The sequence below is a fragment of the Oncorhynchus tshawytscha genome, linkage group LG16, assembly GCF_018296145.1.
Source record: "Oncorhynchus tshawytscha isolate Ot180627B linkage group LG16, Otsh_v2.0, whole genome shotgun sequence".
NCBI classification, from domain to species: Eukaryota; Metazoa; Chordata; class Actinopteri; order Salmoniformes; family Salmonidae; genus Oncorhynchus; species Oncorhynchus tshawytscha.
In genome coordinates, this window is record NC_056444.1 from 20,515,633 (window position 1) to 20,798,408 (window position 282,776).

Consider the following 282,776-nt stretch of genomic DNA (forward strand, 5'->3'; position numbering starts at 1 on the left):
TCATTGACGGCAGCTCAGCGTTCAACACCATAGTGTCCTCAAAGCTCATCACTAAGCTTAGCTAACATCTCCCTCTGCAACTGGATCCTGGACTTCCTGACGTGCCGCCCCCAGGTGGTAAGGGTAGGTAGCAACACATCTGCCACGCTGATCCTCAACACGGGGGCCCCTCAGAGGTGCATGCTCAGTCCCCTCCTGTACTCCCTGTTCACTCATGACTGCATGGCCAGGCACGACTCCAACACCATCATTAAGGTTTCCGACGACACAACAGTGGTAGGCCTGATCACCGACAATGATGAGACAGCCTATAGGGAGGAGGTCAGACACCTGGCCATGTGGTGCCAGGATAACAACCTCTCCCTCAACATGATCAAGACAAAGGAGATGATGTTGGACTATAGGAAAAGGAGGACCAAGCACGCCCCCATTCTCATCAACAGGGCTGTAATGGAGCAGGTTGAGAGCTTCAAGTACCTTGATGTCCACATCACCGACAAACTATCATGGTCCAAACACACCAAGACAGTCGTGAAGGGCACGACAAAGCCTATTCCCCCTCAGGAGACTGAAAAGATTTGGCATGGGTCCTTAGATCCTCAAAAAGTCGAGAGCATAGTTGAGAGCATCCTGACAGGTTGCATCACGGCCTGGAATGGCAACTGCTCGGCCTCCGACCGCAAGGCACTACAGAGGGTACTGCGTATGGCCCAGTACATCACTGGGGCCAAGCTTCATGCCATCCAGGACCTCTGTACCAGGCGGTGTCAGAGGAAGGCCCTAAATATTGTCAAAGACTCCAGCCACCCCAGTCATAGACTGTTCCCTCTGCTGCCACACAGCAAGCGGTACCGGATTGCCAAGTCTAGGTCCAAAAGGCTTCTTAACAGCTTCTACCCCAAGTGATAAGAATCCTGAACACACTAATCAAATGGCTTCCCAGACTATTTGCATTGTCCACCCTCCCCTCACACTCTTTTACGATGCTGCTACCCTCTGTTTATTATCTATGCATAGTCACTTTAACTCTACCTACACATACTTATTACCTCAATTACCTCGACTAACCGGTGCCCCCACACATTTACTCTGTACCGGTACCCCCTGTATATAGCCTCGCTACCGTTATTTTACTGCTGCTCTTTAATTATTTGTTATTTTTATATTTTACTTATTAACACTTATTTTTCTTAAAACTTCATTGTTGGTTAAGGGCTTGTAAGTAAGCATTTCACTGTAAAGTCTACACCTGTTTTATTGTATTTGGCGCATGTGACAAATACAGTACAATTTGATTTGATTTGATATGGGTATGGGCACGTGTAAAGACATGAGTATTATGTGTCTGATTGTGCATGTCTGCGTTTGAATGTACTCTCGGGTGAATAACCTCTGTGCTGTTGATCTGACACACGGAGTTTCTGAAGACAGCAAACACCATTCAGTTCAACACCAGACCCACTGGCAACCCCACAAGGCCACTGTAACCACCCTGTACTGTTGCATCACACACAGACACACGCACGCTGAAACAATGCTACCTGGGGCGGCAGGTAGCCTAGTTAGACTGTTGGGCTAGTAACCGAAAGCTTGCTAGATCAAATCCCCGAGCTGACAAGGTAAAAATCTGTCGTTCTGCCCCTGAACAAGTCAGTTAACCCACTGTTCCTAGGCTGTCATTGTAAATAAGAATTTGTTCTTAACTGACTTGCCTGCTTTTAAAAAATGCACAAGACCAGGAGAGACCAGGAGAGGAAGCCATTCCAGACTATTGAGAGTTCCCCCTCATTATGTCTTGGCTCAGTATTGCCCTGCCGTCTCTGGCCAAGTGGGTCTGGGCCAGACAAGGTGTTCAACGGGTGTGTGTGTGCTCACCAGTCACAGACTCACATCTGTCTAGTAGGGGGATTCCGGTGTCATTCATTGGGCCTAAATTGGGCCTGACCAGACCAGCGTGGGCTAGGAAGAAGATATCCCTATTTGGTAAAAGACCAAGTCCATGTTATGGCAGGAACAGCTCAAATAAGCAAAGAGAAACAACAGTCCATCATTACTTTAAGACAAGAACTTTGAAAGTTTCTTGAAGTGCAGTCGCAAAAACCATCAAGCGCTTTGATGAAACTGGCTCTCATGAGGACCGCCACAGAAAAGGAAGACCCAGAGTCCCCCAAGACCCAAGTTCATTAGAGTTACCAGCCTCAGAAATTGCAGCCCAAATAAATGCTTCACAGAGTTCAAGTAACAGACACATCTCAACATCAACTGTTCAGAGGAGACTGTGTGAATCAGGCCTTCATGGCCGAATTGCTGCAAAGAAACCACTACTAAAGGACACCAATAAGAAGAAGAGATTTGCTTGGGTCAAGAAACACGAGCAATGGACATTAGACTGGTGAAAATCTGTCCTCTGGTCTGATGAGTCCAACTGCTGTGTCTTTGTGAGACGCAGAGTAAGTGAACGGATGTTCTCCGCATATGTGGTTCCCACCGTGAAGCAATGGAGAAGGAGGTGTGGGGGTGCTTTGCTGGTGACACTGTCTGTGATTTATTTAGAATTCAAGGCACCAGCATGGCTACCACATTATTCTGCAGCGATACACCATCCCATCTGGTTTGCGCTTAGCTCATGTCACGTCTACTCCCGCTCCTCCTCTCTGGCGCTCGTTGTCACAAGTTTACTCATCATTACGCACACCTGCCACGATCGTTACGCACACATGCACTTTATGAGACTCACCTGGACTCCATCACCTTCCTAATTTCCTTCCCTATATCTGTCACTCCCCTTGGTTCTTTCTTCAGGTGTTATTGACTCTGTTTCATGTTTATGCTTTTCATGTTAATTGTTTTGTTCTATGTTCTATTTATTTCATTTGCTTTCCCTGTACTTGCTTCCCGACTCCCAGCATACACGTTATAGAATAACGCCTCACCAAGGGGAAGCAACAGGTATTTTACATTTTTACTGGTGATGTCGGGTACAAGTGCCACTGCCGAAGCAACTGGGGATGCCCCAGCTGGCTCGGCAGGCTTCCTATGCCTCAGCCGGCTCGTCAGGCTCCCATACCTCCAAGAAGGAGAGTGATTGAGTGCTGCATCAGAATACCTGGCCTCCACAATCACCCAACCTCAACCCAATTGAGATGGTTTGGGATGAGTTGGACTGCAGAGTGAAGGAAAAGCAGCCAACAAGTGCTCAACGTATGCCTGAACTCATTCAAGACTGTTGGAAAAGCATTCCAGGTGAAGCTGGTTGAGAGAATGCCTAAAGTGTGTAAAGCTTTCATCAAGGCAGAGTGTGGCTACTTTGAAGAATCAAACATATATATAATATATGTTGATTTGTTTAACACTTTTTTTGTTGTTGGTTACTACATGATTCCATATGTGTTATGTAATAGTTCTGATGTCTTCACTATTATTCTACAATTGTAAAAAATAAAGAAAAATCCCTGAATGCGTAGGTGTGTCCAAACTTTTGACTGGGACTATATATATATATATATATATATCTATCCTTTTTCAATCTTGTCTCATCGCTGCAACTCCCCAACGGGCTCGGGAGGCAAAGGTCGAGTCATGTGTCCTTTGAAACATGACCAATCAAACCACGCTTCTTAACACCCGCCTGCTTAACTCGGAAACCAGCCACACCAAAGTGTCAGAAGAAACACTGTTCAACTGACAATCAAGGTCAGCCTGCAGTCACCCGGCCCACCACAAGGAGTCGGTAGAGCACAATGAGCCAAGTAAAGCCCCAATCAAACACTCCCCTAACCCAGACGATGCTGGGCCAATTGTGAGTCACCTCATGGGTCTCCCGGTCGCTACAGCCTGGGATCAAACCCGGATCTGTAGTAATGCCTCAAGCACTGGGATGCAGTGTCTTAGACCGCTGCGCCACTCGGGAGGCCCATGCCTAGCCTACTTTTATTGTAATATTGTTTTACTATTTTAATTTGTGTAATTTTAGAAAACGTATTGTGCTTTTATCGTTCTGCCCTTGTATTATTTTATTTGTTAAGCACTTTGAAATACATCCCCTGTAAGAAATGTGCTCTATAAATATAGTTTGATTGAACCACAAAAACTCAACAATAAGCCTCCTACAACAGCATGAAAATAGCAGGGTAGGATCAGAGAAACAGAACGCTTGATAAAGCCACAATATACTACTGTACTACCGTACAGTTGTTGTTGTGTTCAAGTAAACGGAGGACTTTGATTTTATTTTGTAAAAACATTCTACGAGCTGGGTGTGATTTCACAATTGACCCTGTGGAGGTGTCCCTACGTTTAGAGACAACTCTGTTCACAGAAAACGACGTGCGCTGCAGCCGGGCTGAGGGCGGGTCCAAGTTTTTAGAAACTGGTGATTTCTCTGAGTTTGCCCGCAGTTGCAGTCCAGAGGTGAACTGCAGCCCATGTTCCTTGCAGCATTCCAACATAATTTATTTTGAGATTTTCTATCAATATTGACATTGCTGCCAACTGAGTGCATGTGGGTGGTAGAGGGACAGAGCACGGATAGATAGTTTTTTGTTTTCGTCAACGGCGCCCTCTCTCTACTCAGACCGGCTGAGGATGGACGGGAACAGAACCATCGACCCGAGCTGCAGGGACAGACCTCCCGTGGCCATCGACATCATTTCCCGTGAGTTGAACCGCTCGAATAGGCCTATGTTTTCTATAGACGTCTTCTTTATACTAGGCTATCGATAACTTTTCAACTGTTCTGGGACAAGTGCCGTTATTTTCTCTTCAATCTGCCAGTGGTTAGGCCTACTCATAACGTAAACATGCATTGCCACCCATGTCACTGGGCTATTAAACACACATTTAGGTAAGGTAGAATTTTAGGTGACATTAATACAGATTGAGCTGTTTATTAATTCAATCACCATTGAGACTGTTGGAGTTTGGAGAGATTAGCCTAACCTTTTTCAAATCGAATAATCCCATTAATCCAATAAAATAATTTAAATCTGACAGGCAGGGACTTGTTTATGATTTTTTTTAAACTCTCCTGTGCCTGCTGATTTCAAACTGCTGTTATAATGTAGAATTAACATACCAGTAGGGTTTTTAGGGTGAGGGCCAACAGTTCTATATTGTACACCATCACCTGAGCTCTGAATCTGTGTGTGTGTGTGTGTGTGTGTGTGTGTGTGTGTGTGTTGGAAATGAGGGTGTGTTTGCCTCCTTAATGGTTAAGTTGTGGTAAACTAAGCTGAAGTGAAGAAGCAATGATTTCACAACACTGCATCAAAACATCTGTTACTGGCATCTGTAACATTGCAGGGGCAGGGGGATAGTTAACGTCCTACATTTTGCCATGGGGCAAAGAGAGACGTGCATTTAAAAAAAAAAGCTAATCTCATGGTATTCTACACATTTTGCCATGAGGCTGAGAGGAAAATGTGCAGTTCTATAGCTATTTTAAAGCTCAAATATACATGTGTTGACTGATGAACACAGTACAAATGAAGTAGGCAGTGGCATGGTGCTTTTAGCCAGTGATATGCCTCAATGTGGTCATATTCCTGGCTTATTGGTGGTGTGGCTTTCAGTTAGTTATTTTTGGCCACCCATCCCATGAGATTGAAAGTCATTCCAGTGCACTTCTTGCTATGAATTCTATCTGATAGTGTTTGCATGTTTAGGTATGTCGATTTTTGATTATGGGGATATTATCTATATGCATGCAGCACTAGATGCTGTTTTCAATTGTGCCCTTAGGTTTCTGACTGGTGATGGTTATAGAACTCGCCATTGTGTTTTGTATCTATTTGTATGTAAGGAGAGAGCAGCATTCCCTTGTTTATCTACATAGCACACTCATGTAGAAACTTCCTATGTATCTATCATCATGAATGCAATTTAGGTAAAAAGACAAATGTCCCATTTGGAACACTGACAAGTAGAGAGCATTTTTTCTTTTTTCTTCTCAATCATTTTGGGGTGAGGGCCTCCGCGGCTGCCCTCATCTCACTCCCCCATTCTTCTCTAATCATGTCCTTATGTGTCTGTCTATGCCTGTTACACAAATCAAGTTGCTCTTCCCAGAAATCAGAGCAAGGACTTTCTTTCCCCACATCCATAACACATGGCTTTGTCTGCTGACACGTGTGTTGTGTAGAAGTGTATTTGTGTATGTGTTAGTGCAGTCTTAGTTTGTGTTTGCATGTGTGAGTTAGTTACTCAGTCTTTGGCAGAAGGGCTTTGTGCTGTTTTCCAACTTTTTTTTTTCTTTACTACTTGTCTTGATTTCACATAAACACCCTTGTTTTCCAGAAAACAACTATTTCTCTTTCGCTGAAATTGACACATCTCTTCAATTATATGCTTTTTTTGGAACTGGGAGGTCAGAAATGAGCTCCAGAGAAAATGGTAAAATGAATCACCAAGCCCCTAGATGAGGCCTGTGTATTGTCCCTAAAGCTGGACAGGTCCTTTAGCTTTGTGGGCTCCCTCCTATTGCTTTCATCACTCTGTTTTATTGTATCACCAGTGTAGGTGAAGAGAGGACACCAGGAAAGGAAGCTACTTTAGACTGTTGCCACTCTATAGTCCTTTGCTCTGTCTTTTTTGTTGTTAATTCTTTCCAACGTGTCAAGTTATCTTTTTGTTTTATCAGGATTTGGTTGGGTCTAATTGTGTTGCTGTCCTGGGGCTCTGTTTGTGTTTGTGAACAGAGTCCCAGGACCAGCTTGCCCAGGGAACTCTTCTCCAGGTTCATCTCTCTGTAGGTGATGGCTTTGTTGTGGAAGATTTGAGAATCGCTTCTTTTTAGGTAGTTGTAGAATTTAACAGTTCTTTTTGGGATTTTGGTCATCTCTCTCGTTTTCACACCTCTCTCTTGTTTTCACACCTCTCTCTTGTTTTCACACCTCTCTCTTGTTTTCACACCTCTCTCTTGTTTTCACACCTCTCTCTTGTTTTCACACCTCTCTCTTGTTTTCACACCTCTCTCTTGTTTTCACACCTCTCTCTTGTTTTCACACCTCTCTCTTGTTTTCACACCTCTCTTGTTTTCACACCTCTCTCTTGTTTTCACACCTCTCTTTTGTTTTCACACCTCTCTTTGTTTTCACACCTCTCTCTTGTTTTCACACCTCTCTCTTGTTTTCACACCTCTCTCTTGTTTTCACACCTCTCTCTTGTTTTCACACCTCTCTCTTGTTTTCTCTCTTGTTTTCACACCTCTCTCTTGTTTTCACACCTCTCTCTTGTTTTCACACCTCTCTCTTGTTTTCACACCTCTCTCTTGTTTTCACACCTCTCTTGTTTTCACACCTCTCTTTGTTTTCACACCTCTCTTGTTTTCACACCTCTCTTGTTTTCACACCTCTCTTGTTTTCACACCTCTCTTGTTTTCACACCTCTCTCTCTTGTTTTCACACCTCTCTCTCTTGTTTTCCACCTCTCTCTTCTTGTTTTCACACCTCTCTCTCTCTCTTGTTTTACACCTCTCTCTTGTTTTCACACCCCTCTCTCTCTCTTGTTTTCACACCTCTCTCTTGTTTTCACACCCTCTCTCTCTCTTGTTTTCACACCTCTCTCTTGTTTTCACACTCTCTCTTGTTTTCACACCTCACTCTCTCTTGTTTTCACACCTCTCTCTCTCTCTTGTTTTCACACCTCTCTCTCTCTTGTTTTCACACCTCTCTCTCTCTCGTTTTCACACCTCTCTCTCTCTCTTGTTTTCACACCTCTCTCTTGTTTTCACACCTCTCTCTCTTGTTTTCACACCTCTCTCTCTCGTTTTCACACCCCTCTCTCTCTCTCGTTTTCACACCTCTCTCTCTCTTGTTTTCACACCTCTCTCTCTCTCTCTCTTGTTTTCACACTCTCTCTCTCTTGTTTTCACACCTCTCTCTTGTTTTCACACCTCTCTCTCTCTTGTTTTCACACCTCTCTCTCTCTTGTTTTACCACCTCTCTCTTGTTTTCACACCTCTCTCTCTCTCTTGTTTTCACACCTCTCTTTGTTTTCACACCTCTCTCTCTCTCTTGTTTTCACACCTCTCTCTTGTTTTCACACCTCTCTCTTGTTTTCACACCTCTCTCTCTCTCTCTCGTTTTCACACCTCTCTCTCTCTCTCTTGTTTTCACACCTCTCTCTCTCTCTCTTGTTTTCACACCTCTCTCTCTCTCTCTTGTTTTCACACCTCTCTCTTGTTTTCACACCTCTCTCTTGTTTTCACACCTCTCTCTCTCTCTCTCGTTTTCACACCTCTCTCTCTCTCTCTGTTTTCACACCTCTCTCTCTCTCTTGTTTTCACACCTCTCTCTCTCTTGTTTTCACACCTCTCTCTCTCTTGTTTTCACACCTCTCTCTCTCTCTTGTTTCACACCTCTCTCTCTCTTTGTTTTCACACCTCTCTCTTGTTTTCACACCTCTCTCTCTCTTGTTTTCACACCCCTCTCTCTCTCTTGTTTTCACACCCCTCTCTCTCTCTTGTTTTCACACCCATCTCTCTCTCTCTCGTTTTCACACCCCCTCTCTCTCTCTCTCTTTTTCACACCCCTCTCTCTCTCTCTCTCGTTTTCACACCCCTCTCTCTCTCTCTCTCGTTTTTACACCCCCTCTCTCTCTCTCTCTCTCTCTCTCTCTCGTTTTCACACCTCTCTCTCTCTCTCTCTCTCGTTTTCACACCTCTCTCTCTCTCTCTCGTTTTCACACCTCTCTCTCTCTCTCTCTCTCTCTCGTTTTCACACCTCTCTCTCTCTCTCTCTCTCTCTCTCGTTTTCACACTCTCTCTCTCTCTCTCTCTCTCTCTCGTTTTCACACCTCTCTCTCGTTTTCACACCCCTCTCTCTCTCTCTCGTTTTCACACCCATCTCTCTCTCTCTCGTTTTCACACCCCCCTCTCTCTCTCTCTCGTTTTCACACCCCTCTCTCTCTCTCTCTCGTTTTCACACCCCTCTCTCTCTCTCTCGTTTTCACACCCCCCTCTCTCTCTCTCTCTCTCTCTCTCTCTCTCGTTTTCACACCTCTCTCTCTCTCTCTCTCTCTCGTTTTCACACCTCTCTCTCTCTCTCGTTTTCACACCTCTCTCTCTCTCTCTCTCTCTCTCTCGTTTTCACACCTCTCTCTCTCTCTCTCTCTCTCTCTCGTTTTCACACTCTCTCTCTCTCTCTCTCTCTCTCTCTCGTTTTCACACCTCTCTCTCGTTTTCACACCTCTCTCTCTCTCTCTCTCTCTCTCTCGTTTTCACACCTCTCTCTCTCTCTCTCTCTCTCTCGTTTTCACACCTCTCTTTCAAATTCAAGCTGCTTTATTTGCATGAAAAACATTGTGTCAATATTGCCAAAGCAACAATGTATACAATATACATTGTAACAAAAATATAAATGATAGCAAATAATAATATAAAATGGTAGTAAATAATAATACAAAATTAAATATAATAATAATAACAATAAAATGGTAACAGTCAATAGTAGAAATGCAATAAATATAAAATCAAATTATGGAAAATGAAACTATAACTAACTTATAACTAAATAACGGTCATCTTTTTCTTTATATCAGTACTACAACTACAATCATCATTACTACGACTACTACTACCATCACTAAACTGTTATCACTACCATTACCACCCATATTTGGAATGATAAACATGAATAATTAAAGTAATAACAATAATAGTAATAATAAGTAAGTTACTGTTTACTATGCAGATGTTATTATTCAGTGTCCCTCAGGCTATGGCAGGAAAATACATATTTGGCTGCAAGAGGAGCCATTGCTCCTTCGCCCATGAGTATTCTTAGTTTTTCCTCTGGGTTCAATTTGTAAAAATGTGGAATAAATTTTGTAATTTCTGTGAATAATGAATCTCTTTGTGAGGAATATTTATCACAGTAAAGGAGAAAGTGCATCTCTGTCTCTACCTCCCCTGTCATGCAGTGACCACATACACGCTCCTCTTTGGGTAGCCATGTCTTTTTATGTCTGCCGGTTTCTATTGCCAATCGGTGGTCACTCAGCCTGTACTTGGTAAGGATCTGTCTCTGCTTCGTATCTCTGACAGAGGAGAGATAATCAGCCAATTCATATTCTGTGTTTAGGGTCAGATAGCAATTTAGTCGGCTTTGGGATTTTGTTTCGTTTTTCCAGTATTGTAAATATGATTCCATTGACTGGTTCATGATTTTGCTTATTGGAATTCTTTCTTTTGAAGCAGTGCTGGTGTCAGCTTGGTTGGTGAGGTCCAACACCAGCTGACTGAGAGGGCTCGTTTCTGGGCTCAGCTCTTGGGTTTGAAGTGCTTTAAATTGCAGACTCGAATTTGGACTTGAATTTAGATGTAGCCAAAATGTTTATGATCTTTTCTGTATTTTCATTATTACTGGAAAACGGCCCAATTCTGCCCTACATGCATTAGTTGGTGTATTTCTCTGGACTTGTAGGATTTTCCGACAGAATTCTGCATGTAGGGCTTCAATTGGATGTTTGTCCCACATTTTAAAATCCAGTTTATTGATTGGCCCCCAAACCTCACTTCCATAAAGTGCTATTGGTAGGATTACACTGTCAAATATTTTAGTCCAAATTTTAATTGGGATGTTGATTTTGAATAATTTCATTTTTATTGCATACATTGCTCTGCGGGCTTTTTCTTTGAGTGCATTCACTGCCATATTAAAGTTTCCCGATGCAGATATGGTCAGACCAAGGTAGGTGTAATTTTTTGTGTGTTCAATTAAGGTGTTGTTCAGGGTGAATTTACATTTGTGTTTCTGACATCTGGGTTTTTTTTGGAAAATCATGATTTTAGTTTTTTGGAAATTTACTGCCAGGGCCCAATTATGGCAATATTGCTCCAGAATATTAATGTTTTTTTGAAGACCTTCTTTGGTTGGTGATAGAAGTACCAAGTCATGAGCATATAGCAGGTATTTCACCTCTGTGTCAAATAGTGTGAGTCCTGGGGCTGGAGATTGGTCCAACATGTCTGCTAATTCATTGATATAAATGTTGAAAAGATTTGGACTCAAATTGCAGCCTTGTCTCACACCTCGACATTGTGAAAAAAAATTCTGTTCTTTGGTTTTTGATTTTTATTGCACACTTGTTTTCTGTGTACATACATTTTATTAAGTCATACACCTTACCACCAAGCCCACTTTGTAGAATTTTGTAGAATAGCCCTTCGTGCCAAATCGAATCAAATGCTTTTTTAAAGTCAATAAAGCAAGCAAAGATTTTGCCCTCTTTTTTTTTGGTGGACGTGTTTATTAATTAGTGTGTGTAAGGTGTATATATGGTCAGTAGTGCGATGGTTAGGAAGAAAGCCAATTTGACATTTACTTATTACATTTTTTTCTTGAAGAAAGGTTTGAATTCTTGAATTCAAAATGCTAGAGAAAATCTTTCCCAAGTTACTGTTTACGCAAATTCCCCTGTAATTATTGGGGTCTGATTTGTCTCCACTTTTGTGGATAGGGAGATGAGCCCCTGGTTCCAGACATCAGGGAAGCAGCCAGAAGTTAACACCATGTTGAACAATTTAAGCACAGCATTTTGCAACTCAGGTGTGCTGTGTTTCAGCATTTCATTTCTGATGTTGTCTACACCACAAGCCTTCTTTGATTTAATAGATTTTAGCTTTTCATTTAGTTCTTGTTGTGTTATTGGGTAATCTAATGGATTTTGGTTGTTTTTAATGACTGATTCAAGGATGTTCAATTTTTCTTTAATTTCTAATTGGTTCTGTTGTAAGTCTTTTTGTGGGATGTTTTTGTATAGATTATCAAAATAAGTTTTCCAAATTCCTACATCTTGTATGGCTAATTCTTGTGGCTTTGTTGTGCTTAAATTGTTCCACATGTCCCAGAACTGATTTTGGTCAATTGCGTTTTCAATTTCATCAAGTGTCTTGTTGGTATAATTCAATTTCTTGCATTTCAGTGTTTGTTTATACTGTTTCAGAGTTTCAAAGTATTCATATCGTAGCTCTGGGTTGTTTTGCTGCTTATGTTTTTTGTTTGACATTTGTCTTAGGTGTTTTCTAATTGTTTTACATTCATTATCAAACCATTTGTCAGAAACATTTTGATTTTTGCTTCTGATGTTGCATTGCTTTGGTTTTCTCAAATTTGCTTTTGATGCTGCTTTTTGGAATATGCAGTTGATGTTTTGGGTAGCTGAATTGACACCATCTTTATTGTTTTGGTACTGTGAGTTATTGAAAAACTGTATAGAGTTCATCATTTCATTTGAGTTCAATGTTTCAATGAATGTCTCTGCACTGTTTGGAGCCCATCTGTACAATTGGTTCTCTCTCTCTCTCTCGCTCGTTTTCACACCTCTCTCTCTCTCTCTCGCTCGCTCGTTTTCACACCTCTCTCTCTCGTTTTCACACCTCTCTCTCCCTCTGTCTCTCTCGTTTTCACACCTCTCTCTCTCTCTCTCTCTCGTTTTCACACCTCGTTTTCACACCTCTCTCTCTCTCTCTCTCGTTTTCACACCTCTCTCTCTCGTTTTCACACCTCTCTCTCTCTCTCTCTCTCTCTCTCGTTTTCACACCTCTCTCTCGTTTTCACACCTCTCTCTCTCGTTTTCACACCTCTCTCTCTCTCTCTCTCTCGTTTTTTCACACCTCTCTCTCGTTTTCACACCTCTCTCTCTCGTTTTCACACCTCTCTCTCTCTCTTTGTCTCATATTTTCACACCTCTCTCTTTTTCACACCTCTCTCTCGTTTTCACACCTCTCTCTCGTTTTCACACCTCTCTCTCGTTTTCACACCTCTCTCTCGTTTTCACACCTCTCGTTTTCACACCTCTCTCTCGTTTTCACACCTCTCTCTCTCGTTTTCACACCTCTCTCTCTCTCTCTCTCTCTCTCGTTTTCACACCTCTCTCTCTCGTTTTCACACCTCTCTCTCTCATTTTCACACCTCTCTCTCGTTTTCACACCTCTCTCTCGTTTTCACACCTTTCTCTCTCTCTCTCTCTCTCTCTCGTTTTCACACCTCTCTCTCGTTTTCACACCTCTCTCTCTCGTTTTCACACCTCTCTCTCTCTATCTGTCTCTCATATTTTCACACCTCACTCTCTCTATTCTCTCTCTCTCTGTCCTTAGAGTTGGACATATTTGGTATCATCCTGTACTCTGTGCTGACCTTCATGGCAGTGGTGTCCATGCTGGTCTACATAGAGGAGTGTTGGTACATCTACCGGAAGGTTCCCTCCCACAAGAAGAGTGCCATCATCTGGGTCAACGGGGCAGCGCCGGTAAGAACATACCGATTTATCAGGAGGCTTTAAAGGTGCAATCTGGTACTTACTACTTTCATGTCCTCTCTGTGACAACTCATTGTGCTACAGTACAAAGACATGCGGCCAAAAAACAAAAGTTTTGTGAACTTGTGACCCATCAACCAAATGTATTTATAAAGCCCTTTTTACATCAGCCGATGTCACAAAGTGCTGTAGGGAAACCCAGCCTAAAACCCCCTAGAAAGGCCAGAACCTAGGAACAAACCTAGGGAAGAACCAGGCTATGAGGGGTGGCCAGTCCTCTTCTGGCTGTGCCAGGTGGAGGTTATAACAGAACATGGCCAAAATGTTCAAACGTTCATAGATGACCAGCAGGGTCAGATGATGATGATGATGATGATGATGATGATGATGATGATGATGATGATGATGATGATGATGATGATAATCATCATCATCATCACAGTGGATGTAGAGGGTGCAACAGGTCAGCACCTCAGGAGTAAATGTCAGATGGCTTTTCATAGCTGATCATTCGGAGTTAGACAGCAGGTGCAGTAGAGAGAGAGTCCAAAACAGCAGGTCCGGGACAAGGTAGCACGTCCAGTGAACAGGTCCCATCCTGTCCATTTACTAGGAAATTCTAGGGCAGTAGCACGTTTAGGAAGGATGCATTGGTAAAGCATCCAGACTAAGTCTGTATGTCTGTGTGTGTCAGGTGATCGCCACCATGTCCTGTCTGGGGATGTGGATTCCCCGAGCCACCATGTTCACTGACATGACCTCTGCCTGGTATGTCACTCATTCTTCGCTCCTTTTCTCTTCTCTCTTTCCTTCTGTCTTTCGCTTTCTTTACATATCAGTTTCTCTTTCTTGAAATATCCTCTTTCCTTTCCTCTCCTCCACCTTCCTTCTCTCCCAGTGTCTGTTTGTGTGTGGCTCCGGGCTTCTCTGGATCTCAGACCCCTGCTGTGACAGGCAGGAAACTATGTAGGAAGACACACACTGTGTCAGCAAAACATACAGAGCGATACTAAAAACACTATTACAATATTGAGTGTGTAAATCCATGCTTGTGTAGTTCTTTCCAAACCCATCTCTCCCTCTGTCCATCTTTTATTCCCTCCTTCCCTTGTTGTATATTTGTGGTGTGGGTGTGTAATGTGTGTCTGTCTCCGCAGCTATTTTGCGATCGTAGTGTTTAAGTTCCTGGTGCTGATGATTGAGGAAGTGGGGGGTGACGAGGCGTTTCTACGGCGAGCAGGGAAAAACAAACTGAGGATCAGTACTGGTCCCTGTTGTTGCTGCTGTCCCTGTCTACCCCATGTTAACATCACACGGTAACACATGCATACACAAACACGTACTCACACACACACACACTGTTTAGGATCAAATGTACTTCATAGCAAGACCTGTTTCTTAGTTGCGTCAGAGTCCAGCTACTAGATTAGTAGTAAAACAGTAAAACAGTGGATTTGTAAAGGATCTGGCAGGTTGAATGTGCCCCTGGCCACTCACTCTGGCTCTGTATGGGCCCCTCCATGTCTCACAGCACATCTGACAACATTATCACTCCAAGTATACCACCTACTGGTCATTATCACCTATAGGCATGGCCTATAACAACATTATCACTCCAAGTATACCACCTACTGGTCATTGTCCCCTATAGGCATGGCCTATAACAACGTTTAAAAATATGTACAAATTAATTATTATTTTCCATTTTAAATATTTGTTGAATGTTTTCCTCTGGTTTTCCCCAGACGGAGTCTGTTCCTGCTGAAGTTGGGATCGTTCCAGTTTGCCGTGCTAAAGATCGCCTTCACCATACTATCAATCATCCTTTGGACCAATGGCAACTTCGACATCGCAGATGTGAGTGTGGGGTGTCAACACACACACAAACAAAATTGGGCTTCAAAAGAAGAGAACACATTCTCAATACAAACACTCCCAACACTGTGCGTGTGTGTGTTCCAGATGGCGATAACGGGAGCAGCCATCTGGATCAACCCAGGTGTGGGGGTCCTGACCATCATAGCACTGTGGCCTGTAGCCATCATGTTCATGCACCTCAGGATCACACTGCGCAGCCTCAAGATCATCCCCAAATATGCCATGTACCAGGTAAGATTACACACATGCCATGTAAATGAACCAATCTGAGGAAAGATATACAGTAAGGCCTCCTCAACCAATCAGAGGTCAGTTAATTAATTCCCTGAAATGACAACAGTTTCAGCAAATGATAACTTGTGTTTACTTGTTTACTTCTGCAGAGTGTTGTCCTTTTTTGTGTTTACCTATGTTATGTTGTTGGGTTTTTACCCATGATGCTGTGTGTGTAGCTGGTGCTGGTGCTGAGTCAGCTCCAGTCGGCCATCATCAACATCCTGGCTATGAACGGAACCATCGCCTGCACGCCACCATACTCCTCACAGGCCAGGGGATATTGTGAGTCTTATCTCCATCCATCCCTTCATCACTATATACCTTATTACACACAAACTCTACTGCTCTCAGGCAAGCACATAACTTAAGTGACATATCCTCTCTTTCTCGCTCTCTTTCTTTCTCTTTTTCTCTTTCTTTCTCTCTTTCTCTTTTTTTCTCTCTCTTTCTCTTTCTCTTTCTTTCTCTTTCTCTCTTTCTCTTTTCTCTTTCTCTTTTTTTCTCTTTCTCTTTTTTTCTCTTTCTCTTTTTTTCTCTTTCTTTCTCTTTTTCTTTCTTTCTCTTTTTCTCTTTCTTTCTTTCTCTCTCTGTGTGTAGTGATGAGTCAACAGTTGTTGATCCTGGAGATGTTCATCATCACCTTGGTAACCCGCCTGTTGTACCGCCGCCAGTATGACCCACTCCCTGACGACGAGAATGACGATGAACACACCAAGATGGTTATACCGGCCGATAAATCTGACATAGCGTGAGGGCAAGAGAGACTGTATCTGTGCATGTATTAGAGACAAAGTGTGCGTGTGGTTTTGTTAGAAAGACTGTGTGTTCAAGAGAAAGAGTATGTGTGTATGTTATGTTACACAGGTCTGCAGTAAGAATTTAATCAGTCATGGCATTTTCTGGGTGAGCAATGCTGTTAAAATGAATCAGAAGTCATAATCCCTCAGCCAGTGTGTTTGGAAAGTGTTGCTATTATGTAACTGTAATCTAAGAATTATTTCAGAAATGTATTTTTCCTCAGAAGTTGTATCTTTTGCCATAGCCTTGTTGAACATTATAGTGTATTATCATGAGCCATTTATAATATATACATTTTGAAACATTTGCTCTAAAGATTTGTTTTTGCATTTGTTTTTTCATAGGCATGCATACAAATGTATTTGTAAATAAGAACCCTGTATTCATTGTAGTTGCAAACTTGCTCCACTGGGTGGCCGTATGAACCAATGGGTCCGCCTGCCAGTGACACTGAGCAGTGGCCTACATTGATAAGATTTGGATAAGGTCATTCTATCATGATCAACACAGACACACCTCTTTATTCTCTCGTCTTTAGACCTTCATCTTGTGGAATGTGCGTTATCACAACCCAGATACACTCTGCAGATCAGGTTTAGAAGTAGTACTTAAAATACTTCTTTTTTTGGGGTGGGGGGTGGTATCTGTACTTTACTTTATTTATATTTTTGAGTAGTTTTACTTCACCACATTCCTGAAGAAAATGTACTCCATACATTTCCCATGACAACCAAAAGTACTTGTTACATTTTGAATGCTAAGCAGGACAGGAACATTGTCAAATGCATGCACTTAACAAGAGAACACTGGTCACCTCTACTGCCTCAGGCCTGTCTGACTCACTAAACACAATTGCATCTTTTGTAAATAATGTGTTGGAGTGTGCCTTGCAATACATACATTTTAAAAACATGAAAATGGTGCCTTCTACTTTGCTTAAAATACTTACTTTGAAAGGATTTATAATTTTGATACTTAAGTATATTTTAGCTATTACATTTACTTAAGTATATTTAAAACCAAAAACTTTTAGACTTTTACTCGAGTCGTATTTTACTGGGTGACTTTCACTTTAACTTGAGTAATTTTCTATTAAGGTATCTATACTTTTACTCAAGTATGAAAATTGGGTACTGTATCCACAGGTGTTCTATGTACGCTAGTTGTGTTGCTGATCTGTTGCCCTCTCCATGACTTATTCAAGGTTAGCTGACGTTTATGATCGGCTATACACACAAAAACTGGATCAGTTACATGCGTGTTGGCATCTGTTATCAAGGATACACATTAACCGCTACCGTTCAAAGCAACATTTAATTCTATCCAATTAACCGGTCTGTTAAACTGCTACAGACCCGCCCCTTTCTGGCAGACAGACCAACACTTCAATCGCTATCTCCCGTTTTCTCTTTTCCGGGTTTAACAGAGCAAGTGTCGACCAATCACCGTTAAACATCAACAGATTCAGAGTCATGCGCGATTGAGTTAGGGCTCGCGACAGTACGTACTGTCCTGTGCAACAATATTTAATCGAAGACATTCCGGAAAATAGAAGTGTTACATATTGTATGATTAAGCTACAGTAACACTTTTAGTTATATCGTTCAGTGATTTGCAGGTCTAGACAGAGAGAAACGTCAAATGAAGACGTTGTCTGTGGAGGATGCACATCGCTGTCAGTGTCATTGGATGTGGTGGAGTGTTTTTAATTTAACCATCATCATTCCGGAACGACATCTACAATAGCAACTTTTCACAATGAGGCTGTTTACGGTTTTATTGAAAAACACCCAAAAAATTGAATATTATTCAAGATTTTCACCGTCGCCTCTCTCCATCAAGCAATTTTTGGAATTTGGTAAGTAGCCTAGACTAGGCCGACACTCTCTTGGTAATGGGCTGTCACTATCAATGTGTTTTCATTTTAGGTTGTTGTCTATTCTGTAATATTAATGAAATCCTGACGAACAAACATAAGGCGATGTGAATCTCTGAAGGTGAACATCCTTGCAAGTGTTGTTTTTATTCCCTTGAATTCGGTCAAAATGTTTTTATAGTACCACAGTACTCAATGATAATTCTGTTCTGATATAATTTGTATGATTTTTAAAACATTTTTTAGCTACAATTAGCATGTCATTTTTTGTTTGTTTGTAGTTATGAGCAATATGCCTATCAGTCCATCAGTATAGACTGGGGACTATAGCCTATAGCTACATTATAGACTGGGGGCTATAGCCTATAGCTACATTATAGACTGGGGGCTATAGCCTATAGCTACATTATAGAATGGGGGCTATATCCTATAGCTACATTATAGACTGGGGGCTATATCCTATAGCTACATTATAGACTGGGGGCTATAGCCTATAGCTACAGTATAGACTGGGGCTATATCCTATAGCTACATTATAGACTGGGGCTATATCCTATAGCTACATTATAGACTGGGGGCTATAGCCTATAGCTACATTATAGAATGGGGGCTATAGCCTATAGCTACATTATAGAATGGGGGCTATATCCTATAGCTACATTATAGACTGGGGGCTATAGCCTATAGCTACATTATAGACTGGGGGCTATATCCTATAGCTACATTATAGACTGGGGGCTATAGCCTATAGCTACATTATAGACTGGGGGCTATAGCCTATAGCTACATTATAGAATGGGGGCTATAGCCTATAGCTACATTATAGCCTATAGCTACATTATAGACTGGGGGCTATAGCCTATAGCTACAGTATAGACTGGGGCTATATCCTATATCTACATTATAGACTGGGGGCTATAGCCTATAGCTACATTATAGAATGGGGGCTATAGCCTATAGCTACATTATAGACTGGGGGCTATAGCCTATAGCTACATTATAGCCTATAGCTACATTATACAATGTGGGCTATATCCTATAGCTACATTATAGACTGGGGCTATAGCCTATAGCTACATTATAGACGGGGGGCTATAGCCAAAAGCTACAGTATAGACTGGGGCTATAGCCAAAAGCTACAGTATAGACTGGGGCTATAGCCTATAGCTACATTATAGATGGGGGGCTATAGCCAAAAGCTACAGTATAGACTGGGGCTATAGCCAAAAGCTACATTATAGATGGGGGCTATAGCCTATAGCTACATTATAGACTGGGGCTATAGCCTACAGCTACAGTATAGACTGGGGCTATAGCCTACAGCTACATTATAGACGGGGGCTATAGCCTACAGCTACATTATAGACTGGGGCTATAGCCTACAGCTACAGTATAGACTGGGGCTATAGCCTACAGCTACAGTATAGACTGGGGCTATAGCCTACAGCTACAGTATAGACTGGGGCTATAGCCTACAGCTACATTATAGACTGGGGCTATAGCCTACAGCTACAGTATAGACTGGGGGCATTGTGTCCAGTCAGAAGACACAAATGCTGAGTATGGGTTAATAACATGCTCCCCTATGTGCCTTCTGTTAAATCATCAGTTTCTGACTGCTAAGCAACAGTTTAGTTAATGAAGTCAAAAGGAAAGCTTTGTTTCTTTCCCCCCCTATTTCTCTCTCCATCTTTCATACAGATAGGCTACACTCACAGGTGTACAGAGGGCTGTTTATTACTAGTTGAACAGGTCTACAGTGATAACAGCTCGTGTCTTGTTGCGTCACCGGAATTGTTTCATAATCCTGCCTTTGTGTCTGGGCCTGGGAACCAGAGACTGCTCAGGAGGACCACTGCTGTTATCGAACCACTGTAACTCTCTCTCTCTCTGTGTGTTTGTGGCACGTGTGTGTGTGTGTGTGTGTGTGTGTGTGCATACTTGCCTGTGATAAGAAAGGCTAAAATAGGCTGAACACACTCAGAAAATAGGGAGACAGTTAGTCTGCCTATTTTCTGAGTGCGTTCAGCCTATTTTAGCCTTTCTTATCAAATTAGCCATGCCTCGGCCCAGCTTTAGTTACCTTCGACGCCTTTCCCTAGAAGTTAAACAAACATTACTCATTGCTGTTTCCGAACACACATTGAAGTATCTATGGATAGCATGTGGACTGTGTATGTAAGTGAGAAAGAGATGCTGGGATGTGCCTATAGTCAAACACATAGCAGCTCTGGTATTTCCAGCATTGTAAACCATGGTGGGATGTCCATTTGTTCACATCAATAGAGGGGTGTCTTTTGTTGCTTTTTCAGACAGAGAAGTTGAACATCATGGTAGAATGCCATGTGCTTTTTAGAGTGCATTTTCCCAGTCAACTTTTAAAAGACTCCCTCCCTTCCCCTCCCATCTCCTCCTCTAGGTCGGGACAATGCGTGTGAGAAGACATCCTTTATGTTCCTGAGGAAGGAGCTGCCGGTGAGGCTGGCTAACACCATGAGAGAGGTCAACTTGTTGCCTGATAACCTGCTCAGTCAGCCCTCAATCAAACTGGTGCAGAAATGGTGAGACATTTAGCCTGAGTGCCAGTCTGTTTGTGCTATCATGCCAAACACTTGACGATGAGCAAAAGCACAAAAACATATGGGACCAGTCTAGTGAGAATGAGTCAAACATGCCAGTGACATCAGCACAAACCAGCAATTTACATACCCCAAACATACCCCAAACATACCCCATACCCCAATTTACATACCCCAAACGTATTGAATGAACTGTGTGTGTGTGTGTGTTCCCTTCAGGTACATGCAGAGCTTTGTGGAGCTGTTGGGGTATGAGAACAGAAAACCAGAGGATCCTCAGGCCCTCAATGAGTGAGTATGGAGGACAATGTTTTTTCTAGATATTTTATTCCTTGTTGGTTCAACAGATCAATCATCTGATGTTGAACTGAAGACAGCAGGTGTGAGAACCTGAGAGAAGGATGTTTGGAGGAGAGGGGGATGAGGGGAGCTATGAAGAGGTGGAGGGGTAGAGGGTAGCTTACTGCTAACTGCCTGTGTCCTTGTCCTCATACTCGCCTGATGCTAAACCCCTGGACTTACCTGTCCAAATAATCATGTATATTTATACCATAACAGTGTTCACACCATGTGAGAGAGATTTAGATAGGAACCACTGATAACAACCCCAGCTGACCACTGTAAGTCAGCAGAAATAAGTTGTTTTTCCTCTCTCTCTCTCTCTCTCTCTCTCTCAGTTTCCTGGAGTTGTTGATCGAGATCCGCAATCGTCATAATGACGTGGTCCCTACCATGGCCCAGGGGGTTATAGAGTACAAGGAGAAGTTTGGCTTTGACCCCTTCATCAGCAGTAACATCCAGTACTTTCTGGACCGCTTCTACACCAACCGCATATCCTTCCGCATGCTCATCAACCAACACAGTGAGAGCACACACTCTGACACACATTTACAGCACGTTAATACCCACATGTCCACTGGACGATGTTTAAGATGTGTGTGTGTGTGTAAAGGCGTTATGTCTTTGGGGGAACTATGGTAACCATTATGTTCATGTCTGTCTGTCTCCTCAGCTCTCCTGTTCGGCAATGACACTAACCCAGCCCACCCCAAACATATAGGCAGCATAGACCCCACTTGCAACGTGGCTGAAGTAGTCAAAGGTGAGGACTGGTCAAGGGGGGTGTGTGTCTTTGTCTGACTCACTGTGTTTTTCAGAAGCAGTGGTAACAGATCAAGGTGTATTTGTCACATGATCTGTAAACAACAGGTGGAGACTAACAGTGAAATGCTTACTTGTGAGTCCTTCCCATCAACGCTGACAAAGACATAATAGAAAGCAAAAACACGTAATAATAGATACACAATGAATAATAACTTGGCTATATACAAGGGGTCCCAGTACAGGGTCGATGTGCAGGGGTGCGAGGTAATTGAGGTAGATACTATTGTATATATAGTGTATGTGAACACCCCTACAAATGAGTGGATTTGGCTATTTCAACCACACCCGTTGCTGACAAGTGTAAAAATTTGATAGGATGGCACCTTTCCAACAAGTCAGTTCATCAACTTTCTGCCCTACTGGAGCTGCCCTGGTCAACTGTAAGTGCTGTTATTGTGAAGTGGAAACGTCTAGGAGCAACCACGGCTCCGCCGCGAAGTGGTAGGTCACACAAGCTCACAGAACGGGAACGCCGTAGAGCGTTAAAATAGGCTGTCCTCGGCTGCCACACTCACTACCAAGTTCCAAACTGCCTCTGGAAGCAACGTCAGCACAATAACTGTTCGTTGGGAGCTTCATGAAATGGGTTTCCATGGCCGAGCAGCCTCACACAAGCCTAAGATCACCATGTGTAATGCCAAGCGTCTGCTGGAGTGGTGTAAAGTTCGCCACCATTGGACTCTGGAGCAGTGGAAACTCGTTCTCTGGAGTGATGAATCACACTTCACCATCTGGCAGTCTGACGGACGAATCGCAGATGCAAGAAGAAAGCTGCATGAATGCATAGTGCCAACTGTAAAGTGTAGTGGTGGATGAATAATGGTCTGCGGCTGTTTTTCATGGTTCAGGCCCCTTAGTTCCAGTGAAGGGAAATCTTAATGCTACAGCATACAATGACGTTCTAGACAATTCTGTGCTTCCAACTTTGTGGCAACAGTTTGGGGAAGGTCCTTTCCAGTTTCAGCATGACAATGCCACCGTGCACAAAGCAAGGTCCATACAGAAATGGTTTGTCGAGATTGGTGTGGAAGAACTTGACTGGCCTGTACAGAGCCCTCACCTCAACCCCATCGAACACCTTTGGGATGAATTGGAACGCCGACTGCGAGCCAGGCCTAATCGCCCAACATCAGTGCCCGACATCACTAATACTCTTGTGGTTGAATAGAAGCAAGATCCCCGCCACATTGTTCCAACATCTAGTGGAAAGCCTTCCCAGAAATGTGGAGGCTGTTATAGCAGCAAAGGGGGGACCAACTCCATATTAATGACCATGATTTTGGAATGAGATATTCAACGTGCAGGTGTCCACATGTTTGGTCATGTGGTGAATGTACTATACATATAACTAGGAATAAAGTGACAGATAATTAACAGTGGCAGCAGTGTATGTGAGGAGTCAAAGTTGGTGCCCAAAAAGGGCCAATGCAGATAGTCCGGGTTGCTATTGATAACTATTTAACTAACTATTTAGCAGTCTTATGGCTTGGTGGTGGTAGCTGTTCAGGGTCTTGTTGGTTCCAGACTTGGTGCATCGGTACCGCTTGCCATGCAATAGCAGAAAGAAGTCTATGACTTGGGTGGCTGAATTCTTTGAAGATTTTTAGGGCCTTCCTCCGCCTTGTATAGAGGACCTGTATGGCAGGGAGCTCAGCCCTAGTGATGTACTGGGCCGTACGCACTACCCTCTGTAGCGTCTTGCGGTCGGATGCCAAGCAGTTACAATACCAAGTGGTGATGCAGCCAGTCAAGATGCTCTCAATGGTGCAGCTGTAGAACGTTTTGAGGATCTGAGGGCCCATGCCAAATCTTTTCAGCCTCCATGGGTTAACCCAACTCTAACCTTAATAGTGATGATGGCAGTTTTCTGAAGCAAAACAATAGTCATCTCTCCCCTTAGTCTCTTCCTCTTTCTCCCTTTTCAGCTCTCGTTACCACCCCTAAATGATTCTGCTTTTCTTAGGTAGTTGTGTGTATGATGGCATGTATCCATCTGTCCATCATGTGACACTGCCTTCCTGTTTCAGATGCCTATGAGACAGCCAAGATGCTGTGTGAACAGTACTACCTTGCTGCCCCTGCACTCCAGATCCAAGAGTTCAACAGTAAGACATCTTCTCTGTTTTACCACATCTCTGATCCCCCTCCATGTTGACTAATGTACAATCAACACACACACAAACTTTGTTCACTGTCTCATGATATCTTTGATCTCTATATGCTGTCGAAACACACACTTTACAGTATGTTTGTGGTTTCATAACATCTCTGATCCCTCTCTGTGTGAGAGATAACAGAGCTCCACCTTTAAAGGGAAGTGATGTAGCCACAGGACTGCTCCTATTTAGAGATGATGGTTGCAGAGGCCAGATTTAGTCCTGCTGTGATTATATATACAGTGGGGCAAAAAAGTATTTAGTCAGCCACCAATTGTGCAAGTTCTCCCACTTAAAAAGATGAGAGATGCCTGTAATTTTCATCATAGGTACACTTCAACTATGACAGACAAAATGAGAAAAAAAGTCCAGAAAATCACATTGTAGGATTTTTAATGAATTTATTTGCAAATTATGGTGGAAAATAAGTATTTGGTCACCTACAAACAAGCAAGATTTCTGGCTCTCACAGACCTGTAACTTCTTCTTTAAGAGGCTCCTCTGTCCTCCACTCGTTACCTGTATTAATGGCACCTGTTTGAACTTGTTATCAGTATAAAAGACACCTGTCCACAACCTCAAACAGTCACACTCCAAACTCCACTATGGCCAAGACCAAAGAGCTGTCAAAGGACATCAGAAACAAAATTGAAGACCTGCACCAGGCTGGGAAGACTGAATCTGCAATAGGTAAGCAGCTTGGTTTGAAGAAATCAGCTGTGGGAGCAATTATTAGGAAATGGAAGACATACAAGACCACGGATAATCTCCCTCAATCTGGGGCTCCACGCAAGATCTCACCCCGTGGGGTCAAAATTATCACAAGAACGGTGAGCAAAAATCCCAGAACCACACGGGGGGACCTAGTGAATGACCTGCAGAGAGCTGGGACCAAAGTAACAAAGCCTACCATCAGTAACACTACGCCGCCAGGGACTCAAATCCTGCAGTGCCAGACGTGTCCCCCTGCTTAAGCCAGTACATGTCCAGGCCCGTCTGAAGTTTGCTAGAGAGCATTTGGATGATCCAGAAGAATTGGGAGAATGTCATATGTTCAGATGAAACCAAAATATAACTTTTTGGTAAAAACTCAACTCGTCGTGTTTGGAGGACAAAGAATGCTGAGTTGCATCCAAAGAACACCATACCTACTGTGAAGCATGGGGGTGGAAACATCATGCTTTGGGGCTGTTTTTCTGCAAAGGGACCAGGACGACTGATCCGTGTAAAAGAATGAATGGGGCCATGTATCGTGAGATTTTGAGTGAAAAGCTCCTTCCATCAGCAAGGGCATTGAAGATGAAATGTGGCTTGGTCTTTCAGCATGACAATGATCCCAAACACACCGCCCGGGCAATGAAGGAGTGGCTTCGTAAGAAGTATTTCAAGGTCCTGGAGTGGCCTAGCCAGTCTCCAGATCTCAACCCCATAGAAAATCTTTGGAGGGAGTTGAAAGTCTGTGTTTCCCAGCAACAGCCCCAATACATCACTGCTCTAGAGGAGATCTGCATGGAGGAATGGGCCAAAATACCAGCAACAGTGTGTGTGAACCTTGTGAAGACTTATAGAAAACATTTGACCTCTGTCATTGCCAACAAAGGGTATAATAACAAAGTATTGAGATAAACTTTTGTTATTGACCAAATACTTATTTTCCACCATAATTTGCAAATAAATTCATTAAAAATCCTACAATGTGATTTTCTGGATTTTTTTTCTCATTTTGTCTGTCATAGTTGAAGTGTACCTATGATGAAAATTACAGGCCTCTCTCATCTTTTTAAGTGGGAGAACTTGCACAATTGGTGGCTGACTAAATACTTTTTTTGCCCCACTGAGTGTGTGTGTGTGTGTGTGTGTGTATATATATAGAGAGAGAGAGAGATCTTATTTTCTCTCCCTGTGTCACAGTGAAACAAGACAAAGACAAATCGATCCAGGCTGTGTATGTTCCCTCTCACCTCTTCCACATGCTGTTTGAACTCTTCAAGGTGTGACACGCACGCACACACGCAAGTACACATACACAATGCACGACCATCATCATACTAATAAAAGTGTTTGGTGTGTGTAGAACTCTATGCGGGCCTCTGTGGAGCTCCATGAGGACAGTAAGGAGGGCTTACCTCCGGTGAAGGCCAAAGTCACACTAGGAAAAGAGGACCTGTCCATAAAGGTAACACACACACCTGCCAATACTTAGACATGCCATCTATGAGTGGGATGTATGATAAATGCTCTATAAATTGTTATATTTACCATCTTTTACCCAGTGTGTCAAATGTACAGTTGTGACATATCCTCTTTCTCTCCCTTTCCTCTCTCTTTTATCTATCTCTGTCAGATCAGTGATCGAGGTGGAGGTGTACCTCTGAGGAAGATCGATCGTCTGTTTAACTACATGTACTCTACTGCCCCCACGCCCAGCCTAGAACCCTCCAACACTGTCCCACTGGTACACACATACACATTGTTCCCCATATTTGTCAGGTTTTCTGACTCATCATTCTGAAGCCAGTAACAGATGCCAGTGTTTTTCTGTAGTGATTGTAAACAACTTCTTCTGAAGAAGTGACTGCCCTTATACTACACTGTCACCTATGTCATTTCTCTTCCCCCTCTTGTCTGCTATCTCTGACTCCCAACTTTATCTTCCTTCTCCCTCCCTGCTTCCAGGCTGGTTTTGGCTATGGTCTTCCCATCTCCAGGTTGTATGCCAGGTATTTTCAGGGAGACCTGAAGCTCTACTCCATGGAAGGGGTTGGCACTGATGCTGTCATTTATCTCAAGGTAGGAGGGACTTCTCTCACACCACAAATCATTTTGATGTTACTCTGTGATTTTCAGACTCTGATATACCGCTGCTCTGTAATACAATTAACTATCAACATCACTCCATCCCTTTTCATTGGTTCTTCTTTTGTCCCGCCCCCAAATCAGGCTCTGTCCAGTGAGTCGTTCGAGCGCCTGCCCGTCTTTAATAAGTCGGCATGGCGACACTACCAGACCAGCCCTGAGGCAGACGATTGGAGCAACCCGAGCAAAGAGCCACGAGACACCAGCAAATCAAATTACAAGGCCAACCGATAACTCTGCCCTAAAATGCTTCCCCCGCCCACCTGCCTGGCACACTGAACTCTGCCCCTTCAATGATCCCCTCGCTAACAAAATCATCATGGGTTTAACTTCAGCTGCCGCGGCGACACAACGCCCTCTCTGCAGTCATTGATGTTGTTGTCCCAGGGTGGACTTTGGAACAGGATTTTAGCCCCACCCCCTGACTCCTCTGATAGGTTATTTGGTCAGTTGTTCCTCTTCACAATCTGTTTTAAGTGAACAGTAACCAGATTGGTGGACAGACAGTCAGTTTGAGATGGTTGAGTTCAGCCACTCTTTCCTTCGATCCCTTATCTTCAGCTTTACTGACCACAGCACTCCCTTGTGGTTCTCTCCAGCTACTGCAGCTAGAGGCTCTGTCTTTGGGCTGGGAAAGGTTTCTGTTCTGCGCTCTCTGTGTCCAGTCTCGGTTTGTTCAGTCAAACATAATAGAACCTCTGTTTCTCTCTTCTCTCCCCTACAAAGCAGCTGTGACAGGCTGAGGGTTTGGTTTCAGGCCCGACAGAGAAAAGGGAAATGAGCTCCTTTTCTCCCTTTGAGGACATAGTTTTGAATGGGCACTAATCTCATCCACCGGCCGGCGCTCTCTGTCGATCCGTCTGGTGTCACAGCGCCTCAGAATGGAACTTGAATGGGAGACTATGGTAGGAGCGGCGAAAACAGACATCGATTTTAATTGGCTGATCTCTGTCCATCGCCATCTAGCCCAACCCTGAGAACATACCCCAGCTACATTGTGGACTTCAAAGCATAAGTGATTTAAAGAAGGAAGTGAGTTCGGAAACTCTGAAAGTATGCATATTAGAAATTGTTTTCATATATAAACTTTATACGCCAAACTCAGAATCAATTGGGTTTCCCCAAAATAATATTGTTTATGTAATAGAACATTTATTTTGATTAACAATTTTGCAAAGTCCCAGCTAATAAAACGGTTGATATCTCTCACTTCCTGTCGGTTACCACTAGCTTCCACTGTCACAAAGTCAACATTGGCTACAAAAATGTACTTTGTGGTCTTATTTTAAGGTTAGGGTTAAGCATAAAGTTAGCAGTTTGGTTAAGGTTAGGTTTAAGAAGAGACATTTTAGAGATAGGCAGGATTTATGACTTTGTGGCTGTGATAACTAGTGACGACCCTCCTGCCTCAATTTAAAGACATGCCTCATAGTTGTGTGATTCGCTTAGAATTTGACTTGATTAGCATGGCACTCAGTAAATCAACACACCCTAAGGTCTATCCAGTCCCACCCTATTACAGTCCCTGCTATCTGGAGTCCTTGGGACGTCCCTACCCCATTGAAGTTGAAATGTAAAAGGGTTATGGTAGGGACATCCCAAGGATCCCAGATAGCAATGACCACCCTGTTACCAGACTATGTGCGCCAGCAATTCGACCCGGGCACGAGGTTAATTAGGCACAAAGAGGGTCAGGGTGGGCAGTTGTCATAGTTACGATTGTCATGGGTACAGTGGCATGGCCAATGCCAAGTTATAGAAAAGAGAGTTGCAGTGACTCACTAGACCTATAAGAACATTTTAGGAACGATGGGAACAAGCTTTAAACTAACTAAAGATAGTTATTATGCATTACGCATGTTGCATTATATTATAGAAAGCATCCGGAACAAACAGATGTATTTTTTATTAATTATTATTCCATTATCTCAGAAAGAGGGGGAGACTTAGAACTCTGAGGAGTTAAGAAACAGTATTGCATGACAAATGCCCTGATGGCTATAGTTTCATTTCAACTCCATTGTTTTATTATGTTTTTACTGCGTTGTGACGTGTTGGATTGAGAGGAGAACCTAGTGAAATAGGCGTCCTCAATCTTTGCCCCAGATCCTAACCAGCGATACTGATCCTTCCTGAACCCTTTGAAAGGTTAAAACTGTATACTCAGACAGCCCACCTAGCTGTCTTGCCCCCTTTCTAAAAACCTTTGGCGTTAATTGGTTTCTATTGGACAACTTGGTGCCCCATTTAGGAGGTTTTCTATGGGAAACACTGCTCTGAGTCTCAAAGAAAATTGATGTTTTCAGGATGCTAATGTTAACTAACGATGGTTCACCATGTGAGCCTTGTCTTTCCTGTAGCTTATTGCTTATAAACCTCTCCAGCATGACATGTGTTACTGTTAACCCTCCCAGCTCCTTCCACACCCTGATAAGACCATGCAAAGGCTACATGACCGATCCTAAAGATGGCTACATTTTGTTAGCCTTGTTTGTCCATATGTGGCACCATCAATCCTGCAAAGCAATATGAACATTCTCACGTTAACCAAGACTATCGCTAACAACGCAACACCGACTCAACCTTGTAATTCACCTAGTAGTGGTATTACTAAACCTTCTGAACATTGAACATCAACTAGTATTTTGAATGGTTTTCCGATAAGACATGTAATAGCTGTCATTGGTTGAAGTGTGTGAATAATGCTCTTCAAGGATGGAAGGGATTGGATGAGATTAATATTTGTATTTTAAGTGTCAAGAAGAATCTGTGGCATTGTAGTGGTGTACAACAGTGGGCATTTTGAAACTCCATTGTTTGTGCAGGAGTATGGACCTGAACAAATATCTTGTGTTCCTTGAAACAAGGGTTCTTTTGCATAGGAAAATGGTTGATTCTTGATCATTTGTTTTTTACTTCAATTTTTTAGCATTTATTTTTGTGTAACTGGATGATGATTATTCCAGAGAGGGCTCTTTCCCTCTTTTTTGATTTTAAAAGTCATCATCTACAGTATACACATACCGTTTGTCTCTTCATCAATGTTTTCGTATGTGGATTACATTTCATTCAGGCCTCTCTGATAAGAATCAATTGTCTTAGTTAACTCTGGGATAATATTAGCTTGTTTGTTTGTGTTTCTAGTTATCCTCATTCTCATTGGCCGGTTTATGAAAAGTGGGGCCAAACTTGGACCAATCATGGAGCGCTGATCTGACATCATCCATTCTCAGTTTTCAGCAAAACCTGAACAACTCATTCCAGCACTGCCAAGGAGGCACCTAAAATGAGTTTTAAAGTGGGCTTAGCTGTAGATAAGGTAGTGAATCCTTCTTTACCTTTTTGTACCTCTAAGGTATTAGTAGCTTATATAGTATATATAGTATGGTAATATATTGAACTGGTGTGAAGTGATTACTCATACATCCTTTCTGTATCTCTGATGTAAGAGATGACTGAGCACTTTGTATGAACTCCTCCCTGTAGAGAAAGTGTGTGCAGCCCATCTTATCACAAAACAGTAACTTTTGTATGCATACATGTGCTACAGTAGCAGCTACCGTAGATAGTAGACACAGTGATATACAACCATATAGAGGTATTCAGCATGAGGTCAAGCTTGCAATACCTACTGTCAATTTTCCAAAGCTACAATAAAGAGAACAAAACAGCCAGTTTTTTTTTCTATGCGTGTGTGCAAACGAGTCAATCTGTTGAAAAAGAGATTTGTTTCCTCTCAATCACCAATCTACTTCACTTTCAATGACTTTCATTTTTTTTTATTTACATATTACGCCATTAGGAATTATACATTAGAAAATAAGACGATACAAACAGAAACACACATTCCCAATCTTGTACACACAGTGCAGGATTACATATAATGCATACAGGACAAGAACGTCTCTAAGGTGGATCAGGAGGTGTGGCAGGAAGTGATGTTATGTGGGTATCCACTGTGGAACAGTTGTGGCCTGTGTGGCGTCGTAGCGAGAGACATCGAGTTGAAGAACAGTTCTGTGTCATGTGTGACTAGCAAGAGGAGAGCACAATGATTCTACGACAGCAGGGCGGGTCAATCTTATTCACAAAGGACCAGTGTGGGTGCAAGCTTTTATCCCAGCCAAGTTATAACACCTGATTCTAGGACCACACCAGCCCTTTGTGGATAACACTGGCCATCCCTGTACTATACAACCTTTGATCTCTCGTTTCTAATAAGGAAGGCTCCTGAATAAGCTGTCACAATTGTACATTCTCTAAAAGCAAATAAATTGACAGATCAGTTTCTCCAGTTGAAAGCACTGTTTACAATTGATGGGCCGGGCAGGCGGCCATATTGGGAAAGCATGGGGGGGGGGGACATCCCTGATACTGAAGTTCCAAGTGTTTTGTTCATTATGCAATCACCAATCACGTACTGAGTTCCATGGTGTTACCGTTGTTGAAATGTAACATCCATTAATTTGTGTTGCTATGTAGTCTTGGAAATCTCCCACCTAGCACTGTGGGAGGCAACACTTCTGCCTAGGGAGACTAGTTGCTATGGCAAATAATCTGGTACAGAATTATTTGTGATTCTGTGGGTTGCATGTCCACAGTCTGAAGTGGCCTCTTGTCTCCCAGGAAGGCTGCAGTTACTTACTCCTCTAGAGGACAGTGTTTCTCTCTTAAACCTACAAACTAGGGCACAGTCAGTATGCATCACATTACAGAATGATGCAATTAGAAACAGAATGGTGCAGATAGTCTATTCTCTTATTGTATAGAGAACTGTCTCGGTTTGTCTATAAATTCAATCTCTATCTGGAGAGTTCTGTAATGGTGTAGGTCTACTCACCAGGGTTGGGGCCATTTCAATTCAGGAAGTACACTAAAATTCAGATTCTTTTCAATTAGGAACATTTCAAATTGGAATTTGGTTTGACCGAAATTAAAATGCAATTGACCCCAACCCTGCTACTCACTTAATATCACAATGCAAATAGTCACACTGCAGACAATTGTTGTGAAATTGCAGAAAATATCTTCTATCATGTTTACCCTGGTTTTTCTCTAAAATATGACCATAACATGAGATTTAAAATCAAAAGGATAGAGAAAAAGGAGGACATAAAATGATGGAATGATATGATCAACAGGCGTTCTTTTATTTACCGTCTCTGTTAGACCTGAGCAATCAAAAACAGGTCAGTTGCATCATCTTCTGTTCTCTACATTCCTGTCTGCTTCGTTGCCCAGGCAACAGAGACTGATGGCTTCTTCGTGCTACAGCACTACACTACATTTCCCATGACCCCCTTCTGTCTTGCATATCTACAACTTCCTTCAGCATCCAGTCATTGCTGCCAGTGTGTGGAAGGGGATGTCAGAGAGAGAGAGAGAGAATGTGTGTGCGTGTGACAGCACCTTTCAGGCAGTAAGTGAGTATGTGGTCTTAGGTGTGTGTGTGTGTGTGTGTGTGTGTATGCATGGCATCAGCTGTTAGGTGTGTGTGTATATGCGTGGTGTCAAGTGTCTGTTCCACAGTCCAGGCCCCTACTTCTCGTTCTCATCTTCTTCACTCATGCTACTGAAAGAGGCGGAAGCCCCTTTGGGTGAGGAAGGGGAGGCTGGTCGGGGGTGAAGCCAGCGCGAGGGGGGAGACGGGGAACGAGACAGAGACAGTTGCCGGGGGGGACTGTTACTAGGCGACCCGTGGGGTGATAGGGCGTAGGAGATCATCCGACCACTACGCTCACTAAACACCTGTTTCTGTTAAGGTAAGGAGAGAGAGAGGTTTGTGAGAGAACTATCACTTCAAAGACTAGGACTAGGCTAGAGGTTGAAGCTAAACACAGTTTAGGTTCATAGATCAGATTTGCGAAAAGTCAGATGAGTGATTGGAGTATGTCCATGAGTGGCGCATTAGAGACAGGCTTTAGCTTACCCATGTTCCATCTGGGCCGAACAGTTCCAGGAAGTTACCGATGAACTCCCGTGATTTCTCCTCCCACTTCTGTATGAGGTCATGGCTCTTCTCCTCCACACGGTAGACAAAGTGTTTACTCTTCTCCTCCACCGTCTTCACCTTCTCCTTCATACGGTCCACCTGGTTCTGCAGGCGGTACTTCTTCTCCTAAGGTTGTAGGAATGTTGTAGGAACGTAACTGACATACAGGTAACTGCCAAACTAAAGGTAATACCAACATAGTGTCTTAAAAGGGCATTGGGCCACCACAGAACAGCTGCAATGTGCCTTGGCATATATTCTACAAGTGTCTGGAACTCTATTGGAGGGATGTGACACCATTGTTCCACGAGAAATTCCATCATTTGGTGTTTTCTTGATGGTGGTGGAAAACGCTGTCTCAGGCGCCGCTCCCATAAGTGTTCAGTTGGGTTGAGAGCTGGTGACAGACGGCCATGGCATATGGTGAAACATCAGCAAGTTGAGCAGTCTTCGTCACTAAAGCTCTGGCCAAATCTGCCCCCAACAATCCTCCCCTCTTTCGAAGTCACTGAGATCTCTTCTTCTAGCCATGGTAGCCAAAATAATGGGCAACTGTGCCTGCTCAGCATTTTTATACATGACCCTAAGCGTGATGTTAATTCCACACCTTTGTGCAAGCACCTGCTTTCAATATACTTTGTATCCCTCATTAACTCAGGTGTTTCTGTTATTTTGTCAGTTAACTATATGTGTCTCTCAACAAATACAGACAGAACATACTGTATGTCTGTTTGTGTGTTCGTTGAAAGTCATCAGTTATGTTCTCAGTGTACGGAGTACACACACGTTATTTTTAAGGTAGACACACACACTTACGTTGATGAAGCTGACATTGAGCTCTTTAGCGGTGTAGCCCCGCTGTAGATTGCGTCTAGCGTAGAGGTCGTAGTCTCGTACAATACGAGTGATCAGGTCAGAGGTCGAGATACCCTCTGTCCGCTGAGTTGGCACGAACATGCCTGGAACACACACACATTATAAACACACACACACACACACACATTATATATTATATATACACACATAGACGAACATGAACACACACACACTATAAATACACACACATGAACACACAAACACACATTATAAATACACACACATTATAAATACATTACAAACACGCACACAGGAACACATACACTGATCATAAATACAGCTTCACACACACACTCACCTGCCTCCTTGATGTGTTTGTAGACATCCTCAGTTCCTGCTGAGGAGTATGGGATATCGTCATGAGCCACAAAATCGATCTGAGAAACAATCAGAACACAAGACAAGAATCTATACACAATCTCTATACAGTCTATACATAATCTATATACAGTCTATACCCCCATCTCTACACAGTCTACACACAATATATACCCCATCTCTACACAATCTCTATACACAGTATATACCCCATCTCTACACATTCTATAAAAGTCTATACACAATCTACACACAGTCTACACACAGCACGGGAGAAACAAAATAACACATGCAGATAAACTGACACACAGAAAAGAGACATGCCTGCATGCATCATAAATAGTCTCTACACACACAAACACACAGAAAAGAGACATGCCTGCATGCATCATAAATAGTCTCTACACACACAAACACACAGAAAAGAGACATGCCTGCATGCATCATAAATAGTCTCTACACACACAAACACACAGAAAAGAGACATGCCTGCATGCATCATAAATAGTCTCTACACACACAAACACACAGAAAAGAGACATGCCTGCATGCATCATAAATAGTCTCTACACACACAAACACACAGAAAAGAGACATGCCTGCATGCATCATAAATAGTCTCTACACACACAACACACAGAAAGAGACATGCCTGCATGCATCATAAATAGTCTCTACACACACAAACACACAGAAAAGAGACATGCCTGCATGCATCATAAATAGTCTCTACACACACAAACACACAGAAAAGAGACATGCCTGCATGCATCATAAATAGTCTCTACACACACAAACACACAGAAAGCTTTGATGAGAATAGACAAACACACACCTTGTGCTTTTCCAGGAAGTCCTGTGTGAGCGTCCATGGTGCATCTCGGACCACTTCGTCGACATAGCGACAGTGTCTCAGAGCCTCGTACCGCTCATCCTCCGTCATCACAGTGAAACCCTTATACTTATGGGTCAGCTCATCACTACACACTGACACACACAGACAAACAAGCATACACAGACAAACAAACACACACACACATGAAACAGTCACAAAGGTACAAAGAAACAGATAGCAAAACATGTATGAGTTATTCATACTAAGAGTCATTCTATCCACATGTTTATGAATGTGTGTGTTTGTGTACATATCTACATGTGTGTGTGTGCATACCTCCCACTATGAGGTATGCATTGGGGAAGAGGTTCTTGGCCTGCATCAGAGCTCTGGCATGGCCGGAGTGGAACAAATCAAATATCCCATCTGCATATACACGTACTGGACGGTCTACTGTAGAGGACAGACAGAGTGTACATCTAACACATACTCTCTCCTCTCCTGATGATGTTGTAAGTGAATGTGAGGAGGAGAGGATGCGGAAAAGAAGAGGAGATGGCTATGAGGGAAGATGCTGAGGATGGTAGGAAGAGAGGATGAAGAATGAGGATGAGAGGAGGAATAGTGAGAAAAGAGTGATGGAGAGGGGCGCGTAACAGAGGATGAGAGGAGGTATACCTGGGGTCCCTCTGCGGGCTTGAGCAATGGAGAGTCTCTCATGAGGGGCGCGACACTCACAGCTGGTGTCCTTAGCAAAGAGAGCAGGCTCAGTCAGCATCTGAGAGAGGGAGGAGGGATTGAACTGTTAAGTGTTTTTTCTTCAGTATAATAGTGCTAACAAGAGCATATTAGAACAGCACATGCATCCAATTCAAACACCTACAAAACTCACTCCTCTCAACAAACCAAAAATGGTATGGAGTCTGAGACAGAACATGATAGGTGAAGAGTGTGTTAAGGAGGGGAAGAAAAGGATGGAAATAATGTGATAAAACCTGAAAAAATGTAATTTGAGAGGGGTATGAAGAGAAGAACAGGAGATACAGGGAAGGATAGTGACAGATAAAAAGAGGAGAGAAGGAAGGCGATGGAGGAGAGAAGGAAAGTTGAATGACATTCATGTCCCCTTCTTGATAGCCATCCCCTGTCTCTCTCTGGCATAATTCCAGTAATTAGATTATTGATCAGGCCTGATATCTATTCTCTATCACAACTATTGATTACATGATGAGGGAACAAGCAGCACCCAGTGCTATTGATCTGCTACTGGCTAAAATGGAACTTTATCCCTCCCTCTACCAACACCTCGTTTTCCATCGCTCTCTCTCTAGGGGGGAGAGAAAAAGGAATTGGAACATGCATGACTTTCTGTCCCCAGTAACTTCTTGGATCCACTCCCAAACACAGGAGAGAACAGAGACATACTGGAGACTATATGTTACCCTGGGAGACTAGATCTCATTCACAAAGAGAGACAAAGCGAGAGAGATAATGGGATCTTAGATTGTTCATATTAATACATGTCTACATTTGTCATCCTTAACACTGAATATTTAAAGGTAGTTCCACCTCTACATATTCCATTTGGATAAGGGATGATGAAGAACAGAAAGGAGGTGGAGATGATCATAACATCATCAGATGGTCTTGGCTAGCAACCGCCTTGTGAGCTCCCATCCCCATAGTAACAGATCGGACCGAACAGAACAGTGAGGAGGACGCACTGAGGTAATGTTTCTCCCACAATCCACTGCAAGGTGAGAAGGGGGAGGAGCCCAGTGTGGACAAAGGGCAGGCGGTGGCCTCGGACGATCGACAGAGTGACAGCAGCGAATGTGCTCACTAAAGCCCTGAAACTGGCACAGCAGACATCTGGTCTAAGAAGGATTAACTAAGATTTTTTTTAAACTCAACTAAAAAAAAACAACCACAACGCTGTGATGGTAGCACACAGGAGGAAAGAAAGAGAGGGAGAGGCACAGGGATGTGGGAATAGGGAGGAGGATATGATGAAGAGAAGGAGAGAGGCACAGGGATGTGGGAATAGGGAGGAGGATATGATGAAGAGAAGGAGAGAGGCACAGGGATGTGGGAATAGGGAGGAGGATATGATGAAGAGAAGGAGAGAGGCACAGGGATGTGGGAATAGGGAGGAGGATATGATGAAGAGAAGGAGAGAGGCACAGGGATGTGGGAATTGGGAGGAGAAATAAGATGAAGAGAAGGAGAGGCACAAATAATAAAAGGGAATAACAAAGACAGAGACTGAATGGAGCTGGCATGGAGCTAGCATCGCCCCTCTGTATCCTTGCGTTTTTGTGTCCTCATCAGGAGATCTATGCCAGGCTGCCTATGCCCACACATACACACACCCCTGCCAATACTGCGAAACACGCCCAACCCCCCATCCTCCACAGAGACACACACAGTCTATTCAGCACTCAGAGCATCCCGCAAAGACACACACAGACAGTGGATCTGTTTCACAACAAGAAGACTGGCCAGCCTCTCCCTCTTTCTCTCCTTCACACACAAACACACCCTACCGTGCGCGGCTGGGGGCAGGTGTGCTCGAGCTCCTCCATGTTTCCCCTAAAGGCTCATGGGATACGGCGGCTGAACCCCGTGTCTGTGACTCAGCATCAGTGAGATGATCCCTCTCGCTCTCTCTCTCTATTTCGCTCTACCGCCCTCTCTTCCTCCCTCTGCCTTCCCCCCTCCCTCTTCACTTCCCTCTGTATCCCCACCCACTCTGCCCTCTTCTCTCCCTCCCTCTATTCCACCTCTTCCACCCCTCTCTCCTCCCACTCTCCTGCTCTCTTTGGCAGAGTGATCTCTCACTCACAGACCAGCAGCCAAGCGCCTCCAAACTCTAGCCATGGCGATGACAAATATGTGAGAGAGCTCCAATCAGTGCACAGATCCCACTGTATCATTTGCATAGAGAACAAGGATTGGCTGAGCTGGCTAGGACCATCCGTGAAGGACGGCATTGAGCATCAATGTCTAGGAGGCTATATCTCATTAGTCTACAGTTGCTCTCCTCTCCTCTGAAAACACAATATAGGTGAAAGTAGTATGATACATGCACATTGAGGTTCCTCCCTGTGCGGTGTCCCAACAGTCTTAACCAGCTTCTGTTTCTTGTCCCCTTTCCTCTGACCACATCAGGATAGGTGAAAGCAGAAGGCTTTTACAGCAGTAGACACACCTATCCAGTGCTTTTGGGGACCAGTTGTTATGGGAGAAAAGAGGAGAGAACACATTTAAGAATATACAGGGAACAGTATCTGTTTTCCACTGAATTACACTGATACACAGAATAGACCTTATTACTTCTCTATCTTTACTTCTCTCTACCCCCAGACCATCCTCTCACTTTCCGTCTTTCAACCACTTAATGTAAGAGTCTCCTAGACTTTTCATCTTGAAATGAAAGTTCAAAAACATATAAGACACTGTCTCATAGTCAGAGACAACTTTAGTTGTCATGTGTTGAATTTCATGATCCATGCTTACCTCACTACAGCCACTAAAAGTAACATGGGAGAAAGTACCTGATAGTCCACTTAATTTCTAACATGCGAATAGCCCAAGTCCATTATGTCCCGTGCCATAATGGTCCTGACATCGTGTCATAGTACAGTAAGTGTACACAGTTGGTTAGCTAACTTACCGTGCCTGATTCCCTCCTGCGTCCGGCCACACCCGGTGCAACAGGATCGCATGCATACTTGTGAGTTCCATTGCTTGTACGCCCCACCATCTTGAGAGAACCGTATATGTCCGTCGTCAATCAACCATTGAGTATGTAAAAACGGTCCTGGATTTTCCCTTCCCTCGTTCCACCCGTTGCCAACAGGCAGCGAGACCCAGACACTGACACACTGCGTGCAAGTGTAGCGGACTAGACCGAGAGGCAGATCACACGCACGAGCCTCAGGAAACACCGGCCAGTATAGAAGATTAGGGTTAGGCATCCAGGTCGGCGTGCGCATTTTTAACTGCTGGCTGAAGTCGGACACCGCACGCATGACTGACCACACTAGGGGACAGCGGGGACATTCACCAACAATGTCCAATTGCCTAATTCACCAACAATGTCCAATTGGTGGGTCTTGTTCTGCGGCCAAGTGGGTTGAACAAACGAGTAGGCTGTGTCCAGGTTACTAAGGTTTGTGGCCAAATTAGGTGGTCTCTTGAAAAAACACTGCACAGTAAAATCAAATGTATTTATGAAGCCCTTCTTACATCAGCTGATATATTAAAGTGCTGTACAGAAACCCAGCCTAAAACCCCAAACAGCAAGCAATGCAGGTGTAGAAGCACCGTAGCTAGGAAAAACTCCCTAGAAAGGCCAAAACCAAGGAAGAAACCTAGAGAGGAACCAGGATATGAGGGGTGGCCAGTCCTCTTCTGGCTATGCCGGGTGGAGATTATAACAGAACATGGACAAGATGTTCAAATGTTCATAAATTACCAGCAAGGTCAAATAATAATTATCACAGTAGTTGTCGAGGGTGCAACAAGTCAACACCCCAGGAGTAAATGTCAGTTGGCTTTACATAGCCAATCATTGAGAGTATCTCTACCGCTCCTGCGGTCTCTAGAGAGTTGAAAACAGCAGGTCTGGGACAGGTAGCATGTCCGGTGAACAGGTCAGGGTTCCATAGCCGCAGGCAGGACAGTTGAAACTGGAGCAGCAGCACGGCCAGGTGGACTGGGAACAGCAAGGAGTCATCATGCCAGGTAGTCCTGAGGCATGGTCCTTGGGCTCAGATCCTCCGAGAGAGAGAAAGAAAGAGAGAATTAGAGCGAGCATACTTAAATTCACACAAGACACCGGATAAGACAGGAGAAGTACTCCAGATATAACAAACTGACCCTAGCCCCCCGACACATAGCTTCCAGTATTTATGCTGCAGTAGTTTGAGACAGGAGGGGTCAGGAGACACTGTGGCCCCATCCGATGATACCCCCGGACAGGGCCAAACAGGCAGGATATAACCCCACCCACTTTGCCAAAGCACAGCCCCCACACCACTAGAGGGATATCTTCAACCACCAACTTACCATCCTGAGACAAGGCCGAGTAGAGTATAAATCAGTGTTAAATTAGCAGTGTCAAAACTATTTACGCCCATATATTAGTGCAATACTGGATCTTTAGGACGTCCTTACCATAAACCATAACCCCTACCCTAACCCTAACCCTTACCAGTTAAAATGTCAACTTCAATGAGGTGATGTCAGAGTTGGGACGTCTCAAGGATCCCTGATAACAAGGACACTGTATTTGGTTGAACAACCTGCAGTATCAAACAACCCCTAGTGTGGTTGTGGATAACCTCTAGTTATGGTGTAATTGTTTTACTCTAATTAGCTTAAGAAACATAACAAGTCAGCCCAATGAATATCCGTTGTTGCCTTCAACATTATCAGCGCCATTATGAGGCAGCACCTTGCAGCGAGGTAGCCCTTGATCATGAATCTCAGTACACATAAAGTGCATTCGGAAAGTATTCAGACCCATTTACTTTTTCCACATTTTGTTACGTTACATCCTTATTCTAAAATGGATAAAATCGTTTTTTTTTTATTCTTCTCAATCTACACACAATACCCCATAATGACAAAGCAAAAACCCGTTTTTAGAAATGTTAGCAAATTTGTAAAAAAAAAAAAAAAAAAATCACATTTACATAAGTATTCACACCCTTTAGTAAGTACTATGTTGAAGCACCTTTGGCAGCGATTACAGCCTCAAGTCTTCTTGGGTATGACGCCAGAAGCTTGGCACACCTGCATTTGGGGAGTTTCTCCCATTCTTCTCTGCAGATCCTCTCAAGACCTGTCAGGTTCGCTGCACAGCTATTTTCAGGTCTCTCCAGAGATGTTTGATCAGCTTCAAGTCTCTGGCTGGGCCACTCAAGGACATTGAGACTCCTGTGTTGTCTTGGCTGTGTGCTTATGGTTGTTGTCCTGTTGGAAGGTGAATCTTTGCCTCAGTCTGAGGTCCTGAGCGCTTTGGAGTAGGTTTTCAACAAGGATCTCTCCTTTAGATGCCTTTTCGCATACTCCAAGCGGCCTGTCATGTGTCTTTTACTGAGGAGTGATTTGTGTCTGGCCTCTCTACCATGAAGGCCTGATTGGTGGAGTGCTGCAGAGATGGTTGTCCTTCTGGAAGGTCACATCTCCACAGAGGAACTCTAGAAATCTGTCAGAGTGACCATCAGGCGGCCAACTCTAGGAAGAGTCTTGGTGGCTCCAAACTACAGTTGAAGTCGGAAGTTTACATACACCTTAGCCAACTACATTTAAACTCAGTTTTTCACAATTCATGACATGTAATCCTAGTAAAAATGCCCTGTCTTAGGGCAGTTAGGCTTACCACTTTATTTTAAGAATGTGAAATGTCAGAATAATAGTAGAGAGAATTATTTATTTCAGCTTTTATTTCTTTCATCACATTCCCAGTGGGTCAGAAGTTTACATACACGCAATTAGTATTTGGTAGCATTGCCTTTAAATTGTTTAACTTGGGTCAAACGTTTTGGGTAGCCTTCCACAAGCCTCCCACATTAAGTTGGGTGAATTTTGGTCCCTTTCTCCTGAGAGCTGATGTAACGGAGTCAAGCTTGTAGGTCTCCTAGCTCACACACACTTTTTAACACATTTTCTATAGGATTAAGGTCAGGGCTTTCTGATGGCCACTCCAGTACCTTGACTTTGTTGTCCTTAAGCCATTTTACCACAACTTTGGAAGTATGCTTGGGGTCAATGTCCATTTGGAAGACCCATTTGCGACCAAGCTTTAACTCCCTGACTGATGTCTTGAGATGTTGCTTCAATATATCCACATAATTTTCCTCCCTCATGATGCCATCAATTTTATGAAGTGCACTAGTCCCTCCTGCAGCAAAGCACTCCCAAAATATGATGCTGCCACCCCCGTGCTTCACGGTTGGGATGGTGTTCTTGGGCTTGCAAGCATCCCACTTTTCCCTCCAAACATAACGATGGTCATTATGGCCAAACTGTTCTATTTCTGTTTCATCAGACCAGAGGACATTTCTCCAAAAAGTACAATCTTTGTCCCCATGTGCAGTTGCAAACCGTAGTCTGACTTTTTTATGGTGGTTTTGGAGCAGTGGCTTCTTCCTTGCTGAGCAGCCTTTCAGGTTATGTCGATAAAAGACTCGTTTTACTGTGGATATAGATACTTTTGTACCCGTTTCCTCCAGCATCTTCACAAGGTCCTTTGCTGTTGTTCTGGGATTGATTTGCACTTTTTGCACCAAAGTAAGTTCATCTCTAGGAGACAGAACGTGTCTCCTTCCTGAGCGGTATGACGGATGCGTGGTCTCATGGTGTTTATACTTGCGTACTATTGTTTGTACAGATTAACGTGGTACCTTCAGGCGTTTGGAAATTGCTCCCAAGGATGAACCAGACTTGTGGAAGTCAACATTTTTTTTCTGAGGTCTTGGCTGATTTCTTTTGATTTTCCCATGATGTCAAGCACTTAGTTTGAAGGTAAGCCTTGAAATACATCCACAGGTACAGATGACATAATTTTCTGGAATTTTCCAAGCTGTTCAAAGGCACAGTCAACTTAGTGTTTGTAAACTTCTGACCTACTGGAATTGTGATACAAGGAATTATAAGTGAAATAATCTGTCTGTAAACATTTGTTGGAAAAATTACTTGTCATGCACAAAGTAGATGGGTTTTTTTCAATTTAAAGTTTTATTAAGTTTTCTTGTTTTTCAATCAACCAACAAAACACATTCCACATTCACAGATGTGACAGGCTTAAAAAAAAGTTTAAATATCTACACACATATCTATATATATACACACATACATTCACACCCATATATATCCTACATGCCTGCACATACTCACAAAGAACAATAAAAAATGAAAAGAAACATACATAAAACTTGCAGCAGCACTATCAAGTGTCTTATTAGCTATTTCTAGCCTTCGCTGAGACGACGAGCCAATAATTCGTTTTTGTACAGCACCTTACACAACATGTATCTGCACATTTCCCTAGTCACCCCGTTCACTCTGTCCAGTTTGAAATATAGTTGAATAGTGGAGACCAGAGTCTATCAAACTTGGGCTGTCTCTTGTGGAGGTCATAAGTGAGCTGAAAAAACTAGTTTTAATGGCTTCAACCTAAGTGTATGTAAACTTCCGACTTCAACTGTACTTCCATTTAAGAATGATGGAGGCCATTGTGTTCTTCGGGACCTTCTATGTTACAGACAATTTTTGGTACCTTTCCCCAGATCTGTGCCTCGACACAATCCTGTCTCGGAGCTCTATGGACAATTCCTTCAACGTCATGGCTTGGTTTTTGCTCTGACATGCACTGTCAACTGTGGGACCTTATATAGACAGGTGTGTGCCTTTCCAAATCATGTCCAATCAATTCAAATTTACCACAGGTGGACTCCAATGAAGTTGAAGAAACATCTCAAGCATGATAAATGGAAACAGGATGCACCGGAGCTCAATTTGCACAAAAAAATCTAAATTGCTTTGTCATTATGGGCTATTGTGTGTGGATTGATGATGGGAAAAATGATTTAATTCATTTTAGAATAATGCTGTAACATAACAAAATGTGGAAAATGGAAGGGGTCTGAATACTTTCTGAATACAACTTAAGAGTCATTGGACAAAGGTGTCTTCTGTAGGGGGGAGTTTTGTTAAGATTCCCGACACTCGATCTGAAGATTCCAAGAACACAGGATGAGATGTTACTATCCTTTGTGCAAGCACTTCCAAGTTAATGAACAGTGAGCATGGTGAAATTTGGGGAGCGCATCGTCAGTAATGTACCTTTGGTTCTTAGGGTGTTTCGGCCTTTCACACTATACACCCTCCCCAAAGGCGGCCAGCGACAGGGCGATTAATCCTACGCTTGCGTCCCATTCCCAATTAGTCATAGGAGTTGCCTTGTTGTTGATAGCCAACATCCCATGGGACTATGCATGGCAGGGGCGTCCTCCTCCCTGAGTCAAGCATTGTTGACCGCATACCTCCTGGCCCTCTCACTTCGGGGCCCAGCTGGGGTCTTTCCTCTTCATCCAGAGCCACTGACTGCTGCCTTCTGCCGCCTCCGATACAGCTTTGAACATTAACATGCATTGCTTGCGGTACAGTTTTGAAAGCATAAGGACTTTATCTTTCATATCAGCAAGAAATCGTTAAAAAAAGTGAAATTGATACACACCTTGATAGGGTTAGTGTTCCCACACATCCATATCACCATGTTACAGTGCTTGTTTATAGAAAACAGAAGGAAGAAAAGAGGTGACCCCCTGTGCTAATTAGCTTAGAACACTTGTGTGTAAGCATATCTCGGGAAATGCATTGGAAGTGTAGTTGTGTCAGATGGAGGCTCCATAGCTGTATAGATCTGTGCAAAACTGCTACAGTTAAATGTGTGTTTTTCATTTGAAAGATAAGGGCCATGTGTTTCAAAAGCTGTATCACAAGAGATGATTATTGGCGTTTCTAAACATTCAAACACAGCGTTGGGATTGTAGTTCACGTGAGGCAGTCGTGGGCGAAGCTAATGGCTGAGAACTGTAAGGAGAAGGCAGAATAGAGGGTGAGTTTCAAACAAACTTTTCTTGTTGTCATTTGGTAGTCCAATTAAACTTTACATCATATTTGATTGTCAGATTTATTGTACAACATTTTTTGGAAACACTTGATAAAAGTCACTAACTAGCCTATAGCTAAAGTGGTTAGCTAGCTAGCTTGATTGACTCTTGCTAAATATTTTTCCCATGAAAGGCTTTTAGACCAATGTCTGTGAGGGACATTATTAGCTAGTCGAGCTAGCGAGCTAATGCTTCTAAAATGATATGTCATTGATTTTGAGTGTTGTGCAGGTGTTTCATGCCAGCCACCACCTAGCATTAAATAGCTAGCTACTGTAGCTAGATGCTGTGCCGCCACGTACAGCTAGCTCTCGGCTGCTTAGCTAGCTAGCTTGTGGCTGACAACGACTGGGAACATCATTTTTTGTGCTTAGCTAGCCAACAATACCTGATGCTAATGCTATGGTTTGTTCTTTCAATTTCATCTCCTTCTATGTGGCAGACTAATCTGATAATCGGGGCGGCAGGGTAGCCTAGTGGTTAGAGCGTTGGACTAGTAACCGGAAGGTTGTGAGTTCAAACCCCCGAGCTGACAACGTACAAATCTGTCGTTCTGCCCCTGAACAGGCAGTTAACCCACTGTTCCCAGGCTGTCATTGAAAATAAGAATTTGTTCTTAACTGACTTGCCTGGTTAAATAAAGGTAAAATAAAAAAATAAAAAAAATAATGGAGAGTGAATAATTATAGACAACTCCACTACATAATAGTCCTTTTCCAAAATGGCGTAGCAGTCAGACGTCGTTTGTCCTCGTATTGTCCCATGTATATATTTTATATATTTTTATCCGCATATCTTTTAATATATTTTTTCTAAAAACGCAACTTCAAAACACTCTCCTGCAACCCGCCTCACTAAATGTGGTGCGGATCTTTTTCTTCTTCTTCTCAATAGTATTATTCACCTCGTATCCGAAATCCACAACAGAAGCTAGCCAGAAGTTAGCCAGCTCACCAACTAACGTTAGTATTCAGCTAACCATGGCTAGCGGTCATCAGCTATCCTTTAACTCGGAAAGCTATCGCCAGTTTTGTACAACGTGACTCAGACCAGAGCATACCGGACCTATTTTCTCTCCATATCCTCGGATTTCTACCGCAAGCTCTGGACATTTACACCTGGAACTTGCAGCTAAATAGCTGCTATCAGAGTGACTATTGGCTAATGTCGATTCCGGAGCAAACACCAATTATCCTGGAGCTAGCCAGCTGAAGAGTTCCATCAGCCACTCCTGGGCTACAATCACCTATCCGGACCAGTTTTACTGCTTGAAAAATTTGGAGCCCCATCGGGCCTTCACGACTGGAATACCAACGTTATCTGTCCAAGGGAGTTATTCAACTGGCCCCTCCATCGCGAAGTAACCTGAACGCCCATCCGCTAACTGCGGCCAGTTAATCGTTAGCTGTCTTGAGCATATCGGCTGCTATCTTCTTGGGCCACTATAACTATTTTGACAATTGGGTTGGTCCCCTCTACCACACTGAACCCCACTAATCTACCGACGGAAACTCACGGGGTGTCTAAAAACCGACCTCCATCTTCTGCTAGCTTGCTACCCATGGCTCGGCTAGCTGTCTGAATCGCCGTGACCCCAACCAACCTCACTACTCACTGGACCCTTATGATAACTTGGCTAAGCATGCCTCTCCTTAATGTCAATATGCCTTGTCCATTGTTGTTCTGGTTAGTGTTTATTGGTTTATTTCACTGTAGAGCCTCTAGCCCTGCTCATTATACCTTATCCAACCCTTCAGTTCCACCACCCACACATGCGATGACATCACCTGGTTTCAATGATGTTTCTAGAGACAATATCTCTTTCATCATCATTCAATGCCTAGGTTTACCTCCACTGTATTCACATCCTACCATATCTTTGTCTGTACATTATACCTTGAAGCTATTTTATCGCCCTCAGAAACCTGCTCCTTTTACTCTCTCTTCCAGACGTCCTAGACGTCCAATTCTCATAGCTTTTAGCCGTACACTTATCCTACTCCTCCTCTGTTCCTCTGGCGATGTAGAGGTGAAACCAGGCCCTGCAGTGCCTAGCTCCACTAACTATTCCCCAGGCGCTCTCTTTTGATGACTTCTGTAACCGTAAAAAGCCTTGGTTTCATGCATGTTAACATTAGAAGTCTCCTCCCTATGTTTGTTTATTCACTGCTTTAGCACACTCTGCCAACCCGGATGTCTTAGCCGTGTCTGAATCCTGGCTTAGGAAGACCACCAATAACTCTGAAATCTCCATCCCTAACTACAACATTTCAGACAAGATAGAACGGCCAAAGGGGCGGTGTTGCAATCTACTGCAGAGATAGCCTGCAGAGTTCTGTCCTACTATCCAGGTCTGTACCCAAACAATTTGACCTTCTACTTTTAAAAATCCACCTCTCTAAAAACAAGTCTGTCACCGTTGCCGCCTGCTATAGACCACCCTCTGCCCCCAGCTGTGCTCTGGACACCATATGTGAACTGATTGCCCCCCATCTATCTTCAGAGCTCGTGCTGCTAGGCGACCTAAACTGTGACATGCTTAACACCCCGGCCATCCTACAATCTAAGCTTGATGCCCTCAATCTCACACAAATTATCAATGAACCTACCAGGTACAACCCCAAAGCCGTAAACACGGGCACCCTAATAGATATCATCCTAACCAACTTGCCCTCTAAATTCACCTCTGCTGTTTTCAACCAAGATCTCAGTGATTACTGCCTTATTGCCTGCATCCGTAATGGGTCAGCCGTCAAACGACCTCCACTCATCACTATCAAATGCTCTCTGAAACACTTCAGCGAGCAGGCCTTTCTAATCGACCTGGCCCGGGTATCCTGGAAGGATATTGACCTCATCCCGTCAGTAGAGGATGCCTGGTCGTTCTTTAAAAATGCCTTCCTCACCATCTTAAATAAGCATGCCCCATTCAAGAAATATAGAACCAGGAACAGATATAGCCCTTCGTTCTCTCCAGACCTGACTGCCCTTAACCAACACAAAAACATCCGGTGGTGTTCTGCATTAGCATCGAACAGCACCCGTGAAATGCAACTTTTCAGGGAAGTTAGAAACCAATATACACAGGCAGTTAGAAAAGCCAAGGCTAGCTTTTTCAACCAGAAATTTGCTTCCTGCAACACAAACTAAAAAATGTTCTGGGACATTGTAAAGTCCATGGAGAATAAGAGCACCTCCTCCCAGCTGCTCACTGCACTGAGGATAGGAAACTCTGTCACCACCGATAAATCCACTGTAATTGAGAATTTCAATAAGCATTTTTCTACGGCTGGTCATGCTTTCCACCTGGCTACCCCTACCCCGGTCAACAGCACTGCACCCCCCACAGCAACTCACCCAAGCCTTCCCCATTTCTCCTTCTCCCAAATCCAGTCAGCTGATGTTCTGAAAGAGCTGCAAAATCTGGACCCACACAAATCAGCCGCGCTAGACAATCTGGACCCTTTCTTTGTAAAATTATCTGCCGAAATTGTTGCAACCCCTATTACTAGCCTGTTCAAACTCTCTTTCGTGTCGTCTAAGATTCCCAAAGATTGGAAAGCAGCTGCGGTCATCCCCCTCTTCAAAAGGGGGGGACACTCTTGGCCCAAACTGCTACAGACCGATATCTATCCTACCCTGCAAAGCCAAGTTAACAAACAGATCACCGACCATTTCGAATCCCACCGTACATTCAATATGCAATCTGGTTTCAGAGCTGGTCATGGGTGCACCTCAGCCACGTTCTTGGTCCTAAACGATATCTTAACCGCCATCGATAAGAAACAATACTGTGCAGCCGTATTCATTGACCTGGCCAAGGCTTTCGACTCTGTCAATCACCACATTCTCATTGGCAGACTCAACAGCCTTGGTTTCTCAAATGATTGCCTCGCCTGGTTCACCAACTACTTCTCCAACAGAGTTCAGTGTGTCAAATCTGAGGGCCTGTTGTCCGGGCCTCTGGGAGTCTCTATGGTGTTGCCACAGGGTTCAATTCTTGGGCCGACTCTCTTCTCTGTATACATCACTGATGTCGCTCTTGCTGCTGGTGAGTCTCTGATCCACCTCTACGCAGACGACACCATTCTGTATACTTCTGGCCCTTCTTTGGACAGTGTTAACAACCCTCCATACGAGCTTCAATGCCATACAACTCTCCTTCCGTGGCCTCCAACTGCTCTTAAATACAAGTAAAACTAAATGCATGCTCTTCAAACGATCGCTGCCTGCATCTGCCGTCCAGCATCGCTACTCTGGACGGTTCTGACTTAGAATATGTGGACAACTACAAATACCTAGGTGTCTGGTTAGACTGTAAACTCTCCTTCCAGACTCACATAAAACATCTCCAATCCAAAGTTAAATCTAGAATTGGCTTCCTCTTTTGCAACAAGGCATCCTTCACTCATGCTGCCAAACATACCCTTGTAAAACTGACCATCTTACCGATCCTCGACTTCGGCAATGTCATTTACAAAATAGCCTCCAACACCCTACTCAACAAATCGGATGTAGTCTATCACATTCCATCCGTTTTGTCACCAAAGCCCCATATACTACCCACCACTGCGACCTGTACGCTCTTGTTGGCTGGCCCTCGCTTCATACTTGTCGCCAAGCCTCCTGGCTCCAGGTCATCTACAAGACCCTGCTAGGTAATGTCCCGCCTTACCTCTGCTCGCTGGTCACCATAGCAGCACGTGTTCCAGCAGGTATATCTCACTTGTCATCCCCAAAGCCTTTGGCCGCCTCTCCTTCCAGTTCTCTGCTGCCAATGACTGGAACGAACGACAAAAATCTCTGAAACTGGAAACACTTATCTCCCTCACTAGCTTTAAGCATCAGCTGTCAGAGCAGCTCACAGATTACTGCACCTGTACATAGCCCATCTATAATTTAGCCCAGACAACTACCTCTCCCCCTACTGTATTTATTTATTTTGCTCCTTTGCACCCCAGTATTTCTACTTTGCACACTCATCTACTGTCAAATCTACCATTCCAGTGTTTTAATTGCTATATTGTATTTACTTCTCCACCATGGCCTATTTACTGCCTTTACCTCCCTTATCTCACCTCATTTGCTCACATTGTATATATACGTATTTTTCTACTGTATTATTGACTTTGTTTGTTTTACTCCATGTGTAACTCTGTGTTGTTATGTGTCGAACTGCTTTGCTTTATCTTAACCAGGTCGCAGTTGTAAATGAGAACTTGTTCTCAACTTGCCTACCTGGTTAAATAAAGGTGAAATAAAATCAAATAAAAATAATGGCATTGGCAAGCTAATTATTTGAATTATTTATTTGACAATTCCAAGTGACTGTGGTTTGCTAACCTAGCTAGCTAGCCAACTCCACATCATGGATTGGTTTTCCCAAGTGGCTGTTCTCTTTCTAATTTCAGTTTCTCTGGCAGTCTTTCTTGAAGGTAATTTGTCTGATAATCCCTTTAGCTAGTTCCTTTTATGGGCATTAGTTGTCTGTTCATTTCCAATGATGTCCCTTACAAAAAAAGATTGCAGTCAGAATGCAGTTTAGCTGCAGATACTGTGTCCAATTTTTTTAAAAGTTTACTGCAGTAATCTTGCAGTGTAACTGCAGTTACAGTGCAGGATAACTGCAATTCAGCTGCAGTACCTTGCAGTTATTCTGCAATCACTGCGTCCAAAATACCACAGTCGACTGCAGTTACTGTACTTTTAGTGCAGTTTCAAAACGGCAATATTTTTTTGTGAGGAGTTGGCTAATAATTCAGTTATTCCGGTCATTTTTTCCACTTTTAGATTACTTGCATTTCATTGTTGGTGTGACAAAAGGTACATCAGCCAACAAGCTTGTTAGGACTGGGGGTGAACTCAAGGGGATTTGACATAAACAGGGGGGGTGTTTATTGACACATGGAACTGGTTGGTGGTTTGTTTGATACTACCCTCCTGCTTGAAGACTATCAAAGCATTATCTGTAGCTACCAACAAGCGACAGCTGGGCGAATGGGAGAGCAAATGTTGAGTAGCTAGCGAGTTGTCACAGGTGTAATCAATTGGATGGAAACACAGCTGTGTCCAATTGACGCTCCATTTATATTACATCTGAGCAGTCCGTTGCGTTGCACCAGATGTCATTCATTTAAATTGGGACCGTCCGCAAAGGAGTGGTAATCGCAGCTACGTTGATGGCTCCGTTTGAGAAATGGCTGACGCATACATTGCATTTCTTCAAACTTTGCGTCATCTTTAGTGCAGCCAGAGTCCATCAATTTTAACAGGAAGTTACCAAACCACAGAACAAGTTGAAAATTATGTGGTTTTTGGGGATGGCTTTATGAAATAGCTTGCAACTTGTAAACAATTATCCATTCCTAAGTTAGTACTATATTAATAGTAATGTTAAATAATAGACATTGGCTGTTTATTATATTATGACTGGTGCTTCCTTTTTTGTGATGGTAATGATGTTTGTTTTTATAAAAAATATTTGGTAGAGGTGGCTAACTACAGTACAGTATCTTCAACCTTGCTTTCAGCTCAGCCTGGTCACTTGAAACAAATGTCAATTTTGCCTTTATTCCAATGCATTAGATTTATCTGTTGATTTATAATTGTTTGCTTTTGTCAGTCAGCTGTTTAGAGCATTCATCGCTTTGTTTTCCATGTGCATGCGGGTATTGATATTCTGTGCAGTCCTTGGCCAGTAAAAGTATACCATTTATTTAGCGTTATTGATCAGCTGATGTGTCACGTTCTGACCTTAGTTTATTTTTATGTCTTTGTGTTAGGTTGGTCAGGGCGTGAGTTGGGGTGGGTAGTCTGTTCTTTTTTCTATGTTATATTTCTATGTCTTGGCCTGGTATGGTTCTCAATCAGGGACAGCTGCCTATCGTTGTCTCTGATTGAGAACCATACTTAGGTACCCTTTTCCCCCACCTGTTTTGTGGGAAGTTAACTTTGTCTTTGTTCAGGGCACATAGCCCAAAGCGTCACGGTTTGGTTTTTGTTCTTTGTTTTGTCGGTGTCATTTTTTAATAAAGAGAAAATGTACGCTTACCATGCTGCACCTTGGTCCAGTCCTTCAGCCAGCCGTGACAGAACCTCCCACCACCAATGGACCAAGCAGCATGGTAAGGTGGACTCCTGGACATGGGAGGACGTTCTGTACGTCAAGGGAGTCTACACATGGGAGGAGTTCCTGGCGGGAAGGGATCGCCTTCCATGGGAACAGGTGGAGGCAGCTAGGAGAGCAGAGGCAGCCGGAGAAAGGAACCAGCGGTATGTGAGAACACGGCTGGCAAGGAAGCCCGAGAGGCAGCCCCCCCAATTTTTTTTTATTTTGGGGGGGGGGACACGGGGAGTGTGGCAGAGTCAGGAAGCAGACCTGAGCCAACACCCCGTGCTTACCGTGGCATGCATGGGATTGGTCAGGCCCCGTGCTATGGGGTGATGTGCACGGTACCGAGGCTGAGTATTCACAGGCCGGTATGCTCGGTGCCAGCGTCCCGCATTTGCCGGGGGGAAGCTGGCATCCAGCCAGAACGGGTGGGGCCAGCTTTGTGCTCGAGACACCCAGTCCGCCTCCACGACCCAGTGTATCCTGTGCCTCCTCCCCGCACTCGCCCTGAGGTGCATGTCCCCAGCCCGGTGCCACCAGTGCCGGCACCACGCACCAGGCCTACAGTGCACCTCGGCAGGCCAGAGCCGCCCGTCTGTCCTGAGCTGCCAGAGCCGCCCGTCTGTCCTGAGCTGCCAGAGCCGCCCGTCTGTCCTGAGCTGCCAGAGCCGCCCGTCTGTCCTGAGCTGCCAGAGCCGCCCGTCTGTCCTGAGCTGCCAGAGCCGCCCGTCTGTCCTGAGCTGCCAGAGCCGCCCGTCTGTCCTGAGCTGCCAGAGCCGCCCGTCAGTCAGGAGCTGCCAGAGCCGCCCGTCAGTCAGGAGCTGCCAGAGCCGCCCGTCAGTCCTGAGCTGCCAGAGCCACCCGTCAGTCCTGAGCTGCCAGAGCCGCCCGTCTGTCCTGAGCTGCCAGAGCCGCCCGGCAGTCAGGAGCTGCCAGAGCCGCCCGGCAGTCAGGAGCCACCCTTCACTCCGGAGCTGCAGGAATCGCCCTTCACTCCGGAGCTGCCTTCACTCCGGCGCACGCCAAGGGCGCCACATAAGTGGGCCAAGACTATGGTGGAGCTACCGCGGACAGACGCCCACCCAGACCCTCCCCTATAGGTTCAGGTTTTGCGGCCGGAGTCCGCACCTTTGGGGGGGGTGTATTGTCACATTCTGACCTTTAGTTTCTTTTTATGTCTTTGTGTTAGTTTGGTCAGGGCGTGAGTTGGGGTGGGTAGTCTGTTCTTTTTTCTATGTTATATTTCTATGTCTTGGCCTGGTATGGTTCTCAATCAGGGACAGCTGTCTATCGTTGTCTCTGATTGAGAACCATATTTAGGTACCCTTTTCCCCCACCTGTTTTGTGGGAAGTTAACTTTGTCTTTGTTCAGGGCACATAGCCCAAAGCGTCACGGTTTGGTTTTTGTTCTTCGTTTTGTCTGCGTCGTTTTTTAATAAAGAGAAAATGTACGCTTACCATGCTGCACCTTGGTCCAGTCCTTCAGCCAGCCGTGACATGATGATGGTCACCAATATCACTAGACAACTAGCCTACAGCTGACCAGACTGGAGAATACAACAGGAGAACATCTCTGCCAACATCGTGCAGAGACTTGGAGAAATTGCTGACACATCCGAAATCCAGTGGGTAAAAGGGTCGCTGTGGGACACAAAAACACCGCAAACATGGTTTTGTGTGCAGATATACTGGGGCAGGAAGAGGAATGGGCAGATGTTAAAGGAGTCAGATGTGCTGGGCAGCATAAATGGCGATCTTAAACAAGACTAAATCTGTCGCACTGTGGCTGCAGCCAGGCACCTTGTGGCACATTTTAAGAAGGGAGCAAAAGCCAGAAACAGAAACTACAAAAGTGGTTGAATATGCCTGGTATGGAAACTGCTTGGCCTCCGACCAAGGCACTACAGAGGGTAGTGCGAACAGCCCAGTACATCACTGAGGCCAAGCTTCCTGCCATCCAGGACCTCTATACCAGGCAGTGTCAGACGAAGGCCATAAAAATTGTCAGAGACTCTAGCCACCCATAGACTGCTCTCTCTGCTGCCACACGGCAAACGGTACAGGAGCACCAAGTCTAGGTCCAAGAGGCTTCTAAACAGCTTCTATTCCCAAGCCATAAGACTCATGAACATCTAGTCAAATGGCTACCCAGACTATTTGCATTGCACCTCTCCACAGCATTGCCACTCTCTGTTGTGTCACTTTGCATAGTCACTTTAATTAACTCTACCTACATGTACATACTACCTCAACTAACCTGTGCCCCCGCACATTGACTTTGTACCGGCACCCCCCTGTATACATTGTTATTTTTTACTGCTGCTCTTTAATTACTTGTTACTTTTATCTCTTATTCTTGTCCGTATTTTCTGAAACTGCACTGTTGGTTAGGGGCTCGTAAGTAAGCACTTCACTGTAAGGTGTATTGTTGTATTCGGCACATGTGACTAATACAATTTGATATCTGATCCAACAGAAGTTTCCAGACGGTGGAACTCTTCTCAGACCACGTTAAAGCGTCTGCTAGAACAGAGATGGCCCCTAACACCAATCCTCTCTGACCCAAACTACACCCCAAAAATGACGCATCCTTGGCGGAGGATATTTTGAATGTGCTGAAGCCTATGGCCACCCTGTTTGCGCTGCACGGCGAGGAGGACCACGCATCCTTATCTGCATCCATGCCCGGCGCCGACAGAGATGGCCGCCTCGCTTCGCGTTCCTAGGAAACTATGCAGTTTTTTGTTTTTTTACGTGTTATTTCTTACATTGGTACCCCAGGTCATCTTAGGTTTCATTACATACAGTCGAGAAGAACTACTGAATATAAGAGCAGCATCAACTCACCATCAATACGACCAAGAATATGACTTTCGCGAAGCGGATCCTGTGTTCTGCCTTTCACCCAGGACAACGGAATGGATCCCAGCCGGCGACCCAAAAAAACGACTTCGTAAAAGGGGGAAACGAAGCAGTCTTCTGGTCAGACTCCGGAGACGGGCACATCGTGCACCACTCCCTAGCATTCTTCTCGCCAATGTCCAGTCTCTTGACAACAAGGTTGATGAAATCCGAGCAAGGGTAGCATTCCAGAGGGACATCAGAGACTGTAACGTTCTTTGCTTCACGGAAACATGGCTCACTGGAGAAACGCTATCGGAGTTGGTGCAGCCAGCTGGTTTCTCCACGCATCGCGCCGACAGAAACAAACATCTTTCTGGTAAGAAGAGGGGCGAGGGCGTATGCTTCATGGTTAACGAGACGTAGTGTGGCCACAACAACATACAGGAACTCAAGTCCTTCTGTTCACCTGATTTTAGAATTCCTCACAATCAAATGTCGACCGCATTATCTACCAAGGGAATTCTCTTCGATTATAATCACAGCCGTATATATTCCCCCCCCAGCAGACACATCGATGGCTCTGAACGAACTTTATTTGACTCTTTGCAAACTGGAATCCATATATCCTGATGCTGCATTCATTGTAGCTGGGGATTTTAACAAGGCTAATCTGAAAACAAGACTCCCTGAATTATATCAGCATATCAATTGCGCAACCAGGGCTGGAAAAACCTTGGATCATTGCTATTCTAACTTCCGCGACGTATATAAGGCCCTGCCCCGCTCTCCTTTCGGAAAAGCTGACCACGACTCCATTTTGTTGATCCCTGCCTACAGACAGAAACTAAAACAAGAAGCTCCCACGCTGAGGTCTGTTCAAAGCTGGTCCGACCAATCTGATTCCACACTCCAAGACTGCTTCCATCATGTGGACTGGGATATGTTTCGTATTGCATCAAACAACAACATTGACGAATACGCTGATTCGGTGAGCGAGTTCATTAGAACGTGCGTTGAAGAAATCGTTCCCATAGCAACGATTAAAACATTCCCAAACCAGAAACCGTGGATTGATGGCAGCATTTGCGTGAAACTGAAAGCGCGAACCACTGCTTTTAATCAGGGCAAGGTGACCGGAAACATGACCGAATACAAACAGTGTAGCTATTCCCTCCGCAAGGCAATCAAACAAGCTAAGCGTCAGTACAGAGACAAAGTAGAATCTCAATTCAACGGCTCAGACACAAGAGGTATGTGGCAGGGTCTACAGTCAATCACGGATTACAAAAAGAAAACCAGCCCCGTCACGGACAAGGATGTCTTGCTCCCAGGCAGACTAAATAACTTTTTTGCCCGCTTTGAGGACAATACAGTGCCACTGACACGGCCCGCAACCAAAACATGCGGACTCTCCTTCACTGCAGCCGATGTGAGGAAAACATTTAAACGTGTCAACCCTCGCAAGGCTGCAGGCCCAGACGGCATCCCCAGCCGCGCCCTCAGAGCATGCGCAGACCAGCTGGCTGGTGTGTTTACGGACATATTCAATCAATCCCTATCCCAGTCTGTTGTTCCCACATGCTTCAAGAGGGCCACCATTGTTCCTGTTCCCAAGAAAGCTAAGGTAACTGAGCTAAACAACTACCGCCCCGTAGCACTCACTTCCGTCATCATGAAGTGCTTTGAGAGACTAGGTCAAGGACCATATCACCTCCACCCTACCTGACACCCTAGATCCACTCCAATTTGCTTACCGCCCAAATAGGTCCACAGACGATGCAATCTCAACCACACTGCACACTGCCCTAACCCATCTGGACAAGAGGAATACCTATGTGAGAATGCTGTTCATCGACTACAGCTCGGCATTTAACACCATAGTGCACTCCAAGCTCGTCATCAAGCTTGAGACCCTGGGTCTCGACCCCGCCCTGTGCAACTGGGTACTGGACTTCCTGACGGGCCGCCCCCAGGTAGTGAGGGTAGGCAACAACATCTCCACCCCGCTGATCCTCAACACTGGGGCCCCACAAGGGTGCGTTCTGAGCCCTCTCCTGTACTCCCTGTTCACCCACGACTGCGCGGCCACGCACGCCTCCAACTCAATCATCAAGTTAGCGGATGACACAACAATGGTAGGCTTGATTACCATCAACGACGAGACGGCCTACAGGGAGGAGGTGAGGGCCCTCGGAGTGTGGTGTCAGGAAAATAACCTCACACTCAACGTCAACAAAACTAAGGAGATGATTGTGGACTTCAGGAAACAGCAGAGGGAACACCCCCCTATCCACATCGATTGGACAGTAGTGGAGAGGGTAGTAAGTTTTAAGTTCCTCGGCGTACACATCACAGACAAACTGAATTGGTCCACCCACATAGACAGCATCGTGAAGAAGGCGCAGCAGCGCCTCTTCAACCTCCGGAGGCTGAAGAAATTCGGCTTGTCACCAAAAGCACTCACAAACTTCTACAGATGCACAATCGAGAGCATCCTGTCGGGCTGTATCACCGCCTGGTACGGCAACTGCTCCGCCCACAACCGTACGGCTCTCCAGAGGGTAGTGAGGTCTGCACAACGCATCACCGGGGGCAAACTACCTGCCCTCCAGGACACCTACACCACCCGATGTCACAGGAAGGCCATAAAGATCATCAAGGACAACAACCACCCGAGCCACTGCTTGTTCACCCCGCTATCATCCAGAAGGCGAGGTCAGTACAGGTGCATCAAAGCTGGGACCGAGAGACTGAAAAACAGCTTCTATCTCAAGGCCATCAGACTGTTAAACAGCCACCACTAACATTGAGTGGCTGCTGCCAACACACTGACTCAACCCCAGCCACTTTAATAATGGGAATTGATGGGAAATGATGTAAAATATATCACTAGCCACTTTAAACAATGCTACCTAATATAATGTTTACATACCCTACATTATTCATCTCATATGTATACATATATACTGTACTCTATATCATCTACTGCATCTTTATGTAATACATGTATCACTAGCCACTTTAACTATGCCACTTTGTTTACATACTCATCTCATATGTATATACTGTACTCAATACCATCTACTGTATCTTGCCTATGCCGCTCTGTACCATCACTCATTCATATATCTTTATGTACATATTCTTTATCCCCTTACACTTGTGTCTATAAGGTAGTAGTTTTGGAATTGTTAGCTAGATTACTTGTTGATTATTACTGCATTGTCGGAACTAGAAGCACAAGCATTTCGTTACACTCGCATTAACACCTGCTAACCATGTGTATGTGACAAATACAATTTGATTTGGATTTGGATTTGCTGGCCAACCTCAAACGCCTTCACTTGGCCTCAGTGGAGGATGACAGCCCCACCACTAAGTCTTAAAGCAAATTCTGGTGGAGGAAACAGACAAAAGATGGCAGCTCACCGCCGACTATTTGAGAATAGTCTATGTCCAAGCCGTAGACCCCCGCTTTTATGCTGCTTTTTCATTCTTTGACGATGCAAAACGGGTAGAAGCCTACATCAATGTCAACGCTGGACTGCTAGCTTGGTGGGGGGAGAATTAGTACAGGTATCCGAAGCTGGCCAGAGCAGCAAGATACCTCCTCTCCATCCAGCCACCTCCACTCCATCAGAGCGGATCTTTTCCAAGGCAGCGTTTATAGTCAATAAAACGAGGAGGTGCCTTCTGCAGAAAATGTTGACAACCTGGTAATCCTGTCTCATAACTTGAAAGGATTGTGGAAGTAGGTGGCAGCCCAGGTCTATGTGAGTAACAGGCCAGTCCGATACAGTTGGCAGATAGAGAGAACATTGAGCTATAATGCAGGCTGCTGCTAAATATTTGGAATGGTGCAATATACGTTGTTTATTTTGTGCCTAGGCCTATACAATACATTTTATGTTCAGCATTAGATTTAATAAGCTTCTTTAAAATAGCCTAGTCTACTGTTGTCATATACTACAACTTATTTATTTTGTTATTCATTTATTCGTTATTAAACACAATATATTTACTGTAATACGGTTCAACTATGTTGATTGAATACAAGGCCTACTGGCTGTAAGCCTACTGGCTGTAATTGTTATGTTCTTAATAATTGATTTATTTTGTATTTTTAACTGCTCTTTATTTTTTAGCCTATTGGATTTTTCCCATTCAGCAATATATCATATTTGAGAGACATTCCGTGCTCGGAGTCAGTGATAAGCTTCGGCTGTTTTAGTTTAGGCTACTGTAGGTCTAATTCAGATTAACTACCACGATAAAGCGATTAGAAATTTGTTACCTGCTTGTTGTCAAATACAAGTATAGGCCTGTGGTGTATAACCAGTATATTAGAAGCAAGATTGTGATGAAAAATGCAGTTTCGGGTTTATTCCCTACACATTTCCAATTCCAAAGTTGTGTGGAAACAGGAATGGGAAGGGGACAAATCGGATGGCAGTCTCTCGTCCGTCAGCCGTCTCCTGTCACGCCAAACATTTCTGTCTCTGTAGCATACAGTTCCCCACTCTGCCCCAGGTGTGCAGAACTGGCTCATGAGCGGTGCTGTAGGTGCGGAGTGCTGCCGCTGCAGTGGCGCTCTCCAAGGTGCTAAACTGAATCTTGTGAGCGCTTTCTCCCGCGCTGGTCGCTGTCCGCGATTCTGAAACGCGATTCTGATCTTCAGTGGTGCACTCTGCTGGTTTGCAGGTTAAACAACAATTCTTCATTTTGACTTAACCTTCTCAAATATTGTTACAAATATAGTTACAATAATATTGTGAAGCCTATTACCGGCAACTTCAGGAGATAATGGCATAATCTGTGAAGGCCAGCCTGCAACGGGAGGAGGAGGGTCCGGTGGGGGAAAAAATGACTACAAAGTGTACATTGGATAATTATGGTTATAAAGTCAGTCACGTCCAAAACTGAGTTTCGTAAGTGAGTTGGTCACGACTTAGCCTACGGGTATGGATTACTTACAGTACATGCCCACTTTTGGCAAAGATGCCCAATTGCACAGAGACAACACATTGTGATCTGCCATGTGGACATTTGTTGTCATATCTGCATATCGGTGCAATGCACATGTTGCTCGGCAAAATAAAGTTGGTGCAAACTTCCAATGCATTTCAACAATTTTGCCAGGTGGCCAGGAACGCAACATCTGACCATAGAAATCCTAGAATTGACATGAACCTTCTTATGTTGGTCCAAAGAACAGCCATATTGGTCAGGGAGTTGGTCAACCATGGTTTGCCAGTGCTGTGATAAATTCACCGTTTTACACTTATCTGCACTGTGTGTTAGCTATCTAGCCAGACAGTTTAGAAAATAATGAGTCCATTAAATTGTCAGATTAACTGCCAATTCAAACAATGCAGTCAATCCACATCCCTGCACTGGCTGAAATTATTTGATGATAGGACAGACAAGTGTAAATGCAACACATACTGATGTATTGTGTCATATAATGATACTCACAGCTTTCCAAGAAAACAACATCTGAGACATGTATTGTCTGTTTCCATATATTTTAGAGACTATTTATACAGAACATTTGCATAAAACCCGTATTAACTGTATTTATAATTATATGACATTATTTTAGATGACAAAATGTCTGATACATTTTCCTGCATAAAGTAAAAGCAAATAGACTAATTTTGGATTTCTCCCAGACCAAGATGGCAGCCATTTTCTTCCCATTATGGAACTGAGGGTTTATGACATAGTCCCCTCTAGTAATTTCATAGGAGATCTATGCATCTGACATGGTCACTCCTGCTGTATGTCAACCATCAAACCACTGGGGTTGGTGAGTATATTAGCTAAGTAGATAGCTGGTACTAGCTAACTAATAGCTACTTTTGGTTATACAACATAATATCATAATGCTAGCTAGCCAGGCTGGTTATGATAACACAGATGAAAGGGAAATAATACTGTAGCTAGCTAAATCAGGGAGAAAGTTCAAGATTGATGTAGGGAAATGGCTTGAAAACCGTCCACTGGGGCAACAGTGTGAATTATGTAGTGGAAATGTTTGTGTCCTCTGTGTCTCTGCAGATGCGTGACTACATGTAGGGTATTGTTTCTTGTAATTGTGTTCTGTGAACTTGCTCACAAGAAGGGAACTGATAGAAAGAGAACAGAAAGAAGGGAACACATTTTTACTCTGGCCCAACGCCTAGAAACTGTGTGTGCAAGGTCATGATCAGCCTATTGCACAATGAGAGCAGAGATGCCTGGTTTGTGCATGAGTCTAAAGCGTGCTAAAAATTAAGCACCCCTTCAGAGCTTCTGACAGACTTGTACTTTGAGTATTATGTTTGTTGTAACCTCTCTGGCCGTGATAATAAAGAATAGTTAATTTAACTTTAATTTAAGTCCTTAGTGGTAATTTCCACTACAATTTGGCGTCACAAAACAGGATGATTTACTCTACCTGTGGAGCTTGGCAGTGAGGGTCTGCGAGGGAACACCGGTGTTGCATTCCATGTGAAGGCATGCAAGGGAAATTCCAGTCTGACAGAAGATGGCGAGGACCCGCCCACACCAGACACTCACTGTGGGCTGCACGGGAGAAAACACATCATCTACGAAACCTGGAAGGACTAACTGAATTTCAGTAAGTCAATTTAAATGAATTTCTAACTGTTTTGAGAAGCTTAGAAAAAGATCCAGAGTCCCAAGAGGGGACTAGGCGGGGGTAGAGAGACCTCGTCGGCAACGCTGTCTGTAGGTATTCAGGGAATACTTACGTAGTTCTGGGAACTACATGGAAGTTCTGGGAATTCCATTTCATTCACAGTGCCATCCATTTTGTCACCAAAGCCCCATATACTACCCACCACCGCAACCTGTACGCTCTCGTTGGCTGGCCCTTGCTTCATACTCGTTGCCAAACCCACTGGCTCCAGGTCATCTACAAGTCTTTGCTAGGTAAAGCCCCGCCTTAGTTCACTGGTCACCATAGCAGCACCCACCCGCAGCATGCGCCCCAGCAGGTATATTTCACTGGTCACCCCCAAAGCCAATTCCTCCTTTGGCCGCCTTTCCTTCCAGTTCTCTGCTGCCAATGACTGGAACGAACTGCAAAAAAAAAAAAATCACTGAAGCTTGAGACTCTTATCTCCCTCACTAACTTCAAGCACCAGCTGTCAGAGCAGCTCACAGATCATTGCACCTGTACATAGCCCATTTGTAAATGGCCCATCCAACTACCTCATCCCCATACTGTATTTATTTTGCTCCTTTGCACCCCAGTATCTCTACTTGCACATTCATCTTCCGCACATCTATCACTCCAGTGTTTAATTGCTATATCGTAATTACCTCGCCAGTGTGGGCTATTTTATTTCCTTACCTCTGTCACGATCATTTGTAGAAATGAACCAAGGCGCAGCGGATGTTGAGTTCCACATAATTTTAATGATAAAGTGAAACTTAACAAAGACAAAAACAAATAAACAATAAACTAACAACGAACCATGACTACAGAGGTGCTACGTACACTTAATCAAAATACAATATCCCACAAACACAGGTGGGAACAAACACTACTTAAATATGATCCCCAATTATAGACAACGATTACCAGCTGCCTCTAATTGGGAATCATACAAATCACCAACCTAGAAACATGAAAACCAGAACACTCACATAGAAATAATAAACTAGAACACCCCCCAGTCACGCCCTGACCTACTCCACCATAGGCAATAAGGACTCTCTATGGTCAGGATGTGACAACCTCCCTTATCTTACCTTATTTGTACACACTGTATATATACTTTTTTTACTGTATTATTGACTGTGTTTGTTTATTCCATGTGTAACTCTGTGTTGTTGTATGTGTCGAACTGCTTTTCTTTATCTTGGCCAGGTCACAGTTGTAAATGAGAACTTGTTCTCAACTAGCCTACCTGGTTAACTAACGGTGAAATAAAATACAAAATAAAAAAGTAGTTCTGGGAACTCTATGTTAAGGAATTTAAGAATATTAAGTGAGTGCAACGATTTTTGTATTGTTGACAAATTTACTGAACTGATGGTGGTATCCCTGAGGATGGCACCCTGAGCTCTGACAAACTGGATGGAGTGATAGTGGTTTCCCTGAGGATGACACCCTGAGCTCTGGACTGATAGTGGTTTCCCTGAGGATGGCACCCTGAGCTCTGACAAATTGGTGGAATTAATAAAGCAGCTGGAAAAGCAAGAGAAAAGTAATAAGAAGATTAAAGTGAAGTGAGATGATTTTATAAAGCGGGAGAGAGAAGATTCTCTGAAGGAGAAAACAGTAAAATGACTGATGGTAAAGCAAGTGGAAGACAAATAAAAGGAAGACGAGAGAAGTAGAAGACTGACCTCTTGGTGGTGGTAACCAACAGCCAGGCCCCTGCCATCACCCCCTCCGGTTAACTCTGGGAAGACCTCTTGGTGGGGGTGACCAACAGCCAGGCCAAGAAGACCTCTTGGTGGTGGTAACCAACAGCCAGGTCCCCGCCATCACCCCCTCCGGTTAACTCTGGGAAGACCTCTTGGTGGGGGTGACCAACAGCCAGGCCAATAGGACCTCGTGGTGATGGTAACCAACAGCCAGGTCCCCGCCATCACCCCCTCTGGTTAACTCTGGGAAGACCTCTTGGACGGGATGACCAACAGCCAGGCCAAAATCAACCCCTGGCTGCCGGATCAGTGAACCCCGGGTACGGGCCAGTTCTAGAACCATGGAACCTGCCGCACCGCAGCCACCCCCAGCCTATTATGGGCAGGGGGCGAGAGCTAAACTAAACCCAAGATAAGGCCAGAACATAAGACTGACTACGACCTTAGACAAAGATGAAGGGACAAAGCCGACAGCCACCCAGAATGCAGCTCTGATGATGATGATCAATACTGCAAAGGAGACGAGCGGACCCCACTCAAGAAGCTCTTCCTCCTGATATCATAACCAAACCCTCAGGGGGAGCTACTATGACTGTGGATTGACTCTGGGACGTGGATGAGGTGAAAGCCATTGTAAAGGACGTGACTGACCCGCAAAAGATGCTGTGAAGTTTGAAGAAGAGGTGAGAGCAATCATTGCCATGTATAACCCCATCACCTGTGAAATTTAGGAAATACTCTGTCAGTGTTTAAAGTTCAAGTGGAACCAGTGTAAGGGAGTTTGGAACAGTGATGCAACCATAGCCAACCGTGCTGACCAACTCACTGCTGTGTTTGATAATGTAAAGACAACATACCCAAAACACACAGACCGGCAGAAAAAACATTCCACCATGATGAAGGCCGATGAGAGCTTTGAGGTCTATCAGGAACGAATGGAGAAGATCTTCTTCCAGCATCCTGGCCGGACCCCTGACCAAGATCATATGGCAGCCTGCTGTGCCATGCTGTGGTTACTGGCCTGCAACAAGACCTGAAGACAGCTGTGACCACTACATGCATTGGGTGGGAGACAAAGACCGATGTCAAACCTCACATCACCCATGCAGAAAGACAGATCAGGCAGAAGAACTCCAAGACTGGTGCGAAACTACAATGTGCATAGTTGATGTTTTTCGCTGGAGGAGGAGGATACCATGGAGGTGGTGGACGAGACTGAGGAGGAGGTAGAGGAAGGGGGAAGAGGCAGAGGGCGAGGAGTGCAATGCACCTCTGGAGAAGGAGACTGGAGCTGCTACAACTGTGGCAAGCCAGGACATTTTGCAAGGGACTGTCCTGGGGATGGAGATGACAAGGGTGAATGGAAAGGACCACCTGAAGATGTAAGGGTTGGAAATCTCTTTGGTGGGCAAAGACCATAGGATGAGGTGGAAACAGAAGAAGACTCCGAAGAAGACTATTTTATTTAATCATATTTAATAATTTAATCAAAAGTAATCATACTTTTTCATCGTAATCGTACCTAAAGCTGTGCTATATTGTCGTGGAAATTTCCTGTATTACCAAATAATGAGAGAGCAAACCACACAAGTCAGTTATATTATAAAGTCCATCTTTAATTATATGAGCTTCACCATAGCCCTTTTTGACTCTCAGATCAATTCAGTATCTATAAATGAATTCTCTGAGAGTGCTTACAAAACAATTCTTAGTAACATTTATAGCCAAGACACACCCCACTCAACTCACATGACGAATAACAGATCTTAGGAAAATTACAATGGAAGACTTTACTTGAGAGAGGAGTATCCCATAGCCAGACAGCATTAGCTATACATTATCGTTCAGTTTGCTCTCTTAAGACGAGGTTCTACTTCTCGTTCTTGGTACAACATAGTACCAAAACATTACCTCATCCAATGGCATATCTCAATTGTCAATTCTAGATACTCCCATCTCAAATACAATCTCTCCTGGACAAGATCACCGAGACAGTGAGCCTCTTAGGTCATATACTAGATCAAGATAAGGGCAACCTCAGAGGGGACATACAATAGTTACAGACACATTCCCATAAGAAGACAAGCCTCCATTCTGTCCTCCTCCCCTTCTGATATTCTTCATAGCATCACATGGTTTAACAGATATATTGACATATGAAGACAAGCCTGACCTCTCCCCTCTCTGGGCCCCTAGTGACTAAGCCCTGGGAGAAGGGAGGAAAATGAAACTGCCAACAGTATTATCCAAAAGAAAACATCCTAATGACAAATATCTCACATAAGCATTATTATGTAAATAAAACATCTTATTTATCAATGTTACCTAACTAATTCTGATTCAGCCACGACAATATTTAGGCAATAAGGCACCTCGGGGGTTTGTGATACATGGCCAATATACCACGGCTAAGGGCTGTGTCCTAAGCACTCCGCGTTGTGTCATGCATAAGAACAGCCATTAGCCATGGTATATTGGCCATATACCACACCCCCCGGGCCTTATTGCATAAATATACCACGTCTTTCAGCCAATCAGCATTCAGGGATTGAACCACCCAGTTTATAATCTCCATTATTAATATAGCCTATATTTGTGACTTTATAAGTGTATTTAGATCACATCAATAAAAGGACAGGATATCTTGTGGTAAACAGGGTCTTTGAAGTCAAATTGTTACCTTTTTTGGTCATGTAAAAAGGAATAGCATTCACAAATTTCTCCAAATTCTCTAAATTAAGGCATGATCGTTGTTGGGGTGAGGTTGTAGGGTGTACACCCTCATATTCTTAGTTAGATCAGTTAAAATTCTGTTAGCCTTCATTTATAATTTTTCTTTATAGACTTATAGTCACTATATCTGTCAAATAACAAAATAATATTGTACTTGACAGTCTACTGTGGAATTGTAATGGTCATAATAACATTGACCTTTTTTCAATAGACTGCCAGCGTGAGAAATTGAAACTCCACTGTTTCTGGTGCTAATTTCTCGGGCCAAACTTAATTAAGAAGCATGATTAAGAAACATCATGAACACAGGCAGCTGTACTACACTGAAACAATTCTGGAATACTGGAGCTAAGGTGGCTGACAAATTTGCCACCGATTGGATGCGAAAAGTGAAGGTCGACGACAGATGTCTTGGTCAGCATCCTAGACATGTAAAATCCATTGATGCAAGACCATTATATATGCACTATAATAACTGCAGATTTAGGCAAAGCCTTCAACAAAGTTGACCTTACAGTGGTAACAAAGTGCTTGATTCAGCTAGGAGACAGAGTCCCTTATCCCCTGGGTCTGTAGATTAATCTCCAAAAGGAAGAAGAGGGTGAAATACTAAGGTACCCTTTCACCATGGCAACATCTGACCTATCGAGTGACTCAAGGTACACTTATTGGACCCCTTATCTTCCTGGCCCTCCTCAACAGCGCACTTCAGAAGTTCGATCACAGGTTGATGGCATTGCAGAGTGCATTAGGGTGGGGCAGCTCTACAGCCTTTAACATGGTCTAGAAAAGATGTGCTCCTAGGTGGATGAGCACTTCATGCAGCCCAACCAAAACAAGTGCAAAGTCCGGCATGTTTGCTTTACAAACAACCCACCCCATTTGAAACCCCTGCACCTAAATGGACACACTCTGCAAACATCTGATATTAAACTGCTGGGATCCAGGATGATCTGAGGTAGGCCAGCAGGTGGAAAAGGGTAACCAGAAACTCTTTGTGGTTCTCTATGGCTCAGTTGGTAGAACATGCCCATAAGGCATGCAACACCAGGATCATGGGTTCCATTCCAAAACCTGGCCGAGTCACCATCTACACCACCAACTTTGGCCCTGTACTAGAATACAGCGCCCCTGCATGGCACTACTATCTCACCTCAACCATGACTGGACAATTGGAGTGAATACAGAAGCGAGCATGGTGGAATACCCTTGGACCGTGATACAGCAGCTACACATCAGCACACTCTAGCCTCAACCTCTGCCCACTGATTGAGAGAAAACACAAGTCTGCCTCCAGTTTTCCCATCATCTCCTCCTGACAACAGGAACGTCCTATCACAGCCAATCACCACAACATCTGGAAGAATAACACGCGACTCACACAAACTCACACCAGTCAGAGCAAGAACTGAACAATCTCAAAAATCCTCCATCCCCTACATGACTCAATTATTGAATGGTAACTCATAACAATTTCCACCACAATAGTTCCCTAAACATGTGTTGCATGTATGTTCCTTTTCTTGTTAAAAAATATATGTATCATGCAGTTCAGAGTTAATTAATTCACATGGCAGAATACAAATTAAATTAATTGAATTTGACAAAGCACTAGTCATGTCTAATAGATACATTATGTCACTTTGTAATTTTAGACATGAATTTGCCACAAGCCACAGCATCCCGATAAGTTTTCTAGATTGATTGTCATCCGCACGCGGTGGACAAGGCACCCTTGCTATCACATTATGATAGGGAGAATGGTCTTTATCTTCTTCCAATGTATTTAAAGCTATCGTACACACAGAAGGAAAGGAGCCTCTTCCTCCCTTCTATCGAGTGTAAGTGTAAACAATCGTCTTGTGAAATCACCCAGTGTGAAGGCTACTATTAGGCCATGTTGTGTAGTGTGCTTTCAATTTGAAGTGGAGATTTAATTGCATAGTGTGAGATGCTGCCACCATTTCATATTGGTGGAATTGTACTTAACATAAATCTTTCTCTCCACGTCCTCCTCTCCATGCGCATCCTCTCTCCTTGGCTCCTGAACTAGAACTAGAACTAGAGAACATAGAGAGATAACTATCAATCAATCAAATGTATTTATAAAGCCCTTTTTACATCAGCAGATGTCAAAGTGCTTATACAGAAACCAAGCCTAAAACCCCAAACAGCAAGCAATGCAGATGTAGAAGAACATATTATTAGATACATACACATAATTGATCAGATACATAATGCAACATATTTACAAATAAACATTTCAGGTTTTAATGCAGTTATTAAGGCTAACACACACTGAGGAATCAGTCTTACCTTACGATGACACTGCAAGTGCCTATATTGTCCTCCCCTTAAAGCAAATGTAACTTATGACTTGCCGTGTGTGTGCTAAGTGGACATTGTCCAACCCTGCCTATAATAAGTAGGCCTAGTCTACTTACCATAGATGCTCTTAAACCTGTAGCTAGGTTTTAGAGTAATTATATAGCATGCCTACCTGCAACAGGACAGTAGACACTATTCAACAATGTGGAGTCAAGCCCAACACTTACAAACCCTCCAGTGTATTAGTCCTCATAGGGTTAGCTGGGACAGAAGCCTGCACACCCCGTTGCTCTCCAGGAACAGGGTTGGTGACCAATGCCCTACATGCCATGACAGGTCAGGAAATCCTGATCCCTACTAACCCTAGTATAGGCAGACCTACTATACCTAATAGCACATATAGTCTCTTGTTATTGTGGTGATGGCCATTAGACCACATAAATGCAGTGTTGATCTGGGCCTGGACACTAATCCCTGAAATCCAAATAAACCTGTAGCCCTTAGAAACAACTTCCAGTGTATATCTGGAGGTATTGGATAGGTGTAAGCAATTTGCTTGTAGCTCCATCTTAAACTCTGATAGGCCAGGTGGGATTAAGGAAATGTCCTGTTGTGGTGTGTTGTTTTTGAAATTGGTATTGTACACAGTTTTTTAGTTCTCAAAATGAGCTTGCTGGAGCACTGATCTTGACTCTGCAAGCCACTTCTTATCTCTGCAATATTGTTACAGGAAGGTACGTAGGTATATGTGAATGTTGGTAAATGTAATATAAAACCACTTCTAATACTCTTTGCATCACCCATCTATCTAGCTAGCTATTTGTAAGCTAGCTAAACAATCGGCAGCTGATCGTTTTGTGAATCGCATTCAGATTCACTTTTTTATTAAATATCAGTTGTTGTTAAGTAGCTATATGCTGTATCTACAGATCTATCTACCCATTTCTAATGATCCATTGATCTAATGAACGGCGGTGTCGGAAGCTACATGAAACAAAAAAATAACAAATCGTTAGGACCAATGAGAGTAGAGCTACTGAGTTCGGACGTGACACATGTCCGTTGGCAGCCATATTGGATGGCGCAGGAGAGTTGCTTGGATTTGGAACGTTCTCAGCACAATTAAGGAACTTGACAAAAAAAACGATGATATTTTAAAAGTTCAAACATGGTTACATTTTATTTAAATGTTGGTAATGTTCAAATCAACACACATGTATTTTATAGTAGGCTAAAACTATAATGAAATATAACATAATAAAATACTAAATAGTATTTTTCCCAAACAACTTGCGTCAAGGCAACGTGTGGAATTAATTTACTGTCATAAAAAAATAATAGGCTTAATTTGAAACTTTTTTTGATCCAGATTTCATCTCTTTTGTCAGGGAGCCGGGGATGTTGATAGTTTGAAGGCATGTATGGCAGAAAGAGTCCCTGGTTACCATAGAGAAGATCTAATTCACTGACAGTGTCAAAGAGATTGCATTTATTTTGGTAGATCAAACTACAATTTCTACATTCAAGATAGGATAAACAAAATTATTCAGAAGATAATAAACCAAGTTTCTTTTAGTTACGTTTGTTCTCAACTTGTTTCTATTACTTTCTAGCACGTCATATTAACTTACAGAGTAGGTAGCTATCTGGACCGCTAGTTTTGTAGCCATGGATTGTGCACCTTCCATTGTTTAGCTAAGTAGCTAGCTATTTATACACTTAGCTAACTGGTTGATGTTTTCCTTTTGCAACCAGAGGAAAGCAACATTCAACTCCACAAATGCTGTTTACATTGATATCCATACTGAATGAAGCACTTAAGGGAACTCATGGGGACCCTTAACTTTAAAATGTTTTGTGCAACTGACTTAAATTTAAGGAAACTTTAAGGGAAAAGATGCTGGGAAAATTGACTTAATATGTTTTATGCAACCAGGCTCAGGCATATAATAACCAGGCGGTGCCTAGCAACCATCAATAGCCTATCCTATATTTGTATAGGTCACATTTTGAATGCATTTGGATTTTGGATTGCATGTTACACAACTTGCACTTGTGGTCTGGGTAGGAGTGTTGAAATGTATGTGAGCAAAATGTTGCTGTGACCTTTCCATTGTGTTTAGATGAGTGAACTTGTTCTCCTTCTCTTCAAGGAACATTATTTTGACCCACGAACTGGAGATGGTTACTTGTCGTGGGAAATCAAAACCATCCAGAGGAATTCTGCTTCATCTGAGAAACTAGCCAGTCATTCAGTGGCGGCCCAACAACTGAGAGAGACTCCATTCAGTCCAGAGGTTACCCTGAGTAATGAACAGTGCAGGGAGGCCATTTTCCTAATGATGCCTTCTATTGATCTGAGGTGGTAGGTGTGGTGAAGTTTTCGGAGATAGAGACTTGCACCGAGGGTCAGGATAAAGATGGGTCTGTGACGGTAGGAGTGACATTTTGGGGAAATGTGGACTTTTGCCTTTTGGCTGATCCATGTGGTTTCAGGGTGGGTGAAAACAGAGTTGAGTGCTGTGGAATCAGTGAAGGTAACCAGAAGTGGTCTGGTGATAATAGTTTGTGTTTCTGCTGGTTAGAGGGAGCAGGAGCTCCGCGTTAAATGAATGGGGACAGGAGAGGTGAATTGTTTTGATCTCAAGAAAAGGGCTTCATTGAAAGGAATTATTACTGGGGTAGCAGTAAATGTGAAAGTTGACCAACTGAAGGGGACTATTCCTGGTGTTTGTGATGCTCGTCATTTGGTGCGATGCCTGGGGATCAGAAATGCCCAATGCGAGAGAGACAGGTTGAGGTTTCCAGGGTTAGAGTAGTGCAGAAGTTGTCATATGCTGAGGCAGTGAAGAAAGTAGAGGACAATGGGTCAAGGGAGAGGGATCCTGAAAGGAGTGGTGTGAGTAGTAGATCTTTACTAGTGCAGAGGGATAGGCCAACAAATCAAATCAAATCAAATTTTATTTGTCACATACACATGGTTAGCAGATGTTAATGCGAGTGTAGCGAAATGCTTGTGCTTCTAGTTCCGACAATGCAGTAATAACGAACAAGTAATCTAACTAACAATTCCAAAAAAAAACTACTGTCTTATACACAGTGTAAGGGGATAAAGAATATGTACATAAGGATATATGAATGAGTGATGGTACAGAGCAGCATAGGCAAGATACAGTAGATGATATCGAGTACAGTATATACATATGAGATGAGTATGTAAACCAAGTGGCATAGTTAAAGTGGCTAGTGATACATGTATTACATAAGGATGCAGTCGATGATATAGAGTACAGTATCTACGTATGCATATGAGATGAATAATGTAGGGTAAGTAACATTATATAAGGTAGCATTGTTTAAAGTGGCTAGTGATATATTTACATCATTTCCCATCAATTCCCATTATTAAAGTGGCTGGAGTAGAGTCAGTGTCATTGACAGTGTGTTGGCAGTAGCCACTCAATGTTAGTGGTGGCTGTTTAACAGTCTGATGGCCTTGAGATAGAAGCTGTTTTTCAGTCTCTCGGTCCCAGCTTTGATGCACCTGTACTGACCTCGCCTTCTGGATGACAGCGGGGTGAACAGGCAGTGGCTCGGGTGGTTGATGTCCTTGATGATCTTTATGGCCTTCCTGTAGCATCGGGTGGTGTAGGCGTCCTGGAGGGCAGGTAGTTTGCCCCCGGTGATGCGTTGTGCAGACCTCACTACCCTCTGGAGAGCCTTACGGTTGAGGGCGGTGCAGTTGCCATACCAGGCGGTGATACAGCCCGCCAGGATGCTCTCGATTGTGCATCTGTAGAAGTTTGTGAGTGCTTTTTGTGACAAGCCGAATTTCTTCAGCCTCCTGAGGTTGAAGAGGCGCTGCTGCGCCTTCCTCACGATGCTGTCTGTGTGAGTGGACCAATTCAGTTTGTCTGTGATGTGTATGCCGAGGAACTTAAAACTTGCTACCCTCTCCACTACTGTTCCATCGATGTGGATGGGGGTGTTCCCTCTGCTGTTTCCTGAAGTCCACAATCATCTCCTTAGTTTTGTTGACGTTGAGTGTGAGGTTATTTTCCTGACACCACACTCCGAGGGCCCTCACCTCCTCCCTGTAGGCCGTCTCGTCGTTGTTGGTAATCAAGCCTACCACTGTTGTGTCGTCCGCAAACTTGATGATTGAGTTGGAGGCGTGCGTGGCCACGCAGTCGTGGGTGAACAGGGAGTACAGGAGAGGGCTCAGAACGCACCCTTGTGGGGCCCCAGTGTTGAGGATCAGCGGGGAGGAGATGTTGTTGCCTACCCTCACCACCTGGGGGCGGCCCGTCAGGAAGTCCAGAACCCAGTTGCACAGGGCGGGGTCGAGACCCAGGGTCTCGAGCTTGATGACGAGCTTGGAGGGTACTATGGTGTTGAATGCCGAGCTGTAGTCGATGAACAGCATTCTCACATAGGTATTCCTCTTGTCCAGATGGGTTAGGGCAGTGTGCAGTGTGGTTGAGATTGCATCGTCTGTGGACCTATTTGGGCGGTAAGCAAATTGGAGTGGGTCTAGGGTGTCAGGTAGGGTGGAGGTGATATGGTCCTTGACTAGTCTCTCAAAGCACTTCATGATGACGGATGTGAGTGCTACGGGGCGGTAGTCGTTTAGCTCAGTAACAAGTGATGTATGCTTCAGTAAGATTGGATTTTTAGCGTTTATTAACTGTACTGCAGGGATGGAACATAAGTCACAGAAAATTGAGGTTGTGGTGGCAGCTGCAGAGGTATTTGGGTGTACGAGACTTGATGTCAGAAGAGGTACAGGGTGTGTTGTGGTGGTGTCCCGTCCTTTCAGACTGTTGGGCAAAGGTAGGACTAGATAGGTTTAAGGTTTAAATAGTGGATTATGTTGGTAGGTTATTAGTGAGTGTAGGGTTTATGGTAGGGTATTTGTTGATTTTTTTCAATTATTTTTAAGCAAAGTAAAAGGGAATTATACTCCAGTCTAGTAGGTGGCGGTAATGCAACATTTATTGGATGCCAACCGCCGTTAAACCTCATCGAAGAAGACAAGTAAAAGCTGTGATTTTGCTGACCGAATTTCTACGGTTCATGGATGTGAAGAGTCTGGCAAGCTCTTCAAAGTCAACATTTGAATGTAGTTGTAGTTGGACATGGTTTCTAATCCTTAGTTCAAGCAGTGGGCCTATGTAGTTACAGGTAGACTTGGACCATCGGTGTAAACTAAAACAAATTTGGACCAGTTGATATTGCCAGTTTATTGGCAAAATTCTGCCCTTGTTGGCTAAATAATTTCTTTTAATACTGCTGCGTCAAACTCATAAGTGTCTGAGTAGACGTGGAATTTTGGGCAAAAAGCATGCTTGCATAAAACCAATGTTTTGTTCTGTCCTTGTGTCATTTTATTTATGTGGTTTGGAGAGACAACATCAGACAGGATTTTGGAGCGGTGGCCAACTGCATTCAAGCAAAATATAATCGAGCAAAGCAAGGACCTTCAGAATCTGCAGTCAATGAAGAGGAAACTGACACAGACACTGCAGGTTCGATTAGCATAATCTGACAGAACAGCAAAGGGAGACGGTCCACTCAAAAATACTTACGGAAACGCGAGCGAGCAGACACTTTATATTCATCATCTCCTTAGTGCTCATGTTCTGATTGATAGACTGCTCACTCACGTAGCCAGAACCACATTATGAATATGTCATTGTGCTATGCTCTGCACTTCCGGAGTACAAATGTGAATAGGTGTTATAATGGCGATGATCTCTTCCAAACCTGTACCCTATTTTGCATACTTTCCCAGATGACGCAACTTTGTGCATGTTTTTTAAAATTAGTATTTTACACTGTTTATTGTTGAAATGAAAACATGTACAGCTCTTATTGGGATATCATATTCCAGAATCTATGTGTCTCTTGACATGACAGAATTCCTTATGTTTTGAAATCTCAGCACATATACAAAACAATCTAATTTGATGAAGCATAGCACTGAATAAATAATTTTTGGACATAATGCAACCGTTCTGTTTGGATTCATTGTTATTTTGTAATTCCAGGTGGCACTACATTTATACACCTGACAGAGTAACCAGAAATGTGAATGTTAAATGTTTTGTTCAATGCTAGGAGTTAACTTTAGATGAACACTAGTGTTGAATAGAAATAATTGTTAATTATCCCATAGTGTTAAATTTGAGTAACTCTGGCAAGTATAATGCAGTGTTAATATATATGTATATATATATTAACTCTCAAGTAGCCATAGGCAAGATAAAATGTGCCACACCTCGGCTCTCTGACCATCTGTCCCTCATGAAAAGTACTACTGAATTAGTACACAAAACCTATTTGTGCAGTAGTGACTATGTAGAGACGTGTAGGGGTTGTGTATTGAATGTGTAGTTTATGCACTACTCAAGATAAACAAGTAGAGTTTTGTAGTGTTCAGTAGGAAAACTGTGTTTCCAGTAGTAATCAGGTGGAACTTTTTACTACTTGATGTTGGTAGTAAATAAGTAGCTTTTTGCAAGTGCAGAAGACAAAACAGGAAGTAGTTGGTTGTTGTTTGCTAGCTACTGTATTTGACAATACCGAAGGTAATCATCTTCAACCCTTCGTCATCCTGTCTTTCATAACCCTTATGCTGGCACCATCTAAGTTTAACTTTCCTTTATTGCTAGCCAAAAATTGTGTTTAGCCTAACTGTTTGCTAGCCTCTGCTTTTGTCATGCTAGCTAATAAGTGTTTGTTTGTATGCAAATGTACAGTAGCCTATGTTCATATTGGTACACTTAACCATTCTACTTCCCTCTTTTGGCCTGTTGCCAGGGAGGCCCTCAACATAAGAAAACTGGAGGCCACTGTTGGTAAGATTAACATTGTTTATCAAATGTTTTTGTCTTATGTGACCTCTGTTAGCAGATGATTGATAATGGCTTATAATTTGTTGTCACTTAAATGTTACATGGTGGAGCAATGTGGATCCAACAAAAAAAGAGGATCTGAAGATGGTTAAGTCAAAGCTGAATGAAGACCAGGCATAAAAGACATTTAAAAAAAAGTGTAAATATGTAATTTTATCGGAGCAGATAGTGTGCTATAAGCCATTATTTTCTCAAGCTCAGATGGCCAGAATAGAATAGAATAGAATAGAATAGGTCTAGGTGACTCTATCACACTTCTACAACTTTGTCTGTGTTACTTCCTTCAATAAGCCAAAAATAAGAACAAAGCTGGTCAGTAGAGTCTTGCATGGGCTACAATGGCACTTTTGTAGGACTGGTGGTTGAACGCACTGTAGTGTCACTGTGCCAATAATATTATGTGTTTGCGTGTCCCCCACGCCCGAGCACGCTTTCATCCTCCAATTTGGGACAGGAGAATCTTTGTGCGTTGCGTACCCAAGAGTCCAGCCAAGGTCACCCTGGAAACAAGCTTCATTGCGATAAAAAGGGGATACTTTCCGCAGTCAAATTATCTTTAGATAGCTGTACTCCCTCTAGGTACAACCTACGAGCTCAGTCAGAACCCTTTAGATAGGACTCGACTCTCTTTTAGAAATGTGTCAGTAGCTCGCAGAGGTGGGAATAGTGGTCATGAACAGAGGTTGGACAGTGTGTGAATGACCTCCTGCCAAATGAAATACGAGACATAATTCCCTCAGATTACACAGACCCACAAAGAACTCAAAAATAAATCAAATTTTGATCAACTCCCATATAGAGATCGACCGATTATGATTTTAACGTAGATACCGATTATTGGAGGACCAAAAAAAGCCGATAACGATTAATCGGCCAATATATATATATATATATATATATATATATATATATATATATATATATATATATATATATATATATATATTATTTGTAATAATGACAATTACAACAATACTGAATGAACACTTATTTTAGATTAATATAATACGTCAAAAAAATCTATTTAGTCTCAAATAAATAATGAAACATGTTCAATTTGGTTTAAATAATGCAAAAACAAAGTGTTGGAGAAGAAAGTAAAAGTGCAATATGTGCCATGTAAAAAAGCTAACGTTTAAGTTCCTTGCTCAGAACATGAGAACATATGAAAGCTTGTGGTTCCTTTTAACATGAGTCTTCAATATTCCCAGGTAAGACATTTTAGGTTGTAGTTATAGGACTATTTCTCTCTATACCATTTGTATTTCATATATCTTTGACCATTGGATGTTCTAATAGGTACTTCAGTATTGCCAGCCGAATCTCAGGAGTTGATAGGCTTGAAGTCATAAACAGAGCAATGCTTGAAGCACAGCGAAGAGCTGCTGGCAAATGCAGGAAAGTGCTGTTTGAATGAATGCTTACGAGCCTGCTGCTGCCTACCACCGCTCAGTCAGACTGCTCTATCAAATCATAGACTTAATTATAATATAATAACACGCAGAAATACGAGCCTTAGGTCATTAATATGCTCAAATCCGGAAACTATAATTTCGGAAACAAAATGTTTATCCTTTCAGTGAAATACGGGACCGTTCTCTATTTTATTTAATGGGTGGCATCCATAAGTCTAAATATTGCTTTTACATTGCACAACCTTCAATGTTATGTTGTAATTACGTAAAATTCTGGCAAATTAGTTAGCAACGAGCCAGGCGGCCCAAACTGTTGCATATACCCTGACTCTGCGTGCAATGAACGCAAGAGAAGCGGCACAATTTCCCTAGTTAATATTGCCTGCAAACATTAATTTTTTAAAGTAAATATGCAGGTTAAAAAAACATACCTCTGATCCTGTGTTCTTGGAATCTGAATATCTGGACAGCAGTCCAGTGACTGCTGAGAAAGATCAGCTGACAACAGGGGAAAGTCCTTGTGGCGGCACGGAGAGACGGCTGACCGGAGGGAGTAGACCCCACTGGGACAGTCATGGGGTAGCTTCCCATTTCTGTAGTTTCCCATGCTTCGCAGTATGTTGGAAACACCCGCTTTAGCTACAGAAAGTCAACATACGAGAATACCCCTAGAGTCTGCGAGAGCGGGGGCGGAAGATGACTCATCGGCTGACAACATGGTAACGACTGGACTGGAAACGACTACGAGTAATGAGAGCACAGCACAAGAGAACACCACAGCAACTGTCACAAGTTCTGCTGCAACAGTGGGCCACAAACAGATGCAGGTATGTGTCTTTGGTTGGAGGAAAGTTACATCACACCATGGGTTGAGGATCCACCAGGGGAAGAAGGGGTGTTTGGGTAAAGAGAGACAGAGAACTCGCATTGATTACTTTCTGCGAAAGCGATCAAATCAGTCGAACGAAGCACAGCAACTGGACGCAAACCATAGTTTGCAGTGCATCAGTACCACTGTCATGGAGGACGTAAACTCAAGCACCGAAGTAGCAACTGAGGTGGAACCAACAACAGGAGTGGAACTCACCCAGCCTCCCAGACCTGCAGTTGAGAGGAGACTACCAGGGCACAGACCGTATGTGAAGTGGCCTGGCGCCAGTGACAAGAAGTTGTGGGAAACAGTGAATACTGACCTTACCTTGACCCTCGAGAAACTTCGAGGCACAGTGGAGAAGAAGTTGGAGAGGATGGGGGACATCATCTATGAGTACGGGACATAAAGATTTGGAGTGGAAGAGGCAAAAGGCGGGAGAAAGGTTCCAACCCCACCAGTTTCCAGGAGGCAACAAGAAATCAAGCGCCTCGTTCAAGAAAGGCGGCAGCTTAAGAAACAGTGGAAGAAGGCCTCAGAAGTGGAAAAGGAGGGCATAGAGGCACTTCAGGCTGACATCAAAACCCGGTTGGCATCCCTCCGTAGAGCAGAGAACCTACGAAAACGCAGAAGGAAGAAAGAACAAACTAGAACTTGATTCTATAAAGATCCCTTCAAGTTCCTTAAAAGTCTCTTCACAAAGGAAAAAAGTGGAGCTCTAAAAACAACAAAGAAAGACCTAGAGGAGCACCTGAGAACAACAAACTTTGACTCAAAGCGACATGAACATCTGGCCATCCCATCAGATATCCCACCCATTGAACCCCCGGAACATCATATTGAGACCAGCCCTCCGACATGGAAAGAGGTGGAAAACACAGTTTGACGGGCAAGAACAGCATCAGCCCCGGGGCCAAATGGAGTCCCGTACAAAGTGTATAAGAACGCACCAGACGTCCTGAGGTTCCTCTGGAGGCTTATGAGAACAGCTTGGCAGAAGAAGATAATACCCAAAGTGTGGCGTAGGGCAGGCGGGGTCCTGATCCCTAAGGAGAAGGATGCAGTGAACATCAGCCAATTCCGCCCAATCTCCTTACTGAATGTCGAGGGTAAAATCTTCTTTAGGGTCATTGCCCAGAGGATGGCCGAGTACCTGCAAAGGAATGCGTACGTCGATACATCTGTACAGAAGGCAGGAATATCAGGGTTCTCTGGCTGCTTGGAACATTCCAGCATGATCTGGCACCAGATCCAAATGGCCAAGGTGGAGAAAAGGGACCTCCATGTAGTCTTTCTCGACCTCGCATTTGGCTCTGTGCCCCATGAACTCCTGTGGTCTGCCTTCAGATTTTTCAACATACCGGACACCATCACAAACCTGGTGAAGTCGTACTTCCAGGATCTGCAGTTCTGCTTCACCACCTCAGAATTCACCACCTCATGGCAGTGTCTGAATGTAGGTATAATGGCGGGATGTACCATTTCTCCGTTGGCATTCACAATGGCAATGGAGGTTATCATCAGATCCTCAAAATGGGTTGCTGGTGGACAGCGAGTCGACTCTGGTTTCCACCTCCCTCCACTCAGAGCCTACATGGACGACATTACAACATTGACCACCACTGTCCCATGCACCAGGAGACTGCTCAGAAAACTCGAGGAGAACATCAGCTGGGCCCGTATGAAGATTAAACCATCCAAGTCACGCAGCATCTCGATTGTGAAGGGAGTACTCTCTGACCTGAAATTCTTCATCGGAGATGACCAAATCCCAGCAGTGTCTGAGCAGCCGGTAAAAAGCCTTGGAAGGTGGTATGATGCAAGCCTGAAGGACAAAGACCAGGTGCAACAGCTGCGCAAAGACATCAGTAGTAGCCTACAGTCCATCGACAACACCCAGCTACCTGGAAAGTTAAAGGCCTGGTGTCTGCAGTTTGGTCTCCTACCCCGGGTGTTGTGGCCCTTAGCACTGTATGAGGTTCCAATCTCAACAGTGGAGAAGATGGAAAGAGGAGTCACAGGCTACTTAAAGAAGTGGCCGGAGTTCCACGATGCCTTACCACCATAGGCCTCTATGGAGATGGTGTCCTCAAGCTGCCCCTCACCAGTCTAACAGAGGAATTCAAGTGTGCAAAAACCAGGCTCCAGATGACACTGAATGAATCTCGAGACCCAGTGGTGAGCAACAACGCGCCGACCTTGGCAACTGGGCGCAAATGGAGGCCAGGAAAAGCAGTCCAGGAGGCAACAGCAGCCCTCAGACATGCTGACATTGTGGGTCATGTTCAGCAAGGGAGAGGAGGCAACACCCATACCAATGGTATGGTGAATATCCGGACTGTGCCCTCTGTTCCATGCCAGCCAACCTCCGGCACATTCTCACAGGGTGTAAAACAAGCCTCACCCAAGGACGCTACACTTGGCGTCACAACCAAGTCCTTAAAAACCTTGCGTCCGCCCTGGAGGACAAGCGAGCTGCCACCAACTCCCTACCACCCACAGCAGCATCACACTCCTTACAGACAAACTTTGTCCGCGAAGGGGCTAAACCACCGAAGAGCGGCTCTACACCATTAGAGCGAGACCAGCTGCGCTTGGCCCGCGACTGGAAAATGCTAGCTGACATTGGCCGGCAACTTGTGTTTCCTCCGGAGATCGCAACCACCACCCTAAGACCTGACATGGTGCTCTGGTCCCGTTCGCTCAATAAGGTCTTCATCATTGAGCTCACAGTACCCTGGGAGGACTCGGTAGATAAGGCTTATGAGCGAAAACATCTGCGCTATGCTGATCTAGCTGCCGAAGCACGGCATCATGGCTGGAACACAGAAGTCCGACCAGTGGAGGTGGGCTGCAGAGGTTTTGTGGCAACATCTACAACCAGACTGCTTAGAGACCTGGGAATTAAGGGCCAGAGCCAGCGTTCGGCAATCAAAGCTGTATCGGAGGCGGCAGAAGGCAGCAGTCAGTGGCTCTGGATGAAGAGGAAAGACCCCAGCTGGGCCCCGAAGTGAGAGGGCCAGGAGGTATGCGGTCAACAATGCTTGACTCGGGGAGGAGGACGCCCCTGCCATGCATAGTCCCATGGGATGTTGGCTATCAACAACAAGGCAACTCCTATGACTAATTGGGAATGGGACGCAAGTGTAGGATTGATCACCCTGTCGCTGGCCGCCTTTGGGGAGGGTGTATAGTGTGAAAGGCCGAAACACCCTAGGAACCAAAGGTACACTACTGACGATGCGCTCCCCAAATTTCACTACGCTCACTGTTCATTAACTCTTGGAAGTGCTTGCACAAAGGATAGTAACATCTCATCCTGTGTTCTTGGAATCTGTGTATTGATTTTAAGAAAGGCATTGATGTTTATGGTTAGGTACATTCGTGCAACGTTTGTGCTTTTTTCGCAAATGCGCTTTTGTTAAATCATCCCCCGTTTGGAGAAGTTGGCTGTCTTTGTTAGGAAGAAAAATGTATTCATACTTTTGTTACTTCTAGGTTAGACTACTGCAATGCTCTACTTTCCGGCTACCCGGATAAAGCACTAAATAAACTTCAGTTAGTGCTAAATATGGCTGCTAGAATCCTGACTAGAACCAAAATATTTGATCATATTACTCCAGTGCTAGCCTCCCTACACTGGCTTCCTGTCAAGGCAAGGGCTGATTTCAAGGTTTTACTGCTAACCTACAAAGCATTACATGGGCTTGCTACTACCTATCTCTCTGATTTGGTCCTGCCGTACATACCTACACGTACGCTACGGTCACAAGACACAGGCCTCCTAATTGTCCCTAGAATTTCTACGCAAACAGCTGGAGGCAGGGCTTTCTCCTATAGAGCTCCATTTTTATGGAATGGTCTGCCTACCCATGTCAGAGACGCAAACTCGGTCTCAACCTTTAAGTCTTTACTGAAGACTCATCTCTTCAGTGGGTCATATGATTGAGTGTAGTCTGGCCCAGGAGTGTGAAGGTGAACGGAAAGGCTCTGGAGCAACGAACCGCCCTTGCTGTCTCTGCCTGGCCAGTTACCCTCTTTCCACTGGGATTCTCTGCCTCTAACCCTATTACAGGGGCTGAGTCACTGGCTTACTGGTGCTCTTTCATGTCGTCCCTAGGAGGGGTGCTTCACTTGAGTGGGTTGAGTCACTGATGTGATCTTCCTGTCTGGGTTGGCGCCCCCCCTTTGGTTGTGCCGTGGCGGAGATCTTTGTGGGCTATACTCGGCCTTGTCTCAGGATGGTAAGTTGGTGGTTGAAGATATCCCTCTAGTGGTGTGGGGGCTGTGCTTGGCAAAGTGGGCGGGGTTATATCCTTCCTGTTTGGCCCTGTCCGGGGGTATCATCGGATGGGGCCACAGTGTCTCCTGACCCCTCCTGTCTCAGCCTCCAGTATTTATGCTGCAGTAGTTTGTGTCAGGGGGCTAGGGTCAGTTTGTTATATCTGGAGTACTTCTCCTGTCTTATCCGGTGTCCTGTGTGAATTTAAGTATGCTCGCTCTAATTCTCTCTTTCTTCCTCTCTCTCTGAGGACCTGAGCCCAAGGACCATGCCTCAGGACTACCTGGCATGATGACTCCTTGCTGTGCCCATTCCACTGCTCCAGTTTCAACTGTTCTGCCTGTGATTATTATTATTTGACCATGCTGGTCATTTATGAACATTTGAACATCTTGGCCATGTTCTGTTATAATCTTCACCCGGGCACAGCCACAAGAGGACTGGCCACCCCTCATAGCCTGGTTCCTCTCTAGGTTTCTTCCTAGGGAGTTTTTCCTAGCCACCGTGCTTCTACATCTGCATTGCTTGCTGTTTGGGGTTTTAGGCTGGGTTTCTGTACAGTACTTTGAGATATTTATTTATTTATTTTTTTAAACCTTTATTTTACTAGGCAAGTCAGTTAAGAACAAATTCTTATTTTCAATGACGGCCTAGGAACAGTGGGTTAACTGCCTGTTCAAGGGCAGAACGACAGATTTTGTACCTTGTCAGCTCAGGGATTTGAACTTGCAACCTTTCGGTTACTAGTCCAATGCTCTAACCACTAGGCTACACTGCCGCCCCAGATATCAGCAGATGTACAAAGGACTATAAATAAATACATTTGATTTTAAATATTCTTCACACAGTTCGCAACGAGCCAGGCGACCCAAACTGCTGCATATACCCTGACTCCGCTTGCACAGAACGCAAGAGAAGTGACACAATTTCCCTAGTTAAAAGAAATGCATGTTAGCAGGCAATATTAACTAAATGTGCAGGTTTAAAAATCTATACTTGTGTATTTATTTTAAAAAAGCCGTTGTTTATGGGTAGGTACACATTGGTGCAACGACAGTGCTTTTTTTTGCAAATGTGCTTGTTAAATCGCCCGTTTGGCGAAGTAGGCTGTGATTCAATGATAAATTAACAGTTACTGCATCGATTATATGCAACGCAGGACATGCTAGTTAACCTAGTAATATCATCAACCATGTGTAGTTAACTAGTGATTATGTTAAGATTGATTGTTTTTTACAAGATGTGTTTAATGCTAGCTAGCACCTTACCGTGGCTCCTTGCTGCACTCGCTTAACAGGTAGTCAGCCTGCCACACAGTCTCCTCGTGGAGTGCAATGTAATCGGCCATGATCGGTGTCCAAAAATGCAGATTACCGATTATTATGAAAACTTGAAATTGGCCCTAATTAATCAGCCATTCCGATTAATCGGTCAACCTTTACTCCCATATCTATTGGGTGAAATACCAGTGTCCAATCACAGCAGCAATATTTGTGACCTGTTGCCACAAGAAAAGGGCAAGCAGTGAAGAACAAACACCATTGTAAATACAACACATATTTATGTTTATTTATTTTCTCTTTTGTACTTTAACTATTTGCACATTGTTACATCACAGTATATAGCCAAAATATGACATCTGTAATGTCTCTATTCCTTTGGAACTTTTGTGATTGTAATGTTTACTGTTCATTTATTGTTTAATTCCCTTTTGTTTATCTATTTTACTTGCTTTGCCAATGTAAACATGTTTCCATGCCAATAAAGCCGTTTGAACTGAATTGAGAGAGAGACCAAGAGCACGAGTGTTCTTGATGAAGCAAGCAATAAACAAACTCCCCATGAACAACATTCATTGGTGTAAAGTACTTAAGTAGTACCTTAAAGTATGTTTACTTAAGTCATTTTTGGGGGTATCTGTACCTTACATTGCTATTTATATTTTTGCCAACTTTTACTTCACTACATTCTAAAGGAAATTATGTACTTTATACTCCATACATTTTTCACGACACCCAAAAGTACTCATTACATTTTGACAGAACAATGGTCCAATTCACGCACTTATCAAGAGAACACAAAGGACTCACTAAACACAAATGCTTTGTTTGTAAATTATGTTGGAGTTCCCCTGGCTATCTATTTTATAAATGTGTGCCGTCTAAGGAATTTGAAATGTTTCTACTTTTGATACTTAAGTATATTTTAGCAATTCCATTTACTTTTGACACTTATGTATATTTAAAACCAAATACTTTAGACTTTTACTCAAGTAGTATTTTACTGGTTGACGTTCACTTTTACTTGAGTCATTTTCTATTAAGGTATCTTCACTTTCACTTTTAAGTATGACAATTGAGTCCTTTTCCCACCACTGCTTATAGTCCCGACCCCAGCCCAGACTAATAACGTGATGAAGACATTGCAAACATTACTGTAGGCTACATGGACTATGAAACAACATCGCCATCAAGCGGACACTGAACCACATTTCCATGCCAAGAATCGAAACTCCGGCGATATTCTGATTGGTTGCTTTCTTTTTGCGTCATTTCCTGCATATGACTTTCACCGGGAAGGAGCTTTGGCGCGAAATCTTCTGTTGTGTTGAACTGTGAAGCTAGCTACCAAAAAAGAGCTGAAGGCTATCAATACATTTGAAATAAATAGCAATGTCTCCGGTTTCTAAGCCAGAGAAGGACGTGGACAACCCGGACGGCGGTGAGTCTGACCGGAATATTACTGCAAACAAGCTAGCGTGAATACCCGACACGATTTAGCCAACAAGCTGTCAGCTAACTATCGCGGGCTAACAACAAAGCAAGCAACTCACGTTAATAGAATGACTACATTTAGCTAGCTACGTGCCATTAAATTAACACCGAATGTTCATAAATTGCATAATTACCCACAGTTAACTGGCCATTTAGCTACTGTGATGTTGACATTTTATACTTTAAGACATACTCCGCTGGTACTTTGGCGACAAAGTATTTTTAAAACCTCCCGCTTTGAGCTAAACTTGTCTCTGTAGTTCATACATGTATAATATATGCGCAGAACTAATGTTTTACCTCAATTAGCCACAAAATCCCTAGTTTGAGAGGAACTTTTCTTGGAGCTGTGCTGGACGCCATTTTCCCACCCAGGTCAGCCAGCCCCCAGCAATTAAGAGTTCTAGCCAATGAGCTTCAGCCCCTCGCGTTTGTCTTCTAGCAAGAGGCCTACCCAGCGTAATCCAATGCGGTTGCAGAGCGGCTCTCAACAGCTCAGTGGAAACAGCAGAGAGAGCGCTATGATGTGGTGTCCTTACTTTATCTGCAAATATGTGAAGTAATACACCATTTTCAGCGACCACTCCTGAGTGCTACTTTCTACTGGCAAAAAATATATACAACAGTACCCGGAGAATCTCTTTAAAATCTGGCAGTCGCTTGCCTGAAATGCCTGTAGGAGAACAACTGGGTTTTGAACTCTCGTCTTTAACTCTTTCTGCTTTCTCTCTGCCCCTTTCTTCCCCCATCTTTTATGCTCCCTCCATCTCAATCTCTCCCCCCTCTCCATCTCTCTCTCACCCCTCACTCTTCCTGTTTTCTCTCTCCAGAGAATGACTGCGGCCTGGCAGTGGGTCGCTCCAGGAGGGAGAAGAAGGAGAAGACAGGGAGGAAGTCAGCTCTGGAGCAGCTCAAGAGAGCCAAGAAGGGAGAGAAAGTCAAATATGAGGTGAGGGTTGTGTGTGTGTGTTGTCCAAGTCCTGATCTGACAGAGGTGTGTTTGTGTCCGCCCCTTTTAATCTGTGTGTTAAGTGAACAAGTTGTAGAGTGTAGGTTATCGTGTGGGTGTTATAGCCAAGCCTTGTTTTAACATGTGTGTGGAATCTGTGTGTGCTGTGTGTAGGTGGAGGATTTGACCAGTGTGTATGAGGAGGTGGATGAGGAACAGTACTCTCGGATGGTGAGAGAAAGGCAGGATGATGACTGGATCATTGATGATGGTGAGTTGGTCTGAAATACCTTCAGAACTTTTCTGTCTTCTCAGTCCCAAGTTATAGCAAGTTCTCTCTCTCTCTCAGATGGCACAGGGTATGTGGAGGATGGGAGAGAAATCTTTGACGAGGATTTGGCGGATGATGTGTTAGAGAAAGGCGCCAAAGGTAGGAACCATGTGTGCGTTTGTGTGTGTGTGTGAAAACAAGCCTGTGTGTGTCTCCAGCCTAATTATTGTTTGTTTGTGTGTAGGTAAAGCAGGCGCTAAGGGAGCAGACTCTAAGAATAACATTAAGAAGGCAGCGGTGGCCAAACCCAACAGCATCAAAAACCTCTTCATGAACAGCAACGTCAAGAAACCTGCTGAGGTGAGTGTTTGTATTTGTGCACCTGTTCATCAAAAGTCGCTTCGCTAATCATGGGTGTATGTTTCTCACCCTCTGTGACCCTATACATGCAATCCAAAACACTCAATAGTTAGTGTTCTAGTCCATTTGTTTCTATTTTGTAATTGAACCAGGATTGTGTGTTTTGTGTCTCTTACAGAAAGATGTGGACCTGTCCAAAGATGACCTACTAGGGGACATTCTACAGGACCTGCACTCTGTTGTAAGTCTCTCCTGTCCTGTCAACCTCCACACATTCTCATAGCGGGGAAAAAATAGTGCATGTCAGCTCACTCACACATGAAGTTTACTCCGCAAGTGGTTCAACAACGCTTCAGCCTTAATGTTTTTTGTCAGGTTGCTGTGTATGGTTTAGTCCAGCTCCTGTAATTCCCCTCTCTTAAACCAAGTTCAGCTAGATCATTTGGTAGATGCTTAGATTTCAGCTTGTTGTTTGATTCTTTTTCACAAAGACATGGACTTACTGGGGTGAATACGCTATCAGTGTGTCTGAGTGTCTCCATCTGCCCCCTCTTTCAGAGGCCGTCACCCCTGACTCCTCCGGTCGTCACTCTGAAGAAGAAGAAGGCCCTCGGAACTACCATGAACCCCTTCTCCATCAAAACTCAATCCCCTAAGGTACACGTCTCTCTCTCTCCATTGATCCCTGCCCCCTATTATATTCCATTAAGGCCAAACGTTACTGAGTACACCCCTGGTCTTCTTCCTGTTGTAATGTGTCACTTCCCTCCATCGCAGGAGTCTCCATCTGCCCAGGGGTCAAAGGTGAAACACCCTCCTCCTGGTGAGCTGACTCCCCGGGTGCCCTCCCGCCTCCCCACCTCCAGGCCCTCCGTCCCCGTGGAGAAGAAGAGAGTGAAGGTGGAAGAAATTGAGGAGGGTGAGAAATCAGACTAGGAGTTAATCTAGCACTCGCTGGGCTGGTTTCCTGGACCCAGATTAAGCCTAGTTCTAGACTAAAAATATAAATCGAAAGTGCTTTTTAATCTAGCATTTGGTTTAAATCGGCAATCATATTATATTTTATTTGTCACGTGCCGAATACAACAGGTGTAGACCTTTCTGTAAAAGGCTTACTTACAAGCCCTTAACCAACAATGCAGTTCAAGAAATAAAGTTGAGAAAATATTTACTAAATAGAATAGGTGGTGGTTGTCAACGTAAATAGTCCGGGTGGCCATTTGATTAATTGTTCAGCAGTCTTATGACTTGGGTGTAGTAGCTGTTAAGGAGCCTTTTGGACCTAGACTTGGTGCTCCGGTACCGCTTTCCGTGCGATAACCGAGAGAACAGTCTATGACTTGGGTGATTGGAGTCTGACAATTTTTTGGGCCTTCCTCTGACACCGCCTCGTATACAGATCCTTCTATTGCTGAAGCTTGGCCCCAGTGATGTACTAGGCTGTACGCAGTACCCGCTGTAGCGCCTTACGGTCGGTCGTATGCCGAGCAGTTGCCATACCAGGCGGTGATGCAACCGGTCAGTATGCTCTCGATGGTGCAGTTGTAGAGCTTTTGAGGATCGAGCATAAAGGGCATTTCGCTCACGTCACTGGGCAGCTCGCGGCTGGGTTTCCCTTTTGTAGTCCATAATAGTTTTTAAGCCCTGCCACATCTGACTAGTGTCTGAGCCGGTGTAGTAGGATTCAATTTTACTCCTGCATTGATGCTTTGCCTGTTTGATGATTCGTCTGAGGACATAGCGTGTTTAATAAAAAATAAAAAAATGTCCTGATTAGTGTCCCACTCCTTGAAAGCGGCAGCTTTAGCTCGATGCGTATGTTGCCTGTAATCCATGGCTTCTGGTTGGGACATGTACGTACGGTCACTGTGGGGACGACGTGGTTGATGCACTTATTGATGAAGCCTGTGACTGAGGTGGTGTACTTCTCAATGCCATTGGATGAATCCCCGAACATATTCCAGTCTGTGTTAGCGAAACAGTCCTGTAGTGTAGCATCCGTGTCATCTGACCACTTCCGTATTGAGCAAGTCACGGGTACTTCCTGCTTTAGTTTTAGTTTGTAAGCAGGAGTCAGGGGGATAGAATTATGGTCAGATGTTCCAAATGGAGGGCAAGGGAGCATTTTCTTGTTTGCTTATGGCCTTATAGAGTAGGTTGAGTGCGGTCTCAGTGCCAGCATCGGTCTGTGGTGGTAAATAGACGGCTACGAATAATGTAGATGAGAACTCTCTTGGTAGATAGTGTGGTCTACAGCTTATCATGAGGTACTCTCCCTCAGGCGAGCAATACCTAGAGACTTCCTTTATATTAGGCATCGCACACCAGCTGTTCTTGACAAATAGACACACACCCCCACCCCTCGTCTTACCAGACGTAGTTGATCTGTCCTGCCGATGCACGGAAAACCCAGCTAACTGTTTATTATCCGTGTCGTCGTTCAGCCACGACTCTGTGAAACATAAGATATTACATGTCTTGTTGGTAAGATACTCTCGAACGGAGATCATCCAGTTTATTCTCCAGTGATTGCATGTTGGCCAATAGAACGGATGGTAGAGGTGGATTGACCACTCGCCAACAAATTCTCACAAGGCACCCCAATCTCTGCCCCCTGTATTTGTCTTTTCTTCACGGGAATGACAGGAATTTTGTCCACACAACATTTGGTGGATGCAGATGCTTCTGAAGCTTAGAGAAATTAGTTGTGTGTTGTGTGGGATGAGTCTGACTTTCAGGAAATGTCAGTTAAAGATAAGTACACTGAATTAAGACTACCAACCGCCTATTTAGACCCAATCACTGTCCCTTCAAAGTAAGTCACTAAATGTAGTCCAGTTTGTAACATTCTCTTTGAAATGGCCTTTGAAATGATGTAATTCAATGTAGTTAGCTTTGAAATGTTTGATGTATGTCCATTTTAAAGTGGTAAAAATTCATAATGTTGACAGTAGTATGGTGTCGTGTCTTTCCTATCATTAAATTGAAGACGTAGTTTTTATCAAAGATTCTCTGTAATTAGAATTATGCGATCAACTGATTAATCCTGTACATGTAATTAACTAGGAAGTTGGGGCACCAAGGAAAAATATTCAGATTACAAAGTTATAATTTCCTAAAAGAACTTTTCAGATATTTTATCTGATCAATTAGTCTTCGAATTAATTAATTATTTACTTTACCTCACTTTAGTCTCATTCCAAAGTCGTAAATTGTTGGTTATCTGCACGAACCCAGTCTTCACTATGAGTCATCCATACATCAATTGTCTTAAATGATTTATTTATTACTAAGTAATTCACAGAAATGCATAAACAAACAAACAAACAAGGTAAATGTGGTTACATGAAATGAGAATGTGCCCTAGTGGGCTAAACCTGCATGGCGGTTTGTTAGACAAAAGGGGAAGTGGGGGTCAACTAAGAAGTCACTACAAAGTGATAATTGTAACAATTGAAATGCTAATCCTTTGCACATGAACGCTCACTCATTCGGGAACAATTGCAATCAATATATATATTTACGCTCAGTGTGTCGTCTTGATCGCTGGTGAAAAGTTCATTTATTTTGTAGAATTGTCCGTCTCTCTCTATCGTGGTTATAGTGGATAGTTCAGAGTGACATTCATTCGTTTTGTTATAGAATAGATGTTTCGGCGGTTGTCGTTCTTCACGTTCAGTGAACTGAATTCCTAGCTGCAGACTAGTAATTAAAATCAAAGACTTGTTCGTATTCTGTATATTGATAGTCTAAGAGTTTAACCACGTGGTATGGTTAAAAGATTCAGCAATGGTTTACATCCTTTGTCTTCTTCCTAAAGGATAAAAACATGGTCTGCAAACTTTAGCCATCTCGTAATTGAGGTAAGCTCGGTCTGCTGATCGAAAACCCGAGTGGGGCTTTTTATTTGGAAGGGCTGTCCCAGGATTTCTGACCCTAACTGGGCTCAGCGGCGGTCCTCTGATTTAGTTCAATACAAACAGTATCATACTCACTCATTCATCTTATACAACAATTAGATGTAAACCTCATATCTGAGGCTATTATATAAACAGCGTTATGGTAATGTGGCCACACCGTCTCCCATGAGCTTCCCCAAGTTGTGACAAATGGACCAGTTCGTAGCTGGATTCTTCACCGATCTTTTATACTTTCTCTGGAACATGAAATTTGTTCGTACCTCAAGTTCTGTGAGGTGGAAGGAATTCCTTTGTCCTCTATGACCCTGTGGCAGGGTCTTCTCAGGAATTTACGACGTCTCTCTGACCACAGCAACCTAGTTGAAGGAGGCAAGGGGGAGAGGGGGATGGGGCTTGCTATACCCAAAGAGGCCAACGTCATGACAATGGTAACTAATGTTTAAAATGAAATACTAATGTTAATGTACCAAAATTGATAGGTAAATGCAAAACATTTGGGGACTGTATTAAGACCAAGCACCCCAGGCTGAAATTGCATTTTTGCATGTCAGTGAAACTTTCAAGAAGCAGGGTGTCGCTTGCCACATCATGATGCATTTTTGATGTGGCATGTGACACATTTTTGCTTCTTGAAAGTCCAATATCTTGAAAACTTCACTGCTGACATGCAAAACATTTGGGACGGTATTAACAGTTTTCTAAGCAAGTAACTACTAAAATATATAGTTTGGATTCTTCCTTCAATCTCTTTGGTAAACCAGCTCTCGGCTAACCCTTTCAGTGTTTCCCCTATATTCTGCTAAATTGTGGATGCTACTCCAAAAGATCTGATGTAAAAACATTTTCAGTGTAAACTTAAACGACTAAAACCAGATATAAAGTATGTAGAAAAGATAATGGAGCTATATATTTTTAAATAATATCACGTTTGAGAACTAACAACCATCAGAATAAAAACTAGAAAATCTCAAATAAAAAAAATGGCATGGGGCCGCCATTGATTTTATGTTTGAATCACTTGGATAGCATAGGAACTTTCCAGTGTTTCCAGGTTCCTATAATATATGACCTATAATTACTTACAATATGAGTGAAATAGTTTTCCTTCCAAAAAATTGTACACTGAACTAAAATATAAACACAAGATGTAAATTGTTGGTCCCATGTTTCATGAGCTCAAATAAAAGATCCCAGAAATGTTCCATACACGCAAAGATTATTTCTCTCCACATCCGGCTTCTTTACCTGCGGGGTTGTCTGAGACCAGCCACCCTGACAGCTGATGAAACTGGGTTTGCACAACAGAAGAATTTCTGCACAAACTGTCAGAAACCCTGTCAGGGAAGCTCATCTGCGTGTTCGTTGTCCTCACCAGGGTCTTGACCTGACTGCAGTTCTGTGTCGTAATCGGCTTCAGTGGGCAAATGCTCACCTTCGATGGCCACTGGCACGTTGGAGAAGTGTGCTGTTCACGGATGAAGCCGGTTTTTAACTGTACCGGGCAGATGGCAGACAACCTGTAAAGTATTGTTGGTGAGCGGTTTGCTGATGTCAACGTTGTGAACAGAGTGCCTCATGGTGGCGGTGGGGTTATGGTGTGGGCAGGCAAAAGCTACAGACAACAAACACAATTGCATTCAAATCTGTCAATTTTGAAGGCACAGAGATAACGTGATGAGATCCTGAGGCCCATTGTCGCGCCATTCATCTGTCGCCTCCACTCATGTTTCAGCATGATAATGCACGGCCCCATGTCGCAAGAATCTATACACAATTATTGGATGCAGAAACTGTCCCAGTACATCCATGGTCCGCATACTCACCAGACATGTCACCCATTGAGCATGTTTGGGATCACCCATTGAGCATGTTTGGGATCACCCATTGAGCATGTTTTGGGATCACCCATTGAGCATGTTTGGGATCACCCATTGAGCATGTTTTGGGATCACCCATTGAGCATGTTTTGGGATCACCCATTGAGCATGTTTTGGGATCACCCATTGAGCATGTTTTGGGATCACCCATTGAGCATGTTTGGGATCACCCATTGAGCATGTTTTGGATTGACATGTAATACAGCGTGTTCCAGTTCCCGCCAATATTCAGCAACTTCGCACAGCCATTGAAGGGGAGTGGGACAACAGTCCATGGGCCACAATCAACTGCCTGATCAACTCTATACGAAGGAGATGTGTTGCGCTGCATGAGGCAAATGGTAATCAATCAAATTTATTTATAAAGCCCCTTTTTACATCAGCCGATGTCACCAAAGTGCTGTACAGAAACCCAGCCTAAAACCCCAAACTGCAAGCAAAGTATGGTGGCTAGGAGAAACTCAGTAGAAAGGCAGGAACCTAGGAAGAAACTTAGAGGAACCAGGCTTTGAGGGGTGGCCAGTCCTATTCTGGCTGTGCCGGGTTGAGATTATAACAGATTATAACACATGGCCAAGATGTTCAAACATTCATAGTTGACCAGCAGGGTCAAATAATAATAATCACAATGGTTGTAGAGGGTGCAACAGGTCAGCACCTCAGTAGTAATTGTCAGTTGGCTTTTCATAGTCGAGCATTCAGAGTTAGAGAGAGCTTGTGCAGTAGAGAGTGATCACACGAGATACTGACTTGTTTTCTGATCCACGCCCGTACTTTAAAAACCTTTATTTTTTTAAAGATATGTGACCAACCAATGCGTGTCTGTATTCCCAGTTGTGTGAAATCTATAGATTAGGGCCTGATTCATTTATTTAAATTGAGTGATTTCCTTATAAAATCTTTAAAATTGTTGCATGTTGTGTTTATTTTTGTTCAGTATAATTATATTAAAAAGCAGCTTTTTCTGTTTGAATGGTGTGGCCGCTTATTGGCCAGCTCATCCTCTTCTAGACCTCTGATTTGCCAGCTCATCTTCCTCAGGAATATGACATTCTATAAGGAAATAGCAAGTATTGAAATGCTCTAAGAAGTTTGAGGTGGGGTTTTTAAGTGCTTTTTATTTTTTCTCCCAATTTATGCATTGGCCACATACGCGTACAGAACAAAAACATTATTTTTAACAGAATGTTAACTTTTAAAAGGGAGAATTTCACTGGACAGTTACTTTAAAACTGCACATTTTCTCTAAGCCCCATGGCCAAATGGGAGAATTGTGGGAAATTAGCTTTAAAACAGCAAAATTGTTTCCACAGCTAAGAGGGCATCTAAAATGTTCAGTCGGAGAGTGCACCATTGGCCACACCAACGATCCAAGGGGAAACGCTGCCTTTTCCCCAATAGCTGTCAGTCTGTCCATCTCACAATCAATCTCTCTGTCCCTTCCCCTCTCTCCCAGAGGACAACTCTCTGCAGTTTGATGGGGTGGACTTTGATGAACCCATGGAGGTGGGGCTTGAACAGGAAAAGGAGGGGCCTGCAAATGAAGAGGAGGAGCCAGAGACCAAACCAGCTGTTAAAGTGGAACCCAAAGCAGAACCACAAGACCTGGTCCTACTGTGAGTGTGTGTCTGCTTGCTTGTCTCCTGTTAGTGGTTCTACCATAGACTTTGCTAGACATGGCATCATTGTATCTGTCCCATTATGGTGTCTGTGAGAGCACAGGCAGTGCCATTGAGACCATCTATTTTGAAGTAGTCAATTTTCTTCTATTTTATGAGTTGGCAAACAAACTGAAAGGCTGCATACTGTTTGAACAGGTATAAAGTCATTGTTGGTGATTTACTGGCACCTGCATTTATGGAATGTTTGCTCACGTATAATTAATTGGCTGATCCCTCATGGTGACTTGAGTAGGAATTATGTGGTCCTTCCTTAACCCATATGAAGTCCCACCAAGTTGACTACTTCAAAAATGGTGAAAGTCCACAGTGGCGCTGCCAATGCTGAAATAGGCTTTTGGGCACTAGTCTTCTATCTCTATGGGTTATACTATGAGTCAAGGCCAAATACCTTTGTGTGTGTGTGTTTACATCAGTGGTGGAAAAAGTACTCAATTGTCATACTTTAGTCATTTTCTATTAAGGTATCTTTACTTTTACTCAAGTAAAAGTGAATCAACCAGTAAAATACTACTTGAGTTAAAGTATTTGGTTTTAAATATACTTAAGTATCAAAAGTAAATTAAATGTCTAAAATATGTAAAAGTATAAATCATTTCGAAATCCTTATATGAGGCAAACCAGACGGCATGACTTTCTTTTATATTATGGATAGTCAGGGGAACACTCCAACACTCAAGACGTAATTGACCAATGAAGCATTTGTGTTTAGTGAGTCCGCCAGATCAGAGGCAGTAGGGATGACCAGGGATGTTCTCTTGATAAGTGTGTGAATTAGACCATTTTCCTGTCCTGTTAAGCATTCAAAATGTAATGAGTACTTCTGGGTATCAGGGAAAATGTATGGAGTAAACAGTACATTATTTTCTTTATATATTTACTATATAAATAGTAAAGTACAGATACCCCAAAAAGCTACCTAAGTAGAACTTTTATGTATTTTTAGTTCCACTGGTTTACAGTAGCAACCATTGGAGAACCTTTTTAGCCCATCTATCCTGTTCCTCCAGGAGGGGCAAGCTGGGGGGGACTTGGGGTCAGGAGGAGGGGGACAGTGAGGCCCCCGTGGAGGTGCAAGTCGACCCCAGCCGTCTCCCATTGGCCGAGGGGCCAGAGGGGGAGCTCATGTTCCGCTTCTATTGGCTGGATGCCTTCGAGGACCAATACAGCCAACCAGGTGAGTTCTTACCAAACCCATGGACTAGTACAGCCAAACAGGTGTGTTCTTACTTAACCCATAGACTATTACAGCCAACCGAGTTCATATTACCAATCAGATGTCCAGGAATCCTCACTAAAACAACCAAGAAAGTGAGCCCTTCCCAAACAAAATGTGGCATGTTAAGATGTGGTCATTTTATGGTTATGTAATGTGTTTTCCAGGTGTGGTGTACCTATTTGGTAAGGTGTGGATCGAGTCAGCCAAGGCCCACGTCAGCTGCTGTGTGTCAGTGAAGAACATCGAGAGGACCATGCACTTCCTGCCCCGCGAACGCGTGAGTCCTGTTTCCTGTCACATGATCATCTACTCCAGAATATCCACGTTTTCACACCATGTTAGACTACTATTGGAATCAACTGTGACCCAAACTGTCTGATGAGCTTTATTACGGAAGGTTGACGTTTCCACTTAATACTGTGTTGTGTGTTTGCTCTTCTGGTAGGTTGTGTGTTTTATAATGGGTCTCCTTATTGGTTGTGTGTTGTTATTGACAGATGGTGAACCCAAAGTCAGGCGAGGAGACAGACACTCCGGTGGGGATGATGGACGTCTACCAGGAGGTCAATGACCTCTCTGAGAAGTTTAAGATCATGAAGTTCAAGTCCAAGGTCTGTGCCCGTCTACCCTAGGACCAGATAGAGAAGGATTAGACTTACAGAATGATGTCAGAGGGGTTGGGTTAAATGCGGAAGGCACATTTCAGTTGAATGCATTCAGTTGTACAACTGACTAGGTATACTCCTTTCCCTTTCTTAGCAGAGACCAGGAAGTAGCCTTAACATGGGAACCAATGTTCATTTCATGACTTCCTTAGTATGTTTATTATAGACACGTTGACTGATTCGGTTGAATGATTAGTTGATAGGCTGACTGTGCTCTCTGTTTCCCTCTGTAGAAAGTGGAGAAGAGCTACGCCTTTGAGATTGCTGACGTCCCTACAGAATCCGAGTACCTGGAAGTCAGATACTCTGTGAGTATTCTCTCTCTCTCTCTCATATATTTATATATATATGTCTTATCCATTGTTATTGTATTTTTTGTGCAGGCTGAGTATCTGTCTCTGCCCTCGGACCTCAAGGGTGCGACTTTCTCCAAGGTGTTTGGAACCAACACCTCCAGCCTGGAGCACTTCCTCCTCAGCAGGAAGATCAAAGGACCCTGCTGGCTGGACATCAAGACCCCACGTAAGACTACACACACGTTCTGAGACACACAGATGTTCACACGCACTCTCTCATAGTCACGCACTCACACAAACAAGCAACACACACCTCTAACCCTCTCTCCTGTCTCCCTGTAGAGTTGAGCAGCGTGCCTGTGAGCTGGTGTAAGGTGGAAGCAGTGGCGATGCGTAGTGACCTGGTCACTGTGGTCAAAGACCTGCCTCCTCCACCTCTCACTGTCATGTCCATCAGCCTGAAGACTGTACAGAACCCCAAGACACACCACAACGAGGTCTGTCTCTCTGTCATATGTTAAGATCAGGGGTTTTCAACCTTCTCTTGCCCAGGGACCCCCTCCCAGGCAAACCATTATACCTAAACGGGGGGGAAATGTAACATCTTATCAGGTGAATGATAATGGCAAGGAGAAGTAATCAACATTTTCAAATGTAATAGATTTGGTAGATAAATTATAATTGGAAGAGGAAGTGTAAATTCTAACATAGTCTATTAGCTAGAAAGGTAACTCCAAACACATTTTCACAAAGAGCAGCTGTTTAGCTGGTAAACAAAGGTCAGACGTGTTGAAAGAAATGTATTTCCGACAGTCCAAGTCAAGAAAGCTTACTTGCTGCACTGGTAGCCTATTCTCCTACTGTAGGTATGTCATTAAAAATGTATTTATTACTTTCTTGTTGCAGTTTTTAGTCTAGGTGGAACTAACATGTGGAACAAGTACCCTTTAACTAACCCATAGAATTAGAATTAATAGAACACATTCCCATTCAGACACTAGAACAGATATTCCCATTCTATGGCATTGACACGGTCTGAGGAGACAATGTTCCCATTCTATGAGTTATATTGCTACACTCTCACTGTGAGTAATCTAGTAAATGACTAATTCTGTCATTCACTTGAACAATGGGCCCATCTCTTATCAAATCAATCAGCCCATAGATAGATAATGCACATTCCAATCAAAATGGATAGTGGATGTTATTGCATGTAGTGTAACACTTGTCTTAACAAGGTCTCCTTTTTACTTTCCTTTTTATTGTAGGTAGGTAAATATGAAAGGATATGGCTTCAAATACAATAAGATACATTTTTCTTTTTCAGATAGCAAATAATCCCTTTATTAGGATGCGACAACCCTGATGGTCTCCATTGGAATCCTGTTACGGCTAGTGTAAATCAAATCAAATTTTATTTGTCACATACACATGGTTAGCAGATGTTAATGCGAGTGTAGCGAAATGCTTGTGCTTCTAGTTCCGACAATGCAGTAATAACCAACAAGTAATCTAGCTAACAATTTCAAAACTACTACCTTATAGACACAAGTGTAAGGGGATAAAGAATATGTACATAAAGATATATGAATGAGTGATGGTACAGAGCGGCATAGGCAAGATACAGTAGATGGTATTGAGTACAGTATATACATATGAGATGAGTATGTAAACAAAGTGGCATAGTTAAAGTGGCTAGTGATACATGTATTACATAAAGATGCAGTAGATGATATAGAGTACAGTATATACGTATACATATGAGATGAATAATGTAGGGTATGTAAACATTATATTAGGTAGCATTGTTTAAAGTGGCTAGTGATATATTTTACATCATTTCCCATCAAATCCCATTATTAAAGTGGCTGGGGTTGAGTCAGTGTGTTGGCAGCAGCCACTCAATGTTAGTGGTGGCTGTTTAACAGTCTGATGGCCTTGAGATAGAAGCTGTTTTTCAGTCTCTCGGTCCCAGCTTTGATGCACCTGTACTGACCTCGCCTTCTGGATGATAGCGGGGTGAACAAGCAGTGGCTCGGTGGTTGTTGTCCTTGATGATCTTTATGGCCTTCCTGTGACATCGGGTGGTGTAGGTGTCCTGGAGGGCAGGTAGTTTGCCCCCGGTGATGCGTTGTGCAGACCTCACTACCCTCTGGAGAGCCTTACGGTTGTGGGCGGAGCAGTTGCTGTACCAGGCAGTTATACAGCCGGACAGGATGCTCTCGATTGTGCATCTGTAGAAGTTTGTGAGTGCTTTTGGTGACAAGCCGAATTTCTTCAGCCTCCTGAGGTTGAAGAGGCGCTGCTGCGCCTTCTTCACGATGCTGTCTATGTGGGTGGACCAATTCAGTTTGTCTGTGATGTGTACGCCGAGGAACTTAAAACTTACTACCCTCTCCACTACTGTCCAATCGATGTGGATAGGGGGTGTTCCCTCTGCTGTTTCCTGAAGTCCACAATCACCGAAAGGAGGGCGGGGCAGGGCCTTATATGCGTCGCGGAAGTTAGAATAGCAGTGATCCAAGGTTTTTCCAGCCCTGGTTGCGCAATCGATATGCTGATAAAATTTAGGGAGTCTTGTTTTCAGATTAGCCTTGTTAAAATCCCCAGCTACAATGAATGCAGCCTCCGGATAAATGGATTCCAGTTTGCAAAGAGTCAAATAAAGTTTGTTCAGAGCCATCGATGTGTCTGCTTGGGGGAATATATACGGCTGTGATTATAATCGAAGAGAATTCCCTTGGTAGATAATGCGGTCGACATTTGATTGTGAGGAATTCTAAATCAGGTGAACAGAAGGACTTGAGTACCTGTATGATGTTATGATCACACCACGTCACGTTAACCATGAAGCATACGCCCCCGCCCCTCTTCTTACCAGAAAGATGTTTATTTCTGTCTGCGCGATGCGTGGAGAAACCAGTTGGCTGCACCGACTCCGATAGCGTCTCTCCAGTGAGCCATGTTTCCGTGAAGCAAAGAACGTTACAGTCTCTGATGTCCCTCTGGAATGTTACCCTTGCTCGGATTTCATCAACCTTGTTGTCAAGAGACTGGACATTGGTGAGAAGAATGCTAGGGAGTGGTGCACGATGTGCCCGTCTCCGGAGTCTGACCAGAAGACCGCTCCGTTTCCCCCTTTTACGAAGTAGTTTTTTTTGGGTCGCCGGCTGGGATCCATTTTGTTGTCCTGGGTGAAAGGCAGAACACAGGATCCGCTTCGCGAAAGTCATATTCTTGGTCGTACTGATGGTGAGTTGACGCTGCTCTTATGTTCAGTAGTTCTTCTCGACTGTATGTAATGAAACCTAAGATTCCCTGATCCACCTCTACGCAGACGACACCATTCTATATACTTTCGGCCCGTCATTGGACACTGTGCTATCTAACCTCCAAACAAGCTTCAATGCCATACAACACTCCTTCCGTGGCCTCCAACTCCTCTTAAACGCTAGTAAAACCAAATGCATGCTTTTCAACCGATCGCTGCCTGCACCCGCATGCCCGACTAGCATCACCACCCTGGATGGTTCCGACCTTGAATATGTGGACATCTATAAGTACCTAGGTGTCTGGCTAGACTGCAAACTCTCCTTCCAGACTCATATCAAACACCTCCAATCAAAAATCAAATCAAGAGTCGGCTTTCTATTCCGCAACAAAGCCTCCTTCACTCACGCCGCCAAGCTTACCCTAGTAAAACTGACTATCCTACCAATCCTCGACTTCGGCGATGTCATCTACAAAATGGCTTCCAACACTCTACTCAGCAAACTGGATGCAGTATATCACAGTGCCATCCGTTTTGTCACTAAAGCACCTTATACCACCCACCACTGCGACTTGTATGCTCTAGTCGGCTGGCCCTCGCTACATATTCGTCGCCAGACCCACTGGCTCCAGGTCATCTACAAGTCCATGCTAGGTAAAGCTCCGCCTTATCTCAGTTCACTGGTCACGATGGCAACACCCATCCGTAGCACGCGCTCCAGCAGGTGTATCTCACTGATCATCCCTAAAGCCAACACCTCATTTGGCCGCCTTTCGTTCCAGTACTCTGCTGCCTGTGACTGGAACGAATTGCAAAAATCGCTGAAGTTGGAGACTTTTATCTCCCTCACCAACTTCAAACATCAGCTATCTGAGCAGCTAACCGATCGCTGCAGCTGTACATAGTCTATTGGTAAATAGCCCACCCATTTTCACCTACCTCATCCCCATACTGTTATTATTATTTATTTACTTTTCTGCTCTTTTGCACACCAATATCTCTACCTGTACATGACCATCTGATCATTTATCACTCCAGTGTTAATCTGCAAAATTGTAACTATTCGTCTACCTCCTCATGCCTTTTGCACACATTGTACATTGTATATAGACTCCCCCTTTGTTTTCTACTGTGTTATTGACTTGTTAATTTGTTTATTCCATGTGTAACTCTGTGTTGTCTGCTCACACTGCTATGCTTTATCTTGGCCAGGTCGCAGTTGTAAATGAGAACTTGTTCTCAACTAGCCTACCTGGTTAAATAAAGGTGAAATAAAAAAAAAAAAAAAAAAAAAAGATGACCTGGGGTACCAATGTAAGAAATAACACGTAAAAAAACAAAAAACTGCATAGTTTCCTAGGAATGCGAAGCGAGGCGGCCATCTCTGTCGGCGCCGGAAGTTGGGGATGGTTTGTTATGGTAGAAACCGTATGTTTCTGTTATCTTTTATATGTTTTCTGTGATCTGATGGCCTGTTAGATTAGCTTTGGTTACACCCTCTCCGTGGCACCACAGCCGTTACCTCTGTGTTTGCATGTTATTCTTCAAATTTTCCAGCCACTGAGCAGCAAAGGGGCTGAAAAGCCATGGTTACACATTAACCCTACATGTCTGGAGTTTTCTGAAACCATCCACCTTCTTTCTCTATCCAGGGTTTGCTCAAAGTGCTTAAAGTACTTCAATATGGCACTCTGAAATTGAAGTACTGGAATACCTTGAAAATCAGACATTTTCTCAAGTTGGTGCTTGAAATGTACTTGAATTAAATTGAGAGGAGCACAGATTATGAACAAATATGTTTATCAAAAATATTTAAAAAATATATTGGTCTTGCGAATTTCACACTGTGGTTGCCAGGTGAGCTCGCTCATTTCACCCACACTGGCACTCAGCCAGGCAGGTACAGAACTGAATGATTAGGTGCCACCTAACGTCACATTGAGAGCTAAAATGCCCGACAAATGTAGATTCAACCCTGCCTTTTGTGCGTATGGAAAATGTTGGGATTATTAGAATATTTGTGTTTAAATCCTTAAATTTAACATGCCACTGTCTGTACGAACCCCGTTTCTCGCTCTCTCTCGCTGACTCTCTCTGTGTGGTGTGATTGTGTGTGATAGTGACTCTGACTAATTAGACTTGGCTAAATAATTAGTGATGCAACTGGCCTGAACCTTACCTATTATTTCCTGCTTCCTGTCCATCCCTAGATTGTGTCCCTGGCTGCCTTGGTCCACCACAGTTTCCACCTGGACAAGGCCCCCCCTCAACCCCCCTACCAGACACACTTCTGTGGTGAGTTGGTGTCACAACCTGTGAGGGAGGGGAGGGGGAAGGATGTTCTGGCTTTTTTCACTGTCTCAAATGTTTGCTTACTCAGTGTTCTGTCCTTTGTGTGTTTTAGTGGTCAGTAAACCCAACGACTGTATCTTCCCCTATGACTTCATGGATGCCGTAAAGAAGAAGGTGAGTGATGACAGAACAACACCACACTGGTTTATCTGAAATCCTGTCCTTTAGCAGGTGAAGAGTCAGAGCCCTGTTCAAATACATAGAAATGCGTCCCTCTCCTCCTTTGACTTGATCACTGACGTCCCCCCCCAACCCTCTCATTTCTCTCTCGCCCTCTGTCAGAATGGTAAGGTGGAGATAGCAGCCACTGAGAGAACTCTCCTGGGATTCTTCCTGGCCAAGATGCACAAACTTGACCCTGACATCGTGGTGGTGAGTAAGACGGGAAACTACATACCATCTACTTATGAGCTACATAGCAGAACCATAAAGATACAGACCAGCTTCATGTGAGATACTTATGAGTGACGTAATAAGCTAATTGAGAATATGCGCTGCATAGGAGCTACTTTGTTATGTCATTTTCATACATTGCATTTGGAAAGTATTCATATCCCTTGACTTTTTCAAAATGTTACATTACAGCCTTATTTTAAAATGTATTTATTTGTTTAAACTAAATAACACACACTGCTTAAACTAATAACACACAATTATATGTTTTTTTATTGAACACCGTGTAAACATTCACAGTGCAGGGTGGGAAAAGTATGTGAGATCAAATTTTATTGGTCACATACGCATGGTTAGCAGATGTTAATGCGAGTGTAGCGAAATGCTTTTGCTTCTAGTTCTGACCATGCAGTAATATCTAACAAGTTATCTAACAATTTCACAACAAAGGAATGACTAAGAATATGTACATACAGTGCCTTGCGAAAGTATTCGGCCCCCTTGAACTTTGCGACCTTTTGCCACATTTCAGGCTTCAAACATAAAGATATAAAACTGTATTTGTTTGTGAAGAATCAACAACAAGTGGGACACAATCATGAAGTGGAACGACATTTATTGGATATTTCAATTTTTTTTAACAAATCAAAAACTGAAAAATTGGGCGTGCAAAATTATTCAGCCCCTTTACTTTCAGTGCAGCAAACTCTCTCCAGAAGTTCAGTGAGGATCTATGAATGATCCAATGTTGACCTAAATGACTAATGATGATAAATACAATCCACCTGTGTGTAATCAAGTCTCCGTATAAATGCACCTGCACTGTGATAGTCTCAGAGGTCCGTTAAAAGCGCAGAGAGCATCATGAAGAACAAGGAACACACCAGGCAGGTCCGAGATACTGTTGTGAAGAAGTTTAAAGCCGGATTTTGATACAAAAAGATTTCCCAAGCTTTAAACATCCCAAGGAGCACTGTGCAAGCGATAATATTGAAATGGAAGGAGTATCAGACCACTGCAAATCTACCAAGACCTGGCCGTCCCTCTAAACTTTCAGCTCATACAAGGAGAAGACTGATCAGAGATGCAGCCAAGAGGCCCATGATCACTCTGGATGAACTGCAGAGATCTACAGCTGAGGTGGGAGACTCTGTCCATAGGACAACAATCAGTCGTATATTGCACAAATCTGGCCTTTATGGAAGAGTGGCAAGAAGAAAGCCATTTCTTAAAGATATCCATAAAAAGTGTTGTTTAAAGTTTGCCACAAGCCACCTGGGAGACACACCAAACATGTGGAAGAAGGTGGTCTGGTCAGATGAAACCAAAATTGAACTTTTTGGCAACAATGCAAAACGTTATGTTTGGCGTAAAAGCAACACAGCTCATCACCCTGAACACACCATCCCCACTGTCAAACATGGTGGTGGCAGCATCATGGTTTGGGCCTGCTTTTCTTCAGCAGGGACAGGGAAGATGGTTAAAATTGATGTGAAGATGGATGGAGCCAAATACAGGACCATTCTGGAAGAAAACCTGATGGAGTCTGCAAAAGACCTAAGACTGGGACGGAGATTTGTCTTCCAACAAGACAATGATCCAAAACATAAAGCAAAATCTACAATGGAATGGTTCAAAAATAAACATATCCAGGTGTTAGAATGGCCAAGTCAAAGTCCAGACCTGAATCCAATCGAGAATCTGTGGAAAGAACGGAAAACTGCTGTTCACAAATGCTCTCCATCCAACCTCACTGAGCTCGAGCTGTTTTGCAAGGAGGAATGGGAAAAAATGTCAGTCTCTCGATGTGCAAAACTGATAGAGACATACCCCAAGCGACTTACAGCTGTAATCGCAGCAAAAGGTGGCGCTACAAAGTATTAACTTAAGGGGGCTGAATAATTTTGCACGGCCAATTTTTCAGTTTTTGATTTGTTAAAAAAGTTTGAATTATCCAATAAATGTCGTTCCACTTCATGATTGTGTCCCACTTGTTGTTGATTCTTCACAAAAAAATACAGTTTTATATCTTTATGTTTGAAGCCTGAAATGTGGCAAAAGGTCGCAAAGTTCAAGGGGGCCGAATACTTTCGCAAGGCACTGTATAAATATATGGATGAGCGATGGCCGAACGGCATACGCAAGATGCAGTAGATGGTACAGTACATAAATATGAGATGAGCAATGTAGAGTATGTAAACATTATATAAAGTGGCATTGTTTAAAGTGACTAGTGATACATTTATTACATCCCATTTTTAATTATTAAAGTGGCTAGATATTTGAGTCAGTATGTTGGTAGCAGCCACTCAATGTTAGTGATGGCTGTTTAACAGTCTGATGGCCTTGAGATAGAAGCTGTTTTTCATTCTCTCGGTCCCAGCTTTGATGCACCTGTACTGACCTCGCCTTCTGGATGATAGCGGGGTGAACAGGCAGTGGCTCGGGTGGTTGTTGTCCTTGATGATCTTTATGGCCTTCCTGTGACATCGGGTGGTGTTGGTGTCCTGGAGGGCAGGTAGTTTGCCTCCGGTGATGCGTTGTGCAGACCACACTACCCTCTGGAGAGCCTTACGCTTGTGGGTGGAGCAGTTGCCGTACCAGGCGGTGATGCAGTCCGACAGGATGCTCTCAATTGTGCATCTGTAAAAGTTTGAGTGTTTTTGGTGACAAGACAAATTTCTTCAGCCTCCTGAGGTTGAAGAGGCGCTGTTGTGCCTTCACCATGCTGTCAGTGTTGGTGGACCATTCCAGTTTGTCCGTGATGTTTATGCCGAGGAACTTAAAACGTTCCACCTTCTCCACTACTGTCCCGTCGATGTGTATAGGGGGATGCTCTCAATGCTTTTTCCTGAAGTCCACGTTCATCTCCTTTGTTTTGTTGATGTTGAGTGTGAGGTTATTTTCCTGACACCACACTCCGATTGCCCTCGCCTCCCTGTAGGCCATCTCATCATTGTTGGTAATCAAGCCTACCACTGTAGTGTCGTCTGCGAACTTGATGATTGAGTTGGAGGCGTGCTTGGCCACGCAGTCATGGGTAAACAGGGAGTACAGGAGAGGGCTGAGAACGCAGCCTTGTGGGGCCCAGTGTTGAGGATCAGCGAGGTGGAGATGTTGTTTCCTACCCTCACCACCAGGGGGCGTCCCGTCAGAATGTCAAGGACCCAGTTGCACAGGGCGGGGTTGAGACTGATTATGATTTTTCAACGCCGATACCAATTATTGGAGGACCAAAAAAGCCAATACCGATTAATCGGCCAAATTTTATTTGTAATAATGACAATTACAACAATACTGAATGAACACTAATTTTATCTTAATATAATACATCAATAAAATCAATTTAGCCTCAAGTAAATAATGAAACATGTTCAATTTGGTTTAAATAATGCAAAAACAAAGTGTTGGAGAAGAAAGTAAAAGTTCAATATGTGCTATGTAAGAAAGCTAACGTTTCAGTTCCTTGCTCAGAACATGAGAACATATGAAAGCTGGTGGTTCCTTTTAACATGAGTCTTCAATATTCCCAGGTAAGAAGTTTTAGGTTGTAGTTATTATAGGAATTATAGGACTATTTCCCTCTATACCATTTGTATTTCATTAACCTTTGGCTATTGGATGTTCTTATAGGCACTTTAGTATTGCCAGTGTAACAGTATAGCTTCCGTCCCTCTCCTCGCTCCTCCCTGGGCTCGAACCAGCAACACAACGACAACAGCCACCCTCGAAGCAGCGTTACCCATGTAGAGCAAAGGAAACAACCACTCCAAGGCTCAGAGCGAGCGAGTGACGTTTGAAACGTTATTAGCGCGCGCTAACTAGCCAGCCATTTCACTTCGGTTACACCAGCCACATCTCGGGAGTTGATATGCTTGAAATCATAAACAGCGCAATGCTTGACGCACAACGAAGAGCTGCTAGCAAAACACACAAAAGTGCTGTTTGAATGAATGTTTACGCGCCTGCTTCTGCCTTCCACCGCTCAGTCAGATACTTAGATAATTGTATGCTTGTATGCTCAGTCCGATTATATGCAGCTCAGGACACGCTAGATAATCTCTAGTAATATCATCAACCATGTGAAGTTAACTAGTGATTATGATTGATTGATTGATTGTTTTTTATAAGACAAGTTTAATGCCAGCTAGCAACTTACCTTGGCTTGCTGCATTCGCGTAACAGGCAGTCAGTCTCCTTGTGGAGTGCAACAAGAGGCAGGTCGTTATTGCGTTGGACCAATTAACTGTAAGGTTGCAAGAATTAATCCCCCGAGCTGACAAGGTACGAATCTGTCGTTCTGCCCCTGAACAGGCAGTTAACCCACTGTTCCTAGGCCGCCATTGAAAATAAGAATGTGTTCTTAACTGACTTGCCTAGTTAAATAAAGACTATTTAAAGGTGTAAAAAAAAAAGGCAAAATCAGTGTCCAAAAATACCAATTTCCGATTGTTATGAAAACTTGAAATCGGCCCTAATTAATCGGCCATTCCGATTAATTGGTCGACCTCTAGTTGAGACCCAGGGTCTCGAGCTGAATGACGAGTTTGGAGGGTACTAGGGTGTTAATTGCTGAGCTTGGAGTGTGACTGTTTATTTTCCACCATAATTTGCAAATTAATTAATTAAAAATCCTACAATGTGATTTTCTGGATTTCTTTTTCTCATTTTGTCTGTCATAGTTGAAGTGTACCTATGATGAAAATTACAGGCCTCTCATCTTTTTAAGTGGGAGAACTTGCACAATTGGTGGCTGACTAAATACTTTTTTGCCCCACTGTATGTCCATAAGCACACCAGCCAGCTGGTCTGCGCATGCTCTGAAGACACGGCTAGGAATGCCATCTGGGCCTGCAGCCTTGCGAAGGTTAACACATTTAAATGTTTTACTCAAGTTGGCTGCGGTGAAGGAGAGCCCGCAGGTTTTGGTAGTGGGCCGTGTCGGTAGCACTGTATTGTCCTCAAAGCGAGCAAAGAAGTTGTTTAGTTTGTCTGGGAGCAAGACGTTGGGGTCTGCGACAGGGCTAGTTTTCTTTTTGTAGTCCGTGATTGACTGTAGACCCTGCCACATACCTCTCGTGTCTGAGCCGTTGAATTGCGACTCTACTTTGTCTCTATACTGACGCTTAGCTTGTTTGATAGCCTTGCGGAATGAATAGCTACACTGTTTGTATTCTGTCATGTTTCTGGTTGCCTTTTACTGATTAAAAGCAGTGGTTCGCGCTTTCAGTTTTGTGCAAATGCTGCCATCAATCCACTGTTTCTGGTTGCAGAAGGTTTTAATATTCGCCGTGGATACAACATGACCAATGCACTTGCTAATAAACTCGCTTGCCGAATCAGCGTATACGTCAATGTTGTTGTTCGGCGCTATCCGGAACATATCCCAGTCCACGTGATCAACGCAGTCTTGAAGCGTGGAATCAGATTGGTCGGACCAGTGTTGAACAGACCTGAGCACGGGCGTTTTCTATTTTTGTTTCTGGGAGCAATGGAGTCGTGGTCAGATTTGCTGAAAGGAGGGCGAGGGAGGGCTTTGTATGCGTCGCAGAAGTTAGAATAACAATGACCCAGGATTTTTACAGCCCGGGTCGCGCATTTGATGTGCTGATAAAATTTAGGGAGCCTTGTTTTCAGATTAGCCTTGTTAAAATCCCCAGCTACAATAAATGCAGCCTCAGGATATGTGGTTTACATAGAGTCCAATTCAGTTCTTTCAGGGCTGTCGATGTCTGCTTGGGGGGGTATACACGACTGTGATTATAATCGAAGAGAATTATCTTGATAGATAATGCGGTCAGCATTTGATTGTAAGGAATTCTAGGTCAGGTGAACAAAAGGACTTGAGTCCCTGTATGTTGTTATTATCACACCACGACTCGTTGATCATAAGGCATACACCCCCGCCCTTCTTACCCTTGGATTTAATAACTGGTTGACCCTCCTTTGGAAGCAATAACCTCAACCAAATGTTTTCCGTAGTTGCGGATCAGACCTGCACAGTCAGGAAGAATTTTGGACCATTCCTCTTTACAGAACTGTTTCAGTTCAGCAATATTCTTGAGATGTCTGGTGTGAACTGCTCTCTTGAGGTCATGCCACAGCATCTCAATCGGGTTGAGGTCAGGAGTCTGACTGGGCCACTCCAGAAGGCAAATTTTCTTTTGTTGAAGCCATTCTGTTGTTGATTTACTTCCTGTGATTTGGGTCGTTGTCCTGTTGCATCACCCAACTTCTGTTGAGCTTCAATTGGGGGACAGATGGCCTAATATTCTCCTGCAAAATGTCTTGATAATCTTGGGAATTTATTTTTACGTCGATGATCGCAAGCTGTCCAGGCCCTGAGGCAGCAAAGCTGCCCCAAACCATGATGCCTCCTCCACTATGCTTTACAGTTGGGATGAGGTTTTGAAGTTGGTGTGCTGTGCCTTTTTTTTCTCCATACATAGTGTTGTGTGTTCCTTCCAAACAACTCAACTGTAGTTTCATCTGTCCACAGAATATTGTGCCAATAGCGCTGTGGAACGTCCAGGTGCACCTTTGCAAACTTCAGACGTGCAGCAATGTTGTTGTTTTTTAGACAGCAGTGGCTTCTCCCGTGGAGTCCTCCCATGAACACCATTCTTGTTTAGTGTTTTACGTATCGTAGACTCGTCAACAGAGATGTTCGCATGTTCCAGAGATTTCAGTAAGTCTTTAGCTGACACTATATGATTCTTCTTAACCTCATTGAGCATTCTGTGCTGTACACTTGCAGTCATCTTTGCAGGATGGCCACTCCTAGGGAGAATAGCAACAGTGTTGAACTTCTCTCCATTTTATAGACAATTGGTCTTAGTGTGGACTGATGAACAGAGATACTTTTGTAACCCTTTCCAGCTTTATGCAAGTCAACAATTCTTAATCTTCAGTCTTCTGAGATCTCTTTTGTTCGAGGCATGGTTCACATCAGGCAATGCTTCTTGTGAATAGCAAACTCAAATTTTCTGAGGTTTTTTTTATAGGGCAGGGCAGCTCAAACCAACATCTCTTATCTCGTCTCATTGATTGCACTCCAGGTGAGCTGACACCTGACTCCAATTGGCTTATGGAAAAGTCATTAGCCTTGGGGTTCACATACTTTTTCCAACCTACACTGTGAATGTTTAAATTATGTATTCATTATAGACAGGAAAAATACAATAGTTTGTATGTTATTAGTTTAAGCACACTATATTTGTCTATTGCTGTGACTTAGATGAAGATCAGATCAAATTTGATGACCAATTGATGCAGCTATCCAAGTAATTTAAAATGGTTCACATACTTTTTCTTGCCACTGTAGGTGTACAGAGGCCCATTATCAGCAACCATCACTCCTGTGTTCCAATGGTACATCGTGTTAGCTAATCCAAGTTTTTCATTTTAAAAGGCTAATTGTTCATTAGAAAACCCTTTTGCAATTATGGTAGCACAGCTGAAAACTAGTTCTGATTAAAGATGCAATAAAACTGTCCTTCTTGAGACTAGTTGAGTATCTGGAGCATCAGCATTTGTGGGTTCGATTACAGGCTCAAAATGGCCAGAAACAAAGCACTTTCTTCTGAAACTCGTCAGTCTATTCTTGTTCTGAGAAATGAAGGCTATTCCATTCGAGAAATTGCCAAGAAACTGAAGATCTCGTACAACGCTGTGTACTACTCCCTTCACAGAACAGCGCAAACTGGCTCTAACCAGAATAGAACGAGTGGTGCAAATTCAAGTGTCTAGTTTGAGAAACGGACGCCTCACAAGTCCTCAACTGGCAGCTTCATTAAATAGTACCCGCAAAACACCAGTCTCAACGTCAACAGTGAAGAGGCGACTCTGGGATGCTGGCCTTCTAGGCAGAGTTGCAAAGAAAAAAACATATCTCAGACTGGCCAATAAAAGTAAAAGATTAAGATGGGCAAAGAACACAGACCCTGGACAGAGGAAGATTGGAAACGGGTGTTATGGACAGACAAATCTAAGTTTGAGGTGTTCGGTTCACAAAGAAGAACATTTGTGAGATGCAGAAAAAAATGAAAGATGCTGGAGGAGTGCTTGATGCCATCTGTCAAGCATGGTGGAGGCAATGTGATGGCCTGGGGGTGATTGTTGGTGGTGTAAAGTGGGAGATTTGTATAAGGTAAAGGGGATCTTGACGAAGGAAGGCTATCACTCCATTTTGCAACGCCATGCCATACCCTGTGGACGGCGCTTAATTTGAGCCAATTTCCTCCTTCAACAGGACAATGACCCAAAGCACAGCTCCAAACTATGCAATAACTAATTAGGGAAGAAGAAGTCAGCTGTTATTCTGTCTATAATTGAGTGGCCAGCACAGTCACCGGATCTCAACCCTATTGAGTTGTTTTGGGAGCAGCTTGACTGTATGGTACGTAAGTGCCCATCAAGCCAATCCAACTTGTGGAAGGTGCTTCAGGAAGCATGGAGTGGAAGGTGCTTCAGGAAGCATGGAGTGAAATCTCTTCAGATTACCTCAACAAATTGACAACTAGAATTGCTGCAAATGGAGGATTCTTTGACGAAAGTAAAGTTTGAAGGACACAATTAAAAATCATTATTTCTAACCTTGTCAGTGTCTTGACTATATTTCCTTTTCATTTTGCAATTCATTTCATGTATGTTTTCATGGAAAAGAAGGACATGTCTGTGACCCCAAACTTTTGAATGTAAATAAGGTATTTTTATTTTATACATTTGCAACAAAAAAAATAAACCTCTTTTCGCTTTGTCATTATTGGGTATCGTGTGTAGATTGAGTGAAAAATAATTTACATTTTAGAATTAGGCTTAAGAAAATGTGGAAGGGAAGGGGTCTGAATACTTTCAGAATCCACTGTGTATTACTGCTCTCTATATTTACACCCCAGCTGACCTCTCTTCTCGTCTATTTCCTGTAGGGTCATGATATATTTGGCTTTGACCTGGAAGTGCTCCTTCAGAGAATCACTGTGTGTAAGGTCCCCCACTGGTCCAAGATCGGACGCCTCAAGAGGTCCAACATGCCCAAACTAGGGGTGAGTATCAGGGACTCGAAACCTGGGTCCTCAGAGCAACTCAATATTATGTTAGCACACTGAGCTAAAGTGCAAGCATAATGAAGGAGACATGTCTCACTCCTTTGCAGTGGCTTTGGTCCATATCTAGGCCTTACAGCAAAGGATAGTGGAGGTTCGAGTGGGTGTTAATGGTCTTCCTCTCTGGTGCCTGTGCTGCGTAGGGTCGCAGTGGCTTTGCAGAGAAGAGCGCCACCTGTGGCCGTCTGGTGTGTGACGTTGAGATTTCAGCCAAGGAGCTGATTCGCTGTAAGAGCTACCACCTGACTGAGCTGGCTGCTCAGGTGCTGAAGACTGAGCGAGCCACTATACCTGCTGAGAACATCAAAAACCTCTACAGGTGTGTGTGTGCCTCTACATATGAGTGCTTGGTCCCACAATAAAAATCTAAAGTTCAGCTGTAAAGGTCCTGTTGTGTCTGTCCCTCCATCAGTGACTCCCCCCACCTGTTGTACCTGTTGGAGTTGACATGGACGGATGCCAAGCTGATCCTCCAGATCATGTGTGAGCTCAACGTGCTGCCTCTCGCCCTGCAGATCACAAACATAGCAGGCAACGTACTGGTGAGAGAGAGACACGCGCACCGTTGAGTGAAATGCTGAGTAATTCTTAACACATGAACCCGCTCTCTCTTTTTCTCTCTCTCGTCTCACTCTCTCGCTCTAGTCTCGTACTCTGATGGGGGGTCGTTCTGAAAGGAATGAGTATCTGCTGCTCCATGCCTTCCATGACAAGAACTACATCGTGCCTGACAAACCCTCCTTCAAGAAGGCCCAACAAGAACTGGTATACACACTTGCATGATGCCAATACTAGACACTTGATTTTGTTTCCTTTGTGTTGTAGCCAGAGGGTAGAGAAATGCACTAAACTAAAGTCTAAACACATGTTTTTAGGGATTTTGAGGTCTGGCTTATTTAGGTTTTGGCACTGAAAGGAACAGGAAACCTACCAATGTAATAAAACATTTTAGATTTGTCTGTCATCACTCACTCACCGTATGGACCTACTGCAAGACGGACTTTCTTCCTTTCTCTCTTACCTTCACCTCTCCTTTTCTCACTTTCTCTCTACTTTTTTCTTGTTCTCCATCTCACTTTCTCCATTTTGCTCTCTCACATTCCCTCACTCAGGCAGAGGGAGAGGAGGAGGGGGATTCTGGGAAAGGGAAGAGTAGAAGAAAGAAAGCAGCCTATGCAGGTGGACTGGTACTGGACCCCAAAGTGGGTGAGTCGGGGTGGTGGGGGTCAATATGTGCATTATGAAGTCTCAAGTTTCTATTATGTTTTTGTAACATTCTGTGTGAATTTCGCCCCAAAATGTCCATGCTGTAACAAAGTAATATGTGGGGACGTTCTCCTGTCCTTACCTTAAGTGTTGTCTACACACCTCATCAATAGTACTGTAGCATGGATTGGATTGTTTTCAAGTGTTTTTTTAATCATTCCTGGAAATGTAATCCCCCTCCAAATAAAATGGTTTTTGTTTGAGGCTACTGTACTCGCTTCCTGCATACTGTCAGAAAAAGGTTTGTGTGTTCCATAAAACGGACAGTCCCGTTAGGTTTCATATTGAACAAGGTGTGTGTAGTAACTATTGTTTTGTTACAGACTTTGTTTAATATGAATCATGCTATGTAAAAAAATATATATATTTACACCATCAAAATGACACGTGTGTTTCTATGAAGTACCCTGCTAGTCAGAATGCACCCTAGAGTGTGACATTCACCGGAGCAAAGAATTCTGAGTGGCACCGAAATGTATTTTATTTTGATGAAATGGTCTGTGAGGAGTAACTCCTATTCACTCCCCGTAGGTTTCTATGATAAGTTTGTGTTGCTGCTGGACTTCAACAGTCTGTACCCCTCCATCATTCAAGAGTTCAACATCTGCTTCACCACCGTACAGAGAGAGGCCCACAGCACACGCAAGAAGACTGAGGTGTGTGTATGTGTGTCTTAGTCGGAGAGAGACTCACTGTGTGTGTGTGTGTGTGTATTTGAACAGTACCACTTCTTGTTTCTCTGCCAAAAGGAGCATGACCCTGATGAGATTCCAGAGGTGCCGGACGCCGACCTGGAGATGGGAATTCTTCCCAAAGAGATTCGCAAGCTGGTGGAACGACGTAAACAAGTGAAACAGCTGATGAAAGCACAAGACATCAACCCTGACCTTTACCTGCAGGTACATGCATAACGACTTCTGCTGTCAGGTTTCTCTCTGTTGTGATTTTCAGTTTCAGAAACCTCTGATTTGTTACTCATAACCCAGACCACACTTGCTTGAAGCTGAAATGCGTAGGTGGTGGCTTTTCTTGAGTAACACAGTCCTATCTCTCTGTCTCTGTGTGCAGTATGACATCCGTCAGAAGGCTCTGAAGCTGACGGCTAACAGTATGTACGGCTGTCTGGGCTTTAGCTTCAGCCGCTTCTACGCCAAGCCACTGGCCGCGCTCGTTACACACAAGGGTAGAGAGGTGAGTTACGTCCTGCTGGGTGTACTGTAGCGAACGACTGGTCAAGTATGAATGCTGGAGCAAATCCCACTAGAGGGCAGTCCAAGACCAGCCTCTCACACACCACTACTTTTACTTCCACATTTTTTTCTTCTTCTATTGTGATAATCCCTTTTCATTTTTTGCATTGACAAATGTAATGTCTGATTCTGAATACATTTGCTCCATCTCGTTTCATCGTCTGTGGTTGGACTGTGAGGTAGCAACAGTGCGTACTTTTTCCTCGTAGCCTTAGGGGCAGCAGGGGATGCTGAAGGTGATAAAGTTCTGATTTTAGTCAGGGGTTTACCTGTAGCTGGTCACCACACACACCTCGCCTGTATTAATTGAATGAGCTCTAACAATATCCACACATACCTCTGGTGTTCCAGTTATCCTCAGGGAGCTGTTTATTGGGATCCCCTTACAGCGCCATTGTGTTCCCTAATAGAGGTCAGGGCGTGTGCTTGTGTGTTTGGTTCAGCTCTGTGAGAGCGAGTGACTGATACCAACATTAACGGGTGTGCCATATCTGTATCTGTGTAGCCCTGAGCCTTGGGTTTGGTCTTAACCCAGCTTAATTTCACACCTCATTCTGTGACAGTAGAATAGATAGGACCATCATTAAGCCCAGGGCTGTCCTGTATAATTCTGCTTCAGAGCTGAACTGCGACTCAGTAAGTTATCAGTGAAATACACAGGATTCTCCCCTTCTATAAAATTAGAGGAAGTTCTAATTCTATGGTTAATTCAACCCCTACTCAACTGTATAAACCCTAAAATAAGCAGTTCTAAGAAGTAACTTTGAAAACGAAAGATCTTGACTCAGATTAAACTTCTGACAGTGGAAAGCCAAGTAGCTCCAAGTTAGTTTCCAGTGATTTGGAGCCAAAAAGGGCGGCTGGGTGTTTGTAGTGTGTTTTCTAGTGTATTTATACTTGTCTAAAACCGCATAGCTGTCCTGTATCACCATATACACACACCTATCATCAATTGAATATGCCTTCCTTTTATGATCTGATTTTAGGGCTGTTTATAAATAAACATTACACGACACCACCACTCACCCAGAATGCTTTGCTTATAAAGGCCTTTTTGCGGCTCCCTTTGTGGTCCCCTCTTTGTTTGTGTGTGGGATCTCCTCTTTCTCTCACTCTTGTCTAAGCTGAGGCAAAACCCCTCTGGGAATAGCAGGTCAGGCCTGGGGCCACGGTGAGTTCTCAGTCCAGGGAGGGGTTAAGATGCCTGGGCTTAGGAGGGGATGACAGCCCCCTGGCTGTGGATGTTCTTGTCTGATTTACCAGGTTGGAAGGGAAATCTCCCTCCTTTATCTCCAGCCTTCTGCCAAGTTGCACCCGCATAAGTGTACAAGCGTGTGTTTGTGAGGCAGAGAGACAACTCTACTGTTTGAACTCTGGCCTTTGTAGGGAAACATTTGTTGTGCCCCGGTCCCCCCATCCCTGGTATGTGGGGGTATTAGGGGATGGGGAGCATTAAGTGGAGGGTTTAGGGTTACACGGCTCAGGGTCCGGCACAGATGTCCCCAATGTGTTATTTTTGGTTCCTTTGTGTGGGAGCCAGGGGTAGAGGAGGGCATACACATGTAATGTACAGTCACATTTGACACAATGGTTATTTTGGATAGGTTTATTGTTAAGGGGGTAACAAGGTGTAGTAGTGAGTGCGTGTTTGCGCTAATCGAGCGATGTTTACCACTTTAGTCTATGGAAGCTGTTGATGGTTGTGGAATGCTACTTAGTTTGAACTCTGACCCGTGTGTGTCAGGGTTTCCGTTAGCCGGTAGTAGCTGGCCAATTTTTTTAAATAAAATAAAATCCAATAATTGAAACTGGCGCTGGACAATTTACCGGGAGAAGATGGAAAAATCCCATTGCAAAATAATGCTTTTTAGCCTATTCATTGATGGAAATACATTTGACCCGATCATGCTTATCGGTCTGTAGGATAATTTGAATAATTTAAGTAGAATTAAATTGACACGTGTATATTTTTCGTTAGTTATGTTTATCACATACATGCAGATACAGAGCCTATGAGCGAAAATCGTTCAGACGGCACAAGCTGCTGCTACAACTTCTCAAACATCCGCTCATTCGTTGCTGCTGGAGTGGAACGTGCTTTTATAAGCCCAATCGTTGCCTAACAATTCTAAATGCAATCCTGTGTTAACAGTTTTATGGCCACGATTTAAAAAGTTCTTCTATTTTTTATTTCTCAACTGGAAGGCTAATTGAAGTGCTCTTCCCATTCACCATTCAAGTGCATATGGGCAAAGGTCGGCAAGCTTCAGCGCGTCACACACCACTTTGCAATGAGCTGGAGGCAGTATGCATTTAGAAAACATATACTTAATTGTTTGAAACTTTAACATTTTACATTGAACAAAAATATAAATGCAACGTGTAAAGTGTTGCTCCCATGTTTCATGAGCTGAAATAAAAGATCCCAGAAATGTATCATATGCACAAAAAGCTTCTTTATCTTATTACATCCCTGTTAGTGAGCATTTCTCCTTTGCCAAGATAATCCATCCTGCTGACAGGTGTAGCATATCAAGGAACTGGGGACAATAAAAGGACACTCTAAAATGTGCAGTTTTGTGTCACAACACGATGCCACAGATGTCAAGTTTTGAGGGAGTGTGCAGTTGGCATGCAGACTGCAGGAATGTCCTCCAGAGCTGTTGCCTAATATTTTAATGTTCATTTCTCTACCATAAGCCGCCTCCCAAGGTCGCTTTAGAGAATTTAGCAGTACGTCCAACCGGCCTCACAACGGCAGACCACTTGTATGGCATCGTGTGGATGAGCGGTTTGTTGATGTTAACGTTGTAAACAGAATGCCCCATGGTGACTGTATGGTATGGCAAAGCATAAGCTACAGACAACGAACACAGTTGCATTTTATCGATGGCAATTTAAATGCACCCATTGTCGTTCCATTCATCATGGTTCAGCATGATAATGCACGACCCCATGTCGCTGGAAGCTGAAAATGTCCCAATTCTTCCATGGTCTGTATTCTCATCGACGTGTACGACCTCGTGTTCCAGTTCCCGACAATATCCAGTTCCCGCCAATACCCACACAGCAGACATTGTGGGCTAGGATGGGAATGCTATGTTGCACGTGTAGCGCAACATTTTATGTGGTGTCATTACGTAATTCACCTATGTTATATTGGTATGCATGTCAGCTTTGACATCGGTTTATCACATCGGCGTTAAACTAGACATCGGGCCAATACCAACGTTGGCATTTTTAGCTAATATCGGCCGATTCCGATATGTTCACCGATATATCCTGCATCCCTAGTTAGAACTCAACCCTGCACCCACACTGTTCCTCTGGATAAGAAGCAATGTAAAGATGACCGTAACACACACACACACAACTTTCAATGAATTATCTGAAATTTAATTTACATTTGCTGTACTGCTATTCTTGTTAATCTACTTGTCTCCCTAAAGCCTATCTGAAGACCGTTTTAAATCTCTATCTATGTATTAAAAAGATACCGGTGGTGGACCAAAAAACAGAGTCACCTGGATGGATGAATGAAAGGCATCAATAAGCCCCCACCCAAAAAGTACATGAGTGGTCGCCCAATAGTCATCTTCTTGTCCCTCCATTTGTTTGCAATTTTGTCCACCACTTTGTAGGTCTTCTGTCCCTGATATCCCTCAACCCTGATCTAATTATTCTCTCTCTGCATCAATGACTACTTGTTCACTCCAAACGTCTTTGAGAGGGTACAAATGTTTATAATTGATTTTAATCTTGGTAAAGGCACCATAGCTAGATCCACAATATGCATGACTAGTTTTTGTGTGTTTTAATCAGTTTAAATCTGAAGAAATGTATATATATTTTTGCTCATGTTCATTGATTATTAGGCATATCAACACACCTATTCACATGTGTTTCAATGCCAACCAGGCGTAATAGGATCATACTGGCCTTAATTGGAACAAAAGTTTATGGTGAGAAAGACGGAATTGCAAAGTCTACTCATAACATATTGGAAACCAATGGTTTGGGGTATAAATATACTTTATAAACTAGAATATTGTGCTAAGTTAGTATTGAGCATATTGAACAATAATGCTTCATTGTCATTTACATTATGTATAGAGGGAGTGCTTTTTGTACCCTTTAAACCCACCTGAGATGAATGTCAAATTTACAAAAATGGAATCTACACTACATTACCAAAAGAATGTGGACACCTGCTCCTCAAACATCTCTGGTCTGAATTCTTAGTTAAATAAGGTATTTCTGTTTTTAATTTTTAATACATTTGCGAACATTTCTAAACCGGTTTTCGATTTGTCATTATGGGGTATTGTGTGTATATTGATGAGAGAAAAAAATGGAATCAATTTTAGAATAAGGCTGGAACGTAACAAAATGAGGAAGGGAAGGGGTCTAGGTTAATTTAACTGCAAAATAAGACAAAATGCATTGAAAAATGTAAGCTGTGAATACTTGAAGTCTACCTTGTAGTTCGTTCATCAAGTTATGTTGCTACAGTGAGACTGACATGCAGGCACAACTGCTAGCATGAAAAACCCATATATTCAATTGGTAAGAAATGGGAATGAATGCTCATGAAATAGGCTATCGTGCATATATCAGCACATTAGTCTCAATTGTAGATAAAATATGATCACTTATCTGAAAGCCTACTAAAAATATATGTTTTAAGTGTTTATCTGAGGGTAGCCTCAAAGCCAATGTTTTTTTTTTGCAGCTTTGAGACTGGCCACGAGTGGGAACTTACACATTGGCAAGAACTTAATAACAAAACACGTGAATTGGTTTATAATTTAAAAATAATGAATATAACAACCAGATTAATTAGTTGAAACATTAAATAACAGAACAAATAACAGATGCAAGTTGGCTTAACATGTATACTTACCTTAAACTTTTCTACTATGGGGGATTTTATATTGACATAGGCTAGTGATTTTGCTGTTTGTTACTTGTCTTCTTGGCTTCTTCTGAAGATGTGCTTTGGAATTTGTTAAGAAGGACGCACGCAGGTGCATGTTCTGTTAAGACAAAGAACCATAATATAAAGGTGATTTCTGTCATTCTGAGCACCGTGGGTGGACATCCCAATCATGCACCCAATGTATATTGGTCCATTAAATTAAAATGCTGCTGGTCAAATGTCCGGTGCTGCATTTTCCTAATGGAAACCCTGCCGTGTGTGTGCATAGTGAGGGTAGGGCCATATTTCAGGACTGCGGAGGACACCTAAAACACTTTGTTGTAATTGAGTCTGTGTTTAAAAACTGACAGACGCCTGTAACTTACATTAGGGAAGTCAGCATGGAAGGAATAGCCAGGTTCGTAGGTGAGGGCTAAGGGGGTAGAATGAAATAAGAGGCATGGTGCTAAGGCTAGGGGACGGTTGTACATAAAAAAAAAAGTTTAAACGTGCACACCCCTAATAACAAAGTTCAAATCACAGTTCAGTTATCACAAAACATTATTTTCCACATTATAGCCTAACTAGATGGGCTATAAAGGCCTGGGTGAAGTTGTGCAATTTTAAATAAAACCTGAGAAAAATGTTAACTTTTGGCTACTTTTGTGAATTTGCGAGTCAAGACATTGAGAGATTCAGATGACTGAGACACGTGCGCACAATGTTTTGTTTTGCCTGCCCCTTCTCCCTCGCTCTTTTTAAAATACTTTTTTTTTTCTTCCTTTTATTTAACCAGGCAAGTCAGTTAAGAACAAATTCTTATTTTCAATGACAGCCTAGGAACAGTGGGTTAACTGCCTGTTCAGAGGCTGAACGACAGATTTGTACCTTGTCAGCATGGGGGCTTGAACTTGCAACCTTCCAGTTACTAGTCCAACACTCTAACCACTAGGCTACCCTGCCGCCCCAAATACGCCCCCAGGCGAGCCAGGGGGGTATTCATATGTGACCGACCGGCTCGATTCGGTCTTATGTAGCAAAATTTGAAATGGTGTTTTTTACATTTGATGAAGGTAGAGACTTCGACATAAAAAAATGGCACAGTGCCTTCGGAAAGTATTCAGACCCCTTGACTTTTACGACATTTAGTTACTTTGCAGCCTTATTCTAAAACTGATTTAATTTTTTTTCTTCTCAGGAATCAAAACACAATACCCCATCATGACTAACCGAAAACAGGTTTTTAAGAAACTTTTTCAAATGTATAAAAATTTTAAAAATCCTTATTTATAAGTATTCAGACCCTTTGCTATGAGACTCGAAATTTAGGTCAGGTGCATCCTGTTTCCATTGATCATCGTTAAGATGTTATTACAACTAGATTGGAGTCCACCTGTGGTAAATTCAATTGATTGGACATGGTTTGGAAGGGCATACATCTGTCTATATAAAATCCCACAGTTGACAGTGCATGTTGATGATGCTACAAGCTTGGCACACCTGTATTTGGAGTTTCTCCCATTATTCTCTGCTATTCTCTCTCTCTCCTCTCAAGCGCAGTCAAGTTGGATGGGGGGGGCGTTGCTGAACAGTTATTTTCATGTCTCTCCAGAGATGTTTGATTGGGTTCAGGTCCAGGCTCTGGCTGGGCCACTCATGGACATTCAGAGACTTCTCTCGAAGCTACTTCTGCTTTTTCTTGGCTGTGTGCTTAGGGTCGTTGTCCTGTTGGAAGGTGAACCTTCACCCCAGCCTGAGGTCCTGAGGATTCTGGAGCAGGTTTTCATCAAGGATCTCTCTAATTTATTCTGTTCATCTTTTCCTCCATCCTGACTAGTCTCCCAGTCCCTGCCGCTGAAAAACATTCCCACAGCATGATGCTGCCACCACCATGCTACACCGTAGGGATGGTGCCAGGTTTCCTCAAGACGTGATGCTTAGCATTCACACGCTCAAATAACGTGGGTGTGTGTTCAGTCTTCAGTCTGTTGCATGTTGATGGGCCCTGCTTTACTGAAGTTGCGAGACATTGTAAGCCAAGAAATTGCCAGATACAACATTCCATTGCGAGATACAGCTTTGATTGCCGATAGATTAATTTATGTAGCCAGGCATAAAATAAACAGCTGAACCTAGTTCCTCCACTAAATCCTTTATGAGAATGAAAGAAAAAAAACTGTTGGAGGTTGTCTTCTGCAGTGTTCAACCAATCCAGTAAAATTTGAGGAGTTAAGATGGAGTGTCGCATTCCTAACCCTTTTAGACGCCAATGGAATTCTATAATGCTGCTGTAGGTTACTGAGACTTTTCAAGATAAAGTACAATTTCTCACATTTTCAAACAGACACAGCTCAAAAACAATTAATAAATGACAATTACAAGTGAACTTAAATTTAAAGAGCACAACTCTTTAACCCCCAGGAGTTGATGTCTGCTCCCCTGCGAAAAAATAAAATAAAATCCCCATAAAAATATCAGTTTAAGCAAGATGCATCTGTTTTTTTTCGTGTTGGATGCTAATCAATGCACCGCATCCGCCGATGTTGCACTTCCGCATCTGCGGTGAAAAGTGGCAGAGCGAGATCGGTGTTTGTCAGACCATGAGACATCCAGAAAATCGGTCTTCTCGTACAATCATCTGTAGTGTCCGAACGGTTTGGCCTGCAAACTAGTATGACCCCTCTATGGAAAGAGACTCTCACGAACACGATGGTGGTATCTGTTTTGCTCTACGACCCCCACAAGCGTCTTGGGACTCGGCACAGCCAATCTGCCAACTTCTGTCTGTATAGTGTCCGAACAGTTTGGGTAACACACTAATAGGACCCCTCTGTGGAAAGGTGAAAACGTACAGTACCAGTCAAACGTTTGAATGAGCAGGTGTGTCCAAAGGTTTTTCTTTATTTTAACTTTTTTCTACATTTTAGAATAATAGTGAAGACATCAAAACTATGAAATAACACATATGGAATCATGTAGTACCCAAAAAAAGTGTTAAACAAATTAAAATATATTTTGTGTTTGAGATTCTTCAAAGTAGCCACCCTTTGCCTTCACAGCTTTGCACATGCTTGGAACTATAGACTCCCCTCTGGTGTGCTCTCCCTCTCAATGTTCCTCTTCCTTCCCTCTCCACATCTCTATCCCTCCCATCATCTTAACTCTTCCTCCCTGCCTGCTGCTGAGCCCTGTCTCTCCACATCACTTCCCTTGCTTTCACTGAACTAGAGGAACAGTAACAGAGGGGATCAGAGGAACAAATATTATTCCATTGTGGTAGGGTTGGGCGATATCCAGATTTTCATATCGTCATACTGTCCTCTCACCCCTGGAATTACATTATTACCGGCTTAGTACACAAGGGGGCGCCAGAAAACTCAAGAAAGCCCATTGGGCGTCTAGTACCAGAATGCTAACAAAATAAGCACAAGTAATGGCGAATTTCCATGTAGGCTGCTAATTAAATATGCTAACGAGCCAAACGAAAATAAACAAATTGCAAAGACCTGCAATCCTGCCCATAAAGTTATACATAGGAGCTACCGAATGTCATTTTTGGTGAGTTTCGACATTTACAAGCAGATGTGAACGAGAGACATTGTGCAAATGAACAGTTTTGAGGCATGCTTGTCTGAAGAAAGAACGGCACTGGCTCTCTAGCTGCTTATCTACAGCTGTGTCTGTGTGGAGTCCTGAAGTCGCTAGGGCAACAGGCCTGCCTGCTCTGCTCGGAGAATAGGGGGGAGGAGCAGACAGGCCTAAGAACTGAGAGGAGAAAAAATGCAAGGAAATCAAAATAGCAGCTGTGCAAATAACTAATCCAAGGGGCTTTGAGTTCTCAAACACAGCAGAAAGCTAACACAATATGATGCCCCGTCACCTTATCAATTCAGCCGCTTACTTAGATAACACAACCCCGAAGTTTAACTTGCTAACACAGAATTCTGCATTTTTCATGCAGGGGAAAAACATAAAACGCAAAAGAAATATCTTGCTGCGTTTTGTAAATGCATATCTAAAATTCTTATTGTAATTTCTGCTCGGCATTGGAATAATTTTGTGCTTCAGTTGCACTTCTAAACTCGGAGGAGAATTTAAAAAATGGCATTCTATCATCACCATCAGGCATTCTATCAGCAGACAGCACTACAGCCTATTTTTCTCTGGTAAAATGCAAGATCAACTTGAAGCAAAACATTAGGAAATGTAGCTGACTACATTCTTCCTATGATAGGCCTAAACATTAAAATATGGTGGCCATGCATAGTTTTTGAAAAAGATACTTGGCTTTTTCATTGTCGCCAAGTCGTGTTGGACTTCTGTCATCTGATGAAAATGAAGCTATTTACTGCCAAATGTGTTGCACTAATGTATTTCCTGTGAAGGAAAACTATAGTTCCATCTCCCTGATCACTTGATTGAAGAAAGAAAAAAAAAACTGACTTTCAATATAAAACGCGACCCCCGTCAATACACAGCTGGACTTGCCTGCTCCCGCGTTTACAAACAAACACCTGACTGGCTCAACTGTTCTGGTGAACTACTTGAGCTTCATAATGTAAAATAATGACCTGTGACCTGTGAAATTAATAAAGCGATCTGCGTCATCTCCTAACGCATTGCACAAGTTGACTGCAGATATTTACCTAAAAAATAGATACAAATATTCAAATGTTTTGAAAAGCTTCAAAGAAAATGTTTCAACGGTATTGAAAAACCCTCCTGTGGCTATTTCCAAATACCCCGGTATATACAGAATTACCTTCCAAAGCATAAATTGTGGTCAGGATAATAATATCTCTTTTTCACTGACACACACTCTCCCTCCCTCACTTTCTTTTCCTCAACCATACACATACTATTCTAACAATCACCTCAGGGGTTTCCATAATAAATTGTCATAGTTACAACACGCCTCCCATTTTACACACACACACACACAGTATAATCATGTGGTACCCAAGGAAGAGTAGCAGCTGCATCAGAAACATTTAATGAGAATTCTAATAAACTAAATCATGATGCTATACAGCACTTTCAATCAACCAATCAATCAAATCACATAACACACACAGATACAGTATCATCATAAAGCTATATAGCACTTGTATTCAATCAGTCATCAATCAATTTTTTTTTATAAAGCTCTTAGTTGCCAGATTGTTTTTGTTTGTTTGTGTGCATATACACAGTGTACAAAAGTTAAGGACACCTGCACTTTCCATGACATAGCTTTCACCTGGTCAGTCTATGATCCCTTATTGATGTCACTTGTTAAATCCACTTCAATCAGTGTAGATTATGGGGAGGATGTTTAAGCCTTGAGACAATTGAGACCTAACTAGATTGTTTGTGTGCCATTCAGAGGCTGAATGGGCAAGACAATATTGCCTTTGAATGTGGTACGGTAGTAGATGCCAGCCACACCAGTTTGTCAAGAACTGCAACGCTGCTGGGTTTTTCACACTCAACAATTTCCTATGTGGTGAAATTTCCAAAGAATGGTCCACCATCCAAAGGACATCCAGCCATCTTGACACAACTGTGGAAAGCATGGGCCAGCATCCCTGTGGAATGCTTTCGACATCCTGTAGAGTCCATGTCCTGACGAATTGAGGCTGTTCTGAGGGCAAAAGGGTGGGTGCGAAACTCAATATTAAGAAGGTGCCCTTAATGTTTTGTACACAGTGTATATTTGTCAGATTGATGGCTAATCAAACAGGATAGATCTATGGCTCGGTGCTATAGACAAATCTAATCACTTTTTGATGGTATGGCGGTAGTTGATGGTATTTTATGTTTTTAAATAAAAGTTCAAATATGCTTTGAGTAGTTAATGACACACGGGTGGCAACACAAATAAGGGATTTCAATGGGGCATTCTCCGTTCATACTGTTTAATCCTACTCCAAACAAAAATTATTTTCAGCATTTTGATCCATTTCTAAATTTACTGCACGCTTACTGTATTATCATTTCCACACTGCCACGCAGTATATGTGCAACAAAATATAGGCCTAGTTAATTGAACTGTTGGAATCATGGAAATATAATTATTATTCTAAATCTGTAGTTGCAATATAGTAGCCAGCACCTTGAACTGTTGAAAGGCCGTTTATTCCTAACAAAGACCCTCATTAATTTGTCCGAATTTTACACAAGGATGACGTAACATTGAAGGTTATGCAATGTAACAACGCACTAGATGACCAGTTTTGATAGCCCTTAGCCATACCCTCATCCTACTCCTCCTCTGTTCCTCGGGTGATTTGGAGGTTCACCCAGGCCCTGCGTGTCCCCAGGCACTCTCATTTGTTGACTTCCGTAACCGAAAAATCCTTGGTTTCATGCATGTTAACATCAGAAGCCTCCTCCCTAAGTTTGTTTTACTCACTGCTTTAGCACACTCCGCCAACCCTGATGTCCTTGCCGTGTCTGAATCCTGGCTTAGGATGGCCACCAAAAATTCTGAAATTTTCATTCCCAACTACAACATTTTCCGTCAAGATAGAACTACCAAAGGGGGGGGGTGTTAGCCTGCAAAGTTCTGTCATACTTTCCAGGTCTATGCCCAAATAGTTGCTATTTCGCAACAAAGCCTCCTTTTCTCACTCTGCCAAACATACCCTCGTAAAACTGACTATCCTACCAATCCTCGACTTCTTCGATGTCATTTACAAAATAGCCTCCAAAACTCTACTCAGCAAACTGGATGCAGTCTTATCACAGTGCCATCTGTTTTGTCACCAAAGCCCCATATACCACCCACCACTGCGACCTGTATGCTCTAGTCGGCTGGCTCCCACTACCTATTCGTCGCCAGACCCACTGGCTCCAGGTCATCTATGTCTATGCTAGGTAAAACTCCGCCTTATTTCAGCTCACTGGTTACGATAACAACACCCACCCGTAGCACGCGCTCCAGCAGGTATATCTCACTGGCCATCCCCAAAGCCAACATCTCCTTTGGCTGCCTTTCCTTCCAGTTCTCTGCTGCCAATGACTGGAACGAATTGTAAAAATCGCTGAAGCTGGAGACTTATATCTCCCTCACTAACTTCAAGCATCAGCTTTCTGAGCAGCTAACCAATCGCTGCAGCTGTACATAGCCATCTGTAAATAGCCCATCCAATCTACCTACCTCATCCCCATATTGTTTTTATTTACTTTTCTGCTCTTTTGCACAGTATTTCTACTTGCACATCATCTGGACATCTATCACTCCAGTGTTAATTTGCTATATTGTAATTACTTTGCTATTATGGCCTATTTATTGCCTTACCACCTCACGCCATTTGCACACAATGTATATAGACTTTCTTTTTTCTATTGTGTTATTGACTGTACGCTTGTTTATTCCATGTGTAACTCTGTGTTGTGTGTGTCGCACTGCTTTACTTTCTTGGCCAGGTCGCAGTTCTAAATGAGAACTTGTTCTCAACTAGCCTACCTGGATAAATAAAGGTGAAATAAAAAATAACAATTTTAGTCTTGGGTTTGCCACCCGGTCGATTAAATACGGAAAGGTTCCGTATTTCACTGAAAGATTAAACGTTTCGTTTTCGAAATAAGTTTCTTGATCTGACCATATTAATGACCAAAGGCTCGTATTTCTGTGTTTATTATATTATAATCAAGTATGTGATTTAATAGAGCAGTCTGACTGAGCGGTGGAAGGCAGCAGCAGCGGTGGAATGGAATAGAGAGAAATAGTTCTATAATAACTACAACCTAAAACTTCTTAACTGGGAATATTGAAAACTCATGTTAAAAGGAACCACCAGCTTTCATATGTTCTCATGTTCTGAGGAAGGAACTTAACCGTTAGCTTTTTTACATGGCACATATTGCACTTTTACTTTTCCACATGGCACATATTGCACTTTTACTTTCTTTTCCAACACTGTTTTTGCATTATTTAAACCAAATTGAACATGTTTCATTATTTATTTGAGACTAAATTGATTTTATTTATGTATTATATTAAGTTAAAGTAAGTGTTCGGGGCGGCAGGGTAGCCTAGTGGTTAGAGCGTTGGACTAGTAACAGTTATGACAGTTATGTAAAATCCAGCACACAGCCATGCAATCTCCATAGAGAAACATTGGCAGTAGAATGGTCCGTACTGAGGGGCTCAGTGACTTTCAAGGTTGCAAGTTCAAATCCCCGAGCTGACATGGTACAAATCTGTCGTTCTGCCCCTGAACAGGCAGTTAACCCACTTCCTAGGCCGTCATTGAAAATAAGAATTTGTTCTTAACTGACTTGCCTAGTTAAATAAAGGTAAAATAAAAAATTAATTCAGCATTGTTGGAATTGTCATTTATTACAAATAAATAAAAATCGTCCGATTAATTGGTATCGGCTTATTTTCTTCCTCCAATCGTCGGTATCGGCGTTGAAAAATCATAATCAGTTGACCTCTAACAGAAATGGTAGTACAGGTGCAATGCTTAACCATCTGGAAGAGATGCATCGTGATACGCAAACCGTTGCTGGCAGCATCATTATGAATTTGCATGGATTTAAAAAAAAATATATATATTGTTTTAATGGAAAACTGATAAATGGCTGTTTTAAACATTACGATTTGTTATGTAATTGTCACATCCCTAGTCGTTATGGGTACCAGGGGAGGGTGGGCAGGATTAATCCTGTGTGTGTGATAAGATCTGGGTAAATACTATTCCCTGTGCTCATAGGTATCCCCTTTCCCCCTGTACTCACATTTGTTACAATCAATGAAGCCACTTCCAAGAATAAATAATGGACATGTATATCTTAGTACACCATACACTAGTTGAACCCATCTCTCTCCCTCAGGGTGTGTGTTATAGTCCATATTGTTGCACAATCCCGAATCTTCCTAAATAGTGGGATTGGCTGGTAATATGCCTGGACTTAACAAATAGTCACGTTGGGAGAGGTATACTATGGCCAAAAGTATGTTTTCTGAGCAAAAAAATACAGTAAATATTCTATATATCTTAAAGCATGTTAACACCCCCCCTTCAAATTAGTGGTTTTGGCTATTTCAGCCACACCCGTTGCTGACAGTTATGTAAAATCCAGCACACAGCCATGCAATCTCCATAGAGAAACATTGGCAGTAGAATGGTCCGTACTGAGGGGCTCAGTGACTTTCAAACTGGCACCGTCATAGGATGCCACCTTTCCAACAAGTCAGTTGGTCAAATTTCTGCCCTGCTAATGCTGCCTCAGTCAACTGTAAGTGCTTTTATTGTGAAGTGGAAACAACAGCTCAGCCGAAAAGTGATAGGTCACACAAGCTCACAGAATTGGACCGCCGAATGCTGAAGCATAGAGCATAAAAATCGTCTGTCCTCGTTTGCAACACTCACTAACGAGTTCCAAACTGCCTCTGGAAGCAACATCGGCACAATAACTGTTTTTCGGGAGCTTCATGAAATGGGTTTCCATGGCTGAGCAGCCCCACACAAGCCTAAGATGATCATGCGCAATGCCAAGCATCGGCTGGAGTGGTTTAAAGCTCGCCGCCATTGGACTCTGGAACAGTGGAAACGCGTTCTCTGGGGTGATGAATCACGCTTGACCATCTGGTAGTCCAATAGACGAATCGGTGTTTGGCGGATGCCAGGAGACTGCTGCCTGTCCCAATGCATATTTCAAGCTGAAAAGTTTGGAGGAGGAATAATGATCTGGGGCTGTATTTCATGGTTTGGGCTAGGCTCCTTGGTTTCCATGATGTGTTCCAAAATATAGTGGAAAGCCTTCCCAGAACAATGGAGGCTGTTATAACTGCAAAGGCGGGACCAACTCCAAATTAAGGCCCATGATTTTGGAGTAAGATGGTCGACAAGAAGGTGTTTACATACTTTTGGACATGTAGTGTATATTTCAATGGGTGTGAGTATATCTACTTATCTCGTTGTCCAGACTGAAAATAAAGTACTAAACTTCTATATGGCTTTTCATAACATAAATATTTTGATGGTTATTACTGTATAACAACAGGTGGGAGGAATTTGTAAGTGTAATTTATGAAAATGGTAATGACTGTCTAACAGAGTTAGGTAAATCATATTTTTCTTAGTAGAGTTTTAAGCTCACAGTATCTGATTTGTAATGTAAAGTTATTGTTGTAGGTAATAATTGGGATCATTGTTGTATGACGACAGTATATGTAATACTATAGAGCTGTGTGTGTAGAGAAAAGAACAACATTGTTGGGTATGCTCACGGGGGGGATGTTTGTCGCTTTGTTAAAAACCGCTGGTGCGCGATCTCTAATATTAAGACTCGAGGTTTTGCTCTCCTGTGTTAGATTACCTAAAGCTGTAGACCATACTATTTACCAAGATTATTTTGCATCTGTCTATTTACCACGACAAACCGATGCTGGCACTAAGATCGCACTTAACGAGCTGTATAAGACCGTAAGCAAACAAACAAATGCTCATCCAGAAGCGGCACTCCTAGTGGCCGGGGACTTTAATGGAGGAAAACTGAAATCCGTTTTACCTACACTACCGATCAAAAGTTTTAGAATGCCTACTCATTCAAGGATGATTTTTCTTTATTTTTACTATTGTCTACATTGTAGAATAGTAGTGAAGACATTAAAACTATGAAATTACACATGGAGTCATGTAGTAACCAAAAAAGTGAGCCAATCAGTTGTGTCGTGACAAGGTAAGGGTAAATACAGAAGATGGCCCTATTTGTCCATATTATGGCAAGAACAGCTCAAATAAGCAAAGAGAAAGGACAGTCCATCATTACTTTAAGACATGAAGGTCAGTCAATACAGAACATTTCAAGAACCTTAAAAGTTTGGAGTGCAGTCGCAAAAACCATCAAGCGCTATGATGAAACTGGCTCTCATGAGGACCGCCACAGGAAAGGATGGCTAGCTAGTTAGTGGGGTGCGTGCTAATAGCGTTTCAAACGTCATTCGCTCTGAGACTTGGAGTAGTTATTCCCCTTGCTCTGCAAGGGCCGCGGCTTTTGTGGAGCGATGGGTAACGCTGCTTCGAGTGGGGCTGTTGTCGATGTGTTCCTAGTTTGAGCCCAGGTAGGGGCGAGGAGAAGGACGGAAGCTATACTGTTACACTGGCAATACTAAAATGCCTATAAGAACATCCAGTAGTCAAAGGTATATGAAATACAAATGGTATAGAGAGAGAGTCCTATAAATACTATATTAACTACAACCTAAAAACCTCTTACCTTGGAATATTGAAGACTCATGTTAAAAGGAACCACCAGCTTTCATATGTTCTCATGTTCTGAGCAAGGAACTCAAACGTTAGCTTTTTTACATGGCACATATTGCACTTTTACTTCTCCAAGACTTTGTTTTTGCATTATTTAAACAAAATTGAACATGTTTCATTATTTATTTGAGGCTAAATAGATTTTTATTGATGTATTATATTAAGTTAAAATAAGTGTTCATTCAGTATTGTTGTAATTGTCATTATTACAAATAAATAAAAATCGTCCGATTTAATCGGTATCAGCTTTTTTTTGGTCCTCCAATAGTCTGTATCGGCGTTGAAAAATCATAATCGGTCGACCTCTAGCTTCAATACAGGACTAATATCAAATCCTACTACACAGTCTCTGATGCTTGTCAGATGTGTCGGGGCTTGTACTCCGTGTTAGTTTGAAAAGTGAAACCCAGCCGCAAGCTGGCCAGTTACGTAAGCCTACCAGACGAGCTAAATGCTTTCTATGCTTGCTTCGAGGCAGGCAACACTGAACCACGCAGAGGAGCACCACTTGTTCCGGCGGCTGTGTGATCTCATTCTCTGTAGCCGATATGAGTAAGACCTTTAAACAGGTTCATATTGCTGACGACACAGCGGTGGTAGGCCTGCTCACTGATGATGATGAGAAAGCCTATAGGGAGGGGATCAGACACCTGGCATTGTTGTGCCGGTACCACAACCTCCCTCAACGTCAGCAAGACGAGGAGCTGATTGCGGAATACAGGAGAAGGAGGTCAGAGCACACCCCCATTCATATCGAAGGTGCTGTAGTGGAGCGGGTCGAGAGCTTCAAGTTCTTCGGTGTCCACATCACTAAAGAGATATATAATGTTCCACACACAACAACACAGCTGTGAAGAGAGCACGACAACCTGCAATATTTGCCATGGGCCCACGGATCCTCAAAGTTCTACATATGCACCATTGAGAGCATCTTGACTGGCTGCATCACTGCATGGTATGGCAATTGCTTGGCATCTGACCACAAGGCGCTACAGATGGTAGTGCGCACGGCCCACTACATCACTGGGGCTGAGCTCCCTGCCGTCCAGGACCTCTACTAGGCGGTGTCAGAGAAAGGACCTACAAGTTTTCCAGACTCCAGCCACCCAAATCATAAACGGTTCTTTCTGCTGCCGCACTGCAAGCAGTACCGGTGCACCAAGTCTGGAACCAACAGGACCCTGAACAGCTTCTACCCCCCCCCCAATCCATAAGACTCTAAATAGTTGGTCCGGGTAGCTATTTGGTTAACTATTTAACTGTCGGCATTGATTATTTTTGTACAAACTTTTTTGACTCATCACATACGCTGCTGATACTGTTTATTATGCCACTTTATTCCTAGTTATATGTACATATCTGCGTCAATTACCTCAAACCCCTGCACATCGACTCGGTACTGGTATATTGGCAAGATATCATTATTCATTGTGTATTTATTATTACGTGTTTTACTTTTCTATTTCTCTTTTTTCTTTCTGTCTGCGTTGTTGGGAAGGGCTCGTAAGTAAGCATTTCACTGTTCGTCTACAACCTGTTGTTTTACAAAGCATGTGACAAATAACATTTGAGGTGAGGTGGTTGTATTAAATCGGACCTAGTTTTACAACAGATGTACCCTCCTGAGATTACACATGACCGCACTGCCAAGGAATCCACTAGGACAGGTGTGTGTCACTCATGTAGTGTGTGAAAGTCTGTGTGTGTGTGTGTCCGCTCTTTGACAGGGCTTAACATACCTCCTCTGATCTGGGCGGGCTGTGTGTGTCTTGGGGTAGAGGGTGCAGAATTCCCTTTCACTGAGCAAATATCTTTTTGGTGTCTTGCGTGAGGAAATGTGTTAAGGGGACATGCATATTTTGACTGCCAGTGCCTTGACTGTTGATCAATTAGGGCGTAGGCTTTATCCATCTGTTACTTCCTATCCTACCTTCCATACATTTTCTCCTCCTTTCATTGCATTCCTTTCTTCCCTCCCTTTGCATCTATTGTCTTTCCTTATTTTTGCCACGTCTTCTCTCTCCTTCCCCTGCCACCTCCATCTCTACCTTACCACATTCTCCCCATCTGTTTAGGACATATACCTTTATCACAGTCTGAACATCTCAAGTCTTTCCCTGGGTGTATCTGTATCATCTTGTGTGACAGTTTGAACTCTGACCTCCCGTTCAGTGATGACCTGTAAAACCCAGCTTGACGACTGTGGACGTCATTCTGTTACCCAGAGGTCTCAAGTCTGTGATCCTGCCCCTGGCACCGCAGGAGGGCCTGTCAGCCAGCCGCTAATTTACTGACCAGACTAATTATACACTGACAGGAGGGGAAGGGGAACGGATGGGGGAGAGGTAGAGTGAAGTGGAGAAGGGAGGTGAGATAGGGAGTCTAGAGTGTTAGAGAGCAATGGATACTGCAGTTTAGGAGAAGACACAATGAAAATAGATATATAAAAGAGAGAAAGGGTGAGGAAAACAAGGGAAAGAAGATTGAGTGTATGTAACTGGCTATAGTCGATCTTCACAAAACTACACTATCATAATTCATCTGTCCCTGTGGCACCACAACTAGTTGTTTATCTGTAACATGAGTGGCGTTGTTTGTGTGGACTACGGTGCCTTCATAAAGTATTCATACCCCTTCACTTATTTCACATTTTGTTACACCCTGAATTCAAAATGGATTTAATATATACATAATCTCACCCATCTACACTACGGCTGACCCTATTTAGTCGACTGGTCGATAGGCTGTTGGTCGACCGAGATTTCTTTAGTCGAGCAGTCTCATTATTTTTTTAATCTTTCATGGTGCACAAGACACCTGTCTGATTCGAGCCTGTCTCAGTGGATTAATCCCTTGCGGAGGCCACAGGGATGGCACAGTCCGTCATTCTAAGACATGTGATACTGAAATTGTATATGGTGCAACACTAATAAATCTAATATTATTTTATAACAAATGCGCTTTCTCCTGCGTTTGATATGGTCACTGTCCGCGGTTCTGAAACAAACTTCAGTGCACCGTAGAATTGCGTCGTTCCACTTCATGATTGTGTCCCACTTGTTGTTGATTCTTCACAAACAAATACAGTTTAAATCTTCATGTTTGAAGCCTGAAATGTGGCAAAAGGTCGCAAAGTTCAAGGGGGCCGAATACTTTCGCAAGGCACTGTAAATGCTTCACAGAGTTCAAGTAACAGATACATCTCAACATCAACTGTTCAGAGGAGACTGCATGAATCAGGCCTTCATGGTCAAATTGCTGCATAGAAGCCACTACTAAAGGACATCAATAAGAAGAAGATACTTGCTTGGACCAAGAAACGTGAGCAATGGACATTTGATTTTTGGCTTTAACCGCCGTGTCTTTGGGAGACGCAGAGTAGGTGAACGGATGATCTCTGCATGTGTGGTTCCCACCGTGAAGCATGGAGGAGGGGATGTGGGGGTGCTTTGCTGGTGACACTGATTTATTTAGAATTAATGGTACACTTAACCCGCATGGCTACCACAGCATTCTGCGGATATATGCCATCCCATCTGGTTTGTGCTTAGTGGGACAATATCATTTTTTTCAATAGGACAATGACCAACACACCTCCGGGCTATTTGACCAAGAAGGAGAGTGATGGAGTGCTGCATCAGATGACCAGGCCTCCACAATCCCCCGACCTCAACCAAATTGAGATGGTTTGGAATGATTGGACAGCGGAGTGAAGGAAAAGCAGCCAACAAGTGCTCAGCATATGTGGGTAATCCTTCAAGACTGTTGGAAAAGCATTCCAGGTGATGCTGGTTGAGAGAATACCAATAGTGTGCAAAACTGTCAAGGCAAAGGCGGGCTACTTTTGAATAATCTCAAATATAAAATATATTTTGATGTGTTTAACACTTTTTGGGTTACTACATGAACTTATTTCATAGTTTGGATGTCTTAACTATTATTCTATAATGTAGATTGGTACTAGGACTGTATATCTACAGAAATTAGACCTATTGCTTCAGTTGCCTGTTTGAGTGTTTGTTTAATAGCCTACTGATTCCGTGAGCACCAAGCCTCATGCAATGGCAGAATGTCGGCTAAAGCAATTTCAGCTGTTTTTAATCTTTGCTATGCTGTAATAAAGGCTTTTTAAAAAGATTTCATTAGAACAAACTGGTGTTACTTATAATTTATTTAGTGTGTACACTGTTCCAAACAGGCTGAAAAATAATATTGTAATCTAGCATCTGTTTGTCACACATAATATGCACACCGCTTTCACTCTTTTATCCTCCATTTTCTTGATGTCCTTATTGTTATTATAACGATTAATATTATGATCAAGTAATCTCGTTATCATTACTAGTTTTGTATAGTAGGTATTAGTCTGCTGCTGAAAAAAACGGAAACTGAGCAATCGGGGGGGGAAGGGCCTTGGTTTATATATTTTTTTCATTAGTACAGACTTTTGTGCAGTTATTTTTTTAGTGTTTAAACTGTTCTAAATGGCAGGAAAAAATATTGTAATCGAGCAGCAACTGTTGGGCACACACAATACTCACCCAATGCTTGCTCCTATATCCATCATTTTTCCACAACTAAATCAAGTCCTCCACATATCTGACTTCCCCTTTCCCTCCTGAGCAACCAGTAAACAATCGCCCGTTTTGAGTGTCTTTTTCACATCTTTCTGCATGCATTTTGGTGTCATGCGTTACTGTGTACAGAGTTTGTTATAACCAATTTATTGATGCTTGCATGTTTCACGTAAAGAGAGCAAGGGTTGAGGGATTTAAACAAATGATGGATTTGGATAACAGAACTTTTCAGTTAGAAACAAGTAAGAAACTAAATTGCTGAAATGTTGCAATAAACACTTGCTGTGCTGTGGTGCCTTTTTTGCAGCAGTAGGGAGGAGAGCGAGACTACATGCGCCAGTCACAGGCACTCGCTGTCATTTCTTTTAACATAGTGTGACCATTGGGCTCTTTCTTGAGTCATTTGTGTGTCTTAATTATTTAATCAAACAGTAGGCTATGCTTAAAGCATCAGACAAGGTCAGTGCATATGTAGTTGATTTTATTCAAACACATAGACAGATACCCTATATATGGAAAAATAAGTTTAAACATTTAGACCAATGGATTGGTCGAAAGAACAGGGCGACTCTCGGTCGACCAAGATTTGTTTGTCGGGGACAGTCTCTCTCTCTCTCTCTCTCCGTTTGTCTCTGTCTCTCTCGTTTATATTTATATATATATATACAGTGGGGCAAAAAAGTATTTAGTCAGCCACCAATTGTGCAAGTTCTCCCACTTAAAAAGATGTGAGAGGCCTGTAATTTTCATCATAGGTACACTTCAACTATGACAGACAAAATGAGGGGGGGAAATCCAGAAAATCACATTGTAGGATTTTTAATGAATTTATTTGCAAATTATGGTGGAAAATAAGTATTTGGTCAATAACAAAAGTTTATCTCAATACTTTGTTATATACCCTTTGTTGGCAATGACAGAGGTAAAACGTTTTCTGTAAGTCTTCACAAGGTTTTCACACACTGATGCTGGTATTTTGGCCCATTCCTCCATGCAGATCTCCTCTAGAGCAGTGATGTTTTGGGGCTGTTGCTGGGCAACACAGACTTTCAACTCCCTCCAAAGATTTTCTATGGGGTTGAGATCTGGAGACTGGCTAGGCCACTCCAGGACCTTGAAATGCTTCTTACGAAGCCACTCCTTCTTTGCCCGGGGGGTGTGTTTGGGATCATTGTCATGCTGAAAGACCCAGCCACGTTTCATCTTCAATGCCCTTGCTGATGGAAGGACGTTTTCACTCAAAATCTCACGATACATGGCCCCATTCATTCTTTCTTTTACATGGATCAGTCATCCTTGTCCCTTTGCAGAAAAACCAAAGCATGATGTTTCCACCCCCATGCTTCACAGTAGGTATGGTGTTCTTTGGATGCAACTCAGCATTCTTTGTCCTCCAAACACGACGAGTTGAGTTTTTACCAAAGAGTTCTATTTTGGTTTCATCTGACCATATGACATTCTCCCGATCTTCTGGATCATCCAAATGCTCTCTAGCAAACTTCAGACGGGCCTGGACATGTACTGGCTTAAGCAGGGGGACACGTCTGGCACTGCAGGATTCGAGTCCCTGGCGGCATAGTGTGTTACTGATGGTAGGCTTTGTTACTTTGGTCCCAGCTCTCTGCAGGTCATTCACTAGGTCCCCCCGTGTGGTTCTGGGATTTTTGCTCACCGTTCTTGTGATCATTTTGACCCCACGGGGTGAGATCTTGCGTGGAGCCCCAGATCGAGGGAGATTATCAGTGGTCTTGTTTGTCTTCCATTTGCTAATAATTGCTCCCACAGTTGATTTCTTCAAACCAAGCTGCTTACCTATTGCAGATTCAGTCTTCCCAGCCTGGTGCAGGTCTACAATTTTGTTTCTGGTGTCCTTTGACAGCTCTTTGGTCTTGGCCATAGTGGAGTTTGGAGTGTGACTGTTTGAGGTTGTGGACAGGTCTTTTTATACTGATAACAAGTTCAAACAGGTGCGATTAATACAGGTAACGAGTGGAGGACAGAGGAGCCTCTTAAAGAAGAAGTTACAGGTCTGTGAGAGCCAGGAATCTTGCTTGTTTGTAGGTGACCAAATACTTTTTTTCCACCATAATTTGCAAATAAATTCATTAAAAATCCTATAATGTGATTTTCTGGATTTTTTTTTCTTCTCATTTTGTCTGTCATAGTTGAAGTGTACCTATGATGAAAATTACAGGCCTCTCATCTTTTTAAGTAGGAGAACTTGCACAATTGGTGGCTGACTAAATACTTTTTTGCCCCACTGTGTGTGTGTGTGTGTGTGTGTGTGTAGATCTATAGATATCTATATCAGACAGACCGAGAGTCGTCCTGTTCTTTTGACCAATCCACTGGTCTAAATGTTTAAACTTGTTTTTCCATATATAGGGTATCCGTCTGTTTGAATAAATGCACTGACCTTGTCTGAAGCTTTAAGCATAGCCTACTGTTTGATTTTATATATATATTTATTTATTTATTTAACTAGGCAAGTCCGTTAAGTCAGCCTCCCAGGTGGTGCAGTGGTCTATGGTACTGCATCGCAGCATGCCACCAGAGACTCTGGGTTCGCGCCCAGGCCCTGTCGCAGCCGGCCGCGACTGGGAGGTCCGTGGGGCGACGCACAATTCGCCTAGCGTCGTCCGGTTAGGGAGGGTTTGGCCGGTAGGGATATCCTTGTCTCATCGCACACCAGCGAATCCTGTGGGGGTCACCAGGTGCACGGTGTTTCCTCCGACACATTGGTGCGGCTGGCATCCGGGTTGGATGCGCGCTGTGTTAAGAAGCTGTGCGGCTTGGTTGGTTTGTGTTTCGGAGCACCCATGACTTTCGACCTTTGTCTCTCCTGAGCCCGTACGGGAGTTGTAGCGATGAGACAAGATAGTAACTACTAATAATTGGATACTATAAAATTGGGGAGAAAAAGGGGGTAAAATTAAAAATAAATAAAAAAGTAACAAATTCTTATTTTCAATGACTGCAGTGGGTTAACTGCCTTGTTCAGGGGCAGAATGACAGATTTGTACCTTGTCAGCTCAGGGATTAGATCTTGCAACCTTTCGGTTACTAGTCCAACGTTCTAACCACCTGCCATCCCAATACCTCATAATGAAAAAGTCTCAACATGTTTTTTGACCGTGTATTAAAAATGAGATGCAGAAATATCTCATTGACATAAGTATTTACACCCCTGAGTCAATACATGTTAGAATCACCTTTGGCACTGATTACTGGTGTGAGTATTTCTGGAAAAGTCTAAGAGCTTTGCACACCTAGATTTGATAATATTTGCAAATTTTTTTAAATTCAATCTCTTTCAAGATCATTGGTAGACAGCCATTTTAAAGTATTGCTAGAGATTTTCAAGCTGATTTTAAGTGAAAACTGTAACTAGACCACTCGGGAACATTCATTGTTTTGGTAAGCAACTACATTGTATATTTGGACTTGTGTTTTAGGGTATTGTCCTGCTGAAAGGTAAATTTGTCTCCCAGTGTCTGTTTTTCCTCTAGGATTTTGCCTGTGCTTAGCTCCATTCATTCTCTTTTTATCATACAAAACTTCCTAGTCGTTGCCGATGACGAGCATACCCATAACATGATGCGGCCTTCACCATGCTTGAAAATATGAAGAGTTTTCCTCAGTGATGTGTTCTGTTGGATTTGCCCTGAACATAACACTTTTTGTATTCAGGACATTAAGCAAATTTCTTAGCTGCATTTTTTTGCAGTTTTACTTTAGTGCCTTATTCTAAATAGGAGACCTGTTCTGTTAATAGTTTTATTCTGTACAGGCATCCTTCTTTTCACGCTGTCATTTAGGTTAGTAATTGTGGAGTAACTACAATGTTGTTGTTTGTGTAATTAATAGCTTCACCATGCTCAAAGTTATATGCAAAGCCTGCTTTTTACATTTTTACCCATCTACCAGTAGGTGCCCTTCGCGAAGCTTTGGAAAACCTCCCTGTTTTTTGTGGTTGAATCTGTGTTTGAATTTCACTGCTCGACTGAGGGACCTTACAATTATCTGTATGTGTGGGGTACAGAGATGAGGCAGTCATTCAAAATCATGTTAAACACTGTTATTGCACACAGTCCATGCAACTCATGTGACTTGTTAAGCAGATTTTTACTTCTGCTCTTATTTAGGCTTGCCATAGCAAAGTGATTGAATACTTATTGACTCGAGGCTTTTCATTTTTAATGAATTGTTAAACATTTGTAAAAACATAATTCCACTTTGACATTGGGGTGTTGTGTGAAGGCCAATGACACACAATCTAAATGTTACATATTTTACATTCAGGCTGTAACACCACAAATTTAAGAAAAAGTCACCAGGTGTGACTATTTTCTGAAGTGCGGTGGTTAGTACAGTGCAGTCGTCGGTTTGGATACCACACACAAATTCCGGAGTCATGGTCAGATGACTAGTCTTTCAGTGGGGTGGCTCCTTGAGTGGTCCACCCTGTGGTCACTGACAGCAGATGGAAAACTGTCTAAATACGTCCAGACCACGCATCAATTATATGAATACTACCTCACCTCCTCTCCCTCGCTCCACCTGTTTAATCTCAGCTGCTTTCTTTCCTTCCATCTCTTTCTTCCCTGTTTTGACATTTTTAGGCACAATATTACATTCTTAGGCATGTGTGTTTGCGTGTCCATGTGCCTGCGCGTGCATGTGATGTAGGATGACCTTGGTGGTTGTCTCTAATGGACGAGGCTGTGCTGTAATTACTCAAACTTCCCCTCCTCCCTCCCAACTCCCTCCATCCTGTATCGGAGGTATGTAGCAGCCCATAAAGCTTAAGTCCCACTCTAATTTTAGGGAGGGGAAACCACTCGTAACCTCTCCTCTCCCCGCGCTGTCGGTCTCAAATAGCCCTGTCCTTGTCCCTGCGGAGGGTTGTGTGTGTGTCAGCGTTTCAGATCAGGAAATGTGGCACCTGACATTTGACCTGCAGCATTTTAATTTACTGGACATTTGAGAAACTTACCAGACCCATATGCATTGGGTGCCTGATTTAGGGCGTCCACCCACGGTGCTCAGAATGACAGATTATGATAATTCATCTTAACAGAACATGCATCTTGAGGAAGCAACTGCATGCGTGCGCATTACTGAAATCCGATGCGAATTTGAATGTTAGAATAACAGTCCATTTACTTTTCCTCAACCAGCAAGACGAGTAACGAACAGAAAAATCACTACTCTGTCAATCTTTTATTCCCCGTAATAGAAAAGTTAACCTATTCTATTGGTCAGCTTGTCATTCTTTGCGAGAAAGAAATAGCCTATTCCAAACAAATTCGAGGACAGTTGTGGGAAGATAGAGCCCAAATTCATACAACTAGTAAGCGTAGGCTACATTTCAAAAAATGTTTTAAACCAAAAACAGCAACATATGAATGTTTAGCTTAAAATGCTGATAAATAATTTATTAACATTTTAACAACACTGTCATCTCAGATTTTCAAAATATGCTTTTCAACCATAGCAAAACAAGCATTTGTGTAACAGTATTGATAGCTAGCGTAGCATTTAGCGTCGCATTCAGCGGGCAACATTTTCACAAAAAAAAGAAAAGCATTGAAATAAAATCATTTACCTTTGAAGAACTTCGGATGTTTTCAATGAGGAGACTCTGTTAGATAGCAAATGTTCAGTTTTCCAAAAAGATTCTTTGTGTATGAGAAATCGCTCTGTTTTGTTCATCACGTTTGGCTACCCCAAAAAACGAAAATTCAGTCATCAAAACGCCAAACTTTTTTCCAAATTAACTCCATAATATCGACTGAAACATGGCAAACGTTGTTTAGAATCAATCCTCAAGGTGTTTTTCACATATCTCTTCGATGATATATCGTTCGTGGAAGTCTGCTCTCTCCTCTGAATCACATGGAAGAATGCTTGCAGCTGAAGATTACGCACCAATTTCGACAAAGGACACCGGGCGGACACCTTGTAAATGTAGTCTCTTATGGCCAATCTTCCAATGATATACCTACAAATACGTCACAATGCTGCAGACACCTTGGGAAAACAGCAGAAAGTGTAGACTCATTCAGGGCGCATTCACAGCCAAATAAGGAGACATTGGAACACAGCGCCTTCAAAATCTGGGCTATTTCCTGTTTGAAATTTCATCTTGGTTTCGCCTGTAGCATCAGTTCTGTGGCACTCACAGATAATATCTTTGCAGTTTTGGAAACGTCAGTGTTTTCTTTCCAAAGCTGTCAATTATATGCATAGTTGAGCATCTTTTCGTGACAAAATATATTGTTTAAAACGGGAACGTTTTTTTATCCATAAATTAAGAGCGCCCCCTATATCCAAGATGTTAAGAGCAGTATACGCACGAGGTAGTCGGCTACTCGTGAATGTTCATTCCATAATGCTATTAGGAGGATGACACCATTGTCAAAAGCACTCCTCACCTGAGCGGTTTCATGAGACTGAGATGAAAATATTTGTTAGGAATGTAGAAAGAGGGGAGATCTAAAGATGCAACAAGTAGCATGGGTTGCTAATATGACTAGGATTGTGCATTTGGCTACGTGACAATGAAAGTTAATTTGAAAACAAATGGAACATAAGAGAGAAGCTACTGCTTTCATTGGCATATGGAAATGTTTATAAAATAGTTGCCTCCGCGTTTGGTCGTATTTTGGCTAGGCTACTTTGAAGCAAGGTCAACATGCCTCATAATGTACTAAAACGTTCATGTTTCAAGCCATTAAATGCGTACTGCCTCCAGCTCATTGCAAAGTGGTATGTGACGCTCTGAAGCCTGCCTACCATTATATGCACTTGAATGGGAAGTGTGCTTCGATTACCAGTTGAGAAAAAATATAAATGGTAGCTTTTTTTTTAAATCGTGGCTATCAAAACTGTTTTTAACATGCTAAATTCATAATTCTTCCTCGATGATATGATTGGGCTTATAGAACACATTTCACTCCAGCAGCAAGCTGTAGCTGCAACTCATGTGCTGTCTGACAGATTTTAAGCTGAAACTAGGCTGTATGCGCATGCTCCAATTTAATTCCACAAATTCATGCAAATTAACCCATAGATCGATAAGCATGTATTTACATTGACTGGTATTTTCATAAATTAATAGGATAAATAGCGTTATTTTGTGATGTGATTTCTTCTCCCGGACAATTGCCCAGCGGAGATTTTATTTATCGCCTTTCGGGTTTTTTTATCTGCAAAAAGTCGGCTACTACCGGCTAACAGAAACCCTGGGGGGTGTGTGAAGGGACATGTTACTGGTGTCAGGTCAAACTGCACCCAGTCACTCTTACCCCACCCTCAGATTAGCATCCCTGATCCTTGCACTGTACACACACACTTAACCCCCACCTGTTAGGATCCATCTGCTACAGAGGACACAGGCACTAGTGCCTTAATGTCTGTCCATCTATCCCTCAGGCTCTCTCTCTCTTCCTTATGCTGTCCATTTTTCTCTTACACCTTTCCGTGATGCATTTGAACGGACACTTCACTCTTGGTTTCACTGTGTTTCTTCTCTTTTTCTCTTTGCCTGTCCCCATTTGAGCACAGCTCCATTCGTTCTCTCGCTCGCTTCATCTGTTTTTTCATTCCCACTCTCTGGTCCGTCACTCACTCTGTTGGCTATTGAGGCCATTAGGAGTCATTAGGCTCGCTGTGTGTGTGTGTGTGTGGGTTTGAAGGCCCGTTGCAGCGAGACTAATGGCCCTATTAGCCAATTATCCTCCATTTAATAGCAAATCACCAAGGATTTACGCGTGCCCGCGCGCGCACACACAAAGATGCAAAAACAGCGGATTTTTCTTACATTGAAATCATTAGATGGTCCCACAGTCCAGACAGTGGGGAGAAAAATAATAAAGTATATTTACACACACACACAAACACACACAGTGTATACAATACAAATTCACTATAATAGTAGACTAACTCTGTAAGCCACTCTACACAATCAGTGAACCAACATCATTGCCTAGGCCCTATGCGTTCTCTCCCAGACTCGTGCATAGAAAGTTTGGCGCGTAGTAGCATAAGGTAACCAGTCCATCCAGTATGCATAATAATACAGTCCACACTCAAGGGTGATTACTATAATTGTTTTATTTTAGAGTATAGACTGGACATATGCTGTAGGATATTAGGCTAGGTATTGTATAACGGTACAATCATTATTAAAAAAATAAAAAAAAACATTACAATTATTTTTTTAATGCTTGAGCTCAAATAGGCATGTGCATAAGCTCTAATGTGCGTATGGGTGTTCTACATGCAACGTCTTAAATGCTTTGAATGAATCACCTTAAAGTGCTGTCCATTAGTGTTGTTTGCCTTTGAAACAACATCCACAACAACCATGTTTTCTACTGAGTTTCAACCTATTGTTGAACTTTTTTCTTCACATTTATCATCACAGTGAGGTAAAAAAAAATAATAATAAAAATAATGGTCAGTTTTAAGAGCATGAGACTATCTTGAGAAATGTTTGATTTTCCATTGCATTTGCATTCATGTCAGTGGTTAGAGGGACAATAGATCCCTGAGTACCAGGCCATTAGGACCTGATGGAGGGACAGTAGAGCACTGAGTACCAGGTCATTAGGACCTGATGGAGGGACAGTAGAGCCCTGAGTACCAGGACATTAGGACCTGATGGAGGGACAGGGGAGCCCTGAGTACCAGGGCATTGGGACCTGATGGTCGTTAGTGAGTTGAGTACTACCAACACATGTACAGAGTGCATAAGAGGAGGTTACCGTGACTCAACAGTCACGTGGAATTTGCCAGTTTGGCAGTAATGCAGTCACTGCAACAGCCCTACTTGACAGTTCATTATGCTATTTGAGTGCTTTTGTATTCATGATGTTCTATACTGTGTTTCCTTTAGATCCTGATGCACACCAAAGACATGGTTCAGAAGGTGAGCACTTGTTGAACTCTAAACCTAACTGATCAAGGGAATACCTCACCAGTAGTCACTACATGGACATGTTAGAAAGAACAATGTAACAATATCCTTACTGATGACCAAGAGCTAGGTGGTGCGCACAAAATGTCACCCTATTTTCTATATAGTGCACTTCTTTTATCCAGGGCCCAGGGCTCTGGTTAAAAGACTTGCACTGAATAGGGAATTTCCATACCATTTCGAACGCAGTACTACTTTAGACCCCACTCCTCACCTCTGACTTCCTGTGTGTGTCAGATGAACCTGGAAGTGATCTACGGCGACACAGACTCCATCATGATCAACACCAACAGCTCCAGTCTGGAGGAGGTCTACAAACTAGGAAACAAGGTAAGGAAAGAGAGGAGGGACGGAGGGAGGGAGAAATAGAGGGGTCTAGAGAAAGAGATTCCATTGTAATCAAACTCCAACAGTTATATTTTGTGGGTTGATGGTGAAATAAAGGCATGGAAAGTGGAATTGAGAGAACAGAATGCCAGATGGATAAAGAGAGATTGACATTGCCTGTGTCTTCCCCAGGTGAAAGCTGAGGTGAACAAGCTCTACAAACTCCTGGAGATTGACATCGACGGGGTGTTCAAGTCTCTGCTGCTGCTGAAGAAGAAGAAGTACGCCGCCCTGGTGGTGGAGCCGCTGGGGGATGGCCGCTACAGCACCAAGCAGGAACTCAAGGGGCTGGACATCGTGAGAAGGGACTGGTGTGACCTCGCCAAGGAGTGTGGCAAGTAGGTGGACTTGTCAACTGGAGAACGCTATATACTGTACTTCCACTCATCCCCTTCTTCCTCTTGTATAATGCTAAGATGTCTCAACCATTTTGGCATAGAAGGTAGTGTGTTTGCTGTTGCTGCAGGGTTGGCTGGTTCAAACCTTGCTCTGGCTGATTCCCCTGAGTCGTGGCAATGTTAGTCAATGATCTGATTCTACCCATCTTCCTCCTCCACCTCTTTCTCAGCTATGTGATTGGTCAAATCCTGTCGGACCAGAACCGGGATGTCATCGTGGAGAACATCCAGCGTCACCTTGTGGATTTGGGAGAGAAGGTCGCTAACGGAACCATTCCGCTCAACCAGTATGAGATACACAAGGTGTGTGTTTTTTCAACATTCTTTGCGTTGGTATGCGTGTCTACAGTGTGAGTCTGTATCAATGCCCACTGTATCCTCTCCCTCTTTCTCCCTCATCACCCCACCCTCGCTCTCTCCCGCTTTTTCTCCCTCATCACCCCTCCCTGGCTCTCTCCCTCTTTTTCTCTCCCTCATCTCCCCTCCCTTCTCCCAGGCCCTGACTAAGGACCCCCAGGACTACCCAGACAAGAAGTCTCTTCCTCATGTTCACGTGGCTCTGTGGATCAACTCTCAGAGCGGACGAAGGGTTAAAGCTGGAGACACAGTCTCCTACATCATCTGCCAGGTAGTGATGTGGGAGTGTGTGTGTGATGGCAAGTGTATTATGAGTTTACAGATGTGTCTTTTTGGAGAGGGACTTTCAGTCAGAAGTGTTTCTGACCCTTTCTCCCTTCTCCTTCTCTTCTCTCCCCCAGGATGGTTCTACATTGGCAGCCAGTCAGAGGGCCTACGCGTTGGAGCAGCTCCAGAAGCAGGCCGGGCTGAGCCTGGACACCCAGTACTACCTTGCCCAGCAGGTGCACCCCGTGGTGGGCAGGATCTGTGAGCCCATCGAGGGTATCGATGGGGTCCTCATCGCTTCATGGCTGGGTGGGTCTCAGTTCTCAGCACTGTTTCACTGTTATTAGAGTAGATATGAATTGTAGAGGCTTTCCTGGCCTGGTGCCTGAAGTTTTCCCTGATAAGGTCACATGGTCTGGAAACAATCCTGGCCTTAGAGATGAGAGCCAGTAGATATATAGTTCTTAACAGAAACCTGTGTCCTTAGTCTTCACATTCTGTCTGTAGATGGCACTGTGTATGTTGCTATAGGGGAGGTGGGGGGTTCTGTGGCCTAGTCCTCAACACTGATTTACTAACACATTATTCACTTAGCCACGGAAGGTGTGTGTTTTCTCTGTGTGTCAGTGTTTGGGTTCACCTGGGAATACCAAATGGGTGTTCAGCTGCTCAGCTTCTAATGATATGATTATCTCAGCTGCTTGCACACACACAGTGATTTGATTGTTTTGGCATCCTTACAAAAATCTGATATTTCCGGTTTGTTTTTATCACACCTCCCTCACGATCTGCGCTCTCTCTGTCCTTCCTGTCTACCTTTTCCTATACAGTCTCCACCATACCATATGTTAGGGTTCTGTCCACCTACTCTCCCCAGAGTGATTTGGTGATAAAATATCACTTCCTTATGTTTTAAAATACATTTTACCAAGACATATGATTTATTAATGTTCTGAGTCATTCAGTAGGGGTTTTCTAACTTTTGAATAACAGTATATCAACAAAGTCGGATTTCGTAACCTAATACATCCAATATCACCGAGCTCTGACAGCCGTGCAGCTTTCTCGCAGCAACTTTGAGGATTTACATATTGTGATGGTCAAGTTTATTCCACGGGTCGCTAAAAGCTTAATTGGCATGACACAAGCTGTATTAAATGTAATAAGCTTTGAAAATAGAAACAAAATGAATTGCACTCCCCTTACCACTCTTTTGAAGCAAAAAAAACGCTGACTTTCAATATAAAATGCAGATTAAATCTTTTTCATTACAGATTTTTTCTATGTCTGCGTTTTGAAAATGCAGATTTCTGAAAGCAAATGCGACCCCATGTTTTGTGAAATCTTCGAAAAAGAACAGGAATTTTTCATTATTATTAACAGCATATGGTAAAATATAAAAGTACTACATCTCAAAATCTGTCTTACCTCTATATTGTTTTATGTCCTGTGGATCGAGAAGAAAGATGAGTTAGGCAACTCAATTCTGTCACAGCATCCAGCCTAGTGAACGTGATGCTGTGCGATATTCCTTACTTTTGAGCACTTTTTTTTGCTGGCCTTGATGTATGCATTTTTAATTTGACATTTTGATTGCATTCGGAAAGTATTCAGACCCTTGACTTTTAACACATTTTGTTACTTTACAGCCTTATTCTAAAATTGATTAACAAAGAACCTTCCAGAAGGACAACTATCTCTGCAGCATTCCACCAATCAGGCCTTTATGATAGAGTGGCCAGATGGAAGCCACTCCTCAGTAAAAGTCACATGACAGCACGCTTGGAGTTTGCTAGAAGGCACCTAAAAGAATCTCAGGCCAAAAGGGGCCTACAGGGCTCAGACAATAAGAAACAAGATTCTCTGGTCTGATGAAACCATGATTGACATCTTTGGCCTGAATGCCAAGCATCACGTCTGGAGGAAACCTGGCACCACCCCTACGGTGAAGCATGGTGTTGGCAGAATCATGCTGTGGGTATGTTTTTCAGAGGCAGATACTAGGAGACTGCGCCGTTCATCTTTCCCTCAATCCTGACTAAAGTGCAGAAAGATTCTTGATGAAAACCTGCTCCAGAACGTTCAGGACCTCAGACTGGGGTGATGACCCTAAGCACACAGCCAAGACAATGCAGGAGTGGCTTCGGGACAAGTTTCTGAATGTCCCTGAGTGGCCCAGCCAGAGCCCGGACTTGAACCCGATCGAACATCTCTGGAGAGACCTGAAAATGGCTGTGCAGCGACTATCCCCATCCTACCTGACAGTGCTTAAGAGGATCTGCAGAGAAAAATGGGAGAAACTCCTCAAATACAGATAAGCTTGTAGCATCATACCGAAGAAGACTCAAGGCTGTAATCGCTTCCAAAGGTGCTTCAACAAAGTACTGAGTAAAGGGTCTGAATACTTATGTAATTGTGATATTTCCATTTTTAAAATTTGTAATACATTTGCAAAAATTTCAAAAATCGCTTTTTTTTCTGTCATTATGCAGTATTTTGTGTAGATTGAGGGGGGGGAATATTTCATCCGTTTTAGAATAAGGCTGTAACGCAACAAAATGTGGAAAAGGTTAAGGGATCTGAATACTTTCCAAATGCACTGTATGTCAACTTCACCCTTGTGCATTGCCACACACATTCAGACAATGTAGTCTTGATTGGTTCTGCCTCAGACTGGTTTTGTGTGTTTATTCAGTAGCAGTGTGTTTATAACTGGCGCCAATACTGTCTGTAGATATTGTGATTGATTGTGTGTGTGTTCCCCAGGTCTGGACCCCAGTCAGTTCCGGGCCCAGCAGCAGGCGCAGAGAGAGGAGGAGGGAGATGGGTTCCTAGGAGCTCCGGTCCAACTCACTGATGAGGAGAAATATAAAGACTGTGAACGCTTCACATTCACCTGCCCTCTCTGTACCACTGATAACGTCTACGACAATGTGTTTGAGGGAGCGGTACGTACACACACGTTTGATACTTCCTGTGAAGTATGCTATAGTCTTTCAGTGTTGTACCTCATGTCTTATTTTTTAGACAGGACTGACTCATACACACAGTCTGTGTTCATTGACAGTTTACACTCCTGCACTTAAAGGCTCCTAAACCCCTATACACACACTCTCCATCTCGATCTGTCTTTTGTGCTTTCTCTCTCTCTCTCTCTCTCTCACTCACTCACTCACTCACTCACTCACTCACTCACTCACTCACGTCACACTCCTACCCACCTACTACAGCCATTCCTGAACCGAGGTCACTGGAAAAGGGAGGTGTGTATTTTCTTATCACTCAGTAATGAGTTAGACGGACACAGCTTTCTCTTGTCGCAGAGAAACTCTTGAAGCTGACACTTTCCCCTCCGTTTGTCCTCCCATGGTTTTTACATCACACACACTGATAAGGTGGTACGTTAATTAGTGGTAACATGGTCTAACAACTCAGGCGGGCCTTGACTTGAGATACAGGGGGAGTGAAGGAAAGAGGCCAGGGAGATTGAAAGGGGGTGGCAAGAGAGGAGAAGAGCTGGAGGGAATGGGAAAGACAGACGGGGGAGAGGTAGAGAACATCAAATAGAGCGAGGTAGACGGCTGTTATCAAAACCAGAGAAGAGAAGAAACAGAGGGCGAGGGAGGGAAAGAAGGAAAATCAATTGATGTTTTCTAGTCATCTCCTGGGGATGAAAACCCAACTTCAAACTTTTGCTGTATGTACGCCCGGCTGTCCTGCCATCCGGCTGTCAGTCCCAACTCCCCATCCACCATTTCTGTAAAAGCAGGGAAACCCTGTAGGAATACCACTACTACTGTGTGGATGTACCACTGTGTGGAAATGTGTGTATCAGTGCAATAAATGCATAGCCCTGTTGAGACACTCCCCAGTCCTGTCACTGACTAATTGAGAACATTGTTTAGGCCTTAGCAGATAGGAAGTTGTTAGCTACTAGTTGTGGAATTTCCATTGTGTTCGCAGTCCAGGTAGGTGCCTATGAAAGCCTGTTCTGACAGGTGAATGAGTGGGGAGATTGGCTGGAGCTTGGGAGTCTGCAGGCTGGGGAGATTGGCTGGGGGTCTGCAGACTGGGGAGATTGGCTGGGGGTCTGCAGACTGGGGAGATTGGCTGGGGTCTGCAGGCTGGGGAGATTGGCTGGGGGTCTGCAGGCTGGGGAGATTGGCTGGGGGTCTACTTGATCTGCCTATATGTGGTGCTGCATGATTCCTACAGTCCTGAGTTCTCCACTGATAAACCTGGAGAGCAGGCTTTGACTGGTCCTGTGCGTGAGTGTGTGCGCGCGCCAGCGCTGTGCTGACAAAGTCCCATCCTGTTCGTGTGTAGGGTACGATGGTGGAGGCGGCTCTGCTGCGATGCTGCAACCCGACCTGTGGGGGGCGTCCTCTGGACTATCCCACACACATCAGCAACAAGCTGCTACTGGACATCCGCAAGCACATCAGGAAATACTACAGCGTGAGTACCAATGGGGGTGTGTAAGAGGGGGGAGAGAGAGATGTGTGTGGTTTATTGCAGACAGTTTTGTCCTGCTCAGATTTACTATTAGAATTTATTCCTACTCTCTACTGAATGCCGAACAATGGCCTTTCCCCTCGCCCTTCTGCAAATGGACTTAATTTAGTTCTTTCAGGCTTTAGTGCTTTCTTGGAATACACTACACTGTGCTCACTGTAGTAGTCAGGCTCTGACTGGAGCTTGTATTTGGATATCTTTAGTTGGAGAAATAGTGTGGAGGGTTTTAGAACTGTTCTGGAACTCTCTGTATTGGTTTCAGAACTTTTTGCTTTGTAGAACGCGTATGTTTTCTAGAACTAGCGTTGATGCTGTCTTCAGGGTTGTGGAATGCAGTGGAAGATTTGAGTGGCGTTGCCTGCTAGTCTTTTAGATTGAGCATTGTGTGGAGGTAGGGGAGGGGGTGTTACTCTCCCACAGTGCTGAGCAGAATTCAATTAGTGGGGCGAATGTGCCCCCAAAAAACACGCACATACACTCTCTCTCAGGGAACGAGCCCCTAGCCCCTTTTGTAATGTGTGAAACAGCTGCTGCCACTGAATACTAACACCACACACACACACACACACTCTAGGAATACACGTGTGTATAAACACACAGAGGGGGCGATGAAGAGTGGTAATTAAGGATTTCTTTCAGACGAAGGGAGAGCTCAAATGGAGTTGTTTGTCTGGCCAGATAGACTGAAAGCCCTGGCCTGCACCTCTGTGCGCGTGTGTTCCTACAGAGACGTTAAACCCCCCCGCTATTATCAATAAACCTGCTCTGGTAGACTGGCCAAACACTGATCCCTCTCTCTTCTGCCTCTTCCTCTCCATCAGTCTTCCTCTCCATCTATCTTTCTCACTCCCCCCCGAGTGTCGTTGGTTCGTTTTGTCATTCCGACCCCCCTCTTATTTACCCCTTTCAAACACCCGTTGCCATGGCGTTTAACAAATTATTGCAATTACTCTCGTCATGTGGGTCACCCCTGGAAACTGGCTGAGGGAGGGAGGGAATAAATAGAGAAGAAGGTGATAATCCTATTTTGAACAAAAGGTCAAATTGCTGAATGGAGCCGCTTTGATTAAGCGGAGGATGTACAAAGTGGACTGGTTTCAGCTCTATTCAGAGAGTGAGAGGTGAGTGCGTGTTTGTGTGTGTGCGTGTCCCTGCCTGCGTGGTTGCGTGCTTTGTCTACAAAAGTGGACTGGTTTCAGACCTATTCAACTCTAGAGCTGGCAGGATTGATTTCCTTACAAGCTAGAACCTCTTGTCTCTTCTCTCTCTCTAGTCCTTTTATCCTGAGAACCACCAGTCAAAATAGTGTGTATGTGCGCGCGCCAGGTTGATTCCTGTGTGTTGAGTTCCACTGGTCTGAGATCACTGTGTGAAACAGTAACCCTCCACAAAGTCAACTATCTGTCTCATTATCACACCCTGGATGGAGGGAGAAAAGGCGGTAGAGAGTTGGACAGGGGAAGAAAGGGGGAGCATGTTAGAAAAGAGGGAGAGGAGAAATGGGATGAGGTGCAAATGAGAGGGTGAAAGGAGAACGGAAAGGAGAGAGGACTAGGGATGGAGAGGGAGGGAGTGGAGTGTAGGCTAGTTTCTGTGTCTTGTCTCACTGCAGTTTAATCTGTTTAGTTAAATGGTGTGGAAGTCATCTGACGGCTGGATTCAGTGTGTCAGGTAGTGACTGCTGTAATTATGTCATTATCAGCCCCCCCATCTCCTTCTTGCTCTCTCTCTGGCTTAATGTTTTTCTCTCTTTCTCTCCTCTTGCTCAGTTTCACTCAAAGACCCACAGGACTTTATCAGTTAATATACACTTTCTCGTGTGTGTGTTCGCATGCATCTCCAGCCCATGGGAACAGTGCTGTGTGTTTAGGCTTATGTCCTCAGGAGACTCTGGGATCAGACAGTCAGGCAATAACATCCCTAATGAACACACACACACAGCATCCCGCCAATCGCCTATAAACGAAAACCAAACACACACATATGTCCCAATTCAATTACAATCTCCCAGAGTTCACAGCATTACCCACAAACCCCTGGGCCAGAGACGTTATCTAAACATTGCCAACCGCCACAGACACGAGGATCATGGGACATTAAACTGCTCTGTTGGCTCTGATAATATTCACCACAATTGTGTGTGTGTGTGTGTGTGTGTGTGTGTGTGTGTGTGTGTGTGTGTGTGTGTGTGTGTGTGTGTGTGTGTGTGTGTGTGTGTGTGTGTGTGTGTGTGTGTGTGTGTGTGTGTGTGTGTGTGTGTGTGTGTGTGTTTGCAGCCAGGTTAATGAGATTGATAACAGTACAATAGACCCTTCAGTTTATCTGTCTACTCTATGATTGTAATTGATACAGAGGAAAAGAGACCTCCATATTTCCTCCTTTTCTCTGTGGCCTAGTATATCTGGGACAGTTATGGGGTGATGGGTGCATAGGGGTGTGTGGCTCACCCTTAGAGTGATCAACTGGGTCGTTGTGTGTGTGTGTGTGTGTGGGATGATTTGGTTTGTGAGGTGATAGGACAGGTGCAGTATGTAGTAAGGGGTTTGATGTCTTGGGAGCTGTTATTATTTGGGTAATAACCCCAACACGAAAGGGCAGGCCAGGGAGATATTGGGGGGAGGGGAACAGAGGGAGTAAGTTCTGCACCTGTCCAAGGCCACTGACTCACCCCAGGGGTCCTAACCACCTGCTGCCCTCTGCTCTGCCTGTCTGAAAAGGGAAGGACCCCCAGGCTCAAGCAGATGTGCCTTATTCACACAGAGGGGTTGTCTTGGAAAATTTGAGAATATACAATTTAGGGAGAAGGCGGGAGAAAGTTTATCTATGTGTATTTAGGCAGATAATTATGTAATTGTTTCCAGCAAGTTAGCCTCGTTTTTTAAAGTTTCCTTGATATGAATACAAAGTTGTAAAATTATTATATTTCCTCTGCTTCTCTCTCCCCATCCTTCTCTGTCTGTCTCTCTGTCCCTCTCTCATGCCATCTCGCTTCACCCCCCAATCCCTCTTCATTCCTATCCCTCTCTCCATGTCAGGGTTGGTTGGTGTGTGAGGACCAGGCCTGTCAGAACCGGACTAGGAGGCTGCCTATCTCCTTCTCCAGATCTGGACCCATCTGTCCTGCCTGCACCCGATCTACACTCAAACCAGAGGTAAGAGACACACTAACACACCACACACATATAATCCACTTGCATAAACACACTGGATGTGTACCCACACACTCACTCTTATCGATGTTGGATGGTTTGTCCAGGTGATGGTGCTGTAGAGCCATTTTAAAAGCTACTGAGCTCTCGTTCTCTTCTCTCATCCTCTTCTCACATCCTTTTCTCTTCTCTCATCCCCTTCTCTTCTTGTCCCCTCCTTGTCTCAGTCCTCCGCTTCGCATCTCGCGTCCTCTCCTCTCGTCCTCTTCTCTCATCCTTTCCTCCATTCACATGGTCTAAATGATCTCTTCTCACTCCCCTCTCATGTTCCCTTGTTTTTGCTCTCCTTTTTAATTTACCTCCCCTCCATATTTCTCCTCTTTCACTCTCCCTCCCTCCCACCCTGTCCTTGCCTCAACTGTTGTGTTCATACTTTAATGAGATTCTTATACAGGCCTTCCCAACACACACACACACACACACTTGTAATTCATGTTGAAGTACAACATACACACACTGATAAGGGTATTCTCTGTTCTCTACACAGGCCTCTTACGGCCTTGAGTGTGTGTCTGTAGGAGGGTACTGGTAGTTTTTAAACTGTCTCCTTTATGAAGACCAGGTTAGCCTGAAGGGTAGATGTTTTTCTTTCTGTGTTTCTCTGCCTTCACTTGATCTGACGTCTCTTTCCCTCTCGTTTTATCCCTGACGTTTCAATGTATTTTTCTCCTGTAGTTCTCTCCCTTTTTCCGCTCTTTTTCACTCCTCCACTTTCTTCCTCCTTCCCTTCAAGCTACAAGCTTCTCTCTCTGTCGATTCTCTCCCCAAGTTCCCTTTCCCCTTCTTCCCCCTCTTTTTCCCCCCTCATCCTCTCTCCCTCCCCTTATCTCTCTCTCTCCCTCTATCTCTCTCTAGCATGGTGTAGGGTTGTGTGGCGACAGGTTGAAACCCAAAAGGCCAATTTGTCTTGTCACCACGGCCACTTAGGCGTCCTTCTCTGTGCCTGAGGGCCCTGCCACTTTAAACTGCTGGCTGAATAAAACATTTAACTCACCCCTCTACCCTTAACCCACCTCTTCTCTCCTCCGCTCCCTCCGTCTGTCCCTCTTCTCCCCTGCTCCCTCCATTCGTCCCTCTTCTCCCCTGCTCCCTCCATTCCTCCTTCAGCCTTCCTCCCTTTCGCTCCTCGCCCACTTGCTCCCACCTTTCTGTTCTCTCTCCCTCTTTCTCCCCTCTTGTACTTTCATTCCCCCATCCTTTTCTCGTTCTCTATCTCATTATCCGTCATCCCCTCTTTCTCCCCTTTGCCTCCACCCTTTTTCTCCTTTAGCTTATCCCTCTATCCTCTTCCTACTCTTCATTCCACAGCCTCGTTCCTGTCTCTGTCAGTGATGTGTTTTCTGCTTGCTCTCTCTCCCCCTCCTGCTACCTCCCTCTCTCCCCTTCTCATATCCCCCCCATTATCTGTCTCTCTCTCTCGCCCTACTCTCTTCCTCACTCTGATCTCCATGTAATAGAGGAGTAATAGCCACTCTTGTTGATTGGTTAGTAATTTGAGGGAGTTATGCACAGGTGCAATTTGTAATATTTTCAGTAAATTAAATTCTCTTTCTCTCTCCCTCTTTAACAATCTCCCCCTCCCTTGCTTTCGTTTTGTATCTGATGCGCTGTTTCTCTCTCTCATTTTCTGTTTCTCTATCGCTTCTTTTTTCCCTTTCATTTTCGGTTTAGCCAATGCGCTCAGTCCCCTCCCACTCTTTTTTCTCTCTCCTGTCCCTCTCCTCCCTCTTTCTTCCTCTCTCTCTCACTCCCTCCCTCTTTCTCCCTCCCTGTCTTTCTCCCTATCTATCTTTCTCTCCCTGCTTCCCTCTCTCTTTCTCCCTCAGTTTTATTGATGTACGTTCAGGCGCCCATTAAAGCTCTTTTTTCCTCTCTAGTGGAAATTGCAGCATGTTAATTTTCACACAAATTACGGCAATAGCAGGTATCTCTATTTGATACATTATAGCTGGAGCAATCAGAGATAATTGAGTGCCTTTCAGAGGGAGACGGCTGCATTCACTCCCGGCTCAAAGCCGCCCCATTATCGCCTAATCGCTCTTTAAACACTGAAATTCACCGAACAAAAATTCTTGTCATAATTTCGCTTAAGTGTATTTGGAAATCACAGGGCCTTTGAGCGAGGATAATTGAAATCAAATCCCTTTCACTGAAGCTGACATTTCTACATTTCCCCCCAATTGAAATTAATTTCAAAAATTGAGCATGAATATCTTCAAATAGCAGGCAATTATGCCTTGTGAATGGGGAGAAATTACCCATTGGTGCAGGGCTGCGCTAGCGAGCGGGAGCGCCAGTTAAATGTCTTTGTTTCCTGCAGTGTTTGGCTAGTAAAGATTTACATATATTGACTCATTATGGAGGCTTGTGAAGCAGATCGCTGGGAGAACTCAACCCAACGCTACAACATCTGAGTTAAACCCTATCAGATATCACAACGCACAGCTACACAGTGATTTCTCTCTCCTCTCTCTTGCAGCTACAGTGGTGTGTGTGTGTAAGGGGTCAACTGGATCTGCAGGTTAGCAGTGTCTAGGTGGAATATACACTGAGTGTACAAAACATTAGCAACATCTTCCTAATATTGAGTTACACCCCCTTTTGCCCTCAGGGGCATGGATTCTACAAGGTGTCGAAAGCATTCCACAGGGATGCTGGCCCATGTTGACTCCAATGTTTCCCACAGTTGTGTCAAGTTGGCTGGATGTCCTTTGGGTGGTGGACCATTCTTGATACACATGGGAAACTGTTGAGCATGAAAAACCCAGCCGGTGCACCTGGCACCCACTACCATCTACCAGTCTGTTGTCTTGCCAATTCACCCTCTGGAGGGCACACAAACACAATGCCTCAAGGCTTAAAAATCATTTTTTAACCTGACACTGAAGGTCATTTTACCATGTTCAGTTTGTGTGGGCTTTTGTGGTCTGTTTTAGACTGTTGGCCATGGTTTAGCTATTTAGACCCATTTTGTATGCTATCGCCCCCTTTTTCTCTCCCTTTCATCCCCTTTCAATTTTCACTCCCCCTCTTTGCTCTCCCACAATTGTTTCTTCCCCTGTTCTCTCTCTCTCTCCCCTTGTTTCTCTCCCTCTCAGCCCATACTTTACAGGTTCACTTGCATGAGAAAGGGAAGTGCACCTACTATATGGGTGTGTGTACAGATTGAGTGGGGGGTAGTTAGTGAGGTTGTGGGAGGGGGGTTGTTCGCTCCCTAGAGAGGCAATTTCACAGCTGGTTTGCTCTTTGGGCAGCCAGGCTGAAAATGCAGCAGATTTGTGGTGCAAATTGAAATGGTGTCAGTATAAGAACAAAGCACTGAGCCGAATGACGAGGCGTTTGTGCGTGTGTGGTTGTGTGTGCTCTAAATTCAATAACGACCTGTAACACCTTTAGCCACGCCTCTTCGACACCTGTCAGTCAAGTCCAGTGCGACTTTGTGTGTATGGCTAGTTTGTGTGAGAGGGGGGAAGTGTGTGTGCTCTGCGTTGGCAACGGTAACCAAGGATCCATTATTGGATTCATGGTTAGTTATTGACCAGGCAGTGCATCGTGGGTCAACAGCTGTGTGTCTCGCATGGCCATAGATGACCATTACATACATACATACATCCATCCATACAGGTGAAGTCGGAAGTTTACATACATCTCAGCCAAATACATTTAAACTCCGTTTTTCACAATTCCTGACATTTAATCCTAGTAAATATTCCCTGTTTTAGGTCAGTTAGGATCACCACTTTATTTGAAGAATGTGAAATGTCAGAATAATAGTAGAGAGAATGATTTACTTCAGCTTTTATTTCTTTCATCACCCAGTGGGTCAGAAGTTTACAAACCCTCAATTAGTATTTGGTAGCATTGCCTTTAAATTGTTTAATTTGAGTCAAACGTTTCGGGTAGCCTTCCACAAGCTTCCCACAATAATTTGGGTGAATTTTGGCCCGTTCCTCCTGACAGAGCTGGTGTAACTGAGTCAGGTTTGTAGGCCTCCTTGTAGGCCTCCTTACTTTGGAAGTATGCTTGGGGTCATTGTACATTGGGAAGACCCATTTGCGACCAAGCTTTAACCTCCTGACTGATGTCTTGAGATGTTGCTTCAATATATCCACATAATTTTCCTACCTCGTGATACCATCTATTTTGTGACGTGCACCAGTCCCTCCTGCAGCAAAGCCCTCCCACAACATGATGCTGCCACCCCCGTGCTTCACTGTTGGGATGGTGTTCTTCGGTTTGCAAGCCTCCCCCTTTTTCCTCCAAACATAACTATGGTCATTATGGCCAAACAGTTCTGTTTTTGTTTCATCAGACCAGAGGACATTTCTCCAAAAAGTTTGATCTTTGTCCCCATGTGCAGTTGCAAACCGTAGTCTGGATTTCTCTGGCGGTTTTGGAGCAGTGGCTTCTTCCTTTGCTGAGCGGCCTTTCAGGTTATGTCGATATAGGACCCGTTTTACTGTCGGTATAGATACTTTTGTGCTTGTTTCCTCCAGCATCTTCACAAGGTCCTTGTTCTGGGATTGATTTGCACTTTTCGCACCAAAGTACATTCATCTCTAGGAGACAGAACACGTCTCCTTTCTGAGCGGTATGACAGCTGCGTGGTCCCTTGATGTTTATACTTGCATACTATTGTTTGTACAGATGAACGTGATACCTTCAGGCGTTTAGAAATTGCTCCCAAGGATGAACCAGACTTGTGGAGGTCTATAATTTTTTTCCTGAGGTCTTGGCTGATTTCTTTTGATTTTCCAATGATGTCAAGCAAAGAGGCACTGAATTTGAAGGTAGGCCTTGAAATGCGTCCACAGGTACTTGCATCCACAACTCCAATTCACTCAAATAATGTCAATTAGCCTATCAGAAGCTTCTAAAGCCAATACATAATTTTCTGGAATTTTCCAAGCTCTTTAAAGGCACAGTCAACTTAGTGTATGTAAACTTCTGACCCACTGGAATTGTGATACAGTGAATTGTAAGTGAAATAATCTTTCTGTAAACAATTGTTGGAAAAATTACTTGTTAAGCTGAAAGTAGATGTCCTAACTGACTGGCCAAAACTATAGTTTGTTAACAAGAATTTGTGGTTGTGTGGTTGAAAAACTAGTTTTAATGACTCCGACCTAAGTCTATGTAATCTTCCGACTTCAATTGTACATATACACACTACCGTTCAAAAGTTTGGGGTAACTTAGAAATGTCCTTGTTTTTGAAAGAAAAGCACATTTTTTGTCTGTTAAAGTAGCATCAAATTGATCAGAAATACAGTGTAAATATTGTTAATGTTGTAAATGACTATTGTAGCTGGAAACGGCAGATTTTTTTAATGGAATGTCTATATAGGCGTATAGAAGCCCATTATCAGCAACCATCACTCCTGTGTTCCAATGGCACGTTGTGTTAGCTAATCCAAGTTTATAATTTTAAAAGGCTGATTGATCATTAGAAAACCTTTTTGCAATTATGGTAACATAGCTGAAAACTAGTTCTGATTAAAGATGCAATAAAACTGTCCTTCTTTAGACTAGTTGAGTATCTGGAGCATCAGCATTTGTGGGTTCGATTACAGGCTCAAAATGGCCAGAAACAAAGCACTTTCTTCTGAAACTCGTCAGTCTATTCTTGTTCTGAGAGATGATGGCCATTCCATGTGAGAAATTGCCAAGAAACTGAAGATCTCGTACAGCGCTGTATACTACTCCCTTCACAGAACAGCACAAACTGGCGCTAACCAGAATAGAAAGAGGAGTGGGAGGCCCCGGTGCACAACTGAGCAAGAGGACAAGTACATTAGTGTCTAGTTTGAGAAACAGACTAGAGGTTGAACGATTATGATTTTTCAACACAGGACCAAAACAAGCCGATACCGATTAATCGGCCGATTTCTATTTATTTATTTGTAATAATGACAATTACAACAATACTGAATGAACACTTTTATTTTAACTTAATACATCAATAAAATCAATTTAGCCTCAAATAAATAATGAAACATGTTCAATTTGGTTTAAATAATGCAAAAACAAAGTGTTGGAGAAGAAAGTAAAAGTGCAATATGTGCCATGTAAAAAAGCTAATGTTTAAGTTCCTTGCTCAGGACATGAGAACATATGAAAGCTGGTGGTTCCTTTTAACATGAGTCTTCAATATTCCCAGGTAAGAAGTTTTAGGTTGTAGTTATTATAGGAATTCTAGGACTACTTCTCTCTATACCATTTGTATTTCATATACCTTTGACTATTGGATGTTCTTATAGGCACTTTAGTATTGCCAGTGTAATATTATACCTTCCGTCCCTCTCCTCGCCCCTATCTGGGCTCGAACCAGGAACACATCGACAACCGCCACCCTCAAAGCATCGTTATCCATCGCTCCACATAAACCGCGGCCCTTGAAGAGCAAGGGGAACAACTACTTCAAGGTCTCAGAGCGAGTGACGTCACCGATTGAAACGCTATTAGCTCGCACCCCGCTAACTAGCTAGCCATTTCACATTACACCAGCCTAATCTCTTGCGTTGATAGGCTTGAAGTCATTAACAGCTCAATGCTTGAAGCACAGCGAAGCACTGCTGGCAAATGCAGGAAAGTGCTGTTTGAATGAATGCTTACAAGTCTTCTGCTGCCTACCACCGCTCAGTCAGACTGCTCTATCAAATATCAAATCATAGACTTAATTATAACATAATAACACACAGAAATACGAGCCTTAGGTCATTAATATGGTCAAATCCGGAAACTATCATTTAGAAAAGAAAACGTTTATTCTTTCAGTGAAATACGGAACCGTTCCATATTTTGTCTAAGGGGTGGCATCCCTAAGTCTAAATATTGCTGTTACATTGCACAACCTTCAATGTTATGTCATAATTATGTACAATTCTGGCAAATTAATGATGATGGTCTTTCTTAGGAAGAAATGGTCTTCACACAGTTCGCAACAAGCCAGGCGGCCCAAACTGCTGCATATATCCTGACTCTGCTTGCACGGAAAGCAAGAGAAGTGACACAATTTCCCTAGTTAAAAGAAATTCATGTTCGCAGGCAATATTAACTAAATATGCAGGTTTAAAAATATATACTTGTGTATTGATTTTAAAGAAAGGCATTGATGTTTATGGTTAGGTACACATTGGTGCAACGACAGTGCTTTTTTCGCGAATGTGGTTAAATCATCATCCGTTTGGCGAAGTTGGCTGATTCTATGAGAAATGAACAGGCACCGCATCGATTATATGCAATGCAGGACAAGCTAGATAAACTAGTAATATCATTAACCATATGTAGTTAACTAGTGATTATGTTAAGATTTGATTGTTTTTTATAAGATAAGTTGCTAGCTAGCATTAAACTTATCTTGGCTTCTTGCTGCACTCACGTAACAGGTAGTCAGCCTGCCACGCGGTCTCCTCGTGGAGTGCAATGTAATCAACCACAATCGATGTCCAAAAATGCCGATTACCGATTTGTTATGGAAACTTGAAATCGGCCCTAATTAATCGATTTAATAGGTCGACCTCTAAAACAGACGCCTCACAAGTCCTCATCTGGCAGCTTCAATAAATAGTACCCACAAAACACCAGTCTCAACGTCAACAGTGAAGAGGCGACTCCGGGATGCTGGCCTTCTAGGCAGAGTTGCAAAGAAAAAGCCATATCTCAGACTGGCAAATAAATTAAGATAATAAAGATTAAGATGGGCAAAAGAACACAGACACTGGACAGAGGAACTCTGCCTACAAGGCCAGCATCCCCAGAGTCGCCTCTTCACTGAGACTGGTGTTTTGCGGGTACTATTTAATGAATCTGCCATTTGAGGACTTGTGAGACATCTGTTTCTCAAACTAAACACACTAATGTACTTGTCCTCTTGCTCAGTTGTGCGCTGGGGCCTCCTACTCTTTCTATTCTGGTTAGAACTGTTCTGTGAAGGAAGTCGCACACAGCGTTGTACGAGATCTTCAGTTTCTTGGCAATTTGTCACATGGAATAGACTTCATTTCTCAGAACAAGAATAGACTGACGAGTTTCAGAAGAAAGGTCTTTGTTTCTGGACATTTTGAGCCTGTAATCGAACCCACAAAAGCTGACGCTCCAGATACTCAACTAGTCTAAAGAAGGACAGTTTATTGCTTCTTTAATCAGAACTACAGTTTTCAGCTGTACTAACAAAATTGCAAAAGGGTTTTCTCATGATCAATTAGCCTTTTTAAAATGATCAACTTGGATTAGCTAACATAACGTGCCATTGGAACACAGGAGTGATGGTTGCTGATAATGGGTTTCTGTACGCCTATGTAGATATTCTATAAACCATCTGCCTTTTCCAGCTACAATAGTCATTTACAACATTAACAATGTCCACACTGTATTTCTGATCAATTTGATGTTATTTTAATGGACAAGAAATGTGCTTCTTTCTTTTTTTAACAAGGAAATGTCTAAGTGACCCCAAACTTTTGAATGGTGGTGTACATGCATACTCACACACTTGTTAAACACTACACACACTCATTCATAGACATTGAAAACACAATCCATTTGCGGACACAGGCATTACGGATACTAACACTGTCATACACGCATCATAATAATAACATACTACATACCCCTGATGCTAGTTATGGGGGTGTCCTGTAGTTTAATGTAACAGTCAGTGTAATTAGCGTTGTGATAACGGCCTCATGCAATCACATTGACGGAGGCTGTTGTTCAGCTGCCTCTCCTCTTTCTCAAAAACCTTATCACAACAAACTATAAGCCAGGTGATTTACACATGATCAGATCTCTTTCCCTTTCTCTTCCCTCACCTCTCCCTCATTTCCCTCTCTACCTCCCTCTCTCTCGCTCTCACCCACTACCTCATTATCTTAGCCTCTCTCTCTCTCTCTCTCTCTCTCTCTCAGGCGTGTGACTAGAGTTAATTGTTGCTGAAATTAACAAACCAAACTACGGCTTTATTGGTCATGCTCCCTGAGAGGAGGATGGTGTGATGTAAATAGATGAGAGATGGAAATAGGAGGATCAGGGATGTGAGCATGGTCCGAGAATGTGGGAGGAAAGTGAAAGAGGTGGAGGAGGAGACAGTATATTTTATGACATCTCATTAAATACAGGTAAAACGCGAACATGAAGTGTCTTCATAGGGCGTTGGGCCACCACGAGCCAGAACATCTTCAATGCACCTTGGCATCAATTCTACAAGTGTCATGAACTCTATTGGAGGGATGCGACACCATTCTTCCACGAGAAATACCATAATTTGGTGTTTTGTTGATGGTGATGGAAAACGCTATCTCAGGCACTGCTCCAGAATCTCCCAGAAGTGTTCAATTGGGTTGAGTTCTGGTGACTGAGATGGCCACGGCATATGGTTTACATCGTTTTCATGCTCTTCAAACCATTCATTGACCACTCGTGCCCTGCGGATGGGGGTATTGTCATCCTATGGGGGCATAGCTATGGTTGCCAAAATAATGACCTGCCCAGCACTTTTATACATGACCCTAAGCATGATGGGATGTTAATAGCTTAACTCAGGAACCACACCTGTGTGGAAGCACCTGCTTTCAAAACACTTCATATCCCTAATTTACTAGCATTTCCATTATTTTGGCAGTTGCCTGTATATTATCAGAGCACCTTGGGTTGTCACATAACACTGGGGTTGGTTTAAGGGGCTTGAAACAGTTTTTTTTCTCTCTCTCTCTCATTTGACAAACTACAGGTTTGACTGCTACAGTACCTGTTGATGAGTGTGTAGTAATGTGTGTTTTCTCTCCACAGTACTCTGAGAAAGCCCTGTACACCCAACTGTGCTACTACAGGTTCATCTTCGACTGGGAGTACGCTGTCAGCAAAGTACTGCAGATGGACGAGAGAAGTAAAACTACACACACACTAGCATTCAATCAATATTACAATTGACACCCACTTACTGTACATACATCTTAGAGGCCTATGTATTAAGACGCACATACAGTTTATTGTAGTGACTGTCACACTCACGTGTAGACACTAGTGATACGCGGGTTGACTCATAACCCACAGTTCCCGCGGTTAAATCCGCCTGGCGGGCAGGCTTAGGGACATTAAATATTGTGTGGATGAAGGGTGGGTTGAATAGAGAAAACAATGCATAACAAATCCATATATATATCATTCTTATCTATAGGCTCCATTAAAAATGTTTATTATTGTTATTTGACGTTCGTGCGTAGCCTAAGCCTACGCTTTAGGGCCGAACTGTACACTCGCCAAATACACACCAATTGCCAAATGCTTTGGGATCAGAAAAAGTTTACGTTGATCCACTGAGGCAGAAAAGACTATCGGAGTTTAATTTAATAAGAGGAAAGCTGCAAAATGGACAGATGAAAATAAATAGGAATGCCAGAACAGTAGGTTAATGTTTGGGAACGATTTGGTGAAGTGGTAAAAGAGCATGATAGCGGTGCCGGCTATGTCATATGTGATGAGGCGCGATATAAATTCAAGTCACACGACGGGGACTTTAACATGGCATGTCGAGGGAACTGTAGGCTAATGTTCAGATGGTTAAATGGAACAGTCGTCTGAAATCTGGACACTGACTAGGTCTGTAACCTCTCACATAGCCTAATATAACATTTATTCCTGCAGAATGATTTCTTTCTTTCAGCATTTTGAGAGAATGAATGTGTGGTTAGGGACTGTCTGTAAAGGTGCTATCTTTATCAGCATCATAAAATATGCATCCAAGCCAAAATATGTTAGGTAGTTTTCACAGCTTTTAATTTCCTTAAAACTGGTCTAACTGATGTATTTTGGAAATTTTGCACACAAAATCATTTCCATTTTTTTTTTTTTTTTTTTTTTTTTTGCATTTTCGCCCCAGTCCCTTTGCTGTCCGAGTGAAGCAGTGAAGAAAGAACTTTACCAATGTCAACTAGATTGAAGAATTCATTCTATCGATTTATGGCATTATTCTGGTGAGCAAGGGTTTATTTAGTATTCGAAGGCAACAAGTAATGACTGAAGATAAGCTGCATGTATCTAATTATACACAAGTTGACTAACAAATAGACAACCAAAATGTTGAAATTATAAGCAGAAACACAGGCCTGTCAAAAAATTGCTCTGCCTCTGACTGTACATCACATTTTCTATATTTGCGTGTTTGGTTTGGATGTGGGCCTCAGATTTGAACTATCACATAGTCAGTCAGGTGTGGCTGAACAAACAGCTGACCAACGCATCACTAGTAGACACACACCCATGCGTTGGTGGATGGGCGTGGGCTATGAGGGGGTTGGGTTAAGGACACTCAGCTCCTCGAGTCGACAGCCCTAATTTCGTAGACGGATTCAATCACACAGACACACACACACACACACAGACAGAGAGAATCTTACACAATCGTACACACACAGAATGCAAAATGCTCTAATCACGGAGAGAAAGAGGGAAAGAGCTCTCCATCTCTCTCTCTTTCCCGCTCTCTTCCTTTTCTCCGACAGCCACTCTGTTGCCAGTGTTGATTGAAAACAGGTTTTAGATTTGGGGAAATGATAGGGGGAGTAATAGGCAAGCGGATGAAAGGATAGCCCTTCTGCCTTAATAGGACATGGAGCGTATATTTCCTCCCGGACCCATTTAGCCGCGACACACCACGCTCTGGGCTCGCTCCGGAGGCCCCTTACCCACAGTCCTCTGATTGATGTCACTTGATTAGAAAGGGTCGCTCTGCGAATAGATTTATTTATTTGATTAAACATGTATGTATGTATGTATGTGTGCGCGTGTGTGTGTGTGTAGACGCATGTGTGAAAGCGAGGGCCGGAGAGAGGGAGCGAAAGAGCAAGGCAGCGGAGGTAAATATAAGTTGTAATCAATAGATGACCACTCTGGAGATGGATGGCGCAGGAATGGCAGGATGGGGATGGAGGAGAGGTGGAGGCGGCGAGGAGGGCTAACATGATTATAGCCTCTTTTCTTTTGTGTTTTTCCCCCTCTTTCTTTGATGTGAGAAATCAACGCCAATCCTTTCTTTCCCTCCCCTTTTCTGCCTTGCTTTCTTTACTTGCTTTTCATTATTTCCTTCTTTTGCGTCTGGCCTTGTCAGGTTCTTTGTTTGGTCAACTTTAGAAATAACCGTTTAACCCTTTACGATCGTGGGAATTGGCCTATATGGATAGGGCTACATTGAAATGTTTCTTACAGAAGAAATATGGAATGCATAACAATGGTAGCAGTTAAAAGGAGCTGGGAGACTATGTGGAAATGATTAGACTAAAGGTGAGGTACACAACAGTTCACCTATCACATGACTGAATCTAACCATTACACTGTTTTGATTTAATGTGTATTTTACATTTACTGTACTTTCACTGCATTTGTTAATGAAATCTGAAAATATTCTGGATACATTCAGTAACATGATAAGAATGTTGGGTAGGCGCAATAAAATAAAAAATAATTATAAGGGCTTGAGTGAGAGGTCTAACTGGTGTTTCCAAGTAGCCACAAACCTCTCCAAAGTGTGCAGTGTCTTAAGTAATTTCAATGCACTTTTATGACTAAAAGAAGTGACTTCAACTATACAGTGCTTTTTTGAGCTCTACTAGCTGTGCCGTTGAGGAGCTCTACTAGCTGTGCCGTTGAGGAGCTCTACTAGCTGTGCCGTTGAGGAGCTCTACTAGCTGTGCCGTTGAGGAGCTCTACTAGCTGTGCCGTTGAGGAGCTCTCCTAGCTGTGCCGTTGAGGAGCTCTCCTAGCTGTGCCGTTGAGGAGCTCTCCTAGCTGTGCCGTTGAGGAGCTCTCCTAGCTGTGCCGTTGAGGAGCTCTCCTAGCTGTGCCGTTGAGGAGCTCTCCTAGCTGTGCCGTTGAGGAGCTCTCCTAGCTGTGCCGTTGAGGAGCTCTCCTAGCTGTGCCGTTGAGGAGCTCTCCTAGCTGTGCCGTTGAGGAGCTCTCCTAGCTGTGCCGTTGAGGAGCTCTCCTAGCTGTGCCGTTGAGGAGCTCTACTAGCTGTGCCGTTGAGGAGCTCTCCTAGCTGTGCCGTTGAGGAGCTCTCCTAGCTGTGCCGTTGAGGAGCTCTCCTAGCTGTGCCGTTGAGGAGCTCTCCTAGCTGTGCCGTTGAGGAGCTCTCCTAGCTGTGCCGTTGAGGAGCTCTCCTAGCTGTGCCGTTGAGGAGCTCTCCTAGCTGTGCCGTTGAGGAGCTCTCCTAGCTGTGCCGTTGAGGAGCTCTCCTAGCTGTGCCGTTGAGGAGCTCTCCTAGCTGTGCCGTTGAGGAGCTCTCCTAGCTGTGCCGTTGAGGAGCTCTCCTAGCTGTGCCGTTGAGGAGCTCTCCTAGCTGTGCCGTTGAGGAGCTCTACTAGCTGTGCCGTTGAGGAGCTCTCCTAGCTGTGCTGTTGAGGAGCTAGAGCAAAGCACACTTGTAGTTGTTTTGTTTGGAACACAGCACTGCTTCCCCGACATCACACAATCCAACAATGTCCCATTATAAATTGCAATCTGGGTCAGGTGGGCATAATTTGAATGCTTGTTCTATTGCCAACATGACTAGCTAAATCATGACTAGCTAAATTATAAGATACGATCTTACAGTGTTAGGCTTTCACAAGGCAATTCAGAGAAGCCGATCTGGTGCGCATAGAAAGGAGTCATGAGTGCATTCTGATGTGTTGGTCCGTGGCAAACTTCCTTCACAATACAACAAACGGGCTCATTCTGTTCATAGCTTTATTTATAATATAATCCTCACTGTCTCATCTTTCAAAATACATTGAGTCCTCGTGGTTTACAGAATGTCCCTCACTCAGACAACAAAAGAGTTGCAAAAGTTACTCGATTACCAGGAGGGATGGGGGGCAACTTCTAGTCGGGCGCGGTACTCAAGTTCAGAATGGCTGTCAGTCAAAACCCATACAGCGCTGTGAAGCGACAGAGCCTGAGCTCTGACATCACGTATAGCATGTTTCTGTACAGCCACTGCGTTACAGTTTAGGCACTTACCAGTGTCCAAGTCTGCTATTTTCAACCCTTATACGGGTACAAGTGTAAAGGGCTACACCTTTTATTGTATAGTTTTCAACAACACACCGTGTTGAAACTATTCAGAAATTTATATTTCATCTCCCAGGCCTAAACACGACTATGTGACTACTCTTACTCACCCTCACAACACACACCCTGGCTTCGCTCAGACTGGGATAACTCTAGGTGTGACTGGATTAGTGGACTGACTGGGACGACACGCACACCCACACACACAGACCCGTGCAGCTGTAAAGTACATGTTGTGTGTGTTATCCTCTGGTCCCGGGGCAGTAATACCACATATTACTGTATTACACTCTCTGGGGAACCTTTGCTCGGATTACAGGGCCAGACAACAGTGGCCCTCCACACTCCTTACCTGCTGGGTTACCACACCTTTTAACCTAGCTTAGTTTCCTTAACATTTTGCTTTCATCGGCACACTTTATTTGGTAGTATGAACATCTGCTGAGAATCTATCTGTTGATAAGCAAATGCTTACTGAACTTGTGATTAGGGTAAGGGTTATGGTTAGTAGGTAGTTAGTTGAAATGTTACTGATAGTCGGTAGAGCGTCTACAAATGGACTATCCAAATAGTGTTTCCGCTTTCAATGATATTTCTTCAATCTTTACCTCGATAGTCCTACATGGCTTGTGTTTGCTGCAGCAACTACTCTTCTGTTACCCGAGAGGAGACAGGTATCTGTCTGATCTACATATACCCTACATTATTGTGCCCGATTGCTATGACTGAGTTAAACATAGAGGTAATTTCCTCCCCGGCAGGAGATCGCTAATAGAATACACAGACGTTCACACACCTAGCTACCAGCAGTATTCCCCCATGATAAAACAATCTCATTCTTGGCAATAATTAAACATCTCATATCAATGACTTCCACAGCATTTACTGGCACGCTTCAGCTTTGTCTCCTCCCTCCTTCACTCCCTCTCTTTCCTCCTCTGTCTCGCTGTCTGTGGTGAACAGAATATGATTGTGTGTGTGAACCATAATTTAATTTCTCTGCATTGATCAGATATAAATTCTCCTCTCCAGATGCCTCAATCACATACAGAGCTCCTCTGCCCCTCGTCACAGCACTGTACCTTTCCCCCCCCCCTCCTTTCACTCTCTTTTCCTCCCTCCTCTCTCCTGCCCCCCCTCCTCTCTTCCTCTGCCACTCTCTGTCTTCTCTCCTGATCTCTCTCCCTCCTCCTGTAAACCCTCCCTCCCTACCAGTCCATATAAGGACAGTAAATCCGTGGGTGCGATTGTCAAATCAATTATTCTTTCTGTGCAATTACCCTCACACAAAGAAGTTTCCCCATCCTAACCGTGCTCCACCATGCTCCGACGGGTGATTAAATTAACTCCTGTCCCAGTTGCCCGCTACGCTAGCTGCTAACAGCCATGCGCTAATAGAATATTCATGTTAGCGTTAGCAAGCGCTATGGCCCGGCACCATTATTATTCATCACGTTAGTGTTGGTGCCAGGATTGCTTTGGCCCATCTCCATTAACTTTATCATGCACACTTAATTATACCCTTGTTATTGTATACCTAGATAGAGTGGAGCACCGCACAGCCCTGATACACTGTAGACAGGCCCGGCCTTGTGTGCGTGGTGTCTCCTTCTCTCCGTCATGCCTTTTTCTCTAGTCTTTTCTCCTGTTCCTTTTCTTTCATGCCGTTTCTCCTTTTGCTTTGTCTCTCCCTCTCCTCATTCCTCCCTTTCTCCCTACTATCTTTTTTCTTTTTCTCCTTTCACTCGCTCTTTTAAAGGGAGGCCATTTATTTGAACTGCAACCCCTACTGAGAACTGGGCTCTATCTTTCTCTCTCTCCCTCCCTCCTTCCCTCTCTTTCTCACTCTGACTCTTAAATCATTCTTTTATCCATTCCACACACAGTGATTGAGGGGGAAAAAGAGAAAGAATGAAGAAAAGCAGGAGGAAGACTAGAGAAAAAAAGAATTATTTTCTCCTACCTTTCAGAAATGATGACATGATTGCGTTCGCTTGATCATGCATCATCTTCTTTCTTCTCCCCCTCTCGCTCTATTCCTCAGATAAATAGTCCCCCTTATCTCGCTCTATTCCTCAGATAAATAGTCCCCCTCCTCTCGCTCTATGACTCAGATAAATAGTCTCCCCCTCCTCTCGCTCTATTCCTCAGATAAATATTCTCCCTCCTCTCGCTCTATTCCTCAGATGGTCTCCCCCTCTCTTGCTCTATTCCTCAGATAAATATTCTCCTTCCTCTCGCTCTATTCCTCAGATGGTCTCCCCCTCTCTCGCTCTATTCCTCAGATAAATATTCTCCCTCCTCTTGCTCTATTCCTCAGATAGTCTCCCCCTCTCGCTCTATGACTCAGCTAAATAGTCTGCCCCCTCTCGCTCTATTCCTCAGATAAATAGACTCCCTCCTCTCGCTCTGACTCAGATAAATAGTCCCCCCCTCGCTCTATGACTCATAAATAGTCCCCCTCCTCTCCCCTCTTCTCTCCCCCTTCCTGCCATTTCTCCTCCCTCCCTTTGTCTCACTTTCTCCTTCCTCACCTCATCTAGTAATGGTTGCTTGTGGTGGCTGGGTCAGCCTGACCAACCTGTGTGTGTGTGTTAGTGAGGAAGTGAGCACATCATTCTTTTTCCATCTGTTCCCTTCTCAGTTCCTGCACATGCCATCTTCTGTCGTGTGTGTGTTTAACCTTTGTTCCCTCTGGGCAGCCTGTCCCTGTGTATTTATACAACACCCACTAATGCACCACACAGAGAAGAAAACGAGAGAGAGAAAGAAGGGATGACAGAGAGAGGAGGATGGGTAATAGGAGTGTAGTAGAGGAGAGTGGAATCGGATAGAGGGATTAATATGTGTGTATTTAGAATATATACTGTATATGTTTTGTATGGAAGTGGTAGAAAGAAAGGCTTAATGGGAGATTATAAACTGGGTTGTATACCACGGGTATGACAAAACATTTATTTTTACCGTTCTAATTATGTTTTTAACCAGTTCATAATAGCAATAAGGCACCTCGGGTTTGTGGAGTCAAGTGAGAAAAGTGAACAGCCTGTAGCTTGTTATATTGACCGTATACCCCCCCTGAAAACGGTGGGATATCAGACCCTATAGGTATGAAAAAGAAAAATACTGTTCTAATTACATTGGTATCCAATTTATGATAACAATCAGGCACCTCTGGGGTGTGTGGGGTATATGGCCAATGTACCACGGTTAAGGGCTGTATCCAAGCACCATATACCACACCCCCTCGGGCCTTTCTCAACATATCAGCCAATATCGGAATGACACTTTAGCGCATCTGTCTTTGCGAGCATCACCTCTGTGTCCGAGACGAGTGGGCACGTTGCTCAAAGAGCGATGAGAGACAGTCGGGCAAGTAGGCCTGGCCCATCCCGACAGGAAGTAGGGGTGCTGATAAATCGGTGGGATATACGTACATACATGCGTACAGTACCAGTCAAGAGTTTGGACACACCTGCTCATTCAAGGGTTTTTCTTTATTTTGACTATTTTCTACATTGTAGAATAATAGTGAAGACGTCAAAACTATGAAATAACACATATGGAATCATGTAGTAACCAAAAAAGTGTTAAACAAATCTAAATATATTTTATATTTGAGATTCTTTAAAGTAGAAACCTTTTGCCTTGATGACAGCTTTGCACACCCTTGGCATTCTCTCAACCAGCTTCATGAGGTAGTTCACAATTCCAGTGGGTGAAGAAGTTTACATACACTAAGTTGATTGTGCCTTTAAACCGCTTGGAAAATTCCAGAAAATGTAATGGATTTAGAAGTTTCTGATAGGCTAATTGACATCATTTGTGTCAATTGAAGGTGTGAAGGCTTGCAAGCCGAAGAACACCATCCCAACTGTGAAGCACAAGGGTGGCAGCATCATGTTGTGGGGGTGCTTTGCTGCAGGAGGGACTGGTGCACTTCACAAAATAGATGGCATCATGAGGGAGAAAAATTATATGGATATATTGAAGCAACATCTCAAGACATCAGTCAGGAAGTTAAAGCTTGGTCGCAAATGGGTCTTCCAATTGGACCATGACCCCAAGCATACGTCCAAAGTTGTGGCAAAATGGCTTAAGGACAACAAAGTCAAGGTATTGGAGTGGCCAACACAAAGCCCTGACCTCAATCCCATAGAAAATTTGTGGGCAGATCTGAAAAGGCGTGTGCGAGCAAACCTGAGTCAGTTACACCAGCTCTGTCAGGAGGAATGGGCCAAATTTCACCCAACTTATTGTGGAAAGCTTGTGGAAGGCTACATAAAACGTTCGACCCAAGATAAACAATTTAAAGGCAATGCTACCAAATACTAATTGAGTGTATGTAAACTAGAGGTCGACCGATTATGATTTTTCAACGCCGATGCCGATTATTGGAGGACCAAAAGGGCCGATACCGATTTAATCTGACCATTTTTTAAAAATGTATTTATTTGTAATAATGACAATTACAACAATACTGAATGAACACTTATTGTAACTTAATATAATACATCAATGAAATCAATTTAGCTTTAAGTAAATAATGAAACATGTTCAATTTGGTTTAAATAATGCAAAAACAAAGTGTTGAAGAAAGTAAAAGTTCAATATGTGCTATGTAAGAAAGCTAACGTTTCAGTTCCTTGCTCAGAACATGAGAACATATGAAAGCTGGTGGTTCCTTTTAACATGAGTCTTCAATATTCCCAGGTAAGAAGTTTTAGGTTGTAGTTATTATAGGAATTATAGGACTATTTCCCTCTATACCATTTGTATTTCATTAACCTTTGACTATTGGATGTTCTTATAGGCACTTTAGTATTGCCAGTGTAACAGTATAGCTTCCGTCCCTGTCCTCGCTTCTCCCTGGGCTCGAACCAGCAACACAACGACAACAGCTACCATCGAAGCAGCGTTACCCATGCAGAGCAAGATAAACAACCCCCAAGGCTCAGAGCGAGTGATGTTTGAAACGCTGTTAGCGCGTGCTAACTAGCTAGCCATTTCACTTCGGTTACACCAGCCTCATCTCGGGAGTTGATATGCTTGAAGTCATAAACAGCTCAATGCTTGACGCACAATGAAGAGCTGCTGGCAAAACGCACGAAAGTGCTGTTTAAATGACATTTTTACGTGCCTGCTTCTGCCTACCACCGCTCAGTCAGATACTTGTATGCTTGTATGCTCAGTCAGATTATATGCAACGCAGGTCACGCTAGATAATATCTAGTAATATCTAGTAATATCATCAACTAGTGATAATGATTGATTGTTTTTTATAAGATAAGTTTAATGCTAGCTAGCAACTTACCTTGGCTTACTGCATTCGCGTAACAGGCAGTCTCCGTGTGGAGTGCAACAAGAGAGAGGCAGGTCGTTATTGCGTTGGACTAGTTAACTGTAAGGTTGCAAGATTGGATCCGCTGAGCTGACAAGGTGAAAATCTGTCCTTCTGCCCCTGAACGAGGCAGTTAACCCACCGTTCCTAGGCCGTCATTGAAAATAAGAATGTGTTCTTAACTGACTTGCCTAGTTAAATAAAGGTATAAAAATGTAAAAAATCAATCGGCGCCCAAAAATACCGATTTACAATTGTTATGGAAATTTGAAATCAGCTCTAATTAATCGGCCATTCCGATTTAATCGGTCAACCTCTAATGTAAACTTCTGACACACTGGGAATGTGATGAAATAAATAAATGCTGACATCAATCTCTCAACTATTATTCTGACATTTCACATTCTTAAAATAATGTGATGATCCTAAATGACCTAAGACAAAGAATTCTTACTTGGATTAAATGTCAGGAATTGTGAAACTGAGTTTAAATGCATTTGGCTAAGCTGTATGTAAACCTCCGACTTCAACTGTACATACATACATACATACAGTGCATTCTGAAAATATTCAGACCCTTTTGACTTTTCACTTCACGGCTATTTTCAGGTCTCTCGAGAGATGTTTGATCGTGACGTCCAAGCTCTGGTTGGGCCACTCAAGGACATTGAGAGACTTGTCCCGAAGCCACTCCTGCGTTGTCTTGGCTGTGTGCTTAGGGTCGTTGTCCTGTTGGAAAATGAACCATTTATTCATTTGACCCCATTTTTCCCCCACCCAATTTCGTGGTATCCAATTGGTAGTTAGTTTTGTATCATCGCTGCAACTCCCTTCCGGTCTCGGGAGAGACTAAGGTCGAGAGCTGTGCGTCCTCCGAGAAACAACCCAACCAAGCCACACTGCTTCTTGACACAATGCCCACTTAACCCGGAAGCCAGCCGCGCCAACGTGTCAGAAGAAACACTGTGCATCTGGCGACCGTGTCAGCGTGCACTGCGCCCGGCCCGCCGCAGGAGTCGCTAGTGTGCGATGGGACAAGGACTTCTCTGTCGGCCAAACCCTCTCCTAACCCGGACGACGCTGGGCCAATTGGCTGTGACAAAGCCTGGACTCTAACCCAGGATCTCTAGTGGCACGGCGATGCAGTGCCTTAGATCACTACGCAACTCGGGAGGCCCCCAGGAAGGTGAACCGTCGCCCCAGTCTGAGGTCCTGAGAAGGTTTTCATCAAGGATCTCTCCGTACTTTGCTCCGTTCATGTTTCCCTCAATCCTGACTAGTCTCCCAGTCCCTGACGCTTATAAACATCCCCACAGATTGATTCTGCCACCACCATGCTTCACCGTAGTGATGGTGCCAGGTTCCCTTCAGACGTGACGCTAGGCATTCAGGCCAAACAGTTATATCATGGTTTCATCAGACATGATAATCTTTCTCATGGTCTGTCCTTTTTGGTTCCTTATGGCAAACTCCAAGCGTACTGTCATGTGACTTTTACTGGGGAGTGACTTCTGTCTGGCCACTCTACCGTAAAGGCCTGATTGGTGGTGTGCTGCAGAGATGGGTGTCCTTCTGGAAGGTTCTCCCATCTCCACAGAGGAACACTGGAGCTCTGTCAGAGTGAGCATCAGGTTCTTGGTCACCTCCCTGACCAAGGCCCTTCTCCCCCATGATTGCTCAGTTTGGCCCGGGTGGCCAGCTCTAGGAAGAGTCTTGGTGCTTCCGAACTTCTTCCATTTAAGAATGATGTAGGCCAGTGTGTTCTTGGGGACATTCAATGCTGCAAAGATGTTTTGGTTCCCTTCCCCAGATCTGTGCCTCGACACAATCCTGTCTCGGAGCTCTATGGACAATTCCTTTGACCTCATGGCTTGGTTTTTGCCCTGACATTCACTGTCAACTGTAGGACCTTTACATTGACAGCTGTGTGCCTTTCCAAATCATGTCCAATCAATTGAATTTACCATAGGTGGACTCCAAGTTGTAGAAACATCTCAAGGATGATCAATGGAAACAGGATGCACCTGAACTCAGTTTAGAGTCTCAAAGCAAAGGGTCTGAGTACTTTCTGTTTGTCCCCCTGCTTAAGCCAGTACATGTCCAGGACCGTCTGAAGTTTGCTAGAGAGCATTTGGATGATCCAGAAGAAGGTTGGGATAATGTCATATAGTCAGATGAAACCAAAATATAACTTTTTGGTAAAAACTCAACTTGTCGTGTTTGGAGGACAAAGAATGCCATACCTGGGGGTGGAAACATGCTTTGGGGCTGTTTTTCTGCAAAGGGACCAGGACGACTGATCCGTGTAAAGGAAAGAATTAATGGGGCCATGTATCGTGAGATTTTGAGTGAAAACCTCCTTCCATCAGCAAGGGCATTGAAGATGAAACGTGGCTGGGTCTTTCAGCATGACAATGATCCCAAACACACCGCCCGGGCAAAGAAGGAGTGGCTTCGTAAGAAGTATTTCAAGGTCCTGGAGTGGCCTAGACAGTCTCCAGATCTCAACCCCATAGAAAATCTTTGGAGGGAGTTGAAAGTCTGTGTTGCCCAGCAACAGCCCCAAAACATCACTGCTCTAGAGGAGATCTGCATGGAGGAATGGGCCAAAATACCAGCAACAGTGTGTGAACCTTGTGAAGACTTACAGAAAACGTTTGACCTCTGTCATTGCCAACAAAGGATATATAACAAAGTATTGAGGAACTTTAGTTATTCACCAAATACTTATTTTCCACCATAATTTGCAAATAAATTCATTTAAAATCCTACAATGTGATTTTCTGGGGGAAAAATTCCCTCATTTTGTCTGTCATAGTTGAAGTGTACCTATGATGAAAATTACAGGCCTCTCGTCTTTTTAAGTGGGAGAACTTGCACAATTGGTGGCTGACTAAATACTTTTTTGCCCCACTGTATATATTTTAAGAAGCTGAGAAAAATACTTGTCATCAGAGCAGATAGAAGTAATACTCATCCCTCTGTGAATGGCAAACAGTAATTTTAGGGGGGAAAATTTGACATAGCATTTATGTTGCTTCAAAACTTTTGTAGGTACTTCCAGTTGATTTTAGCATCCACATGTATGGGACTTTGCAACTCAATAGATGCTAGTCAGCCTGCAGAATAAACACTTCTAAGGTAGCTTCGATAAATAGAGCTAAATTATAAGAGGTACATTTGTGGGCTTGCTTCAGCGGAATACAAGGATTTGTAGCCTACCATAACCATTTGGTCTTTTGAGATATTATTTTATTGAATATTAAAACATACAATCTACCTGCATAGAAGCCGCTCAACGTTTACATTAAATTGCAACGTTTGCAGCTGCGACGTTTGTATTATTATTATTTTTTACCTTTTATTTAGCATTGTTGGGAGATCTGGACGAGGGTCACAGTTTTGACTTGGTTGGAGACGTGTGGATGTGCTCTTGGTCAGGGTGTTGGCCCTCGTTGCTTCAGTGGGACACTCTGGATGGGATTCTATAAGATGACTGAATGTAATGTAAAGGTTAGGCGGCTTCTATGCAGGTAGATTGTATGTTAGATTTATATTGTCAGTAAAGAACAAATATTGTTTTATGCGTTGTTTTATACATCAACTCATACATACCATGGAATTGGTACATCAAAAATCTCTTCCCAGCTATTTTGCACCCTTATGGCACAGCTGTCAACATCTTGGTCCTCTAGTTAAACTGCCGTACTTTCCTATTTATGCTATTCTTATTCCTCCGCCAGTTTTGATCATTTATATTGGGCAGATAGACCAGTTCCCTACCACCTCCCGTCTCCTCCATTTTTGGGGGGCTATCTTTTGATATATTGAATAAGCATAATTATTTACAAAGACAAATGTACTTGGTTGCAATGTTATACATCAAGGGTGGTCAACCATTCTCCAGGAGAGCTAATACCTTTGTGCAGGCTTTTATTCCAGTCCCCCTCTAACAAACCACATTTTAGAAATTAGCTGCTCAACCAGACCTTGATAAACTGGCCCTGATGTGTTTGAGCAGGGCTTGATCAAGAGCCTGCACACCCAATAGCTCTACAGACTGAGGGTTGACCGTATGTGTTTTATACAGTTGCCTAACAGGTATTCCACTTTGTCAGGGGTTAAGTGCCTTGCACAACGACAGGAGGTGGTACATGGGATCAGAGAGCAGCCTCAGTGTCGACACCACATTATGCTTACTTTTTTATATGTACATAGACGCTGCCAATTGTTGGTCATGGAAATGTAGTTAAGTCATCGAAAAGTCATGAATTTCCATCTGACACTAAATGTGTGTCGACCCCATAGCCCAACTTGAAGTGATAGTATCACTGCTCCACTATAGATCCCTCAACTCTCCAGTTAAGAGTGATATAAATCCCAAAGCCTGTATTTCTACCAGAGAGAATATTGTCATACAGTGCAACATTTGACACTCTTGTGCTTCTGAAAGCTGTCTTAGACTGACCATGTTCTTCAATTATTTATCTATTTTTTCCCTCTTCTCCCTTTCCCTCTCTCTCTACCTCTCCTATCTTTCTCATCCTCCTCTCCAGTGAGGGTTAAGAAATTATGGAAGACAGAGATAGAGGTCTACAGGAAGTTAAAAGATGTTCCAGACCGCTCCCTCCTTGCCAGCGGTTACTCTGAGGTCAACCTCTCCAAACTCTTTCAAGCCTTCACTTCCCTCAAGTAAATCCTGCGTCAACTCCTCCTTCACAGTTATTGGCCAGTGGGGATTTAATTATTTACAGCTGTGGAGTCCTATAAGCATGCACGTTTGGACAGTGAAGGCCCCCACCTCCTCTGGATGTGACTTGGTTTACTGAAAAGAAACTTGTTTTCTTAGACAACATATTTCTTGGTGACTGTCATCCCTCATGTCGCATGGGTGTTAAGGCATATAATGATTCTGGTAATGCTTATTGTACATGTTGCTTGTGTGTTTGATGAAGTTGCATTGACCCTTGGCTCTTGATGCCTTTTCTTTGTATGTATGATAATTTTACTACATTTGAGTGAGATTAGGAGGACAGAGTGTATAGGGTCTTTGTATGAAATTAGGCCTTGATTTACATAGTGAGGTGTGTGTGAAAGATTACAGCCAGTCGGTGTGACCCTTGCTCTCATATCAGCACATCTGTCTCTTATCAACCCATTATGATTGGCTGCTGAGATGGCTAAAGACCCTCTACTCCCTCCACACACTGTCGAACACACTCTGTGACCTAGTCACACTTTTTTGGGGGGGGAGGTGGTGGTGGGTGACAATCAGCTAAACGAGACACCAGAGGATGACTGGGTGAGGGAGGCAGATGACTTCTCACACACTTGGAATTAGCCAATGATACAAGCCCTGGCCAGTGAGTTTACTGGACTCCTGCTGTGATTGGACACTTGTTAAAATTACCCCCATTCATTGTGTGTGTGTGTGAGGGATGGACAGAGAGAGGATCGGTGGTGAAATAGATGGGGTGAGGGAGGGCAGGAGTTGTTCTTTAATGTCCGTATTGAACAGGTGATGTCACTCTCCAACCTTCCTCTGTTTAAGTGATGTCATTGGAATAGCCTCTTTCACACTTTCCTTTTCTGTTGCTATGAAAAAAAAAATTTTTTAATGTGTGTAATTTTCCACTATTTCTCATTCTGAATGTTGTATAGTTTTTTTAGATTCATAATCTTCTGTTTAGATACGGAAAGTGTTTTGTACAACATTTGATACTGAAGCTTAAATAAAAGTGAAATAACTAAATGAAAATCTCCTTGGTACTGTATGTTGATACATGTTTGTATGAACTGGCCTTTTCAATTAGCTGCTTGGTGGCTTTGAGAGATGTGTGTGTTCTAGTGTGTCTAAGGGCCTCTTAAATTAGTATATTAGGGAATATCCGCTGTGTGTTCTCCATCCTTCACTGTAGTTGTGTATGTATAATGACAGACTGATCATTTTTACTAGGTCTCATCATCATTGCAGGAACCATTTCCATAAACGCCGCTTCAGAAATCACTACACGCCAGCCTCAGACTTCTAGAACAGACCTTAAGTAGGCTCAACACTTAAACCACCATTCCTTATTGTGTGTGTGCATATAGTGGCATTTCATATATATATATATATATATATATATATATACTGAACAAAAAATATAAACACAACATTTAAAGTGTTTGTCTCATGTTTCATGAGTTTAAATAAAAGATCCCAGAAATGTTCCATGCGCACAAAAAGCTTATTTCTCAATTTTGTGCACAACTTTTATATCCCTGTGAGCATTTCTCCTTTGCCAGGATACTATATCCACCTGAAGGTGTGGCATATCAAGAAGCTGATTAAACGGCATGATTTTTACACAGGTGCGCCTTGTGCTGGGGTAATAAAAGGCCACTCTAAAATGTGCTGTTTTGTCACACAACGCAATGACACAGATATCTCAAGTTTTGATGGGAGTGTGCAATTGGCATGCTGACTGCAGGAATGTCCAACAGAGCTGTTGCCAGATAACTGAATGTTAATTTCTCTACCAATGTCATTTTTGAGAATTTGGCCATACATCCACCTGGCCTCACAACCACAGACCACGTGTAACCATGCCAGCCCAGGACCTCCACATCTGTCTGAGTTCTCAATAGTATTTGTCTAATAAAGCCCTTTTGTGTGGGAAAACTCATTCTGATTGGCTGGGCCTGGCTCCCCAATGGGTGGCCCACCCATAGCTGTGGATGTCAAATCTGTAGATTAGGGCCTAATGAAATCATTTTAATTTAATGATTTCCTTCTGTGATCTGTGAATCAGTATCTTTGAAATTGTTGCATGTTGCGTTTATCTTTGTTGAGTATATTTATTAAATCACATCGTGAAGGTGGGTTTAACACTTAATGGAGGTTTTTATTCTACTTTTACCAGATGAAATCATCAGTGGCGCGGCTTTTGTATGTATGCTTTCCTTTCCTCGAGCTCTGCGGAAGGAAAAAGCATCCTATTCACAGCAGCAGCAATGTGCACGTCAATCCACGTGCGTTCCTGCATGGGCGAATAACTGGGTTTTTCAATAAGGCTGTGATTCCCGAATCACCTCCCAAACAAGACTTCGCAATAATTCGACGTTGTCCTAGACTAATAAAGAGCGAACGAGTCGTATTGTATGCGTGATGTTAAGCTTTATTGCCTGTCCTCTTTGACCAGAATGGCGGCGTTGAGCAAAGCGTCGGACAAGGTCTTCTTTGATGAGGTAATTAACGGCCTATTCTATCCCTATTATTCATAGCGCGGTGGAACATGTAAGTACCAGGAAGGGTGTCAAAGGGAGAGCCGGTCCTATTGCTGTGTCCCTCTTGTTCGTCATGAAAGGACAGCTATGAGACGATAAACCGCTTAATACAGCCAGCTAATTGGATGAGAGCGAAGGGGAGCGTATGGAATTAAGGGGGAGAAGGAAAAAAAGGACTAGAGTGCCAGAGGCCTACCTATTCACTCCTTTTATTCACCTCCATCTCCTCCTCTCTCTCCCCAACTCCTCTCATCAGTCTGCGTCACTAGTCCGAGGGGAGGCGAGATGGCTCCTCATCAAAACAGCTTATAGAGCGCCTCACGGGAACGGGGTGAGGAGAGGAGTGATTGGGGCTATTCTGTTGGAAGGGTTCGGTGGGAGAGAGGATCCTGGAGAGTCGGAAATCAGCGGTCAAATCAGTCTCGCGCAGACCAGGGATGTAAGCTATATGATGAAATGGGTGCGTCATTGTGGAGAGCAATTTTAGACATCTCTAATAGGCAACCTTTATAAGAAGATTGTGGTCGTGTTGGCCATAGGTCTATATATTCTCATTTTTACTCAAAATGTCCCCTATTTGAAAATGTTATATTATTATATTCAGAAACTATTCATAGATATATCTTAAAAAGGAACTTTCATTATTTGATGTATAGACCTACATTATGGCGTTTTCAAAGTCGTTTGAATCCGAGAGCCTATCCAATCTACAGGCCATTCTCTGTCAAAGAATGTTCAATATTATCTAATGTGCGCGCACCTAACAAGTGAGAATTAGTAGAACCATGAACAAGTGGCCACGACAACTTATTTCAATCTTCTCGTCTTTTTCTCGCTCTGGAAAGAAAGTTTAAGCCTCGAGCGCAGCGGGTCACCTGCCTCCTGCGAAGCCCCAGGCATTCCCCAGATATTAGGGGCAAATGGGTCTGCCATTCATTAGTTTATGTTCACAATAAGACCTCATATACAATCTTTTACATAAAAACACGCTCTATTGGTCTTTTTTCCCCATAGAATGAGAATTTTGAAAACACTCAGAGTTCACATAGAAGGGGAGGGTTTGGGTACAAGAGAATTATTATTATTTATTTTTTTTGTGTCTTTATTTTGCGTAATAGTCCCTTGAGCGCAGAGAGCGAGTGTGCAGTTGTGTGTACATAGCAGGTCAGATTGGCGCGTAATGCAGGCTCGAGGTGGGTGGCAAGGGGGGTCTTTAGTACGCGGTATTTATGGAAATATTAAGTGTCAAATTAGGACTGATCCAGCCGGAGAAAGTTGAGTTTGCCACCCCCACCTTTCTCTCTCTCTCTCTCTCTCTCTCTCTCTCTCTCTCTCGCTCTCTCTGTCTCTGTCTCTCTCTCCGACACGCACATAATTTCCATCTTTGATTGCGTTATCATTACATCCATCTGATCTGATGTCATTCTGTCTTGGATTTGCAGGTGTATTAAACAAGGCCGATGAAAGAAAAGGGTTTCCACCAGAGCGAGACTATAAAAACGGACTAAATTAATCCGAAAGGTAATTTCACGCGGTTTGGTCCGAGACCATGGACGGGTCAAACGGGCGAGAATGACTTAGGTGAAAGGAAGCGCATTGATGGCGCGTAATAGAACCGCTTCTTAGGGATTTGGGGAATTAAATCGTGGGTAGAGGGATGGATGAAAGCAGGGAGGGTAGAAGAGGGGGACTCGAGAGAAAGACGTTTTGATAAAGTGGTTTGTTACTTCATTAATGACAAAGGGACTCGCTTCCATCGACATGGCATTACCGATGTTAACACCAATTTAGCGCCTTTAAAAGTTTTTAAAGCGCGTTTTGTAGAGGGCCCCAAATAAAGTGGGCGATCTAATTGAAAACCCCTCGCCTTTGTCGCCCGTTTCACATGTGGGGATTTAGCTCATGAATATATGGGTCTGTATTTTGTCAACTCGGCTGGAGAGACCAGACGCACACAGCGGCCTAGAATTATATCTGCCATTGCTGAACTAATCTATTTTCTCTTTCAGTTAGCCTATCCAAGGTGACCAGCCACCATAGTGCCTATGAAAATAGGACTGTACTCCCGTTCTCAGCTCCTCACACTCACAACTGAATTATTTTCATTTCTGGTGAGCCTCTCCTTTTAAATTAAACTTGAAAACAGTTTAGATCCGTTTTGGATCTATTTCCAAACGACTTTTAAATTGTTAAATTATGGTAATATTCTTTAACATTAATGTAAGTCCTGCAATTTAATAAGCAATTACTTATAATAAAGGTTATTTTGATATAGACCTATATTATATGAAATTCTATGATAGTGGGTCTGAATATTTCTCATAATTCAAGGAAATGTGATGAATGTAATTCCATGTTTAATCATTAAAACAACCTCATTGGATCTAACTCTTTATGCTATAATTTTACAATTCCTTTTCAAACATAGAATGGATTCATAAACTAATTTTGTTTTGAGGCATTCATTATAATATTATTTATAAATATGCAAGACAACATCAGTTTAGTCATAACAATTTTATTAATAGTTCTATAATTCTATTTCACCATTTTTTAATTCCTGGGCATTTGTCAGTTCTATAAGGGGTTTAAATAATAATCTAAAGCATATTTCATTTCACCACTTTCATTTATTCAATTCTCTTTTTTCCATCTATTATTAAACCAGGAAATGTAGACAATCACTTTAAACAATTAAAAATAAATCCTGCCCTGCACTCAATCTGTTGTGGAACAGTTTTGACATAAATAATCATCTAAAAACCTATGATATTCCATAAACACGGGGGAATTTTACACAGGGACACATTCATACTCATAAAACACTACACCAAGTGCAACTTCTCAAAACATTGTCTTTTTGAAATATACAAGGCTCTGTTTTGAAAATCATCCTTTTTTGTTTTGTTTTTCATTTTTACAATAATATTTACAGCAGTTTACTTTCTTTCTCACACAGTTCAGATATAAGAGACACTGGATAGAATCTAAACTTCACTTCATTTGTCCTTTAGTCAAACTCAATTAGCTGAACATTTGTAGATTTTCTTCCAATAACTCTTCCAGATGATAATGTAAGTATCAGTGAAGACAAAAGAACAAACTCGATGCAGATTATTGAGCCAGCAACAGGTTGGGTTGCAGAGGAGGACAGAAAGGTCTATGGACAGGTTGGTTGCTTTGGCTTGGATGGAGACCTCCTCAGACTGCTATGGCACTGAGTTCATGTGGTCCAGACAAATGCCACAGTCTCCACTGTTCCTAGTTCTGGTTCATTCTTTCTCTCTCCCCGGAGTCGAGTGAGCGCGCATGTGTGTGTGTGTGTGTGTGTGTGTGTGTTTGTGTGTGTCCAACCAGCAGGTAGTCATGGAGTTTACCCTGCTGAGATCGTAGTTTATATCTGTCACAGAAAAGAAAGTGGACTTTGTGAACCAGGAAGCATGAGCTAGAGATGGGTTAACACAATATGGAGGTGTGTGTGTGTCAGATTCTGGAAGAAAGGGCTCTACAGCTAAAGGTTACGCTCATCCAGGAGACCTGGAAGAGTGGGGGGGGATGATGCTCTCACACACACACACACACACACACACACAGCGCTCTGGTTTGCCAGTGCTATTTGAATTTGGTCGTGCTTTTTGTTTGAGGGTAAGAGGTATGGGGAAGGGGGCTGTTGGGAAAGGAGTCTTCAGCCCAGAGAGGATCAGGGTTTAGGAGACAGAGATCAGGGGTCAGGGTTGGATCCATCCACCACTCCTTTCCCAGATCTGCAGGGATATGAGAGGTGGAGAGGGGGGACAGGGGATGGACAGAAGCTTAGGAAAGAGAGTGCTGGGTGGGGTAACAGCTGTTCAGCACACCTCCTTCCCAGGAGCTCCGCTGGGCAGGATGTTGAGCTGGGTGATCTGAGCAGAGTGCTCTTTAGCCTTCAGCCTCAGAGCTGCAATACTGGAGGCCCTGCGATCCGCTGCAGCTAAGGAGGAGGGAGAGGAGGAAGAAGGTTCGGAGAGGACTGGCGGAGGGTTGGAGGGAGTCTCGACTGGCGGGGCAGGCTGGCGGAGGAGTGCAGCGGCGGTGGAAGCACTGGTCAGAGGGCCCATACTGGAGAAGAGCCTGAAAGAGAAGCAGGGATGACCGATGAAGAGATGGGAGAAAGAAGAGAGTGTTAGACCAGAATGTCAATGGCTTCTCCAGGTATTTGCAATCACCAGCATTTTTACACCAGTGCAGAAAAAAAGGATATAAGAAGAGGAAGCCACTTTAGATTATTGAGATACATGCCATGTGTTTGGAGTGTGTGTCTGTTTTGGCACCTCCGCTAACAGCTTGGTTGTCAGCATCACACTGTCAGCTAATTACTATCAACACTGACATGAATGCACACCAACATAGTCTCATGAGCAAAACACCCCAAGCAACATTTAGGGCTGAAAACTAACATCCTACTGAGACCAACAAAGGTAGAGGTCTGGGGGACCTGCTCTGTCTACGTAATAGTACTGAGGATGATGGATGCTGTTGGTCACCAGTGTAAGGTGGTGTTATAGGATACAGTATAGATGTGAGATGGTGTTATAGGATACAGTACAGGTGTGAGATGGGGTTATAGGGTATAGTACAGGTGTGAGGTGGTGTTATAGGGTATAGTACAGGAGTGAGGTGGTGTTATAGGGTACAGTACAGGTGTGACGTGGTGTTATAGGATACAGCACAGGTGTGAGATGGTGTTATAGGGTACAGTACAGGTGTCAGGTGGTGTTATAGGATACAGTAGTGAGGTGGTGTTATAGGATACAGTACAGGTGTGAGGTGGTGTTATAGGATACAGTACAGGTGTGAGGTGGTGTTATAGGGTACAGTACATGTGTGAGGTGGTGTTATAGGATACAGTAGTGAGGTGGTGTTATAGGGTACAGTACAGGTGTGAGGTGGTGTTATAGGATACAGTACAGGTGTGAGGTGGTGTTATAGGGTACAGTAGTGAGGTGGTGTTATAGGGTACAGTACAGGTATGAGATGGTATTATAGGGTACAGTGGTGAGGTGGTGTTATAGGATACAGTACAAGTGTGAGGTGGTGTTATAGGGTGCAGTACAGGTGTGAGGTGGTGTTATAGGGTACAGGTGTGAGATGGTGTTATAGGGTACAGGTGTGAGGTGGTGTTATCGGATACAGTACAGGTGTGAGATGGTGTTATAGGGTACAGTACAGGTGTGAGGTGGTGTTATAGGGTACAGTACAGGTGTGAGATGGTGTTATAGGATACAGTACAGGTGTGAGATGGTGTTATAGGGTACAGTACATGTGTGAGGTGGTGTTATAGGGTACAGTAGTGAGGTGGTGTTGCAGGGTACAGTACAGGTGTGAGATGGTGTTATAGGATACAGTACAGGTGTGAGATGGTGTTATAGGGTACAGTACAGGTGTGAGATGGTGTTACAGGGTAGGGTACAGTAGTGAGGTGGTGTTATAGGGTACAGTACAAGTGTGAGGTGGTGTTATAGGGTGCAGTACAGGTGTGAGGTGGTGTTATAGGGTACAGGTGTGAGATGGTGTTATAGGGTACAGGTGTGAGGTGGTGTTATCGGATACAGTACAGGTGTGAGATGGTGTTATAGGGTACAGTACAGGTGTGAGGTGGTGTTATAGGGTACAGTACAGGTGTGAGATGGTGTTATAGGATACAGTACAGGTGTGAGATGGTGTTATAGGGTACAGTACATGTGTGAGGTGGTGTTATAGGGTACAGTAGTGAGGTGGTGTTGCAGGGTACAGTACAGGTGTGAGATGGTGTTATAGGATACAGTACAGGTGTGAGATGGTGTTATAGGGTACAGTACAGGTGTGAGATGGTGTTATAGTGTACAGTAGTGTGGTGGTGTTATCGGGTATAGTAGTGAGGTGTGTTACAGGATACAGTACAGGTTTGAGGTGGTGTTATAGGGTGCACTACAGGTGTGAGGTGGTGTTATAGGGTACAGGTGTGAGATGGTGTTATAGGGTACAGTACAGGTGTGAGATGGTATTATAGGGTACAGTAGTGAGGTGGTGTTATAGGATACAGTACAAGTGTGAGGTGGTGTTATAGGGTGCAGTACAGGTGTGAGGTGGTGTTATAGGGTACAGGTGTGAGATGGTGTTTTAGGGTACAGTAGTGAGATGGTGTTATAGGGTACAGTACAGTAGTGAGATGGTGTTATAGGGTACAGTACAGGTGTGAGATGGTGTTATAGGGTACAGGTGTGAGGTAGTGTTATAGGGTACAGTACAGTAATGAGGTGGTGTTATAGGGTACAGGTGTGAGGTGGTGTTATAGGGTACAGTACAGGTGTGAGATGGTGTTATAGGGTACAGTACAGGTGTGAGGTGGTGTTATATGGTACAGTAGTGAGGTGGTGTTATAGGTTACAGTACAGGTGTGAGGTGGTGTTATAGGGTACAGTAGTGAGGTGGTGTTAAAGGATACAGTACAGGTGTGAGGTGGTGTTATAGGGTACAGTACAGGTGTGAGATGGTGTTATAGGGTACAGTACAGGTGTGAGATGGTGTTATAGGGTACAGTACATGTGTGAGGTGGTGTTATAGGGTACAGTACATGTGTGAGGTGGTGTTACAGGGTACAGTACAGGTGTGAGATGGTGTTATGGGGTACAGTAGTGAGGTGGTGTTATAGGGTACAGTACAGGAGTGAGGTGGTGTTATAGGGTACAGTACAGGTGTGAGGTGGTGTTATAGGGTACAGTACAGGTGTGAGGTGGTGTTACAGGGTACAGTAGTGAGGTGGTGTTATAGGGTACAGTACAGGTGTGAGATGGTGTTATAGGGTACAGTACATGTGTGGGGTGGTGTTATAGGATACAGGTGTGAGGTGGTGTTATAGGGTACAGTACAGGTGTGAGATGGTGTTATAGGATACAGTACAGGTGTGAGATGGTGTTATAGGGTACAGTACATGTGTGAGGTGGTGTTATAGGGTACAGTAGTGAGGTGGTGTTGCAGGGTACAGTACAGGTGTGAGATGGTGTTATAGGATACAGTACAGGTGTGAGATGGTGTTATAGGGTACAGTACAGGTGTGAGATGGTGTTATAGTGTACAGTAGTGTGGTGGTGTTATCGGGTATAGTAGTGAGGTGGTGTTATAGGATACAGTACAGGTGTGAGATGGTGTTATAGGGTACAGTACATGTGTGAGGTGGTGTTATAGGGTACAGTAGTGAGGTGGTGTTACAGGGTACAGTACAGGTGTGAGATGGTGTTATGGGGTACAGTAGTGAGGTGGTGTTATAGGGTACAGTACAGGTGTGAGGTGGTGTTATAGGGTACAGGTGTGAGGTGGTGTTATAGGGTACAGTACAGGTGTGAGATGGTGTTATAGGGTACAGTAGTGAGGTAGTGTTATAGGGTACAGTACATGTGTGAGGTGGTGTTATAGGATACAGTACAGGTGTGAGATTGTGTTATAGGGTACAGTACAGGTGTGAGATGGTGTTATAGGATACAGGTGTGAGATGGTGTTATAGGGTACAGGTGTGAGGTGGTGTTATAGGATACAGTACAGGTGTGAGATAGTGTTATAGGGTACAGTAGTGAGGTGGTGTTATAGGATACAGTACAGATGTGAGATGGTGTTATAGGGTACAGGTGTGAGGTGGTGTTATAGGATACAGTACAGGTGTGAGATGGTGTTATAGGATACAGTACAGGTGTGAGGTGGTGTTATAGGATACAGGTTTGAGATGGTGTTATAGGATACAGTACAGGTGTGAGATGGTGTTATAGGGTACAGGTGTGAGGTGGTGTTATAGGATACAGTACAGGTGTGAGATAGTGTTATAGGGTACTGTAGTGAGGTGCTGTTATAGGATACAGTACAGGTGTGAGATGGTGTTATAGGATACAGTACAGATGTGAGATGGTGTTATAGGGTACAGGTGTGAGGTGGTGTTATAGGATACAGTACAGGTGTGAGATGGTGTTATAGGATACAGTACAGGTGTGAGGTGGTGTTATAGGATACAGGTTTGAGATGGTGTTATAGGATACAGTACAGGTGTGAGATGGTGTTATAGGGTACAGGTGTGAGGTGGTGTTATAGGATACAGTACAGGTGTGAGATAGTGTTATAGGGTACTGTAGTGAGGTGCTGTTATAGGATACAGTACAGGTGTGAGATGGTGTTATAGGATACAGTACAGGTGTGAGGTGGTGTTATAGGGTACAGGTGTGAGATGGTGTTTTAGGGTACAGTACAGGTGTGAGATGGTGTTATAGTGTATAGTACATGTCTGAGGTGGTGTTATAGGGTACAGTACAGGTGTGAGATGGTGATTTTGGGTACAGTAGTGAGATGGTGTTATAGTGTATAGTACATGTGTGATGTGGTGTTATGGGGTACAGTAGTGAGGTGCTGTTATAGGATACAGTACAGTAGTGAGGTGGTGTTACAGGGTACAGTACAGGTGTGAGGTGGTGTTATAGGGTACAGTAGAGGTGTGAGATGGTGTTTTTGGGTACAGTAGTGAGATGGTGTTATAGGGTACAGTACAGGTGTGATGTGGTGTTATAGGGTACAGTAGTGAGGTGGTGTTACAGGGTACAGTACAGGAGTAAGGTGGTGTTATAAGGTACAGGTGTGAGGTGGTGTTATAGGGTACAGTACAGGAGTAAGGTGGTGTTATAAGGTACAGGTGTGAGGTGGTGTTATAGGGTACAGTACAGGTGTGAGATGGTGTTATAGTTTACAGGTGTGAGATGGTGTTTTAGGGTACAGGTGTGAGATGGTGTTTTAGGGTACAGTAGTGAGATGGTGTTATAGTGTACAGTACATGTGTGAGGTGGTGTTATGGGGTACAGTAGTGAGGTGGTGTTACAGGATACAGTACAGGTGTGAGGTGGTGTTATAGGATACAGTACAGGTGTGAGATGGTGTTATAGGGTACAGTACAGGTGTGAGATTGTGTTATAGGGTACAGTACAGGTGTGAGATTGTGTTATAGGGTATAGTACAGGTGTGAGGTGGTGTTATAGGGTACAGTAGAGTAATGAGGTGGTGTTATAGGGTACAGGTGTGAGATGGTGTTATAGGGTACAGTACAGGTGTGAGATTGTGTTATAGGGTATAGTACAGGTGTGAGGTGGTGTTATAGTGTACAGTGGTGAGGTGGGTTTATAGGTTACAGTACATGTGTGAGGTGGTGTTATATGGTACGGTAGTGAGGTGGTGTTACAGGATACAGTACAGGTGTGAGGTGGTGTTTTTGGATACAGTACAGGTGTGAGGTGGTGTTATAGGGTACAGGTGTGAGATGGTGTTTTAGGGTACAGTAGTGAGATGGTGTTATAGTGTACAGTACATGTGTGAGGTGGTGTTATGGGGTACAGTAGTGAGGTGGTGTTACAGGATACAGTACAGGTGTGAGGTGGTGTTTTTGGATACAGTACAGGTGTGAGGTGGTGTTATAGGGTACAGGTGTGAGATGGTGTTTTAGGGTACAGTAGTGAGATGGTGTTATAGTGTACAGTACATGTGTGAGGTGGTGTTATGGGGTACAGTAGTGAGGTGGTGTTATAGGGTACAGTACAGGTGTGAGGTGGTGTTATAGGGTACAGTAGTGAGGTGGTGTTACAGGATACAGTACAGGTGTGAGGTGGTGTTATAGGGTACAGTACAGGTGTGAGATGGTGTTATAGGATACAGTACAGGTGTGAGGTGGTGTTATAGGATACAGGTTTGAGATGGTGTTATAGGGTACAGGTGTGAGGTGGTGTTATAGGATACAGTACAGGTGTGAGATGGTGTTATAGGGTACAGGTGTGAGGTGGTGTTATAGGATACAGTACAGGTGTGAGATAGTGTTATAGGGTACTGTAGTGAGGTGCTGTTATAGGATACAGTACAGGTGTGAGATGGTGTTATAGGATACAGTACAGGTGTGAGATGGTGTTAAAGTGTATAGTACATGTCTGAGGTGGTGTTATAGGGTACAGTACAGGTGTGAGATGGTGATTTTGGGTACAGTAGTGAGATGGTGTTATAAGGTATAGTACATGTGTGATGTGGTGTTATGGGGTACAGTCGTGAGGTGCTGTTATAGGATACAGTACAGTAGTGAGGTGGTGTTACAGGGTACAGTACAGGTGTGAGGTGGTGTTATAGGGTACAGTACAGTAGTGAGGTGGTGTTACAGGGTACAGTACAGGTGTGAGGTGGTGTTATAGGGTACAGGTGTGAGATGGTGTTATAGGGTACAGTACAGGTGTGAGATGGTGTTATAGGGTACAGTACAGGTGTGAGATTGTGTTATAGGGTACAGTACAGGTGTGAGATTGTGTTATAGGGTATAGTACAGGTGTGAGGTGGTGTTATAGGGTACAGTAGAGTAATGAGGTGGTGTTATAGGGTACAGGTGTGAGATGGTGTTATAGGGTACAGTACAGGTGTGAGATTGTGTTATAGGGTATAGTACAGGTGTGAGGTGGTGTTATAGTGTACAGTGGTGAGGTGGGTTTATAGGTTACAGTACATGTGTGAGGTGGTGTTATATGGTACGGTAGTGAGGTGGTGTTACAGGATACAGTACAGGTGTGAGGTGGTGTTATAGGATACAGTACAGGTGTGAGGTGGTGTTATAGGGTACAGGTGTGAGATGGTGTTTTAGGGTACAGTAGTGAGATGGTGTTATAGTGTACAGTACATGTGTGAGGTGGTGTTATGGGGTACAGTAGTGAGGTGGTGTTACAGGATACAGTACAGGTGTGAGGTGGTGTTATAGGATACAGTACAGGTGTGAGGTGGTGTTATAGGGTACAGGTGTGAGATGGTGTTTTAGGGTACAGTAGTGAGATGGTGTTATAGTGTACAGTACATGTGTGAGGTGGTGTTATGGGGTACAGTAGTGAGGTGGTGTTATAGGGTACAGTACAGGTGTGAGGTGGTGTTATAGGGTACAGTAGTGAGGTGGTGTTACAGGATACAGTACAGGTGTGAGGTGGTGTTATAGGGTACAGTACAGGTGGGAGATGGTGTTATAGGATACAGTACAGGTGTGAGATGGTGTTATATGGTACAGTAATGAGGTGGTGTTATAGGGTACAGGTGTGAGGTGGTGTTATAGGATACAGTACAGGTGTGAGGTGGTGTTATAGGGTACAGTACAGGTGTGAGATGGTGTTATAGGGTTTACAGTAGTGAGGTGGTGTTATAGGGTACAGTAGTGAGGTGGTGTTATAGGGTACAGTACAGGTGTGAGATGGTGTTATAGGGTACAATACAGGTGTGAGTTGGTATTATAGGATACAGTACAGGTGTGAGGTGGTGTTATAGGGTACAGTACAGGTGTTAAGTATACAAGTTTATGAAAGTAGAGGTACCTATTGTCTCACCTGCCGAAGGTGGGTCCCATGAAGGCAGGGTGACGGAACATAGCGGCTGTACCCAGGAATGTTCCGAGGCCCAGCGGTGTCCCTAGGTGCTGGCCTGTGTGGTTGCTATGGGGATGAGCTAGACCAGGAAATGCAGCTGCTGCGGCAGCAGCAGCTGTCCAGGCAGACTCTAGGACAGGGTGAGGGTGTGGGGGAAAGGGACCGCCATCCAGGTAGTGGCTGAGGGGGTGGGCTGCTGACAGGGGGCCAGGGAAAGGGAGTCCAGAGGGGTGCGTCTGGACACCTGCCTTTTCACGCTTACGCCACTTAGCACGACGATTCTGAAACCATACCTATAGAGAGAGTGGGAGAGAGGTCAGAGGTTAGCTAACATAGAAATACGTAGGCTACATTTAATTTTGTATAGGTTTATTAGATTTAGTGAATAGATACATTTTAGCAGAATAAAACAAAGGTGTCTGCCTATGCTGGCTTCCTACAAATTGATCATGAGAAACATGAACGACTTTGGAGCTATATAAGGTGACAAGGTTATTTAGGCAGCTGCCTATATTTGGAAGACCGGGAATCCCTTGCTGTGCCACATCGAACCTGCTCGAGCACAAGCTCCTGTGTAAACGGAAGATCCCATCGCTCTGGTTCATGAGGTGACAAACAGGCAGAAAGTCAGCGGTAATTACACAAGCACTAAAAACCCGCGCTCCCTCATGGTCCGTTAGTCTAAAGTTCGCTAATTAAAATCAGTTCCCCCTGCAGTCTGACTGATAGACTGAGATCGGTGTGGCGCGCCGTAATTAAGAACCGTGTTAACAAAAGATGGGGAGAATAGCAGCTGAACAGAGTCCAATAACAATTAATGCGCTTTAAATTAAATTCTTCAAAATGTTGAACAAGTCATTTCCAAAGGGTATTTAACTTTCCCACGCCCCCCTTGCCTATTGCGCTGCTGAAACAGGGGCTCTAACAATGGAAGAAAATGTCAACAGTAAGAGAAAGTGAACGATATTAGCCCTGCGCGCACACACACACTATTCCGTTGGAAGCTGTTTAGCATTACACGGCCCCTCGGGAATGTACGAGTTTTATCACCTCCCGATGGCGCCCGTTAAGTGATTTGTTCACCTACGGTCCGGCGAAGGGACATCTGTTGTTTTATACCGGCCGTAACCCCGGATGGAGCATCGCTGTGTTTGAACTGTCTCTTTGGTTATGAGCCCTGGGCTAATACATGCAAGCCACGCTCTCTATGGAGAGATAGGAGAGGAGAGGAGTGGAGATGGGGGGGGAGCAAACACCTTTAATGGTCCCTCATTCGCTCCAAGTGCAAAGCATCGGATCAATGCGGCTCTATTGCAATCACAAAATGAGAAATCAAATAGCATTATTCTGCAGCCACCCCTTTCTCCCCCTCCCCTCTCCTCTCTTTCTCTCCATCTCCATCTCCCCCTCCCTCTCTCTCTTCCTCCCTCTCCACCTCATACACCTCCTCTCTCTCTCTCTCGTTCCGGCGATGGTAATTCAAACACCATTTTCTCCCTGAGAATAGCTCGTGTTTGCTCTTGGACTAAGTGCGCTTTTATGAATCGTCCGCGTCCGCTTAATTACCGTTAAAACGTCCCTCGGTGCATGTAATAACTTCCAATAACAGGATGGAGCTTCGCTACGCAGCGATTGGGGTCATTTAACACATTTCAGGGTAGTAAATCACTCAGACCCTCATAAAGACTTTTATCCATAGGCTACTGCTAAAGGCCTGAACTTGTGCCAACTTTATTGTATGCGTCATGTCAACACAAAAACACAGCAAATAACGTAGGAATATTGGGAAATACAAATAATTATAGACTTAGTAAAATTATGATTCTATGAAGGTGTAAATCTGAAGATGCTTGGAAATTATGTTAGGCCTACATTGTATAAATATGCATTTGCCGTTTTTGATTATTATAACAAGACAAAGGCCTAATAATAATAAAATAGGAATTGTTTCATTACATACTCTAAGCCTAAGTGGTACTGGCCTTTATATTCGTTTCTAATTTGGTAGGCTATTTATTTCAATAACCTATTTGAAATGATTAAGTGTTATTATATAACCATTTTAGTTGAAAGCGACAGTCAGCCATAATTGCAGCAATAAAACGTTAAAAAGCCACTTACTTGGACGCGCGCCTCGGTCAGATCCAGCCGCATCGCAAGCTCTTCTCTGAAAAGGCAAGAAAATAGGTTACCGTTTTTGATCGTGAACTCGAATGTTTTTTTTTATCTCTCCCGCACCCGTAACAATACAAGAAAATAGTTATTTTTTAGACACCGAAAACCCACAGAGAAACGACGGTCCTTTATGCTATTTTCCTTACGATGGTTTGAGGAAAATTGTCAGGGTGATTGTATTGTAATCTGTCTTTTTCCCCATAATAGCTGCCTTATACAATGGCTTTCTTTAGAGTCAGTGGAACAACATAATGGTGGAATTTGGAAATAATGACATCCAAACTATCACAAAGACATCATGCGCTTGGCTGAAATAGAAGTCTATACATGCACAAATTGATTACCACAATTTCGCCTTAGAAATAATAAACGCACAAAAACATCGATCAACAATAGAATATTTATTATTTGGCTCATGTTGCCATTGTTAAATAATATTTTCCAAATCCCCGTTTAAAACATATTTTCTATTCCTTATCTTGATCGTGTTCTACAGATGATTTACCTTACTGAAAGTGATAGGCTAACCCGTCTGTCTGCTGCATGCATGAAAAAAATTGACATTCTGAAGCCTGTTGTACATTTCATTATGCGTAGTAATATTCCATTCTGTAATAGTACAATTATAATAAGATAATAGGCTAATTAGAAAAATCTCATCTCAAATCTAAATATTCAACTCTACATGTGGTGTCCTGAAAACACATAGGCCTAGCTAGAATACATTTGCTTTTACAACAATATTAGGTTTTCATTAATGGTTGAAAAAAATACTTACATTTGAAATTCCCTTAAAGCCCTACATTTTGTAGTCTATTGCATCAAAAAAATAAGTAGGACTTACTCGTGTATAAAAAATGTTTTAAAAAACGTATCTAGAGGCAGGTAGCCTAGTGGTTAGAGCGTTGGGTCAGTAACCGAAAGGTTGCTGAATCGAATCCCCGATCTGACAAGATAAATAGAGATAAATCTGTCGTTCTTCCCCTGAACAAGGCAGTTAACCCACTGTTCCCCGGTAGGCCGTCAATGTAAATAAGAATTTGTTCTTAACTGACTTGCCTAGTTAAATATAGGTTACATTTAAACATTTATTTTTATTTTTATGTTTTATTTAGAGCAGCCTTAGCAGTGACTTACTCTCAATTCATTAGTCAGAAGAAAAACTATTGCATTCCATGACGTGATTGTGGAGCAAAACATAATGAGTCTGAAATATAATTATATGCTAGTAGCCTATGTGTAGCCTTAACAAAAATGAAAAAATAGACACGATTTAATATTTGACACTGCCAAAAACATTATTTGCCTTTAATTGTCAGGAACAGATGATTTGTGTGAAATGCTGTTTTCACGTTCTCTGTTCTCTCGAGATGCGTAGCCTAGACCTTCAGCTAATGAATGAATAAAGAAAGAGTTGACGTGCGCGTCATCGTGTGTGTGCATGTGTGTGGGTGTGTGTGTGTGTGTGCGTTTTATACTCTTGAGCTTGGGCAGGCTCAGAAACCTACATTTCGTTGAATCGATCAGCAGTGCGCACGGACGAGCTGCCACCAGCTATTTTTCCATATGAGAATAATATCCATATCGCCGATAACAATGAGATTAGGTAAATGTGACAAAACGGATGGGTTCTCTCACTTTAAGCTATTGTTCTGCCTTATGTAAGGCACTGATTCGGTAACATGGTAGGTGTCAACTCACCAGTCTCGAATTATAGCTGGGTTGAATTAGCTAAGTGGATAAAAAGTGGACTGTTTTCTAGGCCTACTATTTATTACATAAATAAATAGTGACGATAAAGTGTTTTAATGTTGTTACCACAAACATCACAATTAAAATATAGGCATCATAAATGACAAGGCATGTTTGACCTCATGTTATAAAAGTTGATACACCATTGTATGATATAGCAGATTTGTGACATTCTTTCACATTATTCTGAGTTATATGTTTGCCTCTGGTAGTTTTATCTCAGGCTCTGTAAAGATAAAATAATGTTATATTTTCCAACTATTCCATTATTATTATTATGATTATTATTATTACTAAAGTAGGCACACTGCTACTTGTTGTTCGTTATGTGGCATACAACTAATGAGGCTTAGACGAAAAAAGTGTAACGTGAAATAGAAACGTCTATCCAAAACGTGCATTTAACGAAATGTTGTCATGGTTGGGTGACATTGTTGCAGGTGTTACAACAATGATGGCGTTAATGTTAGGGATGTTGCATATGAATGAATACCTGCGTTTGTGCTGTAACTGTAGACAATACTGTACCTGGTGAAGACGTCGGGGTAGTGTGTCTTCTGGAAAGCCCTCTCCAGCTCCTCCAGCTGATAGCTGGTGAATGTAGTCCTGTATCTTCTTTGCTTGCGTTTTAGCATTCCTTCCTCCGAATCACTGCCTGCCGACAGACACACGCTGTCCTCGCCGTCCCTCACGTCTCCATCCCCGGCGTGGAGGCTCTCCCTCTCGTCGTCCTTCGGGGAGAGACCCATCGTCTCCCCGCAGCTCTCCTCCTCTTTTCCCGCGTCCTCGTCAAACTTCATCGACCCTAACTCGCCCAGCCTTAGTCCAGGCCCATCTTCCGGTCCTTCAGTGGGACTCTGGCCTCCCTCTCCCCGGATCAGGGACGCGTTCTCCCGGTACGATTTGCTCCGGCTGATGCTCACCTGTGGAGCCTGGATGATTTTGAGGCTCTCACAGGCTTGGTCCACCAGGAGCCTCTCCTTGTCCAATTTCTCCCCTATGTCAAGAACTAAACCCCGGCCGTGGTCCAGGTACTTCCCCCCTGGTCCGTAGAGCCGGCGCATCTTTGGTGGAAGGTGCATGTCTGTATCTAGGGATAGGGGATCTTTAGTCGAGCCGATAGTGAGGGTGTCAAAGGTATGGAGAGGATGACGAGGCATGTGCAAGTGCAGGAAAAGCAAATGGAGACCGGAGCGCAACAAGGCGCATGGTCCAATGCAAAGTTATGCACAATGCATTAAAGTGAGAATGTTTGAATAAACTTGAAAATGTATTATTTCTGTCTACAATTGCATGCACATTTGAGTAGCCTATGTATCGTATCAACGATCAAGTTGACAGATATCTTATTTTCCACTGTCGCACTACCTCAGACACTTTTAAATCTGATGGACCATTATTAGCAAATGTTTACTTCCATTCTGCAGTCAGCTGTAGCCAATGCTTTATGTTGATGGTTTATTATCATGTTATAAACACACACCGTTATATTGCCTATATTCCATAACTAAAACATGTAATTGGAGCATGCAGCAACCCTTTCCCAAGTTGGAGAGCCATGTTTTCATGAGCGGGGTTGTCTTACCTTCGGTCTGCTTGTCGTGCTCCTGTCTCCCGGGTAGAGCTGTCAAACTTTGCGCCCCTATCAGCCTGACTTTACAGGGGCTCGGTCGGCCCAGAATACTGTCTATACAATAGGAGGAGAGCAGAGTGGGCGATTTACTCTTACATTCTCCCCGGTCGTGGATATCTTCTTCGAACTGACTAGTCATTTTGATCTGTTTAGTGAAGCGCTTATTTGACAGGAGAGCGGCAGTAGCCTAAATATGATCCTCACTCACCCTCCCTCACTCTCTTTCTTTCTCTCTCTTTCCCTCACTCTCTCAATTTCCCCCTCTCTCTCTCTCTCTCTCTCTCTCCCTCTCTCTCTCTGACGTTCCGAGATTGTTCCTCTCACTATCCCTCCCTACCCACCGTTAATGACAGAAACTGTTGGCTGGCTCAAGCCCCGCTCTCCGCGTGTTCGCATTGACGTGTGTTATATCCCCTGATTGGCTCGCGTCGGGGAAAGAGAAGCTTTATATATTTTAGCTGTTAAACTTAATTTTGGAGAAACGGAGAAAAACAAAGCTTGCGGTGGAACCCGGTTCCGATGGATTGAACTCAGTATTCGATTTTCCTTTTGGATTTCAAAGGGATATTGTAGGCCTACAATATAATATACTGCTAATAATAATTATAATAGCCCAACAATAGTAACAATAATAATAATAATAATTACAACAACAACAATAATAATAAAGACATTATATTGGCCTATCCAAATATGGGTTATTTTGTTGAGTTAAATAATCATGCATCATAGTTCAGCCCTTCAGTTAAAGGAAAATTCCACCCCAAAACTATCTTTGGGTATTTGTTTCATTAGTTAATTGTTGAGATAGTCTAAAATGTTTTGCATGTCAGCAATCAAGTTTTCAATATATACTGTATATAACTTTCAAAATACAAAAATACAGCAGGTATGTTGCAAAACGCAGCATCATGTGATGCAAAACGCATATTTCTGTATTTTGAAGGTTATATACTGTGTGTTGGGATGGGATGTGTGAAACTTACTCCTCAGCCTGAAGTCTCCCGCTAGCTTTTGAGGTGGCGAGATTGACTAAGATGCTTGAGGAGGGCGGTCAGGTGTTTGTGAGGTCCTGAGTTCACACCAGTTATGGGCCAAATCGGGTTGAGGTGGTACTCGCTAAGCAAGCAGCGTGATGCCCTTTACAGTGGTGCCGTGACCCGGATCTACAGTGGCGCTTAGCTCAATGCTGGGGTCGCCGTTGAGTACGTACGTTTATATTTATTTATTTATGGTACTTTTTACCCTTTTTTCTCTCCAATTTCGTGATTACAGTCTTGTCCCCATTGCTGCAACTCCTGTACGGACTCGGGAAAGGCGAAGGTCGAGAGCCACGTGTCCTCCGAAAAACTACCCCGCCAAGCTGCACTGCTTCCTGACACACTGACCTGCTTAACCCGGAACCCAGCCGCACCAAATCTGTCGGAGGAAACACCATACAGCTGGCAACCGAAGTCAGCGTGCATGCGCCAGGCCGCCACAAGAAGTCACGAGAGCGCGATGGGACAAGGACATCCCAGCCGACCAAACCCTCCCCTAACCCGGACTACGCTGTGCCAATTTCTTGTGCCGGCTCATGGGTTGGATCGAACCTGGATCTGTACTGACACCTCTAGCACTGTGATGCAGTGCCTTAGACCGCTGTGCCCCTCGGGAGGCCCCCGTTGAATGTAGCACATGGCAATGTGTGAAACGTTCTCAGCCTGAAGTGTCCCTCTTGTGTTGCCTCATTAGTTCGCTTTTGAGGTGGTACGATCGGGTAAAACGGTTGAGGGAAGACGGTCACGTGTGCTAGCAAGACAGAGGTCCCGAGTTTGTGTATGGGCCAAATTGGGAGGAGCTGGTTCTCGCTAAACAAGCAGTGTGACATTTTTCACACTGACATGCAAAACATTTTGGGAGTGTATCAACAATGGACTAAACAAATATCAAAAGATAGTTTTGAGGTGGAGTTTTCCTTTAACTGAAGGGCTGAACTGATGCATGATTGCTGGGCTGCACCCATGAAACAAGTCAGTATTTGATGTGCATCCATGTCTGAGGAAGTTAGATGTGGAAACCGGCCACTAGGGGCAAGAGTGAGCTCTGTTTACCTTCAGGTTTCGCTTTTGCTAGGGTGTTGTGGATGAGCGTAAGCATCTACCTCTGGTGCCAACAGTTGCATGTTCAAATCCAATGATTGAAAGTAGTTTTATATATTTTTATTTTAAGCCTATCAGAGTTAATGCCGAAACTTACCTCTGGGGCCAAAAGTTGCATGTCCGGATCCAGCAATCGAAAGTTGTTTTCGATATTTTTATTTTAAGGCTATCGCAGGTCTTAACACTTACCTTAACCATTCAGAGTTAATGCCTAACCCAGGGTTTCCCAAACTCGGTCCTCGGGACCCCAAGGGGTGCACGTTTTCGTTTTTTGCCTAGCACTACACAGCCGATTCAAATAATAAACTAATCATCAAGCTTTGATAATTTGAATCAGCTGTGTAGTGTTAGCGCAAAAAATAAATGGCCACCCCTTGAGGTCCCGAGGACTGAGTTTGGGAAACGCTGGACTTTTGAGTTAATGGCTAAACTTAACCCTAACCTTAAAAATTCGGAGTTAATGCCTAAACATCACCTTAAACACGAAATTTGACGTTTGGAACAACAGAAAAATGTGCATTTGACAAACATGGATGAATGTCTAATTCTGATGTGAGATTGGAAGAGCTTCACTGTTGACCTGGCTGGATTATTTAACTCAACTAAATAATCCATATTTCGATAGGCCGTTTGGCAAGGTCAGTATTAGTTCATAGTTTACTGTGAGCCTTGTCACCCTCGATTTATAGCTTACTTTAATTCCATCAAGTCCCTCGGATCAATAGCCTAGCTAATAAGAGAGAAAATGAAAAATACCTAACTGTCGGCCTATGTAATCTTAGAAATATTCCGAATAATAGTGACATATTTTATCCTGTATGCCTATATTAGGCCTAATGCAAACTAGGACTTTAATATTGTGTATTCCCAGGCCAAATTAGAAAAACACGGGACAAATGTAAGATTACAGGCTAGATGTTTTATAATAGAATAAGGATTTTTACAGTAGAGCACCTTCATACACTCTCCTTTTCAACGAACAATTGCATTATATTAGCTGTAAATATAATCAAACAATCACTGCAATAACTACCAAATTATCATGACAATTTGATAAATTGATTGCTATTGATTACACAGAACGCTCTCAAAAGCCACAGAAACGCTCTCAAAAGCCCTGTCACCTTCCATCTCTCGCTCCACGCACACGCACACACACACACACACACACACACACACACACACACACACACACACACACACCCCCCACACACACACACACACACTGTTTCAGTTGAACACGAAACACTAATTGCGTAGCCTCTCTCCGGCAATTGCAGAGGCGATCAGATGGTCTGCTTGCCGGATGATTGACTTAAAAAGTGAAGGTGCATGGCGATGATGAGAAGGCGCGTGGGGAGCCGGGACGCCTTGCAGGCTGGCGCCAGAGAGGGGAGATGGATCGAGAATGTAATTTTAAATGAAAGTCTTTTTAACCCGCTGAAAATGGCGTGACCCCATCCTTCGCCTCGCAAGCCCATCACTTTTAAAAGGATCATTTTCAGAATTCAATCCCAAAACTTCAACAAGCTACAATTGACTCTTTCTTTCTTTCTTTATTCTGCTTCTCTCCCTTTATGTGGCTGCCCAGTTACTAAGATTCAGAAGAACATGAAAAATAACAATAAAACATATCTTCAGAAAATTGTAAAACTTTTTAAAAGTGATAGAACCTTCTGATTGTTTGAGCTCTCGTTCATGGATTTCCAAGAACGCTATTGTTATTTTGTGAAAATAAATGAATTAGGTTTTCTGGTTAGAGCGCACGGTAGATCCATGGCCAGGAGATGCCCAAGATTCAGTTCTGTCATAGACAATATTCAATAGGATATTGAATTCATTGAATTGAATGCATTTTAAGGATGACACATTATTTGTATGCCAGATCTTATTTCAAAACGATTCACTCATCTTGGTGCAAATTGCAGGCAGGATTTCATTCATTATTCATTCTAATCAGGCCTCTAACGCGTGACCATAACAAAATGTTCCTCGTTACTGACAATTACAAACAATTCACCGCGTTTATTGAGTCAGAAACTCCAGGCCTCGTTTTCTGCTCTCAGATCAGCAAAGTAATGAGATTTAATAACAATATAAAATGTTCCGTTTTTTCTCCTCCGCGGTCACAAACAGATGCATGTAATACAGACGGGTATTTAGCGTCGCTATGTAATTTGGGGGCCACGATTTGATTCATTTATCCGCGCTCTGTTATTAACCCGTGAAAAGAGAGATGTCAGCCGCGGTTTGAGCCAGCAGGACATCCGCGCTTTGTTTAAACGCACTAATTATGCCAGCACACATTAGCGAGGGACGAAATAAGCGCAATTTTCACATTTTCAATGTTCGCTCTATTTAGCGCGCCGCATGCGGGTGGCAGAAGTTGGGGGAGGAGGGGAGGCAGTGCCCGACTGTGGCTCGAGCTCTTTCCGTTCCCCCTCTCTTTTACCCTTTGCCAAAGTGTGTTTTGTATTTTCATAACACCCTAACTTGATAATTTTTTACACCCGATGCACTTATGTAGTGTATTGTGTTGCTTTGCTGTTATAGTCACAATTGGAATTCGTGCAAGTGTAGCCTAATGTGCAACAGAATAGGCACTAGAAACCATTTTCACCACAGGGTCAATTTCAAGAACATTTATCGGTGTGTGGCATATGCATACTAGGCTAAGTATTGGGGGTCACTTTCAGCAGACTACTGACTTTAGGCTCAGTTCTTCCACCCCCCATCTCTAGTATAAGTTAAACAGCAACAGGTCCCGGGGCAGTGGTTAAGGATATGGCCTAACCACAGGTGTGTCGTTCAAAATGCTTAGATCTAGGAACGTTTCCAGCTAGTGTTGCATGGATCACCGCTTTGCAATGTGATATTGTGTGTGTGCGTGTGTGTGTGTGTGTGTGTGTGTGTGTGTGTGTGTGTGTGTGTGTGTGTGTGCGCGCGTGCCCCTGTCTCTTTTCGTGTCCATCGTGTCCACACAGATGCGTAAAAGGTTGGACCAACGACCTCCATATTATTTCCATCCATTCCACGCGCGCCATCTTCTGGACTAATCAACCTGTCTGTCACTGCATCTGGAGAGAGATCTGCCTAATAACCCATTAATAGCCTAATAATCAGAGACTTGTGAACTGGAGTAACATTAACTGACAGCAAGTGCTCATTACAAAATGTAAGGGTTTACGTCTTGATTTTAATTAATTAACATATTTTATTCCGTTGGTTAAGGCTGATTTTCGACAATTACGCATAATTGCATAATTAATCAACAAGCCGATCTCGTGATTGTTTTCCTTGAGAGTAAATGTGGTTTATCTTCTGACATCACATCACGTGGTGATTTACATGATGCGATTATTCATATAGCCTTCTATGAATATTATGTTGGGGAAGCAGGGTTGTAGAATGTCTCCGATGCAAGTCTCATGTTCATTATATGCACTGTGAATATCTGGCATATGCTACTAGGCCAGAGTTTTACATATATATTTGGTGGTCAACACCGGTTCTATGTCTATCAGGTCAGGCACCATTGTAACCAACCAACATCTCTCTCGCTCTCTCTTGATCTCTGTGCGTTGACTGACCTAACCATAACCCTTACCTAATCCTGGAGCGGCAGGTAGCCTAGTGGTTAGAATGTTGGACTAGTTGGATCGAATTCCCGAGCTGTTGTTCTGGACCTGAACAAAGCAGCTAACCTAGGCCATCATTGTAAATAAATAAATAAAAACGTACTCTTACTTTATCCCTATTAAATGTCACCTTCAGTGGGGGGTATGGACGTCCCAAGGATACCGTATATTAAAGACCCTGGGTTTACACAGGCAGCCTAATTCTGATATCTGTTCTACTAATCTGTCTTTTGACCAATCACATCAGATATCTTTCCAATCAGCTGATCTGATTGGTCAAATGCCAATTAGTAGAACAAAATATCAGAATTGGGATGCCTGTGTAAACGCAGTCATAGTGACACGTTGTTAAAGCCTGTGTTCAGACAGAATCTGACAGAATATGCAACACGAATATGAGCCAGTGAGGTTATCCACCCGCACGAGGTTCCAGTGTCGTGGCCCCGCTGCCGGTGTCTTGTCTTCATTCTTTCGCTGTTAAGTAATTGGATGCTGCTCTGCCTGGGAAGGCTAGCAGGAGGAGAGGAAGAAAGAGAGAGATACGGATGGGGCTTGGGGCTTTTAAAGGCGCGTGTAAGCAACGTTAATTAGCGGTTATTAACAACCCCACATAATGAAAGCGCGAGGGAGTCAATATAATGACTTTGTTAGCGAGAGGTTCAGAATGACAGGCGATGATCGGAACAACAAAGTCGTCGGCACATGCAGTCATCATCGGTAATTTCCAACCATAATGTGGTCTGATAAAAAACAAAGGGCTCTAATTTCACTCAACTGACTGGATAATTAGTCCCTTATGTAAGGAAAATAATTAATGACTTAAATATTTCAACCCCAAGATTAGGCTTCATTCTCCTCAATGATTAAGTAAAAATAAACTCAGGGCCCATCACTCTGCTTAAGAAAAGCCTGTTAGCAGAAGTGCCCATGCATGCTGGCCTTTATGTTACAAATGTGTTTTGGCCCATGCATATACAACGTTAAGCTCATGAAATATGTTGCAACCAACCATTCTCCAATATCACAGAATATGATGACAATAAAAAATACACTTTGTAGTCATCAAGCGTATCTACAGCGATATGTGTGGTCGCCTATTTATGGGGTACTGTTTTGAGAAGCCCAAGGAGCACATGTAGACCTCGTTGTGTGCATGGTTTCGTTCTATAGGGCGTTCTTAGCCTACATTCTACAGATGACCAGGAAAGATGTCTGCGGGGTCTACCCAGGGCCCTTCCCGATTCCAAGGAATTGTAAATGAACACGAGATAAATCAGGCACGTTCACTGCAGCAATCTGGCCGCCCCATTTTCTCCGCTCAGCTTTGATCGCAGGAATCAAGGCACTCGAGCCACTTGCTGTTATAAGTCCATCGACGGTGTTTGCTGATACTGTTGTGTCTCCACTACTAGGCAAGCTCGAAACGGATAGCGCGAAGGTGACAGAACTCATGAACTTGTGTGCATTTTCCCTTTTATTGATTGCAGCCGTTCAGTTAATAGAGTTCCAAACAATTGGTGCAGAAGAATCACCTCTCCCCTTTATCAGATAATCAAAGTAATGTATGCAAATTAATTATCTTGTGAGCTTATCAAAATGTACCTGTCCCACTCAAGTCTGAAGAAGTCCATTTATTCAGTTAGCAGCAATAATGTGGTGGATGGCATGATGCAAATGATGGTTGATTAGGAAAAATTAAGGACCTCACTGGTATCTGACCTTGTCTGAGTTTTATGTAAATTATAGAAACAATCGGTGTGATAGGATAAACTGCATTATAATGTGAAAAAAAAGCCTTTATAAGAAAATGGCTAATCAGTTCATAGGCTATTTTGGAGATGTGTTAATAGGCCTAAACCCTTGGAGATTTATCCCAGTATTCAGCTGCTTTGATTCAAGTTAAACGTTCTCTCATAGTTGGCACTGCAGATGCCAAAAGATAAAACATTTGAGGTTCTTTTGGATCTGGATTGAGCAGAGTGTGTGGTGTAAACAAGGTGGTCAGACTCTGTAATAATGGGCCATTTCCACTGCTGCGATTTCCACTGATGCTTGACCTAAGCCTCGGACATTTGTGCGCTTTCCATGGCTGAGGCCAGGGCCAAACAAAACCTCTACTTTAACTCATTGAGACCAGATTGAAGATGTTTGGAGGGCTTTGGAGGTGGGACAGATTTGTAGCTGGAGCTGCATGGGCACAAGGGCCCCGGGTGTTTTGATGTGTTCCTGTGCGGACATGGGTTTAAGGCCCTCAGAACCATATTGAATTGGGTGATTTTAGCACCTTGTGGCCGAGGTTGGTAGCATATCAGGCAGATGAGTGAACTTGATGTTGAAGAGACTTGATGTCCAACAGTACGAGGCCTAGTAACAGCATGTATCAAATCATCACCTATAGTTCTAGGATGTCTTTGAAGCTGCCATTATGATAAACGAGACAAAGTTGGAAACATTTAAGTGGATCACTCTTACATGTCTGTATTTACTTCAGTAACCTCAGGCATCGTATTACCCTCTAGAGGGAAACTGGGTAGCAGGCACTCTGCGGTTGGCACAAAATGGCCGCCACAGTGAGCCTTGTGAGCTGGTAATGAGGCATGTAGAGCCGCAATGTCCTCCTGAGGGGCATTCAGTGTTGCTGGATTTGGATCCTGATCACGGCAGCTACCCAGTGGCTTGTCAGACACTTCATCTCAGATGGAATTAGCTCCCCGGGCCGCCACAAAATGGCCGGAGTGGGTGGGACACGTAAAGACACAGTCTGGGCTGTGTGTGTGTGGAGGGTGGTCAGACGCTGTGCCCAGCGATGTGGCATGATGCCAGTCATTCTATTACTCTTCTCCTCTCTTTCTCTCTTCACCCGTTCCCCATCTTCCTTTTCAGCATTCGACAGTTATCAAATTGTTACATTTTGATGGAAAATAGAGTGGTCAGGGGTGCATGGCTGTCAGAGGGAAGTGTGTGTTTGTGTGTGTGCAAAACTTTTTGTGTTTGTGTTTGTATTTGTGTGTGTGTGTGTGTGTGTGTGTGTGTGTGTGTGTGTGTGTGTGTGTGTGTGTGTGTGTGTGTGTGTGTGTGAGAGAGAGAGAGAGAGTGCAGTGCAGTGCAGTGCATTGTATTGGTATCGTTTGTGTCAGAGGTTTTGAGTGGCATGAAGTGGGATGAAGACCTGAGGAGAGTCTGTCATTTTCTGTGGGTTTGGGTGTGCTTGTGTGTTGTGTGTGAGTATATCTGTGTGTGTATCAAAGTGTGTGTGTGTGTGTCTGTAGCATCATCATTAGGTCGTAGGCAGCCCCAGTGTGTGGGGTGGTGGTTCGGTCGCCTCTGCAGCCCCTCTGAACCATTTAGTGGGAGAACAGCTCTTGGATCCCGGCCTGCAGGTCTGGTGGTGCCCAGTGGGAGGCAGCGTAGCCCTGCAATCTCTATTGGGATTTATTCCTCTCCCATCGCCTGGCCCCATACACACCCCGCGGTTAGGAAGTAAGAAATGCACACACAGATGCACGCACACACACACTCTCACACACACACACACCCTCACACACATACACACAGTCCCCCCCACAGTAAGGAAGTCATAACTGCACACTCTCTGTCCCTGTGGGAGTCGCGCAGGGGTCAAGAAAGGTGGGATTTAACAGACTCACTGATAGACAGAGTGAGAGATAGAGAGAGACAGGACTAAACATTCAATTCAAGTGTCCTCTGTTATCCATGTTCCGCTGTTCTACTTCTCTCTGTATGTCGTTTGTTATGGCTTTCCTTCCTCCCTTACTGTCCTTTAAAGTCTGATCATAGTTCATTCATAGGAGACTTAGTGCCAAAACCATTATCAGGGAAATCATTTATCTCTTTACATCTATATCTCCATAACAGTTGATGATACCCTTTACCTTCTCTTTCAGTTCCTTTCCTCCATCTCATCTTCTACCTTCCTCTTCTCCAGTTCCTCTGCTTGACTCGTCAAGACTAAGGCGACACCAGGCTCCTTCCTCTACTGTTTTCATCACTCAGGAAGAGCTTTGACCTTTAACCTAGTGTGACCCCTGATTGACCAGCTGAAGCCTTCCAGACAGTCCTCTAAGCAGCGATGATTGCATTTCTGCTTAGCTTGGCGAGATGGAAAAGTAATGTATTCATGGGTAATTCAACATTTCCTCTTTTCTCTTGCTCTCTCGTTCACCCCCCCACACACACACACACCACAACACATACACACTCCACAAATATCTTCTGATATATAATTGGTAAATCCACTGATTAACCAGCAGTACGAATTGTCCACAGAGCGCTAAAGTAATTATGTTTGTGTGCTGTTTTTTTTGTATTACTTATCTTTTTTCTCTACCTCTTAAAGCACATCTTTATAACCAAGCAATTCCAAAGCAATTTTCTCTGTGGGTGGAGAGTGTAATTTTCTATTCTGTGACACTGTGATGTGTTAGAAACTGGGAGCGGGTGCTAAAAGGCATGTGTAGAGAGTGTGTATGTGTGTTTGTGTGTGTGTGTCAGAGAGGGCACTGTTTAATGTCTCCCGAATATTGCTCTTGTGTTAGAACTATCGTCGTGGAAACCTGAGGGCATGAACCAGGAGAGCGTAACGCATGGCAACAGTCTTTATCTTTATATTAAAACATTTGCATAGCATTAGTGGTGTAGAATGCAGGAGAGACTCAACTCAGAGAGGTTGAGAGAGAGAGAGAGAAGTGGAGAGGGGAAAAGGAGGGATAGGAGATATTCAGTCTTTGGTATAGCCCGTGGCAAGGCCTTCTCTCCAGACAATTGTTTTGTTGTGTTCAAGTTTTGTATTTTTTAGGCCCTATAACAGACAAGTGACAGGCAACAAGAAATATTTGTCATTAAATATTTGTCTATGTTTCAACCTTGTCAAAATGCAGACTGGTCCAGATAATCTGACGTACTGTGTGAAGGCCTCGTGCTGGGTGGGTGGATTGGGTTTGTATCAGGTGAGCTAAAATATGGATGCCTTTTCCTATCAAGACATTGAGTCCAGCAGGCCTCTAATAACAAACCATTTACTACCCACTCACTCATGCATAGATACAACCATCTGGATGGAATAGGCTACTTTCCTCCATTCTTCACTCCTTCAGCCTCTCTTAAAACACACAGGCCTACCTGGAGAGGTGACAAATACTCTAGAATTCTATCATCAAACTCGGAGGCGAAATTAAAATCACTTTTTTTCCATCCAAGGAGGAGATCAATTTCCGCAGACTGGGTCGCGATATTTTGCGCAATTGGGCTTTCTCGTCTGAGAAGCGGCACCCTAACTGCTTCGCAGCGGGGCGCCCGCGGCAACTGCACGCCTCGCTGGAGAACAGTTACTTCTGCCGCACAGAGTTTATTTGCGCCTCGCTATGAGAATTGCCATCATTTACCCTAGTCTGACACCTCCCAAAAAGAAAAGAAATAGACAGGAGAGTGGATTGGGAGTAAGAATGAGAAAGGGAAAATGATTATTTTTGATACTGCTGGGAGATTAGGTGTGCCCAGTTTGGTCCTCTCCTTTTGACAAAATTAACTGAATACATTTGGAATAATGTAGATATTTTTCGTATTTTGTTATGTATATTGTATGTTGTTCAAATGACAATTCGATTGCATTTTTACATGTAATATCCAATGTACTCTGAGTAAACAAATAGGCCTATACTAGGCCTACCCACTGGGCACAGACCTCATTACAATGTCTAGTTTTGATTTACATTTGGTTGAGTTGTGAATTCAACGTGAAATCAACACAAAATGTCACCATGGCATTGGATTTACTGTAGGTTCAAAAGGTTAACAAAAAGTACAAATTCCCTATGTTGATGACTTTTTGCAAACCCAATCCGTTTTCCACGTTGATTCAACGTCATCACATTTCATTTAGTTTAAATGACATGGAAACAACGTTGATTCATCCAGTTTTTGCCCAGTATGTATAGGCTATCAAGCAGATAAAAAATAATCAATAATTTCCAAATCTCTATCCCAGAGATCGCGTCCATTTCGATTTGATCCACAATTATATAGGCCTATATGCCTGATTATTAGGCTATACCAAGTTCAATGATTCATAGGGCTATACCCAGGCTGATATATCACATGCTCAACAGGCCTGACGATATTGCCACTATTGTCCTTTCCAAAATCGCCAGCTAGTGAAGTAGGCCTACCGGGGTCATCATCTCGTTGGTTTCAGTGCGCTGGTGTGCATCACCATAGATATGGATTCTATTTCTATGTTCATCACCATCCGCGAGGTACATCCATAACCGTCAATGTGGTTGGAACACAGGAATCCGTGAAACGTCTCATGTCCATTGGACCCATGTTGTATCTAAAAGGTGGCTTGGGGTTGGTTGTATTTGCATTGGCTATGACTTTGGTCCTTGTTTGCCCACTTTTAAGCAACCCGACCTGTCTCTCCACCCCTTTCTCTGTTGTTGTTTTTTTGGACATTTAACCCCTTCTCTCAGAGAGAACCCCCCATATACGTCACGGACCGAGTCTGGTCCTAATTGATGCCATATTGAGAAAGAGCATAAATCCATCCTTCCTTTCTTCTTCACTCTATCACGGGACGTTGGGGTTGTGTGGCCGATAGGTTATGGAGCTAACCTAGTTAAGTTTGGAGATAAATAGTTAAGTTTTAACAAGGGTGTTGGACATTGAAAACGTATTTGCTTCAGTTGGACAGTTTCCTAAGTAAGCACAATGGCTGGGCTCAAGCTAAGGAGGCATAACTTCAGTAAATATTACCTCCATTCATGATCAAGCAATGTTCAGGTTATATATAATTGCGGAGATTGACTGTTATTTTTCATTAATTGTTTTCTTCATTTTATATATATATATATATATTACATTTTTACATATAGTGAAGTTAATAATTGTTATTCCAATGTCATTTAAACGTTTTACTTTATGGGTGATGGAGCTATCAATTGCACCAACAAATGTCAGAAATCTTACAATATGCAAGACTAACTGTGTGTAGGCTATACATCTATAGGCTACTTTCGCTGTCAAGCGGTGCGCTGAAGGGGCGTTTCCTTCTACCCAATCATCGGGCTGGATTCAGCAGATCGCTTGTGGAAGTCGCTTGTGGAACGCAGAGTTCTGGAGTCTAAACACAGTGGTAGTGTGTGTCTTTTATCAGTTAACGTCAGTTAACATTTATATAATCTATTATATTACCACTGTTTTGTTTACTGAGACTTTAGACATTCTTCTCCCCTTCTCTCCATGAAGTAAAGTAGCATACTCCGCGAGAAATGTAGACTCACGTGTGCACGCGCATTATTGGAAACAGACCCGTGCGCTTTTTCAGACCCCGCGATGACTCAGCACCATTTTTGGGCTTGACCGCGAGCCACGTTCCCAGTGTAGCAGAGAAAGAGAGTAAGAGGGCTCGTCCTGTGGATTTGCATGCCTATCAGAGTAGTCATGTATGTTTGTATTGTCTGACAAGTATGCAAACAGATGACATAAGTAGCACGACCCAACATTGACGCCAATCAAAGTTCTTATCAATGTTAAACCAAAAGCAAAAACACAGGTATACTGTCACAATATCACCCAATATGTCTGTTTTAAAGATTAGGCCTATCACTGTCCAGCCAACTGTCTGTTCCCTAATATGTGGCTTTCTTCCAGTACCTGAGTGGGTTTGGGAATGAGTTCTCATCTGAAGACCCTTGCTGTCCAGGAGCCTTACCTGAAGGTCAGGTAACATTCCATAGATGGTTGGTTGCTTAGCAACAAAACCGACTTGTGCACAACTATGGGGCAAAACAGATGGGGTTGGCTTAGATTGTTGACAACAAGTAAACTATATTTAGACTCCAATGTTTATTGAAAATATACACACATCTGCACAATGAGCATTAGTTGTCTCTCAACTATATACATTGTTACAGTTGTTGGTTAGCTTGAGATTTTTTTTGCCATATTACCACATGACATCAGTCTAAACACCTCAATAACAAGATACAATGAGCTGAAATGAGTCACTTACAATTCAACACATGGTAGTTTCTTGACATTGTTGCTAGCTATCTGGCCATCCAGAATCACAACAACACTCAGACTTCTGTCCCTATGAAGTGCGGGCATTGTTTTTATGACGTCAGCTAACCAGTCTATACCCCTCACCTGTTATCCAGCAACACCCCTTACACCCACTTTACCACCGGCATAAGGCAGTTTCTTTGGACCCCGCAAGATCGGAGTTACACCCCCCCCAAAAAAAAAAAACTCCAATGCTTCAGTCAGACAGCCACATACAAAGTAGGTCTATACAGGGTCGCAACTTGGGGTTTAGAAGTGTTGGGGACATAACTTGGCGGTGGTCTGTATTTTTATTTTTTTTGGGGGGGGGGCATCTAAAGCTAATTTCCTGCATTTATACACAATCTAATATGACCCATGGCCCTTCTAGCTGTCTCTATTTAGAACAAAAAGTAAGCAACAATGTCCACAATCATCAAGCTAGGTAAGAGATCATTATTAAATACACTACCGTTCAAAAGTTTGGGGTCACTTAGAAATGTCCTTGTTTTTGAAAGAAAAGCCATTTTTCTGTCCATTAAAATAACATCAAATTGATCAGAAATACAGTGTGGACATTGTCAATGTTGTAAGTTACTATTGTAGCTGGAAACCGCTGATTTTTTACAGCATATCTACTTAGGCATACAGAGGCCCATTATCAGCAACCATCACTCCTGTGTTCCAATGGCACGTTGTGTTAGCTAATCCAAGTTTATAATTTTAAAAGGCTAATTGATCATTAGAAAACCCTTTTGCAATTATGTTGGCACAGCTGAAAACTGTCGTACTGATTAAAGAAGCAATAAAACTGGCCTTTGGACTAGTTGAGTATCTGGAGCATCAGCATTTGTGGGTTCGATAACAGGCTCAAAACACTTTCTTCTGAAACTCGTCAGTCTATTCTTGTTCTGAGAAATGAAGGCTTTTCCATGTGAGAAATTGCCAAGAAACTGAAGATCTCGTACAACCTGTGTGCTACTTTCTTCACAGAACAGTGCAAACTGGCTCTAACCAGAATAGAAAGAGGAGTGGGAGGCCCCAGTACACAACTGAGCAAGAGGTAAAGTACATTAGAGTGTCTAGTTTGAGAAACAGACGCCCCACAAGTCCTCAACTGGCAGCTTCATTAAATAGTACCAGCAAAACACCAGTCTCAACGTCAACAGTGAATAGGCGGGAGGGGGGGGGGGACAAAATGGCGCCGTAGAGAGAACACAGTGTTTCAGCGAGCTCTCGTGGCATTCGTAAATTTATATTCTTACATTAATCTCCTAGCTTGAAAAAGTGGTAGAATTGGCTAAATAAGTTACCATATAATGAGTCTTGACGACTATTTCGCAAAAATCTCCGACAACATGCCCAATAGAACTACTAAGAAGTCGACCAAAACCACCACCCCTGTGGATGTGCATGAGGAGCTAGCTAACGTTAGCGAAGCTAACACCATTGCGGATCCAGGCACAATGGACCTGATGATTCAAAAGATGACTGATAACATTACTAAAGTGATCGATGCTAAGATAAGAACGGTCTTGGAAGCAATAGCAGGCCATTCAGCTGAAATACAGAGCGTTGTGAAACGTGTTGTTGAGGCGGAAGGAAGAATTGCTGCAGTGGAAACTTCAACTACATCTATGGACGCTAAGATAAAAGCACTTGAGAAACAGGTGGTGTGAAGCTGGACAGAGCCCATCGCTCTCAAGCACCGATACCCAGTCCCAATCAGCGCCCACGGCCGGTGGTTATAAAGTTCCACAACTTCACCGACAAGCAGCGCGTCATGGATGCGGCTAGAAACATCGGCTCTGATGGTAGTCAACATAAAGGTCCAAAGGTCTCATTCTTCAATGATTATTCCACAGCGGTTGTACGAAGACGCAAAGCGTTTGATGAGGCGAAGGCTCGACTCAGGAGAATGAAGATGGACTACGCACTGTTGTACCCGGCCACATTGAAGATTATGGTCAATGGATCACCTAAAAATCTCTACACACCTGAAGAGGCTGCTGCGTTTATTGACTCTCTCGGGTAAATAACTTTAAGCTGCACCTCCACAGCATTGAATAACTTTGTTTATTTTTGGTTGATCATGAAACAGTGGTGTGAGTCCTCACGTACTCCGGCTCAGTAATATTCGTATCTTTATTATTTTTCTTGCTAAAGTAATAGCCACTATAGCTCAGGCTGAGATATGTGTGAATCCATATTGGTGCACAGGCTTGGTTTTAGGTGGAAGAGCCTCAATCTTCTTCTATTGATTTTCTTTTCCATATATATAAAGGATGAGGCTATTGAGCAGCAATGCGGACTTAAGAGTCTACATTGGAGAGTTGAAATCCCCTGCATGTTAGCTAGTGGGAAAACCCCCTTTTTGGATCTTTACATGTTTAATTTTTGGGTTTATTATAGTTCGAGTTCAGGGTTCATATTTTTTGTTTATGCTCAGTGAGATAGAGGAGAGTTCAACACATGGAAAAAGGTACCACCCCACTTTTACAGTAGGATCCAGTCTGGATATTGAATGGTCAAGATACATTGGCAGATAACGGACTGCGTGTATGTACATGGAACATTAGAGGGAGCCATAACCCCATTAAAAGGAAGAAAGTACTGTCTTTTTTGAAAAAAGAAAATATTGATATTGCCCTGTTGCAAGAAACTCATTTGGATGATAAGGAGCACCTGAAATTACAACAAGGAGGGTTTGGTCAAGTGTTTTTCTCATCATTTACATCCAGAAGTAGAGGTGTAGCAATTCTGGTGACAGACTTGAATAGATTATTTTTTTATGCCCAAGACGTCTTTGCAGTCTGTTTTATCCGCTAGGATAGGAAGCATAGTCATATCTGATCATGCTGAGGTGATCCTGGACATAAAACTCAACGGGGCATTCAATCGGTCAAGACATTGGAGGTTGAACACAACCATTCTTAAAGACCATACATTCACATCATATTTTATAACAGAGTTTAAAGCATTTTTCTCTATTAACTCTCAATCAACAGATAACCCCTCGCTCCTTTGGGAGACCTGTAAAGCGTATGCCAGGGGTCTGATTATGTCATACACAGCTACTAAGAGACGGAAAAAGCGGGAAAAGCAAAAAATGTTAGAGGGTGAATTAGGAACTAAAGAGAAGGACTACATTAAAACGCCCACTCCTGCCCTATTAAAGGAAATATCAGTCATTAGATCAACGTTAGACTCTCTCCTAACACAGGACGCTGAAAAGAAAATGAGATTTGTCTGGCAAAAGCTATATGAACATGGCGATAAGCCAGGAAAGTACTTGGCATACCTAGCTAGAAAGAGGGCTGACTCTCAGTCAATTGCTACTATTACTGATTCTGATGGTAATCATTTATATGAAAATAAATTGATAAGTGACTCATTTAAGAAATTTTATACAAACCTTTATGCCTCAGAACTGCCAAAGGATGCACCCAAATTAATGGAGAACTTCTTTTGTAAGATTGAGCTCCCTACTATCTCCGAAGAGCAGAGGTCCCTCCTTAATGCCCCTATTACCAAGGAAGAGATAATGTTCGCAATTAAGAATCTGCAAAATGGTAAGGCCCCAGGACCAGACGGGTTTTGTAGTGAGTTCTATAAAGAGTTCCATGGCCTGATCCTTGAGCCATTGCGTGATATGTTTAACCACTCATTTTCAAATGACCAACTCCCTCAAACGCTGAGAGAAGCCAACATTTCACTTATTCTCAAAAAGGGAAAATGTCCAGAGTCTTGTTCCTCATACAGACCAATTTCCCTTCTGAATGTGGATAGAAAATTGCTTTCTAAAATTCTAGCCACAAGATTAGAGGACTCACTGCCACTAATTGTGAAAGGAGACCAAACTAGCTTCATTAGGGGCCGTAAGTCATGCAACAACGTCAGGCGGCTTCTTAATGTAATTCAAGCCTACCAACAAAGTGCTGTGGATGGTCTTGTGCTCTCCCTAGATGCTGAGAAAGCATTTGATCGTGTGGAGTGGTCTTACCTATTATTTGCTCTAAATAAATTTGGTCTGGGGGACAACTTTATAAAATGGGTGAAAGTTTTATATGATGATCCTCAGGCTGCTGTCCTTACTAATGGGCTACGGTCAAATAGCTTCTCTATACACAGAGGTACCAGACAGGGCTGTCCTTTATCCCCCCTCCTCTTTGCACTCGTTATGGAACCACTGGCCGAGGCCATCAGGGTAACGCCTGCTATACAGGGGCTGCTCATTGGTGATGTTCACCATAAAATAAGCTTGTATGCTGATGATGTCCTGATATTCATCTCTAGTCCCGAGACTTCAATTACATCTCTTATTAATATTATTGAATCATTCAGCGAATTCTTAGGCTACAAGATTAACCTTACTAAGTCAGAGGCTATGCCACTTGGTAGCCTACACTCTGTACCTAATACTTCTCCCCCCTTCCCTTTTAAATGGTCTCCCTCAGGTTTCATGTATCTGGGTATATTTGTAACTCCTAAATTCCAGCTAATGTACAAAGCCAATTTCGTTCCCTTGTTTGATACAATAAGACAGGATCTGGAGCGCTGGAACTCTGACCCGATTTCTTGGTTGGGTAGAATATCCCTCTTGAAAATGAACATTTTACCTAGACTACTTTACCCAATCCAAATGATCCCAGTATTACTCTCCAATAAGGTAATAAAGGATGTAAATGGATGGCTAAGTTCCTTTATATGGAGTAAACGCAAGCCAAGACTTAAGATGGCAATATTGCAGCTGCCAAGTTCTATGGGCGGCTTGGACCTGCCCAATATCAGGTTCTATCAATGGTGTGCCCACCTTTGTTATATTTCTGACTGGATCACAAATGATGACTGTTTTATGATACTTTAATGTCCTTTTCCGCTGTCAACACACATAGCGTGAAACAAGTGTGGGAGAAAGAATTGTCTGTTACTATTGACGAAGAGATGTGGGAGGACATTTGGAGATATGCAAAAACAATATCTATATGTAACCGTACTAGAGCAATCCAATTAAGAATAATACACAGATTGCATATATCCCAAAAACGCAGACATGCTTTTAGCCCCACTTCCTCTTCCCCTCAGTGTCTTAAATGCAAAACTGATACAGGCACCCTAACACATTGTTTATGGTCATGTACCAAAATACAAAGATACTGGTCTGGTGTTCTGCAAGAAATTGAAAAGATCCTAGGGGTTGATCTAGAATTGGACCCAGTTTCTTTACTGTTAGGTCTCCCTAGTAGGCATGTTACTTCTGTCGGTAAAAGGAGGCTTTACAACATCCTTACCTTCGCAGCGAGGAAAAACATCCTTTTACAGTGGATTAGTGATAAGGTTCCTTCTATTAAAGATTGGCATAAGATACTATTTGAATGGGTGCCTCTGGAATATCTGACATGTACATTGCATTCTAAAACAGACCAGTTCTACAAAGTATGGGAACCTTATCTAAATGACCTAGAACCTGAGGTATCAGCTATTATGCTGCAAGGATTCTCTTAGAATGGCGGTGATCTATGTATTTCAGAACTACACTGTACGTTCCATGTGTGGAACCTAACCTCTTGGTTTAAACTGAGCTTTTTTGTTTAATTTCTGTTTGTAAGTTTGTTTAAAATGTATGTATTGAGAGACGCAATGATGGTGATGGGGTGAGAGAAGCACCGAGCGGGAAGAGGAAAATGGTGTACGTATGTATGGGTGTGTATATGTGTGTGCGTGCGTGTATGTATGTGTATGTGTGTGTATATGCATGGGTATATGTATGTATGTGTATGTATGTATGTGTATATATATGCACGTAGATATGTGTAAGTGGGTGCTGTTTTTCTTGTTTTTGTTCTGTGTGCTTTGTCTCTGTTGTTGTATCTCTTAATATGGGTGAAAATTGTGAAATTCCAATAAAAATACTGTTACAAAAAAAAAACTGTGAATAGGCGACTCCGGGATGCTGGCCTTCTAGACGGAGTTGCAAAGAAAAGCCATATCTCAGACTGGCCATTAAAAAGAAAAGATGGGTAAAGAACACAGACACTAGACAGAGGAACTCTGCCTAGAAGGCCAGCATCCCAGAGTCGCCTCTTCACTGTTGATCTTGAGACTGGTGTTTTTGGCACAATGATTAACACACAGGACGAGACCGTAATCATCTGCGCAATCCACAATTGTACGAAAGCCAAAAACACAGAGCACAGGTACTCACATGCCTCAACGGACATAGTAACAATAATCAACAGCCCAATGGAAACCAAAGGGCACACTTATACGAGTACTAGTCAGTGGGAATAGGAGACAGGTGTGAGTAATGAAAGTTCCGGAGGGATCCATGACAAGTATGGCAGACCCCCAGGGCCAGGACTGAGCAGCCCAGCAGCTAGGGATTGCCTAAATAGGTATCTCTCCTGACGTGGGCATGTTTTCAATACTGACTCCTTTTGTCAAACAGTATTCCATATAAGGCATCCAGACCTTATGAAAGTTGCACAGTATACCCTTAATCTTGTAATAAATCAAGTCTAGTGATACATAACTTGACATTTCTGCCATCCATTGTGGGAGGATAACCAACCTGCATTTATTAGCCGCTATAAATGCTAGGTTACACAGATTCTTCTGAGAACAGTCTCCAGTATCAACATTTCCAAACAAACAAAATTAGGGAGAAGGAATAATCTGTAGACATGCTGAGATAAAATAACATACTCTTCCAGAATTCAGACAGCATTCACAAGACCATAACATATGCAAATATGTCCCCTTTTGTGTTTTACACCTCCAGCAGAAGAATTTAATTTCTGGATGCATGATAATCAGTTTCACCGGCATATAGAATGTTCTATGGATGGTCTTAAACTGCAGTCATTTATGTCAGATTATATGAACATGACTGGACATTCTAAAATATCTATATCCATTCATCATCGTCAATAGCGCCTCCCAGGTCTTCCTCACATTTTCATTTGACATGTTTTGTGTCATTGGGAAAAGCCTCAATCAACCCTTGATACAGTTTGGAAATCAACTTTAGATGTTTGTCAGACTGACCCGGATGCTCAGATGAGGCATGACAAAGAATTACCTTGGTGTACATTTATACATTATATTATCCAAGAATAGAACCAATGGTTCAATAATTGAAATGACCATTATTCCCTGATCCCAGACTGTATCCTGCCCATCAACTCAAGATGGAACTTTGTATCATTCACTGATATTGTTAATATACTGCAAAATTCACCCGAGTGCCGTAGACTGGTCTTCCCTGGCTGTCTGACCCTGCAGGGAAATCTGTCACCATCTGATCCTGCTAAGACATGATGAGCACAGTGTTGTGTACTGACTGTGCACCATGACAGTGAAGCCTGTAGAGCTGTTTATACCGTGTCAGTGTGAAAAGTAAGACATTAGCTAGGGAAACTGACAGATCAACAACGTTACATTGCTATACTGACTAATAAAAACTTGCATTGCGCAGCAAAAAGGTCAGAATATCAGTCTTCAATCGTTTGGCTGCTGGTTTCATTGTTTGATTCAGGTCTAGTGTGATTGAAGCAAAAATAATAGCTAATGTTAGTGAGCTAGCTAGCTAGTTACAGTTAGCCAACTAATGGTTCAATGGTACGTCGTCACATTTACTTCTGTTGAAACAGGACAAAACAAAGGCTACAAACATTTCCATACACACAAGAGTTGTTAGATACTGCTAAATGACAGATAGCTAGAGGCTAGCTAGAGCTGAACTGACTGTGGTAGCTACTAGCTAGCTAACTAAACTAGCAGCTATAAGTTCATTCACTTCAGTGGAGAGGCGATGAAACATTATCTAATGTAACATGTCAGTTACAATACTAGCTCAGTGCTGGGAATAAATACATTGTTTTTATATCAAACAGCAGTTAACTTGCCAGCTAGATCAGTCAACTAAAGAGTAGCCAGTTTCTGCTCTGCTTGCTTTTACATCTCAGAGAAAAAGCGCAACAAACACAGACAGCAGCTGCCTCTGTTCATCTCTCCCGTGCTGGTCCTGTACACCAGCATTTTAGATGCTTTCCCTCCACACAGCTAGCCTGTCCACATGCTCTGTGATGTCCATGCGGTTCTAAATCCAGCCGTCTAAAACCGGAAAATAGCATATCCAACCGCTCTGAGGCATCTGCATGGTCCTAAAGCACACCAGTGACTCATTTTGTATCACATTGCAAAAATTCAACTGGGGGAGGGGGGAACCAAACACAATTTTAGAATGTGGGGGGGTCATGCCCCTCTGTCCCCAGTGAAAGTTGCGCCCCAAGAAACAAATACTTAGCGTCCTGTGGAAGTAAAAAGGTTTATGAATTACCTTTTGGAGGGTTTACTGTCAAAATAATGTATTAAATAACAAAAATAATAGACATTGATGACAGGCGCATGGGCCCCTAGAGCTCATAAGGCTAATCTGAAGATGGTGCTGGCTAAAGCTAAAACTGGCGAGTGTAGAGAGTATAGAGATATTGTTATCCACGTCGGCACCAACGATGTTAGGATGAAACAGTCAGAGATCACCAAGCGCAACATAGCTTCTGTGTGTAAATCAGCTAGAAAGATGTGTCGGCATCGAGTAATTGTCTCTGGCCCCCTCCCAGTTAGGGGGAGTGATGAGCTCTACAGCAGAGTCTCACAACTCAATCGCTGGTTGAAAACTGTTTTCTTCCCCTCCCAAAAGATAGAATTTGTAGATAATTGGCCCTCTTTCTGGGACTCACCCACAAACAGGACCAAGCCTGACCTGCTGAGTGACGGACTCCATCCTAGCTGGAGAGGTGCTCTCATCTTATCTACCAACATAGACAGGGCTCTAACTCCTCTAGCTCCACAATGAAATAGGGTGCAGGCCAGGCAGCAGGCTGTTAGCCAGCCTGCCAGCATAGTAGAGTCTGCCACTAGCACAGTCAGTGTAGTCAGCTCAGCTATCACCATTGAGACCGTGTCTGTGCCTCGACCTAGGTTGGGCAAAACTAAACATGGCAGTGTTCGCCTTAGCAATCTCACTAGGATAAAGACCACCTCCATTCCTGTCATTATTGAAAGAGATCATGATACCTCACATCTCAAAATAGGGCTACTTAATGTTAGATCCCTTACTTCAAAGGCAATTATAGTCAATGAACTAATCACTGATCATAATCTTGATGTGATTGGCCTGACTGAAACATGGCTTAAGCCTGATGAATTTACTGTGTTAAATGAGGCCTCACCTCCTGGTTACACTAGTGACCATATCCCCCACGCATCCTGCAAACAAGGAGGTGTTGCTAACATTTACGATAGCAAATTTCAATTTACAAAAAAAAAAAGACGTTTTTGTCTTTTGAGCTTCTAGTCATGAAATCTATGCAGCCTACTCAATCACTTTTTATAGCTACTGTTTACAGGCCTCCTGGGCCATATACAGCGTTCCTCACTGAGTTCCCTGAATTCCTATCGGACCTTGTAGTCATAGCAGATAATATTCTAATCTTTGGTGACTTTAATATTCACATGGAAAAGTCCACAGACCCACTCCAAAAGGCTTTCGGAGCCATCATCGACTCAGTGGGTTTTGTCCAACATGTCTCTGGACCCACTCACTGTCAAAGTCATACGCTGGACCTAGTTTTGTCCCATGGAATAAATGTTGTGGATCTTAATGTTTTTCCTCATAATCCTGGACTATCGGACCACCATTTTATTACGTTTGCAATTGCAACAAATAATCTGCTCAGACCCCAACCAAGGAACATCAAAAGTCGTGCTATAAATTCACAGACAACACAAAGATTCCTTGATGTCCTTCCAGATTCCCTCTGTCTACCCAAGGACGCCAGAGGACAAAAATCAGTTAACCACCTAACTGAGGAACTCAATTTAACCTTGCGCAATACCCTAGATGCTGTTGCACCCCTAAAAACTAAAAACATTTCTCATAAGAAACTAGCTCCCTGGTACACAGAAAATACCAGAGCTCTGAAGCAAGCTTCCAGAAAATTGGAACGAAAATTGCGCCACACCAAACTGGAAGTCTTCCGACTAGCTTGGAAAGACAGTACCGTGCAGTACCGAAGAGCCCTTACTGCTGCTCGATCATCCTATTTCTCTAACTTAATTGAGGAAAATAAGAACAATCCGAAATTCCTTTTTGATACTGTCGCAAAGCTAACTAAAAAGCAGCATTCCCCAAGAGAGGATGACTTTCACTTTAGCAGTGATAAATTCATGAACTTCTTTGAGGAAAAGATTATGATTATTAGAAAGCAAATTACGGACTCCTCTTTAAATCTGCGTATTCCTTCAAAGCTCAGTTGTCCTGAGTCTGCACAACTCTCCCAGGACCTAGGATCAAGAGAGATGCTCAAGTGTTTTAGTACTATATCTCTTGACACAATGATGAAAATAATCATGGCCTCTAAACCTTCAAGCTGCATACTGGACCCTATTCCAACTAAACTACTGAAAGAGCTGCTTCCTGTGCTTGGCCCTCCTATGTTGAACATAATAAACGGCTCTCTATCCACCGGATGTGTACCAAACTCACTAAAAGTGGCAGTAATAAAGCCTCTCTTGAAAAAGCCAAACCTTGACCCAGAAAAATATAAAAAACTATCGGCCTATATCGAATCTTCCATTCCTCTCAAAAATTTTAGAAAAGGCTGTTGCGCAGCAACTTACTGCCTTCCTGAAGAGAAACAATGTATACGAAATGCTTCAGTCTGGTTTTAGACCCCATCATAGCACTGAGACAGCACTTGTGAAGGTGGTAAATTACATTTTAATGGCATCGGACCGAGGCTCTGCATCTGTCCTCGTGCTCCTAGACCTTAGTGCTGCTTTTGATACCATCGATCACCACATTCTTTTGGAGAGATTGGAAACCCAAATTGGTCTACACGGACAAGTTCTGGCCTGGTTTAGATCTTATCTGTCGGAAAGATATCAGTTTGTCTCTGTGAATGGTTTGTCCTCTGACAAATCAACTGTAAATTTCGGTGTTCCTCAAGGTTCTGTTTTAGGACCACTATTGTTTTCACTATATATTTTACCTCTTGGGGATGTTATTCGAAAACATAATGTTAACTTTCACTGCTATGCGGATGACACACAGCTGTACATTTCAATGAAACATGGTGAAGCCCCAAAATTGCCCTTGCTAGAAGCATGTGTTTCAGACATAAGGAAGTGGATGGCTGCAAACTTTCTACTTTTAAACTCGGACAAAACAGAGATGCTTGTTCTAGGTCCCAAGAAACAAAGAGATCTTCTGTTGAATCTGATAATTAATCTTAATGGTTGTACAGTTGTCTCAAATAAAACTGTGAAGGACCTCGGCGTTACTCTGGACCCTGATCTCTCTTTTGAAGACCATATCAAGACAGCTTTTTTCCATCTACGTAACATTGCAAAAATCAGAAACTTTCTGTCCAAAAATGATGCAGAAAAATTAATCCATGCTTTTGTCACTTCCAGGTTAGACTACTGCAATGCTCTACTTTCCGGCTACCCGGATAAAGCACTAAATAAACTTCAGTTGGTGCTAAATACGGCTGCTAGAATCCTGACTAGAACCAAAATATTTGATCATATTACTCCAGTGCTAGCCTCTCTACACTGGCTTCCTGTCAAAGCAAGGGCTGATTTCAAGGTTTTACTGCTAACCTACAAAGCATTACATGGGCTTGCTCCTACCTATCTCTCTGATTTGGTCCTGCCGTACATACCTACACGTACGCTACGGTCACAAGACGCAGGCCTCCTAATTGTCCCTAGAATTTCTAAGCAAACAGCTGGAGGCAGGGCTTTCTCCTATAGAGCTCCATTTTTATGGAACGGTCTGCCTACCCATGTCAGAGACGCAAACTCGGTCTCAACCTTTAAGTCTTTACTGAAGACTCGTCTCTTCAGTGGGTCATATGATTGAGTGTAGTCTGGCCCAGGAGTGGGAAGGTGAACGGAAAGGCTCTGGAGCAACGAACCGCCCTTGCTGTCTCTGCCTGGCCGGTTCCCCTCTTTCCACTGGGATTCCCTGCCTCTAACCCTATTACAGGGGCTGAGTCACTGGCTTGCTGGTGCTCTCTCATGCCGTCCCTGGAAGGGGTGCGTCACCTGAGTGGGTTGATTCACTGATGTGGTCATCCTGTCTGGGTTGGCGCCCCCCCTTGGGTTGTGCCATGGCGGAGATCTTTGTAGGCTATACTCAGCCTTGTGTCAGGATGGTAAGTTGGTGGTTGAAGATATCCCTCTAGTGGTGTGGGGGCTGTGCTTTGGCAAAGTGGGTGGGGTTATATCCTTCCTGTTTAACCTTTCAATGTCCTCGGATGGGGCCACAGTGTCTCCTGACCCCTCCTGTCTCAGCCTCCAGTAATTATGCTGCAGTAGTTTGTGTCGGGGGGCTAGGGTCAGTTTGTTATATCTGGAGTACTTCTCCTGTCCTATTCGGTGTCCTGTGTGAATCTAAGTGTGCGTTCTCTAATTCTGTCCTTCTCTCTTTTCTTTCTCTCTCTCAGAGGACCTGAGCCCTAGGACCATGCCCCAGGACTACCTGACATGATGACTCCTTGCTGTCCCCAGTCCACCTGGCCGTGCTGCTGCTCCAGTTTCAACTGTTCTGCCTTATTATTATTTGACCATGCTGGTCATTTATGAACATTTGAACATCTTGGCCATGTTCTGTTATAATCTCCACCCGGCACAGCCAGAGGAGGACTGGCCACCCCACATATGCTCTCTCTAATTCTCTCTTTCTTTCTCTCTCTCGGAGGACCTGAGCCCTAGGACCATGCCCCAGGACTACCTGACATGATGACTCCTTGCTGTCCCCTGTCCATCTGACCGTGCTGCTGCTCCAGTTTCAACTGTTCTGCCTTATTATTATACGACCATGCTGGTCATTTATGAACATTTGAACATCTTGGCCATGTTCTGTAATCTCCACCCGGCACAGCCAGAAGAGGACTGGCCACCCCACATAGCCTGGTTCCTCTCTAGGTTTCTTCCTAGGTTTTGGCCTTTCTAGGGAGTTTTTCCTAGCCACCGTGCTTCTACACCTGCATTGCTTGCTGTTTGGGGTTTTAGGCTGGGTTTCTGTACAGCACTTTGAGATATCAGCTGATGTACGAAGGGCTATATAAATACATTTGATTTGAATTTGATTTGATAAGCAGGGGGCTGCGGGGGTGTCCGGTACACCAGTGTACGTTACTCCCCTCTAGGATGTTAAACCCAGCTCTGTTGTCTCAGCAGAACAACCCTCAGGTGTGTCCCTACGGTCTCTACGCTGAACAACTAGCTGGTTAGCTGGTGCCTCCTTGTATGCAAATTATTTAACAGATATTTGGAATGTATTTATTTTAAGACAATTATTGGTGCCATAAGTCAATGGTACTGCATGTCAATGATTTTAGAGACCAGTATAATGAGGATTTAAATAGTTTGATCATCCAGATCTGTTTATACCTGATTGATATCCAGACACAATGTGTGCCTGGCTACCTCTGGAGGTGGTCAGGACAATCAGACACCTATCTAAAAATGTTGGCACAATCAGAATGTGGACAAAGGGCACATGTTAACACTAGGTATAGGGCAGCAGGTAGCCTAGCAGTTAAGAGCATTGGCCTAGTAACCAGGGTTGGGTAGGTTACTTTCTAAATGTAATCCGCCACAGTTACTAGTTACCTGTCCAAAATTGTCATCAGTAACGTAACTTTTGGAGTACCCAAACTCAGTAACGTAATCTGAATACTTTCAGTTACTTTTTGATTACTTTCTTCTTAAGAGGCATTAGAATAAGACAAAAATACAATCCAGCAAAGGCATTTGGTTTGTCATCATAGTGGTCTCTGAACAAATGTAAACTTGCGCCTTTTTAAAATTCTGAATTGAATGCCATTGGAAATACAGAAAGATGCCATAATGTAATCCAATAATCTAATTACAAAACGTTTGCTTGTAAACATAACTGATTATATTTATAGTTTTTTTTTGTACATGTAATCAGTTACTCCCCAACCCTGACAGTAACCGAAAGGTCGCTAGTTTGAATCCTAGAGTCAACTAGGTGAAAAAAATATGTCCATGTGCCCTTGAGAAAGGCACTTAACCCTAATTGCCTCTGAAAATAGCTCTGTATAAGAGCTTCTGCTAAATGACTAAAATGTAAAAATTTAATAAACAGGACTTTTTTCATACACTTAATCATGCACATACACAGACATTATCTCTCTCTTTCCTAACTCCATTTCCTTGTTTCCCAGTTGGTTCTACCGTATCCTGCCGTTTGTCCGTCACAAGCTGTACACCGCAATGCACTGTGGGAGCCTAACAGAGAAGTGGGATGAAGTGGAACCTGACCCTAACCAGGTAGAGGGAGAGAGAGAAATGAAATTGACAGGGTTTGGAAAGTGAGACAATGGAGAGAATTAGAGTGCGAGATTAGGCGAAAGAAACAGAAATTTGGTTTTGAATTTTTTAATCTTCTCACTGTTAGCTGCAATTGCTGCCATTCAGCATCACCAAATCCATTAAACCCTCTGGCTTTCCATGATAGCGATTAGCTGTTTCTGGTACAGCCTATCTTCTTTCCTGGGTCTCATTGGTTCTCCCATCTGTCAATCATAGGGTCTGCACACCCTATGTGAAGCAGGAGACACTAAGTCCCTCAACAGGATCGGCATCCACATGTTCACCTGCAACACCTCCATGGTTGACAGGTGTGTGTCTGTCTCCATTGTATGATACCATTATATACATACAGTACTACATACACAATTTGATCTCTCCCATCGTTGATCTTCACAACTCTATGCCCAATATCAAGTTTTTAATAAAGTAGTCTCTGCTTTTCAGTTGCTTCAACAACAGACGGAGACTTTCTCATTGGTCAGTCAAATATGCCTTTGGTTTTTGAAGTATACATAAACACAATATAACATAAGCAGTCTTATGTACTCTCCCACTTTCCTCCCTCTTGCTGTGCCCCAGCAGGGGGAGATTGTGATCACTACAGAGTTTGGGAAGATGATGGTGGAACCCAACGAGATCTGCGTCATCCAGGTGAGACGGCAACACCTTTCAACCTTTCAATCTCAGCTGTTCCTTTTACCTGTGTCAAGACTCACCAGATTCCTCTAACTTTTTTCTCTCTCATCACCTGACTCTCTTACCCATCCTCCTCACCTGTCCATCACCTCACCTGCATGTTCCCTGTGTGTTGCAGAAAGAAATGCGTTTCAGTGTGGATGTGTTCGGGGAGACCAGAGGTTACGTGTTGGAGGTGTACCGACCTGGGACCCATAGGTGTGTGTGACACCCGTTCACCCCTCCACGTGTCAATGCCTTGTCAACACTCTGACTCCGGTAGCATGATATGAGGACTGCAAGGTAGCCACAGGCTACACTGTCATCAACAAGTACCAGGGCAAGCTCTTCTCCAGCCAACAGGTGTGTGTGTGTGAGGACGTGCTTGCTTGTTTCTGCTATGTGCATGAGTAAAAACGTGTGTGTCTTTGGGTGCATGTTCTTGCACAAACATTACAATATACAGCATTATAATACACAATAGTAGCTTGTAATAATGTATACATGGGACACCACTATTTTAGCATTTGGCTAGCCATCCCAACACTGAGGCATAAATTCAATCAGATCAAGCGTTAATGGGCGATAGCCGACACCCGCATAGCTGATGTTTTGGCAATGACGGAGGTGGAACTGTGTTGGAGCTGTCAAATCGGTAAGCAGCTGCTCTTGTGATCATTGCCATGAAGCCACGCCCACCCCACTCGCATTAGAAGTTCAGAACAAGAAAGTGTAGGCTATATAGAAATAATGAGGATTTCTATCAGTCAGGTGTAGATTACATCTCACATTTTAGTGTTACAACTTGTCAACAAGGCTGCATGGGATTTCTCTTAATGCGACAGCCAATGGCAACGTCTGCTTTAGGCATAATACCTGGAGCTGCTTGTGGATTTGACAGCTCTAACACAGTTTCACCATTGACACCATGCAAACATCAGCTATGCGGATGTCGGCCAAAGGGGATCTGATTGAATCGGGCCCTGAGAAAAGTTGTACAGACTATTAAAGTGAGGCCTATTAGCTGTGAGTTAATACAGAACAGCTATTGGGTTCTATTAGCAGTTAGCTGCGAGTTAATACAGAACAGCTATTGGGTTCTATTAGCAGTTAGCTGTGAGTTAATACAGAACAGCTATTGGGTTCTATTAGCAGTTAGCTGTGAGTTAATACAGAACAGCTATTGGGTTCTATTAGCTGTTAGCTGTGAGTTAATACAAAACAGCTATTGGGTTCTATTAGCAGTTAGCTGAGAGTTAATACAGAACAGCTATTGGGTTCTATTAGCTGTGAGTTAATACAGGACAGCTATTGGGTTCTATTAGCAGTTAGCTGTGAGTTAATACAGAACAGCTATTGGGTTCTATTAGCTGTTAGCTGCGAGTTAACACAGAACAGCTATTGGGTTCTATTAGCTGTTAGCTGTGAGTTAATACAGAACAGCTATTGGGTTCTATTAGCTGTTAGCTGTGAGTTAATACAGAATAGCTATTTGGTTCTATTAGCAGTTAGCTGCAAGTTAATACAGAACCGCTATTGGGTTCTATTAGCAGTTGGCTGTGAGTTAATACAGAACAGCTATTGGGTTCTATTAGCAGTTAGCTGAGAGTTAATACAGAACAGCTATTGGGTTCTATTAGCTGTGAGTTAATACAGGACAGCTATTGGGTTCTATTAGCAGTTAGCTGTGAGTTAATACAGAACAGCTATTGGGTTCTATTAGCTGTTAGCTGCGAGTTAACACAGAACAGCTATTGGGTTCTATTAGCTGTTAGCTGTGAGTTAATACAGAACAGCTATTGGGTTCTATTAGCTGTTAGCTGTGAGTTAATACAGAATAGCTATTGGGTTCTATTAGCAGTTAGCTGCGAGTTAATACAGAACAGCTATTGGGTTCTATTAGCAGTTAGCTGAGAGTTAATACAGAACAGCTATTGGGTTCTATTAGCTGTGAGTTAATACAGGACAGCTATTGGGTTCTATTAGCTGTTAGCTGCGAGTTAATACAGAACAGCTATTGGGTTCTATTAGCTGTTAGCTGTGAGTTAATACAGATCAGCTATTGGGTTCTATTAGCTGTTAGTTGTGAGTTAATACAGAATAGCTATTGGGTTCTATTAGCAGTTGGCTGTGAGTTAATACAGAACAGCTATTAGGTTCTATTAGCAGTTAGTTGTGAGTTAATACAGAACAGCTATTGGGTTCTATTAGCAGTTAGCTGCGAGTTAATACAGAACTGCTATTGGGTTCTATTAGCAGTTAGCTGTGAGTTAATACAGAACATTGAACAGCCATCCCCAATGATTTAACGTGAAACGCCTGACTGTTCTTCTCAGCAGCAGGCTCCGGTCTCATCTCCCTTACCAGCCTTAATCACTAATAATTAGTTAGCTCGTCCAGGAGTTCCCGCCAGATACCTGCCTGTCCTTTCAGAAGGGGAGAAAACCTTGCTTGAGTTAAGCACTAATTTCAGCATATTTCACTGGGGAATGATTTCCCGCCCTGCTCTGAATGCATCCTGTCGAGCAGGTAATTGGATCGACTCATTTTGTCTGACAGTAGGGGATTTTAAGGAGACAGGGCGAAAGGATGTGTGTGTGTGTGTATGTGTGTGTGAGGGAGGTAACTGTGGAAATACCTGTGTTAGAGGGAATATTTGCATGGTGTATACACCGGACCCTTCTTTCTTTCGTTAACCTCTCTCCATCCAACCCTCTCTTTCTCTCTTGTCTCCCTCTCTGGGTTCGGACCAGGTGTTGGGGCTTGCTCTTTCCCCCCACCTAACCTGAGACTGCAGGGAGTGTGTGTGTGTCACACACAGATTGGAAGTGGAGTGGGTGGGGCAGATTCCATCTCTGCTGCGTCTCATCCTGCTGTTTGGTCCTCCTGCAGAGAGATGAAATTGCTCAAATTAACTTATTATTTGCTTGACTGGGCCAATATGTTTTTGTTTTGTGTGTGTGTGTGTGTGTTTTCTTGTGCTACGTTTTTAATCGAGTCTGCCAGAGTTATCACAGGAACTGTAATGCCCAAGAGATTACCTGCCTTGGGGTCCTCAGACCCCCTGGGTGCATGGTGACTGTGTGTGTGTGTGTGTGTTTGTACTGTATGCAAGTGTGCTAGTATGTGTTTTATGGTGTATGTCTGTGGGAGTAGGAGGAATAGCTGTGTGTGAGAATGTGTGTGTGCTTGCGCTTGCGCACATATGACAAGGTACATGGGTCAGCCCTGAAGACAGCTTGAGCTGTAATGAATTATATTGATTTTAGAGGTACCATTGAATGTCTCTTTCACAGTGACATTATCAGAACAGCACTGCTATATAAAATTGCTCTGGTTTTAACAATCAAGATGAAGAAATATCTCTACACCGTCTCCCTCTCCCCCCTCTCTCCGAGCCGCGGGCGCTGAAAGTTTGGGAAAGTTTGATTGTGAAGCCAATTACGGCATAATATCTGCTGGAGCTGAGGATCACAAAGAACGGGGTAAATATAAAAAAAGAGCAGAGAATGAAAAGAGGTACATTGTGTTTTAAATCAGCCCTTATCCTCCCCCTGAGTTCTTTTTTTCTATTTTTCATGCAGCTTTTACAGCTGTTTTTTCAATTCTGAATATCAAGGGCCCTCTTGCCAAAAATGAACATTGGCTTGAGGTAAGGCTATATCTCAAGTTCAAAGGGGCGGTAGACCAAGCGGTGCTGCTGCGGTCCCTGCTATACATTTGTTTATTAGTCTGTTTCTTCTTGTGTGTGTGTTTGTAGGATTTCTCTCCCTTTAACCTGGTGACGTGGCATGGGAACTACACACCGAACAAATACAACCTGGAGAACTTCATGGTAATCAAGTGTGTGGCCTTCGATCATGCAGTGAGAACCTCACACACAGGCAAAAAGTCAGAGGTCCCTCCCCTCTGACCTTCTCCTCCAATGGGCTTTGAGAAGGTGACGAGGAGAGGATGCCAGGAGTATGGAATTTAGATCTTCCCACAAATGCATGCACACACACTTATCCTTCCTCTCCTCCATCTCTGCACCAGGATCCTTCCATCTTCACGGTGTTGACGGCCAAGTCCACACGTCCAGGAGTCACCATCGCTGACTTTGTCATCTTCCCCCCGCTTGGGGAGTGGCTGACCACACCTTTAGACCCCCCTACTACCACAGTATAATAAACACACTAACCCTCAGAAAAAAATCTCTCAAATAGCTACTTCTTATGCTTGTCTTTAGTTCTGTTACTGACACCTTTGTCCGTTCTAGCATGCCCCTCTAGTGACTACCTTTCCCGTCACTAGTCCCTTTGTGTGTTTTGTAGTAGTGTGTTTGTGTTATGTCAGAGCACCCCCTGTCTGTGTTCCAGGGAACTGTATGAGTGAGTTCATGGGGCTGATTAAGAGCCACTATGAGGCCAAGGAGGAGGGCTTCCAGCATGATGACCCCTCACGGTCCTGACGGAGACTACTTCGAGAAGAACAGCACCGCTCCCCTCAAACCAGAGGGTGGCCGAGGGGTCCATGGTAACACACACACACGATGTGGTCACAATTCTCGAACAGCTGTACATAGTGGGACATCAAGTAACATCCCTCTTCATGTTTGAGTAGTCGTTCAGTATGGCGGTAACTAAGTGGGGCCTAGAGACGTGTCAGAGGCTGGACAAGAGCTACTGACAGCCACTCCGCAAACACTTTGACCCCAACTGGAGGCCCAGCAAACAGAGCAGAGGCAGAACACCGTTATTACTTCCCCTAGATCGCCAGAAAATCCTCTAGAATTTAATATAACATTTTATACAATGGCATTGTTGAATACTCATTTTTGATTGGCTTGAAGGGCATTCTAGAGCTTGCATTATTTCCCTATAAAGCACGGTAGCAGGGTAAATCAGCATGGTAGAATTCAATGGTTCTAGTTCATTCTTACATGTTCTATTTTTGAGCTGCTTTTGAAAGCAGAAGTCGAATTGAAGACATTGCCATTGTTTAATTAGATTTTCATAATAGCGAGCTAGGACTGATGGTTTAGTTAGCTAAACTAGCAAGTCTGTTTGGTTACCAAGGCAACTAATGTAGCTATCCAGTAAACTTGCTACCTACTTCAGTAGGTCAGTGGATGTTCCAACTGGAAAATAATGCATCTACATGGAAGGTTAGTGTCACTCCGCTGTCGCGCCGTGGAACACACCTTCAACGTCGTTCATTCCTTTTCCTTAGAACGAATAGCCTCTTGTTGATTATCCCTTAGATATCACAGCGTAATATTGAGTGCTTGGCTAATTTGGTCTATGCTCGTTTCTTTGACCAGTTCATTGATAAATAGCACTGGACAGAAATGAATGAATAAATACTCTGGAAGTCTTATTAGCGTGTTTTCATTACTTTGCTGCTCATGTCATTCTTAGCCCTTCGATGTTTGTAATTACAGGCAGACACTCATTTTGTTTTCAACAATAACGGAAGTTTTATTCAGTTACCAATAATAGATACACACTGACATTATCTCTACAACACTTTACATTGGAGGTCCGTGATGAGCAAACTCAGTAGGCGAGCTTGAACTTGCGATCGTAGGTCCCAGCTTTGATCTGCTCCTCCTTCTTGTCCTGGAGACAGAGGGGGGTTAGTGTGGTCCCCATGGCAACAGAGATGGCATCATCACCTAAGCAACGTACTCATCCTCCACTGCTTAGAATATGAATGAATGTCTCATGAATAAATACAGGGTCGTTTTTCTTCCTCTCAGTCGAAAAATGGCAGAGGAATTACAGCACAGTGTGACAATGGCACACTCAGTACCAAGGTCTCTGTGACATCTCTGATTCAGGCACAGATTCAGGGAGGGGATCTCAATAACAATGGAGGAAGGGGTGCCATGTAGACTAAAATGTCACAGACACTACAGAGAATGGTTGCAGAGTATAAGATGAACTTAGACATGAGCAGCACGTTCTTCCTCCTGACTATAGTTAGGTAGGCCTACTACATTCAAACAGGGCCATCAGACTGTGCCCACTAGTCATCTAACAGACACAAATGTAGCCTAATACGGCAGTGATGTATGAGACCTCCGAGACAGTAAATCACTCTGTTCATTCATCTTAGCTCATCGACATGGTGAAGTGATCATTTTTTCATTATGGTGAGCGAATCTGCTTTGAAGCTTTGTCTGACAATATTTTTAAGGTTTCTCTCAAACATTTTTGTAAGATCAATCTTCAGCACACTACATAACAGTTGCAAATCAACCCCTAACCCTAGACCAAGGCAAAGGACTATTTTTTAAATGTATTGTATTTTACCTTTAGCTAGGCAAGTCAGTTAAGAACAAATTCTTATTTTCAATAACGGCCTAGGAACAGTGGGTTAACTGCCTGTTCAGTGGCAGAACAACAGATTTGTACCTTGTCAGCTCGGTGGTCCAACGCTCTAACCACTAGGCTACCCTGCCGCCCCATTTCAGTATGATCAAATCTATTCAATCCCTTCATATCTAAATAAAGTGCCTTAGTATAGAGGCTATGGTGGATTTTGAATAGACCCCTAATGTCAGGAAATGAGCAGGATAAGGGGTTGTGTCATCTCATCCATACCCTGTCAGTCTTCAGTACGTAGTACAGGACAAAGAGGGGCACCACTCCGAAGAGCCCACCTAGCAGCGACGTCTTCTTGGTGGCTCTGAAGTGGTTGTAGGGGTTGGTGCGTGCGTACACCCAGCGTGTCAAGGCAGGGTCTTCCTGTAAACACAAAAGCAGCAGCATGTAAGTAAGAATTTCTCGGTAAGGTGTACAACTGTTGTATTCAGCACATGTGACAAATACAAGTTGATGTCATTAATGATGGCCATTCTTTGAGAGTCGATGCCAGTCTTATTGCAGTCAACTACTACGCAGGGCGGAAACGGTTGAATGCAAACAGTCATGTCGTCCCAGAATACATGTTACTGAATGGAACCCAAAATTGTTTAAATAGCAAAATGACTATGAAATTCTAACATCAAGGTCACATCAACTAAAGTAGCTAACACCAGGCATCATAAAACCAGCTTGCCTAAAGTTAGCTCGCTTACTCTCAAAAACTTCCTGTGATGTTGCCTGTTGTTGGATTATAAATTAGCAAGATAGCTAGTTACGTAGATATACATAAAACGGCATTTGCTGAATAGCTCAATTGCCGAATGCAGGTCGGGTTCTCAGTCTGGCTAGCGAATGCTTGCTGGCTACCAAACGTTAGCATTACACTGGTGAACTGTGGGTCTGACATTAGCAAGTTAGCTAGCGTTAGCATGTTAGCTCACTCTGTACTTACAATAAGCTCTTTTCTGTGGGGGTTGTTTAGCTGCATCTGATATTGTCTCTTCAGCTGAGCCCTTAAACCAGCCCTCTCCTCCTCGGCACGTCTCTGGTTCAGCGAAAGGTTGAAATATTCAGCTGGGTCCAACGTTTTTGGCCGAGTGGCCAAGGGCGCTTCTCGGTAGTCCGCCATGTTTGTGAGAAGAGACAGGCAACGTGATTGCCGCAAAATCTCGCGTTATCTCGTCCAGCAGTTATGTTTCCCATGGCAACACGAAGCGTTCAAAAACGAATCAAATCAAACTTTATTACAACAATACAACAATACAACGCCGAATACAACAAGTGTAGACCGTGAAATGCTTACTTACAAGCCCCTAACCAACAGTGCAGTTCAAGAAGAGGAAAAGATTGACCAAGTAGACTCAAATAAAAAGTAATAATTAAAAGTAACACAATAGGAATAACAACAACGAGGCTATATACAGGGGTCACCGGTACCGATTCCACACCGAACTGTCAACTTTTAAGTGCCGAAATTTTCCACAAAGACTACCAAACATCAAAGTCCAATATATTTTACATAAAGTGCGTTACAATATACATACAATATTTACCAGCAACATACCACCCTGCATCCCATTGCTGGCTTGCTTCTGACGCTAAGAAGGGTTTGTCCTGGATGGGAGACCAGATGCTGCTGGAAGTGGTTTTGGATGGCCAGTAGGAAGCACCCTTTCCTCTGGTCTAAAACAAATCCCAATGCCCCAGGGTAGTGATTGGGGACATTTCCCTGTGTATGGTGCTGTCTTTTGGATGGTGCATTCACTGGGTTTCCTGACTCTGTGGTCACTAAAGATCCCATGTCACTTATTGTGAGCGTAGGGGTGTTAACCCTGGTGTCCTGGCTAAATTCCCAATCTGGCCATCATACCATCATGGTCACCTAATCATCCCCATTTTACAATTGACTCATTCATCACTGTAACTCTTCCCCAGGTTGTTGCTGTAAATGAGAATGTGTTCTCAGTCAGCTTACCTGGTAAAATAAGGGTACAAAAATGAATGTTCTAATACCATGACAATGCTTGAACCAAATCAGGAGACCACTTTTGAGATCTGGGGGAAAAAATCTAAGAAATTTCGATTTTCGAGTGTAGTTGTTAGTTGCCTTTTAATTCAAGTGTACAGGAACCTAGCACTGTTGATTTGGTTAGCAGTGTTTCTGTTGTACATGAGAAGGAGTTTGCTAAATAAATGGCCACTGGATTGAAACATAACATAGGCTACTTTGTAGCTAGTTAACATTTAATAAAGAATGTTTTTGGGAAAGCCTTTCCATCCACCAGAAGCAAGTTAAGCCTATCATTGGCATCGCTATATTTTTCCTTTTCCTGTTTGACACCTAAAAGCAGTGATGGAAAAAGTACTAAATTGTCATACTTGAGTTAAAGTAAAGATACCTTAATAGAAAATGACTCAACTAAAAGTGAAAGTCACCCAGTAAAATACTACGAGTAAAAGTCTAAAAGTATTTGGTTTTAAATGTACTTAAGTATCAAAAGTAAAAGTTAAAACCATTTCAAATTCTGTATATTAAGCAAACCAGACAGCACAATTTATTCTTATTGTTTTAATTGACAGATAGACATAATTTACAAACAAAGTATGTGTTTAGTGAGTCTGCCAGATCAGTGGCAGTAGGGATGACTAGGGATATTCTCTTGATAAGAGTGTGAAATTGACCATTTTCCGGTCAAAACATGAGTACTTTTAGGTGTCAGGGAAAACGTATGGAGTAAAAAGTACATTATTTTTTTGGGGGGGGGAATGTTGTGAAGTAAAAGTAAAAGTTGGCAAAAATATAAATAGTAAAGTACAGATACTACAAAAAATGACTTAAGTAGTACTTTTCACCACTGCCTAGACGTTTTACTTCATATGAGGCATGTCATACCTTGCTTCAAAGTATCCTATAGCCAAAATCCCACCATAGAAACGTGGAGTCAATAATATTTTTATAAAGACGTACTCATATGTGTTCTCCTGTTCTATTGGTTTTCTTTCAACTTTCTATCATTGTCTAGCAACCAAAGGCATTATCCTAGTCATATTAGTAACCCATGATGGTTGTTGCATCTTTAAATCCCCCTCTTTCAAAATTTCGGGAAGGGATATTTCTGTCTGAAACCACTCGCATATGCGGTGTGCAATTTAAAGCAGTGTTTCAAGCAATTGCTTTTTGGAACGTTCAAGCCTAGGCCTACCGTCATGTGTACATTGCTGCGCCTAAAATGTGAAGAAATTATAATAATCATTTATCAACATTTTAAGCTAAACATTCTGACCTGTTCAATCAGCCTTATTAATTGGTATGGCATATACTTCCACTACAGCACTTTGATAGGTATCAGTGGGGATTAAGAAGTGAGTATACCCAAAGCCCTCTGAAAAATTAGGGGCTATACTGTGTATACCCTCCACTACAACACTGGATGTCATGGCACACCCATTATGTATCCAGTCATTGTATTGTTTCCCTAGTAGCATAGCTGTGGGAAGTAGTTTGGGGGTGGGGGTGCTGAATTATAGATATACAGTACCAGTCAAAAGTTAGGACCCACCTACTCATTCAAGGGTTATTCTTTATTTTTATATTTTCTACATTGTAGAATAATAGTGCAGAGGTCAAAATGATGAAATAACACATATGGAATCCTGTAGTGACCAAAAAAGTGTTAAACAAATACAAATATATTTTACTTATTTGGGATTCTTCAAAGTAGCCACCCTTTGCCTCGATGACAGCTTTGCAAACTCTTGGCATTCTCTTAACCAGCATCACCAGGAATGCTTTTCCAACAGTATTGAAGGAGTTCCCAAATATGCTGACCACTTGTTGGCTGCTTTTCCTTCACTCTGTGGTCCAACTCATCCCAAACCATCTCAATTGACTTGCCTAGTTAAATAAAAGGTTAAATTAAATTACATTTGGGTTGAGGTCGGGTGATTGTGGAGGCCAGGTCATCTGATGCAGCACTCCATCTCTCTCGTTCTTGGTCAAATAGCCCTTACACAGCCTGGAGGTGTGTTGGGTCATTGTCCTGTTGAAAAACAAATAACAGTTCCACTAAGTGCAAACCAGATTGGATGGCATATTGCTGCGGTAGCCATGCTGGTTAAGTGTGCCTTGAATTCTAAATAAATCACTGACAGTGTCACCAGCAAAGCACCCCCACACCATCACACCTCCTCCTCCATGTTTCACGGTGGGAACCACACATGCGGAGATCATCCGTTCACCTATTCTGCGTCTCAGAAGGACACTGTGGTTGGAAACCAAAAATCTCTAATTTAGACTCATCAAAATAAAGGACAGATTTCCACCAGTCTAATGTCCATTGCTCATGTTTCTTGGCCCAAGCAAGTCTCTTCTTCTTATTGGTGTCTTTTAGTAGTGGCTTCTTTGCAGCAATTCGACCATGAAGGCCTGATTCACGCAGGCTCCTCTGAACAGTTGACGTTGAGATGTGTGTGTTACTTGAACTCTGTGAAGCATTTATTTGGGCTGCAATTTCTGAGGCTGGTAACTCTAATTAACTTATCCTCTGCAGCAGAGGTAACTCTGGGTCTTCCTTTCCTGTGGCGGTCCTCATGAGAGGCAGTTTCATCATAGTGCTTAATGGTTGTTGAGACTGCACTTGGAGAAACTTTTAAAGTTCTTGAAATGTTCTGGATTGACTGACCTTCATGTTTTAAAGTAATGACGGATTGTCATTTCTCTTATTTTAGCTGTTCGGGCCATAATAGGGACTTGGTCTTTCTCCAAATAGGGCTATCTTCTGTATACCGCCCCTACCTTGTCACAACACAATTAATTGGCTCAAACACACTGAGGAAAGAAATTCCAAAAATGTACTTTTTATAAGGCTTTGTCTGTTAATTGAAATGCATTCCAGGTGACTACTTCATGAAGCTGGTTGCTAGAATGCCAAGATTGTGCAAAGCTGTCATCAAGGCAAAGGGTGGCTACTTTGAAGAATCTCAAATATATTTTGATTTATATAGCACTTTTTTGGTTACTACATGATTCCATATGTGTTATTTCATAGTTTTGATATCTTCACTATTATTCTACAATGTAGAAAATAGTATCAAATAAATAAAAACCTTTGAATGAGTAGGTGTGTCTAAACTTTTGACAGGTTACTGTGCATATACGCTCTGGAAAAACTTAAGAGACCACTGCAAAATGATCAATTTCTCTGGTTTTACTATTTATAGGTATGTGTTTGGGTAAAATTAACATTTTAGTTTTTTTCTATAAACGACTGACAACATTTCTCTCAAATCCCAAATAAAAATATTGTCATTTAGAGCATTTATTTGCAGAAAATGACAACAAACAAAAGTAATGTTTTAACTTAGGAAGGGTTCAGAAATCAATATTTGGTGGAATAACCCTGATTTTCAATCATAGCTTTCAGGCGTCTTGACATGCTCTCCACCAGTCTTTCACATTGACTTTGGGTGACTTCATGCCACTCCTGGTGCAAAAATTGAAGCAGCTCGGCTTTGTTTGATGGCTTGTGACCATCCATCTTCCTCTTGATCACATTCCAGAGGTTTTCAATGGGATTCAGGCCTGGAGATTGGGCTGGCCATGACAGGGTCTTGATCTGGTGGTCCTCCATCCACACTTTGATTGACCTGGCTGTGTGGCATGGAGCATTGTCTTGTTGGAAAAACCAATCCTCAGAGTTGGGGAACATTGTCAGAGCAGAAGGAAGCACGTTTTCTTCCAGGACAACCTTGTACGTGGCTTGATTCATGCGTCCATCACAAAGACAAATCTGCCCAATTCCAGCCTTGCTGAAGCACCCCCAGATCATCACCGATCCTCCACCAAATTTCACAGCGGGTGCGAGACACTGTGGCTTCTAGGCCTCTCCAGGTCTCGCACGCACTGCTATTCCACCAAATATTGATTTCTGAACTCTTCCTAAGTTAAAACATCAGTAATGTGTTGTTTAAGAACTTATTTTCTTTGCATTATTCGAGGTCTGACAACACTGCATAGTTTTTGTTATTTTGACCAGTCTGCAAATAAATGCTCCAAATGACAGTATTTTTATTAGGAATTTGGGAGAAATGTCAGTGGTTTATAGAATAAAACAAAAATGTTAATTTTACCCAAACACATACCCATAAATAGTAAAACCAGAGAAACTGATATCGTGCATTCGGAAAGTATTCAACCCCTTCACTTTTTCCACATTTTGTTACATTACAGCCTTATTCTAAAATGTATTTACATGTTTTTTCCTCATCAATCTACACACAATACCCTATAATGAGAGGAAAAACTGTTTAAAAAAAATAAATAATGAAATATGACAATTACATAAGTATTTAGACCCTTTACTCAGTACTTTGTTGAAGCACCTTTGCATGCGATTACAGCCTTGAGTCATATTGGGTATCACACTACAAGTTTGGCACACCTGTATTTGGTGATTTCTCCCATTCTTCTCTGAAGATCCTCTTAAGCTCTGTCAGGTTGAATTGGGAGTGTCGCTGCACAGCTACTTTCTGGTCTCTCCAGAGATGTTCAATCGGGTTCAAGTCCGGGCTCTGGCTGAGCCACTCATGGACATTCAGAGACTTGTCCTGAAGCCACTTCTGTATTGTCTTGGCTGTGTGTTGAGGGTCATTGTCCTGTTGGAAGGTGAACCTTCACCCCATGTCTGAGGTCCTGAGCACTTTGGATCTGGTTTTCATCAAGGATCTCTGTACCATGCTCCGTTCATCTTTCCCTCAATCCTGACAAGTCTTCCAGTCATTTCTGCTGAAAAAAATCCTCACAGCATGATGCTGCCACCACCCTACTTCACCGTAGGGATGATATTGGCCAGGTGATGAGGGGTGCCTGGTTTCCTCCAGACGTGACGCTTGGCATTCAGGCCAAAGAGTTCAATTTCGGTTTCATCACACCAGAGAATCTTGTTTCTCATGGTCTGAGTCCTTTAGGTGCCTTTTGGCAAACTCCAAGCGGGCAGTCATATAACTTTTACTGAGGAGTGGCTTCCATCTGGCCACTCTACCATAAAGTCCTGATTGGTGGAACGCTGCAGAGATGGTTGTCCTTTTGGAAGGTTTTCCCATCTCCACAGAGGAACTCTGGAGCTCTGTCAGAGTGATCATCAGGTTCTTAGTCACCTCTCCCCCTGATTGCTCAGTTTGGCCAGATGGCCAGTTCTAGGAAGAGACTTGGTGGTTCCAAACTTCTTCCATTTAAGAATGATGGAGGCCACTGTGTTCTTGGGAACCTTCAATGCTGCTGACATGTTTTGGTACACTTCTCCAGATCTGTGGCTCGACACAATCCTGTCTCATAGCTCTACGGACAATTCCTTCGACCTCAAGACTTGGTTTTTGCTCTGACATGCACTGTCAACTGTGGGACTTTATATAGACAGGTGTGTGCCTTTCCAAATCATGTACAATCAATTGAATTCACCACAGATGGACTCCAATCAAGTTGTAGAAACTAGAGGTCGACCGATTATGATTTTTCAACGCCGATACCGATATTGATTATTGGAGGACCAAAAAAAGTAATAATGACAATTACAACAATTCTGAATGAACACTTGTTATAACTTAATATAATACATAAATAAAACCAATTTAGCCTCAAATAAATAATGAAACATGTTCAATTTGGTTTAAATAATGCAAAAACAAAGTGTTGGAGAAGAAAGTAAAAGTGCAATATGTGCCATGTAAGAAAGCTAACGTTTAAGTTCCTTGCTCAGAAGATGAGAACAGGCATGCAGAGCAAGGGGAACAAGGGGAACAACTACTCCAAGTCTCAGAGCGAGTGACGTTTGAAACGCTATTAGCACGCACCCCGCTAACTAGCTAGCCATTTCACATCGGTTACACCAGCCTAATCTCGGGAGTTGATAGACTTGAAGTCATAAACAGCGCAATGCTTGAAGCACAGCAAAGAGCTGCTGGCAAAACGCACAAAAGTGCTGTTTGAATGAATACTTGTGAGCCTGCTGGTGCCTACCATCGCTCAGTCAGACTGCTCTATCAAATCATAGACTTAATTATAACATAATAACACACAGAAATACGAGCCTTAGGTCATTAATATGGTCGAATCCGGAAACTATCATTTCGAAAACAAAACGTTTATTCTTTCAGTGAAATACGTATATTTAAGTCTAAATATTGCTTTTACATAGCATAACCTTCAATGTTATGTCATAATTACGTAAAATTCTGGCAAATTAGTTCGCAACGAGCTAGGCGGCCCAAACTGTTGCATATACCCTGACTCTGCGTGCAATGAACGCAAGAGAAGTGACACAATTTCACCTAGTTAATTTTTATTTCACCTTTATTTAACCAGGTAGGCTAGTTGAGAACAAGCAGCTCTGACTGATGGTGCTTAAAGCTAGTGAGGGAGATGTGAGTCTCCAGCTTCAGAGATTTTTGCAATTCGTTCCAGTCATGGGCAGCAGAGAACTGGAAGGAAAGACGACCAAAGGAGGAATTGGCTTTGGGAGTGACCAGTGAGATATTTGGTCAATAACAAAAGTTTATCTCAATACTTTGTTATATACCCTTTGTTGGCAATGACAGAGGTCAAACGTTTTCTGTAAGTCTTCACAAGGTTTTCACACACTGTTGCTGGTATTTTGGCCCATTCCTCCATGCAGATCTCCTCTAGAGCAGTGATGTTTTGGGGCTGTTGCTGGGAAACACGGACTTCCAACTCCCTCCAAAGATTTTCTATGGGGTTGAGATCTGGAGACTGGCTAGGCCACTCCAGGACCTTGAAATGCTTCTTACGAAGCCACTCCTTCATTGCCCGGGTGGTGTGTTTGGGATCATTGTCATGCTGAAAGACCCAGCCACGTTTCATCTTCAATGCCCTTGCTGATGGAAGGAGGTTTTCACTCAAAATCTCACGATACATGGCCCCATTCATTCTTTCCTTTACACGGATCAGTCGTCCTCGTCCCTTTGCAGAAAAACAGCCCCAAAGCATGACGTTTCCACCCCCATGCTTCACAGTAGGTGTGGTGTTCTTTGGATGCAACTCAGAATTCTTTGTCCTCCAAACACGACGAGTTGAGTTTTTACCAAAAAGTTATATTTTGGTTTAATCAGACCATATGACATTCTCCCAATCTTCTTCTGGATCATCCAAATGCTCTCTAGCAAACTTCAGATGGGCCTGGACATGTACTGGCTTAAGCAGGGGGACACGTCTGGAACTGCAGGATTTGAGTCCCTGGCGGTGTAGTGTGTTACTGATGGTAGGCTTTGTTACTTTGGTCCCAGCTCTCTGCAGGTCATTCACTAGGTCCCCCCGTGTGGTTCTGGGATTTTTGCTCACCATTCTTGTGATCAATTTGACCCCACGGGGTGAGATCTTGCGTGGAGCCCCAGATCGAGGGAGATTATCAGTGGTCTTATCAGTATGTCTTCCATTTCCTAATAATTGCTCCCACAGTTGATTTCTTCAAACCAAGCTGCTTACCTATTGCAGATTCAGTCTTCCCAGCCTGGGGCAGGTCTACAATTTTGTTTCTGGTGTCCTTTGACAGCTCTTTGGTCTTGGCCATAGTGGAGTTTGGAGTGTGACTGTTTGAGGTTGTGGACAGGTGTCTTTTACACTGATAACAAGTTCAAACAGGTGCCATTAATACAGGTAACGAGTGGAGGACAGAGGAGCCTCTTAAAGAAGAAGTTACAGGTCTGTGAGAGCCAGAAATCTTGCTTGTTTATAGGTGACCAAATACTTATTTTCCACCATAATTTGCAAATAAATGCATAAAAAATCCTACAATGTGATTTTCTGGATTTTTTTTCTCATTTTGTCTGTCATAGTGGAAGTGTACCTATGATGAAAATTACAGGCCTCTCATCTTTTTAAGTGGGAGAACTTGCACAATTGGTGGCTGACTAAATACTTTTTTGCCCCACTGTATATCTGCTGGAGTGCGTGCTACGAGTGGGTGCTGCTATGGTGACCAGTGAGCTGAGATAAGGCGGGGCTTTACCTAGCAGAAACTTGTAGATAACCTGTAGCCAGTGTATTTGGCGACGAGTATGAAGCGAGGACCAACCAACGAGAGAGTACAGGTCGCAATGGTGGGTAGTGTATGGGGCTTTGGTGACAAAAGAATGGCATTGTGATAGACTGCATCCAGTTTGTTGAGTAGAGTGTTGGAAGCTATTTTATAGATGACATCCCCGAAGTCGAGGATCGGAAGAATGGTCAGTTTTACAAGGGTATGTTTGCCAGCATGAGTGAAGGATGCTTTGTTGCGATATAGGAAGCCGATTCTAGATTTAATTTTGGAGTGGCGATGCTTAATGTGAGTCTGGAAGGAGTGTTTACAGTCTAACCAGACACCCAGGTATTTGTAGTTGTTCACGTATTCTAAGTCAGAGCCGTCCAGAGTAGTGATGCCAGACGGGCGGGCAGTGATCGATTGAATAGCATGCATTTAGTTTTATTTGCATTTAAGAGCAGTTGAAGGCCACGGAAGGAGAGTTGTAATGGCATTGTAGCTCGTCTGGAGGTTAGTTAACACAGTGTCCAAGGAGGGGCCAGAAGTATACAGAATGGTGTTGTCTGCGTAGAGGTGGATCAGAGAATCACCAGCAGCAAGAGCAGCATCATTGATGTATACAGAAAAGAGAGTCGGCCCGAGAATTGAACCCTGTGGCACACCCATAGAGACTGTCAGAGGACCGGACAACAGTCCCTCCGATTTGACACACTGAACTCTATCAGAGAAGTAGTTGGTAAACCAGGCGAGGCAATCATTTGACAAACCAAGGCTGTCGAGTCTGCCAATAAGAATGTTGTGATTGACAGAGTCGAAAGCCTAATATTGCTTGCTAACCTGGATTTCTTTTTAGCTAAATATGCAGGTTTAAAAATATATACTTCTGTGTATTGATTTTAAGAAAGGCATGGTTTATGGTTAGGTACAGTCGTGCAACAATTGTGCTTTTTTCACAAATGGCTTTTGTTAAATCATCCCCCGTTTGGCAAAGTTGGCTGTCTTTTTAAGGAAGAAATAGTCTTCACACAGTTTGCAATGAGCTAGGCGGCCCAAACTGCTGCATATACCCTGACTCCGCTTGCGCAGAACGCAAGAGAAGTGACACAATTTCCCGAGTTAAAAGACATTCATGTTAGCAGGCAATATTAACTAAATATGCAGGTTTAAAAATATATACTTGTGTATTGATTTTAAAGAAAGTCATTGATGTTTATGGTTAGGTACACGTTGGAGCAACGACAGTACTTTTTCGCAAATGCCGCACCAATTATATGCAACGCAGGACACGCTAGATAAACTAGTAATATCATCAACCATGTGTAGTTAACTAGTGATTATGATTGATTGCTTTTCATAAGATAAGTTTAATGCTAGCTAGAAACTTACCTTGGCTTCTTACTGCATTCGCGTAACAGGCAGGCTCCTCGTGGAGTGCAATGTAATCAGGTGGTTAGAGCGTTGGACTAGTTAACCTTAAGGTTGAAGATTGAATCCCCGAGCTGACAAGGTAAAAAATCTGTTAACCCACCGTTCCTAGGCCGTCATTGAAAATAAGAATGTGTTAACTGACTTGCCTAGTTATTATTAAGGTGTGGGACCTGCAGATTGAAAGGTGCAGCTACACACTGCGCAGCCACACTAGTGTAGACAGTGTAGAGTTCCTCCCCTCCTCTGCTCACCTCCTCAGCTGATAAGTCCCTGTCCCTGTGGGACACCTGTGTGCTCAAGACACTCTACGGCAGCCGCAGCTCCATTAACCATGCTTCCTTCAGCCCCGCCGGCGACTTGCGAATCTTGTTGTGCTTTCATGCTATGTGACATCAGGACGTGCTCACCATAGAGTCTAGCAACGAGGTGGATTTCAGTCCGTCTTGCCGGATGCTGGCGATTGCAGGGCATGACTGTAAGGTGAGGGTGGTGGATCTGGTGTCCTCACAGGTGGCGGGTGTGCTGAAGCATGAGGGCGCTGTGCAGTGTTGTTTTGATCACAAGGGGGAGTACTTACTGTCAGGGGCATCTGACGAACAGATGTGTGTGGTCATGATGGATAAGATAAATCATTACAGAGTTAAACCTACACACAATCAATGTACCAAATAAGGACCACTAACCATAGCTCATTGCAACAAATCTTGCCTTTGTATGAACAATAAAAAAAACTGATGCATCGTGTGCTTCGGTGTATTTCTAGAAATTAAGTACAACAAAAACATTACCACACCAGCAATAAATCAACATCATGGTTGAGTTACAGGATTTATTAGAAACAAAATAATCCAATGATACAAAAGTTTTGAGTGCGGTCTCACATGAGGAAGTAAGTGACCATCTCTAAAGCAGATGCATTGTCACACGGTAACTAGTTAACAGTGGGTAAACACAAACGTCCTGGGGTCGGACGGCTCTTACATCATGCCCAGCTTGTACTCCACCATGATGTGGGGCTCACCCATCATCTCACTCTGGGCTGGATCTGCAAGGAGATGGACACAAAATGGTGGTGAACATGGTTGTTCACATCAGAAAAACAACATAGCCGTGAGTTCTCATCAGCTTCACTTCAACTGTGTTCCCTGTTGGCTTTAGTTCCTGATCATTTTTCTGCTCTCCTCCTTTGTAGAAAACCTATTGTTAGTGTGTCTTACCGTTGAGGATGTCCTCAAAGCTGATGCTCTCATCGTTCCCTTTGAGAGTGTCCAGAGCCAGGTGTGAGCTCTGCAGGAATGGCAGGCGCTGGATCTGAGATGGGGAGGAAAGAGGGAAGGTATACGTTGGAAAGTTATTTATTGCAATTGCCCAGACACTGTTCCTTGTTTTCAATGAAGATCAGAGATATGCTATTGTGTGTGAGATAGTGTGTGTATACCTGTCTGGCTGCCCTGTACTCCATCTGTAGTTTGAGGGGAGCGTGGAGGCCCTGGATGTTTCTGAGATTAGAGAAGTTCATTTTGTCCTGGTTCAGCTGAAACTGCAGGGAGAGGAGAAAACACTCAATGCTGGAGCTAAAGTAGCAGAGATGGTTAGGAGATAAATGCCTGAAGACTTGTATTAACTCCCAGAAAAGATGCATAGACTGTAGCTCAGTAAAACAGGACCTTGTGTGTCAAATGTGTTGGTCACTCACATTCTTTTCTGAAAGCTCCAACGCATGGCTGGGAAGCAGCTCATTTTTCACACTGCTAAATCTGAGAGAGAAACAGAGGGAGAGGAGAAAACAGCAGTTATATCAAAAACTGATAGTTTAGCTAGTTACATACTTTGAGTTAAATGAGTGTCCAACACAGAGACAGTACTCTCACCCGCTCCTGAGTGTGTCCTGAACGCCATAAGCCCCAACCTGTGGACCCATGCCCGTCACCGGTACACTGTCCTTCAGCTGTGATCTGAGTCCACGGGTATTCTGGTGACGAACAACAGAACAACTCGATTATAATTATAACAGAGGTATAGTAACACTTTACTGCAACCCAAACAACAGAGTTAACGTCAGCGACTTGCTACATTGTTAGTTATCACGAAACAAAAGACAGGCCGGATGATAATTGGCGCGTTGCTATGTAGCTAACGTTAGCTAGCTAATGGTCTAAACTCACCAAAGGTGATCGTGATTTATTTTAGAATGCATTGTTTTTCATTAAAATTACCCAAACGAAGCTTGGCAGGTGGGTTGTCTGCTTTGATGCCTCACTCAATTAGAAAGTCTGTGTTTTCGCTGGCGCTGTAGTAGTCATAAAATAATACACATTGTCATTATTCACTTTTTTTTCTCGAAATCATTTAAATTGGAAGAGGTAGTGAAGAGTTGAGGCGTTACCATACATTCTAAATTAGACATTCACCCACTTATGGAAACACCATCGCTATCAGCAAAGAATATTGGAATTATGGCCTATCCTGTTAGCATACAGCCACTGCTCTGCCTGTCCCGTCCTTTCCGCCCGTCTCGCTCTGCTTGCTTCTCCAGCTTCTGTTGAGGCTTTCGGCTTCGGATTTGTTTTTCGCGTAAGTTAGATACATTAACCAAACAGAGATATCTAGCTAACGTTGGCTCCCTCATCGCTGCTAGTTAGCGTTAGCTAGCTCCTCGCTCACTGGCACGAGTGACTAAGTTAGTCGAAATCAAAACGTCTCTACAAATACAGCTAGTAATGAAGGTCCAGAACCCCACGATTCATTGGTATTTCGTATAAACAATATAGTTAACTCGCACAAACATGAACTTTACACATTTACTGTATTAATTAAACAACAAATGTTGCTAATATGATAGCTACCATTGTCGCTCTGATGAGGCTGTTTTCACTTTCAGTTAAAAAAAACTTCCGGTTGTGTCAGTTTTACGACACATCCGAATCAGATGAAATAAATACAACCAGGCTAGTAGAAGGAAATAAAAAAGGAAAGTACGTTTACCGTTTACCGTATTGTTGCATTGTTATTTACATGTATTAGTATATGATTTATAGCACTTTATATACAGTTAGGTAGATTTGTCTTTATATATGAATTCCGTTTCAATTATTATAGGTTGGGGGTATAGCTCAGTGGTAGAGCATTTGACTGCAGATCAAGAGGTCCCCGGTTCAAATCCGGGTGCCCCCTCATTTTTGTGTGTCCTTCTTTGAGTAATAATTTGAACATGAATAGGTATAACATTTCGACGCGCATTGTGTCTGGTTTACCTACATCTGATGTCCTTAGACTTATTACAATTTGTTAAACGGTGGTGTAGAAAAAATATAGAATCCACACTTATGACTACAAATATATAAAATGTAGTATCAACATAAAGTGACATTCACCACTTTGCTTCATTTCTCTTCACATTTAATTGAATCTCACTGCATACGGTCATGGTTAAGTAGTCTCTGTTAGTCTGTATTGCAATTTTCTGGTCTGATCAGTGATATAGTCAGTCAGCCAGCCATCAGTCAGAGAGATTGGCCTGGAGCGTTCTGACTTGATGAGACTGGAGGATACGGAGCTGACTGAACTGAGCTGCACTTCCTAACCTGCCAAAGGTATGACCATATTAGAGACACATTTTCCCTCAGACTACACATATCCACAAAGAATTTGAAAACAAACCCAATTTTGATAAACTCCCATATATATACTGGGTGAAATACCACAGTGTGCCATCACAGCAGCAAGATTTGTGACCTGTTGCCACAAGAAAATGGCAACCAATGAAGAACAAACACCATTGTAAATACAACCCATATTTATGTTTATTTATTTTCCCTTTTGTACTTTAACTATTTGCACATCGTTACAACACTGTATACAGACATAATATGACATTTGAAATATCTTTATTCTTTTGGAACTTCTGTGAGTGTAATGTTGCTGTTAATTTGTATTGTTTATTTCACTTATGTTTATTATCCACTTCACTTGCTTTGCCAATGTTAATATATGTTTCCCATGCCAATAAAGCCTTTAAAATCGAAATTGATAAAGAGAGAGTTGTTACTCCCCTTGACCACAGGGGGATGCTATAATCACGTTGAAGTTGTTGGTTTGGTTATAATGTGCCATAACTCAAGGAATAAATCATTGTACCTTTGCAAGACTCCGAGGAATTACTGGTGCACACATTCCTCCAGTAATGAATATACCTGCAGAAATGTGAAAAAACATTGTTGCTTTGGGTACACTGCATTGCAGCTGTCTCAACGAATTGAGGCAACTCAATATTAGGAAGATGTTCATAATGTTTGGTATACTCAGTGTAGATTAGCAATAATGACGCTGTTTGAGGCATACAGATCAGCGAATATCATAGTGAGTGGTGCTATTGCAGGTAAGGATGCTCACTAACTCACATCTGCTTCAGCCACTTGATCTTCCTCCTCCTCTTCACGTGCTGCTGACTGCAGTTTGGAATGGTGGAACTCCACCTTCCTGCCATTGGTCTCCAATGTGATGATGTCACCTAACAGAGCAACCTGAATAAAATAAAATAAAATAAAATTTATTTATATAGCCCTTCGTACATCAGCTGATATCTCAAAGTGCTGTACAGAAACCCAGCCTAAAATCCCAAACAGCAAGCAATGCAGGTGTAGAAGCACAGTGGCTAGGAAAAACTCCCTAGAAAGGCCAAAATCTAGGAAGAAACCTAGAGAGGAACCAGGCTATGTGGGGTGGCCAGTCTTCTTCTGGCTGTGCCGGGTGGAGATTATAACAGAACATGGCCAAGATGTTCAAATGTTCATAAATGACCAGCATGGTCGAATATTAATAAGGCAGAACAGTTGAAACTGGAGCAGCAGCACGGCCAGGTGGACTGGGGACAGCAAGGAGTCATCATGTCAGGTAGTCCTGGGGCATGGTCCTAGGGCTCAGGTCCTCCGAGAGAGAGAAAGAAAGAGAGAAGGAGAGAATTAGAGAACGCACACTTAGATTCACACAGGACACCGAATAGGACAGGAGAAGTACTCCAGATATAACAAACTGAACCTAGCCCCAGTAAGCCAGTGACTCAGCCCCTGTAATAGGGTTAGAGGCAGAGAATCCCAGTGGAAAGAGGGGAACCGGCCAGGCAGAAACAGCAAGGGCGGTTCGTTGCTCCAGAGCCTTTCCGTTCACCTCCCCACTCCTGGGCCAGACTACACTCAATCATATGACCCACTGAAGAGATGAGTCTTCAGTAAGGACTTAAAGGTTGAGACCGAGTTTGCGTCTCTGACATGGGTAGGCAGACCGTTCCATAAAAATTGAGCTCTATAGGAGAAAGCCCTGCCTCCAGCTGTTTGCTTAGAAATTCTAGGGACAATTAGGAGGCCTGCGTCTTGTGACCATAGTGTACGTGTAGGTATGTACGGCAGGACCAAATCAGAGAGATAGGTAGGAGCAAGCCCATGTAATGCTTTGTAGGTTAGCAGTAAAACCTTGAAATCAGCCCTTGCTTTGACAGGAAGCCAGTGTAGAGAGGCTAGCACTGGAGTAATATGATAAAATTTTTTGGTTCTAGTCAGGATTCTAGCAGCCGTATTTAGCACCAACTGAAGTTTATTTAGTGCTTTATCCGGGTAGCCGGAAAGTAGAGCATTGCAGTAGTCTAACCTAGAAGTGACAAAAGCATGGATTAATTTTTCTGCATCATTTTTGGACAGAAAGTTTCTGATTTTTGCAATGTTACGTAGATGGAAAAAAGCTGTCCTTGAAATGGTCTTGATATGTTCTTCAAAAGAGAGATCAGGGTCCAGAGTAACTGGGTCCTTCACAGTTTTATTTGAGACGACTGTACAACCATTAAGATTAATTGTCAGATTCAACAGAAGATCTCTTTGTTTCTTGGGACTTAGAACAAGCATCTCTGTTTTGTCCGAGTTTAAAAGTAGAAAGTTTGCAGCCATCCACTTCCTTATGTCTGAAACCCATGCTTCTAGCATGGGCAATTTTGGGGCTTCACCATGTTTCATTGGAATGTATAGCTGTGTGTCATCCGCATAGCAGTGAAAGTTAACATTATGTTTTCGAATAACATCCCCAAGAGGTAAAATATATAGTGAAAACAATAGTGGTCCTAAAACAGAACCTTGAGGAACCAATAGACTTCTCAAATTATAATCTTCTTTCACAGAGGGGCTGAGTACTGCACTAAAGCAATGATGACAACATAGTATCTCTTCGCGGTTCCAACCATATCATACCGAACGAACCCATATACGATATAGTGTGATATCATTGGGTCTGAACTTCTGCCCCACCTTCACAGAGAGCAGTCTCCAGCCGTTGTTCTCTATGCGGCAGTACCAGCCAGCCTGTTCGTCCTGCATTTTAATGCATGGCACCATGTTGCAAGGATCTGTACACAGTTCCTGGAAGCTGAAAATATCCCAGTTCTTCCATGGCTTGCACTCACAAGACATGTCATCCATTGAGCATATTTGGGATGCTCTGGACCGACGTGTACGACAGCGTGTTCCAGTTCCTGCCAATATCCAGCAACTTCACACAGCCATTGAAGAGAAGTGGGACAACATTCCACAGGCCACAATCAACAGCCTGATCAACTCTATGTGAAGGAGATGCGTCGCGCTGCATGAGGCAAATGGTGGTCACACGAGATACTGGCTGGTTTTCTGATCCACGCCCCTACCTTTTTTTTAAGGTATCTGTGACCAATGGATGCATATCTGTCTTCCCAGTCATGTGGAATCCATAGATCAGGGCCTAATGAATTCATTTCAATTGTCTGATTTCCTTAAATGAACTGTAACTCAGCAAAATCTTTGAAATTTTAGCATGTTGCGTTTAAATTTTTGTTCAGTATACAAAATGTAATATCTCAGCAAAGACCTACAGACATGAAGCAAAGTGCGCTGTGCTTCTGAGAATGTGTTGTATCAGTTAATCTCTAAAAGCCATGTATATTTTACCCCCTTAACATTTACCTGTTTGCGTAAAGTCATCTAGTTACCAATTAACATGGGCATGGCAGAGTGTGTCATTGTAAAAAGAAGAAAGAAGAACAGAAAAGTATGAAACTTGAGATGAGAGAAAAAGGGAGAAAAAATCTGAACATGTGATAAAACATTTTTTGTCTCCATGTCAAAACACGCTGACAGACACAGACATACAGTACCAATCAAAAGTTTGGACACCTACTCATTCAAGGGTTTTTCTTTGTTTTTACTAGTTTCTACATTGTAGAATAATAGTGAATACATGAAAACTATGAAATAACACATATGGAATCATGTAGTAACCAAGAAAGTGTTAAACAAATCAAAATATATTTTATATTTGAGATTCTTCAAAGTAGCCACCCTTTGCCTTGATGACAGCTTTGGACACTTGGCATTCTCTCAATCAGCTTCACCTGGAATGCTTTTCCAACAGTCGTGAAGGAGTTCCCACATATGCTGAGCACTTGTTGGCTGATTTCCCTTCATTCTGCGGTCCAACTCATCCCAACCATCTCAATTCGGTTGAGGTTGGGTGATTATGGAGGCCAGGTCATCTGATACAGCACTCCATCACTCTCCTTCTTGGTCAAATAACCTAGAGCTGTGTTGGGTCATTGTCCTGTTGAAAAACAAATGATCACAAACAAAGCACAAACCAGATGGGATGGCGTATCGCTGCAGAATGCTGTGGTAGCCATGCTGGTTAAGTTTGCCTTGAATTCTAAGTAAATCACTGACAGTGTCACCACCTTTTGGTTTCACCACCTCCTCCTCCATGCGTCACGGTGGGAACCACACATGCTGAGATCATCCGTTCACATACTCTACGTCTCAGAAAGACACAGCGGTTGAAACCAAAAATCTCAAATTTGGACTAATCAGACCAAAGGACAGGTTTTCACCGGTCTAATGTCCATTGCTCATTTTTCTTGGCCCAAGCAAGTCTCTTCTTCTTATTGATGTCCTTTAGTAGTGGTTTCTTTGCAGCAATACGACCATGACGGCCTGATTTGCGCAGTCTCCTCTGAACAGTTGATGTTGAGATGTGTCTGTTACTTGAACTCTGTGAAGCATTTATTTGGGCTGCAATTTCTGAGGCTGGTAACTCTAATGAACTTGGGTCTTGGGGGACTCTGGGTCTTCCTTACCTGTGGCGGTCCTCATGAGAGCCAGTTTCATCATAGCGCTTGATGGTTTTTGTGACTGCACTTGGAGAAACTTTCAGTTCTTGAAATGTTCCGTATTGACTGACCTTCATGTCTTAAAGTAATGATGGACTGTTGTTTCCCTTTACTTATTCGAGCTGTTCTTGCCATAATATGGACTTGGTCTTTTACCAAATAGGGCTATCTTCTGAATACCACCCCTACCTTGTCACAACACAATTAATTGGCTCAAATGCATTAAGAAGGAAATACATTTTACAAATGAACTTTTAATAAGGCACCCCTGTTAATTGAAATGCATTCCAGGTGAATACCTCATGAAGCAGGTTGAGAGAATGCCAAGAGTGTGCAAAGCTTTCATCAAGGCAAAGGGTTGCTACTTTGAAGAATCTCAAATATAAAATACATTTTGATTTGTTAAACACTTTTTTGGTTACTACATGATTCCATATGTGTTATTTCACAGTGTTGATGTCTTCACTATTATTCTACAATGTAGAAACTAGTATAAATAAAGAAAAACCCTTGAATGAGTAGGTGTGTCCAAACTTTTGACTGGTACTGTACATTACATGAAACTGAGAAAGAGATTCTCACACTTAATTTGGGGTGTAGCTGTCTCCTGCCTGCCAAACAGTGAACACCACACTACTGCACCCAATGTTCTTACTGAGACTGCATTCCACCCAACAGCTATGGGAAACGATGACTCTAGAACCCTTGCCAGAGTGTGAGAGAGAGGAGGGAGAAAGAGAGACAGAGAGAGCCAGAAACCTTGCCAGGGTGTGAGGTAGACAGAAAGAATAAAGGAGGATGGGAGGGGAGAAGAGAAAGGTAATATTTTCCAAATGACCATTTAAATGTAAATTTTAATAACCCATCATTATGTAATAACTATTAGGAGACGCCCTTTCGAATGTTGTTGTTGTGCTGACAGGTTGAACTGTAGTGGGGAGAAGTCCTTTGAAGTGTAGAGGCAGAGACAAGCAGATGCATGCATGTAATGCCATGAGCATTGCTGATAGCACCTACGCCTGCTGAATACATATTCAACAACGCCTGAGAGCCAGACATACAATGCATTCAGAAAGTATTCAGACCCCTTGACTTTTTCCACATTTTGTTACGTTACAGCCTTATTCTAAAATTGATTAAATTGTTCCCCCTCACATCAATCTACACACATAATGACAAAGCAACAACTGTTTTTTAGAAATGTTTGCAAATCTATTAAAAAAAAAATTAAACATGAAATATGACTTTTACATAAGTATTCAGACCCTTTACTCAGGTTCAAGTCCGGACTCTGGCTGGGCCACTAAAGGACATTCAGAGACCTGTCCTGAAGCCACTCCTGCATGGTCTTGGCTGTGTGCTTAGTGTCGTTGTCCTGTTGGAAGATGAACCTTCACCCCAGCCAGAGGTCCTGCACGCTTTGGAGTAGCTTTCATCAAGGATCTCTCTGTACTTTGCTCCATTCATCTTTCCCTCGATCCTGACTAGTCTCCCAGTCCTTGCCCCTGAAAAACATTCTCACAGCATTATGCTGCCACCACCATGCTTCACCGTAGGGATGGTGCCAGGTTTTCTCCAGAGGTGACGCTTGGCATCCAGGCCAAAGAGTTCAAACTTGGTTTAATCAGACCAGAGAATCTTGGTTCTCATGGTCTGAGAGTCCTTTCGGTGCCTTTTGGCAAACACCAAGGGGGCTGTCATGTGCCTTTTACAGGCAGGTGTGTGCCTTTCCAAATTATGTTCAATCAATTGAATTTACCACAGGTGGACTAAAATCAAGTTGTCAAAACATCTTAAAGATCAATGGAAACAGGATGCACCTGAGCTCAGTTGAGTCTCATAGCAAAGGGTCTGAATATTTATGTAAATAAGGTATCTCTTTTTATTTTTAATACTCATATTTGTGGTAAAAGCAAAAACTCTTCAAAAATGTTGTCTCATAGCAAAAGGTCTTAATACTTACGTATATATATATATATATATATATATATATATATAACTATTTTATCCAATATAGAATAAGGCTGCAATGTAACAAAATGTGGAAAAAGTCAAGGGGTCTGAATACTTTCTGAATGCACTGGACATAACATTGTAAACCACAGGAGGCTGCGGAGGGGAGAACGGCTCATAATAATGGCTGGAACGGAGCCAATGGAATGGCATCAAACACCTGGAAACCATGTGCTTCATGTATTTAATACCATTCTACAATTCCGCTCCAGACATTATCACGAGCCTGTTCTCACCCATTAAGCTGCCACCAACCTCCTGTGTTGTATACATAACCTATTAATCATTATTGTGCAAAACACTATAGAAAACGGACACAAACAGAGAGTCGAAACACAAACACTGGACAACAAATGAAGTCCAAGATGTCGAAGGGGTCTAAAGCATGACAAAAACATTAGTTTGTACACATTTTTCTGGGTGTGTAGGCCTGTGTGGCCCTTCCCAAGTGACCTCATAGAAAATGGCCAAAGTTAACTGTGACTAGCTGTACTCCATCCTACTAACCACACAGACAAACGACTGTATCGCAGTATTCCCATCCACACACTCATTACATGCACTACATTACATGCACTATTTAAATCAGCAAGTATGTAATAAGGCATTGTGTTCAGTATTGTTAGTCTAGGTTCATTAGTATAGTTGGAATGTGGTTTGGTAGGAATGCTCTTGTGGTGTTGGTGGCAGGCATAACTATTCAGGTATCCAAGGGGAAAGTCAAAACACTAATGTCACAGCACACAGTCTTTGGTTAGATATGATAGTTGGGCATAACAGTTTGATATATAATATATATATATATATTTATAAAATACAAAGGGGCAGATACAGAATTAGAACTGGTTTATTGTTCATTCAAAATATATTTACCATATACTTGATCCAAAAACAACTGTTGAATTGCACAAAAAGTAATTCACACATTTTTTATAACAATCATCTGTTTATAATGCACACATATGCATTTCAGGAAAACCTTCCAAGACAACCAAAATAGAAAATACTGATTTCCATGAGAATTAAAACATTCAAAGATATTCATCTTGCATATCATATAGCAAGCTAGCTTAAAGCATATTGATAGGCAGCACTTGACAATGAAATGTGACCCCAGCCAAACTGAGTATGGTAGGTATACCTCTCACCCGGGTACAGGACTCTACCACAACAGGGTCAGTATTCACAAGGAGTCTTAGTTTAGGAGTGCTCACCTAAGATCAGTTTTGGCTTCAGATCACAATGAATATGATCATATGTACAGGGGGGACCTGATCCTAGACCAGCACTCCTACTCTGATACACTTTGTGAATAAAGGCCATGGTTAGAACAGCTGCAGAAGTAATAAAACAGGATAGGATAGCTTTATAGCTAGATCTCTTTGTTCATAAATACCTTTAACCTAGCATATACAGTACACTTCCCACTGATAACTAAACAAATATCAGACATGAGAAAGTCAAGTAACCAAGCAACCTGTGACATGACAAAAAAACAGAGTGCCATGCTCTTGGATATGGTGTAGAGTTCATGTGGGCTGCTCTTTGGATCCCAGGATAAGAGCATGACATTAACCTGTGATCTGACAGTGCTGACTTCTTTACTGTCAGCCATGCACTTTTTATTTGATTTCATTATTTTACCCCTTTTTCACCCCAATTTCATGGTATTCAATTGGTAGTTACAGTCTCGTCCCATCGCTGCAACTCAAGCGTCCCCTGAAACACAACCCAGCCAAGCCGACACTGCTTCTTGACACAATGCCCGCTTAACCCAGAAGCACCAATGTGTCGGAGGAAGCGCCGTACACCTGGAGACTGTGACAGTGTGCACCCGGCTCACCACAGGAGTCGCTAGTGCACGATGGGACAGGAACATCCCGGCATGTCAAACCCTGCCCTAACCCAAACCACGCTGGGCCAATTGTGCACCGCGTCATGGGTCCCCCGGTCGCGGACAGGTGCCTGGACTCTAACCAGGTTCTCTAGTGGCACAGCTAGCACCGCGATGCAGTGCCTTAGACCACTGCACCACTCGGGAGGCCCAGAGCCATGCACACTTAACAAGTCTGTTTTAGTGAGCATAAATAGGTGTGTAAATAAGTATCATTTCTATATAAGGAGACCAAAAGGAGACAGACAGACCCACTTTAGAATATTGAGATGCATCCCATACAGTATTTCTTCTCACAGTTCAGTCTCCTTCTCACCGCCATCACCTGCCAGGTAGTATTCATCATCTGTGGTTGTGTCAGAGTCCATGTCAGAGCCTGAGTCAGACTCCTCAAAGACTGCCAGGTTGGAGACATAGCCCCTGGAGGGTAGGCGCCCCCTAGGGGACAGGCTGTCCTGTGATGCCCTGCTGTCTGTGGGGGAGGGCGAGGCAGAGGAGGAGCTGGGAGGGCGAGATATGCGTCTGGAGGCTGGGGACCAGGGAGGGGACGGAGGGGGGGTTGGAGGACCCTCTGTATCCCACAGGGAGTGAGAGGTCTCCAGGCTGCCATGGTTCCACATGCGGCCAGTGGTGGTAGAGGTTGGAGATGGGGCGGTGACCTCTGAACTCCAGGATACATTTCTGGGTAGGGATTTAGATCTAGCCTTGTGTGGATTTATAAAATTAGCTTTGATTGTTTTGCACTCATTTCTGGATGTCCTGTCACTAACGACAGACCAGTCATTTACAGCTTGGCTGTCACCTATGGTTTTGTGGCCAGTTGTTGTGTGTGTGTCCCACCTTGGTATTGTCCAATCACCTTTGACCCTACAGTCATCCCAAGTCATGACCTCTTCTCCAAAGGTCAGAGCAGGGTAAGTGAGGTCACTGACACTGCTGACCCTAGGGCTTGAGGAGATGCGTCCAGGACCCGAAGGTCGGCTGGAGAGCACAGAAGTCACAGAGAAGGAACGCCCAGCCTCAAGACCGTATTTGAGATCAGCACAGGAGGAGAAGGATGCCAGACGTCCCTCACTGCCACGCTGATCACCGGAACCGAACTCCCTGTCCCCTGGCTCACAGAGAGAGGTGGTCTTCTTCCTCTGAGGAATCCTGGGAATGTGGAACACGTTATCGTTCTCAGAGTCCTTCTGGCTGAAGTGGAAGACAGAGAAAGTGTTTCTGGTGCTGCCTGAGGAGGTTCTGTAGGCAGGGAGGGTTGCAGAGCGGCTGGGGTCCCAGGGTTGACGCATAACAGAGTTGAAGTCTCTCTGAGGAGGTTGCTTTCTGGCTCTACTGATCCTCTCCTCTTTGTAAGCTTCAAACTGCCGCCTTGTTGGGCTGATCTCGCTACTAGAAGGTTGGTGTTTGGGTTTAGTGATCCTTTCGTCCTTGTAAGCCTCAAATTGAGGAAGATCCATAACACAAGGCTGGTCTCTGTTTCTAGCCTCTTTATGGTCTTTAAAACCCTCAAACTGTGAGTGTTCACGTCTAACATTTTCCTTCATCAAATCTGACGTGTGCTCACTGCCAGCCCAGAAAGAGTTTGAAGGTTTGTGAACGCCATCATTCTCCCTCCATTTTTCCTCCTCTTCTTGATTGCTAGAACCACTACTCTCTGTGACATCACTAATGTCACTGGCTCCATTGACAGGAGGAGGCTGGGGTGTTCTCTTCATCCTCTCGTCATCGAGACGTTTGACTCTGAAGGTCTGCCGGAGTCGACTCAGCACCAGGTCTATTTTGTTACTTTCCTTTTGCTCCTTCTCTGACTCTTTCTTTGGTTTCTCAGACTGAGGCATCGCTGGGTTTCTAGGGATATTGGTAGCAGGCGTACCAACAACATTGTCTCTCTTACCTCTCAGTGAGAATAAGCCTTTCTTTGGGCTCTGGGTTTGTAATGGAGCCGCTGCACTCTTAGGGAAACTCTCGCTTTTACACACAACCTTCTCAATGTCTAATGCTCCACTGTCATTGGAGCTTTGGGATGATTGACAGCTGGGACTTCCAATCACCTGGCTGTGTTGTGAAGGTAGACGGCAGAGTTCATTGGACTTTATCCCTGTGACGACTCGTGTGTCTGGTTTGCGTCGAGGAAAGCAGGGCTGTGCAGGCCTAATACTGTCCAATATGGCAGAGGAATCAACTTTAGAAATCCTGTACACAAGTGTCTCAACATTTTCTTGACTGGTCTCTTTGGAGTTGTTGTTGACACGATCAATTTCCAAGGCAACAATCTTTGAACTGTCCTGTGACCTAGCCCTGTGATGGCCGTAGAAGGGGCAGTGTTGGGGTGAGGTAGGGGGTGAGAGAAGGGGTTGGTGTGATGTTGTGTGTGTGACCTCACCCTGTGTTGGGCGTGAAGACTTGAGTGTGGAATAGGGCGGGGAGCTAAATCGTGGCTTGGAAAAGCTCCCAAATTCTGGAAGGGAGAGAGGGGCAGCGGTCTTCCTCTGTGATCCTATTACGGTCGAGTCAATTCCTGTGTGTTTGACTGTGACGTTTGAAGTGTGGTCGCTAACATGCTCTGAGAGAGCTTGCCCTCCCTCCTTCACCAATGTATCAGATATTATGGATAAGTTATGCATCGAGGTTCCCCTCCAAACTTGTAGTTTGGTGGTCCTGAGGGTTGGGGGAGACAGAGGTGACGTAGCCCAGGTTGGGCTGCCCGATCTCAGGGAGGAGAAGATGGCGGGACCCCCTACACTACGGAGGGGTCTGGTTGGGGACAGAGGACTCTGAGGTGAATGAGACTGTGACAGCCTTAGTTGTGACTCCTGCCACGCTCTATGTGCTGTTACCCTCCCTTCCACTTGGGGCTGGTGTTTCTTAGGCGAGAGGTCTAGGCTGCCTATGAACGTCCTTTCCACCAGAGGGGACGAGCTAGGTGGGGAGAGGGGCAGGGTGGAGGGGGCCTGGGTGGTGGGGATACTCAGGGATATGGGGGTATAGCTGTCTGGAGACAACGGTCGGGTGTAGCGGGTCGGGATACTGGGGACGTAGCCGGTTTTAAGTAGGAGTGGTTGGGGAGTTGTGGTAGGCGTGTAAGCAGTTTTAGGGGACTGCAGTTGGGATGTGGGGGTGTGGATGTTACTCACTATGGGAATCTGGCTTCTGACGACTGGGGGTGGAGATTTTGGGCTGTTTTGGGGGTCTTGTCTTATAGAGCTGGCGGTATTGAGTGAGCGGGAACTATAGAGGGGTCTGTGTCTACTGAGTGATGTGGAGGCGATACTGGTTTGTAAGGAGAGCTGTCTGGAAGAGGGGTTCGGGGAATGGGACAAATAAAGGGTTCTATGACTACTGAGGGAGGATGGAGTGTCACTGGTTTCAGAGCTGGTTGGAGTCTTGGGGCTAAATACGGTCAGAGGGGTGTAGATGGTGTCATAACTACATGGCCTACTGTAGCGATCAGGCTTGCTGGACTTTATTGGGTTACTCAAAGTGCTCGAGCTAGCTGGGCTACTGGTGTTAGACCTGAAGGAGATATTGGACAAACAATAGGGCTTTTGTGATTGTCGGTCATTCGAGTTAAGGGAATTCTGAGTTTTGAGTATTCTATAGGAATCCTGGTCTGGGATATCTTGAGCATAAGTCCTTTTAAGGGTGCTCTGAGGTGTGTGTTTGCCAGTGACAGTATTGCTGTTTAGGTTGGTATTGTTGGGGGTGACTAAATTATTGTTGTTATTGATGGTGATTTGGGGATTGACACCAGTGTTATCATTGGTGCTAGAGGGATCCGTGTTATTATTGCTGGAAGTGCTTGAGAGGCTGAATGTGTTGTTGTTGTTGTTGATAGTGGTGGTGGAAGTGGGACTGAGGGGGGAACTGGGATTAGACACACTGTCCTTCAGAGTAATGTGCTTTCTCCAGCTAGTAGATCTCAGGGTGGTTCCTCTGGGAAGAGACTGGCTCCCATGAAAATCCAGGTGGTCATATTGGGACGGTGGAGAGGAAGGTAGATGAGTATCACTGATGGGAACCGTGGTTCCATCTGGTCTCTCTGAGGGGGAAAGTCTCTCTAGACCACTAAACAGAAGAGTCTGCTTCCTGGGGGAGGTTCGGTTGGGATACGCCCTGGAAGTCTGGGGAAGTTTGGTAAAGGGTGTGCCCTCTGTGTCTTTGTAATTGGGCGAGGTTGAAAATAGTTGTGTCCTGTGTGTATTTGCTTCTCTGTGATTGGAAGTTGGTAAGGGGAGGTGCCTTGACCTCTCTATTGTCCTGTAAGTGGGATCAGCTGAATAGGGGAGGAACTTGGACCTCTCTCTGGCTCCATCATTGGATGAGGTTAAGGAAAGATGTGCCCTAATTGTCTCTGATGCTTTGTAATTGGTTGTGGTTGGAGAGAGGTGTGGACTTGAAGTCTCTCCATCTCTGTCATTGGTTAGAGATGAGATATTTGTCTCTGAGTGGATAGAGCTCGCAATAGTGTTGAGCCTTCTCAGAGAGAAAAGAAGGCTACTGGTTGTTGGTTTGGAACTCAGCAATGATGTCTGGGCTCCTTGACGACTTGCCTGTAACATTCCTTTGCGTACATGCAGGTCGGGAGAGAGGGGAGAGCTGGGAGTAACAGGGGAAACAGCTCCCCCCCCTCCGCCTCTGTTGGCCAGCCTCCCCCAACTCACATCCAGAGAGACAGGCTTAGAAACTGGGGCCTTTGTTGGGTTGTCCAGTTTGAGGCTGGGGGTGCTTCCCTCATACCAGCCCCCCACTGTGCTTCTGCTGCTACCCAGTGTTGAAGCCCTCTCATGGACTTGTGATCCAAGGGTCAACCCCCTCTCCCCAACACGTTGGTTCTGGGTTTCCAGAAACTGTTGTTGTTGTCGTTGTCCTACAGAGTCTGTCTCGAGAGGGACTTGCGGCTTCAAAAGCACACCCCCCTCACTCACTTCCTGTCCGTTACCTTGGATCTCCTGTCCAGACTCACTGGTTGCCATGCCAAACACACCAATGTCTGTACCGGCCATGCCCCGCTTGTTCCTGCGTATTCTCCCACTCCACTGTGGGGCGAGAACCGACACCAGCGTGGAGGACAACATGGCTGTCTTGGAATCCTCTTCCTCTTTAAAAGGAAGCAATGTCACTTCCTCTTCGTCTGAAGGGCAATTGGCTGGTACAAAATAATATGATGGTGAGACTTCTCTTTTCACCTGTCGAGAAAGTTCAAAGTTCAAATCAGATTATATTGTTATCAACAATTAGATACATATCTGTTAAGCTTTAACCTCACAGCCAAAGGTTTTATATGAAAAAGAGAATCTATGATTGAACGATTTTGCTTTTAGTCCAAAAGTTATGCAACGTCAGAAATGTCAAATCCATTGCCTTCAAACTGCAGCACGTAATGGTTTTCATATGTCAACACTGTGGCTTGTCACTCCACACCTCCCAAAGCTTTGTAGGATGAGTGGGAGAGTATTTGTGTGTGACAACACATTTAATCTGACATGGTGTACTTATTGAAACTGGAGCATTACAGGAGTCATGTTCCCATGGAAATGTTATTAAAATAATTCGTCTGGACAAACAGGTTATTTCAAGTACATGAGATTTCCACAGAAACACTATTTTTCTCCTCCCCACACTGGCATTCATGATGGTTCTTTTCAGATTACACAATGTTCAAACTGACATTGATCATGTGCCAACGATTTAATTGAAGCGGTCATAATATGGCCTCAATGGCGCTGTTAATATAGCAAATGCCATTTGCAGTCATGACAATTGATGTTGGCTAATGGCAACACTGTAATGACACAAACTGGTGACATTAACTGTAATGACTGTTAATAACATGTCTATTGTGTTATTAAGTAAAGTGTCATTAATAATGTTGCCACTAAATTGTAGTTTTTTATGTTTACCTGTGCTTGAGCTATAGGTGTGTCCCTTACAGGTCCCTGAGAACTGGAGCAGCAGGGAAATGTAGAGAAAAACATTAATACATCATTACAATGGATGTTAATGGTTATACAGTGCATTCAGAAACGAATCAGACCCTTTGACTTTTTCCAAATGTTGTTACGTTACAGCCTTATTCTCAAATTGATTCATTTAGATTGAGGAAACAATTAACACACAATACCCCATAATGACAAAGTGAAAACAGTTTTGAAATTTAAGCAAATTTATTACAAATAAAAAAAAGATACCTTATTTACATATGTATTCAGACCCGTTGCTATGAGACTCAAAATTGAGCTCATGTGCATCCTGTTTCCATTGATCATCCTTGAGATGTTTCTACACTTGATTGGAGTCCACCTGTGGTAAATTCAATTGATTGGACATGATTTGGAAAGGCACACACCTGTCTATAAAAAAGGTCCCACAGTTGACAGTGCATTTCAGAGCAAAAACCAAGCAGTGAGGTTGAAGGAATTGTCTGTAAAGCTCAGAGACAGGATTGTGTCGAGGCACAGATCTGGGGAAGGGTACCAAAAAATGTCTGCATCATCAAAAGTTCCAAACAACAGTGGCCTCCATCATTCTTAAATGGAAGAAGTTTGGAACCACCAAGATTCATTCTACAGCTGGCCACCCGGCCATACTGAGCAATCGGGGGGAAAGGGTCTTGGACAGAGCTTTAGAGTTCCTCTGTGGAGATGGGAGAACCTTCCGGAAGGGGAACCATCTCTGCAGCACTCCACCAATCAGGCCTTTATGGTAGAGTGGCCAGACAGAAGCCACTCCTCAGTAAAAGGCACATGACTGCCTGCTTGGAGTTTGCCAAAAGGCACCTAAAGGACTCAGCCCATGAAAAACAAGATTTTCTGGTGTGATGAAACCAAGATTGAACTCTTTGGCTTGAATGCAAGCGTCACGTCTGGAGGAAACCTGGCATCCTCCCTACAGTGAAGCATGGTGGTGTCCACATCATGCTGTGGGTATGTTTTTCAGCTGAAGGGACTGGGATACTAGTCAGGATCGAGGGAAAGATGAATGGAGCAAAGTACAGAGAGATCCTTGATGAAGTTCTGAGCACTCTGGAGCAGGTTCTCAGACTGGGGAGAACGTTCACCTTCCAACAGACAACGACCCTAAGCACACAGACAAGACAACACAGGAGTGGCGCAGCCAAAGTCCTTAAGTGGTGCAGCCAGAGCTCGGACTTGAACCCGTTTGAATGCCTGAGGTAGAGTACCTCATGATAAGCTGTTGACCACACTATCTACCAAGAGAGTTTTCATCTATATTTTTGGTAGCTGTCTTTTACCACCACAAACCGATGCTGGCACTAAGACCGCACTCAACAAGCTGTATAAGGCAATAAGCAAACAAGAAATTGCTCATCCAGAAGTGGCATTCCTAGTGGTCGGGGACTTTGAAATTGAAATCATTTCTACCAGCATGTCACACGTGCTTTCAAGGAGCGGGACACTAAGCCAGACGCTTATAAGAAATCCTGCTATGCACTCAGACGAACCATCAAACAGGCAAAGCTTCAATACAGGACTAAGATTGAATTGAATCTTACTACACTGGCTCTGATGTTCATCGGATGTGGCAGGGCTTGCAAACTATTACGGACTACAATGGGAAACCCAGCCGCAAGCTGCCCAGTGACGTGAGCCTACTAGACAAGATAAATGCCTTTTATGCTTGCATCGAGGCAAGTATTACTGAAGCATGCATGAGAGCACCAGCTGTTCCGGACGACTGTGTGATCCCGCTCTCCGTAGCCAATGTGAGCAAGACCTTTAAAAAGGTCAACATTCACAAGGCCGCGGGGCCAGACTGATTACCAGATTGTGTACTCAGAGCATGTGCGGACCAACTGGCAAGTGTCTTCACTGACATTTTTCAACCTATCCCGGACTGAGTCTAATACCTACGTTTAAAGCAGACCACCATAGTCCCTGTGCCCAAGAAAGCGAAGGTAACAATGACTACTGCCCTGTAGCACTCATGTCGGTAGCCATGAAGTGCTTTGAAAGGCTGGTCATGGCTCACAGCAACAGGATCCTGCAGACTACCTTAGACCGACTCCAATTCGCATACCGCTCCAACAGATCTCAATCCCACTCCACACTGCCCTTTCTCACCTGGTCAAAAGGAGCACCTATGTGAGAATGCTGTTCATTGACTACAGCTCAGCATTCAACACCATAGTGCCCACAAAGCTCATCACTAAGCTAAGGACCCTGGGACTAAACACCACCTCCTCTGCAACTGGATCCTAGACTTCCTGACAGGCCGGCCCCAGGTGGTAAGGGTAGGCAACAACACATCTGCCACGCTGATTCTCAACACGGGAGCCCCGCGTGCTTAGTCCCCTCCTGTACTCCCTGTTCACCCACGATTGCATGGTCATGCACGACTCAAACACTATCATTAAGTTTGCTAACGACAACAGTGGTAGGACTGATCACCAACAAAGATGAGACAGCCTATAATGTGGTGGTCAGAGACCTGGCAGTGTGGTGCCAGGGCAACTACCTCTCCCTCAAAGTGAGCAAGACACAGGAGATGAACGTGGACTAGTACATACGGCCCAGTACATCACTGGGGCCAAGTTTCCTGCCATCCAGGACCTATATACTAGGTGGTATCAGAGGAAGGCCCCAAAAATGGTTAACGGCTCCAGTCACCCAAGTCATAGACCATTCACTCTGCTACCGCACAATAAGCAGTACTGGAGCACCATGTCTAGGTCCAAAAGGCTCCTGAACAGCTTCTACCCCCAAGCCAACAGACTGCCGAACAGTTAATCAAATGGCCACCCGGACTATTTACATTGACCCCCCCTCCCCCTTGCTGCTACTCACTGTTTATTATCTATGCATTATCACTTTACCCCATTAACTCGGTACTGGTAGCCCCTGTACATAGCCTCAGTATTGTTATTTTATTATGTTACTTTTATTCAATTTTTTTCTTTATTTAGTAAATATTTCCTTAGCTCAATTTCTTGAACTTCATTGTTGGTTAAGGGCTTGTAAGTAAGCATTTCACGGTAAGGCCTGTTGTATTCGGAGCATGTGACAAAATTTGATTTGATCTCCGGAGAGACCTGAAAATAGCTGAGCAGCGACGCTTCCCATCCAACCTGACAGCGCTTGAGGATCTGCAGAGAAGAATACTCAAGAAGACTCAAGGCTATAATTGCTGCCAAAGGTGCTTCAACAAAGTACTAAGTAAAAGGGTCTGAATACTTATGTAAATTTGATGTGTTTTAAGTTGAATAAATTTTCAAAATAAAATATAAAAAATAACCAATTTCTGCTTTGTAATTATGGGGTATTGTGGGCAGATTGACGAGGGGAAAAAAGTGATTGAATCCAGTTTAGAATAAGGCTGTAACATAACAAAATGTGGAAAAAGCCAAGGGGTCTGAATACTTTCCGAATGCACTGTATACCATAATACATAAGACACACAAGCATGCAGACACACCTCCTGGGTGTTAATGTTTTTGTAAAGATTATAGGTGTCACAAGTTTTTCATTCACCCTGATCCACAGGATCAACTACATTCCATCTTCTCTCTTGACCTCCATTGCTCATTATCTCCTTCTTGTCTATCCTCCAGCTCTCCCTTTTTACATGATTTATGTTTACCTGGGCTCATAGCCGCGGGAAGTAGGGGTGTAACAGCATTGTGGGAGTTATGGGCATATTTATGTTAGATTGTTATCAGGTCGCTGTCTGTATTGGTGTTTTAGCTGGTATATCAGTCAGCAGGGCGTGTGAGTGTTGAGCAATGGGAGCATATACAACAATATGCCCATAAACCCCTCAAATCTGAATTCTAAATATATTTTAATTAAAAAAATATTGAATATTTAAAACATTTTCACAAAAGTAGCGCACTGGGCCTTTACTAGTATTAGCAGACTGATATAGATGCCTGTAGCATGAGCAAAACATTTTTTTTACCAGCAAAAAAAGTTGTATAATTAAGAAGAGTCTTTTGCTAGATTCAATACTTGGGAATGTAAGAGTTGTTGCCCTGTCCCTTTCTCTGCAATAGTCATTCTAATGGAATCCAGAAATAACTCAATCCTGTCCTCAAATGTTTACATCGAAAAGGTGCAAAGTTATGGGCAAAGACACAAAACATCCATACGAAAGTAAATGTTTTTATTCATCAAATAACATGGAAAACAACCACTTTTTGTGCAGTATTAATTTACCATCGTTACAAACCACATAATGTACATTACTGTATTGTACACAAGCTGGTCATCTAGGATTGTAACTAGACTTTCCATCACCATGAAGAAAAACAATGTACAGTAGAGTAATTGAGTACATTGAGACATCAAGTGGTTTGTGATGATGTGGCTGACTTGGTAGAGCATGGCGCTTGCAATGCTAGGGTTGTGGGTTTGATTCCCACAGGGGACCAGTACGAAAAACTATGAAAATGTATGCACTCCCTACTGTAAGTTGCTCTGGGTAAGAGTGTCTACTGAAAAGGAATGAATAGACCATTTCAGTTCACAAAGAAATAAGTTGCATTTGCAAAGTATTTCAAGAAACTGGAAAACATATCAAGCAACTATTTTTATATTCCAACAGTATTAATCAGATTAACTGTTTGGTGCAGATAATTATCAAACTCAGAAGTTACAAATGCTGGTAAACACTCAACTACAAGTACATTTAGTTAGTAAACAGGGCCTTTAATAGTCCTGTTTTAGCAGACCACATATAGACATCTTCAGCAGAGGCAATGTTTTTCTTTCTGCGTGGAAAACATCACAGCAGCACCCCCGCCCCCGACTACTTCCAGTGGTGTTGCCTGGGCTATGTTAGCAATAGTGGAACTATTAACTGAATGCCTTAACATCACACTTGTAATAAAGACATCACACACAAACACAGGGCCACAGTGCTAGTATAGAAGTTGATGTTGAGAGGTGTGTAGCCTCAGTCTTAAGAGCTGACATGGATAGGTGACAATACAGCCAGGTAAAGGTCGTCTGTTACTAAGGGACAGTGTTTGATAAATGACTCGTACTGATAAGAGTTGCATTCATCCCTGACACATATTACACACGCGCGCACAGAATCATGCACACACACACACACACACACACACACACACACACACACACCTAAGAAATCAATCTGAAGTATTTCCTCAGTACAGCAGTCCAAGGAACTAATTAACCTTGGTTAAACCATATTGATTTATGGAGCCGTGTTGGTGCAATTCTGTCTGTACACATACATAGATGGTAAAAGAAGGATAGTGTCTAAGAGAGGGGCAATAAAAAAATGCATCACTGTATAATGCAAAATCCCATAACTAAGGCAATAAACTCTAGCTTTAAAAATGCTCTGTCTCACCTGTGTAGACAGTGTTCCCTCTGAGCTGTGGACTCTAGTTTTTCCAGGTCGTTTTTCTTGCTGTGTTGAGAGGAGAGTCTGAAGGAAAGGGAGGATGTGAACCGGGTCTGGTTGGGGTTCCTGTTCAGAACTGCAGGTCGGCCGTGACTCTCCTCCCTGGTCCCCAAAGTTAGCTCTGGTCACAAACATCCCATATGGTATTAGAGTAGAGTTTATAACTAGACCTGTGATAGGTACTAATTTAACAGTCCATGTGGATCTACAGCAGACTTGTAAATCACTGCACACTGCTGTAAGTTCCCTCAGTTGTGTCCCCTGTCGTGCTGAGCGATTAGTGCTTTTTGGGGTCGGTTCGTTTCGTTTTGATTATAAAAAAAATAAATAACGCTTTTTGATTTTTTAATATATATTTTTTAAAACATGAAATGTATTATGAAATAATGACTTTATAAAGCCAAAAGTAGTGAACATTCAATTGCCAAAACATTAAATTATTCCATTGCCTCTGTCTGGTCCACATTGACATCAATAGACATCAATAGAAAAATAGTAAATTACTATGAAATAATAAATATTTCAGTTGTGTATATTACTTAGCTTTTATTTGATGACTATTATCTTTCATTCCTTAAAGTAATCTCATCAGTAGCAGTCAGCCAGCCAGGCCATCTAACGTTAGGTGCTCCCCATACGGTACTGTCTGTAGTCATCCTATTTAGCTAGCCTGTCTAAGTATACTGCAGAGTGGTCTGACAAAATCATTTTCACTAGTTCTTTGAAAGTAGATAATGTATACTTCCGCAAACGGTCTCTGTACCCCTTGTCGTTGTGAACATTGCTCTCTTATGCGGTCTATGCGGTCTGTGTGTATTTAATCTAATGTAGCAGGCGTAAAAGTGTATCCGTCCAGAGATCTGTATACAATGACGAGATGCTCATGTCTATTCCCTAACAATGGGAATCGTTGTTCCAAAGGCGGGAAGGCAGTCGACAAGCTTAGGTTCAAAATAAGCCCATAGAAACGCATTGGGCTTATTTTGGACCGATTTCGGCGCTTCACCTCTTCCTCTCTGATCTGTCTCTGTCATTTTATATAATTACCATGTTTCTGCACTGACGTAGGTTGAGTTTACTTAATGAAAACTACAACTCCCTTCAGCCTACATAGTTCTTGACTTAATTTCTCAAATCTCTTGTGAATGATTTGATTTCTCTGGGCTCACAAAAAATAAATCAATAATGGAATTCGAGTAATTGAACCGATAATTGCGCAGCACTAGTCACCTGTGTCTATAAGGTGTGCGAGTTGTCTCACCTGTCTGTTCTATCCCCCCACTGTTGGCACTGAGTGGTGTCTGAGTCCACTGGTCAGTTTCCACTTCGTTTCCATGATGATTCTTCTCCTGGGACCACCTCACATCCTGGGGTCTGCTGGGGAACAACACACCTAAGTATCCATGGAAATCAGACCAGGTATGACCAGAACCTAAGTCCAATAATATGGAACTAGACCATAAAGACAAGGTCCAATCGGTCATAGGCAATAGCAGCAGGTGAGTGACTGTGATTCTAACACTCACATTATCTGTCTATCAGCCTTACCTGACATATAAAATCATTTGATTTATTTTAGAATGATCCGCTCCCGTCACTCAACACGCCCAGGCAGCCACACACTGCTGACTGATATACCAGCTAAAACACCAATACAGACAGAGACCTGATAACAATCTAACATAAATATGGAGCAACTATCTGACACATATCTATCTGATGATCTCCGTCTCTGCACAGACTAATCACAACCAGTCAGTATAATCCCACTAAAGTGCTGATTATTCACCCTGATTCTAAACACAATCTGGTCACTGGGAAAGATACCAAAGTAATCAGAGAGTACTATACCTCAGGGAGATGCAGTGATTACCATCTCGACTACACTGTCTTGTCCTGTTCTGGGCTGGCTGGCAGCTACCAGCATGGGCCAAGTTTAAATCAACTGTGACTACAGTTTAAAGCCTCTAGCTGTCTTCAGCATGGAAGTCACACGAGGATTCTCTGTCTCAGTCTGCCTCTTTGTCTGTCTGTCTGTCTGTCTGTCTGTCTGTCTGTCTGTCTGTCTGTCTGTCTGTCTGTCTGTCTGTCTGTCTGTCTGTCTCTCAATCTGTCCATCTTCTGTTCCTTTCATTTTTCTTTCTCCCTCCCTTTTTCTCCCTCCCAATACAGAGGCATGGCCCTATGCTGTGGGTGAAATAAGCCATTACACAAGCTGCTACGCCTTTCCTTTAGAAAAAGACTTGTTGGCTGTAAGGCTTACTAAGCTCTGCATCATAACAGGACAACGTGGCAGGACATGCTATAAGTAGAGCTCTCCCGTGGCAATCATTCCTTTAACTAGAGACTAATGCCAAATTCAACAGACTGCAGGGCAGATTCAGTCAATGTTTTTACCCTTTCTTTCTCCCACAGACCATGAGCACATTGATGTCAACAAGGAAAAATGGGTGAACATGCTCTATTCACAGAAACACCACTGTTGTTGGTTGTTGCCGGCGTTGGCCTAAATCTTTCCAAACTATGATCAAACTAAATTGGAATGCTTACAGCACTGAGCACCTCAAGCCAAAGCAAACATCTATCCTAAAGGAAAGCTTCACATCCGGTCTGAGTAAATAAAATAGTTGGTCAAACCACTATGCTCTCCACGGCAGCATGCATGTGCTTCAAGGCTTATTTTCTTCAAAACGTCTAACATGCCCAGCACGACATGCAAGATAATCTCTAAGTGAAAGGTCATAGTCCTGTCATAAGATGTTCAAAATGATTTGCATAAATCAACCTTTCTGTAAGCTTATTGTGAAGACATATAATGGCTGTCCATTTTGATCTTCACAGATGTACACTGAGTGCACAAACATTAGGAACACCTGGTCTTTCCATGACATAGATCGACCAGATGAAAGCTATGATCCCTTATTGATGTCACTTGTTAAGTGTAGATGAAGGGGAAGAGACAGGTTAAAGAAGGATTTAAGCCTTCAAGGGGATTTTGCTTTACAATAGGTCAAGGGCGAAACTGTGGTGTAGATACTTGTGGGGACGAACAGTAGACGGGGGTCTGACATCTTATTACAGATTTCCTGCAATTCTACACATTACTTTTTATGGCTCTCTTGAGGCATAAGTGGAAGGATAAGTGGAAGTTGTTATTGCTATTTCCTCAGAGGATGATCTGGAAACCCAAATAAATGACTGGGGGCAAATTGAACTGTTCTCAATATTGGGGGAGGGTGCGTGGACAATGACATGTCCCCCCATCCCTGTGTCAATTTCACCTAGGTTAGCCTATGACCTCACAGCAAACATGGGTAATGTCACAACCATCTGCCAGTCCCACCCCAACTGAATACTTGCACAGTAAAGGCAATGCTTTATAGCACAGATTTGTTTACCTTTTGTAGAGGGATTGATATGGGATTAGGAACTTTGATTTAATTGGCAAAGGAACAATCCTGAACATGCATGGAGGCCTATGGTTCCACACAAATGCCAGCACAACTATGTTTCCTAGGTGACGTTTAAAGAAACTGTCTAGTGAAAATCTCACTTTTAAAGGTTACTCTTAACTCATACACAGATAATGTTGTTGAATAGTCCTATATTCGTATTTTTTGGCCAAAACAACAAAAAAAACACCTCAAACAGACTGTTTCAAAAATGCTTGCTATTTTAAGTTGGCTCATTAAAAAAAGGTGAAATTGACTGAGCTGGCAAATCAGCAGTCTACTCGCATAGATACACAGCGAGACATGGCTTAACGTTACCATGCCCCCCATTAGGGTACAGCCGTAGGGTCCTCCCGTTACTCCTATGTTAAATTACTTACTTTACGCATAACCCGACATTTTTAGCATTCTACACACATTTTGGATATGCTTGGTTGGTCATTTTTAACATACTTCCATGCCGCCTTCAATCAACAAACTACATCATACCTATAAACACTGACTCTACACGTAAAAATGTTAGCATGAACAGATGTACATTCCATGCGATGGTCATTCACGATTATCAGGCAAAGAGCTGATTCCAATAGACTTTCTTCAGTTAATGTTAGCGAACTAACCATGCTTTTATAGTTAACATGAATAAATCTGATTGCGTACTGTTTTGTTTGAACAATAGTAGGAGAAAAGACCACCCAAATAAGTTTCATCAACTGCCCAAGGACCAGTTCTAACTAGCTATGTATATTGCCTGTGTAAACCTGAAGATTCCACCAAGTAGGTGTAGATATTGCCATAGGCTACTTTGGGCCATTTGGTAGGGTTGTCTGCACAGCTGGTCTTCGGCAAGTTGAAAGAACATATAGACAAGGGAACAAGAACACTTTTATATATACCTAGACCGTTCAAGGGCAGGCAAAGACTGGAAGTCTTGGGGGAAAATTATTTCACTCATATTTTAAATAATTATAAATTATATTTCATAGAAATCGGAAACACTGGACAGTTACTTTAAAATGTCAGGGAGCATGCACGTGTGAGCTGACTGTTACATAAAAACACCTCGAAAGTTCGTATATTGCGTAAAATAATACAAGTTCAAACGCAAGTGGGCCTAGGCTGAACAAGAAGGCTAGAAGAGAAAACCCCCAAAATTGTAAAACCAAACATGTCCAAATTATATCGAATGATATCAGCCTACTGACCTTAAATTGCTGCAAATGTATGGACTTCACAATTCCGTAGACTATCATTGGCAAAGAAGCAATTACAACTAAGTTTTAAATTAATCAAGACATTTACTCTGTCTTGTTCGTCCTCTTCCAGTTTCCGTCTCTCTGGACAGGAACCTTTGGCGCCTCTGTCTCTTCCTCTCTCTCCTTTTCCCCACCTAGAAATCTGAGATCTACCTTCGCCGCGTCATGTGTTGACATTATCAGTCTACCGGCTAGCGTTTGGTTACCCTCCGTTAACCAATTGAGGCGGGAGGGAGGCTTAAAACACCCCCGGTGAAAAGGCAGAAAGGGATTGAAGTACATCGTACATCTCCATTCCTGAGGCTGATCCGCAATTACTGGCACTCTCCACGTGATCTGGGTTTCCTCTCTCCCGCCTCTCTCCCTTGGGTGTGACCCAATGTCACCTTTGTGCATGCGAACCGGACAGGACAGGTGCGGAGAACAAGTTTCGCTTTCTGAAAACAACTGACCGTTAGGGAATCGATTAGATATGGTTACTACCGAGATAAGGTGAGGGTCATTTCCTTGCTGAATGTACGCATACTTCTAAACAAACCGACATGCAGTAAGAATTTGCGTTTGGCAATTATAGGCAATACAAAAACATCGAGCTCTAAGCGTGTTCCTAAAGTAGACGAGTCTAACTTCTACACTTGCGGATTTGAATGACTTAGTATTTAAATAGGTTACAGTCTGGCGCTGAATAAATAATAGGTCATCTGGAATGAATTTCACATTTAGAACAGGAGACAACGCCGTCGCTCGCTCTGAATTGAATTCAATTCAAACGGCTTTATTGGCAGGGGAAACATGTTTACACTGCCAAAGTAGGTTAATTCATAGAAAATAGATCTCTCTCACGCTCTGTAATGTGACTGAATAGACACTAGAGGACGCAGCCGCACTGGGCTGATTCGATGAGGCTTTTGCATTTTTACATCTTGCACACGGTTTGATTTTTATCCGTTTTTCTCCAGTTAAGAAATCAATATTCATCAGGATGTGTGTGGCGGTGCCTCTGCTGTTGTTCAGGATGAGATTGATGATGCGAAGAGGATAATTATTTTTTGTGTCGAATCGTTGGAAGCCATTAATTATCCCCTTATTAACCCCCAATGAGAAATACACACACACGGGTACAGACAGGTAGACACAATTACATTTTTTGACACCCAGTCTCCACATGCTCCTACACCACAAATGCATATAATCCAAGGTACTATACTAAACATCAATGTTAATCAATGATTGAGGCAAAAAAGGAAGAGATGGAGAGAGTTAGACAGAAATAAATAAATTATAGTTCTGTTGTGGTTGATGACACAAACCTATTTGGAATGAAGAGGTGGTGTTGTGTGTGTGTGAGTGAGGTGTGGTTGTCAGACTGAGACAGCTAGGCTTTACATACTTCATAAGCCTCTTGCCACCTGAACCATAAATTGCAGTTCAGGCCTTTACAAATACATTATCTCCACGAGGGATTCAAACGGAGCCAATTCATAACCAAGAATTGATTTTTAAAAGTGGCCACATTGAGGGAGAGCCATTCAGGGCACGTCTTGTAGTTAACATAATTGAGTTTTATATGGTCTCCCAAAAAAAGTAATCACAAAGGATAATCAGGGAGGGGACAATCACTCTGGGGCTTCATTTGTTAGTAAACAGGCTGAGACAGATTCAGACTCTGGATAATCACTCAATTTCTTCTTTGTTTATCGTTTGTTTATTTTCAGGATGGCATAGTGCTCTGCAGGGTTGGGCGGGGGCACACTTATAACAAGCCAGGACACTTCAATAATACCTTACATTTAGCTGTACAGCTGTTGCCTATACATCTAAGATGCCTTGTAAAAGAGCATCTGTTAAATGATCAGAGGTCAAGTGGAAAGTATTGCTTGTAAACGGGGCTTGAGATTTGTTCTGAAAACCCCTGAAACACACAGTGTACAAAACATTGCTCTTTCCATGACATAGACAGGCCAGGTGAATCCAGATGAAAGCTATGATCTCTTAATGATGTCACCTGTTAAATCCACTTCAATCAGTGTAGATGAAGGGGAGGAGACATGTTAAAGGTTTTTAAGCCTTAGTACAATTGAGACATGGATTGTATATGTGTGCCATTCAGAGGGTGTATGGGCAAGACAAAATATGAACTTGCCTTTGAATGGGGTACGGTGGTAGGTGCCAGACGCACCGGTTTGAGTGTGTCAAGAACTGTGACGCTGCTGTGTTTTTCACACTCAACAATTTCCTATGTGTATCAAGGATGGTCCACCACCCAAGGACATACAGCCAACTTGACACAACTGTGGGAAACATTGGAGTCAACATGGGTCAGCATCCTTGTGGAACACTTTTGTCACCTTGTAGAATCCATGCCCCTAGGCTGTTCTGAGGGCAAAATGGGGTACAACTCAATATTAGGAAGGTGTTGCTAATGTTTTCTACACTCAGTCACAGATGTGTATGATATGTTGGATGATTCATGCTTTCTCTGTGTAGTTTACAAAGACGGTATAGACATGCACTACCACAATACATGAAATTATCAATATGGATATATATATTCAGAGTACAGACAGTTCCACAATGTTTGATAAATGCTTTGAACCAACTACCCACCCACAGTCACCTACACTTGATTGATGTGTCAGTGCATCTGTCTCCATGTATGGTGTCAGGTTTGTGGCTTACCTCTGTCAATCTCTACCTCTCCTCCAGTTGAAACATCACCATTCATTATCCTCTTAGTACCTGCGGTTGTGCTACTAAGAGCAGTCAGGAGTTTTTTTTATGCCTGTATAAAAACGTATTCATGTGATCCTGAGGGAGCCCTTAAGGCTGAAGGGAGAGCTGTTGGAGCAATAGGGGCCCACAGGGAAATGTCTTTTTCATTTGAGCACCGTCCAAAGTGGCCGCATCCTACCACAACGACCAGAGAGACTTGCTCGAAGGCCCAGTGAAGACAAAATGCTGTTTTCTCTGTGTTTTGCATCATATTGTATGACTGATGAAACTAACACCGTAAAAGTGTGAAAACATGTGATCAGTGTAATTTCCTGATAGTTGCTGGTTGAAAATCTATCTACACAGTACCTTCTAAACAGCAGGTTTAGGCTTGCCTAGTGACATCACCAGGCAGTATAGGTAAATAGGCAGTGGTGGAAAAAGTACCCAATTGTCATACTTGAGTAAAAGTAAAGATACCTTAATAGAAAGTCACCCAGTAAAATAGTACTTGAGTAAAAGTCTAAAAGTATTTGGTTTAAAATATACTTAGATATCAAAAGTAAATGTAACTGCTAAAATATACCTACTTATTAAAACATTCCTGATATTAAGCAAACCAGATGGCACCATTTTTTTTACATGTATTTTTATTTACAGATAGCCAGGGGCACATTCCAACTCTCAGACACAATTTACAAACAAAGCATGTGTTTAGTGTGTCAGATCAGAGGCAGTAGGGATGACCAGGAATGTTCTCTTGATAAGTGTGAGTTTGACAATTTTCCTGTCCTGCTAAGCATTCAAAATGTAACAAATACATTTGGGTGTCAGGGAAAATGTATGGAGTAAAAAGTACATTATTTCTTTAAGAATGTAGTGAAGTTAAAGTTGTCAGAAATATAAATAGTAAAGTACAGACACCCAAAAAAACGACTTAAATTATTTTTACTTAAGTACTTTACACCACTGTAAATAGCCCACCCACCCAAAAAATAAATCTTGACAATATCATTTTCAAGTTACATATCCGTCCCATTATGCCCCTCCAAGCAGGTCCCTCGCTCAGAACACACCTTAACAGTCCTAGCAAACTTCCTGCTTGAGAAATTGTTTTCTAAATAAAAATATATTCCTCTAAGGTACTTAATTGTTACCCAGAAATGATTTGATATTGAGTTTTAAAAAATGGCTGCATTGGGTCTTTAAAGAGCCAGCGCAGCACAAACGAGAGGGAGAGAATTATTATTATTATTTTTTTTTATTATTTTCATATTGTAAATATCCAAAGTAAGCTTTGACAATATGTACAATGTTACGTCATGCCAATAAAGCGAATTGAATTGAAAGAAAGAGAGAGAAAAATTCTCAGAGCAGGTGAATCTAGCCTCTTGCTGTTTTGATTTTGTCCTTTTTCTTTTCTTTCTCTCTCTCTGACTGATACTGTGGAGAGTTACCGTGAATATTTATCTATCTTTTCTGAGACAATGCACATTACCAATATAAACATAAACAGACCTGGCTGCAGTCTGAGTTTGACTGGTTCTACTTCTCTAGTCCTCTCTATCTCCTCCTCTCTTCTTTCACCTCTACCATCCCTCTCTCCTCAGTTCTCGCTCTGTCTCTCCAGGCTATACTGCGCCCTCGGCCGCAGTATTGGCTTCTGGGTAATTAGCCTTAAGTGGAGACTGGCGGAGGGAGAACGGCACTAACAGATTAGCAGTTCTGAAGAGATGCATTCCTTCTAATCAATACAAGTCCATTTGTGGAAATGGAGCAATTTGGGGAGAAATACGCCCCTGTCCCTGGCCCAGACAGTATACACTTAGGCATGGTAGGAGTAACAATCTCTCTCTGACTTTGGTTTGGTACCTTCCCTTATTACCTGCCTTTCCTTCTTTATTTTCCAATTGTCTACTTTAGTCCCTCGATCTAGTCTCTCTAGATGTATTCTCTAACCCCATTGAGTTGTCTCTCTTCTTCTGTTCTCCCTCCTTTCCTCTCTTGTCTCCCTTTTATTGTCCTCTTGGTACAGATAATAGCATAGAGGAAAAGACGAGTGGGATGGTGTGTGTGTTTATAGGTCTAGTGACCTGACCCTGTGACCTATGGTGTAATCACTGATTACGTTAGCTCTGCAGTGACACCTCCTCAACTGCTGATGTCACCCCATAGAACATTATACTAGTAACCAGTCGCTCTGGGAGAGGGGGACGATGACGACAACAGGTACAAGTGTGTGTGAGTATATTTGCGTTTGAAGGAATGGCTGGAGAGTGTGTGTTTGTGTGGGTTGTTCCACAAAATGAGTCCCATTTGGGAAGTGTAACTTAAAAAAATACAAATATTTTGTTCACCAAATTTTTTACATTCTGTCATAACGAGCAAATGTTCATGACAAGCAAAACACATTTTCCATCTCAAGAGGTTCAATAAAAATAATAATATAGTAAGTGCCTATTAAGAGCCAAATAAAGTAACAGAGTTGACTGTAACAGGGTTGATGATTTCAACCCTGTTACAACCCTGTTACAGCCATAAATCCCCTTGTGACAGAGGGAATGGAAGCTTGTTATGAGCAACATGGAGGGTCAATTGAATGCAAGCTTCACAAAAAAATGTAAATTGTTAAAACATTTCTAGCTTGTCTATCTACGGGTAACAGGGTTGACCTGTTATGCTCGACCTGTTCAGTTTTCAACCACAAAACACCAGAAAATGGCAGAGAAGAGTAGAACCATCTCACCTGCTTTTGCACAGATGTTCAATGTATCTTTTGAAAGAAATATTTAAAAGCGTTGACCCTAAAATGATTATCTTCAGAAATGACTGTCAAAGCAAAACAATAGCTAGGGCTTTACAATGATGGTGTAAACTTGGAGAAATGCGGGGTTAAGTGGGTTAAAATCTTCAGAGAAGTCACAGAGAGTGCAGAGAGGGACATGTCAAAATGCTGAATTTTGGCTCTTTATCCATATAAAAAGCTGATTTATTTAATTGTTTCATGTGGTCTATATTAAAGGACACTTCATTTAATATAACAGGCTTTTAAAATCCAATATTGGTGCACAATTCCTTCTTCAAATATAAAGGAACGCAAAAGGGGCTCATTTCGTAGAAGGACCTGTGTATGTGTGTGTGGTCTGTCCTCTTCATGATGAGAATCAGTAGGATTAGATGAGGCCTTGGTCCATTGGGTCTCTTAAGGGTTGTAAAGAGTGCAGGTCATTAACTAAAGACTCTCTCTCTCTCTGTTTCTCTCTCACTCTCTCTGTCTCTCTCGCTCTCTCTGTTTCTCGCTCTCTATCTCTCTCTCACTCTGTCTCTCTGTCTCTCTCTGTTTCTCGCTTTCTCTGTCTCTCTCTCTGTTTCTCGCTCTCTGTCTCTCTCTCACTCTGTCTCTCTCGCTCTCTCTGTTTCTCGCTCTCTCTGTCTCTCTCTATCTGTTTCTCTCTCTCTGTTTCTCTCTCTGTTTGTCTCTCTCTTCTATTTGTCTATTTAGTGGTTATTTATACTCTAACTGTTCATGTTCTCTGTCCTGTTAGCTCACTGGACTCTTTCTGACTGGCGCCTTCACTTATTTATACAAAAGCTTGCAATGTACGATTTATCCTAATTCACTCCTTTTAACCCAGTGTCAGGTTTAATCTAACTCTTTGTGTGTCTTTGCGTGTGTGTGTATTGTAAACACCCAGTCATCCCTCACTGCTACCGCCCTGTTCACTCCTACAGTCCATCCATCCTTACTACCATGTGTGAAACTTTGATTATGGAACACTTAAAGCTGTTATCACATTCTCTTATGAAACACTATATGAACTTGCAGTAACAACACCTCAGTAAGTAGGTTATGATGTGAACACGATACGGGTCACAACCATCACAGGAGTACTGTTAATGAGAGAGAGAGAGAATAGAGTGTTGATGTAACCCATTGATCAGAGGGGGTGAGCTGTAGTCTGATGTCTGTCTAATGGGATGTCTGTTACTTCCTCCTAATGCTCCTTCCATCTTGTATCACCACGACGACCAGTCTCTAATCCAATCAGCAGAGAGGCAGTGCTCACTCACCCACCCCAAGGTGGGCAACATTTATCTTTAGAGGGAGTGAGGGGGTGAGGTGGGGGGTTATGCAGTGGAAGAGGTTGGAGAGAAGAGAACAAGGGGAGGAGGAGTAGGGGTCAAGGGAATGAGAGGAGGGTCCAGTTAATGTTTGAGAAGCATGGGGGTGGAGAAGGAGGAGTTTTTGAGGAGGAGGTGTGGGGGTCAAGGGTGGGAGAGAAGGGTTCAGTTAAGGATTGTGGAGAATGGGGGAAGGTTTTGGGAGGAGATGTAGGGGTCAAGGGAGGTAGAGAAGGGTTCAGTCAAGGATTAAGGAAAAAATACAAAAACGTATGAAAGATTTGATCTTTTATCTCTCGGTGTTTCATAATTTTCCTTCAATTTACAAAATGATGAATGTGTCTCAATGGCGAAAGCATCCGAGCGAGCGAAAACAGCGGCCCTCTGTTTCTGTATGTGTAGGCCATCGATCTGATGCTGTCTGGTCAAAATAGTATGACATTTTTGCTGCCAGTAGCTTTGAATGCGAATGAAGCCAGCAAGGCATTTGACCTTCCTTGATAATTTTTTATAAAAAAAAAAAATATCCAATCAGCATTGAGCTGAGTTAGGTCAATTGTGAATGGTCCTGGCGCAGCAAAAAAATAGTGTCAAGGGAAGCCAGTTTGGATTTGGCTTCACTCCAATCACATCTCATTGAGAGCAATACGTCATTGGCAAAAACAACTTGAATTGTTTCATCTCTTTGTGTTGATGTCCTCCGGTGGGTAGCTAGCTAGCTAAAATTTTCAATTTCCTAAATTACCCATGGATGGAGATAAGGATTTGGATTTGTGGTTTTACTTAATTATCCATACTGGCCAATGACTATAACGACTATTCTGATCCAACCATAAATGCATACACATTTTGCAGACAGATGTATAAGGCTAATGTTAACTAGCTAACGTTGCCCGTGAATGGAAGTTAGGCTAGCGAGGATGGCATTGGTGTTTCTCAACAACTACAGTGAGTCAACATGTTTTTTATACTTGCACGAACGCACGCGTACACACAGACACACACACACACCCATACACAAAATTAGAACCATAGACAGCCAAATCAAATTTAGCTTATGTTGATTGGACTAAATTGTTTTTGCTATATTTTAGTTGTCACTGTATTAGATGAAGCATATGTGATTTGATGATGTTGAAATGTTGAAGTTGAAACGGTGCTGGAATAGCGGCGGCAGCTCCTGTTTTCTTTGCAACTTGTGGTAACTCTCCGTGGTTCTAAATCATTCGATGTTAAGTAGTCATGAACTTGCTTGACGATGCTGTAGGTCATGTAACTGTTTGTTCCATGCAATATGCTCTGTGAACTTCACCGGACAGATGTTGCTCTCCGGTTCTGTGAGGAAACAAAGGTGTGGTTGAATTTATTCTGACACTTTGTATTCTTATTGTCTCGGCCTTAGGCCTATACAGTGCATTCGGAAAGTATTCAGACCCCTTGACTTTTTGCACATTTTGTTAGGTTACAGCCTTATTCTAAAATTGATTAAATATAAAAATGTCCTAAACAATCTACACACAATACCCCATAATGACAAAGCAAAAACAGGTTTTAGAAATGTTTGCAAATGTATTAAAACAGAAATACCTTATTTACATAAGTATTCAGAACCTTTGCTCTGAAACTAGAAATTTAGCTCAGGTGCATCTTGTTTCCATTGATCATCCTGGAGATGTTTCTACAACTTGATTGGAGTCCATCTGTAGTGAATTCAATTGATTGGACATGATTTGGAAAGGCACACACCTGTCGATATAAGGTCCCACAGTTGACAATGCATGTCAGAGCAAAAACCAAGCCATGACGTCGAAGGAATTGTCTGTAGAGAGCCAAGACAGGATTGTGTCAAGGCACAGATCTAGGGAATGGTACCAAAAAATGTCTGCAGCATTGAAGGTCCCCAAGAACACAATGGCCTCCATCATTCTGAAATGGAAGAAGTTTGGTACCACCAAGACTCTTCCTAGAGCTGGCCGCCCGGCCAAACTGAGCAATCGGGGGAGAAGGTCACTCTGACAGAGCTCCAGAGTTCCTCTGTGGAAATGCGAGAACCTTCCAGAAGGACAACTATCTATGCAGCACTCCACCTATCGGACCTTCATGGTAGAGTGGCCAGACGGAAGCCACTCCTCAGTAAAAAGCACATGACAGCCTGCTTGGAGTTTGCCAAAAGGCACCTAAAGACTAGTCAGGGTAGATGGAAAGATGAACGGAGCAAAGTACAGAGAGATCCTTGATGGAAACCTGCTCCAGAACACTCAGGACCTCAAACTGGGGTGAAGGTTCACCTTCCAACAGGATAAAGACCCTAAGCACACAGCTAAGACAACGCAGGAGTGGCTTTGGGACATGTCTCTGAATGTCCTTGAGTGGCCCAGCCAGAGCCCGGACTTGAACCCGATCAAACTTCTCTGGAGAGACCTGAAAATATCTGTGCAGCGACTCTCCTCATCCAACCTGACAGAGCTTGAGAAGATCTGCAGAGAAGAATGGGAGAAACTCCCCAAATACAGGTGTGCCAAGTTTGTAGCGTCATACCCAAGAAGACATGAGGCTGTAATCGCTGCCAAAGGTGCTTCAACAAAATACTGAGTAAAGGGTCTGAATACTTATCTGAAAGTGATGTTATATGCAAAAAAACAAAATGTTTTGCTTTGTCATTATGTGGTAATGATAAGAGAGAAAAACGATTTAATCCATTTTAGAATAAGGCTGTAACGTAACAAGATGTGGAAAAAGTGAAGGGTTCTGACTACTTTCCGAATGCACTGTAGTTTTTTTTGCTTGGGTTCCCCAGTGACTTTACACACGCACCACTGCTCTCTTCTTTCTCCCACCCTGTTACTTTTTACAGACAGAATTGCAGGCCATTCTGGATGATTCCCTCGTGAGTGCTTAGAGGCTTCCTTTGCTTCCGTTCTCGGGGAAAAAAAGAGATGGAGGGATGGATGGATGGAGTGGGTAAATAGAGGAGGTAACGCCTATTCATCTTGAGAAGCCACTTGTCAATAAAGACAAAGTAGTGTAGAGCAGACACATTTACAGTAGGGCCCTGTTCAATCAAATAGGTGTTTTGTGATAAGTCAAACTATAAGGGGTGAAGGCTCACCCTTTTTTTTACAATCTAAAGTGCTTTGTAAATGCAACAATTATATGGGGTCTTGGCCACTGCCTGAAATACAATAGTAAGGCAAGAATGGCATATTTTTCCTTTTCTACCCTCAACATGACAGCCATGGAAATCAATACATTTCACTCAATAGAATTCCAGTCAAAAAGAACTGAGCTGGAGTACATTTTTGTATTGATTTCCAATTTCATACATTGATTCATACAGTGCAATTCTTTGATTGCTCGTCACCGAGACACAGTGTATAGGCATCAACTATTGCTAAATGGACCCCCATACCAGTTGAACAATACCATATATAATCTTCGAAGGTATTGTATCCTATTCATCCCAAGTGCCTTTTAGAAGCGCTAGTTTTCTTTCTATACAGTAATATCCCATTTAGTAAATCTGTCTCAAATTGATCTCCTCCAGGTCGTGGTGTGTGTGTGTACATTCTGTTTTCATGAGGTCAATACCAACGGTTATTAGTTCAGACCGCCCTCAGGTGGTCGAGGCCTCTGTGTACCCCAGAGGGAGCTCTTTAGAAGGGGTGCAGCCTACCCCCAGATGTTACCCCTCTTACCTAACGAGATTTGGTGGATCCGTCACAGTCTCTGAGTGGAGTTTAGGGGCAATAAAACTGTCCTAACAGAGAGTGACACTTTTTAAACACAATTACTTAAAAAGGCTTGAAATGGTACATTTAAATACGATCTCTTTATGGCCTGGTGAAGGGGGCCTGAAACACAATATTTTTAAGGCTAAGCGAGAGAGAGAGAGAGAAAGAGAGAGAGAGACAGAAAGACAAGTGAAAATGGAGAGAGAGAAAGCAGCCAAGACAAACGCCTTTTCTGACCCATGTACTGTGTGTCCACACATGCTTTCACAGCAGAATGACTACTATGATGAGGAGGAAGATGATGAAGAGCAGCTGGACAGTGATGACATTAGTGATGATGATGTTCTGGGATTGGCCCCTGCCCGTGTCCATTCAGACTGCCGCCTCAGCAGGACCCGATTCAGCTGCCCCAGTTACTGCCCTACTCACTTTTCTGCAAGCTGGCCTTTTCCTCTGCCCGATGGCACTCAAACTCAGCTCCATCCTCCGTCTTTTTTATGATTACCCCACATTTCCTTTCTTCTCTATCCCTCACTCTCTGTCCTTTTCTCTCTCTCTCTCTCTGTTTCCCTCTCTCACAAGCCCTCTCTCGCTTTCTTTCTTTTTTTCTTATCTATTCTCATTTCCTGACAGTTCATGTTTAATCTGGCCTCTTGATGATGATGATGGCAGCAGCAGCTGTAATAATGCTCTGGCCACTTTATTGATAATGTGTCAGAGAATATCTTAGTGTCGTTATTGAACACCTCCCGTCCGACCAGAAAACCCCAATTGCATTTACACATTTACCGAAGAGGAGGGTGGAGACGAAGGAGGGATGAATAGAGAGAGGAGGAGAGTAGGGAGGGGGGGCATAAGCGATCAATATCTAACAGTGAATTAAGTAATAGCATATTTTGTGTCAATGCATATTACAGTGTGTTTAACAGCAGAGGACCATAACAGCCTGGCTCCATATCGCTATAGCGACCAGATCAATACAACACAGAGAGAGAGGGCCTGTCTGCCAGACAATGTCATTGGCTATCATCATAACTATATGAAATTGTGGGAGAACAATATGAAAATAATTTCGATATTTGGGTCGTTCTACCAATTTGATGCCTTTAAGAAGTGTGACTTGGTCCCAACATTTTTTAGATGTCAACCCAATTTTAACATTGTCATAAAGAGCACGTTTAAACGTAATAAAAACATGTTTCCCATCTCAAGGTTATCAATAAAAAAGTAAAGTATAGTAAGTTCCTGTTAAGAGCCAAATAAAGTAACAGAGTTGACTGTAACAGGGTTGATGATTTCTTGTTAAATCAGCCATAAATCACCTTGTGGCAGAGGGAATGGGCGCTTGTTGTGCGCAACAGGGAGTGGCAGTTGAATGCAAGCGTCACCAAAAATGTTTTATTGCTAAAACATTTCTAATCAGTCTATCTATGGGTAACAGGGTTGGTGTGTTATGCTCGACCCCTCAGTACTCCACCACAAAACACCAGAAAATGGTCAAGAAGAGTAGAACCAGCTCACCTGCTTTTACACCATGACTTGACTATTAGATGTTCAATGTTTCTTAAAAAATATATATTTTACATGCAATAGTTTCACTATATTAAATCCCTTAACAGAGTTCACCTTAAAATGAAGGACACATGTAAATGAATCACTAATCACATGAAATGAATAGTAATCTTCAGAAATGACTTTGTCAAAGCAACA

General features: G+C 43.1%; 8 protein-coding genes, 1 non-coding gene and 1 pseudogene across 12 annotated transcripts; 5 read left to right on the forward strand and 5 right to left on the reverse strand.

The window, feature by feature from the left end:
- The first annotated feature begins 4,354 nt into the window (after positions 1 to 4,354).
- slc51a (solute carrier family 51 subunit alpha) lies at positions 4,355 to 16,524 on the forward strand. Its single transcript, XM_024403222.2, has 8 exons — positions 4,355 to 4,654; positions 13,097 to 13,248; positions 13,952 to 14,025; positions 14,415 to 14,573; positions 15,003 to 15,114; positions 15,220 to 15,366; positions 15,588 to 15,693; positions 16,009 to 16,524. The coding sequence occupies exons 1-8, from the start codon at positions 4,585 to 4,587 to the stop codon at positions 16,161 to 16,163; spliced, it is 975 nt and encodes a 324-aa protein (XP_024258990.1). The 5' UTR covers positions 4,355 to 4,584; the 3' UTR covers positions 16,164 to 16,524.
- A 1,146-nt stretch (positions 16,525 to 17,670) lies between these two features.
- On the forward strand, positions 17,671 to 30,527 carry LOC112234909 (pyruvate dehydrogenase (acetyl-transferring) kinase isozyme 3, mitochondrial). Its single transcript, XM_024403223.2, has 11 exons — positions 17,671 to 18,067; positions 20,505 to 20,646; positions 20,884 to 20,955; positions 21,342 to 21,526; positions 21,677 to 21,766; positions 23,856 to 23,933; positions 25,896 to 25,975; positions 26,059 to 26,160; positions 26,329 to 26,439; positions 26,661 to 26,774; positions 26,925 to 30,527. Exons 1-11 carry the CDS (start codon positions 17,968 to 17,970, stop codon positions 27,072 to 27,074), a joined length of 1,224 nt encoding a protein of 407 aa, XP_024258991.1. The 5' UTR covers positions 17,671 to 17,967; the 3' UTR covers positions 27,075 to 30,527.
- A 76-nt stretch (positions 30,528 to 30,603) lies between these two features.
- On the reverse strand, positions 30,604 to 38,911 carry LOC112234910 (choline-phosphate cytidylyltransferase B). Of its 2 annotated transcripts, none has more exons than XM_024403224.2 (8): positions 38,538 to 38,911; positions 35,540 to 35,639; positions 35,198 to 35,314; positions 34,862 to 35,013; positions 34,007 to 34,085; positions 33,649 to 33,791; positions 32,770 to 32,958; positions 30,604 to 32,594 (listed from the first exon to the last, which is right to left on the reverse strand). In XM_024403224.2, exons 1-8 carry the CDS (start codon positions 38,625 to 38,627, stop codon positions 32,379 to 32,381), a joined length of 1,086 nt encoding a protein of 361 aa, XP_024258992.1. In that variant the 5' UTR covers positions 38,628 to 38,911; the 3' UTR covers positions 30,604 to 32,378. The 2 variants fall into 2 exon arrangements, with proteins under 2 accessions (XP_024258992.1, XP_024258993.1); XM_024403225.2 differs by lacking the exon at positions 38,538 to 38,911 and adding an exon at positions 37,408 to 37,576.
- A 45,064-nt stretch (positions 38,912 to 83,975) lies between these two features.
- On the forward strand, positions 83,976 to 177,099 carry pola1 (polymerase (DNA directed), alpha 1). The gene is made up of 37 exons (XM_024403227.2): positions 83,976 to 84,151; positions 85,035 to 85,153; positions 85,328 to 85,424; positions 85,503 to 85,583; positions 85,669 to 85,784; positions 85,963 to 86,025; positions 86,343 to 86,441; positions 86,562 to 86,703; positions 93,038 to 93,197; positions 94,271 to 94,437; positions 94,644 to 94,756; positions 94,977 to 95,090; positions 95,378 to 95,452; positions 95,528 to 95,666; positions 95,783 to 95,937; positions 100,922 to 101,006; positions 101,116 to 101,177; positions 101,346 to 101,435; positions 110,384 to 110,500; positions 110,704 to 110,879; positions 110,973 to 111,102; positions 111,206 to 111,325; positions 111,673 to 111,766; positions 112,358 to 112,482; positions 112,576 to 112,725; positions 112,895 to 113,017; positions 142,732 to 142,764; positions 143,050 to 143,142; positions 143,332 to 143,537; positions 143,768 to 143,900; positions 144,094 to 144,225; positions 144,356 to 144,530; positions 146,988 to 147,169; positions 148,548 to 148,679; positions 151,772 to 151,888; positions 161,734 to 161,830; positions 175,888 to 177,099. The coding sequence occupies exons 1-37, from the start codon at positions 84,103 to 84,105 to the stop codon at positions 176,025 to 176,027; spliced, it is 4,401 nt and encodes a 1,466-aa protein (XP_024258995.1). The 5' UTR covers positions 83,976 to 84,102; the 3' UTR covers positions 176,028 to 177,099.
- A 4,003-nt stretch (positions 177,100 to 181,102) lies between these two features.
- arxa (aristaless related homeobox a) lies at positions 181,103 to 195,979 on the reverse strand. Of its 2 annotated transcripts, none has more exons than XM_024403228.2 (5): positions 195,533 to 195,979; positions 194,476 to 195,037; positions 192,142 to 192,187; positions 189,982 to 190,313; positions 181,103 to 182,710 (listed from the first exon to the last, which is right to left on the reverse strand). In XM_024403228.2, the coding sequence occupies exons 1-5, from the start codon at positions 195,717 to 195,719 to the stop codon at positions 182,449 to 182,451; spliced, it is 1,389 nt and encodes a 462-aa protein (XP_024258996.1). In that variant the 5' UTR covers positions 195,720 to 195,979; the 3' UTR covers positions 181,103 to 182,448. The 2 variants fall into 2 exon arrangements, with proteins under 2 accessions (XP_024258996.1, XP_042154880.1); XM_042298946.1 differs by having other exon boundaries at positions 182,586 to 182,710; positions 189,970 to 190,313.
- A 13,067-nt stretch (positions 195,980 to 209,046) lies between these two features.
- LOC112234923 lies at positions 209,047 to 229,760 on the forward strand (annotated as a pseudogene).
- Positions 229,761 to 229,943: 183 nt separating this feature from the next.
- LOC112234929 (NADH dehydrogenase [ubiquinone] 1 beta subcomplex subunit 4) lies at positions 229,944 to 232,014 on the reverse strand. The gene is made up of 3 exons (XM_024403251.2): positions 231,813 to 232,014; positions 231,098 to 231,241; positions 229,944 to 230,110 (listed from the first exon to the last, which is right to left on the reverse strand). Exons 1-3 carry the CDS (start codon positions 231,987 to 231,989, stop codon positions 230,048 to 230,050), a joined length of 384 nt encoding a protein of 127 aa, XP_024259019.1. The 5' UTR covers positions 231,990 to 232,014; the 3' UTR covers positions 229,944 to 230,047.
- An 11,117-nt stretch (positions 232,015 to 243,131) lies between these two features.
- On the reverse strand, positions 243,132 to 245,236 carry LOC112234931 (proteasome maturation protein). 2 transcript variants are annotated; one of them, XM_024403253.2, is made up of 6 exons: positions 245,169 to 245,236; positions 244,194 to 244,294; positions 244,019 to 244,079; positions 243,761 to 243,862; positions 243,540 to 243,633; positions 243,132 to 243,367 (listed from the first exon to the last, which is right to left on the reverse strand). In XM_024403253.2, exons 1-6 carry the CDS (start codon positions 245,169 to 245,171, stop codon positions 243,300 to 243,302), a joined length of 429 nt encoding a protein of 142 aa, XP_024259021.1. In that variant the 5' UTR covers positions 245,172 to 245,236; the 3' UTR covers positions 243,132 to 243,299. The 2 variants fall into 2 exon arrangements, with proteins under 2 accessions (XP_024259021.1, XP_024259020.1); XM_024403252.2 differs by lacking the exon at positions 245,169 to 245,236 and adding an exon at positions 244,801 to 245,080.
- Positions 245,237 to 245,424: 188 nt separating this feature from the next.
- trnac-gca lies at positions 245,425 to 245,496 on the forward strand. The gene has a single exon. It is a non-coding gene; the product is annotated as a tRNA-Cys (tRNA).
- A 7,843-nt stretch (positions 245,497 to 253,339) lies between these two features.
- Positions 253,340 to 270,473, reverse strand: zmp:0000000991 (mucin-12). Its single transcript, XM_042298947.1, has 5 exons — positions 270,451 to 270,473; positions 267,055 to 267,167; positions 265,740 to 265,914; positions 260,306 to 260,348; positions 253,340 to 259,591 (listed from the first exon to the last, which is right to left on the reverse strand). The coding sequence occupies exon 5, from the start codon at positions 259,478 to 259,480 to the stop codon at positions 254,696 to 254,698; it is 4,785 nt and encodes a 1,594-aa protein (XP_042154881.1). The 5' UTR covers positions 259,481 to 259,591; positions 260,306 to 260,348; positions 265,740 to 265,914; positions 267,055 to 267,167; positions 270,451 to 270,473; the 3' UTR covers positions 253,340 to 254,695.
- Between the last annotated feature and the right edge of the window lie 12,303 nt (positions 270,474 to 282,776).

Excerpts from the sequence above, each read along its gene's own strand:
- slc51a (XM_024403222.2), top strand. The coding sequence starts at position 4,585 with ATGGACGGGAACAGAACCATCGACCCGAGCTGCAGGGACAGACCTCCC. Across the intron at positions 14,574-15,002 it reads CCCCATGTTAACATCACACG|ACGGAGTCTGTTCCTGCTGA; the intron begins GTAACACATGCA and ends GGTTTTCCCCAG. Across the intron at positions 15,367-15,587 it reads CCAAATATGCCATGTACCAG|CTGGTGCTGGTGCTGAGTCA; the intron begins GTAAGATTACAC and ends CTGTGTGTGTAG.
- LOC112234909 (XM_024403223.2), top strand. The coding sequence starts at position 17,968 with ATGAGGCTGTTTACGGTTTTATTGAAAAACACCCAAAAAATTGAATAT. Across the intron at positions 26,440-26,660 it reads CCTCCAACACTGTCCCACTG|GCTGGTTTTGGCTATGGTCT; the intron begins GTACACACATAC and ends CCCTGCTTCCAG. Across the intron at positions 26,775-26,924 it reads ATGCTGTCATTTATCTCAAG|GCTCTGTCCAGTGAGTCGTT; the intron begins GTAGGAGGGACT and ends CCCCCAAATCAG.
- LOC112234910 (XM_024403224.2), bottom strand. The coding sequence starts at position 38,627 with ATGGTGGGGCGTACAAGCAATGGAACTCACAAGTATGCATGCGATCCT. Across the intron at positions 35,014-35,197 it reads TGCATACCTCATAGTGGGAG|TGTGTAGTGATGAGCTGACC; the intron begins GTATGCACACAC and ends TGTGTGTGTCAG. Across the intron at positions 33,792-34,006 it reads CAAACACATCAAGGAGGCAG|GCATGTTCGTGCCAACTCAG; the intron begins GTGAGTGTGTGT and ends TGTGTGTTCCAG.
- pola1 (XM_024403227.2), top strand. The coding sequence starts at position 84,103 with ATGTCTCCGGTTTCTAAGCCAGAGAAGGACGTGGACAACCCGGACGGC. Across the intron at positions 95,091-95,377 it reads TCATGAAGTTCAAGTCCAAG|AAAGTGGAGAAGAGCTACGC; the intron begins GTCTGTGCCCGT and ends TTCCCTCTGTAG. Across the intron at positions 111,326-111,672 it reads AGAAGGCCCAACAAGAACTG|GCAGAGGGAGAGGAGGAGGG; the intron begins GTATACACACTT and ends TCCCTCACTCAG.
- arxa (XM_024403228.2), bottom strand. The coding sequence starts at position 195,719 with ATGACTAGTCAGTTCGAAGAAGATATCCACGACCGGGGAGAATGTAAG. Across the intron at positions 190,314-192,141 it reads TGACCGAGGCGCGCGTCCAA|GTATGGTTTCAGAATCGTCG; the intron begins GTAAGTGGCTTT and ends CTCTCTCTATAG. Across the intron at positions 182,711-189,981 it reads ATGGGACCCACCTTCGGCAG|GCTCTTCTCCAGTATGGGCC; the intron begins GTGAGACAATAG and ends CTTCTCTTTCAG.
- LOC112234929 (XM_024403251.2), bottom strand. The coding sequence starts at position 231,989 with ATGGCGGACTACCGAGAAGCGCCCTTGGCCACTCGGCCAAAAACGTTG. Across the intron at positions 231,242-231,812 it reads CCCACAGAAAAGAGCTTATT|GAAGACCCTGCCTTGACACG; the intron begins GTAAGTACAGAG and ends TTGTGTTTACAG. Across the intron at positions 230,111-231,097 it reads ACGTACTGAAGACTGACAGG|GACAAGAAGGAGGAGCAGAT; the intron begins GTATGGATGAGA and ends CTCTGTCTCCAG.
- LOC112234931 (XM_024403252.2), bottom strand. The coding sequence starts at position 244,911 with ATGTATCTAACTTACGCGAAAAACAAATCCGAAGCCGAAAGCCTCAAC. Across the intron at positions 244,295-244,800 it reads GGACAGGCAGAGCAGTGGCT|AATACCCGTGGACTCAGATC; the intron begins GTATGCTAACAG and ends GTTCGTCACCAG. Across the intron at positions 243,634-243,760 it reads AGTACAGGGCAGCCAGACAG|ATCCAGCGCCTGCCATTCCT; the intron begins GTATACACACAC and ends TCCCCATCTCAG.
- zmp:0000000991 (XM_042298947.1), bottom strand. The coding sequence starts at position 259,480 with ATGTTGTCCTCCACGCTGGTGTCGGTTCTCGCCCCACAGTGGAGTGGG.